The sequence below is a fragment of the Callospermophilus lateralis genome, chromosome 16 (genome assembly GCF_048772815.1).
Source record: "Callospermophilus lateralis isolate mCalLat2 chromosome 16, mCalLat2.hap1, whole genome shotgun sequence".
Lineage (NCBI taxonomy): Eukaryota > Metazoa > Chordata > Mammalia > Rodentia > Sciuridae > Callospermophilus > Callospermophilus lateralis.
The window spans coordinates 74,855,723-75,139,600 of NC_135320.1; the positions used below are offsets into that span (position 1 = coordinate 74,855,723).

Sequence of the window (283,878 nt, forward strand, 5' to 3'; positions counted from 1 at the left end):
CTGAATCAGGGAGAAAATTTGGGCAGGCTGCCCGTGGTGTGAGAGAGAGGAGTCGATCCTGGGTGGGAGAGCCAACGCCACACAAAGCAGTAACAGCAATTGCAAGATTATTGTTCCCCGAAGGCCTACTGGGTGCTGTCAATGCACTCCTCCTGTTTGTCCTAGGGACAGTTCTATGAGGTAAGGAAACTCATTTTCCATAGCACGTGACATGCTTGGGGTTAGAAAGATCCAGAGATGTACAGAGAACAGTGGCTGAAATGGAATTCTAACTCAAATCTAAGAGCGAAGCCTGATGCTCCTTCTTCCTGCCCCACCTCCTCCAATCAAACTCTCCACCCTGTGTCCCCTTCTCCTTCCCCAAAGCCTATGCAAAACCAAGCAAACAGGAGATAAGCTGACATGGAGTGTGGCACTCACCTCCTCAGACAGACTGGAAGTGAGCAGCCTCCAAAGTGGGGCTAGTGTGGTCCTCTTCAACCCTAAGCAGGGCAATCCTACACTTGACCATCTAACACAGAGAGAAAATTCCAGACCTCCACGATCCTCCCTGATATTGCCATATGGAGCAGCATTGTCCAATAAAAATATAACACAAACCACAGAGGGTAAGTATAACTTTCTAGTAACCATGTGTTAAGAAGTAAAAAGAGGTGAAATAAATTTTAGTTCATTTAACTCAATATATCCAAAATAGTATTATTTCAACATGAAACCAACATAAAAATTATTAATGAGATATTTTACATTCTTTGTTTTCATATAAGTCTTCACATTTAAATCCCTGTAGGCACTCTGCAGTCAGACCTCATCTGGATTCAGACAAGCCTTGGCACTGGTGGCTACTGTATTGAATAAGACAGGTCTATACGATACCAAAATGAATACAACATCACACTGAATAATTAAAAGTGGTTCCTTAGTTATCATCTATGAAAATCGACTTTTTGATAGTCAGATTGTCCGTTCTACGAATGTTAACACATAGCTGTTCGTGTGGCCATTATCCATTATCCACCATTATCCATTCCATCACCCACAAAGAATTTCCACGTGCTATCTCTTAATAGTCAAACCCTCGACCTTCCCATAATTCCCTATTCCTTAATATTTCATCTGCTTGTACAAATGGAATCATACAGTATTAAACATTTGGAAACAGGCTCTTTTTGCTCATCATCACAACTTTGAGAGTCACCCAGTCCACTGTGTGCATCACACATTAGTTTATTCATCTTTGTTACTGAGTAGCACTGTGTTGTATGGGAATAGGGACAATTTGTTTATCCATTCACCTGCTAAAGGACATTTGAGTCACTTCCAATTTGTGATGTTTATGAATAGGGCTATTCCGACACATGTAGAGCAGCGACGTGTTTTGTGTGAACATAAGTTTTCATTTCTCTAAGGCATATACTTAGGAATTTCTGGATCATATGGTAATTCTCTTTTAAATGTATAATAAATCATTGAATTGTCTTCCAAAGTAGTGGAACCATTTTCCATTCCTGCCAGTAATATGATCTAGTGGTTCTGCATCCTTGTCAGCACTTGGTATTGTTAGCATTACTTATTTTAGCCATTGTGATAGGTGTGCAGTTGTATCTCATTATGCATTCATTTATTTTCCCTAATGACTCATGATGGTGAACATCTTTTAATGTAGTTCGTTGTTCTCCACATGACCTTTTTAATAATGTATCAAAGAATTCTGCCCATTTTAAAATTAAATCATGTGTTTTCTTAGCTTTGGAAATTTTGTATATTCTACATACAATTCTTTTGTTGTATATGTGACTTACAGATATTTTCTCTCAGTCTCTAACTTGTTTATAATTCTCTTCATATTGTCTTTCACAGAATATAAGTTTTTGATTTTAATGATGTCTAAATTATTGATTTTTTTTCTTTTATGGATCATGCCTTGGTTATTATATGTAAGAATTCTCTTACCTAACCCCAGGTCATAAAGATTTTCTTATATTAAGTTTTTGAACAATAAATCACATATAATCAGAGGTTGCATTTATCTAAAGAAATTCAACTGTTTTAGTTGTGAAAATCCACTTTTTAGTCATATGGATTCACTCATTTGCTCCACAGATATTTAATAAATCAGAAAGCCATCATTAGTAAAACAAAGATGAATAAAACTTGGCCCACAATAGAGGCAGCCTAGGCCAGGGGAGGACTGGGGCCAGTGGCCACGTAATCATTATAACCTTCAATCTAGCATTACTATCCCCATTTTATAAGAAAGGAACCTGAAACTTAGAGGCTAAGTAATTTTCCACAGTCACTCAGCCAGGAAGTAGTACAGTCAGGGTCAGCTAAGTCCACAGCCCTCCAAATAGGGGGTTCTTTGTTGACTACCAAGAGAAAACAGCTCTATCTACCTAAGGGGAAAAGAATAAAGAAAGAAGTCCACAAGTATTTCACAGAAACAACCCACCAGCTGAGCAACCAGGTCTCAGAGAGGAAAAGCAAGAAGTTCAAGAATTCACAGAGCAAGGAGGGAAAGAGATAATGCCTTTCTGTCAGGAGTGAGCTCTGCCATTAAGGTACACCTGACATGACAATGTCAGAATTTATTGAACAACCATCAGTTCATAAGCTACCTCACTCTTACTGGTGTTATATCCCCAAAGACTGATTCATTTGGTAACCATTAATAGGGCAATCACAGCTTCTTTTATTCCATCCAATCTTAATTACTAATGTCTAAAACACTGAAGTCACACATCTCACTTTTCACAATGACATACAGACTACAGAATGGCTAAGAGAGGGTTAACAATGGCCACAGGGCTTCAGGGGGTGCACTGAGAGCAAAGGCAAGAGAGCAGATACCAATGCACAAGAGTGCTGCAGGTGTTCAGATAAGATTAGGGACCAGCCTAGAAACTTGTTCAGGGCACAGAGCTGATCATGTACAGAATTATTCAAGGGGAGGAAGATCCAGAAGGCAGGCAATTTCAAAGTGGGCTGAGACAATTTCAAAGTGCCCTGAGCTGAAGCCCCGGGGACAGAGTTGGTGTCCACCCAGTGATAGGTGATGCATGTGTGGCCTCTGGAAGGTCTGAGAAGATGAGGGTTGAATGCGCATTCATGCCCTCACCTGCTTCCAGCGAGGGGGCTGCATCATTCACAGGCCTGGTTTCTCTCATACGGGTTTGATGCACTCACACCTCCATTTGCTTCTAATTTGATAAGTTCACAGGTGGTCATTTTTTATTAGCATGATTAACTTATCAGTTTGTGCCTTATAATTGTGCTGTGCAGCTGGGAGTTATTGTTGTGGATAAGTTCTGTTTGTCCAGCATGTAGTGGTTATCGATCTGCAACAAGTACCAGGTCACTCTGCCAAGCACTTGTACTCAAAATGGAGTAGCTCATGGCAAACTGCTGCTTTGTAACGGGGAGTAACTCAGGCACCACTGCTCTATACAACATGGGGTGACTCCCAGCAGGACACGGGTTTCCCTCTTACACTGCCAGACACCTCCTTTGAATAGAAGCATCTTCAACTACCTTCAGCCCTCAAATTCTTGCCCTCAAAAGTCAGATTCCCTGGAACAATCACCTGATTGATCTACTGATACTGGTCTTGAAAACCAGGATCAGGGCCTTGTTCCCCTGGTATTAAAGATCGAACACCCAAGAAATGCCTAGGAAAGAGCAAAAAGGAATTTAATTTAAGGAAAAGAACAGAGAAAGAGACTCCTCTGGAGAGGAGGGGACCCAGAGCTGGTGCCCGTGAGAGTGGGGGTGTCTTGCCCCTTTATAGATGTTAGGTTTCCTTTCTTCTCCTGTCTGTATGACCAAAGGCAGGGAAAGAACCATCCAGGGGGTGATTGCTGTGTTGGAAAATGTGATTCTTCCCAGCCCTTGGAGGTGTTAGCAACGGGTTGATGGGGAAATGCTACCTACCCATTTCCTTTTCTTTAATAATCAGCTCCCTGTCCTTTGCCCTGGTCTCACTCTCGTGGGTCATGCAACCTTCTTCTGAGCAAGGAAAGATGGACTACCATGGCTGACGGTCCAACCAAGACTAGGTACATGAGAGGACACAGTTTCCTTTCCTCCTTAGAAGGAATATTGAGGTACTGGCACTGGAGGGAAAGGGAGAGTGGATCCCAAATGGCACGGACCACAGTGGCCCACAATGGCAGTGACTGACGAGTCTTTCCACCTTGACCCACATGTAGAAATGTACCTCACCAACAACATGCAAGCATATACACCCGTGCCTGAGATGAAACTGTCACCTGACAACATGTATCCTTACAGTACACTAGCATGTCAAATTCCTTAACTTTCATTTTTTAAAAGTGGGTTTTATAACTCCTCCTTTTGGGTCACAACCTTTGAAAAGCACTCCCCTCTTCTGTGGTTTCCTTCTCTGTGGTTTCCTTCTCTCTATCCCTGAAGACTCCAGAAGGAGACATTTGCACAACAATGAAGACAAAAAACAGAAAGCTCCACAGTGCACCTCAGGGAATTCTGGCCAATCCATCTCCCAGAGCAGATGTGTGAATGGAGACATAGCACTCCTGTAAGAGAAGACTAATGAAGTGTAGAACTTTTCCATAGAAGTGGACCCAAGACTACAATTGGCACAATTTAGCTTATTTTCAAGGTGAACCCAGGAAGCACAGGGAGAGAGGAGGGAGGAGCAGAAAGCTTCCAATGGCACATGGCAAATGTGCTGACCCTGAGGACCCACGTGGACCCAGCCATACAGGAGACCTCAGGAGAAACTGGGCAGGACACGCCTGAGAACTGTCCCACCCAGAGATGAGGAAGCCACCAACTGTCACCCCTCTGTGGTGAAGATGGAAGAGAACCATTAATTTCCTGATTCTTCCAAGTGAGACGAGTCTCTCGTGAGCAAAAGACACCCTCAGGAAGAGAAAGCCTGGAAGATTTGGGCTGTAAAAGAATTGCATACATCTGGGGTGGGCTAGGAGTACACAGGTTGAGCTTCTCCTGCAAGATGTAAGCAGGAGGGAGAAGGAATAGCCCAGGAGGCCATTCTCATTCATGACCGCCTACCTCCCTTCCCAGACCACACCTCACAGTCAGGTGCCCCTGTTTGAACCACCTAACCTCTGATTTTTTAAACTTACCAGGTGCTTCTAGGTGTGGCTGTTTGGCTTTTCTGCCTTGGCATTACTGAAGGAAGACAGGAAATCTGGCTAACAATTTTTTGGTCCTCCCTGGTCCTTTTGATTCCCAGTTAATGTCCCCAACAATGTCTCATTCTCAATGTTCTCTGCCACCTCATTTCAGGACATCTTTATGAAGAGAAGAGAGCCCTCTTCCTGTCCAGGTGGCAATGAAAACAAATATCCTATGCAAGCACAGGAGAGGGACCCGCTGAACTAACTTTGATTGATCACCTACTGTTTATCAGATTAAAATGCAAGCATGGCTATGCTTTGGGTGTCAGGTCTGAGGGCATGGGAACAGTCGCAGTGTGAGCACAGCACAACCTCAGCATGTAGAGTCACCCCAGGGGCTCTTAGAGAATGCTAATGCCCATCAGGAGTCAGGGTAGATCCTAGGCACTTGTACAGACTTTTTCCCCCTGGTACTGGGGATTGAACTCAGGGGCACTCGGTCATGGAGCCACATCCCCAGCCCTATTTTGTATTTTATTTAGAGACAGGGTCTCACTAGGTTGCTTAGCACCCTGCTAACTTCCTGAGGCTGACTTTGAACTTGCAATCCTTCTGCCTCAGCCTCCAGAGCCTCTGGGATTACAAGCGTGCACCACCGTACCTAGCCTTGTACATACTTTTTAATCCTCCAGATTCTAATGTGCAGAGAGTATAAAGTGAGAAAAATGGGACAGGAAGGGAAAACAATAACATTTCTTGTTAGTATGTGGTTTATGTGGGGTTTGGGGCAGATTTGTTGTTATTGTTGCTCTGATTTGTTTGAAAACCTTTGCATCTCGTCTACAATGCTTGGTACGACTGACTGCATACATCTCAAAGATGAGAAAACTGAGACCTGGTGTAACCAAGTAAGTTTTCACTGTCATGAGTAAAAGAGCCAAGATCACTATCCAAGACCAAGACCAAATACAAAGACCATGACCTTTCAACCTTTTATGTGGTTCGATTGTCAGCACCACATAAAAATAAAGGCATTGTATTGTGTCCACCTACAAAAAAAAAAAAAAAAAAAAATCTCTCTCTCTCTCTCTCTCAAAAAAAAAAAAAATCAATAAGACTAATGATGAGAGGGAGACAAAAAAAAAAATCTGAAAAATGAGGTGTCACTGGAGAAGCCAAGGCTGGCCCAGATAAGGAAGGTATGCTGGGAGAGGGCCGTGGATATCCCAGGCTGGTCGCAGCATCAAGAAAAATGGGCAAGGCCACCAAAGAGGAATGCAGTGCCGTCTAATCCTGTCCCCATGCTTCCGGAGGCCTCCCTTGCCCTTGAGAATATCTCACATCCAAAGTTAGCTCAAGGGCCATGTCCCCAGCAGACCCTGATCAGCATGCCTGTCAGCTCTTGTTTGAGAGCCTCTCAGTGTACTTAATCTTCTCCATCTTCTGCCTGGCCTCCAGACTGACTAGATTCAGCTTGAGAATGAAGCCACATCACAGCAACCAGCCTTTCCCCATTTCTGCAACTGATTTTTCTGTTCTTGGTGCCTGTTTGGCTCTCTCAGCCCTCAGCCCATCTGGTTGGAGGGATACCCTGCTGTTTACGGCCTCCTCTGGGACTGCTCAAAGACAGGAGAAACTCTACCCATTTCTACTCCTCTGTGTTTACCCCAGGAAACTGAATTTTATTTAAGCATCACATTTGGAGAAGGAAAAGGAATTTTGGTCTTTGCTTCCTTGATTTCTTGATTGTATCATTCAACAACAAAATGCCCAATAAATTAAAGCAATCCTCAAAGGAAAACTTGGAGATCAAAATCTCCCATGCTGTGCTTCCAAAGTCCAAGAACATCTTCCAGTGAATACTGGAATATGTAGAGTTGGAAAAGGCCCCAGAGATCAGAGAAAAAGCTGACACCCAGAATGGGGGAGTGACTTGCCCCATATGGTGGCACAAGAACCCACATCCCCAGATCATGTTTGACTTGGAGAGGCTGAAAATCAAGGAAAGACAGAGAAACAGCATGCAAGCATTGTGCCTGTTGAGATTAGCAGGTTAGAATTGATGCCAAGGAAAATGGTGGATTTGAAACGTGCAGGCTTAGCCCCCACTGTGAAAAAACAAAGTGATCTTTGCTATTTACCAACCCATGCCTCCCAAGTTGACAAATACAAGGGCCACCATATTGCACAACTCCATGTGGCTCCACTCACTATTTTTAGCAAGGCAGAAGAGTAAGAACTCAACAAATGTTCTGGTTTTTTTCTCCCTAACTCTGCCTGAGCATCAAAAACCAAGGCATTAAATAATAAGTACAGTATTTACTAACAACTTCAGAACAATCATAGAGGCTCAAGATTCGAAAGGATGAATTTGTAAAATCAATTTGATCACAAGGTGTCCAAAGGAGAGCACATTCAGCAAGCACTGGCCAAAGCACTCACAAATGCCAGGTAGGTGGTAGACATGGTTCTATTTGAGTTCTCTGTGTTCATCTTCACAACTCTATGACATAGGTATGGTCATTATCTCCCTTGTTACCCTTGGGTCACTGAGAGGAGGCATAATCCAGTAACAAGCAAGTCCTATGGGAGCAAGTGGCAAGGTGTGATTCAAAGGCAACCACCTACCTCTTAACACCACATCCTTGACTATTTATATTACCCTCTTGTAGGCACAGTCGATCAATGTTTTTTGCTCTGCAGTTGGTAGCAGTTGGGCCCTTTTCTATTACCCTCAGAGGGGTTCAGGTGACCTGAATTAATTGTTCATCTGCATTAAGTGTTTAATGAAGCAACAGCAAGGAAGTGACCTTGCTGCACTGTGGAGAGGACCCTTAGATGGAAGAGACCTCACATCTTGCTCTAGGAAGTCTGGGAAGAATTAAGGGCCTCATTAAAGAGGCACAGTCTCCACAAATGTCTCAGAGCCCTCCAACATCACCTAAGGGAGACGAGGGAGGCTCTGGGTCTCTAGAAGTTCCTCCCTCGCCTGCATGCTCATCCTCTGGGGTTGTAGAATGAAAAGACCAAAGAGAAAATCTTGAAGCCCCTTCCCTGGAAGCCAACAACAACAACAAAAAATTCAGAGTAACTTGAGACCTTCTCCAGTCCTCCCAAACCCAATAGAGATAGGAGATACTTTTAAAATTCATCCCACTCTAAACACAAATTACCCAAATTTCAACGTCTTCCTCTCTGTACCATAGAGTTCAAACCTATTGTGTATATATGTTGGGGAAGTAAACTGAGATGACTCGTGACAAGCCGAGCATGCTTTCCTTCTGGTAGAAGACCAAAGAATGATCGCATCCACTGGCCCTTCTGGGATAGAAGGATGCACTTAGGTCCTACCCCATATTCATTATTCTTTATTTGCAGAGCCCTCATTTCAATCAGGGCTACAATATTTCCAGATTTAAAAAAAAAAAAAATCCCCTTCCCAGACTTCTCTGCAATTAAGTGCTCATATTTCAGTTCCAACAAAAGATGTATAAGCAAAAGACTGCAGGAGTCTGTGTGTCCCAGGAAATGTATCACATCCCTAAAAATAGGGGGAGCTAGCATTTATCTTTGACCCATACCCTCTGCACGCCCCCCCTTCTTCCTGTCTGAAGGTGTAGCAATCATCTTGCCACCATAAGAACAAAAACACAGGGCTGGGGTTGTGGTTCTGCATTAGAGCACATGTGCAAGACCCTGGGTTCAATCCTCAGCACCACATAAAAATAAATAAGTGAAATAAAGGTATTGTGTCCAACTACAACTAAAAAAATAAAATACAAAAAAAAGAACAAAAATATAGACTGATCATAGAAGTAGGAAAGGACCCTGAGTCCTAAATAACATCACTTGATTACACCAACTTGAAATCCCTACCTCTTGGCATATCAGGGTAGAAAAAAATAACCCTTCACTGGATTTTCCTTTGTAGCTGAACACACTTCTTACTGATATTTGCCCATCCCAGTGTGAGGTTCTGAAATAAAATTAAAGAAATGCTGGGCTGTTTGTCCCTGATCATATCATAAATTGATTGGTGTCAAAGTCAGGCCTGCCGAATATGAGAATCTAAAATTTCCAACCCAAATACTCTCCTAATAGATTACATTCCCAGGAAAATTGTCTTAGTGTCAAGAATCAGATGGTTGGAGTTATAAAACATGTACGTGGAAGCCAATCGTGTTCTGGTGTGATAAGCTCCCTTCCAGAAGTAGTCAAATTTATTTTTGAAAACCATGGATTTCATTTAATCTATGCCAAGAGTCTTTTCAATCTTGGGGCAGATCACCCATGAAGCTCAGAAGAGGAACTGTTCATCTATAGAACCCAGCTGCAAAACACAACTTTATCTTCTGCAAACTCAGAGAAGCAGCTCTGAACCCCCCAGAGAACACCAGCCCATGAAATCAGCAAATAGAGCCACCCATTCTGACATCTGTCCTGAAGAAGATCTCTGACTCAAAAACAAGATGCTTCTGAACCACTAATAAATATTTTATAATCCGGTCATTTAGGAAGTCAAGATTGAATAATATCATCTTATAAATGTAATCTTTGCAGTGCAAAATTGTTTGGGCTAAAATACATCATTTCCTTTGGACTGTTATAATGTAATGAAAACATTTGCAGGACTCAAAAAATGCAATTGATTAATAAATGCAATTAATAAAACCATATCCAAAGGCACTTATTGAGAATTTGCATTTATAATTTCCAGCTGCTGGGTGTGAGTTTGGTCAGGAAGTTAAGAACCCCTGGGAGAGGAAGGTCCTTTGTTGGGAAAGAAGCTCATGCTTGGAACGGCCCAAGTGGGCGTGGGTAGTAGTGCTTAGAACTAATCTCACCACCAAACAGCGGGGATGATTTCATAGTAATTCCCCATGACCTTGGCTGTGTTCATGTCCCTGTTCCCCTGGCCAGACCCAATTGATCCAAGAAAACAACCCAGATTGTGACAGAGTCTATCTCATGGGAAGTTAGGATCTGAACAGAGATATCGTGTCGGGAAGCCAAGTGACTGGCAGCCTAGTGGAATATGAACCCACAAACTATTGTCACTAAGGTCCAGGGACTGGCCATTTCTTCTCTCCTAAGACCTTCTCATTCTGTGACCTTTCCCAGAACTCTCCTAACAACTATACTTGATCCAGACTGAATCCATTTCTGTTGCTTAAAACCAGAAATGCCTTAGTGAGTACACTTTACCTTATTGTGCACCAGCTCGCAAGCGCACAGAGTAGGAAGGAAATATCAAGGGGTCTTCTAGTTCTTTCCCACCTTTAACAAGCAATCCCAATCTCGGGCAAATTTTGGGTGGCCTGGACTTGCCCCCTAACTGTCTGCGGGCCTCTAAAGAAGGTAGTTTCAACAGCTGGCCCCCATGCTCCACACCAAGCGCCTTCTTTCTCGTGTTCTTTCTTCCCCTCTTGCAGTGTCAGCTGGTTGGCAGGTGGTTCAGGTGGCAGGTGGGCTTTGGTGCTGGGCTCCTGGGGTGGAATCTGCTGCTGCTGCCTTCTGGCTGTGTGACTTGGGATATTGTTCAAGTTCTCCATGCCTTGGCTTCCCTATCCTTGCAGAGGGAATGAGCCCAGTTCTTAGCTCCTGGGGTACTTGTGAGAACGGAGTTAATTCACCTAAAGTGCCCAGAACAGCGCTCCATTCCAGTCTCGGCCTCCCTTCCGCCCCCACCACTCCACAGCCTCCTCTTGTTTTCAAGCACAGCAGCTTACACATGTCCCCCTGTGCCTACAACTTGAGGGGCCTTTGTACATTGTGTTCTTCCTGCCTGGGAGCACCTACCCCCCCTCCCCACATCCACCTACTGATGCAGTTTTCTGACCTTCCCATAACTGCATTCTACTAAGTGATTTTTACATTCTTTCCAACAGGAGGAGGAGTCTGTATTCCCTGCCCCTTGAATCAGGGCCAGTCAAGTGACCTGCTTTGGCCAATAGAGTTCAGTAGAAGGAACACTGTGCCAGTTTTGAGCCAGGGTCTGAGGAAATCTTGCTTCTCCTTATCCTTCACCTTCTCCTTCTCCTTCTCCTTCTCCTTCCTTCTCATTCCTCCAAAACACCAGCCAGAGGTGGATAATAAGACCAAGGACCAGTCTCCACTCTACTCAGCCTACAACTAGGCAACCCCTGGAAGGACAATTGCCTACCTGAGCAATAGCTGTCCATCAAGGCATAGTGGCCTTGATGACCAGCAGAACCATCCAGCTGAGCCCAGCCCACATTGCCAGGTCACCGCATTAAAAACTCAATGCCTGACTGTTGTTTCAAGCTGCTAAATTTGGAGATGATTTGCTACATTGTTAAAATTGACCAATAACACATCTTCTCTAAGCCTGTTTCCTCCATTATATAAAGAAACAATGAAAATAGAAATAATAAAACCTACCTCACAAAATGTATGACAATTAAATGAAATAATGCTTGTAGAGTGCTCATGTGACATTAAATATGACATAGCTACAAACAGCCACAAATATTATAATGATGATACATTACTTTGAATTCTCTCTCATCTGTCAATTTGAGAATAATTTTATCTAATGAACACATTATTGTAAGGAACTGAGAAAACATGTGTATTGTGCTTTGCACTGTGTCAGATACAGACAGAACACCAACAAGTGGTCATTAGAGATGTGCTGTTACTCTTGTTCAATATTACAGACGACACCTTCATCTTCCCTGGCCCCTTTAAGCAATCCTCCAGCACCACCCTGTCCTACCTCCAGCCTTCAGGGCTGCCTAGTCTGGAGGATTTATGCCTTCAACCTTCATCTCACACTGATACCACCAGCCTGAGCAGCCCTTGGAGTGGAGGCTTGGGAACCCTTGGCAGGAAGTCCCTTCCAAGCCTTGAAATTCAGCCCCTTGGTGAGCCTTAGCCACTAGGGGGCAGCCTCAGCCACCAGCCAGGCAGAAAGCAGGACCTGTTCTGTGGCTCTTTTTTCCCTTTTTTGGATCCCAGAATTTGGGAAACCCCTGCTGGTCCACTGTCTGAGGGCCTCATCCCCATTGTGACCACTCACCTGTTCATATCCCACCTTCCCCCGCCACTTTGGACAGACACCACTGGCAACTCTCCCTGCGCTCAGGGCAACCTCTCAACCTACGTGAGTGGTTTCATAATTCATGCCTGCCCATCAGCAGACAGATTTAGCCTGCTGCCTGCTGAGTCTGGAAATACTGAATATTAAAATATCCCAGCCGCTCGCCCTTCTGACGCCCTCGTCTCTCCCGGATTCACATGCAGGTGGTTGCCTAACCAATTCCAGGGACACCCCTCAATTTGTCAATTAATAGGTTGTGAGTAGCTGTATGTGTAACTTTTATCAAAACGGGGAAAGGAGTATTCAGGGCCACATGTTAGGTGTGTGACCTCAGAAAAGTCCTCTTCTTCTGGCTTCTCAGCCAGTGTATTTTCCTTTGCACCACATGCATCTTTTATTCTCCAGGTCCTTTTTGTAGCACTAATTGTAAGAAAGAGGAAACAGGAGTCCTATCTGAAGTGTTTTACTGAGCAAAGTAGAGCAAAAGACCTATAGAAAACTTCTCTTCCACCCAGGACAGCAGTAGGGAAGAATCAGGAATTAAAACCTGCCATTAATGAGGATGAAAAATCAGGAGTCTCACGCTTGGCGAAAGGTGAAAGGTGTGTTTTGGTGGGGGAGGGGGTGGATACCCTCTTTCAGAAAGTCTAGCTGACTTCCCCCAAGCACATCAAAGACGTTTTCCACCTCTACCTTTGATGACTTTTAAAAACTTCAAATCAGAGAACTTCTAGGCTAACTCATGTACCCCACTACCATCCATTAATGACCAGCTGCCAAAGCGGAGTTGGGGTCCCCACAGATTTGAATGAATGGAAGCTCTTCTTGGCAGATTTCATTTTTTTCACCCTGTAGGAACCTGGTGAGCCCTGAAAGCAGGCTCCAGCAACAGAAGGACTCAGGAGAGTGTGTGATCTAGTGCAGGAGGCAGGACCCCCATGAGGAAGCCAACGGAACGGCCAGCAATACAGGTGCACATGGCAACCCAGTCTGGGAAGTTCAACAGCTAAAGGAGACGAGACTCTGCAGGAATCCCACCAGAGACCCTGAACCTCCTCAGCCACACGCTCAGGAAAAAGGGTGCAGCGCAGAGCAGAGCTGGGTCAGGCACCCTGGGGCTCCAGCCCTGTCTCTGCCATTTGCTGTGGGAACCTGACCAGCACCTGTTCTCTCTCTGGAGCCTTGGTTTCCTCATCCATGGAACAGGAATAACGATGTCCTCATCAGAGGATTGACACAGACTCACCCTGGCCCTCTTGCATTTTGGGTATTTCTCCCTAACGCCCGCTGAGGGACCTAACCTGGGACTTAACTGAGAGACTCTTCAGTTGGAAATGACTCAGTCACTGCTGGTGGATGAATCCCTCCCCGGATTAGTCAGCAGTTACACAAAACGCAATGACTAAGCACCTCTTGAGGTGGGCTTTGCCCACTCATCTCCCCTCCTGGAGGAGGTCATGAGGACCTCTCTTCAGGAATCTAGGAATGCCTATCCTATGCCTATCATATGGGAGTCACCAACTGAGTGACGAAGACAGCACCACTGTGTGACCTTTCAGTTCTGGAGGTCAAAGTCCAGAGCGAGTCTCAGTGGGCTGAAATCAAGGTGTCTCTGGCGGGCTCCTTCTGGGGGCTGAGGGGGGGAGCCCTCTCCTGCCTGCTTCAGCTGTGAGGGGCCATGGTCTTTCCTTGGCTGGGGTTCCTTCCTCCATCCCCCAAACCAGCAGATGGCCTGCGAGGCTCCCGTGAGTTCTCTCCCTGCCGCCTCCGTCACCCCATAAGCTTGCTTGTCATTGCACTGGGACCCTGTGACACACCAGTATTGAGCCCCCGGCTCACATCAGCTGACCAGCAAGTTCGATTCCATGGACTCTTCATTTCCCCCTTCATGTGACCTGATCTACTCCTAGGTTCTGGGGACTGGAATGTAGACATGTGGGGAAGTCCATTGTTCTACTCCCCACAACTTTTGCTCCAGGAGAGGGACTGGATGAGCTGAGGGAGGTTGACCCCTTCCCTTCTGTGGTGGCTACTGAGCGGCCCTGTGGCGTCTGGAAAGCGCTGGCATGCGGGGTGGGCAAGGAGCCGAACAACTTTGATGTTCACTGCTGGAAACCTTGGGCAATTCACCACTAGGCATCACTTCCCTATTCACAAGATGGGACTCATCACAGCTAGCTGCCACCTCGCGTCACTGCTGGGTGTAGATGTGATTCTGAATGAGGGCTACCGCAGACCAGGCAGTGTAGACCACCCTAGGTGAGGCAAACACAGCACCTGCCCTTGGAGCTCACAGCCCAAGCTGTGGTCACCTGACCAAGGTTCACTACACTTTCCTCTCAAAAGGGCTGTCAGTCACAGCCCCCCACCAACCAGAACTCAGAAACAGAGATCCCTAGTGGCTTAAATAAAAAATACGCACTTTCATATATATTTTATTTGAATTTTTTTCTAATTTGCTTTTATTTTCAAAGCTTTTTAGTATTACTGAAGAATTTTTATTGATCCAAAATTTCCTCACCTTTACCCTTTGGCTCCTCATGTTCCTTGGTTTCCTTTCAAGATATTCTTGGACTTATAGATCATTTTACACCCCATAGAGCAGATGGAGTTTCGTATTCCTCTCTTTCCATGTAATGTTCAAGAAGTTTTTTCCACCGAGCTACACATTTTTCAGAATTGTGCTTATTAAGCGCCACACAGTTCTTCCTTCTGTTGATGACACATAAGAGCTTCCAGGTTTATTTGATGGTTTGGGGTGGGTTTGTCTGTTGTTTGATTCTTTTGTGGAGCTATTTTTTAGGCTCTCATGGATATCTTCATACATATACACTCTTCTCTCTTGAATTCTTTTTATAGATTAATTTCCCAAGAGTAGAATCCCACTTGATCCTCACCATAGCTGAATGGTGTAAGTGGGACAGAAATGAATCCCATTTTATAGATGGAGAAACTGGGTCCAAGAGAACTGGAACTGCCCTTTCCACTGACACACTACGGACTGGGGATAGAACCCGCGGAATTCCCAGGTCTTCTGACTGCTCTAACAAGGGCCTTTCCAGGGAACCACCACCTACAAGGGAATGAGCACGTCCTAGACGTCCTTCCAAACCCCCGTTCACATCCCTTCTATGTCCCTCTGCCTCACCACAGACCTCCTGACTTGTATACACCCTCAAGAGCACCTCCAGCCCTGCCCAGCCCCAATGACTACAGTTTAATAGGCCAGGAACATAAACACTAGGGACTCCTGGACACTAGGAATGAATCTTTAATAAAAGGTTCTCCCCTGAAACTCCCCCACAGCAAGGACCTCCCTACCTCCTGGACCCATGACAGTGCCCCAGGAGAGTCCTGTTCCTACTGTGGGAACGAGAGCCCAGTGGTTCAGACCAGGACTTCAGAGTTGAAATTCCTGGGTGCACACCCTGGTCCCACCACTGACCAGCCATATGTCCTTGGACAGGTTATGGCACCTCCCTGGGTCTCCACTTCTTCTCTAAGTGCAGGTGGCTGCAGCAGTGTCACCCAGTAATCACAAGGACGAGACGAGTTAATTCTCCATAAGGGCTTTTCACAACACCTGGTTCTCCTGAGTGGGAAGCCCACAGAACCAGCCACTCTCAATCAACCCGCTGCATCAAGTTTCCTAGGACTACCACAACAAAGCCACCACAAACATGGTAACTGACAACAACAGAAATGGATTCTCTCACAGCCAGAGTCTGTGGCCAGAAGTCTGAGATCAAGGTGTTGACTGAGCCATGCACCCTCCAAAAGCTCCAGGGGGCATAATCCCTTGTTTCTTCCAGCTCCCCGTGGTTCCTGGCATTCCTTCTCTTAAGACAGGATAATGCTAATCTCTGACTCCATCTCCATGGGGTCTTCCCTGTCCCTGCGTGGGCTTCCTTCTCCTCACAAGCACATCCATATTGCATTTAGAGCCCACTCTAATCCAATACGATCTCACCTCAATCTTTAGCTTAATTATACCTGCAAGACCCTGTTTCTAAAGATCTTAATCTAATCAGGCTGCTAGAACCAAATACCTTATCCTGGGTAGTTTATAAGCAATAGAAATGGATTGCTCTGGGCTGGGGTTGTGGCTCAGTGGTAGAGTGCTCGCCTAGCACGTGTGAGGCCCTGTGTTCCATCCTCAGCACCACATAAAAATAAATAAGTAAAATAAAGGCATTGTGTCCAACTACAACTGAAAAATAAATATTTTTTTTAAAATGATCGCTCTGGAGGCTGCAAAGTCCAAGACGATGGCAGCAGCAATTCGGTGTCCAGAGAGGACTTCAAATATGGTACCTCTTGCTGTGTCTTCATGTGGGAGAAGGGGCAAAAGTTCCTTCAGGGCTCTTCTATAAGGGAACTAATTCCATTCATGTTTCTTCTGTCCTCTTGATTTTGTCACCCTTCAAAAGCTGCACCTTTGAATTATCAGCACATTGGGAACTAAATTTCAACATATGAATTTTCAAAGGACACAACATTCAGACCATAGTACCAAAAAAAGTCACATTCCAAAGTTTAGGGTGGGCATGAATTTTTGCTAACACTGTCCAATCTGCAATGCCTACCTCGTCTTTATCATGGGTTAATCCCTGTGGAGGATTGGGATGTGACTGAAGGCAGACCAGCCAACCTAACTCCCTTTTTGTACCTTAAGCAGGCTTCTCCTATGAGGCCGCTCTGCTGGGTTCACAGACAAGAGGCTGTGGGGAGTTGGTCCCCAGTCCTTAATATTTATGTAACAAATCATACTTCACAAAACTCAGCATCTTGTTATATCCATAACATCCCAGTGTGAGGCCATTCCCTCTCACTTTGCAGAGGAGGAAACCAGCTCTGGGGATGAAGGGGACACCTTGGGTTTTGCCAATCAGGGACAGTGCCTCCAGTCCAGGTTTTCTAATTGAAACCTGGCTCTCCATCCACAGCATTACACCTGTGCTGTCTGTCAGCTGCAGCAGATCCCTCTTAGGAAGAGGAACAAGATGTTGGTTTATGCCTATTGTCCCAGGATACATGTCATTGGCTCTCCCTTGCATTCTCAGAAGTGTGCCATTCAGACCATAAATTATAAGATCACTTTCTCATCATTCTTGGCCACTGCCCTGGTCCAGCCCTCGTGGTGTTAGGCTGTGGGCACAATGGTGTTTTCTTCCTTCTGTTTCTCTTTTCTTCCACATGAGCTTTATGACAAAGAATGACAAAGCTTTGCCAAGACTGAGGATGGCACATTGCATTCTTCAAAGAAGACTCCACTGTCTCTAGATCTCTCTATGCCCATCTGTCTTGGGGCATGTTGTGTTGGGTCAAATGCCGAAGCAGAATTGGAACTCAGCTTTACCCCATTACACACCACTGTGCAGAGCCTCACGGGACAAACCTTCTCTGCCTGGCCTCAGACAGTGGCCAAAGGCTGGATGAGCTGCAATGTCACGGCAGCTGGCTCACAGTTTCCCAGTGACACCTCTGCAGCAGGGTCACAGGACAGGAGCAAGTGGAGATTAAAAGAGAAGAAAGAAAATTTATGGAAGAAATTTTGACATTAGAAGTCAAAAGCCTTAAGCTGTGTGTGAGTGTGTGTGTGTGTGTGTGTGTAATGAGAGAGAGAGAGAGAGAGACAGAGAGACAGAGAGAGACAGAGAGAGAGAATGAGCCGTTGAGAGAGATTTGTGTACAATTATGCTGGGCTGAATGTAGAAAGGTTTTAAAACAATTCTCAGCAGAATGTAATCAAAACCCTCTGTGGATTTTTTTTTTTTAAAGAGAGAGTGAGAGAGGAGGGAGAGAGAGAGAATTTTTTAATATTTATTTTTTAGTTCTCGGCGGACACAACATCTTTGTTGGTATGTGGTGCTGAGAATCGAACCCGGGCCGCACGCATACCAGGCGAGCGCACTACCACTTGAGCCACATCCCCAGCCCCTCTGTGGATTATAATGGCTTCAAGGGGCTGAAGGAGTAAGGGACTCACTATATAATTAGGGCATGTTTGTTTTTTATTTTTCCCCTTATTCAGGTACATTTTCCAATTTAAACATTTGATTGTATAACCCGTTTTACTTTCTTAGCAATTTTAATACAGAAATTTAAGTTGAAGAAACAGTCAAGCACCTGCAGGAAGACTGTGCCAACAAGGGTGCTCGTGGAAGCCGCGCCTTATGATAATAGAGCTCAGTGCTGACCTCATTGCCCAGTAATGGGAAATAGTCATAGAAGAGAATGTGCCTCAGTCGTTAAATAATTGTATAAATGAATATTTATTGACAAAAAAATTGCTTGCTGTTTTGTAGATATAAAGCAACATTTGCAAGTACGTACATTGTAACACCATTTTTCTCTCTTTTCCACACATGTAGAAATAGTGATATGAACAAGGAGAGAAATGAATTACAGTAGATGGGGTAGAGAGAGAAGATGGGAGGGGAAGGGAGGGGGATAGTAGGGAGTAGGAAAGGTAGCAGAATACAACAGTTACTAATAGGGCATTATGTAAAAATGTGGATGTGTAACCGATGTGATTCTGCAATCTGTATTTGGGGTAAAAATGGGAGTTCATAACCCACTTGAATCTAATGTATGAAATATGATATGTCAAGAGCTTTGTAATGTTTTGAACAACCAATAAAAAAATAATAATACTAGTTCTACACAAATTCTCACCAAAACAATTAGGATGAAAGACTCTCAAAATATTTTAAAACTACCCAGAGTGCAAAGCCAAAAACAAAAACAAAAACAAAACAAAAAAGAAATAGTGATATTCTTAGCAATCCTGGTGGTGCTGCTGATGTTTATTTTACTCTAACATTTTTGAATTTTCATTTTTCTATAATGAACAGAGATAAGAACAAAAGTCATCTTGGCAGAGTACCAAGAGGGGTGGCCAGTGTGTCCCATGTAACCCCTCAGGTAAGAGCATCCGTGAATTCCTCCCACCTCTCAGAAAGGTCGCGGGTTCCTGTTTTCCCTCAGGTACAATTTCTACTTGAGGGGTTTGAGGAGGAGAGTGGAGTGGAAAACATGTGGCCCACAAGCCCCTGCCCGCCCTGCCCACTCCTTGTGGAGGTAAATAAGTAAAGCAAGAAAGTGCTGAGCCAATTTGGAGAAGGTGGGTTTCCACGCGGCTCTGCCAATCTCTCGTGTTTCATTGACCCCCCTGACAGAAGCAGTTGTAAGGATCCTGAATGGTTTCATAACAAAGAACTCAACCAGTGCTGGGCACTCTGGAACGGGGAATAGTGAGAAAACCACATTAAAAGCTAGAAACTGACTAGGACAGAGATGTGCTGAGAATTTCCCATGAACTTTCTGCGCCTTCACAATAAACCTGGTATGTGCCTTGTGCTTACGACCATTTTACAGAAGAGAAAACCGAGGCTGAGAGAGAATGAGGGTCTGGCCCAACATCATTCAGGGAACTAGTGGATGCTTCCAGAAGACCAGGACCGGGTTTTATTCCCATTTTACAGAGAAGGAAATTGACTTGCCATGCGGCCTTGGGCTAGTTACTATCCCTCTCCTTATCTTGGCAACCCTAAATGCTTTTAGGACTCCACAGGAAATGCTGTCCTATAGAAGCTGTCCCACGGAGTCACAGAAGAACTTTTAGGTAGAACTGAGATCTTCCAGCACACCACCTGCCTCTCCAGCATATGCTTCATGGGCAGAAAAGAAAAAAAAAAATTGAGTCCTGTCCCTAATTTTGTTGAAATATTTGTTTGTTTGTTGGTTGGTTGGTTGGTTGGTTACAAAACAAAATGTGAGGAATTTTGACCCCCCACAGTGTCCATACATTAAAACTTCATTCCAGGTTTCTGCAGTGTATCTCTGAGGATGTTTCTGGAATTGCAAACAAAAAAATAGATTCCATGTCATGTTCAACTCCTTTTCCCTCATCATTAAAACATAGCATTTCTCATGTTGTTACATTTTCTTTGAAATATTCTCCCAGCTGCAGGTGACTCTTGTTCATTTAAGTCATTTCCAGTTTTTTTGCTTTATGAGTAATATTAAAATGAACAATGCCCTTTTCCCCCTCCTTTTGAATTAGTTTTAAAGACAAATTCCCAGAAATAGGACTATGAAGTAAAGGGCATAAAAGCTTCTTTGGTGCTGGGAACACAGTCCCCAAATGCTTTCCAAAAGTGTCCTAACACTGTCACTACCACTAAGCCATTCATGAGTGCACCGACCTCATTTCATTTTTACTAATTTCACTGTAAAACTTCAATACCAGCTTAATTCGCTTATTTGATAATGGGGAGAGCAAACATGTGCACACATTTATTTGCTAATTATATATTCTATGTGACCTGATTTTCCATCTTTGTCAATTTTTCTCCCTTCAAACAGCTAATCACACATGCACCGGGCTTCTCTTGGGACCTAGTTCTACCTCTGCTCCTTTAATCGCACTGTCCCAGGCACTGGCTTACGCTGTCACCCCTGGAGGAAAAGACCTGTGCCCTCTCCTCAAACTGCCCTGCTCAGTGCAATAGTCACTGAGCTCTGTGGCTATCCAGCACTTAAAACGTGGCTAATCCAAATTGAGATGTGCTAAAACTGTAAAATGCACCCTGGATTTTAAAGGCTTAGGGAGAAGAAAGGAATATAAAAGATCTCGTTCATCGTGTTTACATTTATTGCATGCTGAAATAAGAGTTGGGTGGATTAAATAAAAGAAGTTATTAAAATTAATTTCACTGTTTGGTTTTACTTTATTAATGTAGCTTCTAGAAAATGTTAAAGTGAGCCTGTGTCTTCGTGTTGCTTTTCTAGTGGACAGAATTACCCAGAGCCCTGATGCTTAGATGATTTTCAAACAGGTCATTTGCTAAGTGTTTAAGAAGGGATGCCTGGGCTCCTAAATTCTTCTCTGACAATTTGATTGTGGCCCTCAGTTAAAATTATCACCATCAGCAGCTCTGCTGTATTTACATTCCTCTAAGCATTTTATATCGGTGACACTAGTTGAAAATTGCTATTAAAGACAGCCACGAAGTGAGAAAGACAAGCTCTGTGGCTAGTCCAAAAATATTTATTGAGCTCACCTTCTAGAAACAGGATAATCAGTGAACAGAGCTCACTAAGATCCTGCCCTTGAGGCTCTAACATGGGGAAGGAATGCAAAGGTAGAAATAGCCTATAACAGGACTTAAAATCAGCATACTACAGTGAGGTAGCCACATGGATGTTTAGAGTAGCTCAATTTATACCTCAACTGTGGAACCTATCTAGGTGCCCTTCAACAGATGAATAGATAAAGAAATTGTGATATATATATATATATATATATATATATATATATATATACATACATACACACAATGGAACATTACTCAGCCTTAAAGAAGAATAAAATCATGGCATTTGCCAGTAAATGGAGGGAACTGGAGAATATCATGCTAAGAGCAATAAGCCAATCCCCAAAAAACAAAAAAGGCCAAATGTTTTCTCTGATATGCAGATGCTCATTCACAGTAATGTGGGGGGCACCTAGGGAAGAATAGAGGTCCTTGGGTTAGCAGAGGGGAGTGAAGAGAGGGAAGGGGGTATGGGGGTAGAATGAATGGACATTATCACCCTCTGTGCAGATATGACTACACAACCTGTGTGACTGTACATCACTACAACCGGAAAAATGGGAAGTTATGCTCCATTTATGTATGATGTGTCAAAATGCACTCTACATCATGTATAACTAAGTAGAACAAATCTTAAAAAAAGAAAAAAGAAATAGCCTGTGATTGGCAATACAACTGTGCAGTTGATCCATGCTGTGGCAAAAGAGAAACAAAGTGGTGGGGGCAGGAAGGAGCAGGTCACACTATGAAATGGGGGGGGGGGGTCTCTGCAGGTCTCCCTGAGGAGGATTTCCAGCATAGATTTGAAGGAGCTGAGGAGCGTCCCAGTGATTTCCTGCGAGAAGAACACTTTTGGTTAAGAGGAATAGCTAAATCAAGGGACCCAAGGTGAGACTGTGAAAGAGATGAGTCAGGAGACCCAGGATCTCATGTCTAGGCCTCAGTTTCCCAGTCATCTCAGCCTCCTCTCCCGAGGTCCTGTCCAGAGTGAACACTCACCGTCTCCTGCCGACTTCCCCAGAAACGTCGGTTCCCAGGCACATTTCTTCCCTGCAGAAGCTTCAGGGGCCATCTCTCTGGCTGTCTGAATTCTAGAAAAGGCTGCACCTGGAGCAAGGAGGGAAGGGAGAGTGGAGACAGACGTGACTTATTTATAGATCAGGCCAGTCTGTGGGCTGCTCTGCAAATCTGGTTTGTTGCTGAAAAAAATAATCCCAAGGGAGCCACTCAATTCGCTTCCCAGCCAGCCAGACCCGGCTCCACTGGGGCAGTCAGAACATGGCAGGAGGGAGGCCATTCAATGGCAATGACTTCCTAATTGGATTTCCTGCCACCTCTCCCATTACTATTCCTTTTCCACTCTGCCGCAGAGGTCTGAGCATGTCATTTCTGCACTTAGCAGTGCAGAAAGCCCAAAGTTCTCAGCAGGATGGATGAAGTCCATCAGAGCCTGGCCCCAGAGGAATGCCCCCACTCCCTGACTCTTCCCATCTAGACCCTTCCCAACACATTCCATTTTCCTTCCTCAACAAAACCCACTGCATCCCAACACGTCTTTTCCCGAGCTCCTCCATCCATCTGAGAAGTTCCTCTCTGGCAGACCTCCCCCAAAACCCTCCCTTAAAAGATCAGCCCAAATGTGTCTTTCTCCCCGGATACAGATCCCAGCTCTGCCTCTCCCTGGCATGCATCTAGGGCAAGTTCATTACGCATCCTAAGTTTTGGTTTCTGCATCTGTCAAAAGGGATAATGGTAAACAGTACATGCCTTCCCGGCGTTGTGAGGGTGGAGGAGGCCAATGCTCATCAAGGGCTCATTACAGCCCTGGCACCCAGTAAGCGCTCAATAAATGGTGATCACTCCTATGCCTTATTATCACTTTAACAAAAACTGCTACCGTCACCGCTGCTCAGCCAGGCAGAAGGAGCCCTCCCTCCTGTGTGTTCCCATTTGTCCTGTGTTTTGAGAGAAACACCCTGTATTTGTGGGGTTTCCCCTCAAAATCAGACTCTATGAAAGGGCTTGGATGCAAGTTTATTTAGGAAGTGATACCAAGAAGACAAATAAAGGGGAAATGAGATAGGAAGGAGAAAAAAGCCAAGAAAGCTTCGCTCATGAGATAGCTGTCCTTGTAGAGGACAGTCTGAGTCAGCTTTTGCGTCACTGTGACGAAAATACCTGACGAGAACAACTTAGAGGAGGAAAAGTTGATTTGGGGCTTATGGTTTCAGTCCCTAAAAGGCCAGCTCCATTGCTCTGGAGCACATCATGGGGGAAGAGTCAGCAGAAGAAAGCTGCTCAGCTCATGGCAGGATCAGGAAGCATGGAGAGAGGAAGGGGCTGCAAAAAGGGCTCAGAGACCCACCTCCTTCAGCCACGATCACCTGCCTATGGTGACTATCCAGTCAGCCCCCTGGAACCAGGATGAACACCTGAGGTTATAGCTCTCATAATCTCATCATTTCCTCTCTATATTCCTGCATTAACAAGAGCTTTGAGGTGACACCTCATAGCCAAACCGTAATAACACTGACGAAAACTCAATGCCCCTAGGAACCCCTCGAGAAAATGACAATGACATGCCAAAGACCAAAACCTGCCCAGTCATGGCATACTTCAAAGAATGGGCCAGTGCTGACTAGAACTACTGCCCCTCAGGAGGCTGCAAACTCTTGGATGCGGCAACTCCACTTCAAAGAATTTATCCTAGATAAACAATCATAGGCACACACAAAATATGGCTAACAGAACTTTCATTTTGTAATAGTTAAAACTTGGACACAACCAAAGGTCCAACGACAGGGGACAAGATCATGGAAAAGCCAGTAGCTACCAAAAATGATTTTGTAGAAGAATACTAATATCACAGAAAACTGGCCGTCTTACATTGTGAAGTCATTTTTAGCCTGTAATCCCAGTGGCTTGGGAAGCTGAGGCAGGAAGATCATAAGTTCAAAGCCAGCCTCAGTATCAGAGAGGCAGGCACTAAGCAACTCAGTGAAACCCCGTCTCTAAATGAAATACAAAAATAGGTTTGGAGATGTGGCTTAGTGGTGGCATGCCCCTGAGTTCAATCCCTGGTACCCCTCCACAAAAAAATGGGTACACATACATAAACCAATATGGTAAGACTTTCTAAGAGTTTAACGTAACAAGTGCACACACAAAGACTTGGAAAGAAAATGACTAAAAAGGATGAAAATTGCAGCAACTGAGTGGTTGAAATGCACTTTAATTTTCTTCTCATTCTTTTTTCTTCTCTGTGATTTTCAAAGTGTTCATGTGTTATGGGGACACTAATAGCACCCAGTTGCCTACCCAACCCAGAAGAGAAAGAAAGCTGAGCTTCACTCATCTTGATTCCCGTTGAAGCCAGGTCCTTGTTTCATAGCAGTGGAGCAGAGGCGCAGTAGGCCCAGAGCACAGAGCACAGGCAATGGGCCCCGGCCTTGCAGAGCCTGCCATGCCAGCTCAGGCCTGAGGCCTGGCAAGCCAGAGCCAAGACAAGCCAGTCCAATCAGCCAATGTGGTGGATACCCTCTCCACACAGGGCAGCAGTTCTGAACCTCAAGCATCCATGATCCACGGACCTCAACCTCTTAGGAAGCTGAGTTTGCAGGAGATTGGTGAGAAAACAGAAATGGGGCAGACCAGAATGGCAGTTCAGTCTCAAGGGTTAACCAATAGTGTTAGTACTTTTCCAAACCCTGATTAGCCTAGATTTGGACCAGTAGCACTGACCCAAGTGCTATATAAACCCAGACGAGCTCACGCAAGCAGCAACCTATATTAGATCCCCCTTTGCCCTGTGGGGAGTTCTGTTTCTATTCACACTTGAATAAATTCTATTCTTACACTCACTCACCCACAGAAGAGGGTGAGTGAGTGTAAGAATAGAAGAGGCTATTGTCTTACACTCTTTCATTCTTTCAGAAAGAAGAAATTGGTGGTGAGGTGCTGGGGTCTGCTGAAACACGGGAGGGCATAGGCCACCATTAAGAGCTGTAAAATGTCACTCAATAGTGGTGAGAAGAAACGGGGTTTCTTGGCTGCAGAGGCCTACAGCTTATGAGGACCCTACCCGCCAGCAGAAGCTGGGAAACTCTGATTTCACTGTCACAACCTTTCTGTAATAGGAAAGGTCCTGAGGGCAAGCAACTAGGAGACCAGCTTGCCTCCAGTCTGAAATAGTCATCTGAGATGTGCATCTCGGAAAACACACAGGCTTTTCCAAGACAGAATAGAGACCAAAATCAGGAAAAGAAGGGAAATGTTTTCCTTGGTCGATTTCTTAATCTCCCAATTCTAATCTTCAAAACAAGGCTCCCTGCTAGCTTCTGTTGCTTGAAGACTAATTAAAATGAGTTGACTCTAGGAAGAAAAAGAGCAGCACTGGAAAGGAAGAGATGGCGTGGAGAATCTTCACATTCACTTGCAAAATGTTTTCTCATTTTTGGTGCGAAGAGGGGGGCCTTCTGCCCTTTTCTGGTTTCTTTCTCTTGCAAGAGGAGTGAGAAACTACAATCCCTTCCATCACTTCCAGTGCTTCTGCCTGCTCCATCCTTGAGAGCCTGGGGTGATCACTAGGCCATGTTTTTCTGGCAGGTGCAGCTACCATGCCCCTTCACCTCCTGCATCTGTCCTCAGCCACCAGCAGTCCCCTCTGTACTGATCGTCTGCCCATATCTGGGTATGTTATACAAGGCCACTCTTGCCCATGCCACTGGTTGGGTAACTAGACTCATAGACAGCTCTCCATAAGCCAGCCATTCTAAATTTGAGGAAACAGGAAGAAGAAACCCCCATTTTCTTCTTTCCTAAAACCTCATTCTCCTATCTAGCTTTTACTGAAGACCTTCACTTAGGGCTTTTACAGTTCTCGCAAAGCATTATGCAATATTACACAAGCTCATACTTCACTCCCCACTGGACTACTGTTCCTTAGATCTGACTTGGCCAGGAACCCACAGGGTATGAAGAATGGCAGAAGGATTTATTCTCAACCTAAGCAGCTCTTACATATGAAGATCTGCTCTGTGCTTGGCATCGTGCTGAGCACTGCACCAAATACACCAGCGAGATAACATCCTTGCCCTTGAGGGGCCCAAAGTCCATGGGAGCAGGCAAATAAGTGTAATAATAGATTTTAAAAAAATGATGCAATAAATGTTATAACACAAGAGTATATAGACGGCCAGAGGAGCACCAGGAAGGGAAACACTTTCACTTGTGACAGAGGGCTTAGAGAAAAGGCTAGGAAGTCATCCGAGAGGAAGTGGCATTTAGGTGACTCCTGAAGAGTGAATTAGAGAACAGCAAGGCAAGGAGAATCTGGCAAAGGGAACAGTACGTGGAAAAGAAAAGAGGCATAATTCTGCATGCTCTTTGCAGCAGTAATCAGCTGTAGACTCTGGGGTCATCGGGATTTCCTTATCAATCTGCATAAACTCTCTATAAAGTAAGACTGGTTCACCAATTAGTGATGTAAATTAGAGACTGGATCTGCAAGGGCGCTGGGGAGTAGGTTACAGTGGAGAAAGGCTGAAGTGAAGACACTGATTAAGAGGCTATTTGTCAACATGGAAGAAACACAAACCAAAAAAAGTTAGGAGCAGCAACAGGGCATCCCAAGTGAGTTGTCCTAAGTAGGGGCCAAAACTGAGTCTGCCTAGAAAGGTCACCGACTGCACCTGCGTGCAGGGTTCTTTGTCTCCTCCAGGTGTGGAAGCACCTGGTGTAATAAAGGGGCTGGCTGCCTGTGGAGCTATTAAAGGGAGAGAGATGGACATTTTGAACAGCAGTCTTCTTTAGAGTCTCCGCTAAAGCTCCTATTCGTCTGATAGATCTCCATGTACTCTAATTTCAGTTGAGCAAACCTTTGGTAATCAGATTTTGTTCTTTGTTTAAAACGTGCTGGACATTAACAAGGGCTTAGTCTGGCCCTGACTTGGGTAAGTGGGAAAGAGATGGGTGCACTGATCACAGGAGAGGATTCCTTTATGCTTCTACTTGGTGCTGTCTTGGCCTAGCACCCTTTCTCTGATAGGACTTCCTTAATTTCAAGTAACAAACTTCAACTTGGGCTAGTTTAGTGGAAAGGGGAGTGTCATGGTTTGAATATGGTTTGTTCCTTCCAAAACTCACACTGAAATTTCATCATCTCCATTGTGAGACATTAAAAGATAATACCTGTAGGAGTTGATTAGGTCTTTGCCCTTACGAATGGATTAGTTCATTCTGACGAATAAAGGATTAATAGATCAATGGGTTAGTGGGTTATCTGGAGACGAGGTCTGCTGTAAAAGCCAGTTTGGCTAAGTCTCTTGTGTCCTCCCTGTCTCTTGCCATGTTTGGCCCTGTGCCATTTCCAGACTCTGCCAGCAGGAAGGCAGTCACTGGGTGCAGCTCCTTGACCTTGGAGCCAAAATAAACCTCTTTTCTTCATCACTCATGGAGTCTGTAATAATGCATTATTAGCAACAGAGAATGCGCTAAGACTGGGAACATTTATTTGTAAGGGTGATAATAAGGTGTCTTAGGGACTATCCTCTCAGTTTCAACATCTTGCAAAGGTTAATAGGCTCTCTGAATCTCAGTCCTCATAAACAGATCTGATTGGCTCAACTTGACTCACATGTTCAACTCCAGCCAATCAACTCTTGCTGAGAGTCTGAGTCACTGGGAAAAAAACATGGCTGCTTTGAGCAACTATCAAAAAAGAAGGTCAGTCGAAGTACATTCCCCACAATTCATAGTTCTTTCAGGAGAGGGAATATATCCTCAAGGATTCTCCTGGCCTACAGCAAAAGATTTACCTGAAATCTATAACCACTTAGAAATCTTAATTCAGTGTAGAAAGTAGAGCTGCCAGGTCTGGTAAACAAAAATACAAAATAGCCAATTAAATTTAAGTATTTAATTTTTAAAAAATTTAAGTAAAAGTATGTTCTATACACCAAAAAAATAAAAAAAAAAACTCTTCCTTGTTTATATTAAATTCAAATTTAACAGAGCATTCTGTATTTTAAGTGGCAACCCTAGTGAAAAGGTGATACTTTTGCACGACTCTAAATTCCTGACATTTCCAAAATAATGATCACATCTCTGGGAATGTAAATGCCCAAGACAGATGTAGGGGTTTTCAATATGCCAAATTGAGGACACCGTGAGTGAAGCTGGCATCCTGAGAGCAAAGTAGATCTGCATAATTATCAGTGAATTAAATTGCTTTGTTGCAGAGAGTCAGCTTATTAAATATGCATTTCAATTTTGGAGTGGTTGGCTGAAGAATTTGAGTATCAACAGATGGGAAATCCCTTGCTGCAGCTTCAACCTTTACCTGTCATGCTGGCTCACAGGGGCACATTCAAGAAGATATTATTCTACTTTCATATACTTTTCTCCTGTCTGAAGCCAGGTAGCGCTGGGTTCCCCCAGTGCTGGCTGAGCAGGTGGAGGGCCCCAATGGCTACACGACCTCTCTGGTGTATATTGGTCTTCTTATATGATTTGGCTCTTCCCTCTATGTGATACTTCGTTTTTAGTGTTAAAAGAAACTTTGTTCCTGGCATTATCTTTGACAAGAATTATGGGCTAGAGCAAGCTATAAAAGCTCTAAGAGCCTCAGTTTCCTCATCTGTTGACTGGGAATAACATTTGCCATCTTGCAGAGTCATTGGGAAGAGTCAATGACTTCCTGCCTGTGTGAGTGTGAGATTCTTTGGATCCCAGTCCTTCAAACATGTTCCAGTAGTATCTCTCCTTCTGTGTCCCCGAGGTCAGTCATGTTAATAGTGTCCTCCCAGCCACCTTAAAATGCATGCCTGGCCAATTACTAGCCTTGGGGGTTTCTTATTCCACTGTCTCCACCTCTGAGCCACCCGGCTTTCTACGTGGGCCTGGAATGCAGTTAGCCACTGAGACTGTTTGGATCCATAGCAGACACTGCAGTCCCCACAGAGAGGCAGGTTTGAGGGTGTTCAATGTGGTTTGTCAAATCCTAAACCAGATCCTTGTTACCCAGCCCCACCTGGGCTCTGCCGGGGCTCAGTCATTCTTCCCTTTTCTCTTCTCCAGCAGACCCACAGCTCAGGGGCTTTGACTGAAACAGAAGGTGGGTTTTCTTTTGCGCTGCACACAGGACAGGGAATAGGAAAAAGTGTCCAGGACCTGGCCTTTGGGTCCTGCACAAGCCCTGAGGAGAAAGGTACTTCAAGAGGAGCTGTAAAGACACCGGGGCCCACATAGTATTGCTTTGGGACCTGGGTGACAGTGACTGATCTAGAGTGTGGTAGACACAGAGCACACCAGGATCCAGGTCTCAGTGCCCTTGCACTTGAGTGGAGCCCTAGGACCCATTCTAATGAGCAAGTGAGACACTGTGTCATCTCCATGCCTTAACATACATGTTCCCCTGTGGACACCTCCAGAACCCTCTTCCTCAGGCAGCTTGACAGATAGGCAGTGTGGTGCAAATGGCAGAGCTCCACACCACAGAGGCTTCTTGGGCCTGGACTGCAGAGTTGTCACTAAGGTGCTCTGGGTCCACAGCAGGCTCTGCAGTCCCCACAGAAAGGTAGGTATGTGGGTGTCATGGGAACAGTGTGCTTCACTTAGCAATTGTGCACTAAGACTTCCCACTCGGTTTCATCTCACTTCTTTTATATGTGGTGCAAACAGATCCCACTAAATAGATTTCATGATATGGCCTGCAGCAGACCTCCCGGTCTAAATTCAGTCTCTCTTTTATTCCAATGAGCAGCCCTGACTTCCTTCCTTCTGCTCATCACTGTCTGTAATTCCACATCTGTTTGTTACTTTGTTTGACATCCTCTTGTCCAGCAGACTGTGTTGTCCACAACAGCAAGGACCAGGTCTGTGTTGTTCCCTCCCTCAGACCCAGCATCTGGCCCTGCACCCTCCCCAGATCACCCTGGAATTTGTGAATGTGTTGTCTCACTTGGCAGAAGGGACTCTGCAGATTTGGTCAGGGGCATTGAGTTAGGGAGATTGGCCTGTGTTGTCCAGAGGTGTCCAATCAAACCACACAGTGCTTTTGTTCATTTGTTTGTTTGTTTTTGTGTTGCTGGGGATGGAACCCAGCTAGGCAAGTGCTCCACCACTGAGCTACATCCAAAGCCCTTTTCATTTTTTAAATTTCGAGACAGGGCCGCCCTAAGCTGCCCAGGCTGACCTAGAATTTGTGATCCTCCTATCACTGCCTCCCAATTAGCTGGGATTAGAAGAGAGTGAAACCCCACCCAGCCCAAATCACAGGATTCTTAAAAGTCAGAGGACCACTCCCAGCTGTGGTCAGAGGAACTGTGCCCATGGAGGAGTGTACAAAGAGATGCCATACTGCCTGCTCTGGAGGTGGAGGAAGAGCCAAGCTGAGAAATGGGGGCAACCTCTGGGTGTTGGAAAAGGGACAATAATGACAACACAGCAATGGCAAGTCTCCTGTGGAGCTTCCAGACAGGTGCCCAGCCCTGCCAACACTTTGATGAGCCTGATGAGGCCTGCGTCCTGCTCCTACACAGCAGCAATATAGTGAATTTGTAAAGTTTTAAGCCACTGCGTTTGTAGTGATTTTTGTGGCACTGACAGCAAGCAGTACTCATCCACAAACTTCAGATTGTAGCCAATAATCATTGAGCACGTCCTGGGTACTTGTCCTAGAATTCTCCATGTTCTTCTCGTTCCGGTCACATGACAACTCTGCGAGGGCAAAGTTATCATTATCACAACTTACTGAGACACAGAGGGTGAACAGCGTTCCCAATGGCAACAAGTTGTGGAACATAACTTTCCTATGTTCGTATATGAATACGCGACCTGAGCAGAGGCAGTCTAACTCAGAACCCTGGTACCAAATCATGGGGCCCAGCTGCCTCTCGCAGAGCCCCAAGGACAGGTGAGATGGCAATCATGAAAGGTAGGTTTTCTCCATATGATTCCAAAACATCATTTGTTATTTTACGCTATGAACAGCATATGTTATACTATATTATGTCCATTATTATTATTATTGGAGCAAGAGCAAGGCCTACATGCAAGGTAGAAATCACATCTTCCAAACATCCTTTTCAACTCAGGTACTTCTCGATGTCATCATTAAGCCCTGGAGTGACAATTGGTGTTTAGCAAGCATATCTGACTCTGCCCTCACAGTGATTCCTGAAGTCATTATCATATTCACCTGCCGCTGAGTTTATAGGGAAACTGGGGCTCAGGGTGCTTGGGCACCTTGCCTCAGGCAGAGTGCGGCTGAGTTCAGGGCTCTGAGTGCTCCTCATCCTTACTTCACCTCCCAACCTGTCCCCGCCCCCACTACTTCCTCCATTTTCCTCACTCTTCCTATCTGGTCTCTGGCTCCTCAGCCTCCTTCCCAAGGTCATTCATTCCACAAACATCACCTGTATTGAACAACTGTTCCTGTGCCACTCAGCACAACAGGCTCAGGAGCTGCGGTGAGGAATGAGAGTGGTGAGGGGTGACACTTGCTACTAGGACCCATTTCAAGAGCCATGGTCAAGAGCCAAGGGTCTCCACCTTGGATGTGTGACCAAGACTCTCTCCTTGACCAAATAGTCAGACTTGGATCTCACCCCTTCTTTGGTCTAGGCACTGACCTTGCCCCACCCCTCCCAATCCTGTCTTGGGCCTGCCCAGCCCAGACCTAGCATAGAATCCTCTCAGGCATCCCCTCACCCTTGATGGTTCATCGAGCTCCTCATCTCCATCCTATGATGCCAAAGTCCCCTGCCTTTGCTGTCCTGCCTCCTCTCAGTAATCCTCCATCCACTGCCCCCCTTACCTTTCTCCTTGGCTATAAATCCCCTCTTGTTCTTACTGTTTCAGAATTGAGCTCAGTCTCTCTCTCTCTCTCTCTCTCTCTCTCTCTCTCTCTCTCTCTCTCTCTCCCCCCCCCCCATAACACTAATCTTAAGTACAGTCTTCCTTATCATTTTAGCAAGCATTAGAAAAATTTTTTTCTTTAACAAGTAATTAATGTCAGCTGGATTTATTTTTTTTTTTTAATATGAGGAGGTCCAGGCCCCCTCTAAGGCCCATAGAACCAGAACCTTGGGGATGGTTTTAATATGGAACCCGAGTTGTGAGCCACTGGTCCAGAAGGTCTACACACATCCCCTTAGTGCTGGAGAACCCGGGCTGGGTTGACCCTCAGCCTGGGGGCCCCGTGAGCTCTCAGCCAGGTGGACCTTCATCTCTGCTCCACATCAGCCTCACCGCCCCCCCACCCCCACCCCCCCACCCCACCCCCCGAGAGGCAGCTCCTTCATCCACCACACGTCTCCCAGGACACACCATGCCACGTCATCCCTGGATGCGTTGGCTCACACAGTCTCCTCTCCTTGGAGTCTCAGCTGCATGTGCCGTCCTCTGGGAGTAGACCTGGGCCTGAGCTCCACCTTCCCTAGTTCTTCCATCCAGGGAAGAACAAGGACTATTTCTTTCTCCTCTCTGTGCCCACTGCTCACCAACAAGACACCATCACATCCTCCACCTTGCACCTGAGACCTTCTTAGTCCAAGCCTGACAGTGTGTAGAACAACAGCTCGCCCTGTGGATGGTCCTCAAACCAGAGACAAAGCTCCTCACCAGGAACCCTGCTGTGAGTACAGGACTTAAGGTTCATGTCAACAGATTTCCAGGAATCACCCATTTAAATTAATACGACGCGTGAGAATAACAAAAGCTTTTCATCAGGTGACGTTTTTCTTATCTGCTAGAAAGCTGCAAACTTGGATAAAACCCCACCATATTGAACACACAACTGGACACGGATATCATCAAATATTAGGAATCTTACAACATAAAGCATTAGATTTGGAGTTGAAAAACCTGGACTGCAAATGAACTCAGCTGCTTTCTAAATGTGCAACTTTGCACAGGATCTCTGAGCCTCGGTTTCCTCCTCTATAAAATGGGGCCTATCATGCTTCATCCATTTCCTCCAATAGGTTGTTTTAATCATTAAATAAAACAACTCATGATAAAGCATCTTCTCAACTATGCCAACATAAGGAAGACTTTTAATATTCTTCCTAATTGCTTGTACTTTTTATTCTCCTCAATTTAGTATCAACACTTTTACATGCATAGGAAGCAGATCGAGATGTCCATTCAGGAATAATTAAGAAGAACGGTTTATTTTAGAAAGACTGTGGGATGTGGTTGGAGGGACAGTATGTCTTTTCTTTTTCTTTTTTCAGGAAATAAGATGCAAATGGGGTTTATCTTGCTAAGGATCTTCCATACAAACTGCAATAGAAAATTCCTTGCACCTAAGCAATACAGTTACACTTAAATTATAAATAATAACCCCGAGGAAAGGGGAGCTGAAGGAGTAAGCAAAGGACACATGTGATAAAAACTGGCATTCCAAAAGAGTTGAGGATCCAAAGCAGGCAAATACACACACACACTCACACACATACACACACACACTCGTGTCTGGTTCTCATTTCCTTATTCATCATCTCTCCCTGTATACAACCATTTTTCCTTTTTAACATACAAGGGGCATGTGTTCACACAAATACACTGTATGTGTGCATGCGTGTGAGTATTTGTGTGGGTTTTTCTCCTGCTGGTCTTTGGTTGGCCAGTTTGTCTGGGGTGGAGGTGCTGAATCTTATTTTTGACAAGGTAATGCACTCTTGTGGTGTTAACTAGGAGGACTGCCAGACGGCAGAAGACTGCTTCACCTCTCTCTCTCAGATTAGGCTAGAGGCTAAAGGGGTCATGGACTGGTTCCAAATGAAAGTTCTAGAAGTGGTAGAGCTAGCAAGGAAGTTATCTATTTTCTTTGAAGTATTTCTAAGTTGAAAGGAATCTTAAAGGTCATCTTCTCTACCCCTGTGCATGCCCTCATTTTGCTGATGTGGAAATCAAGGATGATCAGAAAGGGACAGTGACTTGCTTGAGAGCCAGAGGGATTATTTTTATGAGCCTTTCCTAAGCATCTGCTGCATGCAAGTCCTTTTGTGTTGATCCAAAAAAGAGTGAAGCATGCTGTCCAAGCTCAAGGAGTACTTGAGTGGCAAGAAAATGTCCTATGACACAGGTATAGTGGAACCGGGACTCAAAGCAAGTGCTTAAGAATGCCAGAAGAACTGAAAGGAGTTTCTGATTTAGAAAACTAGGAGGGGTTTCACAAAGATTGTGGCTTCTGAGCTGAACATCAAAAGCTATAAGGATCCAGTCGCTGCGCCTGCTCAGGAGTGGTCATCCCACCACCTGCTGCCTTGGGTCACTCCTCTTGGAAAGCCACCTCAAAATTACAGCCAATAAAAAAAAGAGAAAGGAAGAATGGGCAAGAAGGGGAACTAGGAAGAAGTACAAGCAGGAAAAAGACAAAGAGAAATTAGTCATCTTCATTTAAATTTTGGCACTCGCTGGTAAACGGATGGAACTGGAGACTATCATGCTAAGTGAAATAAGCCAAGCCCCCAAAACCAAAGGCCAAATGTTCTCTCTGATATGCAAATGCTAATACAAAACAGGGAAGGGGAAATAGAAGTTCATTAGATTAGAAAAAGGGGAATGAAGGAAAGGGATGGGGGTTAGGAATAGGAAAGATAGTAGCATGAATCAGATATAACAGTCCTATGTTCATATGTCAATATACAACCAGTGAAACTCTACTTCATGTACAACTACAAAAATGGGAAGTTACACTCCCAGTATGTATAATATGTCAAAATACACTCTACTGTCATGTATATCTAAAAAGAAGAAATAAAAGAAGAAATTAGTCATCTTCAGAGAGACAGGGAACATCTTCCCTAAGAAAGAGATCAGGGTGCACCTGTTTGTATACAGCATCAATTAAAAAAGCAAATCAAAGAGCATTTTCTGATCATGCTAAGTTAAAACAATTGAATGGGATCACTTTAACAGCTGATTCTTGGTACACTAAGTTTCTTACATATACAAAATATAGGTTAGATGCATGCTTCACTTGGCGCAAGGCAGCCGAGAACAGCTAAAGGAGAAAAGTGAAAAGAAAACTTAAATTTGATTCTAAAGCATTTAAAAGATAGAATAAATGTCACCGTGAAGTTTGGAAAGGCCAAGCCCCATCATCGGAGGCCAGTGGGTGTTGAGGGATGATAGTAATCTGTGAAAATAAACACGGACACTATAGCCCTGAGTGACACTGAAGACGGTAGGGGGGTGACTCGACCCAGTCAGAGTGCAAAGAGGGGAGCCTGGGCCCAGACTCTGGGAAACTCCCACCTCTCTCTGGCACAATGTAGCAATGAAGGTTCGCCCTTTTGTGACTTGGATCATTGCAATTTCATGGTGCAGGGGAGAGAGGGCAGAGTGCAGTGGGTTGGGTTAGATGCAAAACAAGGAATTATCCTTGAACCTGTACCCAGCAGGTACAGAATGAGTAGTTGTTAGAGGCAAACACAGCATTGCAGAACAGAGGAGGCTCCCACAGACCAAAGAGGAAGCCTCTCAGGCTCCTCTGGGAAGGAATGTCCCCCTAGGACAGCTGAAGGGCTTCCTTCAGAGCCTCATTTCCTACCCGACCCCAACCACATACATACCACCAATCCAGAAATAAGACATTTAATTAGAAGACCAGAGATTCCATTTTATACTTGTCCTGGTATAATAATCGATGACTGGTGGCATCTCCTTTCACTCTCAAAAGTATTCCAGTTTAGAAATCAGATTCGTGGTTGCCAAGGGTTAGAAATGGGGGGGGTGGATGGTAGCAAGATGGAGACCATCATGTCGATGGAATAGTTCTAGATCTTGATTGTAGTGGTGGTTACGCAACGCTACACATGTGATCAATGACAGGGAAGAGTGCACACGGTACCAAAGTCAGTTTCCTGGTTTCAGTGTTGTAACGTAGGTATGTAAGATTTAATCACTGGGGGGAAACTGGGTGAAGGGTAGAGTTCTTCTCTGCCCTATCTTTGCAATTTCTTGTGCATCTATAATTATTTCAAAATTTTTTAGTTTAAAGAAAAACTCAGGCAATCAGGAAGAATAGCCAGGGCATCTCTCATCTCGGAGTTCCATGGGAGTTCAGGGAAGGAGAGAATGAGCAGTTACCTCCTGTCGCACATCATGTTAGAGCATTGATACAAGGTTTGAGAACCCGCTCTTAGTTTATTCCATGTTGTGACTTTTGTCAATCTCAAGCACTCAGTTTATTTTCTTTTTTTAGTGTCACAGGTAAGTTAAAAGTACCGGATAGCTTTAATAACTAGTGCCATTTATGGAATGTTACCTGTCTACACCAGTCACATGTCATGTCACTTCAATCTGCACACACACTTACAAAGTGGATATTTTTAGCCCCAATTTGCATATGAACAAACAGAGGTTCAGAGAGGTTAAGTCATTTTCCCAGTGAAGCATGGATATAAGGGGTAGGGCCAAGATTCAAGCCTGGGTCACTTGGACTCCAAACCTGGGTCATCTCACCATGTTAGGCTGCCTCTGGTGGGACAAGATAGGCAAAGGTAGTGAAAGTCCTGGGGTCCCCAGAGCTGCTACAGTCATCATCCCTGCTGGTAGGTAGACCTAGGGAATGCAACTGTTGGTGAACTACTCCAATCTCCCTGAGTCTGTCACCTCCGATATTAGGGAGCAAGGATTCCCTCAGTTCTTTCCATCCTTCCCTTATCCCTGGAAGTCTGCCTGAGGAAAAGGAGAATCCTTCCGCACACACCAGGAGCCATGTGACAAATTCCTTTCTCCAAGAGCTCACGCAGATTCCAGGAACCCAGTGCAGATCCACCCACTCCCTAGTCCCTCCTGGCAAGCTGTGGGAACACCAGGTGCCACACGGGAACTGGAATCCCTAGAGAATGGCCAGTGTCCTCCCAATGACTGGTTACGGAATAGAATTGAGAGACCCAACAACAGGGTCTCTTTCTCCACCTCCTTTAGGTAAATGGCATCTACCTGGCATCAGAGAAGAGAGGAACAAATTTTCCTGGCCTGAGAACATCCCCTGCAAGAGCTCAGCTGGGAAAAGCCTGTGAAATTCACTCTCACAGCAAAATGTGAGGTCACCAGGCCAAGTCATTAGATTGGAAATTCTGAAGCTAAGAGCAGGGAAAGAGATGTGGCTGACATTTCCACCATGACGCTCAGCAAATGGCACCAAGGACTTGGTTCTCTGTTCACGTGACTCTGATGGGCAGATTGAGATATCTCAGGGTCAGACCAGTGGAGAAGTGAGGTGAAGTTAAGTGGGTCAGAGGCCTCTCAGCTTCTGTCCTCAGACATGATTATAGAAGAATGAGAGGGACTGAGAACAATTAGTAGCCTAATAACATGTGCTTAGAAACCAGCAGCTATGACTTATTTGAATTCACTGCACACCCAACATAAGCACTTCACTTGCGGTCATCTCACTGGATTCTCACAACGCTAGAGACCAGTGTAATTAGATCCATTTTATAGGGGAGGAAACTGAGGCTCAGAGACTTCAAATAACTTGCCTAAGTTTCTATTGATAACAATACAGGCAGGACTGGAGCCCAGGCATACTAACTCCTACCCACATTTAGATATATTTATCCAGAATCCACCCAGACAGAGGTGGAGAGGGAGGAGCAGGGGCACCAAATCCAGGACTGCCAGCTCAAAATCTCTTGCCTACTCCAAATATCCCATGCATGTGGTCACTTGAGGTGACCCACACAATAATATGCAGCCAGGCAATGAGCGTGCACCACAGACACATACTTCTTGCTTTGAGTGTCTGCTTTTGTACATGTACCTTTACCATGTGGTTTTTCATGGATTTCATGCTTAGGTGTTTGAAAAACTCAGAGTTAGGATCTCAGGGCTATCTTCATAAGACTCTATGTCAACAACTCTAAAAGTTGTTGGCTTTTGCAGATGAGATGCAGTTGATCTGAGCAACCAAGCAGAAACCCAGAAATTCTGGTGTTACCCCAGAAGTGGGTACAAAGTTCACAGAAGGACCTAAGTCTAGCTGGGCCTAGGACTGTCCTGGACACCCCTCCCCACCCTGCATACACACCCCTCCTCTGCAGCTGCATGATATTGGGAAACTTATAGTTATAGCAGTTAAAACCAAAAGTTTGCCAACTTTTCTGGTCAGGTATCTAACAAGTTCTGAAACATCTGGACTTTGAACAGTGAGGTCAAAGCGTCACTGAGATACACGCCTCTTGGCACATTAGTAAGAAATTAAACTCCAACAAGAGAGAGGGTGGTGGAAGGATGATGGCTCAGAGGAGAGAATGGTTTTGGGGAAAGGAACTGATGAGAAGTGAGACACCCCAGGTGGGCAAAGCCGTGTCCTATAGGTAGGAGGACAGGGGCACCTCAGGAACACCAGCAACGATTCCCCAGGCATCCAGCCATGAACATGAAACCTCCCAAAGATACAGCTGGGCTTTGTGTGCTCACCTTCAAAGCCTGTCTTCAGGCCCCACACAAAGGCTTCTTACGCAGACAGGGAGATGGCTTACCCCAAATCATAGTCCTAAGGTAGTGTCATTAGGCCTGTACCTCAGCAGCCCAGAAGCCGGGGGCCAAGAGAGTCCCTGTTACAGAAGAAAAGTAAGGAGGCATTCTGGGATTATGCTCCCACTGGTCCAGAGCCTTTGGAAGGAGCTTGTCCCAGCGACTGTTCACAGCGGGGTCTGAACTGGGTGTATTGAGTTGTTAACAATCTCTCTCTCCTGGTGTTGCTGCAAAGGGAAAACAGCGTGTCGATTCCTTAACACAGTGTCGTACACCATTGGTTACCATGGAGGACGGTGGGACAGCCACTGCAGCAGTCTTGGAGGCAAAGACAGTTTCTAGTAGATGTCAGAGAGCTTTTCACAGCTGGCATGAGTGGGCTCCCAGTCACACACCACACCGTCCTTCCAGCAGAGACCTGCTGAGCACCCGTCTCACGTACAGGATAATTTTCATTGGCTTCATTGGTGACATTTGGTCTCAAGTGCAAAGAAAGGACTTCCATGCTATTATAGGAGCCACCCACTTAAAAATTAACCAGGCTGGCCCTAGCCAAGCTGGGAAATGACAAAGGTTATCAGTGGAGTTATTGCATCACCTTCATACCCCCTAATCCCAATTCCCTGTGGCCTTAAACTGACCCCTGGTCTTCTGGGACCCTATCTGCCCTATCAAATCTCCATTTTTCTTCCAGAGACACACATTATTTTCCTAGGCCATTGCCTTTACTCTTCTGTCCAACTAATATCTGCTATTTGGGGTTCTATGGCCTCATTGTTAATTAACCAATTAATTGATAACTAATAATAAGAGTTAACATGTATTACATGCTTACTATGATCCGTGGATTGGTTTATTTAACCCTTAAATTTGCCCTGTGAGTGGGATGGAATTATTAGCCCCATTTTACATTTGAAGATACTGAGACTCAGAAAGGTTAAGGAGGAGCTGGATTCTTGGAGCCAGGTGGCTTTTACCATATGATACCTGCTTTGCAACAATTTAATCCACAGGAGCGAGAGTTCTGAAGAGGCAGGTGGAGGGGAAACGGTTGGGAGAAGAAGTAGTGTGGCCGATGCTCAGATCCCCTAGAGAGGAACTCTCTGCCACAAGCTTCCTCCAGACTCTGACCTGGCATTACCATGGTCCAACTCTCTCAGGGACTATGGGTCTTAGAAATCATGGTATATCAGCTCCAGGTCCTAAAACATGCTTTCTGAAAAGATAGACTTTTTAAAAATGCTGCAGCATCACTTTAGTCATAGGAATTGCACTTCTAGAATTTTGTCCTTCAGATGTACTTGCACATGTGAGAATTGACATATGTACAAAGTTACTCATGGTTTGTAATGGCAAAAAAAAAAAAAATTGGAAGCAACTCAAATGTCTATCACTGGAGAATTATTTAATAAATTGTGAAATATGCATATGGTGAAAGACTCTGCAGCCTCAAAAATAAAGGGAGTAGGAATGTAGATGGAGTATGTAGGCGATGGATCTCTACCACACGTAGCTAAGTAAAAAGGTAAGACAGCATTTTTGTGCTGGCATTTGTGTCAAATAGGAAGAGGAGGGGGAGGAGTGTGTGTGTTTTCTTGTAGATGCATAGGTGGCCTCTAGAGGGATATATGAGAAACTGGAACCATTCGTTGCTTCCAGAAAGGAACCCAGGTGCTGGGACACAGAAGCAGGACAGCGACTTTTTCTTGTCTCCCATTATGTGCTTTCTGAATTTGGGCACCTATCCCAAAATAAATTTATACACAATCACATGCATAGACACGTGTGAATAACCATAAGGGAATGATCGTGGCACATTAATAAAGACACACTGGAAATAGCATTAAAGACCTTGAACTTGCTGTTGTTTCTGACACCTTGGAAATGCTTGATGTTTCTGAGCCCAAGTTTCTTCAATCATGGAGGCAGGGAATGGTCATAACTACTTCCCAGGGCCAACGAGAGGGTTAGGAGACAAAATGTACTTAGTAGTTCATTCTCGATGTTCAGTGAGCACTTCTGCTGGATCTAGTACTAGGTTTAACAAAGTGGTTCCAATGAATGTGCTTCTGCATCCTGCGTCACAGGATTACAGGCCCACAGGGAAGATGGGCATTCCACAGATCAATACACAGCTATGCAGACCTATGTGGCCATAAATGTTGCAGCAGGAAAGAACTGGCCCCAGGAGGGAGGCTTCCCCAAGGGCCTAATTTTCAACTGGAGATTGTAGAAGGCCTAAGACAATGAATGATATATAAGCTCAGACCCAAAGGCTCAGCTAGGCATTGTCCAGGCAAAGAGAAAAGGGAGGCACATTCCAGATAGACAGTGGGAAAGTGGTGAGCCAGAAATAAACTCAGAAAATGCCAGAAACCAAAGAGCCAAAATACTTGGGAGCAATGATCAGAGGGAGGTAAAGAAGGTATGTAAACACCCTGAGCCCCCAGCGTCTTGGAAGGACCCTGGAGTGCCTTCCACAACCAGTGGGAAGTCATGGGCATCCTTCTCCCCAGGGCAGTGTATCATGGCAGATAAGAGAGCAAGCTCAGACTGCGCTGGTCAAATTCTGGCTCCCCCACTTCCTGGCTGGCTGCCTCCAGTTCCTTATCTCTCCCTAAAGAGGAAAACAGTGCCTCTGGTAAGGTGGCTGTGATGTTTGAGTGCATCCAGGAGCAGCCCTCAGCTCAGCCCCTGATGCCTCTCAGCAGACAATTCACAGCCACGGCCATAATAGCAACTGTGGTGCACAAGGAAGTGGTTCCAGGACCCTGCAACAGCAGGGGTCCAAGCCTCTTTGCCTTGTATGGTGTAATATTTACATATACCATGCAAATCCTCCCATAGACTTTAAATCATCTCTAGATTGCTTATAATGACTAGTACCATGCTAATCTGTATAAATGGTTGTTACACTGCATTGTTTAGGAGATCATGACAAGACACAATTTTTTTCTTGACTATTTCTGATCCTCAGTTGGTTAAATCCACAGATACAGAAGGCCAACTGAATATCTGAAATATTATCCTTGAACTAGGGGGAGCAAACTATGACCCCTAGACCAAATCCAGCCTACCTTCTATTTAGGTACTATTCACTAAGAATTGTTTTAATGTTTCCAAATTGATTTTTTTTAAAAAATCAAGTGAAAGGTACTATTTCATATCCTATGAAAATCTTATGAAATGTACATTGTAGCACCCATAAATATAGTTTTATTTAGACACAGTCTTTCCAGTTTATTTACATAATGTCAGTAGTTATTTGTGTGCTACAACAGGGGAGTTCAGTCATTAAACAGAAACCATAGAGCTTGCCAGGCCTAAAATATTTATCCTTAGCCCCTTTAGAGAAGAAGGTTGAGGATTTGAGAGACCCAAAGACCCGAGGAGGGAGGCCAGTTAAGAGGCTGTTGTAGAGACTAAGAGATAAGAGTTAAAAGGGAGAGAAAGAAAACTGGGAGAAAGTTTTGAAAACAAGAAAGGGCTTCCCAAATGTTGGGCCTTTCCATATTTTCTGCATTGGTCTTAGTCATGACAAGTGCCATCTGTCAGATGGAAGAGCCTTTTGTGGTTGTGACCTCAGCTCTGGCATTCTATCCCCTGGGACCCTTTATGGTAACAACAGAGGATGATTTCAGATTCCCAGTGTGTCATGCTGATGGTGTGTGGCAGAGGTGTAATGCTGGTCTCCTCCCTGCAGGCCCTCTGGGGCGTATAACTAGAAGTCCCCGATCATCAGGAGGCCTCCCTGAGCTGGGGCCAATCTCCCTCAGCTGTCAACACAGCCCAGAAAAGCACTGAGCCCACCTCTGTGCCCCACAGCAGCCCAAAGCAGGAGAAACATGGTAGGGAAGCCAGCCAGTGGACTGGAGTACAACCCCGCGAGAAGGCCCCCAGGACCACCCAAACACACAGCAGGGTCCTCAGGGGGCGCCAGGTGCTGCTTTAAGCTCTTTTGGGAATTGCTTCATTTAATGCTTACAATCAACATTACACTGTAGTGACCTCTATTATCTGTTTTACGGAGGACAAAGAGGCACAGAAGGGTTTGGTAACTTGCCCAAGGCAGTACAACTAATGATTCCATTCCAGATCTGGGTCGAGAGTTCCCAAACTTAACCACTGTCTCACTATTGATCTGTGCTCGCCCTCAGGGAGATATGAAGACTGAGGGTCATTTAGTAACAACCTGCAAGTCCCCAGGCATCAAAATGTTTTGTCTACAGGACAGCATTTCTTAAGTAATGATCCATTCATTGCTTCCTTAAAAGTCCTGTGGGGCTTTCAGTGTTCGCTCATCAGTGTGCCCCAGTGCACACAAGGCATTGAATGAGGGGTTCCACTGGGCTCTCCTACAACCCGCAAGCCATGCACAAATCAGCCAGATCCTCCTCTGGGCTCCAGACTGGAAACCACCAGCCTAGACACAGAGCTCAGTCCCAAAAATTTCCCCCTGACATTTCCTCGGGTCACCTTTCCACATAAAACTCAACCAATGGCTGGGCATATACCTCAATGATAGAGCACTTCTTAGCATGTACAAAGTCTGGATTCAATCCTCAGTACCATTAAAAAAGAAAGAAAGAAAGAAAAGAAAACTGTAGCCATGATTGTCTTCATGAGAAGCAGAAGTCAGATGTAATGCCAACAGCGCCAATAATTATACTCACCATTTGTTAAGTTATGTACTTCAATTTAATCCCCTCAGTACCCCTATGAATTGGAGTACCTAGATATTGTATATATTTCACATAAGAACCAACTATCAGAGTTAAAGTACTTGCCAAATGATCCCCAGAGAGAAAATGGCTAAATCAGTACTCCACTCAAGCTTCCCTTGCTTTAAGCCCCTGCTCCTAGCCACAAGGCCACTGAAACTTCTCTAAAGATCATAAGGAATGACTTAATAACAACTCAATTCAATAGATATTTATTGATCATATACTATATACCTGGTACCATTTAAACCTTGGAGATCCAAAAGAATTTAGAGTTCAATGAGAACAACTAGGGAATCTGTTCACCCAACAAGTATTGACTGAGCATCTTCTACATGCCAGAGACAGACACAATCCTAAGTGTTTAAGGATATAACATGAACCAAAAATGCAGGGGTGCTGCCCTTGGAAGGTTAGGACATTTCAACAGAATGGAATGGAGCATCTGGACAGGCAGTGGAGTTGAAAGGACCAAAAAAAAAAAAAAAATGTTCCCTACCTTCAACGCCAACTGGGACATGCTAACTGCCCTCTTAGTTCTTTGGGGAGACAACCAGCTATTGGGGGAAGTCTGGCCTGCCAAGGTGTTAAGGTCTGTAAACAAGTCTGAATGGCGCCTGGCAAAATGCCAGAGGGAGTTAGTTTGTGAAGTAACAAAAGCGAGCCATTAAGTGTGGAGATTCCTTATTGGTTGACTGCTGTATCGAATTTATGTTAATTAGATAAGCTGTGTGTAATGTATAAATACTCCTCCTGTCCTACAATAAACTCCTGCTGTATCAACGTACACAAGTTGTTCGTCACCCCCCCACCCCACCACCCCCACCCCCGGTTAGTTTGCTAAAGCCGGACTGCGGCACCAAGGGGCAGGTGCCCACCCAGGCATATCCTCAGAGTCCCATCCCACAAGGGGATCTGAGAGGGCTGGCTGGGTTACAGTTTTGTGTAGCTGATCCCCATAGTGGTAAATCCCCAGGAGCATGGTCACTGTTACAAGGGGGTTCATAAGTTCTCCTCACAAGGGCTCCCCCAGAGATACATTTGAATTAACTTCCATTTGAGGAGCAGCTGAGTTGGCAAACAACATTTTGTCACAGGGAAGAGGAGCAGAGGGGATGTTAGGGGCAACCCAGAGGTGGTGAGCCTCTGCTCCAAAACCTTGGGGAATAAGGGAGGTGTTTTCCATGACGTGTCTCAGAACTGGAGGGAGAGAGGGAAGGCAGAGGAGTGTGGCTGGAAATTTTCACATGAACCAACCACAGGTTTCTTGTCTACAGCCCACGGAGGTGAAGTGCCACCAAACTACATGGAGCCCATGGCATCTGTATTGGAGGTTCCCCACGATAAGCCTGCTGCCAGGAGGACAGGTTTCCTCAAAATATGGGTTAGGACGCAGGTGGCACATTTAAGTTACAAGTTCTGATGACCTTTTCTTTCAGGCTGGGATTAAGACTTCAGAGAACCCCACGACTATACTCTGGCCCTGCGTGTGCCAAGCCCACGTGGCTCCTCTCCTGCCAAGAGGCTCACGTCCCACAGAAACAGGAAATTTCCTCTCTAAAGTGAGTCGTTTGGGAAAAAAAAGAAAAAAAAAGTATTCAGCAAATAAAAATCAGGGGGTCACACCGTGGAAAACAAGCTGGTGCTATCTAAATGGTTGAAGTTTGGAAAACCCATTTGGCTCATCCCTGTCTTTCCTAAGTTTGAGGTGGACAAACAGAGGCCCAGAAAGGTGGAGAGGGTTTGCCTGAGCACACGCAGCAGGCATGTCTTATGACTCCTTCCTCAGCATGGCATATCGTATCACATCACACTCTGATATATGTAATACAGGATGTGCTCTTTTTACATGTTACACACAAAGTTTCAAACATTCGTGAAAGAAGAGAGGTTCAACTTTAGAAGACAGGCTGGAAGTCCTATGTCAGTGCTGATTGAAATGTTTCTTTTATTTCTCTAAAAGGGACATGAATTATGACTCTGTAAAGACCCAGGATACGAAAGACGGGCTCTCCCCGCAGTGCCCAGTTCCCTTGTAAGAGCAATGAGCATCCTTCATAAGACAACGACAGCCTAATGGCCATGATACAAGCTCAGAGAGCTCACAAAAATGACCCTCGGGAGATGGTGTTAAAATATCCCCATTTAAAGATCCTGCTAGATACAACCCCAAACCCTAGGCTCTACCTATAAAATAAATGTACAAAGACTGAAAGTTAGAAACAAAAGGCAAAAAGAAGCAGACCAGCTAGGGATCTCAGGACTTAAAAAGTAATGACATGGTAGCAATTTCCATGGGTTTTCACGGGGCTAAACTTGGAGCTAAAGAAACCAAGAGCCTTCAAACACTAACAGGGGCAGGGGAAAAAAAACTCAACCAAGGTGTGCTCCAAAGGATCAGGAAATGAATAGCCCAGCAAAACAGTAACCTTTAGATAATAATTTCTGTTTCAGCCAAACACCACAGGAAAAAAAAAAAAAAATCCAGCCCTCACCTCCCCTATGCCATACCTAGACATCCACCCTAGAGAAACTGTCATAAGGATGTGCCAAAAAAGGCAAAGACGGGGCCAGGACTTTCATCACGTCGGTCTCAGTGGGATCCACGTGGAAAACCTGGGCTTCCACCTTCTCCCAGCATCCGTGAGGAGTACTCCCCTCCCCAGCACAGCCCATTCAGAACAAGTCAGTCCCCATGGCGGTGTCGGCGGGGATCATACAGGAGCCAGGAATGTCAATTCTGCCCAGCAGAAGTGGTCTGCACCTCAGGTGCCAGCAAGGCCAAGTGGAGAGCCTGGTCTTCTATCTCCATTTGACTGAAACAAGTCAGAGTCCTTCTTCTTTCCCTTACTAGAGTGGTATCAGAAAAGCCAGCTAAAACAGGTTTTGAGAAGATCCAAAGTCTCATAACAAAATATGAGAGGGTCCATGTTTCAATCAAAGATGATTTGTCATACAAAAAAATCCCCCAAAACAGGAAGATCTCAACTCCAATACAAAAAGACAATCAGCAGATGCCAATACCAAGATGAGCTATAATGGAATTACCTGGCAAAGACTTTAAAGCGCTCATGATAAAAAAAAAAAAAAAAAAAAAAAAATGCTTCAAAGAGCACATATGAACATGCTTCAAACAAAAATTTTTAAAAGTAAGAGCTCATCAAAGAAATACAAAGTCTCAACAAAGATCTATGGAAAACATAAAGAAACGTCAAATGGAAATTTTAGACCTGAAAAATACAATAATAAAATTAAAAGTCTCAGCAGATGTTCTCAACAGCATAATGGAGAGGCAGAGAAAGGAATCAATGGACTAAAGGGTGGAATAACCTGAACAAGAGAGAAAATAGATTAAAAAATAATCATGATAATGAGTAAAGCCTCAGGAGTCTGTGGGATCATAACAAAAGATGTAGCATTTATACTATTGAAGACCCAGAAAGAGGAGAAAGATTACACAAAGAAACCATGGCTGAAAATATCCCAAACTTGTAAAGAGACATAAAACTATAGATTCAGAATGATGAATGAAAAGTTGGAGGGAAAGGTGGGTAAGATGGCAGAGTGGGATTCTCCAGTGATCATCTCCCACAGAAACATGAATCTTTAACAATTATCCATGCACAAAAATACCTTCACAAGAGCTAAGGGAAGCAGGCAAGAGATTATAGTCGCTGGTAATGGCATAATTATAAGACGGCTTGAAGGGACTAGGAAACAAAGTTTTATATTACCTGAGTCACTCATCCTCCAACCCCAGGCAACAGAGCACGGAGAGGTGTATCATCCAATTGTAGGAGTGGGAGCAGAGTAAGGAATTAGGATTTTTACACTGGACTCCAATGCCAGGACCACCACAGTAAAACCAAGCACCTGTCAGAGCCTCATGGCCCTGACTCTATGCCAGTACCTGTGAACTGAACCTCTAGACCCAAACTGGTGCCAGATGGGAACCTGCAACTCCTGAGAGATGGACTCAAGTTCTGGTCCACATCACTGCCTGTTGAAAGCTCCAGTGGTAGGCATGTCTCAGCAACACAGGCTTCAGGAGCAATCCCCCATCCATCAGCACTATGCCAGCTCAGAGGTCACAGGATTCAACCTGGGCTACAGCAGTCATGACAGTCTTTGACTTACCGTGTGGCCTAGCACAGCAAAGAGACCACAAGTTGGTCTTTCCAGTACATCTAAATAGGCTTATTGTTGAAGAATCTTCCCAGAAAAACTCAGATAGTGAAGACTGGAATAAATACCTTCTTCTTCGATGCACAAACATTACCACATGATCACAGGTTGGAAAACAATATCATCAAAGGACAAAATAAGGTGACAGTGACAGATTCTAAAACAACGGAGATGTCCGACCTACCTGACAAAGAATTCAAAATAGCTGTTTTTAAGAAAGCTCAGCAAACGGCAAGAAAATAAAAAGAAACAATTCAGAAACATCAGAGAAATTGAGCAGAGGTTAAAATTTCTTTTAAATCACAGAAATCCTGGAGCTAAAAAAATATATATATATAAAATACACAAAATGAAAAAGTCAGTACTAAATACAACAACAGGATTAGACAAGAAGAATTTGTGAACTCGGAGAAAGTTTGTTTGAAAACATTCAGAGGAGAAAAATGGGGAAAAAATGAAATAGAATGAAGAAAATCTTATGGCATTGATGGGATAGCATCAAAAGAGCCAATGTACAAGTCATTGGCATTCAAGAGGGAGTAGAAAAAAATAAGGAAATAGAAATCTTTTTAAAAGAAATAATAACAGAAAACTTTCCAAACCTGGAGAAAGATATAAATATCTAGATACTGAAAGGTTCAATGCCTCTAATTAGATTCAACTGTAATAAGACTACCCTTTCACATATTATAATCAAACAATCCAAGATCAAGATAAAGAGAGGATCCTAAAAACATGAAGAAAAAAGAAGAAAACAACATATAAAGAAGACCCTAAATGCCCAGCTGTAAACTTCTCAGCAGAAACCTCAAAGACCAGGAGTCAGCAGGATGATATATTCAAAGGGCTGAAAGAAAAAATAATAAAAAAAAAAACTGCCAACCAAGAATAATGTGCTCAGAAAAGTTATCACACAGAAATGAGGGAGAGAAAAACACTTTGAGACAAACACGTTCCCCTGATGATGATATGTTCCATAGCCACAGTTTATTTTTCAAAATAAAGAAGTTAATGTTGGTACAGTTCTAGAACACTGGTTTTTAAATGCACTTTAGTTTTCTTTTTTCTTTTTTTTTTTAGTTCTATAAAAATTAAAGATTTTTGTAGGCTTTTAAAATTTAGAATTTTCTTTCTTTCTTTCTTTCTTTCTTTTTTTTTTTTAGATAATTGTAAAAGCAGAGAATCCCACACACATAGCCCTTTTATAGTCACACTCACTTATTTTCTACCTTGGTCCCCTTTTTGAGCTTCTGGTCATCATTAATATGTTCACCATTTCTATAATTTCACATAAACATGTAAAGAGTACATTGGATGTCTAGGTACTACTATTTATGTGAGTCAAATGATTTTAAAATAAAAATTTATAATTTTTAAAAACATTTAATATTCTTATTTTCACACCTTTAAACAATCCTTAAAAGACCACAGATGAATCCTGGTCTGGTACCTGAATTTCTGTGAGCTACTATGAAGATACACCCACCACCCTGGGAAGAACACATTCTACTAAGGGCATACCAGATATGAATCAGAACGTGTAATTTAGATGCGCAAGACAGAACTTTCTTGAGTGTCTATAATGCAACTTCATTTGTACTTTTTGTTCCCATTCATCCAACGTGGTACAAACAATCTCAGGCAATTCTTCTTCTATGCTTAAGGGGATGGTCTGAATTCTGGGAAATTCAGGTAGAGTCTTGTCAATGAGGGTTAGGGGGTGGGAGGGTAAGAGGACAAGTATCCTTTATCCTCAGCATCAACAGCCCATGCTGCAGTCTTCTGAGGATCCATCATCCTGTATCTCTCGGTCATTGATCCACACAGGCCACTACGGAGTTATCCCTGGGCTCTATCACAAGGCCTCTTTGCACCCAAGAGCACCACCACCACATCAGTACCATTTGTACTGGTTTCCTGTGACTGCTGTAACAGAATACCACAGATTTAGTAGCTTAAGCCAATACAAAGGTAATACCTTATTGTTCTGGAGATCAGAAGTCCAAAATGGGTCTCGTGGGGCTGAAACCAAGGTGTTGGCAGAGCTGTTTCTTTTGTGGAAGCTCTAGTGCAGAATCTGAGTTCTTACCTTTTCTTCTTTCTAGGGGCTACCTAATTTCCATGGCTGTAGCTCTATACTGCAACCACTTGCTTCCACTGACACCTCTCCTTCTCTGGCTCTGACCCTTTACCTCACTCTTGTAAAGAGACATTCTAAGATTAACTCACCCTGATATTCCAGGATAATCTCCCCCACGCAAGATCTTTAACTTAATCACATCCATGATGTCCCTTTTGCCACACACAGGTTCCAGGGATTAGGATGTGGATATTCTTGGGGGGAGGCATAATTCTGCCCACCAAACCGCCCGTGGCACTTAGGATCATGCCACACTCACTCCTACACTGTTTCCTATTGCTTCATAACAAAACACCTCAGAACAGGGACATGAAGCAAACCATATTTTATGTCCACTGTTTCTGTGGCTCAAGAATTCAGCGGGACACAGTGGAGATGACTTGTCTTGGCTCCACAATATCTAGGACCTCAGCTGTTAAGACCCAAAACCTAGGGGTGACTCAACAGCTGTACACTGAAATTGTGGGAGGCAAATTCCTCCGGGTCTAGTGGTTGATGCTGGTTATTGGTTGGGACCTCAGCTGACTAGTGCACCTGAAGGCCTCTCCTGGTGTGTAGAGGTGACCTCACAGCATGGCAACCTCCAGGAAACCTTACATGGTGACTCAGCTGAGATAGATGCTGCATTGCTTTTTGTGACCTAGCCTCAGAACTCAGATGGAATTATTTCTGCCATGGTCAAAGCAATTATAAACCTTTCCAGGATCAAGACAGGGAAAACAGTCCCTGTGTCCTGGTAAGATCACTTTACAGAATAGCTTATGGGAAGGGGAATGGAGTCTTACCTATCTGCCAAACTAGGCAACCACCTTTTCTCTGAGGTCTTGCCACCCACCCCCAGAACCCTACCCTGTAAGGCACAGGCCCTCCCATGATTAATCCCACAGGTGTTAGGATGTATGTCCCCACCTCCTTTGTATCCATCTGGAGAATAGGAATCTGAGGAGCTCTCAGCATTTTCTCCCCAACTCTCTTTCCCCCACCACCCCCAAGCCAAAGGTAATCATCCTGGGGGAGAGGACCTTCTCTTTTTCATATCTTCTCTCTCAAACTTGTTGTTCAAGACCTAAGATTTTTTTTTTCTTTTCCCCCAAGGATCCACATTTTTAGAGCTGAAAATTACATGAGTTTTTCTCAATAATACAGTTTGCCTCATTTTTTTCTTCCATGGATAGGGTGAAAGTGAGGGTCAAGGAGAGGAGGAAATAGATGGAAGTCATCAGTGAACATATCCAAAGTGTTGTCTTGCCACGGGCACCAACCTCATGACAAGCCTGTATCCTCTGTCAGGGTCTCTGAGGGATTCCTTCCACCCAGAGAATACATAGTATCCATTTCCCCTACCCAAGTTAGAGCAGATTGGAAATCAAACTTTAAAAGTATACATGGAGATCAAAACATCATCCTTATTACTGATAGAAGCCATGTTGAAGCTCTAACTTCCCAGTGTGATGGGGATTAGAGATGAGGTCTCTGAGATGAAAGCAGGTTAGATGAGGTCTTGAGAGTGGGCCCCTCATGATGGGACTCACGCTCTTGGAAGAAGAGATACCAGGTGGTTAAAACTGATCTTTTCCCTCTTGCACAACAATAGGCAAAGTTTTTCATCCGTTTGTGGAGATCAAACCCAGGATCTTAGACATGCCAGGCAAGTGTGCTACCACTGAGCCACATCCTCAGCCCAAAGCTGATTTATGGATGTGGTATTTGTCCTTTGTCAGTCTTGGTCCTTCAGGGACTATACTTGTAGGAGTCTCCTTGCTGACCCTTCATAGATGTACAGCATGGGCAAAAAAGTAAACTATCGTGGTTTTAAGTTATGAAGATTGAGGGGATTATTTGTTACTTACTACAGCATAAACCATTGTATCAGCCTATTGTGCCTGATACAATGCTATTGTTGAACCCAACAATGAACAGTTGTTATGAATCAATTAAATGGCATTTTAAAAGGCATATAAATTTTTAATGACAAGAAATATAGTCATTATACAGGCACATGTTCACTGTAAACAATTACCTAAAGCCACTTAAAATGTTTTTTTGCTACTTCTACCAGGTTCCATTGATTGTTCATTCAGATATCAGTTCAAGAAGTTATTTCTTCCTATCCTTTACCAAACTTTATTTATCTTTTAGGATTTATTAGCACCTAGCATGTGCAGAGGGAAAGAACATAGTATATATCTGTTTTGTTACTGTTCAAGTTTCAGACATTCACCAGGGATCTTGGAAAGTATCCCCTGTGGAAAGTGGGACTACTATATTGCATACTAACTTAGATCTAATTTAAACTCTGTATCTCCAATCCCTAGAACAACATGTGAAATAATGTAGAGTCTTAAAAAACAGAAAAACAATGTCAGTATACATATATGGAAAAAAAAAGGTTCACAGTGCTTTCTTCCAAGTGGTTAAAATTGAGTGATCTCTGTCATTCATCTAATGTGTTTATTTTTGCTTATATATTACATAATAAGTTACTTTACTTGTTTACATTATATACTTTACTGTATATATTGCTTTTATATTTTATATTTGCTGATGTATATGTTATTCCTTCAAATGTTTTGTGTGCATTTTCCAAATTTTCAGCAGTGAATGTACATTTATTATATATGAGAAGTGATAATAATAGGTAACATTTTCACAGTGGGTTGAATATGAAAACTCAATACTTTACATGAATTATCTCAATATCCCTGGGAGAGAGATATTATCTTTATTTCCTTTAATATTCATAGCTAAGGAGTCTGAAGTTCAGAGAAGTTAAATGAGCGCTGGCTGGAGCTGGAATTCAAACCCCAGAACATTGGGCTATAGCTACCAAAAAACTAATTAGATCAATGATACATTGATACTTAATGATACATACCTAAATTAATTATAAAAATAAAGAGACACATTCACACATAGGGCCTCACTGGAGACTCAAAAATTTTTTCAGAAGGAAGTCAGCACCACTGTTACCCATTTTCAATACAAAGTGACAGGCCCACCTGCCTCCCACAGGGCTTTGGAGCAGGTGCATCCTTGCCCTCCCAAGGACTTTCCCCCACAGCTTGGCTGCACAAAGCTTTCTTAGAGCCTTCGTATATTGATTGAGTGCAGCTGTTTCTCTATGGTAAGTCATAGGTCTGGTTGTTCATAAGCCAATCTGCAAGGGAGTGAACATAAGGCAGAAATCAGGAGACTTGGAGTCCAATCTTGGCACTGCCACCTGCAACCTCAGTTTTTGCACCTGTAAAATGAACTGGTTAGAGGAACGGATGCCCAAGGACCAGTGCAAAGCTAGTTCTCATCCTGAGAACGCAGGTGAGAACCAAGTGCCCATGCATTTCTTCTCCAGGTACAAAGCCCATGCACCCCAGAAACAGCAGCCTTGAACCCAGGAAGCAAAGCACTCTGAGAATACTCCAGGGAAACACAAGATGTGTGCTCTCTTGAATAGCAGTGCTTCCCTATGACTGGATGAGCTCTGACAAAATGTGCACTTCTTTCATTCATTCAGCAATTGACTGTGCACCTATGATGCACCAGGCAGGTTTCAGCAGATATACTACAGTGAACTACACAAAGTCCCTGCCTTCATAAGCCTTCCATCTAGTGGGAAGGCAAATGAATGATTAAGTATACACACGTGCACATACAAAACAGCACGTGTTAGAAAGACCTTGCTGGGTGGTAACTGTACCCCAAGTCTCTTCAAAAAGGAGGTGCAGTGTCCAGTAGGGGCTAATTTAGTTTCCTTTTGGTACAAAAGCAAATGAAGAAAGAGCATAGTATTAGCCTGTTACAAGACTGTTTTTTTTTTCTTTTTAATTATTAAAAATTACTCTGCCGTGGTGCATATATTGTGTCTGCTCTCCCTGCCTCTACTCTCTCCCACCTTCCTCTGTCTCCTCCCGACTCCTGGCTCCCTTCCCAGTCCCTACTAGTCCATCTTCTATGTTCAGGTCATCCTTCTTTTCTATTTTTAGTCTCCATGGATGAGAGAAAACACGGAATATTTGTCTTTCTGTGTCTGGTGTATTTTGCTTAACATAATGGCCTCCAGTTCCATCCATTTTCCCGCAGATGATAGGCTTTCATTCCTTATTATGGCTCAATAAGATTCCTTTGTGTGTGTATGTATGTGTGTGTGTGTGTGTGTGTGTGTGTATCATATTTTCTTTATCAATCCATCTGTTAATGAACACTTAGGCTGATTTCCATATCTCAGCTACTGTGAAGAGTGATTCCATAAATGTGGGTATGCAGGTATCTCATTTATATGCTGACTTCATTTACTTGGAATTTAGGTCCAGGAGGTGTATAGGTGGATCATATGGCAGTTCATGTTTAGGTCTTTTAAGATCCTCCCAGGTGTGGTGGTGCACCCTGAAATCCCAGTAGCTCTGGAGGCTGAGATAGGAGGATCGAAATTTCAAGGCCAGCCTCAGCAACTTAGCAAAGCCCTAAGCAACATAGCAAGACCCTGTCTCAAATTTTTAAAATATAAAGGCCAGGGGTGGTGGGAGCTGGGGATACAGCTCAGTGGTTAAGCACCCTTCCATAGCAGCTATACTAATTTCTGTTCTACATATACTCCATATGCTAATTTCCTTATGCATCCACAGTGTGTATGGAGGATTACTTTTTCTCCACAACCTCACCAGCATTTGTTATTTTTTTTTTGCTTTGTGTGTGTGTGTGTGTGTGTGTGTGTGTGTATACATGCACTTGTGTGTTTATAATAGCCATTCTAAGTGGGGTGAGATGGAATCTCGATGTAGTTTTGGTGTGCATTTCTCTCATAAGATATTGAGCATTTTTTCATACATTTATTGACCATTGGTACTTAGCTTTCTGAGAAGTGTCCATTCAGATTATTTGCCCATTCTTTATTGGGTTAACTGCAGGGAGGGAGACAGTTATTGTTGTTTAGTTTTTTTTTTTAATTCTTTGCACATTCTGAATATTAATCCTCTGCAGATGAATAGCCAGCAAAATTGTATTTTTGTTTTTGGGGTTTTGGGGTGGTTTTGTTGTTGTTGTTGTCATTGTTTTTCCATTCTGCAGGTTGTCTCTTCACTCTGATGATTATTTCCTTTGCTGTGCAGAAGTTTTTAATTCTACAGAGTCCCACTTGTTAATTCTTGCCTTTGAGTCCTACCCAAGAAATTATTGCTCATGCCAATATCTTGGAGAGTTTCCCCTATGTTTTCTTCTAACAGTTTCCAACTTCAGGTCTTGCATTAAGGCCTTTGATCCATTTTGAGTTGGTTTGTATACAGGGTGAGAGATAGAGGCCTAGTTTCAATCTTCTATAGGTGGACATCCAGTGTTCCCAATACCGTTGATAGGTTGTCCTTTCTCCAATGTATGCTTTTGGCATCTTTGCAAGACTGGAATTTCAATCATAGTTTGAAATTAATTTAATCTATAAACTTGAATTAATTACTGCAACCTTGACAGTCTTGGATAACCTCCTCTGTAGAATGGAGATAATAGTACCAGCTCTGCCTACCTTATAGGATCATTCAGGAATCAAACCAATCAGTGAAATGAAATACATAATAAACACAAACTTTTAGTTCTACACTCTAAGCAAGTTCAAATTGCTGCTAAATCAAGCTCTTGATATCAAACTTGAAAAATAGCAAGATCCAGCTCCAGTTCTACCGATGCCATGGGATTTCATCTCAAGACACAGGACAATTTATATCAAACCATGGCTCAGTGATAGAGCACTTGCCTAGTAAGTGTGAGGCTTTGGGTTCAAGTCATAGCACTGCATACAAATAAATAAAAGAAAGGTCCATTAGCTACTAAAAATTATTTTTTAAAAACGCATTGGGCAGAGAGATGTAGTAATGGAGAGAAATGCATCTATCTAATGTGTTTTCTTTCTCTTCCCATTTACAGGAATTCAGTGTTCCAAAAGGTCACTCTTTATCCCCCTTTGTTATAATGAGTGTTGGTTCCATATTATAGTTGGTAAATTGATAATTGGTAAATTATTGCTCTCCAAATATCTCCCTTGGTAAACCACTGTGGCTTTGTTGTCATTATGTTAGGGGCATCTCAATGGTATTACTGTAATTTTTAGTTCTTCTCCTCCTGCCAATTCTAAATTTTCATACTTCCCAACCAGGCCCTACTTCTCACCAAATTATGAAATGAAAAATGATCTTTCCTCATCTGGCATCTACAAAACACAATAATGGTCCTTCCTTGGTTCCACAGTCACCAGCAGGTGGCTGTAATTCAGTTTCCATTACTGGGTGAACTTGACTGTGTGATTTTGGAGGAGTTTCTTAAACTCCCTGTTCTTTATTCTTGTCTATTAAATGGGGACAATAACATTAATAAGAGGTGGTTCCAAATATTTGTTGAGATAATGCAGTGCACTTGGTGCAGTGCCTGGCACCTAGTAGGACCTCAAAATTGTTTGCTATTTAAAAAAAAATAGTCTTGGGAAGCACTGAGGCTGCTCTAGACTGGAGGTAGAGTCAACTTACAATAAGAAAGATGAGACTGTGCAATGGTTAAGAACTCTGACTTGGGCTGGGGAGCTGGCTAAAGCGGTAACGCGCTTGCCTGGCATGTGCGGGGTGCTGGGTTCGTCCTCAGCACCACATAAAAATTAAAAAATATATAAAGATGTTGTGTCCACCGAAAACTAAAAAATAAATATTAAAAAATTCCCTCTCTAAAAAAAAAAAAAAAAAAAAAAAAAAAACTCTGACTTCAGCCTCTAATGAACAGGTCAATAATTCCTAGTTCACCCCATTGGCCTCAGCCAAGTTGAGCCTCCTAATCTGAAAACTGGGGATAATCACATAACTTATCTAAACAGTGTTTCTCAAAATGTGGTCCACAGATTTTGGAGGACTCCAAGATTCTTTCCAGTTACCCTCAAGTCAAAATTATTTCATAAGGGTGCAAAAATGTTACCTGCGCTTTCACCCTGATTGCTCACAGGCAGAGTTTTCCAAAGGCTCAATGACATCTAACGATGGTGTTCTGATGCCTGATGGAAAGTGTATTTACAAATTATTTTTTTAAATGTTTCATTTCTAATATTTTAAATATCAATACATATGTATGTATATATTACATAATAAATAAAAGCTATTATGGTGTCCACAATAATTTAAAAATTTTAGAGAGAACCTGAGACCAAACATTTTGAGAATGGCTTCCTGGAAGTGTTGTTATTAAATTAGCAATGGGCATATACACACAGAGAGGGCACAGAATAAACATTACCTATATCCTCTGATTCCAGAGTTCCCCAATCCTATCAGATAAGCAACTGGCCTCTCCAACTACATATAAATAAAATAAGATCATAACATAGATCCAAGTGCCTTAAAGAAACAGGAACTCAGGGGTCAACTGTTTCCCTCACCCTGTCCCTTCCCATCTTATATATAACCTGTCACCAGAGAGAAGCAGGTGACAACGATGCAGATGCAAGAGAAGCTTGACTTATAGAATACTCTTTTAAGTCATGGGTCATAAAGAATCGATGCAGCCCGAAAGAAGGATAGCTTCTTTAAGGACTGGGCAATTTCCATAGAAACAGCCTGAAAAGTATACTTATTGTAAAAGGTGTGAGAGAGGGGAACAAGCTCAAGTGCATAGCAAGATAGACTATATGAAAATGTTGAGCTGCTGGGGTTCTCCCCCTCATCTTTTCTTTTTACAATTTTGGCACACTATTTCCCCTTTAGAGGGGAAAAGCAGCATCCCTAAATTCTGATGTTGATGGCAAAGTAGGCGAGGCTCTTAGATGATAGATGTCAAATGGGTCTGATCAAGACTGCACACAATCTGGATTATGTTCACCAAGAATTTAACAGAATCCTTTTAAAAGCCAGGCAGTTTGCCTCTCTGGGCTGCCAGCATTGCCCAAGAGACGCCCTTTCGGGTCAGGACTTGCTGTCTGTGCTGTTAAAACACAAACATACCCTATATCAGCAATAACCCTACAAACAGATGAATGCCGGTAAAGCACTTTTGTATGCAAGCTATTTTAATCTTAATCGTAAAGGAGGGGGGTGCCAAAGGTTTATGTCAGAAAAGTGAGAACCACAGGGGACACCTTTAAAAAACCTTTTAATTACTTCTTCCCAGCCTAGGAAACGAAAGTGACAAAGGTTACCCAGCACATCGGCCACCAGTTAGCCCCCAAGACCATCCTAGTCCCAGTCCTCACCACCGGCCACTCCACTGCACACGGCCACCTGTTGCCATCCTCTTGCCCAGGGCGGAGTTGCAAACCGCCGCTAGAGTTCGTTCTAATTCCCCAGAGCAGAGCTGGCCAGGAAGCCCCGACGCGCCGCGCCGCGCCGTGCCGCGCCGCGCAGCGCCTGCTAATGCGCAGGGCGGGCGGGGACTCCGCAGAGTCTCCCAGCTCCGGACTCCCTTTGTTTTCTCGCAGTTCAGTGTCAAAACTAGACCCCAGACGGCATCCTCTCGCCCACGCTTGGCTTCCGCGCGCTGGCACCCTGCCCACTCAAGGGAGATTCCAAAAAGCCCACAGTCCGCGAAGGGAAAACAAGGTTCATCAGGGCAAGAATGCGCGGCGCAGACAGGTTACTGCGTGAGGTCCTCAAGTACAACCAGATCCAGAATCCCTTAGAGCTCTTTAGTGGAGCACAGTTGCAGGAGCGCTTCGGCCAGGACTCAAGTTCACGGATCGCTAGGCTTCAACAGCGAAAGGCAGCGAGATCTCTGGCCGCCTGTGCTCTAAGGCGAGGGTGGGGAACCTGGGGGCAGCCGCGGTTAGAGATCCTCAGCCGCGGGGAACACCAGAATCCCAATTCTGAAAGTGACCCGCCTGATTTCCAAGGGGCTTCTCCGCGAGCGCCGCAGGGGAGTGCCTTTCTCCCAGTCTGAGAATCCCAGCGAACACGAGCCAAACAAGTTTAAGACAGCTCCCGGGGCGTCTGTTTGTTTATTGGCTCTTAAGGGGAAAAGTTTGAAGATCTTTAACCAGCCTCAACCTGGCGCTAGCGGAAATCCCGGAATCTCCCCCCAACAAAAGTGATCTAACTTCAAGTCGTTATATAACTGGGGACTCCTTCTTCCCCTCCCTATTCCAAGCTCTCTCATTACTATTCCAGTAGTAAAATGTGTTTTGCTTATAATTTTTTTAAAAATTAAATAATTTCCTTGCGACCAAAGATCGGCGGCGAAGGCACAGGCAGCGTCCTGGGCGCGAGGCGGCCCCACCCACGCTCAGCCCCTATCGCAGCCAAGAGAGCCGGGGTCCGGGTGTGCTGCAGGAGCAGGACTAGCAAGCGCGCCCCACGGTCCCACGGTCTGCCACTCCACGTGGTCAGGATCAACAGTTTGTTGAGCTCATCAGTGACACCTTGAACTTTTCATAAAGAAAATGGGTATTGCACCGACAGAGGTTTGGCAGCGCCGGGTCGTACTTAATATTCAATGATCTTGTTTGCGCCTCCCCCTCCTCTTCTCGCAGAAATTCCACCGAGTCCGTTACTGGGCTCAGACTTTTAAGTTAATTTACTGCCCCCCCCCCGACTTTGGCCAGTAACCAGCGCCTTTAGGGCTAGCCTCCCCCCACCCCCAGCTCCTGCCTGAAAATGACATTTCACCAGCGTCTCCGGAGGGGGCTGAATTTCACTTTGTAACTTTCTGCGGAACCCGAGCCCGGGTGGCAGCTCGGGTGGTGGTATCGTATGCAAATACGCATGCTGACGTTACAGATCATGTGGGTTTTGGCGTAGATTCCCCACTGATCGAGGCATTTTTTCCCCCTTTTTTTCCTTTTTTTTTTTCTTTTTTTTTTCTTTTCTTTTTTTTTTTCTTTTAAAAAATTTGGCCACCGTTCTCCGTACGGGGGCTTTTTCTGTCTGTCTGTCTAGTAGGCTGGCTTTCCCCCTCTTTCCCACGGAGCCCGAGCCGGGCGCCGGGTGGGGAGTGGGGAGTGGGTGGGGGGAGCCAGCAGAGTTCCATTTTGGAACGCCCGTGCCTCGTCTCCGCGCTCCCAGCCCGTCCCCGCGTTCCCAGCCCCGGCACAGGTAAGAAACTTCGCCCCGGCGCGGAGCACCCCCACCCGGCGCCGCCAGCCCCGAGCCCCGCACGCCGGGCGCCGGCCACTCCAGCCCAACTTTCCCACCGCCGCCGCCGCGGCTCCCGAAAATGTGTTGTTAATGGGACTTGGCCGGGTTGGTGACTGGAGCGGGGGGGACGGGAGGGGGGGCGTGCAGGCTCTTTTTGCCGGTGGGAGGAAGTAAGCGGATGCCGAGGGGGGACGGAGATTTTTTTAAAAAGAGTTTTGATTACAAGTTTGGATAAATGGGAGCCAGACCGAGGAGGAGGAGGAAAAACATGTCTACGTTTCCCTATGTCGACATAAGCCACAAAAAAATATGGCGTCCGCTTTCGACAGGGCGTTACGTAGACCCGACTCTGTTTTTATTTATTTATTTCGTGGCCGTCTCCCTCCCTTCTCGGCCCAACTGCGGCGCTTTGTGCGAACGGGGCAGGTCCCGCGGGGACTCCACCGGGACGTGGCCCCGTCTCCGCGCGTTTTGGCAGGCTGGGGGCTGCGTGTGGCGGCTCCCCTCCCTCCCCCGCTCTCCCCTCTTCTCCCCTCTCCCGGTGACGATTCGCCGTAATGTGGTGGCAGGAAGCATGACGCCGTGGGTTGAGGCTGCCTCTCCTCTCGTCGCTCCTGGTGGCTGCAGGCAGCGGGTGCAGCGCGGGCGGCCGACGAGCTCCCTGACGCGGGCAGGGCCGGAGCGCGGCGCTGTCCCCACGCCCTGCTCAGGTGCGCGGCGAGGGGGCTGCGGGGGGCCTCGGGGCCCGGGCCCTGCTGTCCGCGGCCGGCCGGCTGGCCCACGCCCGCAGCCGGTCTCTGCCAGCCCGAGCCCGGCTCAGTCCCCTGAACGGCCGCCGGCGGTATCCGTCTGCCCCACAAGAGGTTAATCTTTGTTGGCGTTGCAGCTTCTTTGTGGCTTCCCAGGACTTGGGATCCTCGGCTTTGCAAACTTGCCCTTTCCTCGGCCGCTTTGCAGGAGGCTGCGGAGACGAAGATGAGCGGAAAGTTGGAAACCAGCAAGCATCACAGGACCGTCCCTTTGGCCTCCTAGCTGTGCAGAGCTCGCGAGGCGGATGAGGAGGGCTGGTCGGGCTGGGGAGAAAACTTGACGGGGAATCCCAGTTGTGATTTGCTCAGGCTTCCACCTGATTGATCGGCTTCAAAACCAGTGGGGGTCTCTGCCTTCCACTGTTCCACGATGGCCTTTTGTTTGTCTGGGGCGTGGAGGAGGAGGAAGTGAATAATGACTTGCCCTGGACCCCTCCCCTTTTACAGAGTCGCTGCTCGGCTTGGGCGCCACGGACCACTGTCTTTTCAGACCCCCGAGTGCTTCCCCTACCTGCCCTCTGAGCATCACTTTCTCTCTGGAAGTTAGCGGCTCCCTCAGATCTGAAGGAGGCCCTGTTGGGCTGGATTGGGGGGTCAAGAATCCCTCCCCCTCATCCCTGTGGTCACTCAGACCTCCCTCAATTACCCTTACACACACACACACACACACACACACACACACACACGCATTAGCCGCTCCTTCCTGCAGAGCAGAAATTAATGCCTACAGAAGTGAAGGAGGTGAGGCTCTGAGAACTCCTCAAGATCTGAGTCAAAAGGTGATTTTCTATTTATGAGGCCACGGGTGTAAGCAGTTCAGTCCCAGGGCAGTAATGTCAAAAAGCATTTGGATGACGACCAAGTGGAATAAATATCTTGTAAAATGGCATGTTTAATAGTAAAAATAGATTCATGGAGCCTTCCAGTGGTAAATGGGACTCACATAAAGGTTTAATTTACGTTTAAAAGGAAAGTTACATAAGCCTGTATACACATTTTTCTTTTAAGAATAGAGAGAACCTATGAGTAAGATTGAGATGTGTTCCTGACAATAATAACTGTGCCTGTGATGTGTGGAAATATCATTACTATGTAAACACTCTGCTCCTTGATTGTTCTCATGTGAACTTGTACTTTTCTTCTTAGCCAGATTTGAAACCAGCTAAGGATCCACCTGGAGATAACAGAACTTTCAGGGGAAATTCAAGAGGCCAAAGTGTAGGGTAAATTAGCTAACCCTCATTTTAAAGGGAACAAAAACAAACAAAATGCTGTTTCTTGGCACTGACAAAAGTAAATGCAGAATCTCTTGACATGCAAAAAGGTGGCCCATCCCCAGTGTTTCCTGCACATCCTGGCCATGTGGTTTAGTGGAATGCTGTGCATTTATCAAAAAGACTCATGGCAATGCTTGATGACTGTTACTAACACCATCATAGTATGCCAGGCATGGTGCTGTGCATTTTACATGTTTATCATTTAATCCTAGCTATGACACGTTGAACTAAGTATTTTTATTAACCATGATTTATGGTTGAGGAAACAAAGGCTCAGAAGGGAGAAAAAATTTGCCCAAGCCACAGGGCAACCAGCACAGTCAGTGTTCAGAACCAGGCCAGCCTTCATACATTAGCTACTGCATTGTAGCAGCTCCCAGACACGGGAAGTGGAGTCAGGTGGAAGGAGAAAGAGAGGAAGAGCTACTGCCCTGGGCTCTCAACTCAGGAATTTATCTGGATTTCATTTCTTTGTTCATTTTCTTTGCAACTATGTGTTGATTTATTTATTCATTCAGCAAATATAATGTTCATTATACTAATAAGAGCCCACACTCATTAAGCACTTTTATGTGCCAGGCATCATTCTAAGTGCTCATGATGAGGCTATTTTGTCTTCATGACAACGCCATAATGTAAGTACTCTCATTCTCTCCTTTTTATAGATGAAGTGAAGGCACAGAGAGGTTAACCAGCTGGCTTGAGAAGGCACAGCCCCCAAGCAGAGTATTAGCCCCCAGCACAAGTGCATTCCACTGCTGCAGAGGGGCACTAACCCAGACAGCCCTGGGGAGATAGAGACCCCTGGCCTCTAACAGCCAAAGCACTGCTCCAGGCAGTAGGGGAATGCGGGTGGAATAGAGACCTCATGTCCTCTAGGATTTTGAGCAGACAGCAGGGAACACTCATTAGGCCCAATAAAGCAGGATGAAGTAAGTGCTATCATTGAGAAAGTGACTCCTGTGGAAGTACCAGAAAGCATGCTGCTCTGAGGGAATCCTGGAGGATCCCCTGGAGGGGAGGTATAGGAACTGACCCATGAATGAACAAGGAGGAGTAGTGTCTGCAGGTGGGTTGGATGTCATTGCATTCAGTTGCTAGCAACAGAAATCCTGTTCACCTGAGACCTAACCAGCTGGGGACTTGTGTCAGGCAATAACAGGGTGGATGGGCCAATACCTCAACTGTACCACAAGAAACCCAGTCTGGCTTTTCACTCTGCCTTCCTTACAGTGTAGACCTTAGGCCTTGATCTGTCATCTCATTGTAGAAGGTAGCTGCTGTAACTCCAGGCCTCAGGTCTGAATTCCAGAAAAGGAAAAAAAAAAAAAAAAAACAGGATGAGTTTAGTGCAAAGACTATTTTCCTGGTATGGCTTTCTTGTTATATTTGGGAAGAGACACTCCTCCCAGGGACTTCTGTCCTCAGCTCATCAAAGAGAACTGTGCCACATGGTGGTTCAAACCTTCCAGGGAGGGACAATCAGGTATTTCTGGTTCAGCACATTGCTGCCATGAACAAACTGAGGTTCATCTTGTAAGGCAGAGGGGTGAATGGTGGACTAGTGGTTGAGTTGGCAGGCAGGATGTGTGCTGCCTGGGATGAGAACCGAAGAACAGTATTCCTAGGGAAGTAACACAGAGCCCGGGAGCTGCCTGCATCCTAAGGAGGTAGAAAAAGGGATGCAGGGGAGGTTGCACAAAGAGGACCCCAGACTTGAGGAGGATGTGGAGGCAATTGGCTTTGATCTACAGGTACTAGGGAGCCATGGCAGGTTTCTGAGGAGGGAATGACATGTGTTTTAGGAAGGGCAGGCTAGCACTGATGACGGTGTACCTTGTGCAGATAAACCACAATTGAAGTAAAATGAGTTCTGGGAAGTTTCAGACTGAGGATTAGTTTTGCTTTAGGGCAAAAAGAAGACAGCAGACAATAAAGGAGTGAGGGGTGGCGGCGGGGGTTTATTGTAGGTACTGCCAGTAAGAATCCAAAATTGACCTGATCTTGGTGAGCTGTCACCAGGAGGTAACCAGCTCTCCTTTCTCCAAATCTCAACGAGTGGAACTAGAAGTGCTGGAAAAGAATCATTTACCTTTCCCTGATCTTCAGGATTCCAGAATCCTGGGTGCAGGTCCACAACTCAGAGCAGAATATCTATAGTTATAACCCTCACCTGTGCTTGGATCCTGGGGGTAACATCAGAGGGTCTTGGAAGCCTGTCCATCTCAGGTTTGCCATGTTGGATTCCCCCAGCTGGGACTGACTTCTCTGATTCTCTTTGCTCAGTTTTATTAGCTCTATCTCTGAACCTTAGTTTCTTATTCTCTAAAATGGAGATCATCCTCATATCGGCCATATGGGTTGTGGTGACCCTTAAGAAGAAATTTGCAAAGGGGCTGATGCATGGAGAGTGTGCCTAACCACTCATCATCACCATTGACATCACCACGACCTCTGGGATATGACTTTACTGGGATCCTTGAGGTGCCCAAGTCATTTCTATGCGTTGATTTTATCCTCCATCCCAGGATGTTGACTGCCCCCATCTTACTGCCACACACCCCCCCCATCACACCCATACACAAGTGTGCTTATTTTGTGTGAGTCTGAGCAACCACTGAGATGGAAAACTGTCCTAGGAACACCACAGTGCAGCCCTGGTGCAGCGGTCAGAGGGTGGTATTCTGTGTCATGGTCAAGTCCAGATAGCACAGCTCTGGAAGGATGCTTGGCTATTCACATGCCCCTATGCTAGACAGTAAGGTGGGCATTGTTTTTAGTACTGAAAAAGTAGTTTCCTTTTTAACTGAAATTTCTTTTCTCCTCTTTCCCCTCCCCAGCCCTTCTCTCAAGCCCCCTCCCTGTGTTGAACAGGTTGTGATTTTAAGAACATCCACCCACAATCTGTTTCCTGTTTCTATGCTCGTAGTCTCGAATTCAAGAGGGGTTGACTGATGGCAGGGTGGGGTGAGTGTGTGTGTGTGTGTGAGAGGGAAAGACAGACGGACAGACAGACTCCAGGGAGAAAAACAGTCCTGACAACAGTACATCAGTGTCCACCCAAACTTACCAAGGGAGAAGAGAGGACCAAGGCCAGAGCCTCTCTTTATTCCGGGGAAGACAGCTTAACCTGTTAAAAACCGCAGTTCACACCCCTCCTTCCTCTTTCTACCTCCTCTGCCCCCTAATAGAGAAACGCTAATGAAGATTAAATCTTGTTACACAATGTTTCACTACAGTAGTATTTAACACTTAACAGAATCTGCAGTGAATGAAATCCATGTGCTATTGACCCACAGGAGATGTACCCAGGCATGCACTTTGGTGTCAGAGGTTTGTGGTCTATTTTCTGGGTGCACAGGCTTGATTTGGGATGGGAAGTGGGAAGCCCATGCTGGGTTTATCTTTTGGGGAAACCAGCAAAATCTTGGGAACCACTTAATGTTCAGTGGGGGAAATAGATTCACGGATCCCTGGGTCCTCACAGAGTGTTCAAATTGAGTTAACTCCTTCTGTGGAAGGGAATCCTCACTGCTGGGGTTCCAGGGCCCACTTGTGGGAAAGAGAAGGAGGCTGCTGATGAGAAGGGCAGGGGAGCCTGTGAATGGCAGTTCCTGGCTGCAGGGTCTCCTTGGCCTGGTTGAATGCCTGCAGCTACAGCTGCTGGGCTCCAGAACATCTGCAGAATGCTGAGGGCCCGGAAATGTAGGTTCAGGAAGAGGCAGCAAGCACACACACAGGCGGCAGCGCTGTGCACAGGTGACGGTTTAAACCAGTGTTGCAGAAAGATTTTGAGAAAAGCACTCTCAGTGGGCCTGACATTTTCGTTCCCACAGCCATCTCCACCCTCAGCCTTGTCCACTCTGGCTGGTGAAGCTGAACAAACAGAGCTCCCTACACACCCAGATGCACAAAGCTGCCCACACACCCAGACGCACAACTGACACTCCAAAGTTTGCCGTCTTCAGAATGACCACAGCTCCTGAAAGCCGAGCACCCACTGTTTGCGGGGCATGAAACTCAGTACGTTCCCTTCTCTGGGCCATTTACTCCGAACCTTAAGAGTAAGTGGAGAGCCATGGTTTAAGGCCGGTTTAAAGTCAGGAAACCAAAGTTCAGAGAGGTTAAACACTTGCTCCAGTTCACAGAGAGAAAGCAGTGGAGACAGGACGCCAACTCAGATCAGTGTGATTCCAGAACTTTCTCCAGGGTGAAAGTCTCCTGGAAAGTCAACCCCACCCATCCTGAAAGGGGTTGTGGAGAGAAGGAATGGCTTGGAGCATGCTTTGGGACAGTCTGATTGCTTTTGCAGTACATCAGCATAGGACTGTGGGCCCACACCTGAGCCTGGTGCATCCGTATGTGAGCAAGAGTTTAGTCAAAACAGGAAGGGATTCCAAATCTGTACCTGTTATGTCTCCTGCCTCCCCATACCACCCCTCCAAAAAAAAAGATAGTTCTAAAATCTCTAACAGTGTCTATGATGGAGCATTACCCAAGCAGCTCTGCGCCCTCTGCTCTTGGGCCTGGAGAGAAAGAATTCCAATAGGCTGAAAACTGCAAAGTTGGAGCAGCCCGAGAAGGATCTGGGGGCTACCTTGAGGACGCTGCGTGGCCCTGCCAGCCAATGGGGGAAGGGGGTGGAGGGAGCGGGCGTCAAGAGGGTGGAGAATGGCTGTGTTGCTGTTTTTATACAATAAAAAAGGATCATTGTAATCGGGAGCCTTTGAATCATAACACTCTGCCCATGGCTCACTCCAGCTGCAGAGCCATTTAGTTAAATAGTGCACAGAAAACTCCTTTGAGCTGCTATTACATTCCCGCTGTTCTTAAAATACAGGACTGGGCTGAATCGCTCCCACGGCACAGCCATCTCAGGCTCCCCCAGCCCCTGGGTAAACCCAGAGTCCCTGAGGGCTTCTGAGGCCTGTGGAGGATGACATTTAGAAATTATTTTCATTTGTACTGCTGTCCTGTCTTTCTGGAAACATTCTGTAAGATATTTGCACACTCAGAGCTGGATGTCATGGTCAAGTTGTATAGGTAGGAGGCAACCAGATGCAGAAGGTGGGTGGCCAGTGACGCCACTTGTTGGAATGAGGAGTCCTTTGCTTCTTTTGTTGGTGGTGGTGATGGTGGTGAGGTGATTGAGGGATACACTCCAACAGCTGGAAGCTGGACAAAGAGGCTGCCCTCTGGCCAAAACGTTTAGAGGAAAGGATGGGTTCCTGGCAGCAGACTGAAGCCCAGGCTTCTCTCCCAGTGGAGATCTCTGCCTTTCGCTGTCCCATAGAACTGCCTGTTACTTTCTTCCAGGGAACTCTGTGTTACAAAATCGATTCTGAGCATGCGGTGAGCTTCTGCCAGAGACAAGTAGTCCAGGAGAGCTTGAGGACTTCCCATTGTTTCCAAGAGCCAGCGCTCTGTGCACAGAGCCACAGGGTGGAACTGGCTCTGATTACCCCGGGGGTGTATGGTAGACATTGCAAAGACTGAGGTACCTATTTCGACAGGGTCTGTTCCACAGTGTCTGACTTTGGCAATTTTAGAAAGGGAATGGATGGGTCTCCTGGTACAGAGTATAACGGGGTCACTGGAAGGGCATTTGGGGCAGCCAGTCTATTAGCCACGTGGTACATGAGTAGGATCTAGCAATGCTATAGCTGGAAGAAATTTTAGGCATCTCCTAGCCCAGCTAGGAGACACTGAGGCCCAGCAAGGCATGAAAATTGGCCCAAGATTACATAAGCCTATGACCATGACTTGTTTGTTGCTAGTGTTACTGGGTTTGCTATGTTGAGGGGTTTTTCTCTTATACATTTCCTCAAGGGACTGTCAGCCTCCTTGGTCAGCTAGTTCACTGCAGCACCTACCCTACTTCTGTTCCTCTTCCCAATCAGCACCTACCGAGCACCTGCCAGATAAGAAATCAATGTCCCTGAACTGAGGAAGTCCAGTCACTGGCACTTAACCCCAGCAACGGCTATGATCATCCTGCCTAGCCCTTCCTGGCATCACGGACACAAATCCAGGGGTCTTTTTGTGGGCATGCTCTGTCAATCTGGGATTCTGGGATTCTGTCATCCCCATTTGACAAATGAGGAAGCACAAAATAGGAAGTCTTTTGTCCATGGGTTCCAAAAGCAGGTCATCTGATGCCACACCCAGGGCTCACTGGGCCCAGGCGCTCCCCACCCCGCCTACCCTCCATGCACCAGTGGCTCCAGCCAGAAAGTCCCACTCCTCCTCTACAGAGTAGAACTGGTGGCTGAGCCACAAGCCAGGGCTTAGGAGACAGCAAGTGTGGATGTGCACTCAGGGCCTGCCAAGGTCTCCCTCATCCATGGTTTTTCCAATTTATTAAACGCCCCAAATACATTGGTGTCATAGTCATGTCATTTGCTCAGCAGCCTCGCTAAGCAGGCAGCATGGAGGGCCAACCAGAACTCCAACACGGCCTGTGGAATCGGAGATTTGAGCGCCATCCCCATCAGGAGTAGTGTTGTTGCAGGGGTTGCTGCAGAAGTAGCTGAGTGGGAGACCTGAATGATCAAGGGCAGGTCACATGGGGACACAGAGCCACCATGACTGCCCAGTTTAGCCTCCCCAAATAAAAGAATTTCTAGGCAACCTTTAAGTTAGCAACAGGTGCTCACCGGAGCATAAGCACCAAACATGATGTATGGAGATTCACCACCCAGCAGGCACCGTGCAGTCACGTGCTTTGGTGCCGTTAGCCTTGTCTTCCAAAGCACCCCAGAATCCACCCACTTTAAATGCACAATTTGTTGATATTTAGCATATTTACAGAATTATGCATCCATAACCACAATGTAATTTTAGAATATTTCCCTCACGCCAGAAGGAGACCCTGTCCCATTAGCAGCTCCTCTCCAACTCCTTTCTTCCCCCACTTCCAACCTGATCAACCATTAATCTACCTCTGGTCCCATAGATTTGCCTCTTCTGGAAGTTTCATGTAGTGGAATCATATAGTATGTGGGTTTCTGTGTCTGGCATCTTTCTCTTAGCATACTGTTTTTGAGGGTCTTTGTATTTAGCTATTTCAGGATTTCATTCCTTTTTATCATCAAGTAGTATCCCATTGGGTGGCTGTACCACATTTTTCTTATCCATTCACCAGTTGGTAGACAGGTGGGCCATTTCTGATCTGGGGGGAAATAATGATACTGCTGCAATGTTCGTATGCCTGTCATTATATACACAGGTGTTTCCATTTCCCCTGGGTTCCTAGAGAGGTCCAGCAATACCTCACAGAGGAATTGTTGGCTCATATGGTAACGCTGTGATTAACTTTTTAAGAACAGTCAAACTGTTCTCTAAAGTGGCTACACCATTTTACATTCCCGCCAGCATGGTATAAGAGTTCTGAATTCACCACCTCTTTGCCAATCTTTGATGTTGTCATCAGCCCCATTTAACAAGAAAGGGAACTGAGACACAGGGAAGGGAGAGTCCCATGGCTACAGAGTGGAGCAGTAGGACTTATATCAGTCTGAACCATGACTACCCAGGGCCAGGACCAGTGTAGGCTAAATGAGGTACCCAGTGTGTAATATTTAAGGAGGTAGCTACTCTCCATATATGAATATAAGAACAGGGCTGACACCTGGCCTTTTTGAATTTTGCTTCCTGAGTGCCTAATTTGCTGTTGCCTATCCTAGTTCATATCCTGTCACCACTGTGCTCAGTGCTGAGAGAGGAGTGGACGTGAGGATGATCATGCTCTCCCTTGCCTTGGGGGACTCTCAGCTAGCCTTGCTGGACTTGCAGAGGCCTCATGGCTGCTCCTGGGGCACTGTGAGAATGACAGATGAGTCTACCTGTAAAGTGCCTATCCCAGGGCCTAGCACCTCAGCAGCACCCCAGAAATTCAGGCTGGCGTCACTGTGTGGTTGCTAACATATCTCTGACCTTGCTTGCTATGAGGCTGTTTCTGAGTCACTGTAGCATAAGGGGCATCCACATTCCCTGCATCTGTGACTAGGAGCCCCAACTCCACCCTTTAAAGGAGGTGCTCTGCCCTAGTGAACATGAAATCGCTTGGGATGAAGGAAATTGGATACCCAGGCTCTCCTCTGACCTGTTGGACCTGACCTGGGGCCCGGAGCCTTGCTCTGGCTCCAGATTAGACATGCCCCATGTCTGGCTCTGTCATCTCCAGAACCAGGGTGCAACTTTCCTGTGCTTCCAAATAGGAGAAGATACCTGATGGATCATACTTATAGGGGCCAAGGTGACCCAGGGATGAGATAGTCATAGGCCCTTTCTGTGGTGGACAGTTCTGGTTTTCTCCAGCTGGGAGCAGGGCCCTATTTGTAACCAGTTCAGCCTGCTAGTCTTCCAGAGTTGGGGCAGGGAGGAGACACTCAGTGATCTATGGGTAGAGATTTATGGAATTGACTTTGAGATTTCTGAAGAAGAGATGTGTTCATTATAAAAGTGATAGAAATGATGGGAGCCTTGCCTGGTTTAGTCCAAGATCCCATGAATTCTGTAGATGGCTTAAATGGGCTCACTCACTTAACAGAAGCTCAGGGCTCCGTCTCTGGGGAAGGCTGCTTGCTGGCAGATCCCCAGGACCAAAGACACCCAGACATCCTGCCACTGCCCACCCAGCACTGTGCACACCCCAAACCTGGCTCCCACTTGCTGTAGGGCCACTGCTGCCTGTGCTATCCACCGGCGGAGGCATGGATGTGTGTTAGCACCACAGTGAGGCTTCAAGCTTGCTAAACTCTGGAGCTTTATCCTTTGATTTCCATCCCTACCCTGCCCCACCCTCCACCGCCTGAGCCCCTAGTCTTGGCGGAGCAGTTGCTCAATACATAGTTGAATACAGGAGCCTTCTGCATGTGGCTGCATGTGTTGAAATAGGAGGTGACATAATCCTGGGCCTAACTGCACAAGTGAATAGAAACTTCCAGAGTTGATTTTTTACATTTTTTTTCTTCTTGTTGTTGTTGTTTCCAAATAAGAAGAAAGGAGGAAGTCTTATTGGAAGGATACATACTGTGTCATCTGTCACCAATGTGTCCCTTCCATAACTCTACTCATGTGTGGTTCTGAGACACCAAATCTGTCATGTTTCACTAACCTTCCAAAAAAAAAAAAAAAACCACCCCTGATGACTGGTTGCCCAGAGGTCAGGTCATAAATGCCAGCACTTTCAAGGACTTTGCATGTAGCATTGAAGACTGAAGGGAGGAAGTATAGCAAGGTAGGAAGTGGTGGGGCGTGCGTCAAAAAAAGAAGCATGTGCCCCATCTAAAGGTATTCAGTGTTTTTTAAAATAAATTCTTCCCATCCACCTGCAAACTACCAGTTAGTAACTTCTGACCCAGAGGATCAAGTCCAAATTCCTGACCCTGGCCTGGGTCTGTCCCCAGCTGACCTCTACCTCCCGAACATATTTTGCTGTAATTTCCTCCCACTGTGCCACATCCTGCACACTCCAGTCCCACCAGACCACCCCTCAAGCCCCAAATGCACCTCCCCATCTCTCCTTTTATTCCTTTGCACACATAGTTCCTTCTCCCCAGAAAGGCTCATCCCCTAAACTAACAAAAGCTACTTATTCCTGCTCTAGAGATCTTGTTCCCTCCTCTAAGAGGCCACCATGCAGTGGAAATAACTGTTAGCTTATGGATATTGATCTGTTTGCACATCTGTCTCCCTGAAAAACTCAGAGCCAGCTTTCACCCCAAGGAAGAGCTTCCTCTTTGTCTCTGGGTTCCCAGCACCAGTTCAGGTATGATCCACTCTGTAGGTTCAAAATGAACGTCTGTGGAGTGAGTGAGTTGGGTGAGTGAGTAAACAGCTCTTTCTCCAGACCCTATATGGAGGGCTGTGCTGGGTCAGCACAGGTGCCGAATAAGCTGCTGCTCACTGCTGCCCCTAGTGGTAGGTTCTTGCCACAGCCTGGAGGGTCAGACACTGGACCATTTTCTAACAGGGAGAATCCAGGTGGCTTCCACCTGGAGAGCCTGGTCCCAGATTCAGGGGCTCTCTACCAAGCTCTGCCCACCTGCCTGCCTCCACAGCGACCTCATCTGCACATCTGGCCTCCGGGTACTCCCTGGGTCCAGTTCCCCCTTTGGGCTTGGTCTTAGGTTTCTTCCATGCCAGGAGCACCTTCCACCTTTCCGTACGGCACACTGAGCAATCTCGCAGCTGACCTTGCAAGGCCTTTCCATTACTTCCAATATTAAATGTTTTTTGACAGAGCCTGAACTTGAGATCGAACTCTTCTGTCAATGTGGCAAGGAAGAAGCAAGCTTCCTGACAGCCTGCTCTAAGCCAGCTGTTAAACCAAGCAACCTTGGCTACTGTACCTTGCTTCATGCTATCTAATTCTCCCAGCTACCCCACTGGGTAGAAATTTTATGACCATTTTACTATGAGGAAACTGAAATTTCAAACAATTAACTTGCCAAGTTACACAGTAAAAATCAGGGCTGGATTTGAAAGCCAGATCTGAGTGATATCAGAGCCCCTGGTCTTGCCCATCACAGTGTGGGACTGTTGTTCAAGGGACGTTAGGGTTCCGCCTTCAGTCCTCAGCAAGCAGAATGCAAGACACTGGCCTGTCCTCCCCTCTGGAATTTAAGACTGTTTATGGAAGAGACCGCAAGATTGGAACTACTAACAGAAGCATCTTTTTCTTTTCCTGCAAAGATGCTTCTTGGCACTAATGCAGCTTCTCATCTTCAAGATATTTGACCTTTTGCAATTTTGTCACCAATTCCCCCCTTTCAAGGAAGGAAAAGAAAACACCTGTCATAAGAAAGAGGTCCAAATTTACTAACTCTTGATAATCTTTAATAATCTTATAGGAAAAGTTGTCTTGTTGGAATGTCAGTCGTGTGTGTGTGTGTGTGTGTGTGTGTGTGTGTGTGTGTTTCAAGTAATCAAGACCAACAAGCTAATCTGTGACAAAGGCGCATGAAGCCTCTAGGTAGTCACTGGATGAGACATATGCTACAGTGACAAGTAAACCTGTTCTTCTGGGGACTTAACAAATCAGGGTTTACATCTTCCTCTCATGAAGATCCCCGATGACAACAGCTCTTCAGACCAGCTTTCTTGTACACTGTGACTTGAGGTCTGGACTGCCTACATGTTGTAGCCTCATCTGAAACCATTGACTTTCTGGAACAGAGTAAAGAAAATTAAAGGGACACGTGCCCACTTTTTAAAGGTGTCACATCTGCTCATTCAATCCCACCTAGCCTCAGGGAGCCTAAGAAATGGGGGAGCACACAAATATTTGTGACTAGTTTGTGTTTCTGCCCGGCAAAGCCCTGGGCAAGCTGTGAGGCTCTGGCACACAGTAGCCATCTCTGCCTGGTTTTCTCACTGTCTACCCCTTATAGGCCCCTGCTTCCCTGGAATCAGGACACGGTCCTGGAAATGAGAACCAGGCCCACAAAGAGGACCTGTGCAAAGCCTGAACAATTAGTTCGGTGCCGTTTACAGGTCCAGGGACAGCACTCAATTGTCCTTTTCAGTGGATGTGAAGGAGTGAGCCATCCTGGTAATCTGAAAGGCCACCAAACATTTAAAAAACAATCCACAGCCTATTTACCTTCTTACATTTTGTAGAATACCATTACAGTTTGGTTTTACATTGAGCAGCCAGTGTGGCATAAAGAAAATTAACATTTAATGAGCCCCTAATTACTGCCAAACACTAATGATGCTGAGCGTAACAATAGTAATGCTAATGGCTAAATGTTACCCCGAGCCTTCTGTGTGCAGCCCATTCTCAGCACTACTCCTTTAACTTGGGTACCCTGCCCTTCTGAGGTCATTACTATTACTCTCTTCCTGAGAGGGACCTGATTACCTCCACGGACTAGATGAGGAGAGTGAGGCTCAGAGAGATGAAGAAGCACAGATAGGAAGGAGCAGATCCAGGCCTTGCAGGCAGGACTAACTGATTCGAAGCCCAGAGCTCATTGCCAGTCTGACAGGGCTGCAGATTCAAGCCCAGGGCTCCGCACTTTTTGTGTCTGCAGCTCCGCCCAGGCCTTCTGGGTAGGGATGCTGGACACCGTGCTTGTTCATGCAGGAAATAGTCACACATCTACTATGTGTTAAGAGCCACACTAAATGCTAGGAACACTACAGCAGCAGGTGAGGTTCTGACTTTCTTCAGACTTGTTTATTTCTCTGAGGAATATCCTTGTTTTTTAAACATGTCCTTGAACAGGAACTTAAGAACCTTGATCCCAGCTCCCGCCCAGCAGTGGGTTGTGCATTTGAATGTCGGCTCCGAAAATCTTGCATGGCACCAGTGGGCTCTGCTGGAAAAGCAAGGACCCTCTTTCACCAGCTGATCTGGCAACTAACCAGCTGGGCATTTGCCGATGAACAACTTTGTACTAGTTCCTGCGGTGACCAGTCACCAACCACGTTAAAGCCAGTATTTGAGATCAACTAGTCCCATATGTTGGGGTTCTGTTGGAGAGGAAATCTGGACTTTTCCGGCCTGTGAGTTGCACAGGGGATCTCTCTGCTACAGTCAAGTTTCCAAATTAAGCCCGCTCCAGAGCAGCAGCCTGTTCCAATGACTCCCTCCCCCCTGCGGACATGAATGTTCACGATATGGTGTTTACGCCTCCTTTACATTTTCCACCATATGCCTTCCTTTTGATCCTCCTCCCTCCTGCACTGCCTAGGACCAGAGAACTAGCCGGGCTCTTCTTGCTCCCTGGCCCCTAATCTTGCAGGAGCTTCAAGGAGCGCAGTTCTGTCCATCACAGAGGAGGAAAGCGACATGCACAACCTCAAATACTAGAAGGGGAGCCTGGCTGGACCCTGTGCTTCACTAGCTTGCCATATATGTTTTTGTTTTTAGGCTCAGAATCTCATACAAAGTTCCTGCTGGGCACTGAGGAACATGTCTATAATTTCAGTTACTCAGGAGGCTGTAGCAGGAGGACTGCAAGTTTGAGGCCAGTCTGGGCAACTTAGTGAAACCCTGTCTTAAAATTTAAGAAAAGGGCTGGGGATGTGGCTCAGCAGTAGAGCACTTGCCTATTTTGCATGAAGCCCTGGATTCAATCCCCAGCACCACAAACAAACCAAAAAGTTCTCTACTAACAATAATCATTGAAAATTTGGAGAGGAGTGGCCCACAAGAGATAAAAATCTGACTAAGTATGGCTCTTAAATATTGTTTTGGTGAACTCCTTTTTTTTTCTCTCTCTCTCTCTCTCAAGTGGTTTAAATTTTAGAGTTTGATTCCCAGCAAATAAGACCGTGACTTAATTATCTGGCAGAACAGAGAACTTGGTCCTTGGCCAACTGGGCAGCCAGAGAGGAAGACTGCAGGGCTTAATATCTCTGAGCAAGAAGCTTCTGGGCTAGGCAGCTTGGTTTTACCCTGAGGTATCAGAAATTTCCTTCTTTCTGAGATTCTGGAAGCATCCTGCCCACCTACCCTTTAACCCTCCTTGTGTGCTTTGCAGGAGTAATAGCAATTCAAATTGACTTGAGAACACAAAATGCTATTCGGTTCCTCCTAACTCCTCTGATACAGCTAGAGACAGTCTGTACTTCAGTTCAAATAACCTTGAGAACAGAGGACACTGGTCACCATTATGTCCCTTCTACCCTAGCCCCCATCCCATCCTGCCACCTTCCTGCCCAGGTTCCACATAATAACTGTAGCCAGGGTTGTGGTAGGCCCAGCCTTCCTGTCCTGTAGGCACCCCAGAGGTAGGGAGTGCCCTGCCTGCTACCTTTGGCTTCTACAGACACCAGTGGGGAGGATCTGAGTCCCACCCAGGACAGCAGAGCCCCCCAGCTGCGGTAGCCACCCAGCTTTGCTGAGTGGATGTTCAGTTCAGATTTGTGGGATTTCTGAGCCAGGCAATGCTGATGGACCCACACTGACCCTTATCCTGGACTCAAGCAGTTGGAGACTTGGCACATTGGTGATTTGTCCTGGCAAGGGATGAAACATCTTTGCACCATGTGCTGTGGGTAACCCTAAAGGCAGGCTCACAGTGAATGTTTGAGTTAATCATGAGAATAGCCAGTAATCACTTAGCCAAGTCTTTTCCCAAAGGAGGGAAGGAGGGGAAGGAAGAGGGAGAGGGAGGGAGGGGAGGGGAGGATGCAAGAGCTAAAGAACAAAGAACATTTCCGCCAACCCTTTCAAAACCGTGCAGAACCATGTGGGGCGCTTGCTTGAAAGATTTGTGAAAACAAAACAAAACGTACAACTGGAGTTACGACATGTGTGCACAGGTGCACATGCCGCCGTAACACAGCACAGCTGAGGAGGTTCATATTTAGAGTGTTTTGTTTGACGATGCATAGGTATTTCCCCAACAGCAGCAGAAAAGACACATCAAGGTTCATGGTCTGTTTTATGAGTTCCCACTTGAGATATTCAGCTCTAAATCAAGGCTTTCCATGAACCAAGGGGCTCTACGTTTGTGTAGTGTTTGGCAATTTGTTTGTTTAATACAAATGACCTATGGAAAAAAATCCCTAATTCTAGGTTTGCAGAAAGTGAATATTAATTGCTAATTACCTACTTCATTATGGGTGTCTGTAACAAAAGTCACAGGGCATATTGGGCAAATTATGATTTTTCATAAAATAATTACCGAAGTAAACATGTCCCTGCACATTTCCGTTGCTGATTAGTTCTGCGACCAAGTTTCACAAGCTGGGGTTTGACGACTTTCCTCATGACTGGAATTTTGATATGGGGCTTATAATTGGGGACCCTGGGAACATAAGGACATGTTTTCATTTCAGAAGAAAAATCCAGAGGCTAAGGAAGCACGGATGTTTAGTAGTGTCCCTGTATTCCCAAATGCACATACAGAGGGAGTTGTCTGTCCCTTCCGAACTGTATCTGTCCTTCTGTTCTGATGCAGTAACATGGAACTTTCTACTCTTCTGGGCCCAAGAGAAATTCCATATACAGGCAGGGGTCAGAGACCTGAGCGCAGCAGTTCAGATGCCCACGGCTGCTGACTCAGAGCTGGTAGTTCGTGCCTCTCTGGCCTCAGTTTCCCTTCTTATAAAGCAGAGGCATCCTATTTCCTTTCACAGGCTGCCAGTTGGGTCTCTCTGAGCCTTCCAGGTTGGCAGGGTGCCTGCAGATGGGGCTGCCGGTGCCCTGGCTCCCTGGGGGCATCCTGTTGACTCAGGTCTCTCTGGAAACCTGGTAGGAGCGAACTTGACTTTCCACCTAAACTGCCCTCCATAACCGTTTCCTCCCAAGGCCCAGGAGGTGCTGAGCAAGCAGCTGCCCGGAGCTTCTGCTAGTCCAAGCGCTGGGATCCCAAGGGGGAGGGAGGGTCTGCAACTGATTTACAGGGAAGCTACAAGAAAGAGAAAGGGCCAGGGTGGCCGGGGCGGGGCAGGAGAGGGCTGGCAGGTTCCCAGTCCCTGTGCCTGGCTGGAAAAGTTAATGGGTCATGTCAGGGGGGTGGGGTGGGGGGTCGGGCTGGGGCTGCCCTCCCTCTTCCTTCTCTGGAATGTGGTGTTTATTTACTGCCCTGTGGATCCCAGTTTTCTCTCAGGAAGTCACTTTTTCCAGGGCTGGAGGAGGCTGGCAGTCTGTTTCCCAACAATTCCCTCTTCCTCCTCAGCTGGAGCTCCTGGGGACCTGGGGGTGGCAGCTGGAGAGGCCTCCTGTTCTGGAAAGGGGTGGGGACTCTGGAGGTGGGGACAGAAAAGTGAAAGCAACCAGCTTTCCTGTCCCTTCCCCAAGCGCCCAGCCCTGAGGAGCAGACCCAGGACCCAGTGGCAGAGTTGGGAGCAGCTGTCAGGCCCTAGGTGGCTGGAGCCTGGCCTGGCACTTTAACCAGCTGGGGTCTTTGTCTAAGGTCGTGAAGGCGGCCCTGGCCCCACGGCGGATGCAGGCTCTCCCTTGCATCTGCATGGGCTCTGGCTGGAGCTCACATCTTGCCTCTTCTCGAGGTGACGGTGACTGACGTTCAGGTCTCAGCTCTCCTGTCCCCTCCTCCAGCAGCCTTCCCCGAGGCGGCCCCTGCTCCTTGTCTCTCCAGACCAGGATTTCTCCATCTCAACGCCTCCTGGCCTGGGGGATTCTGGGTTGTGGGGCCTGCCCTGTGCTCGTAGGGTGCAGCAGGCCTGGCCTCCGCCCACCAGATGCCAGCAGCACCTTCCCTCCACGGTGACAACCAAACAGTCTACAGATTCTGCCAAATGTCCCCTGGGGGCAAACCTGACCCTCTCTCCTCCCTGCTGGGAACCTCTGGGCTGTCACACCTCCTGTCTACCTTCTTCCTAGCTCTCTTCACTCTCTAGAATGGTCTTGGTTTTTCCCTTGATCCCAGGAGTGCTCCACCCGGGCAGCACATTCTGTGGACCTGGGGAACTTAGCGCAACCCTAGCACCTGCCCCACCCTGCCTCTGAAGTGTGGGTGCTCGTTTGTATAGCTCCCAGAGAGTCTGCTGGGCTGCCGGTCAAGACTCACTATTCTCCCGGGGTGGGGGGGGTAAGCTACCTGGGAGAGTGACACAGTTGTGTTGTCAGGATATATGGTAGGGCCTGGCACCTTGCTGGGGCTTACTACCAGGACTGAATGAATGAACCAATATGCCAGAAAACCCATCTTCACTGGTGGGTGGTTTTGGTTGAAATTCTTTCATTTTCATTATTCAGTCAACAAACATTCAGTGTTCACCATGTGCCAGGTGATAAATACTGGGATGGAATGGTGAGTCAAAGTTGATCCTCATCTTCTGAGAGCCCAAAATGCAAATGCATGGGGTGATCCACACAATGGGATCATTGTAGACTGGGGGTCTGTGGAAAGCAGTCAAAATATAGAACAGGTCAGTTCTCCAAAGACACTGGAAGGAGCCCGCTGTCTCCTTACAAGGGATTTTACTCACCCTTTCACACTTGCACAGCATCCTAGCCCTGCTCAGTAGGTGTGGCTTCCATCTCCTGGTGGAGGAGACGGAGATTCTGGGAGATCACATAACATCCTCAGAGTCACCTGCCTATCTGTAGCCCAGCCTGGATTCAGACCCGCATCTGTGTCTCTACAAAGCCCAGGTTCTTTCCAGAACACAATGCAGCACTCGAAGCTGAAACTAGAACAGTGGCCTCTGGGTTCCCCTGGGCACAGGGCAGAGGCTCAGCCCCTTCAGACCACACCTGGATAAATCTGGCTTGGCCATCGTCCAGCTGGAGGCTCCACAGTTCCTGCCCTTGGAAGTCACCTCTGAAGTCCCTTTGTTCTGTGCTCTTTCATGCTAGGATACCAAAAATTGAACTGTCTTGGTTTCAGTCCCCAGATGCAGTCCCCAAGGCAAAAAGTGCAGATAGATAATTGAGAAGGTCAGGAAGCTGGGGCGGGGGTGGTGGTGCAGAGACGGAGACAGGGAAGGGAAGGCAGCCAGGGAGTGGGGTGTCATCGGGCAGGCTACCGTGTGGGCCACTGGGGCTCAGGGAGCTCTGTGTGCCTGGGGACACCTGGGCCTCTGCTCTGTCTTTCCCCTGAGCGTCGAGACAGGTATTCCCCACCTTCCAGCAGCCTCTGGCTGCAGACTGCTTCTCAAAGGGGTGTAATTTCCCTGAACTTCAGGCTGCCAAGCAGGAAGCCCTGGGGAGTGGCAGGGACAGGGACAGTGGGCCGGGCCCCAACATCATCTGCTATAGACCCAAAGGACCACCTCTCAGCAACAACCCCTTTTTAGTTTTCAGTCCCATTCATGGAGCGCCTGTTGTATACCTAGCTTCAAGCTAGTTTTGGGGGTCTGAAAAGAAAGCCAGAGCCCTGTGCTGGAAGAGCTGGTCGTCGGGTCAGATGGCTGGACACACCCTGAGTAAGTGTCATCGGTCTACAGACCTGACACAGTGACTCCTCAGCTCAGCCTTGGTAGCTCTTCATCCTCGGGACCCTGCCTCGTCTCTGGTCACTACTCTGCCTCCCACCCCACCCCACCCTGAGTTCTCCGCTCTGAGATCTTTGAACTGCTTGTAGCTCCGGAAAAACACGCCTTCTCTCGCTCCTCCCTCCCTCTGGACCTTGCACCTTGTTGCCAGAAAGGCGCCCATCTTTCATGAGTCAGGTCAATGTCACCTCTCCTGTCTCTGCCTACCAGCCCCAGCCCTAGTTCCCAGGTGTCTGGGGACTCGTCTGTGAAGTTCCCTGTTCGCATTCCTAGCAGAGCAGTCATCCCACGCGGTGGTGGCTCCCTCTTCACTTGTCTGCTTGCCTTTGGGAAATCAAGGATGAACTCCCGGGCAGTAAAGCCAGGCCTGAGAATGAAAACTAGGCCTGGTCCGAAACTCCGCTTATTACTTGCTAATTTTGAGGCTCTGGTTGGCCTTTATGGCTTTATGCCTCAGTCTCCCTTGTTAGCAGAAATGCCAAGGTGTGATAGTGCATACTTGTGGGAGGCTGAGGTGGGAGGATCACAAATTCGAGGCTAGCCTCAGCAATTTAGAGAGAACCTGTCTCCGAATAAAACATTCCAAAGGGCTGGGGATGTAGCTTAGTAGTAGAGCAACCCCGGATTCAATCCCCAGCACCAAAAAAGGAAGGAAGGAAAGAGGGTGAAGGGAGGAGGGAGGGCAGGGGCACGTAAGGCTTCCTGTGAGGGGTGCCCGCCTGGGTTGTGGTGTGTAGAGGCACCTGAGTGGGACAGAGGGAGAGCGCACAGGTGGGGGGGTGAGGAGAGTGGGGGGCTGTTGGGAGTGGGCAGGGCTTAGCAGCACTGGGTGGGAAGAACAGGGCCAAGCTGGCAGTCCTACCTACCCAGGCCTGAGAGAGCAGAGGAGGGGTGGCCTGGGACTCAGGAGACGCAGAGCCATGGGAGAGTGGCTGTCCCACTTGAGGTGAAGTTCAGGCCCTCATACCCTCTGCCCACTGCGGCCAGGCACCGTCCTAAGCCCCATGACTCTTCTGAGCTACACTCGGGGGTAAGGATTCCTCCTTGCCTCACTTGGCAGATAAGGAAACCTGAGGCCTAGAGAGAGAAAGTCATCTTCTCGTGGTGGGGGCAGAAGGGGGTCTTACCCAGACCTTGCTGTCCTTTGACTCTCTGACCTTGTTCCAGCTCCACTGTAGAGCTCAGCTGGAATGTGGAGGCCGGGGCGCCTCTGTTGCAGTCCACAGGGGCATAGGCAGGCCGTGGGGTCCAGAGAGCAGAGGAAGGGGTCCCTCCTAAGGGCCTGGCAAGAACTGCCCGGCTGCCGCCACTCTGCTGTCGTCATTGTTGGATCATCCAAGCCTGGGACAACGCCTGGCTCCTCGTAGGCAGACTCAGATGTTTTCCAAGTGAGCAAGCGAACAACTGACCTATTAACTACAAATTATAGCAACATCACTTGGGCCCTAAATAGCATATTTATTGAATAATGTAATTGCAAATATTATCCCTTTAAGCTCCTGGTAATGGAGGAAATGGTCCTCTCCCTAGAGCTTTAATAATATTATATATTTGTTGACTCAGGGAATTCTTTTTGACATTTATTCAGGATTTTCAGACTGCATGTGAAAGAAAGCAAAAACACTATAATCAGCATTATATAGGTAGAAATAGAAAAATAGAGTTTTCCATTCAAATTGATGTGTTAGGCACTTAGAGGCAGCCTTTTATTTCAGGTGAGAGGCTTAATGGAGACTACTCAGTTGGAAATGCTTGGAGGCCACATGTGTTGTCCCACAATCTGGAACAAGAGTGTGGTAATGATGCATAGGGCTCAGGGCTGACCACGGTATGGAGGCCAGCTGACAATAATCAGCAATAATAGCTGATGTTTCATAGCCAGACCTTCTCCTGAGATGTACCTTCTTTCTAGCAGGGTTACCTCTATTAGCTCCATTCACATGTTGGGAGAACTGAGGCACAGGGAGATAAGTTTGCCCAAGGTCACCTAGGGATAAGCAGAAAACCCTGCCACGCACACCCCATGCAAGCCCAGAGTCTGACCCTGAACACTGTCTCTAAGCTACTCTGCTCATTAGAGAATGGTAGAGCTAAGACCTCAGTATCAGCCCTTTTACTTGAAAATGAGGGTCAGAGATGAACTGTGACTTGCCCAAGGTCACCCAGCCCTGTTAGTGAGAGAGTTCAAATAAGTCTCAGTGCCTGCTTCTAACTCTGAAACATCCTGTTGCCTGGGGCAGGTTACGTACCTTTTTTCAGTTTACTTACTCATCTATAAAGTGGAACTAGTAATTATGCCTTTAAATCTTTTTTTAAAACACTAACAGTCATGTCTGCCCTGAGTCCTCTTTGAGGTTAGGACCATGTATGATGTATGTGGACAACTCAGGAAAACTGCAAAGTCCAAGGCAACAACAATGGTAATCAATGATAACAGTCTCGAGAGCCCGGCTCTGCACAGGAGAGTTCACCACATACCCGTAACCCACGCAATTCCAAATTCATGGTCCACGTGCTCCCCACACCCCATCCCAGTTTAGAGCAGAGAAGTCCCAGAGAGAGGAGCAATTTGCTAGATTGCCAAAGCCAGGGAGAAATGCCCTTCCCAGGATCTGCACCTGCCTAGTCCTGGCCGGAGCTCCTAGCCATCAGCTAGGCTTCCAGGGAAGATGGCCGGTGATGCTCTGTTTTGCATCTTCTCAAGAAATAGCAAAAAACGGAGCAAAGGGAAACTTTTTTTTTTTTTTTTTTTTGTAAAAGCCAGATCTGGAAGGGACCGGCCAGTCTTGCATCCTTGCAATGGAGATGGTGGCAAATACCATTAGTCCCTTCCGTCAGTATGAAAGACAGGATGCCTCAAAGTTCCAGGTGGAGGAGAAGGACCCGGGCACCTTCTGAAGTCACACAAGTGTTTGCATCAAAACAGAAGATGGGAGGTGTCTGCAGTGGCTGGAGGGGGGCAAACCTGAAGTCACTAGAAAGAGGAGCTGAACACTAGCTTATCTGTTGTCTGTGGTGTTGTTTTGTTATGACCACGGTGAGTGCTTTTAGACAACAGGTGACCAGAAAACCCAAGGGCCCATGGGCCTGATGGGTCTCCAGCCACCTCCTCTCCTTGCCTACCAGACATGGGCCTGAAGTTGAAGAGCAGGACCTGGACAGAGGCAGATGTGAGTTTGAATCCTGTCTCTGCCCCTCACCAGCTGGGTGAACTTGACCACTCTGCCACAGTGAACCATCTGTGAAGAAAGAGAATAATTGTACCTCCATCATCCAGTCTTTTTGAAGGTTAAAAGAAACCCTTTACTTAGAGAGGGATCCACGCAAAGAATTATAAACAGAAGTTTAGACAAGGTGGCCTTTGGGGAGTGTGTGAAAGTTGGGTGAGGTGGGGACTCTTTTTCTTATAAGCAGTTGGTTTTCATTAACAGCCTCTCTGCTTTGCTTTCTTGACCATGGGCGTGTGTTTGTTTACTACTACTAATAATAATATTGTGAAGGCATTTTAAGAGATCATGTTAATCCAGCACTATGCACTATGCTTAGCAAACAGTAAGAGCTTAATATGTGAAGGATGTTCATGTTCATTTCCATGCACCCAGATAACTTGCTGTCATTATTCTCTGTATGCTTTGGGGAGGGACCCGGGGTCTCTGTTATAGCTGTGTGCAGCCTATAGCTCTGGAATTTCAAAGTGGGAAGTGGGCATAGAAAGACTTGAGGCTGATCTCCTCTCACTGAATGAGGAATGGGGCCGGTTGCGGCCCTTCCTGGCCCACACCCTCTGGCCTCCCTGCCCCTGGCTTGCTGAAGAGGGTAGGTGTCACCTTAATACCTGGACTTAGCTCTGATCGGCTTTAGCTGCCTTAGATCTGCTTCCCTGGGCTGCTTCTGTCCCATGCGGTCTTGCCAGGACAGAGAGGGAAGACGAGTGTTCAGGGAATTCCGAGTGGGCTTGCCAAGATCAGGTGGAGCCAGATTAACTTCGTTTTTTAAAAATGAGTTTTGAGTTGCTAAGGGGACAGAAAAGCACAAATCGGGCACTTCTGGTTTCCATCAAGGTGTTTGAGAAGGTTGTCATGGGCTTCTTGGGAACATGATGGCAGAATGCTGAATGACATCTCTGGATAACATTGGGGATTAAATGGTCACACCCGCGGGTACCATACGGTGGATCCTGGTGAGGTCCCCTGCACTGAGCTCCTGGCAGTGAGCCTGGTGTCTCTGGGTTAAACTGCCACTCTGTTCACATTCTTAGTTGTGGCCTGAATGAAGACCTCAGAGTCGGCTCTAGAGCATCCCATGTGCGGCCTTCGGACTTCACCCTGCTGTTATGAGCTACAGGGACACATAAAGGCCCTTCGCCACTGAAACCCCAGTTTCCTCATTCGTAAAATGCCACCCTGGCTTGTTTTGGGGACTAGAAGTTGCAATGCATGCAGGGCTTGACCCCCTGTCTGAGACCTTGTAAACATTCAATAAGCGGTGACAGTCAGTCACTGTGGTCAGAGATGACAGGAGCCAGGAAGCCGTAGTGGACGCGGTGCATGAGAGACAGCCTTCTCAAAGATCTCAGTGTGCAGGAGGGATGGACCCAACCCAGCACTCAGAGAACAGCATCCAGCCAGGTGAGCAGGACACCGGCCCCAGGGTATCACAGATCCGCGAAGGGGAGTCTGTGCCGCAGCTGCAGGAAGAGCCTCTTTTAACAGCACGATAGCAGAGTAGGGTCCAGAGTAAGCAGGCCAGTGACAGCCCCCTCTCTCTCCTGGGGTCACAAACCCCCCTGGAATGGCATTTAGCCTGAAGTGTGAGGATTAAGGGAGGCGGCTGCACACTGCTCTGTCAGAGGAGAGTGGCCAGGATGGGAGTCAGTCTGGAATCAGGATACCTAAAGTAGTACCTGGCAAAATTGGGAATGTTTGGTGGGGTTTTAGTGTGAGAAAAGACACAACCCTGCTGCGAGAGCAGGTTAGGAACCAGTGAGACCGACCCGGGAGTGGGACAACTGGAGTTCACAGCATCCTTGTCATTTCTGGAGGAAGCCGACTAAAGAGCACGATTCAGTGCACTGGCTGAGCCACCAGCTAACCCTCCTGGCCTCTCTCCACTCTTGCAAGAGTGGGGACCCCAGGTCTGCAAAGCACACTCTCACACCAGGTCACTGCCATTCTCTGAAGAGGCAGGGCGATGTGGGACAGAGAAGGACCCTGCATCTGTGATGTTTGCAGGAGACTGACTTCACCCAGTCAAGAGATGTCCCAGCCATCATCACTGGGCGGGGTGAGGGCTGATACTGGCCACATCCCCTGGGAGAGCAGCAAGGGCGTGACCGTCAGTCCAGGGTGTCTGGGTGAAGATGCTTCCTCATGGAAGGAAGACGCGTGGGGAGTGAGAATCCCCTTCTCCCAGTTAGGAAAGCTGCCAGAAGGTTATTGAACACCTGCCTCGTGAACCTAATGCTCCCCCTTCACTCTTCCAGGGAATCATAAACTATTTATTCATTACCAATTCTGTTCCAGGTGCTGTTCCTAAGCTCCTAGGGAAACAAAATCGAGATTCCTTCTCTCATGAAACTTACATTTTTGGTCTAGGAAGAGAAAAACAATAAGCAATACTCACACCAAATAGGGAAATCATATACTCTGCTGAAAGTGAGAGTCGTTGTGGAGGAAAAAAAAAGTAATAGTTGAGGGGAAGGAGGGAGGGACCCATGGGGCTGTTTGGGGAAAGAATATTCCAGGCAGAGAGACAAAGTCCCCGTGGCAGGAATGTGCCCGAGAGGTGCAAAGGAAACCAGTGGAGGCCACAGAATGGGCCGTGAGTTCGGGGGGACACTGAAGCTGGTGGGCACACGGGCTGTGGCCAGGACCTGGTCCACACCACAGTGATTCATTAATTGGTTCATGCCTCATCACAGTCCGTGAAGGTTGTTGTTCTTATTATCTCTTTTTAATACATAAATAAGCTGCAATTCATAGCCAGAACTCTCATTTTTATTTCACAACCGAGAAAATTAAGACCCAGAAAAGCACTGGGCAAAGACCTGGGTCCCTGACTCTTGGTTCAGAACCCTTTCTCTCCCATATCTTCTCTAGAAATGAATTTCCTTTGAAGGAAGTGAATCTGAGCCTCTCTGGAAGATTCAGGTATCAATCACGGGCTTTTGGCACTGCCCTCCCATTTCAGAACTCCCCTATTGGCCACACATTTTCCAGCCTAGTAAGGAGCATGGTGCATACAATTCTAAAGGGGTAAAGTGTTAAGCATGGCATTAATGAACTCTGGATGAGGGGAGGAAGACATTGGCCTTTAGGACGACCAGCACTGCAGTAGTAGTCAACAAGTTCACACCGATTGCCTCCCTCGGGGCAGGCCCCTGTTGTAAGCTGTCCTGTGTAATGCATTTGTTCTTTACCATCACCCTAAGAAGTAGGTACTATCGTTGCCCTCATTTTATAGATGAGATAACTTGCCCAAGAACTTACCGTAAATAACTAGCTGAGCCTGATTCAAAGCCCAGTCAGGCTGGCTTCAGAGTCGGTCATTTCAATCCCTCTGCTCATGCAGATTGGCCAGAACCAAGGCCGGCTACACCAGCAGCCAGGTTTGGGTCACTCAGAGCAAGTGTCCATTTCCTGCAGGTGCTGGGCTTTTCGTTTCCCTATGCTATGCAGAGAATAAAAATAATCTTTGCGGCTTCTCGTCAGACACGGGGACTCTCAGGCTCAAATAGCAAGTTGACTTTCAGACACTCCTGTGGAAGAAGGCTCTAGAAGGTCTCATCTCCCATCCCCTCTCTGCCTATCTTTCTAGAGTGGTTTGAGCAGAGGAAGAAGCCAGTTCCATGGATTGAAAAAGGGATTTGGTATATGCTGATATGTTAACGGCGACAACGGCTAGAGCTTGTTCTTTCCAACAGGCTGTCACACACAGTCGTCGTACCACTCCAACCCACACAGATTCTGGGAGGTAGGCACTCTTGTCTCTGCTTATATATGAAGAAGCAGAGATAAATTCGGAAGGCTGGTTTGCTTAGCCACGCTAGAGTACTGGTAAGTTAGGAGGGGAAGGAAGACTAGAACTCAAGTCCAGACCTAACTAGTACCCTCTGCTGCATGACAGCTACACTCAGAAGGTAGCCCCAAAGAGCCCCAGAGGCGTGAAACCTGGAAGCCCTTCATCCCATCCTTCTTCCCGAGAAACAAGCATAAGGAACCACAGCAAATTCTCAGGGGTATATACTTAGATTTCCTGGGCTTGGCTCTCCACTAAAAAGATTGTTTTTATTCTCTGAGAACTGGCTGGCTGCATCTATTCCACTAAGTTGGATTGCTAAGGGATTGACATGCCTTGGCCACGTTTAAGAGTTTGTATTGATATTACTGTTGTGAAAAAGCACATATTGGTCCCCACCATCTATATGACTGTGACTAATTTTTTTTTCCCCTCTCTCTCCCATTTCATGCAACTTTTGCTCACAGCCTTCTTGGCATAATTGACACATTGGCTCAGGCCGCCAAGACTGCCAACTTGGAGCCTTGGATCAGTTAAATCAGTTATGACAGATGTGATTATTTACAAGAAAATAGAAGTCACTATAATTAGACCTTCTAAGGAATACATTTGGGTGGAGAATGAGAAAGCACAAGTTTAAGCTGGCATGATGTGTTTGATTTCAGCCGAAAGCAGGTTCTTCAGTATTCTTGAAAGGAGGTGTTGGGGTGTCTGACACCCTCCATAGGCACTGCCATTTATCAGTTTTACGACACAGCTCATGATAGATGGAAGGCCAGGTGGTGGAGTGAGCATTCGACTGGGCACCCAAGACGTCGTTTCAGTTCTCAGCTTAGCCACTTGTCCTTAGCATCCGTTTCTTTCTTTTCTCTCTGTTTTGTTTTCAATCGTAAAATGGGGATTAAAAAAAAAAAAAAGACTCCCTACTTCATGGTAAGTCGGGGGGACGTTGAGAGTGCTGGAGTGAGACAAGTGTTTTAGCCTGTGCTGGACATAAGGCACTGAGGGTTAGATGTCCCCGCCCTTTTTGAGCATGCCACTCTATCTCCATGAACCTCTCCACTGGAGATGCAACAGGCCAAAGGAGCCTTCCTCGCCTGGGTTACTACTTCACCTCTCAGCCCCTGTCCTAGGTTCTGCTGTGATCTGTGATAGTTACCATTCATCGTGTGCAAGAGGTACAACAGCACTGTGCCTGTGGCCCACGATTCTTGCAGGGGCCCAGAGAATTTTTAATTTTTATTTCTTTTAAAATCAGAAAGAAAAAGGAATATAGTAATAACAATGATAAAATGCAGTGTAAAAATGCTAAAGAGGAATAGACACAATTGTGGATCCTGCCTGATTTTATGTTCCTATTTGTATCCATGCAGTCATAAAACCTAACTTCAATTCAAACCTAACTTTGAATTAATTGAATTAAAATTACATATTATTTATATATGTCTGGAGGAAGGGGCCCACGAAGGCAGAAGTACCTAAGACTCACAAAAGTCACCATGCCTGGTTGTAGGAGCTTTTTAAGTCTGAGCTCAGTCATTCTCAGGAATGCTTTTAAAATTCTCACTTTACAAATGAGAAAGCCAGAGCCTAGGGAGGCTAAGGAACTGGTCCAACACGGCATGGCTAGTCAGAGACTCTCTCAGTCACATGGGGCCACAGCTGTAACAACCCACATACAAATGGCTCCGCACCCGAGGAGTTGACCTCTTGTTTGCACGATTCAGGGTGTGTGTTTAGCATGCAGTCTTCCACGGGGTGCATCAGGGACCCAGGCCCCTTCCGTCTTAGCAATCTGTCTCCCCCTAGTCCTGGGTTTTCTCTCCATTCAGCTGCCAGGTGGGGTAAGTGCAGGAACCACAAGTGGCAGATTTTTATGGGCCAGGCCTGGAATTACCCCACGACACTTCTGCTCTCTTTCCACTGGCCAGGATGTAGGCATATGGCCACGCCTCTTGGGAAGGAAGGCTGGGCGATGTAGTCCACTGCAAGTCTGGGGGAAGAGGAGGGCATGGATCCTGGGGAGTACCCGCAGTCCCCGACACACTGACAGTGTGGGGTTCCAGCCCAGGCTGTCTGCACACCAAGCCCCGCTCTTTCCACTCTGCTCAGCAGATTCTTGTCTCTCTTGGCCTCCACCAATCCCCTTAGCTGGCCCTCTTCCTCTGCCATATTTGCCCACTCATCCCCCCTTCCCAGGTCCAGGCCTTTGCCTGGGTGCTAATGGTGCCACGAGAGATGCATTTGGGGAGCTTGCCAGGCTGCTCTAAGAGGCTGCAGCCAGGTGTCCTGACCCAGGTGTCTCCAGCTCCGGGCCCAATGCGCTGCTGGACACCTGGAGAAGGCAGGGTCCCACTCCTGGGGTGGGAAGGGACTGCAGAGAGCGCTCAGAGAGCCGGGGAAGGAGGTTTGAACTGCAGTCGGACCTCGAGTCTGGGATGAGGAATCAGCAGAAGAGAGTGGCACCAGGGGATCCCACAGCACAAGCATGCCACCGTCCTGGCATTCCTGGCCCTTTGCCAGACATGAACCATGTGACATCTAATTCATCAACGTGCGCTGCCTCTGGATACCCGTGATCCTCAAAGACAAAGCCACCAGAGCCGACTGGAGGCTAGATGCCCTCTGGACTCTTTCCTATAACTGCCGCGCAGGCCCAGTGACCCTGGTGATGACCTGGTGGTACTGGTGTTGGAGGGCTCCAGCTCCCCTGGCATCAAGCCAAGGATGTCTGTTAAAGAGACCTTCCTGTGGAATTGGAGCATCTCCCTCCTCCAGGAAGCCTTCCCAGTTCACTTAGCACTCCGTGGCCCCACCTCTGCGGAGCTCAGGACGCTTGTTGCCATTCTCCTTAAATGTCCTGCCTCGCCTCGTAACCCTCTTGTTATTTGCTGTTGGCCTCTGAGGCGAGGAATTCAGCACCATGTTCAGAGCCCCTGGAGTCAGGGACTGTCCCTCCCGGGTCTTTCTGTGGACATCATACGCTAACCAGCATAGAGTTGGTTCTCGTGGTTCATCCATATTCATACCCAGGACTGGGTATGTAGTAAGGAGAGACTCGATATCATGCACCGTCCTTCTTTTAAATAAAAAGGTTTTTGCCTACAGTCATCTGAAATGGTCCCAGTCTGCCCCGGTCTCTGATGGATGTAGTCACACCAGTGTCTGTGTCAGAAACAGTCCAGTCAGACCTGGCCAGATCACCTTGCTGCCATTTGCCAGCTGATGGACACTGGACACACTCTCCCACTCCTCTCTGCCTGTTTCCTCATCCGTCAGATCGGGAAGCCACCGTGGCTAGTGGTTGGTGCCTGTGAGGTTGCAAGGAGAGCACCTGGAGACAGCACTTGGCAGGCAGCTCTCCTTCCAGTTCCTGCTTGTGACTCGCGCAGGCGCAAAACTTTGCTTTAAAAATGTGTCTTGTGAAGAGACTTGGCATCCAGGACGCGCCCTGTGAGGAATTTGTTTTTGTTTTAATGCTGAGGACGTTTGCATGAAAACAGGATCCTCGTTGCTTAGGAATTGATCAGCTCCTGCTGCTGCTGCTGCTTTCCCTGCTACAAAGTGCCAGCCCCATATCTGTCACAAGCAAAGGAGAAACTGTAGGGCTGCTGTGGGACTGTGGCTACTCAGGGAGGGTCGCAGGCTGTGAAGGCTAGAGGCAGGCGTCAGTGAAGAGCGATGACAGGTAGAAAGTGCACAGGGACAGAGGACCACCGCCACGGGGAAGATTTTTTATGGGTCTAGTTGGTTCTCGATGCTCAGGGGAGAGAGAAGGAAGAGGCAAGACATTTAAGACATGGTCTCCACCTGCAAGAGCTCAGGGGCCCTCTGGACAGACAGGAGGCCAGCACTCAAGAAGATACAGTGACTACATACATCTAACAAAGACCATAGATGTGAATGACAGGAACCAGCACCTGCAACAGAGAGGTTGGTCATGAGAAACTGGATGCACTTGGGACCTGCTCCTTACCCTGCCAGGTGACCTTGACCATGTTGCCTGACCTCTCTGCACCTCTGTTTCCTCTCCTGAAAACTAACCCTCATCTTGCAGGCCCATTATGAGGGTGTGGGGCATGCTGTATGCTAAGTGGTTGGCACAGAGTGAGCGCTGCATCTATCCAAACTGTTATTCTTAGTATTCATAACACTAGATGCTCACCATCCTAAGGAATAGATATCCAGATGGCCACAGAAAGCTTTTCAGAGGAAGGACTTGAACTTGATTTGAAAAGAGGAGAAAAGATGATGACCAGAGACCTTAATAAAGAGTGTTTCTCTGAAATCTGAGCCATGCCAGGACCCACCCGTGCCCACTGCAGACAACTGTTTAAGGAAGTTTTCAAGACACTATCCCAGAAACCAAACTAAAATTGTCCACATGAAATTGGAGGAGGGTTTCCAGGGGTCGTGCTCCACAGAGACTCTGGCCCATCTGTGGTCCCAGCCTGGCCCCACAGGCACCTGCATAGAAAGGTAGGAGAGGAGATGATCTTAGAGCGGGCACTCGGCAGTACAGGTCTTCCCCGCCTCCGGGCTTGACGAAGGCAGTGAAGGGTGTTCACATCCAAGTACCCCCGGGAGGCCAGACACCTTCCTCTCTGTGCTCTTGCATGCTAATCAAAGCCAAGAGCCTGTAGGAAGTGCCTGCTTGGCAAAAGCTCTGCTCCCTCGCCTCAGCTGGCCTGCCCACCCTCCCTGGCTTCCCCTCCCATCTGCCTATCGAAGGACAGGGCGTCCATAAATCCAGCTTTCGCGGCCCTCAGGGGCTGGCGAGGCTGCCATGGACCTCCGTCACATGGCAATGGAAAACAATTGAAAACCACTTGGCAAAAAGAAGGGGTGATCTAATGTTTTAGAGCAAGAATACATTTTTTTCCTCGCCATTCTTATTCGAGCCCTGGGGGGAAAGCCGGCTGCTGTCCAAGCCCTGTCAGGTGGGTCCCCCAGGGTCCCTCGCTCCTCTGCCTCTGGGAGAACCCTGCAGAGGAGTCCAGGCTGGGGCGGGCTCTGGAGGAGCAGGGGTGGCCTTACCTTCCTGATTCGCCCGAGGCCCCTTGGAGCGAGGATGTGGCACATGGGCCTGTGGAGAAGCCCATATATAGAGCCAAGGGAATGTGGGCCTCTGGCAGGCGGCCTGGAATAAATGGCCGTGTTCTGAGGGCGAACGCCGCCGAATTATAAATAGCACCCGCCTCCCTCCCCTTCCAACTTGCTGTGTCTGTCACTGGAGGGTTGACAGTTAAATTCAAGGGGACTGAGCAGGACAAGGAGGCGGGGAGTGGGGGGAGGGAGATGCTGGCCCTTGTCGAGGGATAGACAAGGGGAACTGTCGCCAGGCGGTGGGGCTGGGGAGGGGGCGCCTTGGGAGTAGCAGAGTGGCTACTGAGTCAATGCATTTTTATAAGCTGCACAAGCATGGAAGGAAAGCCAGAGGAAACCCAGCTCCTGAGATGGCTTCAGGGCCGGCTGTGGCTCAGTGACAGAGCGCTTGCCTAGCACACGTGAGGCACTGGGTTCCATCCTCAGCACCACATAAAAATAAGCAAATAAAATAAAGGCATGCTGTCCATCTACAACTACAAAAGTAAAATAAAATAAAAAGAGATGGCTTCAGAGATGCTCTGGAGCCTGAATAATAATAATAATAATAATAATAATAATAATAATAATAGAAATCGGCTGCCTTGGAATATGAGAGGTTTCTCTCTGGTTCGGAAAGGTCAGCCACTCTGGTTTCCACATCAAAACCTACAGCCAGGTGCCCACAAAGGCCTATCCCCACAGCCTTCTGCCATAGTTTCTTCATGTGCTTTTGTGTCTCTGTGACACAGGGGAAGCAGGGACACTTTCTCCTCCAAACCCTCTGTGTGTTTTGCTTCTGAATTCAGAAGGTTTTAGAAAATAAAGAAAGAAGGAGCGTGCAGGTCTGGCTGTAGAAACCACCCAGCCGCCCACACCTGGGTAACGGAGATGGGAGGGAGATGACCCAGCCACTCTGAGGTCTGGAGGAGGGGCAGCTGCTTCAGTTGAGACCACAGGTCCTTGACTGTGTCCTTGACCCTGCTGCTGCTCCTGGGAACCAGCCGCCAGCTTCCCTGATTTGCTGCCTGGCCCTGTCTGGGTAGAAACTAGAGTTTGACTGGGCCATGTGACGGGACAGAGGAACTGGGGGGCTTCCAAGAGCTGGGACAGCCTCCCTGGCTGACTCTGCCTCCTCCTCTGGGCTCAGGCAGAGTGGCTGACAGTTGCTTATGTCCTTTTGTTTCAGCTGTGGTTCGTTTGCTTGGCAAGGATTTGGAAGTAGGTCAAAGCACTCCCTCTTCCTTTCCTGCCCTCAGAATTCTCATTTCTTACGTCCACTGGAGCAACACTGGGAATCAAACATTTTAAAAAAATAGGGAGGAGCAGGCAAATTTTCATTATCGTTTGGACTCTCGAAAGAAGATCCAGGGCTGGGGTGTAGCTCAGTGGAAGAGTGCTTGCCTAGTGTGCTCCAGAGGCCCTGGGTTCCATCCCCAGCACCACACAGAAAGAAATCCCAGGGGCCCACAGTTGCAGTGGCGAGGTGTGTGCGGGTACACAGTGGAACCTGACAGTGTTAGCCTTGGAGGGACCATTGGTCTTACAACCAAGGGTCCTAAAACCGTGCTTCAAGGAGCCCGCTGGAGGAGGGTGTTTGAGAGGCCAGAGCAGAAATGCCAAACAAAGAAGTTGTACACTTGCTTTAAAAAAAAAAAAAATGAATTCCATGCCTTTAGAAAGCTTGGAAACCAATTAGCTCACTCCATCATGTTAGTGCTAAGTAAATGAAAGCCCCACAAGTAAAAAGGCTTCTTTCTAGGCCCAGACCTGCACTAGGCTGCCATGACTGTGGCTCTTGTTTGGGGGAGGGGACCCCCAGAGAACCTTAAAGAGCACCTTCTCGGCTTGTATCCTTCAGTAACTGAGCTCAAGAAAGGCAATGGGGTTTGTTCAAGGACTCGTCAGGGGCAGACCCGGGGTTGGAAGCCATCCCAGGTGTTCATACAAAGAGGCCCGATATGCCTCTAGGACCCCAAATAGCAGGATTTGCCCCGGGGAGACAGCTTCCCAGAGGAAGTGGTACTGAACGGAGCTAAGAAGGTGACCATGACCAGTGAGTGACAAGACAGTGATGAGGGGCAAGGAGGGGACCTGGTGCTTCAACCCTTCCCTCCTGGGAACGTGGCAGCTCTGGGAACAGACTGTTCCCATCTGTCTCTGCATTGGCTGCTAGCCTAGGCAACGTGGAACATGAGTGGCGTCACCACCTGCCAGGTGAGGTCCGGCCGAGCTCTCGGCGAGGTGCTCCGGCAGACACCAAGCCTGGCATCTGAGCAGGCTGCTCGCACACAGGCGTTTCCGGAGCCAGGCAGGCGGTGCTCGGGAGGGCGGGCTGGAAGGCTTGCTGCGGCAGGACTTGAATACATAATGTGCCTCATCCAATTTGAGCTGTGACAAAGTCCAGACAGCCTCCGCTAGACAGGAAAGGACGTTGAAGGGACAGGTGGTACGTTTTCTGTGAAGTCCCCCGTGGATTCCTGAGGGAGAGCATCAGCTGCCCTCTGTTCCATGAATACAGGCTGTGCCCAATTGGGGTGCCGGTCTGGTTCCTGGCGTTTGAATGTAGCTTGTTTTCCTCACCCAAGACCAAAGAAGGACATGGATAAAGATGCTCAGAAATGTGGAGCTTGATCATCATGTCTCAGATGCACTTTAGAAATAAACGTTTTGTATGACACAGTATCCAAGGAGAAGGAGCCCTGTTCTCACACTCTGCTCTCTCATACCTGCGAAAAGCCAGCCTCTGCTCATGCCCTCAGAGACCATCTCGTCTAACCCGGGGTGCAACCTAGTCTTCAGTTTCATGAACCCCACAGCCTCGGGGTGAGTCCAGGCCAGCCAAGGAGAGCAAGCACTGTGGCCTACCAATCCTGAACTTGAGCAGAGACTCCCCACTGTCCCCATTTCCCGCTGTCCATTTGGAGGGGTGGGTTCCTGCATGAAAAAAATCTCGCTTTGCATTTGTGAGGGTCACAGTCCCCATCCTAAATGAGAACCCAGGTCTTATTGGGGTGTGAAGAGGCCAGCTTCCCACTTTAACTCTCCTTCCTGGCACTTCTCAAAGTGCAATCAGAGTTCTGTAAGAATCTCTGTGACGAAGGGGGTTCCGTTGTCACCTCAGTTTGGAAAATGTCACACACTGGTGCACCCTGCACTTTAGTCTCTGCCCAGATATCAACACCTTTGAATGGTCTTACCAAGCTGTTAAAGCCACCGTTGCCACCTCTATCCCTTCAAAGTGCTCTGCCCTCCAGAGTGCTTTTGCATCCGGGTCCTGTATTTAGCTATTTACTCTTGTATTACCTGCTTTTCCCACAGTAATGATGTTCCACGCTGCAGGAACCTTGTCTGTTTTGTTCACTAGGCTCCCTAGAATACCGTCTGGTTTAATAAAACACCGTGTCAAATAAGCACACGAATCAATTCATACACACAAACGCTCAGGATTCCTCCATATATAATTCTGTTCAGCTTTGTTTAACTCAGCATTTTTTCAGCCTTTTCCCATTTTCTTTCCTGTCTGGTGCATCTCATCACCCAGTCCCAGGTCAGATCTGGCACCGGGAGGCCAGGCTTGACCACCCTTCGGAGACCTGCTCTTTCTCAACACCAGGTTTCCTTTCCTCCCCAGCACTAAGACCAACAGAGATTAGCCTGTTTATTTACCAGTTCTCCTAGTCCATTGGCCAGTACTACAACTGAATCTCACAGACTGGGTAATTTATAGAGACTATAGGTTTGTGTAGCTCATGATCTGAAACTGGAAGTCCAAGGGCACGGAAGCCTCAGGTCCCTGGCGAGGGTCTTCTTGCTGCCTCATAAGACAGAGCAAGCTGCTAGCTCAAGTCTTTCTCTTCTTATAAGGCCACTATTGCCATCATAGGGCCCCTTCCTCATGACCTCATTAATGGCAGTTACCTCCCAAAGGACCTACCTCCAAATGCTTTCAGCATATGGGTTCAGGAATTAAGTTCCTAACACATGAACTTTGGAAAGATGCATTGAGATCACAGCAATTGTTATAAGTCTCGAGACCCGAGCTCCCTGAGGACAAGGTGCATCTCATCACCCAGTCCCAGGTCAGATCTGGTACCAGCAGGCCAGGCTTGACCACCCTTCGGAGACCTGCTCTTTCTCAACACCAGGTTTCCTTTCCTCGGAAAGGAAAAATCGGTCAGTTCCCATGGACTCTGGGTGCCAGAGGCCAACACTGCATTATCAGGCAAACAATGATTTGCTCCCTTTTCTGGCTAACTCTCCTCGACAGCCCTGAGTACTTAAGTCCCACCAGACATGTTCTGGAATATGCTGTTTTCTGTCAACACTTACGGGACAGTGACTTCTCCCCCGCTTCCATCAGAACTGGGAAGGCCTGTGGAGACTGCCTGTCCCCAAGCTCTTGTTTTTCAGGGCTCACAGAGGGTAGTTGGCGCCAGTGCTTCTCCACATCACCCATTTCCGTCTGGCTCTCTTGCATGGGTTTCCCGGGGCCAATGACCCTACACCTGGTGATGTGAAATAACGCGGCTTTGTTACCTGCTAGTTCTGTAGTTTAGAAATCTGCATTGGGTCTTGCTGAGCTCAAGTCAGGACGTGGACTGGGCGGTTCCTTCTGCAGGCTCTAGGAGATGATCCGTTTTCTTGATTTTTCCGTCTTTGAGAGGCGGCTCGTTTTCATTGACTGACAGCTCCTTCCCTTTCCAAAGCCGGAAATGGCCACTTGCGCCTTACTCAAGCCTAATTGGTCCAATGTTGACTCCCCTGCCTCATTCTTTCACTTAGAAGGACTCTGTGACCATGCTGAGGCCACTGGATAAGCCAGGATAATCTCCCCGCCTCAAGCGCTTTCACCTGATCGCATCTGCGGAGTCCCTTCTGCCATGTAAAGGAACTTATCACGGGTCCTGGGGACTAGGACTGGGACGTTTGTAAGGCAGAGGGCACTATTCTATATGCCACACCTGCCATCATGCTGACTCCCCTGTGACCCCAGGGCCTCCTGTACCTCACTGCCATGGCACTTGTCACCTAACTTTATATCTGGCTCATAGTCTGGCCCAGCTAGGCCATGGCTTCCTCATGGCCAGGGCTTGGTCCTCTTTGGGCCCAACCATCAGCACATTCTGGCACATAGTGAGTTGTAGTTCAGGATGTTTCCCAGGCTGAGAGAGAAACGCTCATGTCCACTGTATGGCACCCTGTCCCCATCCTTGTTCAAAGGGGCTCTCTGAAGTTTAGATACTTATATTTAGGTCCCCTGTGAGTAGCCCTGAATAAAGGCTGAAGGGAAAACCTGCAGGGCGTGGCTTAGTAGTCTAGATCACGTCCTGGGTAAGTTCCGTCCCTCTCCTGAACTGGGTAGTCACCTGCCAACGAGGGCCCAGAGCCCAGGACCTGTAAGTGTCCTTCTCAAGAACAGCTTGTCTTGGTCAGCTTGGTGCCCTAACAGAATAGTGCAGACCAGTGGGGCACACAGAGCGGACATACTGCTCGAGGTTCAGAGCCTGACCAAGTCCAAGGTCAAGGTGTGGACAGGTTTGCCTCTTGATTTGCATCCCTACATGGTAGGGAGACAGAGCTTCACTCTCTTTGCTCTTCTCACGGACTCTCTCCTCCATTACCATCACACAGTTCTCAGGTGACATGGCCCATTTCGCTTCTCTTACCTGGAGTGAGCTGTGGCAGATTCTGCCGCCTGGTTCTTGTAGAATACATCCTTCTCGTGTAGCCACAGCAACAGTTTGCTTCCGGCTTGAGCTAGTAAGTGACTCTATCAGTGTCATTGGCACACGTCTTAGCAGTTTCCTTCCATTGTCCCCTCATTCAGAGCCTCACAGAATCCAGAACATTGGCTCCATCTGAGGTCAGAGAGGGCAAACTGCCTTCCCTTGGTCTGAGGTGGGGCTTAGGCCCCAAGTCTGCCAACTGCTCGTCCCCTAATATTTCCACTGTCCTATATCAGGCTGGCTTCGTACTCTGCAGTAAGTGCCGAGTGACAACACTCTGATGAATTTTGGAAAGAAAATGAAAGCAAAAAAAATTTAAAATCATAAACAGTTTAAAGCAATTTCTATGTTGAAGTGTTATGTGCTTTTCTGTACACGTTCTTTGTTATAATAAAAATACAGCTTAAAAGTCTCAAATAAACAAAACTAAAAAGATAGGGTTTCAGGTCCTAAGCCAAGAACCTGAGCTCTTTCGGGCCTGCTCTTCCTGCACCACCTCCCTCCTGCTCACCACAGCTGTCCCAGGCCCCCCCGCCCCCCAGAACCAGAGGCCTGGCCTGGGCCATCCGTTCATTCATCTAGCAGTCAGTTATGACAACTCTGCTGTGTTTAACATACCCTGTACCCCTCATTTGCCCTAATGACACAGTGGAGTAATACTAGATTGAAGAGACCCTGGAGTCCAGCAGAGACCTGGGTTCCTGTCTGTACTTCTCTCACACTCAGCCGTAGATTTTCATTTGCAAAGGAAGAGGACTGATCTGGGCCAGGCCTGTAAATTCAAATGGATGCAAGGGCCAAATAAGTGAATGGGGTGAGGGAGCTAGCCGGAGTGGATAGCAGAGTGGTGGTGGTCTTGGCGAAGGACCCATACTCAGTCTAATAGGGAGGGTTACCACTATTCCCAGGCAGGAAGATGGGCTCAGTGATGCTTGCTAGTCCCTTTTATTTTTCCAAGAAAAGTTGGAACTCTTGATTTCTATGAGACATTCCCAAAAGGTTCAAGCCCTTATACAGGTCAAAGAAAACATGTCTGGAGACCAGACCCAGCATCAGCTACTAATTTGCAAGCCCTGAGCTGAGACCCAGTAGGTTGCATCTGACATTCATACCTCTGAGAGGAGGGCCTGCTGCCGCCTGTGCCTGACTTCCTTTGTGCCTGGATGTGTGTCTCTCCCACTGCAGTCAAGGCACATGTTTATGCTAAGCACATAATTGTCCTTGGAAGATAGTACTCTCGCTCATTTAAGGCTAATTGCGGGAGGACTAGAACCACATGTTGTATGTCTGTGTTACCCCACCCGACCCCATCCCACCCAGGCTTAGCACAGGGCTGGGGGTACAGAATAGTACCCAGCAGTCATGGGCTTATTAAGCAACCTGCAGCTGCAACTTTTAATGACATTTTGGAATCAGTTATGAAGAAGGCAGAAAAATCCCACGGTTTTTGGCAAAATGGTTATAATGTTTGATAAAGAAGCTGCTTCACCTCAAAGCTCTGAGAGAGACCCCCTGGCCTGTAATTCATCCTTCACTTTATGCAGGTAAGAGAAATGGAGTCCTGCAGAGAGCAGAGCTGGGCCATTTGTCAAAAACCGTGCTGCACCAGCCCCTTCCGGCCTAAATTAATTCACTCCTCCGAGCTATAAATTTCCCTCTCACCCTCTCTCTGTTCCCTCCTTCGTTGCCTCTTGCTCACTAGGGGAGGTTAACAGTGGACTCAAGGACGCATCTCACTTACCAGGGGCAGGGCTTGGACTCGGGGCAGAAAAAAAGCCCATTATTTACGAATGCGAATGCGTAGCTCTAAGGGCACTCACACCTTCTCCAGCCCAAGGAAACACAAAGAAACATTTGAGCTGGTGGCATCAGCCCTATTTTCTTCCCTGGAAGGAAAATGGACCATTATTCTCCCAGTGCCCCATTCCCACCAGGCCCCCCCCCCCCCCCCCCCCCCCCCCCCCCCCCCCGTTCAACCTCCAGCAGAGAGGGGCCCCAGTTCCTAAACCAGTCTCCTGGCTGGACACTCCAACAACATATTAGCATATTTTGCATTTAAAAAGGGCTTGGAAAATGAATTAAATGATTGGCATGGTGTTTCAAAAGGTTTTTCCAAACTACTAGTAATTGTGTGGTTTTAAAATTCACCATTCCTGCCTGAAATGCCCTCAGCCTGGCAGCCAGCTTAGTCAGGGGACATTGTGCCAGGCGGGGGCATATTTTAAGACTCCTGATATCCAGCACTTGACTGAACAGTACCTGGAGACTTACTAAGAGAACCTTGTCCTAGATTTTCAGCAGAGCTTGCAGTTCATTTTCCTCCCTTTACAGAGCTGAGATTTATGCCAATTCAAAACCTCTTTTTAGGAGAGGGCCTGGGTCAGCCTTTTCATGGTCTGTTGGGGCGCCAGGCAGTGTAGACATGATTGGAATCTTGACACAGAGCAAAGAGAGGTGGAGAGCCGAGCCGGGTGCCAGGTTGTACACTTGCTTATAGCACATGGCACCGCTGTGGCCAAAAGGGCTCTGTGTAGGGAGTGAACATCTTTTGAAAGGCAGAAGCTTCCAGAACGTGCTTGGGGAAATATTCTTCGGGTCTAACCTCTTCATTTTTCAATTGAGGGAGAGAGGACCCAGAAAGACTATTCCGTGCTCAAGGTCGCACGCCATTTTACCCTTCCATGAGAGTAGATTCAGATTCCCCTGGCTCTCAATGTAGATTTATTAATTTTACAAGTTACAAGATCTGTTAATTTTACAAGAAAAATTAACCAGGAGTTAATGGTTCAGGATTGGACAGAGGTTGGAAGTATGAAATGGAGAAACTTAGAAAATGACAAGCTATTTAAGAATCTTAGGTTTTGTAGAATAATGGCGTTATTAATTAATATAACTTATGATGAGAATAATAATGCCAATAATTGCTAATACATGTGTGCTTTCTTGTTACCAACTTCTGTGACAGGTGCAGTACCTGTATTATTTAATTCTCACAACTCTGTAAAGAAAGTTTACAGGTTGAGCATCCCTAATCTGAAAATCCAAAATCTGAAATGTTACGAAATATGAAGCTTTTTTTTTCCACATTTTTTATTGGTGCATTATAGTTGTACGTAATTGTGGGAGCTGTTGTTACGTATTCCTCCATGCACACGGTATGTAATTTGGCCAATATCACTCCCCAGCACTTCCCCCTCCCTCCCTACCTCCCGATCCTGGTCCCTGTCCTCTACTGATCTCCCTTTGGTTTTGAACTACAATAGATCTCCACTTTTCTTGTTCTTTTTCCTCTCTAGCTTTCACATATGAGAAAAAACGTGCGACCCTTGACCTTCTGAGTTTGACTTATTTCACTTAACACGATGGTCTCTAGTTCCATCCATTTCCCTGCAAATGACATAATTTCACAAAATCTGAAATTTTGGGAGTGCAAGTAAGATGATGCCATAGTGGAAAATAACACACGATGAGACTTTTATTTCATGTACAAATATCATATTTAAATTGTCATATGAGTTACTTTCAGTCTGTGTTATTACCACATATGTGGATTTCATATTGAGACTTGGGTCTCATCCCTGAGAGATCACTTTATACGTATGCAGAAATTCCAAAATAAAAAAATCTGAAATGTTTCTAGTTCCAAGCACTTCAGATAAGGGATTCTCCACCTGTACTAAATATCCTTGCCTTACAGATGAGAAAACTAAGACTCCCAAGGTTTAGTAACTGGTCCAAGCTCATGCAGATCTGTTCCCCTTCAGAGTCAGAATCTTTAGGGAGGGAAAGGAGCAGAACATGGAGAGAGCAGACAGGCGCCTTAGGCAGGGAGCAAGGACACCTCTGGGCAAGTGGACACTGATGGCCAGGGAACGGGGGTCACCTTTGACCTGGCCATGAAACAAAATCCCTGCTTTTTCTGGAACTGGAGAGAGAAAATACCAGTGCAATGTACACTTGTGTGGGTGAGGGGGAGGGAGAGAGGGGGAAAGAGGGAGAGGGAGGAAGAGGAGGCACACACACCCCAGGAGAGACTGTGGGTGAGGGCATCCTCATGCCAGCTGAGCCACAGGGAATAAAAGTGAAAGATTCCACCAAAAGAGAAACCAGAACCCAAGACGATGGGGAAGCTGTGACCCATGAATGGCTCAGCCAGCATCTAGCTACAGGCACAGGAAGGGCTGTCCCTCCAGCATACCTCATGTGACCCGAGGGCACCCGGGCTCCACGGGTCACTGGGAGGGGACTGCAGCTCCGTACTGCACAAGAGCAGGGGCTGCTGGGAGCGGGGAGTGGTGGCTTCACCTAAGCCTTTCCCCTCCCCTCCTGGCGGTGATGGATGGCGCCTCTGAAGCCTCATTAGGTCGTCCTCACCGGGAATATAAACAAGATACAGTGAGTGTGGGCCCCACCACAGTCTTGTGAGTTGTTTTTTTAATTTTACACAGAGTGCCCAAGAGATGACAAATCATAATTCACTTATCCACACAAATGGAGGGTGTTGATCTTTTTTTAAACAGTCATTAAAACACTGCATTTCCGGAAAAAAAAAAAAAAAAAGGAAATGTTTACTTAACTCTGAGCCAGAGATTGAAGATAATTTTATACAAGTGTTTTAATGATGGTTACAAGGACTGTGTAATAATAAAGGTAGATGTTTACATGGGACATTAGGTAAAACAAGGAATATAACATGTATGTGTAGTAGAATAACATTTTGGGGGGCATCCAGATATGCCCAATGTCAGAGAAGTTAACCAACCTGCCCTAAGTCACACAGCTGGTAAGCAGCTAAACCAGGATTCAACCCAAGTGGAGTGGTCCTCTTAATCACAAGTTCTCCAGGCTTAAAGGCATCTCAGGATACATTTCAACTCCAGATCCTCAAATCCAAAAAAAATTTATTTAAATCTACAAAACGTGCATTTAAACAGTCTTTTACCTTTTACTGTCATTAAGAGATTTGAGAAGTCTTAAGAGTGGTTAGAGTCGACTGATGAACTACAATAGTTTTTTCTTTACTTTTCAAACTTTATATAATGCAGATTAGGGTGTTCATTGTGGGGAAATGTGAATAAGAACAGTATGAGAATTCTCCCACCTGGTGGTAGGAGCTGGAGAAGAAGGTGCCTCCATTTGGACACTGGTGCAGACCCAGCCTAAAAGACCTGGTCCTGCCTTCAAGTGCTAAGGGACTTACCAGGTGGAGAACAAATATACAAGCCAATTCATTTGCCAACAGTTTCAAAGCAATAACGGTGGGCCTGAGCACTCTGACTTTTGGTACATAAAATAATGACTGCCCCTGAAGTCAACTTGCTGGGCCTTCTCCCATCTAAAAGCTAAGTGGCATCTGAAGTAGCAATGGCCCTGGACTGTACAAGGAATGACAGGGACAGATTGTGAGTGGGATTCTCGTTGGTGATGAAGAGGTGGGTTTGTCACAGACAGCGAGAGCCCAGATATGCCCTGCGGACGGGCTTTGGCACATTACGTTTTTAATATGACAGAACATCCACGTGCAAACCCACCTGAGCATGTGGAAGTGGACCCCTCTCTGGTCTCCAGCCCCATCCCGGAAGTCACTTACGAGGGAGAAAGTCATTTATAGAGCTAGCCTGCTGCAACCCCAACAGCTTACAAAGAGCCCCTCCTTTCCAAAACAGGAACCAGTGTGACGTGGTCACCTCCTGATCATTTCATTTGCATTTGATGGTCAGAGTGCATCAGAGTAGAATTTAGCCAAATTAAATGTGCAAATTTCTAGTGGTTTTTACAGGTGGGGAGTGAGACCATTGGGGATTTTAAAGATGTGTTTCAGAAATGCTGTCACATTAGAGCTTCATTTCTGTCCCTTGGGGTGGCCACCAAGTAAACAGCTCCATTTCCATCCCTGCTGGAGGTACAGAATGTAGCATTCACACTTGCCAACAGATAAATGTCTCCTGTCTCTGTTACGCTTAATGGCTTTTAGTGGATGAGGGCTGGTAGAGAGGGACTGACTTCCTCCTACTGGGCAAAAAGGAAACACCAGGACGACCATTTCATTTCAGACACCTCCTGTCTTCCCAGATTACCGATCCACAGCCCAGCTCATTCCCTTTCAACCCCTTCAGGTAAAAGGGAAGGCACAGGCCACCAGCTAGAGGTAGGCTGGGGTGGAAGAGACCCAGGGACCTTGTGTTTGAGGTTGTGAGCAGAGGGAGGATTTGCATTTCTAGGAAGACCGGGTCTGGGTGTGCTTGGGCCCAGTGTGCACCCCGCTAGTTCTCCAAGTGCTCCACGTGCAGGGAGCAGGGGAGGGGCCTTCAGCAGGCACACAGAGGGAGCACAGCCCGGCCAGGTGTCAGGGACTTCTTTGCAGTGGAACTGTAGCAAGCTAGGACATGCACGCATCTTCCTCCGGGCGCTCCCGCTCACACCCTTTGTCTACACAAGAGAAACCTATCAAATGTTCCACTCGCAGGTTCTGAGATTTATCATTATTTCCTTAAAAAGAAGTAACCAAATGAGTGTATCCCAGCAGTATTCTCACAGCCAGCAGGAAATTGGGGAAAGAAAAACAATGTCCAATAAGAAGCGAATGGTAAAATAATGCAACCATTACATAAACTAATGGGGAAGTGGTAGAAACCCATCCGTCTGTTTATGTGATGAAGGAAAAAAAGTGTTAAATTTTAAAAATGCAGGATAGATACTGAACACAGAGATTAAAAAAAAAAAAAACACATGCACCCATGATGAATAGCACAGCCAAATGTTCGCACCATTTAAAATCCCTAGACAGCACATCAGAAGTGATTCTTTTTTCTTCTTTTATTTCTAAATTTATCACAAAGGGGTTTTGTGTGTGGCGATTCTAGAAGTTATATGTCGAAGCAGGAGACCATCATACACCCTCACTGCTGTCTCCCTTCTTTGGCTTCTTTCTCTTTTATCCCCTTGTGCACAAGGATGTGAGGTTGCCACCCATGAAACACCAGCTTCCCCCAGCCCAGTGTCCCCTTGCTCACGGGAGCCGAGCAAGCTGCAGGCATCTGTGACAAACCTGGATGTTTCTAGTTCCCTCACCCGTCATGCACCCGTGAGTTCATCTGAACCTTCTTGGACTGGCTTATATTTTTAGCTGGGACAGCCTCTCGGGCCCAACAAGTTCCATGTGTTTTCTGCTCTCCATGTGAAGTGGCACCGGCCTGCCTGCGTCCTCGGATGGCCTCCTGTCACTCCAAGGGTCCTCCCTGTTTTTTACATTTCCAGCACAGAGGGAACAAAAACATGCCCAGCGGTGACGTGTTCCCATGAGCAAAGCCCTCGCAGGCCCCACCAGATTGGTAGAATCACAGGCCTCAGTGTCGCAGAGTCTCGGAAACTGTTGAGGCCAGTGTTTTCTTAAAAGTCCACATCACCGGAGTCAGTATTTCCAGAGACCAGTGGAAACCGTGCAGTACTCAGGACCCAGTGACATGGCTGCATGAAATACCACGGTGTCGGGAGTTTGGCTTGGTTTTTCCCTGGGCTGGAATCTGATGACAATAGTTAACCTTGTTCAGTTCAGAAACTCCAGCTGTTGTGATGTATACGCATGCTTATTTTGTTAATGGAGAAATTAACTATTATATGAGAGGCGGGATCTTTTAAAATTTGGATTGTGGAGAAGGTAGATATTGCTAGGACTCTCCTAAGGTGGCCTAGACCTCTGTCCGGGAGAGGGTAGGAATGTTCTGGCATTGATGAAAATGTGGACGTGGAGTGGCTGCCTGGTCCCAGCGAGGAGGCTGCCCCTTGAGGCCCTTGGCCTGGAACGAAGGTTGTCTGACTCTCCGAGCTGTGTGTCTCCAGGGTACCTACCCTACCTTTCTGTTTACGAGCTTCCTGTACTGGGAATAACTGAGCAGAATGAATCTGTGCGTGTTCCAGTTGTGGCCTTTCTTGACTGGAGTCTTCAGTTTGGAAAATGACAGATTATTTTTTTATTTTTTATTTTTTTAAAGAAAGAGAGAGAGAGAACATTTTTAATATTTTTTAGTTTTGGGTGGACACAACATCTTTATTTTATTTTTATGTGGTGCTGAGGATCGAACCCAGCGCCCCACAGATGCCAGGCGAGCACGCTACCGATTGAGCCACATCCCCAGCCCCATGACAGATTATCTTAATTGCCTTTCTCCATCCTCCCATCTTCCCATCTGGAAACCACATTCCAGGTTCAGCAGAGGGCAGGGGGTAAGAAGGTCGGCTCCAGACTCTGCCAGCCTAGGCTCCAATCTAGGCTTGCTGGTCTGTGATCCCGAGATGAACTTCTCTGAGCATCAGTTTTCCTAGTTGCAAGATGAGGAAAATGATAGTGTCTGTCCTTTAGGGCAATTGTGAGGATGAACCTGCCTTTTGAGTGAGGACCACTCATCCCAGCCTTGTGCCTGGAACATAGGAAACAGGAGTCCTCATCATCAGGGTCCTTGTTGTTATACATGGTTTTCATGGAAAGACCACAGCCAAAGCGGAGCATCAGCTCTGAAGCATTTTGCTCTGCTGGGTCAGGAGCATTACTCCTTGTCACGCTGCCTGCTTTATCTTTAGGGGAGAACAAACAAACCACTGCCCATTTGCTCTGCTTTCAAAGAGGCAAAAGCAAGGCCCTGAGAACCAGTCACTTGTTCAAGACCACACAGCTCATCAGGGCTGTGTCAGTCAGCTCCTAGTCACTGTAACAAAATACCAGAGATAAATAACTTCTAAAGAGAAAACGGTTGTTTTTGCTCACAGTTTTGGAGCTTCTGGTCCGAAATGGGGCAGTCCCAATGCTTTGGGCCTTTGGGGGACATGCCAGATAGCAATGTAAGGAGCGCTGTGGGAACACATTGCTCACCTCCCAGCCAGCAAGCAAAGAGAAAGAGGAAGAGGATGGGGTCCCACAGGCCCCTTCAAGAGCAAGCCCCCCATGACCTAAGGGAGCTCACAAGGCCCCTTCTCCTAAAGGTCCAGGACCCGTCTCAGTAGTACCACCCTGAGGACCAAGCCTTTAGGGGACACTCAGCATTAGGCTAGAGCCAGGCCAGGGTGGGAGGAAGCACGTGCATCTCCTGCTGGTCCACCTGCCCAGGTGTCTTCGTACCCAGCGCCCTCGTCCCTCTGGAGGCCTCCTTTGAGCCTACAAACAAGAAAATTAGGGAGAAATGGGAGAAAAAGGCAGCCAGACACATGGACCCCATCGTGATCCCTGAGCATGTCCCATGTGCCTGGTGCTTGGTTGGCAGCACCAGGCCCCGCGGCCTCCAGAGTGCTGGTGGCCTCTGCTCCTCTTTTCTCCTTTCCCCATGTCACCAACTGCTCTCTAAAGGACCAGTCCCTCCAGCCCACTGAGGAGGCTCCAGTGAGGGGCTGGGTGACAGAGACTAGGGGCCTAAGAATGGCCAGGAGTGGCAGGTGGCCTCCGCCTGTGTGAAGCCTTTGCCCTCCCTCTGATCTCCAGGGGCATGTCCCAAGAAGTCCCTGGAGGCCTTCTCAGGTCTCTCAGCCCCTCTGCCCTGAAGCCTCCCTACCTGGATGGGCCACTTCCTGAGCACTCCTGGGAGGGCCAGATGTCCAGGGATACAGAGGGAATCCCCTTCCTGCCTGTGGGGAGCTCACGTACAGGCGTGTAGCAAAACCCAGAGGGAGTCTTGGCCCCCCAAGTATTGGAGCTAGGGCCAGACTCCAGGCAGAGGGGCCCCTGAGCCGAGGCACAGAGCTGGGAGCTTGCACTTGGCATGTGGCTGAGACTCAGTAGCTAGACTCTAAGCAGTTCTGGCAACGCGTCATGATGAACCTCCCTCTTCTTCCCTAGTTCCTGTATTTGTGGGGCTGATGGACAGCTGGGAAAGCAGCTTCACCTATGTGATTGAATTTTACCTGCTCAGCAGCTTGGTGACGTCGGACAATATACTCATTTTCCAGATGAGGAAACTGAGTCCCCTAGAGGGTGAGTTGGTGGCTCAGCTCCCTGGAGACCAAGCTCATCTTACACTGACTCCAGGTGCACCCTGGCTCTCACCCCATCGTCAGCACTGGGGGCAGAGCCCATTCATAGAGACACAGAGAGGGCCGAACCCATGAGCAGGAGCTTGTGGGTCAGGTGCTGGCTTTAGAAGCAAGACCCCTGGCTCCAGTTCCAGCTCTGCCAGGTAGGGACTAAGGACAACCACCTCTCTTTGGGAATCAGTTTCCCTAATGGGCGAATGAGAAGGTTGCAGGAAGAGTTCATCTCGCTCATCCATTGAACTGGAGTTGGGGACATCGGTCTTCGGCACTTGCTTCTCTAGGTCCCGGTCCTACCAGGCCTGCCTCTGCATCCTCCAACCCCCCCTCCATCCCAGTGTCTTCCAGCGCCTGGACTTTTCTCTCCCAACGAACCCAACCTGTACCTGAGGGGCATGTTAAAAAGCTGAGTCCCGGGCTGCACCCCAGAACCAACTGAACGAATCCCTGAGAGACGGGGCCCAGGAACTTGTCTTCCCTCAGACACCCCCAGGAAATTCCCATGACCAACCAGACATGTCCGTCGTTGCCTAAGTTCAGGGGTTCTCAGACGCTGGTAAGCATCTCGATATTTGGCAGGCTTATAAAACGGCTGGGCCCCATCCCCAGGATTTCTGCTTCAGTAAGTCAGGAGTCAGGCCTCAACATTTGCATTTCTAACAAATTCCAGAGTGATGTGGGGACCCCACTTTGAGAACCACTGTCCCCCCTCATTCCCCGACAGCAGAGGAGCAGGGGGAGTCGACTCACGGTTGGTGTGAGGCATCCCTGTCAGTGTGTGAGCTGTTTAACAGAAAACTTCAAAATTTTTGAAATAATTACAGTTAAAACCACTGCTTACTCTGACTCAGGCCACGTGGCAGGTCCTGCACGGGATGCCACACGATCAGCCGTTGCCATGATCACGTAGGGTGGAGATTCACAGGTCGAGAATCGATGTGATCAAGCCTTCAACTAAGACGACACAACAAATATGATCAGAACTTTCTAGAACAAAGTTTGGGCAGATGTCTTTTCCCTACTTGGCCTGTCTTTGCTGCCTCAGTGAAAGACTCTATTGTGGGAATTTCGAATCAGGTTCAGAGCAGGGCCACCACACAGGCTGGGGGGTGGTATTTTTGGTTGGAGGAGACTTTCATTAGTTCCCCACAAATTGTACCCTGCTGGCGGTGGCCTTTGGCCCAATGGCGGGACAGCATTGTTACATTACACAGTAACTCACTGTGTAACCCCCTTTAAGGATCCCCTCATGTAAAGAGAGCCTCGTCGATGTCAGCAGGGATCGTTGTGACCTTGGTATGCTGAGCTCCGTGGTGGCAATGGTGAGTGGCCACTGCATCTGGGGAGTTTCACCAGCCAGGCTGAAGGCCCGTCTCCTCCTACGGGCAGGGAGATGGTGCATACAAAGTCACCCCTGACCTGCTGTCATTGCCACTGCTGCTGCGGAGTGGGAGAAGGTCCTCGTGGCAGGAAAACTTCTCTGGGAATGTCTGTCAAACAGAACACTTAGGGCTGGGTGGTGTGTGTGTGTGTGTGTGTGTGTGTGTGTGTGTGTGTGTCTCACACACACACTTGGTTTAAATTGCAGAAAGACAATGGCTGCTCTTTACAAGAGAGTCACTGATTATGGGGAAACCCACTGAGCACCCTATAACTTTGTAAGTTGGAACAAAAGACAGGAAGCAATGAAGCTTACAGTTAAGGACAATCTACTAAAACTACCTTGCCGTGCTCCATATGTGTAATATGAAATGAATTGCATTCTGCCATCATGAATAACAAATTAGAATAAATAAATAATTTAATTTTAAAAAGAGTGAATAAGACTACTCTATTAAATATTATATAAATTTCACAGTGAAATTAAGATATCACCTAGAACATAGCTCAACTTCCTTTTAAAGAGATTCATATCCAAACTTAAGAAAACAGCCAAGACGTGGAAATATAATCATACATACATGGGCTGCGTCAAAGCAGGATGCCCTTGGGAACTGTGACCAAATTCTCAGGGCCTCAGCGATTTCTCCTGAAAGGGTAACTGCCACAGTCTGGCTGCAGCAGAATAACCGGGGAGACGAGCAACTTGTGTACATTGACACAGCAGGAGTGGGAGCCGTCTTTTGTAGGACAGGAGGGGTATATATACATTCCACACAGCTTATCTTAATTAACATAAACTCGATACAGCAGTCAACCAATCAGGAATCTCCACACTCAATGGCTCGCTGGCGTTACTTCACAGACCACTCCCTCTGCAAAATGCCAGGCGCCATCCTGACTTGTTTACAGACCCTGACATATAACATACTCCAAAGAGCAACGATAGCATACTAAGTATCAACAGAGAGAAAACAAAAACAGGCCTGGATCCAAGGCTATTCAGATAAAGATCCTTATCCAGGGCTTTTGTCACAGAACAGGCCTTATGAAAAATTTGTTTAGTTTTCAAAAATGAATTTGGTTTGGGGGCTGAGGTTGTGCCTCAGTGGTAGAGCACTTGCCTAGCATGTGTGAGGCACTGTGTTCAATTTTCAGCAACACATAAAAATAAGTAAATAAAAGTCCATCAGCTACTAATAAATTTTAAAAAAAAAACTACCTTGTTTTTTGTGGGGCATGTGGCCTTGTACTTGTCACCCCCCCTCCATTATTATACCTAATCCTCTTGCCCCGAAATATACATAAGTTGGAGCTAAAGATTGTGGGCTGTAAAAAATAGAAGATTAGAACTCTATTTCTCACTAACAATGTGACCTTGGGCAAGTAACTTAACCACTCTGTGCTTCAGCCTTCTCTTCTGAACAATAATAATACTTCTTAATCTTGTCCTTTAGATTAACAAAGGAAAAGCATAAAAAGTGCTTAACACAGAGACCAACACAAAGTAAGGACTTAATAAGTGCTATCGAATGCTACTGAACATGTTGGAGGTGATACAGAGGGTCACACTATTGACATCATTTCCATAAAGGAATTAACTGGTTTGTAGTTTAAATGAGATTCCGGGAGGCCTCTAGTGATCTGACTGCTTCCTTTAAACTCAGGTTTTCTACTCAGGGAAGAACAAATATTGCCCAAGCTTTAAGCACAAAGAAGCTGGACTGCTATCTTTGGAATAATGAAATGCTGTTGTGGTGGTCTTCATGAGACCTTGTGCATAATAATATCCTTCTGTCAGAAAAGCATATAAAATTGCAAACAGTAAGAGATACAGAAACAATGGAGCTGGAAATTACTGAACTAAGAGTAGAACACAAAAGCCTAAGTGGGCCGAGGTCACTCTGCTGCACTTTCTAGTTCACAAAGCACTTTTACAAATACTCTGGTGCTCAGGAAGGGAAGTATTATCCTGCCCACTGCACAGGGGAAAGAATAGGATCTCAGCTAGGTGGCACAGCCAGAGGCCAGAAGGAGGGAGACAGAGGTTGAACAGAAAGACAGACAGAAGCCACATCCCCCAGGGACTCAGAGGACTTGAAGGCATGTGCATTTGCTCTGAGCCGGTGGGAGCCGTGACAGGTCTTGACAGGAGAGGCTGCCATCTGATGTACATTCTGGAAAGACTCCTGGCTGCAGTGGAAAAAGCAAAGGTGGAACCAGGGAGGCCGCTTGGGAGGCTGCTGTGGAAGTTCAAGCCAGAGGTGGGAGGCGTGTGGATCTGGCGACAGGTGGGAAGCAAAGGAGAAGCCTTGCCGTGGGCTGGCTGTGCATCCTGGCAGAGAGGGTGGAGGACCCAGGTGGCTCTCAGTTTCTGAGTGACTCAGTGGGAGGTTGAAGGGGTGCATCTTCAGAGGAACAGTTTTGGAGGGCGCAAGGAGTCAGGGTCCCTGTGAACTTGTTAGTTACAGCCATCTAGGCACTTAATTATGCAAGGAGAGAGGTCCCCAGACATTCGGCCTTCGCCGGCAGAGAGCAGGTCACATTGCCCTGCTCCTGGGCATCAGACCAATGCTTCCTGTGAGCCGGGGAGCCCAGGCCCATCCCTGCCCAGCCTGTCTGTAAAGGATTCTGCTGCTGGCTCCCAGAAGCCCTGTATTCCTTCTGCCACCAGGGAACCAGGGAGCAATTAATGACCCTTCTCAGAATGTTGGGCCTGCTACAAGAAACAAACAAAGCCCCCATGTCCTGCCTTCTAATGTTGCAGGCTTTGGGTTACTTTTTCTTTCACCAATCTCCACAGGATCTTTCCTCTGCTCAAGCTTGAAAGCCATTCTTTCTTTCTTCTTAAAATGCCGTGCTCAGGCCTTAAGTAACCTTTGCCCTCTGATGGCTGCTGTGTGGATGAAGCCTAGTAAAATTACAATAATATCAACAACAATAATAAGCATTGATAGAGTGCCATTCCATTAAAAGACTCTTTCATGAGCATACTTGATTTTACAAAAATCTCCGAGGTGAGATAAGTGGCATGTTAACTCTGTTGGAGAGGCCAAGAAATAGAGTAGCTGAGAGCATGTGAATTTATGGTAATAACGGCACTTTTAAATTGAAAGAGTGGAGCTGGATGAGGTACTTGGAGCAGGGCTTGGTACAGGACTGCTGCTGAGGTCATTGTCATAATTTCCAGGGAAAAATTCCCTGGGAGGCTCTGGGGTGCATGCCCGGCTGTGCGTGCACCCTGTCCTGGGTGCCATTCTCCAAAGGAACCTGTCCCCAAGTGAACTCAGTTGGATGGAAAGGCTCCTGCCAGGATGGGGTCCTCAGGAATTCCTTCTGGACTTTGTGGGAGCTTCCACACCACTCCCCCAGCCTGGAATGGCTGCCCTTTTCCTGTGCAGGCTGGTGGAAGGCACCACGCAGGCCACTCTGTGCCTGTCCTGTCTCCCTGCCCCCTGCCCGGTGGCATCCTCTCCCCCATCATCTTCTGGTCCTCCTCCTTCTTTGAGGTGGGATTCAGGCCCTGCCTCCACCACCTCCTCCCCAGCCACCCCCACTCCTAGAGCCCTTCTCAGTGGGTTTCTGCAACCCCCAGCCCCAGGGCCCAACAGACAAGTGCAGCCATGGATCCAAGGGGCACCTCGGCTCCCCTCTTGATCGCCAGAGTCAGAGGCCTTGTCCTGTACCTTCTCACTCTCTACCCCACGTGCCTGGCCCAGGCCACGCCCAGAGCAGGTGCACACACCATTCAACAGACTTCTAAAAGGTACGAAAGTCATGATCACCAGAACCTCTTTTGGAATGACTAGCTGTGCTGGTCACTGTTGTCCACTTTCGGGGCTCATCCTGTGCTCCACAGGTGGCACCATGGTCAGAACACAGGCACCAAGGATGTCGGAGGGCACCCTTCTCCCCTCCCCACACTCTCACCCTTGGTGTTGGCCAATCTTTCCCCCTAGTAGGTGGCTCCGCGGGTCACACCTGAGGACCCAGTGTGACGTCTGCTAAAAGGCAGTTATGAGTGGAGGGTGTCAGGACGTGGGCAGCTGTACAATACTGTGCCCAGGCTTGCTCTTGGCCTTGTAATCTGACTCTTTGAAGACAGCTCCAAACATGGCTTCCAGAGTGAGTTGGCCAAGGGAAAGGCATGGTCTGCCCTGGGAGCTCTGGGCACTTTTAAAACTTGCCCTCGAAATACGCTTTGAAGGAGTGAGGGAGCCCTGCTGACCTCCACCAGGTGGACTCTGGGGGGTGAGGCTGGGTCTGTTTGTGTGTCCTCCAGAGAGGGAGCCGCCTGCTGAGCCAGCCCCCAGGGGGACAGACCCAGCCCCCAGGCCGCCACCCGGCGCCAGGCCACGCCCCCTTTGGCTGTCGCTGGAGGAGGTGGCCTGAATCACCACCGCTCCTGCCTCTGTCCCTGGCCTTTACCCCCCACCCCGCTCCTCCAAATTTGTTTCAGCCCAGTGGTTCCCTCCACTGACCTGAATTTAATTATTTCATTCTTTATAAATAGAACAGTCCCCATCCCCTGTCCTCACCCCCACTCCCCAAATTAACCAACTTCTCCTCATTAAGGGCTCGGAACTCAGCCTGTGTGGGAAGACCTTGGGGCCCATTCTCAGCTCTGTTTGTGGCCCCGTGGTCCTTCTCTGTGAAAATAATGAAGATTCAGCGAGGCAGGGGGCCGATGAGGATGTTGTCCCTGGATTCCCAATATTTGGGTTTTGTCCACTAAAATAACTTCCTGGGCATCTGAGGGAGAGGAAATGGACTCTCCGTTTCTTCAGAGACCTCTTTCAAGCTGGCTGGAAGCAGCTCAGGAAGTCAGTGCGCCCTCCCGCACTCTGCTCTCGGCCCTGTGGCCAGGGTGGGCTGGGAACCAAGACATTTTCCCCGTGGGTATTGTGGAAGGAGGAGGCAATTTGGAAATTCAGCCCCTACACAGTTCCTGAGTGATGGTGATGAGTCCTGAGGAGCCTCTGAAATCTGTTCACTGGGGCTGCTACACCACCAGGGCCTCCTCCAGGCACGAGTGTGGCCCCAGCCGCTGGGAACTAAACTCACCAGATGGGGTGTGTTCTCCAGCAAAGCCTCAGGCCCACATTGGAACGGCAGAGCAGAAGCATGTCTGGCTTTCTCCAAAGTGGATAGGGGGGAAAGAGTGGGAAGGGCATTTGGCCATTAAGGTTCTGCTTAGAAGACATCCCCCAAGGACACTTCTCCACCCACCAAGGCATCAGAGTTAGAAGCACCTCACCAATCCCCATCCCCTCATCTGGCTTTTCTTCCAAGCACTTATTGCTACCTGACATTTTATGGTGGTGGGGGGGATTTGTTGTTGTTGTTCTGGTACCCGGGATTGAACCAGGGGCACTTTACCACTGAGCCACATCCCCAGTCCTTTGTATTTTTTGAGACAGGATCTCACTAAGTTGCCCACGCTAACCTTGAACTTGAGATCCTCCTGCCTCAGTCTCCCAAGTTGCTGGCATTACAGGCGTGGCCACTGTGCCCAGCCCTGACCTTTTATATTTACTTGCTTGTTGCATGGTTTAGGCGTGGCCACTGTGCCCAGCCCTGACCTTTTATATTTACTTGCTTGTTGCATGGTCTGCTCTTCTCTGATGCTCAGACTCCACAAGGGGAAGGACTTTGTTTCAATTGTTCCCAAATACTTAGCACCTGACACCTGTTGGGTACATCATGAGCATCTCCTAGCCCTGGGAGTCGCTGTGGGTCCAGGTCAGGGCTCTGGCTTTGGTCACATCACCTGATGTCTCCTAGCAACCTTTGGGTGTCAGTGCTGTGATATCCTGAGCTGTCAGGGGCAGGGAGGCTCAGACAGTAAGTAAGTGTCCTCTGGGTCCCAGATAGTAAGTGTTGCGGCAGCATCAGAACCAAATCGTCCTCCTCCAGACCCCACTGTCTCGACCACCACCTGTCAGCAGGCAGAAGCTGAAGCTCTCGTACTGGAAAGATTTGGAGATGGAAATACAGCCCAGCCTGTGACTCTCAGCAGATCGCCCCAATGCATTTTAGTCTCCTTCCTGTTTAAGCTTTTAAATTTTGTGAATTATTTTTGCTGCCTCCCTGGAGGTGGTAAGAAATGTGTCTATGAAGCATTGCTGCCTGCTCAGTTACTGTCAGAGTTCTGTGGCCACAATGTTCCAGAAATAGGGCACACAGGCTACATGAGTGTGTCTTTTACGCTCAGAACAGGTTGGTCCCTTCTCTTGTCTTCAGTAAACATGGTGTTTTGATTGGAGTCAAATATAATTTCAGTTCAGGTGGTGTAAAGAGCCCTGGACAGAGTCAAGAATCATTCCCAACTCCATCACTAAAATACCTGCTGGCTGCAAATAATACTACCTTTTATTCCTGTGCTAGGCACAAGCCACATGCTGTACACTTAAAACTCATTGGATTTTCCAAGTCAATTTTGGGAGTGAGTACTCTTATTAACCCCAGGTAATACTAGACACAGAGGCACAGAGATGCTAAATATCTTAGCTAAAATCACACAGCTAATAAAGAACAGAGCCATGATATAAACTCAGCTGTCTGTCCTCTTAGCACAGTTTGTAACCAACTCTCTATTGTGACTCTCAGCTTCTTTGTCTGTAAATTGTGGGGAATGCACTTGATCATAATTTCCAGCTTTAAAAAAAAAAAAAAAAACAAAACACTATGCTTTGGAGACAGAGAATCTGGTAGGAGTTCTGAGTCACTGGTGTGAATGCAAAAGGAAAGTAGGAGAAGAGAATGAAATCAACTCAGCCCAGATGGACCAGGAAAGGTCTGAACTACGGCTCCTTTTATCCAGTTCTGCTCTCATCTTGCTGTGCTGCAATTTGCTACTTTTCTTGCCTCAGTGGTTTGTAGAAATAAGAGCCCCAAGCACATATCTCCCTCTAAACATAGCTTCGTGCAGGAAAATGAAACCCTTATGGTCGCCCAGTGTTCTTAACTTCAAAGCAGCCTCACATGTCTTTCCTTGTTAAATTCACACAAAACCCAGTTTGCATAGCCAGGGATATTGCCACTTTACAGATGCGGAAACTGAGCCACAAGTTGAACAAGCTGACCCCAAGGTCACTTTGCTTCCTCCCACCTCCTACAGTGCTTCCTGGGGCCATCTCCTGGGCTTTTCTTTACTTAATGCGTGATCTTAATAGACACAGGCTTCCATGTTCCCAGACTTCTCCCTTGCTGGGTCTGGCCCTAAGCTAGTGGTGCAGGCTCAACGTGATGGTAGCAGTCCTTCACTGGGTGGCCTCAATGTGCCAGGAATTGTGCCAGGTGTTCCACGTTTAGTTCCTTCTAAGCCCCTGCAAACCCCTTTGAGATACATAACATTATGAAGCCCATTTTGCATATGAGACACTAAAGGCTGCACAGCCCAGGCTACTAGTATGTAGTCCCACAGCTGGGAAGTGGGAAGTCAGCATCTGAACGTGTGAACACCGGTCACCTCCTGTCCCTGCCTGAGTAAAGCCTCCTGGAACTCCTTCCTGGTAATCGATGACAATAGCCTGATTTCCATGTGTCCTCTGCACCTGCCTTCCAGCCCACAGGCCAGCTCCCTTCCTTCCTGGGCCACACGCTTCCTCTGGACCCCTCCCTGAAGGGTGACTTCCCACCCATCCCCCACCAGGCAAAGGCCACCCAGGCAGCCTCTTCCCACCACACTGCCCATACCCTGTTCCCCACCTGCTCTGGCTCTACCCAGGGCACCCTGGACAGCTGGATGTCACAGGCCAAGCATCCATGGGATACGGGACAGCAGGAAGGGGTACTGCATGCAGAAGGACCAGAGAAAGTGTGTCCCTAGACCAGAGTGTGCCTAAGGGCATTCAGCTCCCTCCTTGTTTTTAAGTACTGTGCCAGGCCAATGAAGCAAGTCCGGCTGGTTTGGGACCCTGGGCCACCAGTGTGAGGCTTCTGTGAGCTCCTCAAGGACTTGTGCTCTTTGCTAAGACGGCTGTGCTTGAGGAAGGAGGAGGACCGGCCTCCTCCGTGACCTGGCTTCCGTAGAACCCGGCATTCCAGGCTCATGCTTCTCCTGTTCTCACTGCGGATTCTGAAAGCTTTGGAGGGAGGGAAGCCACAGAGTCAGTGGGGGCTTTCACATCACATTCAAGTTTAATGCCTACCTCTGTCACCTCTCACCTGCAAAGTGGGGGCCGTGATGCCAACCCCACAGGGTTTGCAAGATGACCGGGCAAGGTTCACGCACCCACCACCTGGCAACAGCCCTGGCTTCATCAAGGGGCAGTCAGCACGCGAGGCTCTGCACCGGGCCCTCTGCTGGGTGCTGAGAGTCCCGTGGGCAACAAGGCCACACAGACCCCTGCACTCATTCTAACTCGGGGAGACGGATCATCAGCAAGCAGACATGTGGGCAGATAATGAACAAATCAGCGATTTGAGAATGGGATGTGTGGTTTAAGAAAATTCAACAAGTGATAAGACAGAGGGTGCAGGGAGGAAGTTGGAAGGACAGGATCAGGAAAGGCCTCACTGAGGAGGTGACTTTGACAAGAAATTGATAGCCATGCAAAGACTCTGACTATTCTAGAAAGGAGGAATAGCAAGTACAAAGTCCCTGGGGTGGACACGCCTGAGTTTATCAGGCATTCACGTTTGTTGTGCTTGCTGTGGTGATCCCTGTACCTGGCCCTCCACTGGGTCTGCCCAACCGTGGGGAGAGGCAGGATTACTGCCCAGCTGCCCCAGGGATAGCTAAGTTCAAAGGCAAACCATAAGTGAGTGGGATTTCAGAGGTGGGATGCCCAGCGAAGGCTGGGGTGGTCAGGAAGTCCTGTGGAGCAGGGACAAGGGAGGAGCAGGATGGTGTGCAGGAGGGGGGTCGGTGGACAACCTGGTATCTAAGGGACCCTGAGAAACTGCCCAGGCCAGAGGGGCTTCTTGGAGACAGGTCAGGGAAGGAAGCCTGGGTGCCATCTGGATGACCTCAGCAGCGGCTGACAAAAGCAGCCTCTATTGTCACCACAGTGAGCAGGTTGTCAGTTTGAGAGAATGTGCTCCCCACTTGAGAAATATGGCCTTGGGCAGAAATCCAGCCCTGTGAGTCACAACCAGATGTGCGTCTTGTCAGGGAGAACCGAGGCTGCAGAGACACAGGTCACGGCTTCCTGGAAACTTCCTGAGAGTGGGGGGAAGGGTCCCTCTCAGGAGGATGAGCTGGGAGGGCGGGCCCAGGAGGGTGGCCCAGGCTGCTCCTTTCCGGTCTGTGGTGGAGCCTTCCAGGGCCCCAGGATGTGGGAGCTGTGGCCACTGGCCTGGCAGGGCATGGTTGGTGACTGTCTTTATCCTCTCCTCTCTCAGCATGCCCAGAGCCTCCCGGGCTTCTGAGAGGCTCACCTGCCCCTTGAAGTGGGCGTGGGAAAGGGGGCTACTCTGGAAAATGGGACCTTGAGTCCTCATGCCACAAACTTGGATTCAATTCCAATGACTTCTACGAATGCAGCTTCTCTGGCTGCATCTAGAAAATCAAGGAGACAACTTGGGAGCTCTCCAAGGTTCCCCCCACCTGGGACACGGCACCTCCATCATCTCCCTCCTTGTAGACATGAGAAACCAAGGCAGGGCCCTGCTCAGAGCCAAGCAGATCGGGTGGGCCGAGAGCTCCTGCCCCACATCTGCACCGTGCTCCCCATCCTCGTCCTCCCCGGCCTCCTAACTCCTGGGAGCTCCCTTCCCTCCGGTTCCTCTACCTGGGCTGCTTTCCTACCAGATCTGGAGGTTTGGCCACCTCAGGGATGACATTTCCTCGTGCTCGTGCATGGATCCCAACTCAGAACCGAGATGGAAGCTCCGGGGCATTGACATTGGTCAGGCAAACCCTCCTCTGGCCACCTCCTGCTTGAATCCTATGAGCCCTTCAGACCAGCTTCAGTGGCTGCCCTCCCAGGTCACCTCAGCCAGAGCCATCAGCTTGGCAAGCCCTCCCACCCCTGCCACTTCACGATCCTGCTGTGGGTGTTCTCACTTATTTCTTCCTGTAATTATTTGGGCAAACATCATAACTTCTCTACATAATTTCAAACTCATTGATAGCAGTAACCAAACCGCCCCCGTCCTTCCCACGCCTTCCACCAGCATCCTCTCCCGCACCTGATGCCATGTTTGTATTCAAAGTGTTGGAGAGATATTTGTGGAGTAAACGAAGTTCTCTTTCTTCTATGCAAAAGAATTCTGTCCTTTCAGAATGAATCGTCCCCTGTGGGTGACAGCATCCATTCCAGAGCTGGGCTGAATCTTAGCTCCGCCCTCTGTGCACTGGGGACCTTCAGCAAGTTATTAACACTCAGGTGCCTCTGTTTCCTCATTTGTCAAAGGGGAATAATCCTAGCGCCTGAGTGGCCAGGAGGATTAGATGAGTCTTGCCTACAAAGTACTTGATACGGTAACCCGCCGGACTTGACCCTGTAGGTGAAGCCGGTCAACTTGGGTGATCCTATATGCAGTTCATGTTTTAGAGATTAAAATTCTACCACCTCTCAGTTTAGTTTGGCTCTTGCTAATTGCCAGATCTTCTCCAGTCTGTGCATTCTTCGCATCTGTGCCACTACCTGGTTCCAAGCATGCCCTTGGCTACACTCCTGCTCAGAGCCAGGGTGGGAAAGGGAGAGATGGGGCTCCAGTCGCTGGCTTAACTGCTCCCCATTTTGGGGTTAGCAGGCACATTAAGCACTCTTACTCAATTCATGTGACTCGACAAATTTGGAATGTGTTAGGGAGAGTTTTTCCAGCTATGAGTCAGTACATTTATGCTCTCACACACACATTTAAAAAAAAAAAAGTTTAGTGAGAGTCATTTTTGAGTGCAAAGTGAAAACTCCTGGCAATTTTACTTTGACCCTGAAGGCAAGTAATACTTAAGACATTTAATAAAGGGTTTGAAACAAGGTGCAGTTAGGAGAAAATTCAGCTGGCTGCCTTCTCCTTCTGTACTCTCAGCCACTGCGTTGTATCTAGGAAGAGCCCGTTTACCTGGGTTTATTTAGCACCTCCTGGACGGCCAGATTTTCGTTAAACATGGTCAGAAAATAACAGATGTGCAAAAGAAGGAAAGGAGAACGAGCATTTATTGGGCACTATTATGTACCAGATGGTCATGTCCCAAGTTCAAGAGACAGTTGTGGGGGTGGAACTATTGTAAGCAGACAGGTTTGGGTTCAAACCGTAGCATGTAACTTTCACAATATTATCTCATCCCCATGGTATTCCATTTTATGGATGACAAAAGTAATGCTTAGAGAGGAGAAAACATTTTATCTCTGGACACAAAGTTCTTCCCCGATGGGGCTGGGGTGGTAGAGTGCTTGCCTGGCATGAGTGAGGTGCTGGGTTCGATGCTCAGCACCATATATAAATAAAATAAAGGTACATTGACAACTAAAAAAATATTAAAAAATAAAAAGGCTCTTCGATGGTAAACATCATCTGTCAGTCTCTGGCCAGGAAGACACTGTCTCCCTAAACCAGAGAGATTGGGGTTACATTATTGTCTCAAGAAGCCAAGACTTGGCAGCCAGGAGGAGAGGACCCGGCATTTGCATGTCCCAAGCCAGCAGGACTTCCTCAGATGGGGGTCTTTTCACCTACCTCTGCCACTGACTCCCGCCCTTAGGGGACTATGCAGAGCCTGGTTCTCCAGGCAGATCCTCACTTTGCTGTGGTTATTTTGAAGACAGAAACCACTGCCCGCCCAGAGAGCTTGTGTTTCCAGTTCACTTTTGTCCCTTTTGTGCAGCCTCATTCTCATAGCTCCCCTGACTCCCGGGAGCTGTAATCAGAGGTGTTTTTATCCTCCTCCATCTGCCAACAGCCGCACTGGAGCCAGGGTCCCCCCCCCCCCCCCCCCGAGACTCGACAGAAGGCAGCTCAGGTCAGGTGCCCAGGAGAACTTTTCCCTACACAAATCAGATGGCCCTGTGGCTTGCCCTTTCTAAAGATCGCAGGGTCACAGAGATAAACAGGATGCATCTTTCCATGCAACAAATACTCTTGAGGGCCACTGTGTGCCAGGAACTGCAGATGCGAGTCCAGCTCTTTGGTGGCTTCCCATCACTCACAGGTGAAGATTTGACTTTTCCAGAGGTCTTCAGGTCCCTGGGAGAGCTCTGGTTGGAGCCACATGGCTGGCTTCCAGGCTCTGGTCCCCTGGGCCCCAGCTCCACCTGCACAACTCTTCTCCAGCCTTCCTTTGCTACTTGTAGTTCAGGCCACACTTCTAACTGCAATGTCCTCATGTGCCTTTCCTTGCAATCTTGCCACCATTGTACTGTGCTTGGGTTAGGACAATAATGTCATTGAAGTCTTTGTCCCCAACCCAATAAAGCCAGGGCTCCCCTTATCTCCCCACAGCCTGGCCTGTTGTCAATGTCCCCATCAAGGGTTGCTGAAAGAGCCAAGAACACTGAGCAAAACAGACACCACCCTCCCCATGCGGGCACCTCTTCCCGGAATGTCGATGGCAGTTGACAGTTTTGAAGAGGAAACAAACCCAGATCAATTCTAGAGTGTAATTCAGTATTCTCATAAACATCCAAGATGTCAAGCTGCACACTCACACCTGGGCTGCTCCTGAACTCAGCCTCTTCTGAACTTGGAGATCTCCGTTGAGGAATAGGTTGGGGCTAGATGGAGAGACGGTCCAGTTTGCCAGCAACTTCAGGCAGAGTCGAAGTTGGAGAGACTGCATCAGGGGAGATGGAAGGATCATTCAGAGGGTTGAGACCCACCTCCAGTGCTGGACTTTCTACCCTTGTAACTCTGGGTAACTTAGTTCACCCCTTATATTCAGGTTTGCCATTTCTAAAATGGGTACATAAGTACCTGCTCCTCAGAGTTGCAATGGAAAAGAGAGAAGACAAGCCCAGCCCAGTGCCTGGCACAGAGCGTGTGTGCCCAGGTGGTGTCAGCTACCCTTGGCCACTTGCTAGTAATACTCTTTGGAATTAAAGGCTGCTCTTAGTGACCAAGGGGAAATCTTGTCTGGAAGACAGACAGGAAGTAGAGACGGCCCATTCAGCTTGCAAAGGGACAACCAAGCCCAGACTCCACAGATGGCTTTATATCTTCACCCTTTTTGACCTTGAGTTTCCTCTTGTTCCCAGTCTGTCCCAGCTCCAGCCAGAGTATGGGGCTCCCTCATCTCTAAAGGCCCCCAAACGATGCTGTCACCTCAGGACATAATGACCTGCTTACTAGACCCCGAGTTTCTTGCTGGTCTGCTAGCTGATGAAGACAGGGTGGATGCCCTGCCTAGAGGGGTGGCCCTGGGAGGGAGCTGACTTCTGGGAGCCCTTAAGTAGCTTCCCTGTTCCCCCTTCCGCTCTCCAGCAACTCCACAGGCTTAGACTAGCCAAGGGGAAAGGGGGGAATCTGGGGGGGAAGTGCTACCCACAGATTTTTCCTCACTGGGCTTTTGCTCTGGGGGCCAGTGCTTTCTGGTGCAGAGTCTTGAGCCAGGAAGACAGGAAGTGTGCTCGCTGGGAGCTCCAGGGGCACTAAAAAGCCCTTTCATTCATTTGCAAAGCTCCTGAGGAGCTGCTGCTCTGCACACCAGAGGGAGGGCCTCAGGGCTTGCTCTGAGGCTGTGGCTCCTCTCCACGGGAGGCAGCTCTGTGGAGCTCCCCTGGCTCCACAGTCCCTGGGAGGGAAGTGACCAGCCAGGGACACCGAACAAGCATGTGAGAGAAGCAGGACCAGATTCTGGCCTCCTGTGTTCAAGACCAGTGCATGTCCCCCAGGCTGACGAGGACCAGATGTCTGCCCCTGGGGGATGGTGCCGTGCGGGTTCAAGGGTAAACCCCCCAGCTCCGAGAATCACTCCCTGTGCAGCCCCAGCCAGATGCTCTGCTCCTCTGTGCCCAAGCGGCTGCCTCGTCAGTTGAGGATAATAACAGGTGTCCTGAGTAATCAGAGCTGCTAACACACCTGCTTTCGCAGTGGTCCTGAGCACTTCAACTGTGTTAGCGCTGTGGGTCCTGCTGGGGAAGCTGGTGCCCGCGGGAGGAGCGAGGACAGCATTCAGGAGAGGGCCTAGCACAGCCCTGGAACTGCACAGAGCACAGGACAGGGCACTGAGAAGAAGCCAGCAAGCCAGGGACACAGCAGGGAAAGGTAGGGTGGGGGGAGGGCAGGCTAGACCTCCAGGGCCTCAGCAAGCAGGGCCTGAAGAACTGACCTCTGCAGACACAGGAGGCATCTGGTAGCTGCTCCTACCCAGGCCACCTCCTGATGCATTATATTTTCTCACAATCTGCTGTGTTTCTCCCTTTTTATACCATTCCTTTAGGGTAGGGACTGAGCTTTATCTTCAATGTCCGTCTGGTGCTTAGCACAAAATCAGATACGTTCAGGTACTCAATAAATGATTAATTGAATATTTAATATATTCAATATTTAATATCAACAGAGTCAATATTTAAAAGCTATGCATTATACATTGAAGTCCTTTATAGATGTTGGTACCTACCCTGTATCTTCGACTCTGCAGGCATTTCTGCTGTGAAGAGACGTAGTGTGATCCCAGACATCCTTGCATTATGAAGATTTTTTAAAAATCAAAACTTTGGGCGACAACAGGGTTGCAACAGACACGACACAACCAAGTCAGTGTCAAGGCAAAGTCCCCGGGAGGGTGGCAGCCCATTAAAATGGCCCATTAAATTTTGAATCAAAGAAAGAAAGAAATACAACAGCAATTTCAGGGCCTGTATAACCACGGGGCAATATTTAAAGAAAACAAAAATGGGAAACATGGTGGACGGTGACTGGAGCAGGCAAAGACAGGTGTGGACAGATACTTTCCCCAGAAGTGACGGTGAAAGAGCAGTTGCAGACTTTGCTAATGGGGCCAAGGTGGACAGTCCAGCATGGTCTCTACACAAAGATCAGGGAGCCCTGAGCAGCAATACTTCTGAGACCACATGTGGGCACAGTGAGCCACGGAGGGCCAGGGAGTGGGTGGCACATGGGCAGCAGAGTCAGTCACTTTGCACCCAGCTGCTGGTATCTGGTGGTACAAAACATTAATGTGCTGGACATTTGTCTACGCACCAAGGCGACACCCACACTTCATTGACATCACTGCCCTAGCTGAGCTAATCCGCTTTCCAGAAGCAAGTGCAAGAGTGTAAATAACGCCCAGTTGTCCTTTGTGTCCACAGGGTCTGCACACGCAGATTCAACCAGCAACAGCTGGAAAATGCATTTATCTGTAATGAACATGCACAGACTTTTTATATAGCTTTTACATTGTTTAGGATATTATAAGTAATTAAAGATGATGGTATATGAGAGGATGTGCAGAGATTATGTACAAATACTTGGCCATTTTAAATGAGAAACTCGAACATTAATAATTTTAATATACTCCAGAGGACCTGGGGCAAATCCCCTTCCACGGGACTAGCAGAGGGGGAGATGAGATTCCAAGTCTGACCCCTAGAGCATGCCATATTGCGGGACAGTATTAATAACTAATAAACAAAGAAGACCAGTTGATAATAGAGTGGGAGGTATCACAGTGCTAGGTAAACACTCTGCCACTGAGCTTGCATCCCCAGCCCTAGCTGGCATCGAGAAGGGCACCGGTCATTGACCCGTCAATTGTACTACGTTCTCCTCTTGTAAGTCTATATACTATACCCACCTAACACCAAGTGTGTCACAAGAATATATGGAGGTGAGTAACTCTAATCAGGAGCATCAGAAACCTTTGTTGTGATGTCCCTCTCCCTGTCAGGATCAGCAGGACTATTCTAGTCATACCTCTGGAGCTAGAATCAAAGTGTAGCAGCCACAACCTATCAGAGACCTCTGTGACCTCAGGAAAGTCACTTACCCTCTCTGTGCTATGATTTTCTCAACTGTGAGATAGGGCTGAGGACACATCCCTTAAAAGTTGGAAGCTGATTCGTTAGTGGAGGAGAAGCATTTTCTAAGGTATAAGGGTTTGTAGAGTATTGTCTTTCCTGTTGGTCTGTGTCTGGACTATGTAGGGTAGTTGGTCCCTGAGGGCACCTTCTTCCTTACTGGATGGTTCATTCCAAGGGCTGTGGCCAAGAGAATTAAACTCCCTGAAATGAAAACCAGTTAATCTCTGTGATTAAATGCAGAAGCTTGAATACCCCTGCAGGAAGGAGACCCAGGACTTTTGGCTGGGGAATTTTGCTGGCCCTTGACGGAACTGAAGAGGAAGGAAACTACTTCCAGTCCCCGATATAGTTCCACAGCCCCGTGAGCATGGCTTTGAACCTGCTCTACCACCTACTGCTGCACAGCCACGGTGGCCCAGTTGTCACCGTCCAGCCCTTTCCTCCCTGGAGAATGGGCCACCACTTTCCTCCTCCCATGAATAAAAGCCTCATCCACCAACACTCTGCAGACTTGACCGTGCAGGAGTCACAGGGGGTCTTGTTAAAATGCAGTCCCTGTGGGACCCTGCCCCTCCCACAAGGTCCCAGCTGACCCAAGTCCAGCTTGAATGCCCAGAGCCTACTGCCCGATGGCTACACAGTGAACACCATCTTCCCCCCGATCCGAACAGTGCACCTTTGAGAGCAGGGATGGATGGATAGACTCACCTGAGAATTCTGAAGGAAACAAGAAAAACAAGGTTTGCTTTGAAGGTGGCTGGGTGCAGGGAGCCAGCCCCAGCCTTCAGCGGCTGGCAGCTGCCGCACACGTGCCCGCAGGTGTCCTCTGCCTGGCTGGCCACAGAGCCTCCAGGGCTCAGGCCTCAACTTGCCTGCTGGGGACACATCCTCAGAGGCCGGCACTTGCCTTGTTCTTCCAGTTTCCGGCTCTGGCTCTCCGAGGGATAATGGAAGCACACGGGGTGAGCTTGGCAGGAGTCTCTGGGGATATAAATACGCTTTGGGGGCTTTTGTTTTAAGGCCGCAGGATCCTTCTGACTGCAGGCCTGAGCACAGAGCTCCCCCTAAGCCCTCATCCAAATGGAACCACGTGTGGCCTGCTGCTGGGAGCAGGCAGGGGCGACTCCCGGGACACTGCGTGAGGTCAAAGAGGGCCCCCTGGCCCACCCCACGCAGTTTCCCCACCAGTTTCGCTCTCCTGAAAAGCCTGCCTTGCAACGAGCTGCTGACTCATCCAGGGTTAGGGGCTTTTTTTTTTTTTTCTTCCTCTCCCTGTCTCAGAATCGCCACAAGCCCAGAGATTTTGAGGTTGGCTTAATGAGCAGCTCGGTCCTTATACCGATTCCTCTTCCTTTTATCCTCCCACCTTTACCCCAGTCTCCCAGTGACTCAGTCCTGCTGGGAAAGAGAGATGGCCACCCCGTGCTCTGCCCTGCTGCTAACGTTGAGCTCCTCTCCTGCAGGCCCCCACACACTGGCTGCTCTTGGAGCTGAGCTGGAAGAAGCTTCCCAGGATGTAAGCCACACGAGATGGTGAGTGACGTGTCTGTCGGTGGTCACAGGTTGGGTCTCAAGGGAGAGGAGAGGGATGGGAGGAAGGGACAGGCAGCTGGCCGCTGGCAGCCCTGACAGTTTCCGCCCACGTGCACTGGGAGCAGCACTGTGCTGGGGATCCCGGGGCCAGTCCCTTGGAACTTGCTAGGTTCCTGCCAGTCCTTCCCCAGGAGCGAACTGAGCCTGCAAGTGTCTGAGCCGTCCTTTCTCGGCTCTGATGACAGCAGCTCAGACTCCCCATCCAGAAGGCGTGTGCTGAGAATTGTATTCAGAGAAGCTTCAGTCAGGGCTCAGGAAGTAATCCTCAGAACAGAGAGGGAGGGAGCTGGCTCCATGGTGTGCAATGGAGCCCTGAGGGGCCAGGACTCAGGCAGGAGGAGGCTGCTGAATGACACACCCCCTCTCTGTGCTGCCTCTCCGTGGCAGGTTCTGCTGCCGAAGCCACTGGATGAGATGACCATTGAGTCTCTCCAGTGACCTCACACCTGTTGGCCAGCTGCACCTGAGCTAACACCTTATGTCCATGATGGGTGGGCAACTTGCAAAGCATGATGGGAGTTTTGCTGAGGCTCAGGGTGCTCCCTCCCATTCCGGAGCCACAGAGTTACCAGCCAGCTGCACCACTGAGAATGGGGCCCAAGATCCAGGCCACACAGACCAGGAGGAAAGGCCAGGGAAGGTGTGGCAAGAGCACCCACCACCCACTCCCCAGGAGGCAAAGCAGGGAGACCCAGACAGGCGGCTGGACCACAAGCATGACGTCACTGAGGATGGTGGTGGCCCTCTGGCAGGGGCAGGAACCTGTGCCCCAAACCTGGCCCACTGGGCGTGAGAAAAAAAAATTGTACTCTGGATCCAAATGGGACACCCATGGCACAGGGGAGGGTGTGAATAATGAGACACGCTGTCCTTTGTGCTGTGCCTGGGTCTCCTGCCCCGGTCAGCTGCAGCAATACTTCCCAAAGGCCCCTGAGGGCAGGGCGCTGTGGGAGGCCAGAGATGCTGTTTTTCTCTCAGTAGCTGGCAGCCTGGATGAGAATCGAGTTTGACAGTGACTGCGCATGGGCTGTGTGTGCAGCGGAACCCTGAATGGTATCGGGGAGGGGGCAGGGAAGAGGAGGAGGAGGAAGGCTCAACAGGGGATCTGAGTCTCTTCTTGGCTGGTCCTTGCGAGTCTTCAGGCGCCAGTTGAGCTTCGAGGACAGAGCTGTGTCCTTGCACTCACTGGACCCCAAGTAGGTGCTCAGTAAATCATGGTGAAAAATCAAGTATCCAAGGGGCAGTTCCGGGAGGCCGGTGTCTGTGCTTAGCGGCAGTGACCCTGGATTCAAGTCCTGGCTGTTCCACTGGCTGTGGGGCCTCAGGCAAGTTGCCAGCTTCTCTGTGCGTTGGTTTTCTCATCTGTATAATGGGGATGGGGTAGTGACTATCTCCCAGCGTGGTGGTGAGGATTCGAGAAGGTCATTCATATCAAGCTGCTTGGCCCCGTCTACGTCCTGGTGAGCACTCAGTGGCTATTAGCCCTTCTTCTAGTTGTGGGTTAGACTCAGTGTTGGGTCTGAGATGAAGCAAGGGGCCCACTCTGAGCCCATTCTCTACAGCAGACACTGTGGTCGGGGACACCATTTCTCCTGCAGTCTCCCTCTGATGGTCCCCCTTGGTTCTGACATTGGTCCAAAGCCAGAGGCAGCTCTGCCAGCGCGACTTCTCTAATGTCCCTTTCCCCCAGTGAACAAGGACACCATACGCCAACATCCTTCCCTCTCTGAAGTGGTCTTGAAAACTGGAAGACACTAGCACACAAAAACAGACTCCATCGCCACACCCGGAAACCGTGGCAGACTTCGAGTTTGAGCAGTTTGGTCTTGGTCCCCACTCCACATCAGCCCCCACCCCTTCCCTAGGGAGGTCTGGCTGTCCCCAAGGCTAGAAGATGAACAGCTTGTCACTGGCTTCCCAGAACAATGGTTCCCTTGGCAGAAGGCAGCAGCAGCCACCACCCCAGGATTTTTACTGTATTTCAGATAAATTATATCTGCGTGGAACACTCTCAAGGCCACACTTCTGACTTTAGTGCAAGGCCTGAGGCTATAGAATTAGCTTGCTCAGGGGCCTCCCTTGTGGCTCCTCTGCCCCATCTCACCGTGACCCTAGCTGAGCACAAGATCGTGGTGCTGGCCAAATTGTGCATGACATAAGCCCAGCCCCACGCCCAGGAGTCTAAAAACACACCAGGTTCTTTTTCCTGGTACCTGCCAAGCAACTACAACTTCTCTCTCTGCCTTGGGTGGGAAGCAGGCAGGAATGAAAGGGTCCAGTGGCCCCGGCTGCCAGGGAACTGTGCTGAGGCACCCCTGCTGCAGAGATGCTGCCACGGATTAGCGATGTCTGCCAAGGAGGCTAGAAAAAGGACCGTGACCCACATGCCACTCTTTGGCATCCTTAGACAAAGTGATGTCTAAGGTCATCTTCCTGCTTCCACTCTTCATGGTTTTAAATCCGCAGCCTCATGTTCGATTAGAGAGGCAAGGCCCGGCGAACCTCGCTCACCTGGACCAACCCAAGTGAGCAAGAAGTCTTCCTCCCAGGGGCTCCCCACGTGGGGCGCTTGGCCGCCTCTCCCTACAGGAACTCAGCTTGGCCTGAGTGGACTGATACAGAGAGAGGGGCCCCACGGTCTGTGCTGCAGGTGTGACCCCAGCTGAGCATACTTGACCTGTGCCTCCAGGCCATGACTCTGGCCTGAATGGCTGACGCTCTCACAAAAGCAGGGAGTTTATTGAAGTGGAAAACCATTCAGTGGGCAGCTTGGCCTCCATCTGAGATGGCCAGGGAAATTGAATTAGGCTCCGCTGCACTTGCTGCGGAGAAGCTGCTTTTCCAGAGTTCACACGTGTGTGGTGCTGCAGGGTAGTCCAGAGCGAGTTTTCCTAGAGTTTCGTGATCTATAACATGGGGAAATAACATCTCGTAGAGTGGTTTGGGAGAGTAAATGAGATAAGAGGTGAGCTTTGCTCTTTGAATAGGGTCCAGAAAATTGGTACAGTTTGATTTAAAAAAAAAAAAAAAAAAAAGCAACATAGTTTTCAAATGACTCCTGTTAGTCTTTCAAGGGCTTCTCCTTTTTGTGCCTGATGATTCTTCAGTGGGAAGTGTTCATGTAAATCCCACACTTGAGGCTCTGCTCTGGTCTTCTGGGAGGAGTGGCTCCCAGGGTCCTGATATGAAAGCAGCCAAAGGTGTCTGTAGCACAGTGAGTCCCCCAGCACAGCGTTTCTCTAGCAGGGACTGGGCTGCGCAGCACCCGGACCGTGTCCTCACTGTCCCTTCTGCGCAGTCGTGTCAGCAATCGAATCCACTCCCTCCGCAGGGAAAGGCGGGACAGGAAAGGTGAGCTCGTGCCACACTGACGCCAACAGATTCGAGTGTGCGCGCACCCAGAGGATGGGCTCTCCTTGTTAAAAATGGGTTTGGATGGGATCTCCTTGTTAAAAATGGGTTTAGACTTTTGAAACGGAGCTCCGCTCTCAGTGGGCCTCAGCCTAAGTCTTTGAGAATCTGCAGGAGAAAGAACAAGTCCCTGCTCAGAGGGGGCGGGGAGAGGAAAGGAAGAAAAGGGAAAAAGGAAAGTCTGTGTGAGGCAAGGCTGGAGAAGCTGTGCCCTGGTCACGGGGCCTGGTGTGGGTGGCCGCAGAGGGTTAGGGAAGCACAGCTGAGCTCATGAGGACCCCTGGGTTTGGGCTGAGGGCTGGGATTCTAAGGTGGGTGACAGACAGGTGCGTACCTTATCCCAGCCACCTGGAGCATCTGGCCCAGTGCCCTCTGGCTCACCAGGCTGCATACCCTCACTCTTTGGTCTTCTCTTCTGGACCCAGAGCAGAACCGCTCTGCAGCTCGGGCCCTGTCCCCACCCGGGGAGCAACCTGCCCCCATGGGGCCCCACCCCAGCAGTCATCCCACAGCTCCACGGGCTGCAGAGAGGAGACTGTCCCCATCCCGCTCTTCCCTTCTCCCCACCCAAGCTCCACTTCCTAGTATGGTGGCCTTGAGGGTCTCTATCTTCATCCTTGGACAGTCTCAGACTCTTCCCTCCTGAGATGGAGCTGAGGGAGGCTAGGGGGCAAAGAGGAGGCCTTGGGGCCAGAGTGCATGGCCAGCGTGGGGTCACTGAGGAGCTGTCACCAAGAGGCCAGGGCAGACCAAGGCGTCATATCAAAACTCAGTGCAAGTCCAGTAGCTTCCCCTGAGGCCCCTGTCCCCTCTTCTTGACTCTTAAAGTCTCTACCACCCAACACAAAGCAATAAAGCAGAGTCCTTAAGATCATGCTGTAGGGGCCAGACTTGGAATCTCTTCTCCCCCTTTGCTAGTTCTGTGATTTCAGACAAGTTATTTAACTTCTTTGGGCCTCGGTCTCCTTATCCATAAAATGGGCTGCCTCATAGAGTAGTCAGGATGACTATGTTGAAGACTCATAAAAGCTTATGAATTTCTGGAATGTGCCTAGGACAGTGCCTAGCACAGAGTAAAAGCGGTAACAAAACCACTCAGTAAATGCAGAAGTCAGTGTGTGTGTCACGATCACTTGACTGGCTTCAAAAAGATGGCAAGTTGCCTACTATAGAAATGAAGTGTTCCCTTCTGCCCACGAGTTCAGAGACCCTGGAGGAGGGAGGATTCCTGCAGACAGGGGAGACAGGAAGCTCAGCAAAGGCACAGAGGCAGATGAGCATGGGCATTTGGGGAGTGTCAGGAAGCCTGGGTTGTTGGGGCAGGAGAGCCTCGCGGGAGCACGTGGTGGCTGAGGTGGGCGAGGAGGATCAGTGCAACCCAGAGGTCCTCGGATGCCATGAGAGGGGCCAGACTGCCTGCAGGAAGCAAGAGGTGACTTTCAGAGGTGTGATGCCTTGGGCTCAGACAGGTGGGAGGGTCGGAGGCAGAGGCTGGGTGGCAGCCAGTCTGATGGAGAGAGGGAATGAATGACCAGCTGGACCCCAGCAGCCACAGCAGGGATGGAAGGGTGGGAGGCTTGCTCCAGAAACAACTCTGAGCAACACCTGGCTGGACTTGGGTGGGGATAGAAGGAGGGACTGAGAGCAAGTCCCAGGCTTGGTTTGGGAACCGTAAGAGAAAATGACCCTGTTCACCAAGTAGTGGGCCGACAGAAAACATGGTGGATGGAGAGGTGGCCTGGGAGTGTGGCCTTCCACGTGCCCGTGGATTGTGCATGGAGCAGAGGGCAGCATAGACCAGCAGCTACCGTGGTCTCAGGAGCCCTTGGATGGAATCAAGTTCTGGCTCAGCTACCTGGCCAGCACCATGGACGAGGAGGGGTCGTTTAACTTCACTGAGCCTCAGATCTTCCTCTGTATAGTGAAAATTAAGTGGTTATTATCATTACCAACCTGGGAGGGCTAGGATCAGTACATGTAAAACGTTAGGAACTCTGTCTGGCTGGGCTGGGGCTGCAGCTTGGTGGGGAGCACTGGCCCAGCAGGGGCAAGGCCTGGTCCCCCCCCCACCACCATTTAACATAAAAATGTTAAAAACTATATCCGGACCAGGTGAATATTCTCGGTGAGAGCCTGTTACCCACCATCAGTGTTGCTGTTAAGCTCGGATTAGTGTTTGTGACATCGTCCTAGTGGGGACGTCCTCATAGCCCTGGAACTCAGAAACCAGCTCAGGGAGGGAGGGAGGGATGCTCTGGGGAGTCACCAGCACATAGGCCACTGATGGCCAACCTGGTGGCTGTGCTCCTGCTGGGGAGGGAGAGGAGGAAGAAATGCGATCGCCTGGGACTTCTTCAAATATGTCACCCTCCCTAACTGTGTCCCCCTCCCCCTGCCCTAGCCTCCCAGCCTACTGCCCTACGAAAAATCAGCGTGGCCTGGCATCACCAGTCTCAAGGTAGACAGCAGGCCCATGGAGAAGGCAGGGAGCCCGAGGGTGGGCTCTCCCAGGGACAGCTCAGAGCCAGGAGACAGCCGGGCTAGGGACAGAGTGGCATCAGCACTTAGGAGGCAGGACCAGAAGCAGCGGTTCCATCAGGAACCGGAGCTGCAACTTCCCACCTGCCTCTGGTGTGACGTTCACTCCACCCTGACCGACTACACGTAAGGCTCCGCGGCAGGCACTGGGTCAGGTGCAGGTTCAAGGGCATGTGAGGTGATCTTGGCTCCTTCCCCCAGTCCCACAAGTGGACCCCGTGTATCTCAGCCACAGGAGAAAGGAAGAGAAAAGGGAGAAATGGCATCTCACCCGTCCTTTGTGTCTGTCTCAAGCTTTGTCCTGGTCACCCGGCCCTAAACCCTGTTCCGTGTGTTTTGGAGCCCAAAGTTTTTGGTCAAGAAAATGATAATACCTGAAATTATCAGATAACAATGCTTAGTGGATATGTGGTCACGGGAGACTTTGGGTTATAAGAGAGAAATCCAATTCAAGTTGACCTGAGTGTAAAACAGAAAGGTGGTCCATGTAATTGGAAAGTCTGAGCTGGCACCCCGCTGGGCTCAAACAATAACAATAGGAGTCCTCTCTGCAGCCCTGGCTCAGCTTCTGTGTGGGCCCCATTCAGGCAGGTTTCCCACCCTGACACTGTGACAGAGTGGCCACCAACAGCTATTCCCATGGAAAGAGGATTTCGCTTCCCAAAGGCCCTCGCGTGCCCTGGGATTGAAAGACCCAGGCCACATGTCCCCCTGTGAGCCATCTGCAGGGGTGGACCATGCTCACTGGCCAGGACTGGTCACATGTGCCCACCAGGCATTGCCAGACCACAAGGACTGAGATCGGAGGGTGGGGATATTGGGGAAAGGGGGGCTACCAAAACCAGCACGCAATGTGAGAGTCTGCAGGGCATTCAGCGCCCAAGATAATGGACTGATGACTGTGGCTGTGATTTTCAGAAGGGACCCATCGGGAAGCATTGAACTTGGGGTAGGCCTCTGCGTCTAGACCACATGTGAAACAAATCCAGTGGCATATATTTTTGCAGAAGTGATGTCCCACCTGTGGGTGCTCCTCTGCAGCATGCTAAAGTGTCACAATGTACTGATGTGTCTCCCTCCAGAACCAGGGAGTAGCCCTTCAACTTACTTTTAGTGGAAAAAAGGCACTGTCTACATCTCCTTTACTTTCCTTTCCTTTTTCTTCTGTTTTATCATATCATTATTACAGCCAGCCTACTGGGTCTGGCTTTGTATGGCCAGTGAGCGAAGAATGGTTTTGTATTTATAAAAGCTTTGCAAAAACAAAACAAGATTACAAGAGAGATGGTGTGTTAGTCCATTGCATGTTGCTATAACAAAACACCTGAGGCTGGATAGTGAGTAAAAAAGAGAGTTTATTAAGCTCACAATTTCAGAGGTTGAAAGTCCAAGATCGGGTGGCCACATTGGTTTGGCCTCCCGTGAGGGCCTGTGGACACATGGCATCACAGTGGCAGGGGCACATCTGCAAGAGACACACAGTGAGACAGGAAGGCAGAGAGACACAGAGTCAGGCGTTTGCTCCTGTTATGACAACTTGCTCACACTGGGCCTCTGAGGGGACTATGTTAATGTCCTCCTAGGGCAGTGCCACTGTGACCTAAGCCCCTTCCACTAGGCCCCTCCTCTTAAAGTCCTACCACCTCGACAGGGCTCCAGTGGGGATCAGGCTTCCAGCACAGGACCCGTTGGGGGACATGCTCATGCCATATCCAAACCTCAGCAGTTCGCAAGTGACCTCCCTCTGGCCCTTCAGAGAACACAGTGTGACCTCAGAAAGCACCTGGGCTGTGGCGTCCCCTGGACCTGGTCTGGACACTGCCCTGGATGACCAGGGCCCCGTGGGGCCTTTAGCTACCAATGCCCTGGGACCTTCCCTGCATGGTGACATTAGTGACATTTGCAGGAACAGCAGCAGGCCCTGTGCAAGTACCAGCAGAGATAGAAAGGAGTTATCACTTGATCAAGTACCGTCTCCTCTGATCTTCCAGTCCCCAGAGGCAAGGACACACAGCCCTGGGCCACGTTCTGAGAGTGGAGACCAAGGCTTGGGGGAACGGGTCACCGTCCCCAGAGATGTGGCAGAGCCAGACGGGGCCCAGGCAATCGGGCTGCAGACTTTCCTGCTTTGCTTCTCTGCCATCGCCTTTCGCTCTCCTTTAGAGCAAGAGAAATCTTTGCCTCCCTCTTTAATTCCCTAGCCGCCACCCCCCCCCCCGCCCCCAATTTTTTGGCAAAACTCCTTTCTACTATAAAAGGGCAACTGAAAACCAGAACTGTCAGAAACGGCTCCAACGAGCCACGCATGGTGGCCCACACCTGTAACCCCAGCAACTCAGGAGGCTGAGGCAGGATGATCACTAGTTGGAGGCCAGCCTCAGCCATTCAGTGAGGCCCTGGGCAACTTAGTGAGATCCTGTCTCAAAATATAAAGGGCCTGGGGATGTGGCTGAGTGGTGACGCACTCCCGGGTTTAATCCCTAGTACCAAGAAAAGGAAGAAAGAGCTCAGGCACAAACATCAAAAATGTGGGTTTTGACATTCATTCATTTGCCCATCCATCAGTCCACCCGTCCATTTGTCCAGCAGACACCACACAGCTCCAAGGACCTCCTGAGAGCCCACGCCTTTGCCATTGCCATCTACAAGGCCCCAGCCATCACATCCTCCAGATTCATTGTCACCAGGAGGCTCAGAGGGACGCTCTCTACAGAGTACCAAGCACTTGATTAATATGCTGGGATTCGGGCCGCACCAGACTTCTTCAGCCCCCTCCCCCGCCTGGTTACCATGACGACATTATTTTAACAAACAGCTTCTTAATATTTAATGAAAATTACGCTTCTGACAAGCGAGCAGAACAACCGCACTACAAAGGGCTGAAAAGGGTTCCACGAGGATATTTTTGCACAAAGCCATCAGTGTCCCCGATCCCCGTGTGCCGTTGGCTGCCAGAAAACACGAGCTCTCTGGGGCAGGGAGCTCTGCGATGCCAGGCCTGGGGGATGCACAGCAATGGAAGGTTGTCACTTTTTTAACGCAGAATGTCACAACGGCTCCGCGAGGAAGGGGTAGCGTGATAGCGTTATTAAACACTCCTGTGTACACCCATCTGCTCAGTTCACCCCCCCACACACACCGCTCGCCTGAGGCTGCTAAGAGCCTCGTTTGCTTCCTGTGTCCTGATAGGAGCTGGAGCGTTAGGCAGCCCAGAGCTGAGGCCAGAGTGAGAAGCAGCCCAGGCCTCTTCCTCACGGCACCATCTGTCCATCAGATTCAGTAGCAGGCAGGTGCAGGGATCAGGGGACCCAGCCCTCTGCCCTCAAGGGGGTGCATGTCAAGAGAGAAAAGAGCACAAGGATACAGACCACCCTCTGGCAACCTCTGTCACCATATGGGTCTATGGGCCAGGCACTGTGCTAAGCCCTTGAAGGCAAGCATTCATTGCACATTCCAGTGAGATCAACCAATGAGAAAGATGGGTGAATAACTATAAAAAAGTGTAAGGAAGACAATAAGGGTTGTCTCTTAGCTGTGTGGCCTTGGATAAGTTATTCTACCTCTCTGTGCCTCAATCTTCTCATCAAAAATCAGGGATAAAAACACTATCTACATTAACAGTTGCCATGAGGTTTGAAATGAAATAAACACCCAAGGAGCCTTAAAAGAATACCTAAAATACTTAAGACAGTAGAGAGACGATGCGTATTAAATGCCAGCTAGCACTTCAGATTCCAGGGTGCCACACACGATTGCAAGCAGCTGATGCATAGTGAGTGCTTACTACAGCCAGGTGCCAAGCCGGGAGTTGTACACTTTCATTAAACCTGCCCAGGCAACCCTGGGAGGTGACCACTGTCATCATGATCCTCACCTTGCATGTTCCTCAGGATTCAGGGAACCTGACCCAAATCCTGAGGCCAGTAGGAGGTCATCTGAGTTCAGTTGGTCGGGATTTGCCACCTCGTCACAGTGACGAGGGCATTATCACAGATGCACAGGAGTGACGCCATGGAAACACAGGGCCTCATATCCCCATGACGAGGAGAAGCCCTGGGCAGGGGAGGCTTGGGCTGCATTGAGGACGTGCAGTCTGGCTTAGCACTGGTGGGGGCTCATCTTAAACATATATGACCCGTTTATTTAAAATATGCATTGGATTTTATTAAAATAAATAAACAGGAAGAAGAAGAGTGAGATAGAAGGGAGGTGTTGCATTTTCTATTTGCTCCAGTCAGAATTTCATTGAGTGGAGCCATCAGAAGCTATCTGTAGGGCCATGTGTATCAGTGGAAAATAATGTTTCCTGCCAGGACCTTTAGGAGCAAAGAAAGAGGCAGAGAAAGGTGAATTTGAATCATGTAGCAAAATACAATCAAAGTCATAGGGTGTTATATTTTTTAAAAAACATATCTGTGTATCAGCTATTTATTGAGGTGATAGTGCTGTGTAACAAACAATCCCAGGCCTGAGTGGAGGACCACAGGCAACTTATGCTTAGCTCACAGATCTCCAGGCTCAGGGTGGAGACGGCTCACACACCTCCAGTCTGCTAGGGACTCTGCAGGTCCTGAGTGGGCTCACCCACATCTCTGGGCATTAGCTGATCTAAGACAACCCCTGGTGGGGTGGCAGGAGATGGAGCTCCATGTCACTCACCCCACAGGCCCACCCAGGCACAAGCTCATGGTGATGACAGAGGAACAAGGGTACAAACGTAAATCTGCCAGTCTTTCTCAAGTCTTGGCTTGCATCACATCACCGCCATCCAACATTCCAACGCAAAGCTCATGGCCAGAGTCACCGTGGGAGGCCCCTAGGAGGAGGTGTGTCCCAGAGCATGGCCACAGGGAGGGGAAAGGTACCAAGACTGCTCCTGCAGGCAGCAGCCTGTTTCCCAAAATCCTCCAGAGGAAACCCTGTGGGAGGAGTCCTCAAGGATAAACTGGGGACATCCTCATAATTTCTCCTGCTCCAAGAGCCACAGAGTGAACTTGACCTCAGAGGAGACCTCGGCGCAGGACGTTGAGTCAGCATCTGCCTCTGCCACTTTGCACCTGATCCCAGGTGTCTAGGGCGACAAGTGGAATCCCCCCCCAAAAGGAGGGGGGCCTGGCGGACTCTCCAGAGCACCAGGAACAGCTGCATCGCCTGTCCTACACAGCCGTCCTGCAGAGGAGGAGCACAGCCTGGGAACCCAAGGGAGCCACGTGCCCCGCTGCAGGCTCCGGTACCCAAGGTTTGCCCTAAAGGCCGTCTGCCCCGAGGTGTAGGTCCAGTGAAAGAAAGGCCTGTCTGAAGATGTTTTCCTGCATCGTTTCCTTTTTCACAATAGCCCAACACCTCGAGTCTCTCTCAGACTTGATTCTTTCAACAACAATCAGGACTGGTATTTTTCCCATTCCACAGAGGAAGAAACTGAGGCCCAAAGAACTTAACTGATTTCCTCAGAGTGGCAGAGCTGGCGTCCATATCAGCCTTGGGTCTCTCTCCACCACTGAACCCCAGCTCCATCCTCAGGCTGCTTCCTGCGCATTCACACAACTAGTTCAAAGGCTGGTTCTGCCTCTTGCAGATATGTGACGTTGCTATGTCATTTGCCTCCTCTGAGCCATAAAAGGGAAAGAATCTCACTCCTCGCTCTGCGAGGGTTGTTAGGAGAAGTAAATGAGTTTAAAGTTACTAAAATGTTTTCTAGTGCTGCCCAGTACTTGGGAACGTGTCTAGCACCATCTCATTTAATCTTGTCTCATTTAATCCTCAAAACAGCCCTGAGAGGCACCATTGCCATTCAATTTTTGGAGGTAGGAGCTTGAAGCCTGACAATGAGTGACTTCCTGAGTGACAGTCCACAGAGGGGCTGGGACTTGGACACTGTCTGATCCAGAGCCTGTGCCTTTACCCCACTGACCCCTTTCTGCTCACCCGATAAAGGTTCAGCAAGGCCACCAAAAATACCAGCTATTGCTATGGCTTTGGAACCTTGAGATCAAGATGCTCCTAAGGCCCCAGCCCAGGACTGACCCACTGACCTGCAGACCCACGCGGCAACCCAGCCCTAGGCCTAGGACCACCCCACCCACCTGCACAGGAGCCAAGGCCAAAGTCAGTCCGAGGACCACCCAGCCAACTGGCAGACCCACACGGGACCCCAGAACCAACCAGCAGACCTACCCCAGATCCCAGCCCCAGGCCTAGGACCACCCCTCCAACCTGAAGATCCACACCAGGACCTAGGCCTACCCCCGTTCCATCCTGGGACACTGCAGCCATCACCATAGCCCTCCCCACCCAGTAACCTCCACCTTGGGACAACAGATAGGTCCTGGAGGCAGCTGCATATCCAAACAGGCAGCCCACCCTTCCAGCTCCATCTCTGAAAGTGGCTGCATCCATCTTGGGACATCCTCACTGCTATCTTGAGTTATCTCTGCTATTGCCACTACCACGGTTAGTTGCAGTAGCATTTGCCATGGGACACCAGCAGGGTCTAGAAGCCCAAGACCAAGGTGAGGTACAGGTTATCTGCAGGGACACATAAGATTATGGGGTAGAAACTGTAATGCCTCAGATCTGCACTGCAAGAAAGGAAGATACATACACAGCATCAAAGAACAAGGGAGGAAAGTGCCCTAAACAAATCAAGATATTACAATAATAAAATCCATGAACAGTACAGTTGATGAAATGTCAGAGAAGGAGTTCAGAATGTACTTAATTAAAATGATCTACAAATTAAATAATGACCTAAGTGAGCAAATACAGGCAAAAATTGATCAGTCCAATAAAGAGATAAGGGAGCAAATACAGATAGCAAAATACTACTTCAAGAAAGACATAGATTCTGAAAAAACAAATCAGAAATCTTTGAAATGAAGGAAACAATAAATTAAATTTAAAAACTCAACAGAAAGCATCACCAACAGACTAGACCACTTGGAAGACAGAAGATCAGATAAGGAAGACAAAATATACAGTCTTGAAAATAAAGTTCACCATACAATGAAGATGGTAAGAAACCATGAACAGAACATCCAAGAATTATGGGATAACATCAAAAAACCAAATCTAAGATTTATTGGGATAGAGGAAGGCACAGAGATTCAAACCAAAGGAATGCACAGTCTCCTCAATGAAATAATATCAGAAAATCTCCCGAACATGAAGAATAAATTGGAAAATCAAATACAAGAAGTTTACAGGACATCAAATGTACAAAAATTACAACAGATCTACACCAAGACACATTATAATGAAAATGCCTAGCAAACAGAATAAGGATAGAATTTTAAAAACCACAAGAGAAAGGAATCAGATTACCTATAGGGAGAAAAACAATTAGGATCTCTGCAGATTTTTCAACCCAGATCCAGAAAGCTAGAAGATCCTAGAATAACACATACCAAGCTCTGAAAGAAAATGGACGCCAACCAAGAATCTTATATCCAGCAAAGTTAAGCTTTATATTTGATGAAGAAATAAAAACCTTCCATGATAAACAAAAGAATTTATAACTAGAAAGTCTGTACTACAGAACATCCTTGGCAAAATATTCCATGAGGAGGAAATGAAAAAAAAAAAATGAAAATCAGCAAAGGGAGGTATTACACTAAAGGAAAAACCAATGAAAAGAGAAAACAAGTCAAATTAAATACCAAAAATAAACAAGATTGACCAGGAATACAAATCATGTGTCAATAATAACCCTGAATGTTAATGGCCTAAACTCACCAATCAAAAGACATAGATTAGGGCTGGGGCTGGAGCACTTGCCTAGCACGGGGTTCAATCCTCAGCACCACGTAAAAATAAATAAAGGCATTGTGTCCATATACAACTATAAATTTTTTAAAAAGACATAGACTGGCAGATTGGATTTAAAAAAAAAAAAAAGAAGAACCAACAATATGCTGCCTTCAAGAGACTCATCTCATAGGAAAAGATATCCACAGACTGAAGGTCAAAGGTTGGGAAACAACATGCCACTCACACGGACTGTGGAAACAGGCAGGGGTTTCCATCCTCATATCAAACAAAGTAGATTTCAAGCCAAAGTTAATCAGAATGGATAAAGAAGGACATTTCATACTGCTTAAGGGAAACATACATCAACAAGACATAACAAGTATAAACATATATGCCCCAAACAATGGAGCATCTACATTCATCAAACAAAGTCTTCTCAAGTTCAAGAATCAAATAGACCACACCACAATCATTCTGGGTGACTTTAACACACCTCTTTCACCACTGAATAGATCTTCCAAACAAAAGCTGAACAAAGAAACTATAGAACTCAATAATACAATAAATAACTCAGACTTATCAGACATATATAAAATATTTCATCCACCAATGAGTGAATACACTTTCTTCTCAGCAGCACATGGATCCTTCTCTAAAATAGACCATATATTATGCCACAAAGCAACCCTCTTAGCAAATACAAAAAAGTAGAGATGCTGCTTGCATTCTATCAGATCATAATAGAATGAAATTAGAATTCAATGATAAAATAAAAAATAGAAGCTACTCCAACAAATAACTGGAGACTAAATAATAAGCTGTTGAATGAAAAATGGGTTGCAGAAGACATCAAGGAGGGGATTTAAAAATTCTTAAAGGTGAATGAGAACACAGATACAACATATCGAAATCTCAAGGACACTGCAAAGGCAGGACTAAGAGGAAAGCTCATTGCATGGAGTTCATTCCTTAAAAGAAGAAAAAGTCAACAAAAAATTACCTAACATTATATCTCAAAGCTCTAGTAAAAGAAGAATAAACAATACCAAAAATTGTAGAAGACAGGAACTAATTAACATCAGAGCTGAAATCAATGAAATTGAAACAAAAGAAACAATTCAAAAAACTAACAAAACAAAAAGTTGGTTCTTTGAAAAAATAAGTATAATTGATAAACGCATAGCCACACTAATGACGAGAAGAGGAGAGAAAATTCAAATTACTATCATCCATAATGAAAAAGGAAATATCATGACAGACATTACAGAAATATAGAAGATAGTTAGAAATTATTTTGAAAATTTGTACTCCAATAAAATAGAAAATATCAAAGGCATCAACAAATTTCTAGAGTCATATGATTTGCCCAAACTGAATCAGGATGATATACACAAATTAAACAGATCAATTTCAAGCAATGAAATAGAAGATACCATCAGAATCCTACCAACCAAGAGAAGCCCAGGACTGGATGGATACAGAGCCAAGTTCTACAAGACTTTCAAAGAAGAACTAATACCAGTACTCCTCAAATTATTTCATGAAATAGAAAAAGAGAAAACACTTCCAAACTCATTTTATAAGACCAATATCACCCTGACTCCAAAACCAGACAAAGACACATCAAAGAAAGAAAACTTCAGACCAATATCTCTAATGAACATAGATGTAAAAATTCTTAATAAAATTTTGGCAAATTGAGTACAAAGACATATTAAAAAGATAGTGGGCCACCATCAAGTGGGGTTCATCCCAGGGATACAAGATTGCTTCAACATACAGAAATCAATAAATGTAATTCATCACATCAATAGACTTAAAGATAAAAATCATATGATCATCTCAATAGATTAAGAAAAAGTATTCAACAAATTACAGAACCCCTTCATGTTCAAAACACTAGAAAAACTAGGGATAACAAAAATATATCTCAACATTGTAAAGCTACCTATGCTAAGCCCAAGGCCAACATTATCCTAAATGGAGAAAAATTGAAACCATTCCCTCTAAAAACTGGAACAAAACAAGGATGCTTTCTTTCTCCACTTCTATTTAACATAGTTGTTGAAACTCTAGCCAGTGCAATTAGATAGATGAAAGAAATTAAAGGGATATGGATTAGAAAAGAAGAACTCAAACTATCACTATTTGCCGACAACATGATTCTATACCTAGAGGATCCAAAAAATTCCACCAGAAAACTTCCAGAACTAATAAATAAACTCAGCAAAATAGCAGGATATAAAATCAACAGCCATAAGTCAAATGCATTTCTGTACATCAGTGACAAATCCTCTGAAAGAGAAAGTAGGAAAACTACCCCATTTACAATAACTTCAAAAAAAAAATAAAATACTTGGGAATGAACTTAACAAAAGAGATGAAAGACCTCTACAATAAAAGCTAAAGAAAGAAATTAAAGAAGACCTTAGAAGATGGAAAGATCTCCCTTGTTCTTGGATAGGCAGAATTAATATTATCAAAATGACCATATTACCAAAAGCGCTATACAGATTTAATGCAAGCCCAATCAAAATCCCAATGACATTCCTTTAGAAATAGAAAAAGCAGTCATGAAATTCATTTGGAAAAATAAGAGACACAGAATAGCCAAAGCAATCCTTAGCAAGAAGAGTGAAGCAGGTGATATCACAATATCAGACATTAAATTATACTACAGAGCAATAGTAACAAAAACAGCATGGTATTGGCACCAAAATAGACTTGCAGACCAATGGTACAGGATAGAGGACACAGAGACAAACCCACATAAATATAATTATCGCATACTAGACAAAGGTGCCAAAAACATATATTGGAGAAAGCGTCTTCAACAAATGGTGCAGGGAAAACTGGAAATCCATATATAGAAAAATTAAATTAACCCCCTCTCTCTACTATGCACAAAACTCAAAGTGGATCAAGGACCTAGAAATTAAACCAGAGACCCTATACCTAATAGAAGAAAAGTAGGCCCAAATTCCATCATGTCAACTTTCTTAGTAAGACTCCTATAGCGCAAGAAATAAAATTTTAAAAAATCAATAAATGGGATGAATTCAAACTAAAAAGCTTCTTCTCAACAAAAGAAACAATCAGTGAGGTGAATAGAGAGCCTTCAGAATGGGAGCAAATTTTTACCACATGCACATCAGATAGAGCACTAAACTCTAGGATGTATAAAGAACTCAAAAATCTTAACACTGAAGAAACAAATTACCCAATCAATAAACGGGCCAGGGAACTAAACAGACACTTCTCAGAAGATGATATACTATCAATCAACAAATATATAAAAAAAAATGTTCAACATCTCTAGCAATTAGAGAAATGCAAATCAAAACTACTCTAAGATTTCATCTCTCTCCAGTCAGAATGGCAGCTATTAAATAAATACAACAATAAGTGTTAGCGAGGATGTGAGGGAAAAGGCATACTCATACGTTGCTGATGGGGCTGCAAATTGGTTCGGCAAATATGGAAAGTAGTATGGAGATTCCTTGGAAAACTGGGAATCAGCATAAACTGATGCAGCTAAGTGGATAAAGAAACTATGGTATATACACACAATGGAATATTAATCAGCATTAAAAAAAAATAAAATCATGGCATTTGCAGGTAAATGGATGGAGTTGGAAAATATTATGCTAAGTAAAGTAAGCCAATCCCTAAAATCCAAAGGCCAAATGTTTTCTCTGATATGTGGATGCTGATCCTTAATAGGGATGGGGTGGGGAGCATGGGAGGAATGGAGGAAGTTTAGATAGGGCAAAGGGGAGGGAGAGGAAAGGAGGGGGCATGGGGGTAGGAAAGATGGTGGAACGAGATGGACATCATCACCCTAAGTACATGTATGAAGACACGAATGGTGTGACTCTGCTTTGTGAACAACGAGAGACATGAAAAATCATGCTCCTCTATATGTGTGCTATGAACTGAAATGCATTCTGCTGTCATGTATAACAAATTGGAATAAATAAGTAAGTGTTTAAAAAAGAAGCCCCAAAGGGAGGATATTCCACCACAGAAGCCAGGGTTGAAACTGCCTCAGCCGGACCAGCATCCAAACTGCTGCTGCTAGTCACCTGATCCTTCTGACAACGGGAAATCAAATCATAGAGCCCTGAGCTCTTGCCCCTGGCAATGAGAGAAAGGAGAGGGGAACCCATTCGAATTTGAGTGCAGAGAACCTAGTGGCTCAGAAAGCAGTGCCTTCTCTAAGTCCCCAGCTGGACTCATACCAGTGACCTGCATGCTGGAGTTCCCCGGTGCAGACGCGAGAGCGTGGGCAGGCTGTTTGCTGGGCCCCAGAGTGTTGCTGGAAGGGTCCCTGATGGAGCTATCAGCCCTCGCCTCCTCCTGGGATGAAGGTTTGTGAGCACCTGGACCTGGGGCCTCCTGTCTCTTTGCCTCCAGCCAGAATCTTGGATCTGTCTGTGCGTCTCACCATTTGGCACCTCTGTGACCGGGAGCCCATTGCTTGCTTCTCTGCGTTTACTTCTCCTCTGTAAATGGGGATGACAGTGTTTACCTCTTAGGGCTGTGATCATCCAGGTCATGAGGCTGGAACAGTGCCTGGAACACACAGGAAGCACTTGCTAACTCCTTCTCCTTGACGTGACCGTGTGCATATTGCTTACGCACACATGGAAATGAAGTAGTCTGATGAATGTGGCTTGTGGCATGGGAGTGGACTCACCCAGGAGTCCTTTAGGATGGGCAACTTGCTAGAGGCCAGCTGCTGGGAGGAAGCAGCGTGAGAACCAGCATCCAGCTTTCCCCACCCCCAAAATCCATCCCCTTTCTGCTCTTCAGTCTACCTGCTTCTCCTGAGAAGGGGCTTCTGTCCCATCTGAAGTCACACATTCTGCTGTTCCACAATTTTCACTATTAAGAAAGTACCACATTCACATGTGCATGGCAAGCCCAGCTCCCTCCAACTTTCATCTAGCAAATGTAATGAAGCTGTGCACCAGATTTTCATGAACTGTGCAAGAATGATACAGTGTGCATCAAAGAACACTTAGTTTAATTTAACACTACGTTTAATTAATTTAAGTCAATCTCCTTTCCTGCTCCCATGTACCCCTAAAAAAATGGACTGTTTTCAGTACACTCCCTAACTGGAAGTTCTGATTTTAGTAGTTACTAATCAGATTCCAAATTGCTAGCTTGTTCTCGTAATCTGCCTCTGAGATTCCCACCTTCCTGTGTAATTAATCTCTCCTTTCTTTGGCCAGGTTGTAGACACAAGCTCTGCACTGTGGTTTATCATGTGGACTCATTGTTCCCTGAAAGGAGTGAGTGGAAACAGCAGGTGGCACCTGCTACAGTCTTCACACCACATACACACACACACACACACACACACACACAGACACATGTGTGCACACACATAGCCTGTGCATGAATAAGCTTTGCAGTTTTGCAACCGCTATAGCTATGGTTCTTTGGCACCACCTCCCCAAATTTGAATTTTTTGGAAGTTTTTCTTCCTTTCTTTAAAGAATAGTGATGTACCCAGAAACAGATAATAGTGAAATACACAGAACTGACTCTTGGGTCCCTAGAATTTCTCCTTCCCCATCAAGCGCACAGAGATAATGGCAGGGATTGCCACTTCCTGAGTCCCGCTTCTGCTGCCCTGTGCAGACTCTGCCATCTCTCACCTGGCTGGAGGGGTCTCCCACAAGTGCTCTTGCTGTTTGCAGTCTTTCCTTCACTCCTCGGCCAACCTATCTCTTCAAAGTCCAGACCAAGTCACATCACTCCCAGGGACTGTGGCCATCAGACACCTTCTCATTACGCTGGCACTGACTTCTAGACTCCTTGTCCTGACTTCCCAGTCCCCCTGAAGAGCTCACCTTCCCTTCCCCTCCCCCCTGGTTTCCTGATGTCCCTCCTCATCCACCGGCTTCAACCCTTTGGCTGCTTCCTGTTTTCCATTGTACCGCCTTCTCCACCTTGCGGTTAGGCATTGTGGGTGCACTACCTGAGCCCAGGTTCCCTCTAGAGGTGGAGACAAAGCGTATGACACTTTATGGGCAGTGGGATAAGGATGGGGGTGAGTGCAGGAGAGGAAATGTGCAATCCCAGGCAGGACCAAGAGCAAGACGTTCAGGAAGTGAAAGAGAGAAAGCACGTGCTCCAAATGCCTCGTTCTGCTGACTGGTCACTTCGCGAGAAGCTCACCAGTTGCTCTGGCACACAGAATGGCTCTGCGGTGGCAGTGTGTGGTACTGTTAGTTACACCATAATGCAGCATATGTGTTCCCCAAAACCACCACCCGGTGCAAAACCACACATGAAAAATCACAACCACAGGGAAATGCGCCTGAGGACATAATACTTTAAAAAAAAAAAAATGCTAATAGCAATAGCATAGTTTTACCTGATGTCTGTGATTTAGAAATGCACAAATAGTACAAGAATATGGCACTTTACTATAGAGAGTTGCAGCACCTCTGAGTTAAACATGGCGAAGAGGGGGAAAGCCAGCCCCAGTTCCAACAGCAGGTGTGAATGGCAAGGCGTGTAACACGAGGTGAACCAAGGGAGCTGTCAGTCACCCGGAGTGTGTGCATGCCTGTGTTCTGTGAATTCCTGGACAGCTCCGTTCAGCTGAACAAAGCTTTCTGGGTTCCCCTGCTGTTCCTAGCTGCTGAACTCAGGAATAAGCAAATGCAAAATTCACACTATACTCAATGTGATCTGATACATCAATTGTGTTGGAACCAATTCTTGTTTTCAAGCATTCTAGCAGAACTGGCAGTTCTCAGAGAAGTCCCCCAGGACTAGAGAGAATGAGGAGTTTGTCCTCTTCCTTTTTCTGCCTTTCATTGGTCCCAGGGGACTGCACCAGCACCACCTCTCCTTTGCATTCAGGGTGGAGTACCTGGTTTCTCTGGGCATCCCTGGAAAAGTCAGAGCCCATGGGTCTAGCCAGGTGGCATCTGAGCAAAGAAAGTGCAGCAGGTCCTATATTGCAGGGGTCACCTTGGCCATAGAAGCCTGGCCCTCGTGGAAAGGGAAGGAGTGACAAACCTGGTGGGATCAGAGGCAAGGGGAGGAAACCCAGGGTGCAGGTGGGACAAGTGGACCTCGGGAGGCATCTGTGCCGGGGGCACCCACCCCTGCTAAGCCATCTATGTCAGGCCTGTGGTTTTTTAGAGGTCCACATCTAAAGACACTCCTGAAGAATACAGAGACAAGGGCCACAGACAAAGTGGTAGAAACACACAAAATTCATCTGTATGCTTTGGAATGGGAAGCCATTAAAGCCAGGGAGTGACAGGATCCGAATTATGGTTTTTAAGATCACTCTGGAGCAATATTTTTTTAAAAAAGGAGCCGGGCAAGTTGGCTCATGCCTGTAATCCCAGCAACTTGGGAGAATGAGGCAGGAAGATCACAAGTTTGAAGCCAGCATGGCCAACTCAGCAAGACCCTGTGCAAGACCCTGTGTCAAAAATAAAAACTTTTTTTTAAAAAAGGACGGAAGATATAGCTCATTGGCAGAGCACCTCTGAGTTAAACCTCAGTTCTGGGGGCGGAGTTGGGGGTGTGTGTAATTCTTAGAGACTTTATGTCCAAAGAGGAGACCAGGCAAGAGACAATGGGAGCCTGAACCAGGGTCAGAAAAGTGGCCATAAAGCAGTTGTTGGATCCGGGGTGTATTTTGGAGGAGGAGCCAACAGGAGCTGCTGAGGGATAGACCCGGGTGAGTGGAAGGGCAGGTGGTGGCCTATCATGGCCCCGCTGCTGGGACTTTTCTGGCTCATGGGGAAGTCCCTGGACTGCAGTCAGGACACAGGCTGGACTCCTATAAGCAGGATGATCTTTGGTGACAACTTAAACTCATGACTTTGGAATTTGTCTTCTCTGGAAGAATCAGCCAGAGGCTAGTGACGGCTAGTGACGGCTAGTGTGTAGTGACAGAGTGTGGCTGTGATCAAAGCAAACACACCCAGCAAGAGCGAAGTTCAGGAGGACATGGGAGGACGGAGCCCCCTCCTTGCTGTCCTGTGGAGCTGAGACCCTCTCCTAGGGGGTGGGGGCTTCGGTTGGAGGATCTGGGTGGCATCAGAAGGTCTCATAGCAGCACTGACAATATCAAAGCTTTTAAACAGCGCTTCTCAGAAGTGGGAGGAGCAGTTTTGTTCTCCCCCTCCTCCGGGACGATACACAGTGTCTGGAGACTGGGCGCTTATTCCGGTTCGAAGCAGGGATGCTGTCCGCTTCATCTAAACATCCTACTGCCCACCACAGCCCTCCTCAGCTAGAATTATCTGGCCCAAAATGTCAACTCAGCCAAGCTTAAGAAACCCTGATTTTAAATAGAAGCATTAGACAAACAATTAGTCCTTTGCAGGATTGTTGTGAAATTCCATGATCTGGAGCCTTGGCTGAGTGGCCCGGGCCACTGCTGGGTCTAGACCTGAGACGGGCATGTCTCGCCCATGCATTTGGGAGGCTTCTGTGACGACCTGAGGACATATATATTTGAATCAGGTTTCTGAAAGGCTTTCAATTCGGGAAAAAAAGAAAAATACCATAAAAAGCAATATGTGCTAAATATTTGGAGCAACTAAGATGCCCTTCGATGAGGAAGTGGATAGAGACCTCCATACAATGGGGCGTTATTTAACCAAAAACAGAAATGGACTGTCGAGCCACATTGGACACAGAGGAACCTTAAATGCAATGAAAGACGCCAACCTAAAAAGGCTGCGTACTGAGGACCCCACCTACTAACATTGTGGTAGAGGCAAAACTGAGAGGTGAGAAAGAGATCAGGGGTTGAGATCGGATGAACAGGTAGAGAACAGGGAGTTGGGGCCGTGAACCTATTCTGGGTGACACTGTTACATGACGCTGTTTGTCAAGACCCATAGAAGGCACAGCACAGAGCAGAACTCTGAAACAAAGAGGGACTCAGGCTAGAAATGATGTGCCAACATGGCTCCTCAGTAGCAAATGTGCTGCGGTACCACGTGTTAATATCAGGAGAAACCCAAAGGAAGGTTGAAGAGTTACAGGACGGCTCTCTAGTTTCTGCCATTTTTCTTTAAACCTAAAACTGATCAAAAAATTAAAGTCTATTAATAATTTTTGAACAATATGATAGAATAGAATTCAGAAAATTATGATGATCATCCTAACCGCTCACTCTTGTCCAAAAAAGCAAATGTGTAAAGCCAAGTAGGCCCTGTCTGTGTTGCAGGAGAGGCTATATCAGGAGGAAGAAGGAACCATGCCACCTAAAAATGTTCACATAGGTCCAAGCAGACTGATTTTAGAGTCTTGGGTATGTGTGCCTCGGCCCCATCTCTACTCTGGGTCCTGGCTGTCAATTAAGGGAGATACAGGATACAGGAGCCATGGGGGATAAAGAAAAGACAAACAGACACACAAAGGGAGAAAAAGCTGGGGCCAGGTGGGTGGCTGAGCCCTGGTGAGGCTTGACAGACTGCAGAGCTAGCTCAGCAAGTTTATTCTATAGGTTTCATCCAAAGGTTATTTGTGGGAAAGTTTCAGCAAAGCAGGAAAACTGAAGGACTCAGGACTGGCGAGACATTAGGGTCATCTTGTTTTGCTCAGAACTCACTACCCCTGGGAGAAGATGCTGAACTCAAGGCCTCAACTTACAGAGCCAAGTGCCTTTGCATGTAGCTACCCTGGCCAGCATTACCATAGCAACAGGGGCATCTTGACCTGCACTGTCACACAGGCAGCTCCCAGTGCAAACGCAGCCACAAGAGACAGACAGACCACAATTCAAATCACTGCTGTCCACATGTGTGATTCCCCCTACTGCCCTAGGAGGGAGGCCCTATTATTCTCTTCATTTTGTAAGACAAGGAAATGGAGAATAAGAGAGATTAAGTCACATTCCCAGGCCCACAGGGCATCAGAGACAGGATTTGAACCAGATCTAATTGACTGCTGGGCCTGTGGCCTTGACCCTTTGCTCTGTGTGTGTGAGAGTAAGCGTGAGTGTGTGGTTGAAGATGGGAAAGTAAGAGTGTGTGGAGTGTGAGATGAGCCCACTAGGCCTCATTCCAGGAATGAGTACGTGAGTGCGACAGAGAGAGAATGATGGGTGGTGACTGGGGAGTGTGGGTAGAAAGAAGAAAAGAGAGTGTTGGGCTATAGCTCAGTGGCAGGGCATTGCTTGGGGTGGCTAAAGCCCTGGGCTCAATCCCCAGCACCACACACATACACACACACACACACACACACACACAAATGCACATATATAATACACATGTGAATGTCTAATAAAATCTATGTGCCGTGTAGATACACACATACAAATGAAGGAGGAAGATTTGAAAAACAGGAGGTCCTGGAAGGGGATAGCAGATGGAGGAGGACGCAGAGCAGTGGGCAGGCCTGGGCTGGGGGAGGTTTCGTAGGTGGCCCTGTCCTGCCCCCCTCCACCCCCATGTCTGGATCTCTTCCTGTGGGTGTTGCCACCCTCTGCCTTGATTACCCACCAGGGCTCATCCCAGGACAGTGTGTGGTGGTGACCCAGACTGGCCAGTGCTTTCCTTGGGCCCCTGCCAGCTGTACTTGAAGCCAGCCGTCTGCCCAGGGTTGTGCTGAACGACCCTTTGCCCTGGATTGCTTCAAGGATTCCAAGCCCCACAGCTAGAGCCCCTGTTGACCCCTTCTCTGTGGCTGCTCTCTTTTCAAAAGGGACTCTGAAGACCAGGCAGCCATCATCCCATCCTTAAGTGAAGCAGGGAAACCCAGGCTCCAAAGAGCTGCCTCTGGATTGGCAGATGGCTCGCTGTGGACTGAGTCTAGAAAATACACCAGCAATCCCCTTTCTCCTTGGAAGGTGCTAGAATGAACTGCCCTAAGCCACCCAGTCTCCTGAGGGCCTCTGATCAGTTTGCTGTGGAGCAAACAGCTGCAAAAAGCCCTGATGTGTCCATCCTCCATGAAGGGTTGGCCTGCCCCAAAGGGAAGGTAGACCTCCCTGTCATTAGCCACTTGCCAAATTCTGCCATGCCAGTCTTTTTGATCCATCTCAGTATCCTGACCCCCACACCCTCCACACTCCCAGAGAAACCCTCCTGAGGACATGGCTCTTGCCTAGGCCATCTCCATCCCCCTCCACGTCTGGCACAGTGCCCGACCTAGAGCCTGCTCTCCAGGCCTGTTTATGGAATCAGCCACCTTCTCGACTGACCTGGGGGCAGGAAACTCAGAGGAATCTTTCTGTCCATTCCAGAGGAGTTCAGCTGTAGCCTCTTTTAATTCTCATATTGTTTTTCAGTCATTAGAATTGATTTCCCTCACCCCTCTCCCCAGGGTCTTCTCCAGCAAACTGCATTAAATTACAATTGATGTTGACATTGGGTTTACTCTGGCTCTACCCCCATGCCAAAGGGGGCACAGGTGGCAACACATGGAGGGACCAACAGTAATTGCATCACCAGGGAGCGTGAGCCTGTCAAGGGCATTTGCAATTAAATTAGGCGACACCACCAGTGGAGAAGGCACTTTCTGAGAAAGGGACACCAGGGGGGTGATGCCTGCTCACGGGGAGCTGGCTTGTCTTCAGAAAAGCTGCAGGAAACGAGGCTGCATAGCCCGGGAAGAGAGGATGGCCACCAGGATTATCTCCAGCATAATTGGCTTTGCGTGGCTCCAGTTTGAACGATCAATTTCTCTAAGCCCTTTGACAATTGGGACTCAGAAACAAATCTGCCTTCTCACCCCGTGGCATCTCCTTCTGCTCTTTTTGTCGTTTCCTTGTTCCTCTCACTCGTACCTAGCTAGACTCCTTATGTCACAAAATGGACCAAATGTGTTCACATGGACTCTGTTCTGGATGCCGTGTAGAGATCTAGGGCACCGGGGTGGACTCCGTCCCTGCCTTTAAGGAGCGCAGCGCAGAAGCCAGGCCATTTTGACATTGTGTGGGAAATGGCTCTGGCTGAAACAAGCATACAGAAGAGAAGTATTCTGCAATTTGACTGTGAGGACCTTCTAAAAAAAATCTCCCTTTGGAGCCTGATATCCCCAGCCCTCCCCTGCCAAGCCAGACCCTTCCCTAAGAATAAGCTTTATTAAGAATTTCAATCAGCTCACTTGGAATTTTTTTCTCCCCTGCAATCAGTGATTCATCAGCCTACAATTCATTAGGATTACTATTATTGTCGGTAATAGCACAGCTGGGCACTCCGGCTCCATGCTCTCTGCTGACAGGAGGGCTGATGGCAAATGCAGAGGTAGGGAGACCACCCCGCCAGCCCTGGGATGCACCTCAAAGGTGGAGGGCTCAGGGGAGGCCAGAACACTTGCAGGACTAAATCCCAAGTCCTGCCGCCCTTCTGTTTCCCCTGAGCCCTCCTGCAGCCCTTGTTATGACTTTTTTGTTTTTTAAAGGCACAGTTTTTTATTAAAAGGGATGAGCTCTTCTCTAAGAATTATTCCACTCCCAGTCCTGTTTGGTTTCCTGCTGCAGAAAACCGGGACACGGCAGGACCTGTTTCATGAGATTCTTGGGGAGGTGCAAGAGGCTAATGAATACACAAGTCTGCCGCACAGTGATGAGGGCACAGTCCTCCTGCAGTGTCTGCAGGGCAGTGAATCCAAGACCCTTGCAAATAGCATAGTGCTCGGGCACTCAGTGCCTTAGGTGACCTGGTGCGGCATTTGCAGGTAACCTGTGCACATCCTCCACACACACATCTCCACCTTACTCATAACACCTAATGCAAGGTGAATGTGACATAAATAGTTGTTATATCCTGTTGTTTAGGGAATCATGACAAGAAAAAAAATGTATGTGTTCAGTTTAGGTGCAATTTTTTAAAATATTTTTCATCCACTGTTGGTTGAATATGGGGATGTAGATCCCATGGACCAGTGCAATCAGCATTTCTGAGCCTTGGTTCTAAGCCATGTATTATGCATAAAATACCCTGTTTAATCCCTATGCAAATACAAGGAGGTACTTTTTTTGTTCATCTATTTATTCTTAAAAACATTTATTGAGCATCTAGGACAGGCCAAATATTTATAGACAAGGTTCAATGGCATGGAGTCACTTGCACAAGTCCACCTGTCTGTCTCTGAAGCCAGTCCCTGCCCACACCATCTCCCTGGTCTGACTAGGAAGGAAACCTGGTGAACATCTGCAGCTTTCCCCACTCATTGCTTGACTGTGCTTTGACTTGGTTCCATGTCATCAGAGACAGCAAGTGTCTGGGAATCGCTAATAAAGGATGTAGGTTCTAGTTTTATGGTACATTAGCTGTACACAACCTCAGAGAAGTGGTTTAACCCTACCAAGCCTCAGTGTCCGTGGTTGTGAAATGGGAACAAATATAACAAGGTTATGATGGATTTCCAAACACCGAGGCTAAGGGGACACACTCAGAAATGGACACCTTGAGGGCTGGGGTTGTGGCTCATTGGGAGGGCACTTGCCTAGCACGTGTGAGGCAGTGGGTTCCATCCTCAGCACCACATTAAAATATAAATAAAGTAAAAGTATCCTGTTTATCTACAACTAAAAAAATAATTTAAAAAAAAAGAAGAAGAAGAAAGAAAGAAAGGGACATCCTAAGCCCGTGGAAGCTGCTCCTTGCACACTGGTGCACCCCACAGGTCCTGGGTGTCTAGGGAATAGGGCCCGGGCTACTCCTGGTACTGGGTGCTGCAGCCACTTCTAGATTATGAGGGGCAGCGCAACAGAGTGGTTATGAGCTGTGGTTAGCATCCCACTCCCCACTTACTACCTACACTACTAACCTTGTCATGCCTCAGTTGTGTCCCCTAGTAAGTGGGAAGAGTGACAGTCCCCACCTCATAGGGTTGTGACGAGGCTTAAGAAATCCCGACCAGGGGGTGAAGGTAGCCACTGCAACCCACGCTTTTCAACAGCTTTGTTGCCCCAAGAACTCAGCAGAACCCTGCGATCCTGAGACATTTCCCAAGATTGCATTTCTTGGTCTGAAATCAAGCCTAATTGTTTGTGGAAAACATTGTAACCCGCTATTTTGTTTTGGATTTATCCCTCTCAGCCTGGGAGGTTTTTTGTTTTGTCTGTCTGTTTTGTTTTCTTTAATGTGGCATTTAGAAATTTAATGGAGCAATTTCGTTTCCATTTACTGAAGTAGGTTGCAAAGACGGGGACACATACGGCTAGGTTAGCATCTCGGACGGACGCGGCCTCACTTGGCAAGACTGTCTCTTCCTAACCAACTGTGTGAGTTCCTCCCGTGGGTCTGCAGTAGAGCCCTGGACCTCACACCCAGGCACCGCTGTGTGACCAAGGGGTGGAAGTGGGGCAAATCCCCGTCCAGTGTGTCCGGACAGCATTGTCCTTCCTGCCAGCTGGGGTGGCCCAGATCACCAGGCCCCATTTGCTCAATGCCTTCAAGTCGTGCTGCTCACCCTGGAAACCTGAATTCTTAGAAGAAGTCACAGTGGACCATCCCCTGGAGCGAACGAAACATTTCAGGGCTGGAACAGGGACCTGAGCAAGGTGTCCCAACTGATGTCATCCACGCTGTGAAAAGAAGCCACCACTTACTCAGATCACTGCACATGTGGCACTTTCCCAGCACTTTCTGTACGTCACTCATAGATGAGGAATCCTGATCTCATAGAGGTGAAGTGACTTGTCCAAGGCCACCCAGCTGTCAAGTTCCTGACAGAGCTCTCCATGCCACCGCTCTTGTCACTCTGGCAAGACCCCAGGAGGAAGCCGTGGTGAGGAAACAGCAGAACAAACCTAAATCTCCCTCGGGGAAAGCTGGCGGTGGGGGCAGAGATGGTGGGTGACCCAGAGCGGAAGATGGTCTTCATCCTGATGGTGGGGATGTGGTTAACTGTTCACTTCCAGAAAAGCACCCAACAGCCGCCTAACAGGTACACGTTCAGCTCTGTTTAAAAAATGAGAAAGGGGGAGTCTGCAGGAGAGGCAGAACCCAGCGGGCTCACCCCACTTCCTCTACCACACACCCCATGTTGCAGGATTCCTTCTGTTTCAAGTCCAAAATAAGATGCAAGTGACCCCACTATGTCCCGCGCACAGAAACCTACTGGCCACTCGTGCCTGTTGAGCACTGGGTACCTGGCCTTGCTCCTGGCTTTCACCAGTATTAATCCCTTCGAACTTCACAGTGGCCTTGAGCTAGATACCAGGACCAACTGGCTTTACACTGAGGCTCCAAGAGGTCACTTGCTGATGTCACTCAGCAGGAGAGTGGCCACAACCGGAGGCACCCCCCACCAGCAGGCTGGCCCCAAGGCTGCACTCCCCCCCACCCCCGATCTCTGGACTCCCAGCCTTGTTCTTCAACTGAGGCCACAGTTTTGCACAGATTTGTTCAAAGCTTCACTCGCTGGAGAGTCTCATAATTTTGCCAAATTTCTGGTGTCCAGGGTTAGGGGTTGGGTCAACAACCCCACTTAATAAACCCCACTTATTAAATCCCTCCTGGCCCAAAGCACCGACCTGGGCACTGCGAATCCAGGTTCTCATCCACATATTTGTGGATTTTCATGTTTCCTAAGGACTGCTGTTGTAGCTTTTTTGAGGAGTGCATTTGGTTTTTGAATCTGCCTCCAGGGATACAGCACCTTATAAGCCTAGTGTAGACCCTCTACTCACCTACTTCATTCCTCACAGTCCTGGGAGCATTTCCTCTCTCTGACATATAGTTTAAGTGAGTGCTTTTATTCCCACCTCTGTTCAGTGAGAGAGAGGACTTTGGCTCCTAGTAGGTGCTCAATAAATACATATTAATGTTTGCAATTTATATTTCAGATTGTCCTTCAGTTTGAACCAAATGCTGCTAGTAGACAATCGCACAGCCCTTTCAGAGGGTAGAAAAACTTGTCTCCATTTATGGCCTTCCTCAGAAACACCCCACTTAAGTCTCAGACCTTTACCCCAGAGAGAAACGCTGTCACGGGTTTTGATACGCTGTGCTTGTCAGACCTGGGTCTGAATGCTGTGTCTCGGCTCCTCTTAACCCAGTTCCACAGTCACACCTCCCACCCCACTTCCCAATCTCCTGACTTACGTGGAGAATCAATGTATCTCACGTAGGCAACAACTGACACAGAGAGGTTTCACCCGAGGTGGCAATTATGCCAGGATAATGCAAATCAGAGGGAAAAGACAAAAATAAAGTGGTGTCAGCGAGTGCACGCGGGCCCGTCTTCCCGGGCGCCTGCTGCATCCGCTGGTTTACAGCAGGCTGGGCTGAGTGCGGTGTCAAGTTGAGCCTTGCTGGAAGAGGGCGGAAATGGAACACAGGTTGCACCTGTTTATTCTGATTTTTAGCAGAGACATTGAGTTTTTTTATGCCTTTGGTATCTCATGCTTCTCTCTCAACTTCCCCGCCCCACAACCTGCACCTAAAAAGGGCTCCAGGAACAGGAGGATGATCATGGAAACCCAGCTTCTAGATAGAGGGACTTCTGCTCTTCACACCTGGCTTCCAATTTCTGAGGCTCAGTGTCCTTCAAAATGTATAAGTCCTTCATTTGGCCCTGGTGCTGGATTAAGGTGGTCTTTTCCCACTGGTGAGTGGGAGTTGTGGCCGTCAGTGTGACCCCAAGGCTAAGGATGTCACGCTGCCTCTTTGGGGGGCACTTGCCTGACTCCCCGTGGACCGGAGCCCCTCCAGGGAAAGGACCTCGCTCACTGCTGTGACTTCAGCTTCTGCAGGGCAGCACGGGACATGTCAGCGCAATCATACGCCCCTGGAAGGTGACCGCTGGCCACCTGCCCCGCCAGCCACCTGCCCCGCCCCGGCTGCATTCTGGTTGCGTGAAGACCCGTGTAGTTGCAGCTCACGGCAGGCGAGACTTCGCTGGCTGTTTTTCCTCCTCCAAGAAGCAGGGGGATTGTCGTACATCCTGGAAAAGAGGCTCTGAGAGTCCAAACAAAGAGCCAGGCACTACGTCCACCTGGCAGAGCCTGCGGTCACGGTCACCACTGGTGGCACTCGGGCTGACTGCACTTGCTTTGCCATAAGGCACTGTGTCCATTTAAGTGGGGTGGGAACACGCTGTGTATTTTCATGGTTTCCATTCTCAAGAGCGTGAGGAAAACTCTAACCAGCAACTCAAACCTATGATTTCCTGGGTATTGTTGCTTAGAAAGATGCCAGAATTTTAAAAAGCCACTTTGTAAAATTATTAAGCCAAGAGCAGGACAGGTAGCCTTTGCTCAGGGCACGACTCACGATGGTCTGGTACAAATGACCACAAATCATGCTAGAAGGTGCCTAATTTTACAGACCATCATGCACCTGGCCTACAGACTCCACCCCAGCCCAGGCTACTGCCCCTACTTCTGGGAGAGTGGAAGAGTCTGTTAGCCAGCACCCCTCTCACCTGGGAGCTCCTCAAAATACAGATCCCACCCACTCTCCCCAAGAAGGTCTGGCTTCATGGGTTTGAGGTAAGACCCAGGAGAATGCATTTAATAAGCTTCGCAGCTGCCTGTGTGTAGGAAGAGGCCCGAGACCTTCTTCAGACTCTGCCCCTAAACTCAAATGGTCCTACTTTGGCACATAATGGTCCCTTTCACTTCTCCCCCAGTGATCTATGCTGCTCTCTGGGAAGAAACTCTCATAAAACCTAATTTCATGGTTAAGCGACACTTCTGCTTTCAAACCACTTGTACATGCAGGTTTGGGGCCTGCTCGGCTAATCAGGATTTCTCAGCCTCAGCACTACTGATGTCGTGTTCTGGCTGAAGCTCTGTCGCATAGATTCTCCTGGTGCTGTAGCGTGGGCAGCAGCATCCCTGGTCTCTACCCACTGGATTCTAGTAGCACACACACAGCTCCCCTGGGATAACCAAAAAGTCTCCAGACATTGCCACTTGTTCCCCGAAAAAAGCAAAGTCACCCACCAGTGAGCACCCCCAGGCTAAGTGGGTAACTTGGGTTCACTGTGATCAATCTTTCCTGGTACAACTGGACGCAGAAGATGGTGATAAGAGGGACTTAGCTATCTCCGCTACTGGCACTGAGAACTCAGGTCCCCAGATGTGAAAAATATGCTCCAGTAGAAATTATTCATGACTCTGTGGTGCTCAAATTTGTGTTTGGCCTTTCTTTCTTCCTTTTTCTTTTCTTTTCTTTTTTTTCAGGAGCCCCAGGTCCATGCTATGTTAAGAAAGAACCTCTTATAAAATCAGTAGAGCAAAATGAGTAGCCAGCAGCCTGGCCTGATCCTACTTTGGCTGAGCTGCAAGTCCTGGGGTCTTCATGCAATCAGAAGGTAGCTGGGACCGGTCAGGTGGCTAGTGGGTCACCTTCCAGAGGATTCCACTGAGCCCCCGCGTCTGACGGCTAATCTGTGCTGGGCGCTGCAGAAGCTGGGGAAGATGCACAATTGAGTAAAGTCGAGTCCTTTCCCTCGAGGGGCTTAAGTCTGTGAGGACTGAGGCAAGTGGCATAATTAGCCGTGTTGCCTGGGTTCAGACGGTGCCCCGCACATACCAGCTGCATGACCTTGGGCGAGTGACATGACGTCTCTGTTTCCACAACTGTAAACTGGAGACAGAAATCGTACCTTCCTCAAAATGTTGTTTGGGAGGTTACATGAGTTCACATACATAAGGAGTTTAGGGCAGTCACTGGCTCATAGGAAGCCCAGTGAGGAACAGCAGGCCTTAGAGTCAGGAGGCATGGGTTCATGGGTTCATGGGTTCGAGTCCCAGCTCTGACTCTTTTGACCTTAAGCAACTGATGTAATCCCGTTGAGCTCAAAGCCTTTCCTCAGGAGATGGATGGTCATGGTGCTCACCCCTGGGGATGGTAAGGATGGAGTGAGGTGACCCAAGAAATGTCCAGCACAGTCTGGCACAGAGCAGGTGCCAGAAAACTTTAAGTTTTTGTTATTAACACTATTATCAATGGATTTTCTGCCCACCAAACTCATAAGAGATGAGAGCCATTTTATTTTTTGAAGTAAAAAGAATTGGGTGAGCCCAGATGGTTACAGCTTCAGACCAGTCCCTGGCTGTACAGAAATGGACATGGAAGCTAGATTCCAAAGGCCTCCAAGAAGCCCAGAATCCAGCAGGGAGGTGCTCTGGAGTTCCTGTGTGGGGCCTCGGATGGGGCATTCATTACCACACAGGGCTGTCCCTGCCTCCAGGCCCTGGGCCTTTCCTAGGGACAGAACATTCTTCCCAGCTGGGTGACGGCTTCCCCTAGCCCTCAACTAAATTTGTTATTTCTTTAAATGTTGCTACAATTTGGATATGGAATGTCCCCCGAAAGGTTCACATGCTGGAGGCCCGGTCCCCAGTGTGGCACAGAGGTTGTGGGACGTCCAAGACAGGGAGCCTGTTGGGAGGTCATTACTGGCCCCTTCCTGTGCTCCAACTTTCTGTCTCACCATCGGGTCTCTCCCTCCATCTGCTCCTACCATTGGGATGCTATCTACCATGAGATCTCTCACCAGAGCCAATCTGATGCCGGCACCAAACCCTTGAACCTCCAGAACTGAGCTAAATAAACCCCTTTTCTTTATAAACTAATCCTGCTCCAAAGATTCAGTTATGGTAACAAAACAGACTAAGACAGGTGTATTAGGATTTTGAATAAACTCTCCAAACTCTGCCGGCTCTCCTGCCTGCCTCTGTCATCAGTGTTGCAGATAACTTTGTCCAGAGCTAAACTTACCTGCTTGGTACAGGATTTTGACTTAAGTCTTAAGAGTTCCACTAACAGACTCACACAGTCAGGCAAGGGCCTTTACTCTCCAAAATAGTCTTCACCAGACATTCTTTGTGTGTCACCAGACAAAGAAATATCCAGCATAACCCAGATCTGTAATGAATTTAAAGTCCTACTGACCTTCAGTGATTACCCCTGTCTTCTGTCTCTGCTGGAAGCTCTGATGGGAGGGAGTGGGAGGGTAGACATGGCAGGCAGAAGATGAGCTCCGGCACTCAGATGGAGGGACCTATGCGTAAGAGGGCGGAGACCAAAACTGTGGAAAGTGTCCCTTGCCACGCTATTGGAACTGGGCTTTGATCACAGAGATCCATGTGAGTCTGGAGAGGGGAGCGGCAGGGGGTCTGCTGCTCCTGATATCAGCTTTCTCCACCTCCCTCCTCTCCTTCCCCGTCACCCCCTCTTGCTCCTCCGCATTCTCATCGTCTTCATGAAGGCTGGGAAATGGCTCCTGAGGTAGGTGGAAGTATGTGAGGATAGACAGTGAGTGTGATGGGCAGGCGGTGCTCCAACAGGCCTGGAAAGAGAAGGGGGGCAAAATGGCTGATGTGTGTGGACGGCTTCTGTGGGGATGGGGCAGACACTTCTACTCATTCCTCCCACTGAGTACAACCAAAAGCCTTGGACATTATATATGAAACAAATGTTAAGAGCCAGGAGCACACCTGTAATCCCAGGGGCTCAGGAGGCCGAAACAGGAGGATCATGAGTTCCAAGCCAGCCTCAGCAACATTGAGGCACTAAGAAACTCAGTGAGGCCCTGTCTCTAAATAAATAAAATACAAAATAGGGCTGGAGATGTGGCTCGGTGGCCAAGTGCCCCTGAGTTCAATCCCCGGTACCCCAAACAAGACACAACAGAACACATAAGACTCTGAAAGGTGGAGAGAAGGCAGACTTGACGAGGGACCTGAAAGTCCAGGAGGAACACGGTGGTGGGTTCCCTGGGCTTGAGGGGCTTCAGGAGTGTTTTAGTCAAGTTTCTCGCTGCTATGACTAAAAGACCTGGCCAGAATAACTAACGGAGGAAAAGTTGATTTGGTGGCTCATGGTTTCAGAGGTCCCAGGCCATAGACAGCCTGCTCCATTCCTTGGGACTCCAGGGGAGACAGAGCGTCATGGCAGAAGCGTGTGGTGGAGGGAAGAAGTGGCTGGGAACAGGGCTCCAGGAAGCAGAGGGGGACCCCACTCGCCAGGAACAAAATGTATTCCCCAGGGACCCACCTCCTTCAGCCAACCCCACCTGCCTTAACCACTCAGTTAATCCCATCGGGGACTAATTCACTGACTGGGTTAACCCACTCCTGCATGGTCACACATGAGCTCTTGGGGGACCCCACACCTAAACCACAACAGGGGGTGTTTTGTTTCGGATTTCTTTGCCTCATGTAGCCCGGCGTTGGTGCTGAGAAGCCACCCACCAGAAATGCCAGTGGATGCTGACAAAAATTAAATAAATAAAAATTCCCAACAAAAGTCTGTTGTGTTCAGCCAAAGGACCAGGAAGGGAACAGCTTACCAGACAGAACGCTTTTAGACAATAACCACCCTGCTCTGAATAGCACAGAAAAGAACTGTGGCCCAGCCCCGGCTCCCACCAGCACAAGCCAACGAGGAGCCTGGTCTCCCACCTCCCCCTCCAGAGAAGGGACTGAAGACTTTTGTCACAGCCACCCAGAGGTGACCTGGTCACACCCACTTCCCCAGTGTCAGCAAGGCCCTGCAGGAGCAGGAGCAAGGCACCCCTCACTGTCCCAGCTTGGGGTGAAGGGAACTCCTGCCCCTGCCCAGCAGTGAGGGGCTGCCCTTGCCCAGCACTGGAGGCCAGCGGGAAACCCAGATCCCTGCCCGGGGCAATGAGGTGGCACATACTCCCTTCTCCTGTCGGGAAAGCCAACTAAAACGGAAGGCTTAAATAAGACCCAGAACCTCACAACCAGCTTTCCATTTTAAAATCCCTGCGAGAGGAACAACACATGACTTTCGGGGGAAACAATACTCACGACTCCAGATTCCTCACCAGAAACCCTGAGGCCTATAGGAAACAGCCCAGCATCTTTGAAAGGCTGTCAGCCCAGAATCCTACAGGATATGTCCATCAAAAATGCCCTCAGGAATGAAAGGCAAAGCAAGATAGTCCCAGACAGGCGGGGGCTGGGGCTCGGTGGTGGAGCATGCATGAGGCACTGGGTTCTACCCTCAGCACCTCATAAAAATAAATAAACACAAAACAAAGGTATCGTGTACATTTACAACTAAAAAGAAAAAAAATTTTAAATATTCTCAGGCAAAGAAAAGCTAAGAGAATTTTCGACCAACAGACCTTCTCTATAACAATGGTTTTATAAAGCACATTCTCTAAAGGGAAAGAGAATGATAGAAGGAGTAGTCTTGGAATATTAGCAAGGAAGGAAGAATATAAAACTAGTCCCTACTCCACTGCCCACTTCAAAGGAAAAGGACCACGCCCCCCCCCCCCCAAAAAAGAGAATTTTGAAAAAGAAAACAATCTGAATCTCATAGAGCCCGTGAGAAGGAGGAGGCGGGACTTGGTTTCTCCCAAGGCAGAGTACTGGCCTGGGACCCAGTGAGAGGTTACGATCCATAGTTGATCTACTCAATCCTGGTCCTTGCGCTGCTAGAATAAAATCTTGAAATTGACATGAATGTTAGGCTGCCCAGCTTCCTTCCGACCTCCCTTCCTTTCTCCTACCTAGAATCCCACAGTTTCTCCTACAACCTAAAACACAACTTTATTCACCTTATACCATGAATTTCCTGGAAGAACTGAAACTTGAGTTGGAAAATTTGGAATAGTAATATAAGTTTAAAATTTAACTACCTAAACCCAATTTCAATTTGGGGTTAGGTAAATATAATACCTGGAGCCATGAAAATAACCACTTTTCAGCAGAGTCCAAAGACTGAGGCACAGTTAACTCTAACAGCTGTTTTGGTTTGTTTTGGTTTTGGAGTTGTTTTTGTTGCTGTTGTTCTGTTCTGTTTTGGGGTGCCGGGGATCAAACCCAGGGCCTCGTGCTAGGCAGCACTCTAATACTCAGCTGCATCCGCAGCCCAACAACTGCTTTTTAAAATGAGCTTGCTATAGGAATAGGATTGAGGCCATCAGTTAAATAAAGCTACCTAACAAGGCAAAAAATAAAATCACTAGCCTTGATTGGGAGTTTATATCTGATTTATTTGCAATAATATGTAGTACAGAATCAGTGAGAATCCACCAACTGGGGTGTCATTTGGGTTCCATTGAGATAGTGAAACCTGTTCGTGAGGATAAGGAACTCCACACTTGTTGATGGGAGTGGTGACTAGGATACCTGGCTGAGTGAATGAAGCATGCAGCATATAATGCATCTGGCGCCATCCTTTTTGTGAAAAATAAACCCCACTGGAAGGATGTGTGCTCATGGGGAAGACCTACATAGAAAACTGATCAAAGCCGTTTCTTCCAGGAAGCAGAAATAGAGAAGCAGAGATAGAAGGATACTTACTTTAAATATTTCTGTATCATTGAAATTTTCGTAAAAGTTGTATGTTGCTTATATCATTAAAAAATTTAAATGATTTCCATGCAAGTGAGACCAAGAGCATCAAGACCTGTCCCATCCCAGTGACTGATCATCAACCTGCTGAAAGCCCTTGCAGCCTTAGTTTCCTCAAACCGGGAACCCTCCCGCCCTGGGTATTCGAGAAGCTGCAGAGGCACAGCTTCGTTGAAGGCACCCGGTCAAGTGCTGCCCAGCCTCATTTGACTGGAAGTCCCCTGCTCCTGAGTCAGCTCGGAGGATGCCTTCTCATCTCGAAAACAGCCAATGACAGCACCCCATGACGTGTTCTAAGGATTAAATGGGAACCAAGGTATATAAGGGCCTGGGTTACGAATGCTGTCCTCAGAAGTGCTACTGATGGCAGAGGCAGTACGGAGCCTAGCGCCAGTTCTGGCAAGCACCGCAAAAGTGGGTGTTTGGGGTTTTGTTTTATCGACACCAAACTGATTCTAGTACCTGTCGCTCCATTTCTCAAACGTGGGACCACCTTGAATAACACACTTGGCAAGGGACAGAAGAGCTGCCTACATCCTAGCCGGGACTGTAAACCGGTTCAGAGGCCACCATGGGTTTCACAGGATGACAGCAGGACCTGATCCTCTGTCTCAACAGGCCACACGTGGCGGGGGTGTAGCGTTATTTAAATTTATGAAAATGTAAATGATACAGAAATATTTAAAGGGGGACGGATCCTTCCATCTCTGCTTCTGTATTCTTCCTGTGTAAACCGGAAGGTGCTGTCCACAGGAAGCTCTTGTCAACACGGTCTTCCCTTCGGTTTGACCTAAACTGCAAGAAGTGCCTGTTTCCCATGCCTACCTGGCACCCAGGTGTCAGAGACGGATGCATTCTTCGGAGTACTGAAAACCTGCTCGCACCTTCCAAATCAGAAGGTGGTTCTCGGTTTGTTCTCCAAAGTCTATGTTTGGCTCCAGCACACTTCCGGGCCTCCCGGATTTCTCAGGCAGCTGGAAACTTGCCTGGCCCCGGGGGCTAGTGAAGTAATCGCCTGGTCAAGTTTTCTCGGTGATTCCTCCCTTCCACAGGTGCTACTTAGTTCTAACTTGTTCTAGTACTTAAAACTCCTTCCCCTGGTTCCAGAAATCCATGGCATTCAGCCAATGGGGTTTGAACGACCTGTTGGCTTAAATATAGTTCATCTGATTTGGGCTTAGGAACCAAGAGGAGTTAGATTTGGTTTCCAAAAAGCGGGGATGGGGGGACCTTTGTGAATGCTCATTGCTCTTTAAGTTGATTGATGGATTTCGCATACCTGGCAGTTTCTAAAAACAAGCTCAGCCTTCATCTTTCTTATTCACTCACCGAGTGCAGGTGGGTGATCCTCCTCCTCTCCCCTGCCCCACCCCAACCTGGTCTCCCCATTTCCCACCACTCTAGGCAGAAGCCTGGGAGGTGCCCGGGTGTGATGGGTGTGACACTCACTCACCTCCCTGTTTCACTCCACCTTCCTGAGTGATGTCATCCTCTGCTTCCCATCCCCACCCCCACTGTCACCAAGTCACCCAGGGCCTGGCATCTCACACCTGGCCTCTTCTAGACTCTCGGTTTCCCCTTCCCATTCATCTTCACCTGGGCCAGGTGGGGCTTTGAAAACATGAGTCTCATCTTGCCGGGCACCTCCCTGCCCTGCCTGGCTGCCCAGCCCCATCCCCAGATCAGTCCTGTCCCTCTGGCCCACACCCTCCCCAAAGTGCACACTCAAAACCACTCTGAGCTTCTGCTGCCTGTCGTCTGCGCTCCTTCCCCTGACCACCTGCTAAGGCTCTGCTTCTCCAAAGCCAGCCCGGGAGGCTCCTCCTCAGGAACGCACATCCGATGGGAAGGCTCCCAGCCAGGCAGGAGGTTGGGGGGTCTGGTAATGACCATCAAGGTTTTCTTAAGGTCCAGGCACTGCCCAGGCACGCTGCCTGAGCTCATTCGGCACACCACAACTCCAAGGGGAGGTCCTGGCCTGGCCTGTCATTGTCCTGGTTTTGCAGATGATGCAGAAGTGGAAAGTTAAGTGACCTGCCCCCAAAACGCAGCCCACGCACTGTAGAGTTGGGACTTCTCCAGCCCTCGTGGGGGGATTTTGCACGGTTGGTTGGTGGTTGGCTCCGCGTTCTGCTGGCTGGGGTACCATTTTTCTAGCTGCCGTCTCAGTTCACGGGTAAGCAGTGAGGCCGGCTGCTAGGCAGGGCCAGCTGGTGATTTGGGGTCCCAGTGCAAGTTGAAAAGCCAGGGCCTTATTCAGAAAGCAAGAAAAAGGCTTTTTCAATTCTTCTATTGTCTCTCAACTTCACTCACCCCGGGGCACTGGAGGGAGTGTGCAGACAGATCTTCCTGGGACATGGACCCAGACCAGGCCTCTGCCAGGCAGAAGACAGTGACAGTGCCTGCACTGGCCACCAGAACCCAGGGAGCCAGCTGGGGGACCATGGAGACTCCACTTCCTAAACACAAATCCAAAGAAACCATTATTAAGAATTTCAGGACAGTGACCTCAGAGTATTCAACCCATGCCCAGGACCCTTCCTGAGCAAGGCTCTGTCCACTTGTGGATTACATGTTCCTGTCCTAGATCAAGACCAGGGGGGTTGTCCAAATGGGATCAAACCAGTGGAAGGTATCAGATCACATTCCCTTCATAGTGAGGGTGACTTTGTCACTTGTGTTTGTATACCTAGATCTCCACACACATCCAGACACATGGGAACACCTCATAAAATACACTTTTTCTTGTGGGCCTCGGTCAAAAACAACCCAAGGGGGTCCAGGTGCCATGGCACATGCCTGTAATGCTAGCTATTCAGGAGGCTGAAGCAGGAGGATCCAAGTTCAAAGTCAGCCTCAGCAATAGTGAGGCACTAAGCAACTCAGTGAGACCCTGTCTAAATAAACTACAAAATAGGGCTGGGGACGTGCCTCAGTGGTCGAATGCCCCTGAGATCAATCCCCAGTACCCCACCCTCCAAAAAAACCCACAGGGGTCAGCTCCTAATGGTTGGATGACTTGGTAGGATCTCAGCTGTTCTAGAACTGCTGCCTTCCCAGTTCCCAGAGGAGGAAGAGGGCTTTGACAAGATGGGGGTAGAGGTGAGGGTCATGAGTGGCCTGAGGCCAGCCTCGCTGCCTCTCAGCCCCTCCTTGTCCCACCCAGTCCCCTCCCTCTCTCCTCTTGCCCCCCCCCACACACTGCACAATAAGTGGCCCTGTCCCCTCTTGTTTCCTCCCCTCTATCCCCACAAAAGGGGCCCCCCGGGCCTGCTCCATGTTCGTTTTCATTATTCCTTCTGGTTTCTTGGGGTGGGGACCAGGCAGGGAAGAGCCACCCTGCAGACAGAGCTAGAAGCAGTGGAGAAGGGGACAAAGGAACATAAGTGGGACTGTTTCACTGAGCAAATATTTATGAAGGGTCTGCCATGCGCCCAGCTGCATGCTGAGCCTCGGGGACACAGCAGTGGACACAAAGGACCATGGCCCATTCATGGTCCCCTAGACTCTCAGCATGATGGGGAGCCAGCCTTAGTCACGTGACCATTCAACTGTGAGGAAGGCAGAGCAGGGATCTAACCCTGCCCTGAACAGACAGCGTGGCTTCCAGAGGAAGGTGTGTGTCAGCTGGCTCTGGGAGGCAGAGCAGTGACAGATGAGGCTGTAGGGTGGGCCCCCAACATCCCAAAGACTAGAGTAGACAAATGCACTTGGTGAGCTTCCCGCTGAGACTCCAGGCAAGAGCAAAGGCAGTCTCGGGGACTGAGCTGCTAGTGACCTGAAAATTCTTCCCCATAATTTTTCAAGATGGCTTCATAAGGATGGTGCTGCAGCTTCCAAGGTGGATCAAGGTGGTGGACATGACCTTGACCTCATGCACCTGGATGTTTTGAAAATACCATTCGAGTTTGGTGTACGCATAGCAGCATGCACTCGGCTGGAAACGGCCCTGACCAGCACAGTGACCAGCACAGTCTGCTGTGTGTCCCCAGGCAGAGATAGCCACCGGCCCCGCCTGGTCTGGGCTCTCAGCATTGGGCAGCACTTGAGCAGGACCTTTCAGGGCAGTATCCAGTGGCCCAACCCATAGCCCATTCACTTGACGGCCAGTCTACTGGCTCTAAGGTGGACATGTTAATAGAGGTGGTAAGGGTGACCCAGAAACAGAATCCCCATTAGCACAGATGCCCTTCAGGACCTTGGCGATGGTGCTGGGCCTCAGATCCAGGGAACTGCCCCTTAGCCAGCCCTGTCAGGCAATGAGACTGCCAGGAGCCCTCAATGTCTTGTCCCCTGATCAGCAATCCTGAGACAACATTGTCATCTCCACAGTGTACAAACAGCGGCTTCAAGAAGCCAAATGACTTGCTCAAGGCCATGTGTTCACTTATTAGCAAATACACAAGTGCCTACATGAGCCAGGTCCTCGGAATTCAATGGTGGGCCAAATACCTGGGTCCTCACCCTTGGGAACCTCGCCATCTAGCAGGAACTGTGGAAACCCAGGTCTCAAAGAGGCGGACAGGCTGATTGAGACATAAGGCACACACCATGTCACCCGTCTGTGACAATGTGCCCACTGGTCACAGACTCGTGCAATAGCGCCCCACCTTAGAACATTTCGTCACCCCAAAAGGAAACTCCATACCCACTAGCAGTCACTCCCCGGTTCCCTGCAGATCCCCTGGCCCCAGCCGGCTCCAGGCAGCCGCTAACCTACTTTCCGTCTCTGTGGCCTCGCTGTCCTGGGAACTTCACATGGATGGAGTCAGGTGACATTCGCAAACAGCTCAGCTCACGGAGCATGGGGTCTTCAAGGTCCTGCGCGCTGTGGCCTTTACCAATGCCTCGTGGGTTTTTTTGTCAACTAAGATTTTGTATGTGTAGACGATGCTTGGCTTATCCCTGCCCCGGTGATCACGTTCTGCTCATCATCGACCACGGCCACTGGGGACCACTGGGGACACTAGTGGGCGGGGCTTTGCACGGCAAGGACTCCGATGGGAGCCCTTCTCCAGATCCACACACCGCACTCCTTAGCAGCTTGGCTGTCCCAACAGGTGGTGGCTTCGGGAGCCTGTCGATCTGGTGGTGTGCTTTGAGGGAAAGAATGCATGTGTCCTGCTCAGCTGGGCCGGGTTCGTACCTCGGCAAGGCAGGTCTGGAATGAGGTCCTTGGAAAAGCTCCCAGGATCCGGGCTATTCCTCGCAGTAGGAACAGACAGAGAGCAAAGGCTTCTGCCCTAGGCTCAGGGCCTAACCTAGGGGTCTGGGCAGCATCAGCAATGAACTTGAACGTGGCATCCTCCTGACTTGGACTTGCTCAGGGGCTCTAATTCAAATCACTGTGGTTCCCTCCTGGGGTCAGTCACCTTCTTCCCTGGGTCTCTCTTGTGACAAAGGAAGGGTTGTGACACCATTAGTTGTTGCTAGAGAGGAGAAAATATGCACAGAGCCTAGAAAGGTACCAAGTCCGTGGGTGGATCTATCCTACAACTATGGCCTTAATGCAATTAGTTGGCTCCTGAGACAAGCCTTTCCTGATCTCCACCCCCACAGACCCTATACACTCCATCCTCTTGCCTGTAGTTCTTTCTGCTCCCTAATTTCATAGATCTTTCTGCTCCCTTATTTCACAGAACTTAAGCCACTGTGTCTTCTCTGCCTTTGTTCTTATCTCCTTCCTCCTTGAACTCAGGAGGAAAGCTCTCCTGTTATCATATTCTAAGCACCTAGCCCAGTCCTTGGCACTTTGGAGATGCTCAGAGAAGGTAGAAGGAAGCAGGCCAGCCAGTGAGCAGCACTGGGGAACAGCTGCTCTCATCCTGCTGCCTGGTCCTGGCAGACAGTCCCCTGCCAGGCTGGCAGGGTGGAGATGGCAGCCAGTACTACGCAAGAGAGGGACAGAAAAGCCCTGAAGACACTTGAGCCCCACAAGCCGAGGTCAGCATGGCCACAAATGGCGCACTGGGCAGGGAACACAGCAGGGCCGCCAGCAGCTGGAGCAGCTGGCGTTGGCCCTCAACTGACAAAGCACTGGGCCCCGTCGGCCATTTCTCAGCCGCTGCTGCAGGCTCCGCTCAGCCCTGGCCTAGGTTCAAGCTCATTACTGCTGCTGGAGCAAAGCGCTCACCCGTCCCTGGTCCCCACGTTCTGCTCCTGGAGAAGTGGGTTTTTTCTCTATTATTTGTCATTTGAGCTTTTTTTAATCTCTTTTTTGGGGTTTCTCTCGTGTTTCATCTGTATCTGTGATATAGTCCTTCCCAGGGAAACTGCACGGGAGTGGCGTGTTTATCTTCAAGGCTCTTCCTGCTGTGTGAAGTAGTTTAATATTATCCCACCTCCTTCCTTTGCCTACCCCAAACCGAAGTCTAGGTCAGATCTGTCAGATCTGGTTCCCTGCAGCCACAGGGGGCATCTTCTGACCCTCTGTCCTTCCTCCCGACTCTCAGTAGCCATAACATCTTCACCTTTCTCTAAACAGCCGTGAGCATCTCAGAGTCCTGGAGGCCGGAGCTGGGGGCCTGGAGAGCACCCCGCCTGCTGCTGTTTGCATAGGATTCTTGCATGATCCTCAGAGGTTCCCGTGCTGTGGCCATGTTAGATGGTAGAACCTTTAAGAGGGGAAGGAAGCCTGGTAGAAGGTCATTAAGTCGTGGGCATCTATACTCAGAAGGGATTAATGCTGGTCTCCCAGAGTAGGTTAGCTCTCATGAACGTGGATTGTTATAAACGAAGGCCATCCATCTGCTTGGTCCCTTCTGCATGTAGGTATTTTCATTCTTCTTCTCTGCCATGTTCTGATGCAGTCAGAGGGGCCCTCACCAGAGGCTAAACATTTGGGGCTGCCTGATCTAGGATGTTCAGCCTCTAAACTGTAAGCTAAGTAAAACTCTTTTCTTTATAAAGTACCCAGCCTTGGGTATTGTGTTATACCAACAGAAAGTAAACTGGGAGACCATCCAAGGCCCTGAGCAAGACAAGCCTGTGGGGCCTAGAGCTATTATCAACAGCACCAGGAGTAGCATTGGGGGCACCTGATTCCCCTTCAAAGGTTGATTCCCTGGGAATGTTTTTCCAGAGTTAGCCTAAAAAACCAAGAGCCCATTCTGCTACAAACATGGCCAGGTCATGCTGTGAGGGTGATTGCCCTGTGTCTAACCCTACGGCTACTCCCCTTGCCTCTGCCTGCCGTGGACGTTCCCACCATCTTGGTGTTTCACAACCTGAGAGGACAACATATTCTCTTCAAACTTGCAGTTTTCTCTGAGTACTCCTCCAAGACCATTTGTGAGAAATAGTAAATAAACGGTAAGGTATGTTAAGGTCCTATTGTGATGATCATGCGGGGATTTCATTTGGAACATCATCCATCTCTTTCTGCTTTTGATTTCTTGGCTTCCTGCTGAAACACCACGTTTGCTCTCTAGTTCCAGGTGATTAATAGGACACGTCCAGGCTTTGGGTTCTGACAGTGCTGCAGGATGTCTCAAGAGGGCAAATAAAAGCAGGAGAAGCTCCATTAGCATCTCACTCGAAGCAGCCTCGTGCCTTTCTCAATTTTGAGATGGCAACAGGGAAAGCTAGCTCATGGTGCTGGCTACTTCTGCCCGTGTACACGGGTCACAGGGACAAGTGAAATGATAAAGAACAAACACGGGAACAGAAAAGGGGGTGATGGAGCCTGCGAGCTCCAGCTCTTCCTAAGGCAGGTTCCAGGTGCTGGGGCTTCAGTGGTTGGCCTCCTGCAGCCCATGGGCTATGGGACCAGTACCCTCTGGTCCCCAGGCCACTGCTGCTGCTGCCCCGTGTCCAGGCACCTGGGGGAAGGGCAGACAGGCCCCTTGCTCGGTGGTTTCAGACTGCCTGCCTTGAAGTGCAAATGGCAGGTGCTGGCTCCTCCGTGCCTTTCAGAGCGTCTGTCCGCCTGGCTCTTTTATGAGATTACAAGCGCTTTCATCTCAGCTTTGGCCCGGTTTTCCTCCTTCCCAGCAAGGCTCCAAAGACAGGAGTGGAGACGAGAACAAGGAGAAGAGGCTCATTCATAGCTGTTTCCCCGCTGGGCAGGGCAACCTGGCCCGTGCATCTGGCAGCCATGTCCTTTTGAGCCGTTGAGGCTGGAAGGAGCGCAGAGGGCTGGGTTAAGAGGGGTGCTTCCCCTGGGCGCCCGGAGGAAGTTGCATTGCATCCTGGGAACGCTCTGATCATGCCTTTGCTTTGTGCCTCCACTTCAACCCAGGCGAGGGGGGCTTGGGGGCCTTTCTTTCTCCCTTTATTTCTTTAACCTGGAGGTGCTCTTTTGAGACCTGGGGCTGAGAGCACAGCGCATCTTGCACGTGCACTTTCTGTGTGTGTGTGTGTGTGTGTGTGTGTGTGTGTGTGTGTGTACACGCACGGCACGCCCTTCGTTCTTTGCTGTATTTGTTTATCATCTTGCTTTTCAAGTGTCCTTTCCTTCAAAAGCACAGAGTCTCCTTTCCATGTTGCTCTCAATGAAAGAGGGCGCTTCTACCCTCTCCTGCATCCTAATCCTTCCTTCCACCTGTCCTGCCTGTCATTTAGCAGTTTCCATGGAGACGTCCTGCTGTGCTAGCTGCTGTCCTAGGACCTGGGCACAAGACAAAGTCCTGGTTCCCACATTCACCTTCCTCCCACCCTCCTCTCCCTCCCCCTCCTCACTTCAGCTCTGCTGCTGTCCTGTCCCTGTCCATCCTGCCCAGCAGCTCCTGCCATGGCTCCACACTCTGGCTCCTGCATTCCCAGGTGCAGGGCATCCTTCCTGTCCAAGATTTACAACCTCCCCTGGCTCCATGCAGCCTTGCAGCACCTCCAGCCCGACAGGTTGCCTGCGGCTCCCCACCTGTGCAGGGAGCACCCACCGCACACACGTGGTATATAATAATGTCCTGCATTTCTGTGTAGGGCTGAGTCCCTCCCACTGTATGCAGCTGATCGTTTGCAGCCCCCTGTTTCTGGAAGACCTCAGGGCACCTGCGATGTTCTTCACTCTAAGGAGCCACCAAGCACCTCCTTCTCCTGCCAGCTTGGGCTCCTGTGCCTGCTCCCGTGAGGCCCTCTGCACCTATCCCGTGCTCCGCCGTGGCTCCCTGCCTCCCATTCGGAAGGCCAAGTGGCGAATCCCTCTATTCCCCACCCCGACCCCATGTTATATTCTTCCTCGGCCCTGACATGCGCCACACACAGAGAGTTTTGTTGAGCCGGCTCTGTGACTTTTTACTTTTAGCCTGCTCTTACGGTCAGACACACTGCATCCTTGAGACCTGAGCCAAAGGAGGATCTGAGGAGGACTGGGCTCCAGGGCACAGTCCGAGCATTTCCATCCAGTGACTCCTTTTCTCAAGTCAGGTAGGAGCTTTCCCCCAGGGGACGTTTCTTCCCAAACAACCCTGGGGCTTAGAAGTCAAAAAAAAAAATTTACTATCTAGATTGTGTGGCTAGAATTCCACATGTGCTCTGACATGTCTGAATCCCAAAACACAGATAACATGGGCCAAGGGGACACACACACCACAGTGACAGTTTCCTTGCCAGGGCAGACATCAGTAATCAATCACAGCACAGATTCTGCCCAGGGAAGCCGGTGGGATTCTTCTTCTCCACACACTGCAGACCCCACCTCCTCTCCGCAGGCCTTCCGGATCCCCTCGTTAGAAATGATCCCCTCTTTCTCATGCCTGTCACAGCCCTCGAGACTCGGCTATGCCTGCCTGGACTCCTTCAGATTGTCATAACAAAACTAATTGTTGACATTTACTGAGCTCTTGCCTCACTTGACCCAGGAATTATTCTCGGGGCTTCTTATGAAACTCATCTAATCCTCACAGTCGTATGAAGTGAGTGCCTTTATTGTCCCCATTTGATAGACGAAGAAAAGGAGGTGCAGGCATTACAGTTCCCAAGTTGGAGCCTGTCCTACCCACCTCCGTCATTTCAGTCATTGAGCCAATATTTTTGTTAGGCATCCCGTGAGCCAGGCTCTGCAGCAGGCCCTGGGGACGGAAGGAGAACCCAGCATGGTACTTAGATGCAGCCTGAAGGAAAAGGCTTTGTTTTGAGGGCCGTTTGCAGGGGAAGATGGAAGGATAGGAGAGCGATGCAAGAAGGGGAGTTGAATTGGAAGCCGACCTCACTCAAGAGCTTAAAAGGAACGGAAAGGCGAGGAGAAAGCTGGAGTCCAGCATCTTTCATTCCCTGTCAGCTCTGCGATCCTGGCAGAACCCCTTGCTGCCTCGCCAGCATGCCAGGCTGTGGGAAGAGCCAAAGCCACCTGAGGGAGGGGTGGGTGGGTGCTAGCGGGCAGGGTCCTCACCCCTCACATCCCCTCTGCTTTACTGTACCCCCCAAGGCAACCTCTCCCAGCCTTGCACAGAACGTCAGAGCCCCTGCAGGGGACTCTCACAGCCCCACCAGGACCCACGGTGCGCTGCCCAGACCCCCAGGACCTCTGTCTTTCCAACAAGTTCAGCCACCCCAGCCCACTGCTTCTCTTAAACTCGGGTCACATCCCACCTGCCTCTCAGCAAAGACCGCAGTTTCCTTAGTCTTTGGTGTCTTTGCCTGGACTAGGGGTCAGCCAACTTTTTCTGAAAAGGGCTCATTCGTAAATACTTTAGGCTGGAAGATCTCTGTTGCTGCTACTCAACTGTGTTGCTGATGTGTGAAGCTATCATAAACATGGCTGTGTTTCAATAAAACTTTATTTACAACACAGGAGGCAGGTCACGGTTTGCTAACCTTTGCCCCAAACGCTTCCCCTTGGAATATCCTTCCACCTCATTTTTAACATTGATTGCTTCCTGGCCTTAGGGGTTCTGCTGTAATCCCCCCCACACACACCAACTGAGAAAGTCCCCTCAGTCCGCAGCCCCCTGCCACATTTCACACTACACTCTCCCTTAGCCCAGTTCCTCTTGCACTTGTCATTGTGCATCCATTGCTCATCTCTGCTGCTTGGACAGTTGGCTGCTTGAGGTGCACAGCTTAACTTTCCTCAAATGTTCCTTTGGCAACATCAGGGCACAGTATATGATTGACAGGTTCAAAGATCTGCCTGATAGCAGTCTGAGGAAGGCATTTGTTCTAGGACTGTTTGGTTTTGGTTTTGTTTTGTTTTGTTTTGTTGCTATCACACGTGGGGCATAGCATAACAGTTATTCATTTTACATGTATTTATTGAGTGCTTACTAAGTACTAGGTCATATTCTCTCTCTCTCTCTCTCTCTCTCTCTCTCTCTCTCTCTCTTTCTCTCTCTCCCCAATCATATGCTAACTCCAAGCTCTTACTAACATGAGCATGTCTTGGCACCATGATTGGACACCACTGGATTAAGAAATGACAGAGTGGCTTGGGAGGCCAAGGTAGGAGGACTGCAAGTTCAAAGCCAGCCTCAGCAATTTAGCAATGCCCTGAGCAACTTGTGAGACCCTGTCTCAAAGTAAAACATTAAAAGGGGCTGGGGATGTGGCTCAGTGGATAAGCACCCCTGGGTTCAATTCCTGGTACCAAAAAAAGAAAGGAAGAAATTCTCAGTTCTGATAAGATGCTTGTAATTACTAGTCAAGCTGCATCTTTGTGTAGCTTTATCTTGAAATTTATGAAGTACTTTCGTATCCATTGTCTTATTGAATCATAGTGACAACCCTCAGAGGTGATTGATATTGTCAGATTTTGCCTCTGGGTTGAGATTTGTGGCATGTCCAAGATTTTCTCCCCTAAATCAAAGTAAAACCATTTTTCTGATTCTAAACTGAATAATCCACATTATTGTAGAAATTGTGGAAGAAAATCAAAAAGAAAATAACAATCATAAGTAATGCCTACACCTGTCGACGGCCAGTGTTAACATCATCTGCGTGTCTTTGTAAATGTTCCTGTTGTAGCTTGAGAGGCCTCAGGCTGTGCATCTTAAAGATGTGCAAACAGCATTTATATCCTTGGGTTCCATGTCCATGAATTCAACCAACTGTGGCTCAAAAATATTCCAAAAGAAAATTGCATCTGTGTTGAACATGTACAGGCTTATTTTTCTTGTCATCATTTCCTAAACAATTTTAAGTATGAGTACTTACATAGCATTTATAGTGGGTTTGGTCTTACAAGTAATCTAGATGTGAACAGAAGGTTATGTGTAGGATTTATGCAAATACTGCACCTTTTTATATATGGACCTTCAACATCTACAGATTTTGGTATCCATGAGGGGTCCTGGAACCAGTTACCCACAGATACCACAGGATGACCATACAATTTTTATTTATTTGTCAATTATATGTTAAAAACTTCTTTTACAACAGTCAGGATTATCAAATATACTGTCACATGTATCCAAGGGTTTGAAGTTTTGGAGTGTGGGGATTTTTTCTTTTTTTTTTTTTTTTTTTTTTTTTTTTTACTTTTTTAAAATCAAGGAATACGTTACATATCACAAAATGTGCTGTTTTTTATGTATAATTCTATGAGTTTTTTAAACCATGTGGTTGAACAACTACTGCCAAAATCAAGATAGAAAACCATCCCATCATCCCTCAAATTCCCTCACCCTCAGCCCCTGGAAACCACTGATTTCTGTCTCTGTGCTGTCACCTTCCCCCAATGTCACATACGTGGAATCCTATGCTCTGTGGTAGTTTCGGTTTTTACTGTGTTTGTTTGTGTGTCATTGCGTCATCTTCAGAAATGTTATTTTTGGATGACTTCCTGTCTCTGTGTGCCACATGCCCCCAGTTCACTGCAGCAGGCTCTCCGAGGATAGAAATGAGAGGCAGGAGGTCACGTCGCAAGACAAGGGCAGGATTGATCTGATGGACGCCTGTCACCCCCAGGGGAGGTGCTGGCTTCTGGTCTGCAGGCCCAGTTGGCTGGGCTCCATGGAGGCAGAGTGGACGGTACCAAACCACAGACACTGACCTTTACAACCAGCTGCCTGCTTTTAGAGCGGTACCTTCTGGATTCTCGGGTTCGGATTCAGAAAATCTCCTAAGGAGATAGAGATAGGAGTGTCCCTGCCACAGGGACATCCCGAGGGTAAAAGGAGATGACTTGTGTCAAAGAGCTGGCCAGATGGAGTAGGGGAGGGGATAGGAGGAAAACCAGAGGGACACGCTAGCTTTCCTCCTTCCCTCCCCACCTCCACTTCCCCCAGGGTCTGGACCCACAGATCTTAATGCCGGTGGTGACTCCAGGAGAGGATGGCTGTGTTGGTTAGTGTCAGTGTGGCACTACGTCACAGTGTGTACCTATATCAAAACAGCAAGTCGTACACATCAAATACAAACCATTCTCATTTGTCATTTACACCTCAACAAAGCTGGGAAAATAGAGATGAACTGATAGTAACAGGAAGTGTTGAGGACGGTCACCTCGTTGAAGCTGACTCCCCGTGTCATCGAAAGGTTGGAAGAGAATCGAAAAAAGGGAGAACTTCAGAAAGAGCACAGGGGCCAGGGCCATGAGAGATTGGGAGCAAATACACCAGGCCTCCAGAACCTTCCGCATTAATGAGAAGCCATCCCCTCCGTGCAGGACCGGAGCAGACAGCTGAGATGACCCTGGCAGGTCCGTCTACTAGAGTGACCAGAGGCCTCTCCTGCACTGGTCTTGGGTGTTGACGTTTTAGAAATGTCTCCCAACACCACCCAACATTTTCTTCTCCTGCCTCCTGAGTCCTCCTTAGAATTCTCCCAGCAAAACAGAGCCAGTCTCCTAGTGTGTTGCTATGGAAAGAATGGCAACATCACTTATGAGTCCATAAAAAAAAGAAAGAAAGGAAAAAAAAATAGGACAGGCGGGATTTTTTTTTTTTTTTAAGTGTTACGAAACTGAAAGAAAAACTCTTCTCCCCCTAAATATATCCATGTACAAAGTCAGCAGATGTTGGGGCTTGTCGAGAGTCAATCTCTCAGTCCTACAGAAAACTCTTGGCAGAGCATTGCACAGCCATTGCTCCTGTGGAATCAAGAAGCTGTTAGATCTGCAGGTTGGTGCTCGGAACCTTGTAGGCTTCCCAGATGAACCGTGTGGCAGCCATTTTGAGGAATCATTGGAATAACTGGGCTTCACTTTGGCTCCTTCTTCTTGGGTCAAGTCACCCCAGCTTTGGCTTCCTTCAAAAAACCCAGCCTTAGGAGCTTCCGTCTAAATTTCCAACTCTGCTGCGTACTAGCTCTGGTCCTTGGGTGCGTTAGTCATTGCCTCCGTGCTTCAGTTTCCTGTCTGTGAAACTTCCAAGGGGTGGTAAAGTAAGACCCCAGGACCACCTGGTACAGAGCTGTTCACAGTAGTATTGGGGGGCGCTGCTGGGTCTCTGCCTGTTATCCCCCTAACAGAGTCGGCCAAGAGGCTCCTCCTGCCCCTCAACCTTTCCTCAGCCTCTCTCAGGCCTTGTCAGACTCCAAGTCCAGACACAGAGCATCTCCTCAAGCTCCTGGTTGGACTCTTAGGTCCCCTCTGCTCTGTTTAAATTCAACTGCATAAAACTACACCAGAACTTGGATTTGCAAAAAGAAATGTGTTGTTATCATATCTTAAAACTCTGAGTAGACCAGACTGCAGCAGTCATGGCTCAGCTACACTCCAGTTTGTCTCGGAGACCTCAGCTGAGATGGGGCTAGAATATCCGGCACTGGCTGAGCACCTATCGCTCCACGTAGGTGGCTTGGGCTTCCTACAAGCATGGTGGCCTCTGGGTGGTTCAGCTGCTGACTCCAAGGAGGCTCTGGGTGGCATATGAATTTCCCACGGTGGCCAAAACAAAGTACAAGCTGGGAAGAAGTTTGTAGTCTCCCAGTATAAAGGCTGGAAGTTCAAAATCAAGGGGCCCACAGGGCCCTGCTCCTTCTGAAGTCTTAGACGAGGATCTTTCCACACCCGTCTCCTAGCTTCTGAAGATGGTTTATAGCTGCCATCTTCTCCCTGTCTCTACACATCATCTTCCTTCTCTGTTTATCTATCTCTGCATCCAAGTTTCCCCTTTTTGTAAGGACACTAGTCATATTGGACTTGGTTACCTCTATACCCTTGGTTTTAACTTGGTTACCTCTATAAAAACCTTATTTTCATATACATTTAAATTTTGAGGAGCTGGGGGTTAAGACTTGGATATATCTTGCAAGGGGAAAATGCAATTCAACCTATGAAAGGTGGTGAGCAAAGGTAAGCTGGTGCCAAAGCCTGATCTCATGCCATCTCTTTTCTAGTCTCTCTCTCTCTCAGGGTCATAATCCAGGCCTAGGTAAGAGCAGGGTGTCCTCTAAAATATAAGATCCAGAGTGCAGGAGTCCCCAAACCCAGAACGGTGTAGCTATATACAGGCCTTCATTACATATTTTATTTGATGGATGGATGGATGGATGGATGAATGAACGAACAAACTAGTTGACCAGTCAATGAACAGCCAGTGAGCAGACAGAGAAAGCAGAAGATAGAACATACCCGTATCTTGTGGCCCCTGATCCTAAGTGACCGGGTACTTGCATGTCTTGGGATGTGGTCTCCAGGTGTTGAGGGTCTCCCAGTTACTGCTCTAGCCACCTCTGCTGCTAAGAGTACAGGAGATCAACGCCTTTGAAAGGGAGTGGGCACCGTCCTATTATTAAGAAAAACATAGAGAAGATGACAGTCAGCTGTAATAAGAACTCCTAGAGAGAGGAAAAGAGGGATCCCATTGGAACTGTCCCAGTTGGCTGTAAAAAAAGCAGTCTCAGTGTCTGACTGGCTTCTCGGCACTTGAGATTAGGGTCTTTACTCCAAGACCACTTTGGAGTGAATTAAACTGACTGGGGTGGCACTCAGCACGTGTTCCCCTTCAAGTGCAATAATTGCTGAATGAGTTCTTGGTGGGCCCGACCTCTGCACATCGCGACAGGCACGAAGGGCGCGTGCTGGGGAGAGAGTGAAGTCATGGCAGGTGGTTGACGTTCAGCAGGTGCTGACTGAGCGCCCGCAGAGCAGGCCCCATGCTCAGCACGTGGAAGACACAGTGATGACAAAGACAAGGTCTTGGCGCAAAGTAAGCTCTTCCCCCACTGAGGGAGCAAACACCTGCACAGGTAATGGATAGACCTCAGCAAAGAGTTCCAGTCGCATTCTTTGAGAGTAGAGAAGGGAGTAAAGGATCTGACAGAGGAATCTGGACGGATAGTTGTAGGAGGAAGGATTTGAGCAAGACTTTCATAGGAAGACTTTGGAGAGAGGGTCATTCCAGGTAGAGGGAACAGCTAAAGCGAGACCTGGAGGTGGGTGAGGGCGGGGCAGGTTCAGAGAGAGCCAGCACACTAGGATGGAGCGGAGCCCTGCTCAACAGGCTGTGAAGACAAACCAAGGGACTTGGAGAGTCTGGGGAGCACTGGGGAGCCAGAGAGGGCTTTAGAGGAATGAGTGGCATGCCATGATCTGTTTCTTGAGCCAATGACAGGGACAGAGTGGAAGGTCGATTGGGAGACTAGGGTACCAATTAGCAGGGCAATGGGTGTGGGGGAAGGGGACACAAACAGAAAGGGCTTCCCGGCAACTGTTCAAGGGGCCAACAGCCCAGATTTATGAACACATCTGTTCGGGGGAACAGAATAGAAATGATCGCTCATCTCAGAATGTCCTTCATAGGAGCCACACCCAGGGCACCCCAACTCAGATTCCCTGGGAAGCGCCTGGCCTGACACCAGTGCTTCTCAAACTGCGCATGGGAACCCTCTGAGAGCTTTTTAAACATGTATACATTTATACATTCCCACTCAGAGAGCATCGGGCTCCATGGGTGGGAGCTATGGCTGGAGCACTAGGCTACTTTAACTCTTCCCTGCTGCCCACAGTGTGGAGCAGAGGCCAAGAGCCTTCCCTAGGAAAGCCATCCTGTCCAGTGGGTGTCAGCTTGTCCCCAGGTACTAGTTGTGTGGTTTCTTAAAGACTGTGCTCTGGGCTGGGTAGTGAGCTCCTGGAGAGTCCAGACGGCACGGCTGCCGTAACTGAGTCTTTAAAAGGCCATGGTGCTCTCCGTCCAGCCTCTGGGTCAGGATGGTGGGGAACGTGAGAAGAACTCCATGGCCTGATGCCACTGCGTGTGCAGATGGTGCTGAACCACCTGTAGGCCGGCTGAGCTGTGCTCCAGTTTGTGCCAGCTGTCCGAGGAGGGCCTCCGGGGGCGGGGTGCAGGAAGGCGGCACCCCCGGCGCCCTGGGGGAGGATGGGGGAGGATGGTTTCCTGGCCCCCGTCAGCATCTGCAGCCGCGTTCCCTGGGCTCTCAGCCCCCTCCTTCATCTTCAGATCAGCAGCTGGGCATCTTGTCTCTGCCTGCTTCCATCTGCCTCTGTCTCGCAGCCTTCTCTCTTCTCAGATCTCCCTCTGCCTCCCTCCTAAGTAGACACCGATGCTGGCACGTGAGCCACCCAGATCAGCCAGGATGGTCCCCGCACTCCAGATCCTCATCTGAATCTTGTCTGCAAAGCCCTTTTTTGTGGTAGAGGAGAAAATTCCTGAGTCCCAGGCATCAGGCCCTGGGCACCTTCTGGGGGACGGAGGGCATTACTCAGCCTGCCACGGCATTGGGGGACATTATTCACCTTTGCAGCTTCACAAGCTAGAGCTGCACCTGGGACCTGGTCACATTGTGACATCAGTGAACGGATGAGCACTGGTGGCTCCACGTGCTGTTGCCTTAGGGATCAGGCTGTGGAGATAGGGAGCAGGTATGGGTGGCAGGCAGACAGGCATTTCTGACACACCTCAGTTCCTACCACACACCTGAGCCCTCTCCCAGTGGTGGCTTCCGTAGGCCCAGTCAGGGCCCAGAGGTGCTCCTGCCTCCCCTGCCCTCTCCCCGTCTGGCTCCGTTCCTCCAGTCCCCATCAGCAAACTTGCATTATCAGCGCCTCCCTGATGCTCTCCCCTCCATTAGAACTAAACTCCAAGAGGAACCCAAGCCCGGCTCCCCCTCTCCTCCCAGCACCCCTGCCCCAGGACAGGGGCTGGCACTTAGTGGTGCTGGGATATGTGTCAAGCAAGTGGAAGAACGTCCCACCATGGGCATCTAAGAGCCAACAGCCCTGCTTTTGGGGACTCTGGCTTGTCAGGGGAAACTGTTCTGCTCTGTTCACTGTCCATCCCAGGCCTAGACCAGAAGCCCCACGGGCAAGTGGTCAACAGATATTTGGCAAGAGGGTGAGGGGTAGAAGCAGAGAGCCTGTGGAGCAGAAGGTTCAGGAAGAAGAGCCTGTGGGGCTGGGTAGGAGCCTTGGATCAGTGACTTAGGAGACCTGAGAGTTCAAGGGATGCGTTGGGAGGGACTTAGTGGAAAACAGGGAGGCTCCACAGGTCACGCCTGGAAAGGGGGATGGGAAAAGTCGGAGGCTGGGAGAAGCTTCCCAGCAGCAGGCATAAGACACACTGGAATGGGGAAGACCATGTGCAATGGTTGGAGAGCCCCACGGCTTCTGTGTGGTCATTTAACCCCCCTCGTGAGGTATCATGAGGGCGGAAACCTTATCCAACTTAGAGTTTAGAGGTGGATTAAATTTGAAAAGTGATCAGATAAGGTCATCAGGCTAGTGCCCTCATGATTGAATCCTGGCGGCTTTATAGGAAGAGAGAGACCAGAAGAGACACAGAGAGGCCCATGCACTCGCTGTCTCTTGTCATGTGATGCCCTGAGACTGCCAGCCAAAGGCCATCACCAAATACAGGCCCTTGACCTTGGGCCTCCAGAACTGAAAGCCAAAATAAGCCTCTTTTATTGTCAAGCAGCTTGCCTTAGACATTTCATTATGGTAATAAAATCTGGATTAATACTTTGTGAAAGGCAAGAATATCCTTCCATCCCAGTAATCCACGCAAGATGCGATAAAGGCTTGGACTCTTGTGGAACTATCTGGAGTGTTATGAACACATGATAGAGTTTAGACTCATTGAGGGAGAGAGACCATCTCATGAGGTACATTGGAACATGCTGGTCAACCATGAAAGATGGCCCAGAGAGTGTTCAAGGTGACTTTGTGTTTGTCAGCCCAAGCGACAGAGCACTTGGTGTCCCCATAGCGTGGGAGAAGAAATGAGGAAGCCAGCTGATCATCTCGGCTTGGGAAGAGTTGGGTTTGTCATAAAGACAGGCCTCTGTGTGTGTGTGTGTGTGTGATACTGTGGCTGTTGTTATTGTTGGTCTTATTATCTCATAGTTAACATGGCTTCCAGCCATCAAATTGTGTTATGCACTTTTTTCAATTGACCTTATTATTTGAGTCCCACAACCATCTGTGAGTAATCACTTCTGTTATTTCCCCCATGAAACAAATGAGCCGGGGGGAGGCCAACATAGCCTTTCACCTCAGAGATGGTCCCTCCATCACACAAGCTAGCTGTTACAGCATTTTTCCAACTCCTCTCCCATGACCCTGGGCATGGTGACTTGGAATTTCTTCCTCTTCCCGCCTTTATCAGCAAGTGCCCCTTAATGATTCTTTTTTTTTTTTTTTTTTTTGAAAGAGAGAGAGAGAGAGAGAGAGAATCTTCCAATGTTTAATTTTTAGTTCTCAGCGGACACAACATCTTTGTTTGTATGTGGTGCTGAGGATCGAACCCGGGTCGCGCACATGCCAGGGGAGCATGCCACCGCTTGAGCCACATCCCCAGCCCCCCTTGATGATTCTTATCCACTCCATCGGCCGGAAAGTAACCCCCCATCCCCTCAGTGCAGTTTCTCTTTATCTCCATCAACGTGTATCTCCATGTGTGTCTTCATGTGCTGGCCAAGCTTCCTTTCCCGGAGTCACAGTGCTTTAGTACATTAAGGCTGACAGTTGGGGATTCCTCTGGAAAAGGATGGAGCAAAGTCACACCTCTCCTGTCTGAAAAAAAAAAAAAAAATCTACTCAATATTGTTTTGCTTCCTGCCCTTCTGTGCCCGTAGCTGGCACTCTCTCAGTATGACCTAGAGAATACAGCAGGGGCTAGTCCAAATCTAACGTATAAGAAGCTATGGATGCCATGTGGTTGTTTGTTATTGACTAATACTGTTTGAAACCACAGGGGCCAAAGGCGGATCTGGCTTTGGTCTCCAGGTCAGCTCAGCACTCTCCTGTTTGTACCACAGGAAGGTAACAGCCTTCCTGTTGCTCATGTGTGCAAACCGGAAGTTGCCAGCAGAGAGCAGGTGTAATGGAGGCTCTGAGATGGATCACTGAAGAAAACCTTCACAGCCTCCGTGGCCTCGGGGAAAACAGAGGCTCTGGTATTTCCTGCTCTGCTCCTCAAGGTGAGGAGGCTTCTGCAAGTGGGTGCATGTAAAAAAGCTTTGTGCTGAGGTGCACAGTGGACCTGAGGCTGCTGCTTCCTGTCAGCAGAGCCGCTGTTGTCGATGGTGCAGAGAAACGGGAGGTCTGTTGGCCAAAAGGATCAAGCAGATGGTGGTTTTCTGCAAAAGGGCAGCAGCTGACAGAACTGCTTAGAAATGTGAAAGAGGTGTTGTGAAACCCTGGGCAGCCCCAAAGGTTCCTTTCCAAGTTTAAATAAAAATGGTACCTTCCTGGAACCCTTCCACACTGTTCAGGCGTGGGGAGAATTTTGCCTTCATGATGAAGATGGTCGTTAAAAAAGACCTTTCTTCCCATTTTCTGCTCCATGCTAAGCATGTCACCCAGAACCCTTCTGAAAAAACAAAGAGGGGTAAGAGAGGTGCAGGAGCATGGTCAGGCCCATGAGCGGTGACTGGCACAGGGGCACCCTGCTCCTTGGTCCATCCACCTTGGACATCACACCAGCAAGGTCAACCGGAACCATCATTCTCTCAGCCCAAAGCTGGTCCCTGTGCGGGCATGGCTACTCTTCCTGGCATGAGGGCCACTCCAGATCCAGGAGGGCATACCTTCCAATGGGATACCAGAGGCCATGCCAAAAGCCCCCCAGCCTGTATATCTTTGTGTGGGCCATGACACCTCACAGGTCTCAGTTTCCTCACTTATAAAATGAATGAAGCTGAGGGAATTGTGTCCAGGTTACAGTTCTGGGTTTTGCCCTGCCTGACCAAAGCTATTTAGTAGTATCAGGGTGCAGCAATACACAGGAGCCTACACCTGCACCCTCCAGGAACCATGGGCCTTTACGCAGGTGTGATGCACTGCTAGCTGTGTGGGAAAGGCTGAAGTTTGTGCGTGAGACCTCACATTTTTCTCTGTTAGACTTGGGCCCAGAGACAAAGCTGCCACCGTTTTAGTGACCTACCACAAGACATTTGTCTTACTTCATTTTCTGTTGCTACAACTAAATACCTCTCCCTATCCCTGGGTGATTAACTTACGTCTTACAGTTCTGGGCGTCCAAAAGGATGGTACCAGGATCTGGTCGGGATCATCTTGCTGTCTCATAAAATGGCAGAGGGCATCACATAGTGAGACAGAAGTTATGTTAGCTTAGGTCTCTTTTTCCCCTTCTTAAAAGGCCACCAATGCCATCATGGTACCCCATCCTTATGACTTCAAGTAATACAAATTACCTCTCCAAGGTTTCACCTCCCAATGCTATTAATATATGAATTCAGGGATTAAGTTTCCAAACCATGAACTGAGGGGGATGGGGGGGGGGAGACACCTTGTAACCATAGCAACATTCATCTCTTATATGACCTTTAAAAACAGGAAGGAAGGAAGGAAGGAGAGAGGGAGGAGACCAGAGAAAGCATGCTGCACCTTTGCCCCTATCATCACATTTGATCCTCACTGTAGACCTGGAAAATGATGAGGAAGATATTTCTTAGGTCAACTGAGAAACAGGCCTGGTTCTAACAGCCTCAGGGTAAAGTCCTCCAACCTCCCAGAGCAGGTGTCTAAACCCCTGTGCCGCAGTCTCTGGCTGGGCACAAATCACGAGTCTCCACACAGCTTGTAGATTCAAACAGCAATTCTTTATTCCCGATCTCACACCGGCCGTCTACAAACACGCTCTGGGGGAATCCACGTTCTCTGCCCAAATCCACTCTGTCCCAAATCCACTCCGCATGGGCTTCTGTCTCCCAAAATATACTGTCTGACCCTAAGCACTCAAGAGGAACTCAGCAGCAGGATACGCCCTATTCTAAAGGGGGAACACCCTAATCTCCTATTATGCTAAACCGCCCTATTCTAAAGGGGGAACACCCTAAACACGGATCCTGCCCTGGTCCTTGAGCAAGGTCACCTTTCAGAAGTCCTTCCACTAGACAGCATGGGAGTAAGCTGGCAAGGAATTTGTCATACCTACTTGGCTGATGGCTCCCAGCACCCCTGGGTGTCGCCAGGGTATCCAGCAGACACCTGGTCATTTCTCCCTGTGTTCTGGGAGACTCCAGGCAGGGGTTGCCACCCAGCTGCCATCAGCATCTCCTGGAGAACCTGAGAGACAGCTTGTCCCAAGCTGAGGTTCTGGTACCATTACTCTGTGGTGTGGCCTGAGGACCAGCATATTCAGCAGACATGACTCCCACTTTTATTTCACATTTTTTTCTTCCTGGAGAATAAATGAAGGGGAGCAGAGAGGACATGACTCAGGCCAAGAGAAACCAGGCCGGAGACCCAGAGGAGAGGTGAGGGTGACTTGGACCAGGACAGTAGCCCTGGGGAACGAGGTGATAAATCTTGAAACTGATTTGGAGGTAGATCCAGAGCAGAGGTAATCATCCCAGCTGTGGCAATTCTGTGGCCGCTGAAGGCAGCAGCAGTGGCCTGGGCCTGGTGGGTCCTGTGGATCGGGGCTAGGAGTTCTAGCTCTGTGCAGAGTCTTAAGATGCAGGGGCTCAGCATCACCAGGGCTGGTGGAAGGGGCCTCTAGAAGCAGGGTGGAGCTTCCTGAGGTGGGGCAGAGCCTCAGGAATCCCACAGGCTGCAACCAGGCTCAGCATCCCCACTGTGTTTATATTTCTGTGGCTGCTGAAACAGATCACCACAAACCTAGTGGCTCACAGAACCATTCATTTATTCTTTTACTGGGGTCAGTAAAGGTCAGATCCCCTGGACATGTCCTCTGGACATCTGGGGGAGGATTCTCACTTCTTCCAGCTGCCAGTAGCTACTTGCGCTCCGTGGCCTGTGGCTGCCTTTCTCTGTCCTCGCAGGGCCTCGGGCCACATCTGCTCCTGTTCACATCTCCGGTTGCTCCTCCCTAGTCACGGCTCCTCCTGCCTCCCTCTTGTGTCCTGGGTGGTCCAGGATGGTCTCTCCATCTCAAGAGACTTCACACTGTCATAAACCCCGTGGCCATGCCAAGTGACATTCCCAGGTTTCAGAGATTAGAACCTGGGCATCTTCGGGGCCATCTTTCAGCCTTCCACACCCTAGGACCAAGGCAAAGAGATGAAGAAGCATAGCCTTTGGATGTGGTTTGAACCTGTGTGGTTTCGTCGGGGTGTCTCTGGCTTGAGTGAATGGCTCTGAGGAAGACCTTCTACCAGAGAAGGAGGGTGAACCCTTAGCCTTTATCTAGGTAGAGATGAAAGGGGTTAGGAGAAAGCTGTGGGTTTGGGGATGCAGAGGATGGTCTGGGGGCTGGGGTTGGGAGTGGGAGGGAAAAAGGAAGCCCTGTCTCACCCTGCTCCCTGCTTGGGGAACACAGAAATCTCCCTCCCCTCCCGGCTCCAGGAAGATGGAGTGTGCACGGATCCCCACAAGGAGAGAAATGAAAAGGTTACACCGGGAATTGTCAATATAACAAATCCCTGTAGTCTCACAGCCTCGCTAAATGTTTTGATAGCAGAAGTTGATGGATTGTAAATCAGAGGAGGCCCATCTTAAACATTTGATAGCGCCTTATTTATTTATGTATGTGACACATAAAACCGGAATTGATTCCCTCTTGTTTCTGTCTCAGCAAGACTTTTTTTTTTTTTTCACTTTAGAAACACATCAGTCTTCTCCAGCCCTGGCTCTCTGTGTGTGGGTGTGTGGGTGGCTGTGCTTGTACGAGGTGGTGGCTGCTGTGATTCTTCCTACAAGGAGAAAGAATGCTTTGCCTTGGAAAAGATGAGAGCATCAGGGATCAGCTGTTTCAAAATATGTCTTCATCTTTAATCCTGTTGCTTCATTTTTTTTTCAAGATTATTGCTCAGGAAAAGACGGAAAGTCAAAGTGCTACATGTCACAGATCTGTGATTTGAAACCCAGGCAGACACTCACATGAAGGCTGTTTCTTTTGAATGTAGTCATGAGCCATTGTGATCAGCTGTCACTTCCTAACACACTGATTTCTGCGTGGTCCTGGTGCATCCTGGAGCTGATTTCACTTGGTCCACATTCTTACCATTTGTTCAGCATTTGCAAGTATTTTAATGTTAAAGTGGGGTGTGTATACACACTACACCATTTAATACCAACTATCTTATGAGGTGGGCATTAGCCCCAGATTTATAGATGAAGAAACCAAGACCGGGAGAGGTGGAATGTCTCAACAATGGAAAGGGCTGGATGGAGCCTCAATTTAAACCTAGCTCTATCCTGATTGCAGAGCTGTGGACTCACCCACCCTACTTAACAGGCAGCTAAAAACATCCCAATCCACCATGACATCAGGACATGCAGCCACTTTATAGAATCCATCACTCCAGCCTTCTGGGAGAAATGTCACCCACCTGCCCCAGGCAGGTAGCCCATTAAAGTCTTACAATAATGTTAAGAACAAAATTTTGGGTCCTCACACCATACTTAGATTCTGTCTCTTAGCAAATCTCATGAACTGCCCTTAACGAATGGACCTCACTCTTCCCACTCCAGAGCTCTTGGACCCAGTTGATTTTGGCTTTTCTCCATCACTTCTCTCATTAAGGAGTCGGTTAGGGTGCCACGTCCTGATTTATAACTTTAAAGACAGTGCTTTATGTTAACCACTTCCAAAAAAATGTATGCTGTACTTCTGCTTCTTGCCTACTTTTTAAAAACTATCCTCTGAGACTAAAATTTCTCCTAATATTTGATCTTGCACTTACAGATGACTCTCAGAGCCATAGGGCTTAGGACTCCTCTCAATTCATCTGTAGGGAAAAGGAAAAACTTTTTTTCCATTATAAAGCCATTGAAGAGTTATGTGTTCACGTTGGAAAATGAAAATTGTACTTCTCCATGAAGCTTTTTAAGACCTTTCAAAAGAGTATCTTTGGGAAGAACAGGATTTTAAACACTAACAGAATATTAGTATTATAATTATAATAATATTATAACATCATGATATAGTATTTGAACATAATATAATAATATGTAATATAATAATCGAAAATTATTCTGCAGTGATTGTGAAACGTCCCAAGTGGTAAGTGAGGCTCCTCTTCTGTTTTCATTGAAAGCCACTGGCTGCCAAGGCTGCTCTTTCTTGACATGTGGCTCCCACCCCAGGCCTGACTCGTGCAGAAGGCTTTCCCTGCTGTCTCACTGACAGTAGGTCTCATCAGCATGTCTTTTTTAAAAAATAAAATTTAAAAAAAAAAACCCTGCATAGCACTTCCTGCTGCCTGTAGGTTCTGTGTTTCCTATTTTCTCTCCATCTTCCTCTCCTAGACAGTAGGTTTCTGGAGGGCAGGAATCTCTCAGTCTGTTCCCTGAATATCCAAAGCAGAGTCTGGCACAGCAGGCTCTCAAGCTCGAACACCTGAATGAGTGAATGAATGAACAAATGAACAAAATGTGTTCTCTTTCCCAAGTTTCATGTTTGTCTCTTGGAAAAAAGAAAAGAACAGAAAAAGAATAGTCTTCTGCTGTATTTCACTTTACAAATGCTGGGATGTTGGAGGAAGGGAACGGGGTGCTGTGGTGGAGCTGGATGGTCAGAAGCGTCTCTCTGTTTGCTCCCAGTACTCCTAGGGAGGTTCTGAAGACAGAGATGACGCAATCGGATTCCTATGTAGGAACAGGGTGTTCGGTGATGGCGTCCATTGTGAGGTATGTGGCAGCAAGAAATCTGCTGCTAAAAATAAAGTTTTGAAGTCTGTCAGTGGCTTGTTTCTCTCAATTAGCAAGTACACAAGGTTATCTATAAAAATGTCGCTCCCACTCATGTTCTGAGATTCTTTTTTAAGGGAGAGAGAAGGGTGTGGAATTGTAGCCAGCACAACAAGGATGGCAGGGACCTGAGAGAGAGAGTTGCAAGTGGCCATGGCACCCGGCAGGCCTTTGTGGCAGAAAAAGGCTGAGAAGGGCTCTTTTAGAAGACATGGTAGCCGCAGAGAAGTGGGCCTGAAACTGGGTCCGTTGGGATGTTTTCAATCACAAGAGACAGAAAACCCCATCCAACTGGTTTTCACAAAGTGGCACAATGGAAAAGCCATTGTCTGTTGGGTTCAGACACAGTGCGATGTTACCAGGGCCCGTTCTCTGCCTCTCTCCACACGGCTCTCGGTGACAAGATAACCAGTAGCACTTCTGGGCTTACATCTGATCCCTTCAACACCTCCAGACAAGGAGCATATTTTTATTTCCAGTGGTTCCAATGAAAGCCCCAGAACGAAATGGCACTGATTCCAACTGCTCTACTTGGATGGGGGCCCATTCCTTAATCGCTCATGGTTCCTGGAGGACACAATGTTCTTACTGATCAGAACCCAGTCACGTGCACACTGCTGGGGTTCCACATGTGTCCAGAGTTTGCCCAGACATTGCCAGAAGAGGAGGGAAAGGATGCTGGACAGACAATGCTTACTTCCCACAGGCCCGCCCATGAGGTAGGGTGAGAAACCGCCAGGCAGACCCAGCCTGGAGCAGAGGAACGAAGAATGAGGAGGCTTACAGGACAGCGTCAGGGGGTACAGATAAAAAAGGGGTGGGGGAAATGGAGGAGCAGGAAGAAACCAGGATCCCAGCCTGCATAACAGTAGCTTCTGGTACTTTTGTTAGTGTAAGAACCATTATAGAAAGTCCAGGTCTGGGAGGCACGAGACAAACTTGGTTCTCAGCGTGTCAAATGTAAGTAAGGTGCACAAGATCCTAGTAGTGGTCATGGATGCAGAGTATGTGCTTGGAGGACACTACAGGCCATCCAGCCCAGCCTCTGCCAAGTTCTCCTTCAGGGACGCCTAGGAGAGTAGAGTCTGTTCTCTACTGGACTGAGAATAGATTATCCATGTTCTGTTCATATTTTATGTTCCTTGGTTTTCATGAAGTTTGGCCTTGTTTAAAAGTGAGGTTTCAAAAAGTGGCCACCCAAGCCTTTGCATAGTTACAAATCCCTCTGGTCCATCCTACCTTCTTGCTGGCAGCCAGTGTCTGGGAAGGAAAGCCTGGGGCTCTGGAGGAAGGAGTGGGGCCAGGGAGGTCAGCTTGGCAGGTATCTGAATGCATCTGCAAGCTTTCAGATGATAAGTTCCCCAAGGAAGATGAAGGGAAGGATGAGAAGGAGTCCAGGGCATGGAGATGCACCTGTGAAGAGCAGAAGATGGAAAGAAGGAATGGCCAAGAGGACCAGGACACAGCCCAGAGGAGCAGGGGGAGGGATATCAAGGAAGGCAGTTTGCTCCAGAGTCAGTAGTTTGGAATATTTAAGCAGGGAGAGCAGAATCCACACAGGTAATGGCTGAACCATGCAGTAAGACTAGCAGAGAGCAGTGTCCACTGCAAACTTCCTTTGAGAAATCTGATGGTGAATCATCTTAACAACAAGTACCCTGTGTTGTGAGCTCAGAGCTCATCATCACAGATCAGGCACCGAGCTGAATATTTTATGCAAATTAGCTCACTAGAGACTCTCAGCAACTCCTTGGTGTGGGTGCTATTTTCCTCCCCAAATTGGAAATGGAAAGGCCAAGGCTTCGAAAGGTTGACACAATTTGTCCAGGGTAACATGACCATGAGTGGTGGCACCAGACCCCAAAGGCGTGATGACTCTATCACCCAGAAGACACAGAAAGCAAGAGTTGGAATAATGATTTGCAGTCAGTGATGGAATAATGCCATTGAGGGAAATTCAGTCTCACTCTTCCTGTTTGCTTGCTTTGCTTACTTTTTTAGGGGACTGGCAAACTGAGATGCTTCCCCAGAGGAAAGGTGACCCATGAAGGGAGACAATAGCAGAGAGAACTGATGAGAGAGAGGAAGGAGGCTAGGTGGGGGATTAGCCTTCTCATGGTGAGACCCACTACCTCCCTCTGTCCTGCTGGAGAGAAGAGATGTGGGGAGATGAGGAAGAAGGTGATGTTGATCTGTGACCTTGATCAGATGGCTTTGATTTTCCCAGTAAGAATCAAGGTACAACTTTCTGCTGAAACAGAAAAAGTTGTGAGCATTTAAGACATTGGAACAGTTTCCGTAGAAAATTCAATGGGCAGAGAACAAAAGATGAACAAAAAGAGCTCCAAGCAGCACAGCTCAGGGGATGAGCTCATGTAAGTGCACAGCCCCTTCTACAGGGTTGGCAGCCAAAGATGACGTTGGGGACCACAGTGGAACAGTACATCTGAACACACTGGCCAACCCCCTCTGCACTAATGCTGGATTACTTGTCCAAGTCACCCATTAGGGACTCCAGGTTCTCATCTGGTCCAATCTTGTGGGTTATAACTACAGGAACCAAGGCTGGCCATGGTGAGTTAGTGTATACGTCTGGGGTGCTCCAGGTGGTGTATGGGTTTGGGGGCTGTGAAGTGGGCAGCCTGGCTGTGGCCAGAGGAAGGTGAACTCCTCCACTAGTAATGACAGAGCCAGGATTCAAACTGCAGAGGCTGGCCCTAGTCTGCCCGACCTTCACTAGCCAGGTGAGCACTGAAGGTGAGCAAGGCTCCCACAGGCCATGTGCTCACCTGTTGAAGAGCTGCAAGGCCCTGTGCCTTGGGACCCAGTGTTTCTGAGTAAAGGAGAAACCCTGGGCTCACATCTGGGACAGGTTTGCCTTCTCAGGTGTAGCTGGTTTTCTCCGCCCCTCAGTGGCTAACCTGTCTGAAGCCACCATCTCTATTCCACCACTGGCCGGAGACCCCGCCTCCTCTCAGAGCCCTGTGTGCTCATATCCATGATGATGCTAACGGGCAGGAAGTAGCCACAGACCTCATTTCGTCCATTGCCACTCACCAAGCTTTTTCAACATGGAGGAACCATGGGAGCGTTTTTCTGCCTAATGAGGGAGCAATTCAGAGCAGCAAGTTGAAGGGCATCACAATTCAATGAAGTCTGACTCCTGTGAACGCTCCCAGTGAGAGAAGGCCACAAGCAATTTGTGAGGAATTTAATTTATAGACGCAGTATCAGGAAGTGGAATTGTCACCAGTAGACAACTGTAATAAGCAAAGGCAGAGAGCGGAGACTCCTCGTCCTGTGTAACACTGAACCTCAGTTTTCTTGTCTGTAAAATGGAGATCATAGCTGTCATTTGCAGCTGTGGGAAGAGATGGAAATGACGCTTTCCTTAGTTATCCTGCCTAGGCTTGACCAGCTCAGCAAGCCCCTTTTCTTTTTAAAAATGTGTTGCTTGAGAAACTAGCAATATAAAAAACACAGGTAACAGGAAACAGCTTCTTAAAGCTCATCTCTACCAAACCACCAGCCCCTCTGCAGTGGCTCCTGTGGTAGCGTGGCTGTTTGATCCTGTGTTACTGAATTCCCACGTTCTGCATTCTATTCTTTTTGGAGATCATTATCTGTGCAGTTCTCCCCCCGCCCCCATTTCCACATGGTCCTCTGAATCATTCATCGTTCCCCTTGGATGGCGAGCATCTCCACTCCCATGACCCCACAGGGAGCTGCAGCTACCTCTAGTGTCGGCTGCATCAAAAATGCCACTCACAACATCTCTGCATCTTCATAAGACAGAGTTGGTTTTTGCCCAACCAGCTCTCAAGTGGAAGAGGTCAAGTGATGTCTCATTGCCCCGACTACCAACCTGGCTGCCCAGCAGAGTCACATGGGCTGCTGGCTACAAATACAGGATCCTGGGGCCTGTGCCTGGACGTTTGTGTTTAATGACTCTGGACTGGGGCCCGGGAACAGGTATTTTCACAAAACACTGCAGGTGATATGTGATAGTTTGGGAACCATGTCGGAGGCCCACCCCCAAAATTCAAATTTAGATTTAAGGGAGGATGGGAGAAATCAGAAAACTTGGGAATGAACTCAGGGTCACCAAATGACCTTCCAAACACAACTTCCTTCCAGTGGATGAAAAAATAATAGCAAGGACAGAGAGAAAAGAGAAGAGCTGGGAATCTGGAGCTGAGAAATTCCTTCCACCCCAACCACCACATCCCCCAACACGCCTGCCCATCAGTATTCCTTTCAGAGAGGGGTAATGTTGTGGTTTTAAAACATAAAGAAACAACCCTTCCCAAAGAAAGATCCACGTGGATGAACTGAGGCGGAATCTGTTAACAGCCCTGTAAGAAGACCTCGCAAAGCTAAAAGCACCCTTTCTGGCTTTGATGTCTTCACAAGATGCTTCCTTTGAAGGGTTGAAGACAGCCCTGTTATTTCCTCTGACAGCCCCAGTGGAAAGCTCTGAAATGAGAAGTGGTGTCCTGTCAAAGTCCAAGGTGGAATCTTCGAGGCCATCCGCAGGGAGCTGGGCACTCCTGAGCACCAGCACCCCAGGCCGCGGCTCCCCACCACCTCTGCGCTCCGGGGCTGGAGACCCCCAGCTGCAGGCTCCTCTTCAGCAGTACTCCTCTCCTTCCCCAGGAGGTCAAGCACCCCGCCATTTCCCCCACACAGACCTCCAGGCAAATGTCACCCACCTTGAGAAGAGTTTCCCCGAGCTAGTCTGGCAGTTTGACCCATTTTTCCTTCCCCAGGGGGGGGCTGCAGGCCATTTGTGGGGAAAGGTCAGGAAATCGCCGCTCTGTCTCTGGACAGGAGGGTGGGGAGGAGATGCAGCGGGAGGGGGCTTCCTTGAGAGCCTTATCTCACTCGGAGCCACAGATGCAGAACCCAGGCTCTGCTCCACCCCCCAAGTCACAATCGCTAACCAGGCTTTGCCATTTCTCATTCGTGGTTGGGTTTCTTTGGGGTGCACAGCAGATGCTGTAGAGGATGAAAGGGAAATTGAGTCAATGTCAGAAACATACCAAGGAGGCAAGAGTGTCTGTGGTGCTTTGTTTTCTTTCCACATTCACGCCTGCTGGTCACTCTCCTGGCTCTCCTAGGGGTGGGACTCCCAGACAGAAAGGTCCAGCGCAGACCATGTTTCTGAATAAAGGAAACTTTTTGCCTCCCCCTCTGCCTGGGTCTCAGGATATTCAACTATGCTCACTTGTGACTTGCTGGATAACCTCCACAGGCAGGGACAACTCCCTGCTCCCTCGAAGTGGACAGTTTTCGGGTTGGCGTCGATAGCCAGTGCCCAGTGCAGACCTGTTGGGAAGCTGGCCCAGGGCAAGATCTGCCACTCAGAGCTGGCCTGTGAGGATACTTGCTACTCATTATGGAAGGGACACTGATGGCATTGAGTCTTAGCATCTTGTTCATATATTGACTTGTTTATCCCTTTTTTGTTTTTGCCAACTTTGACCAGTGAGTATCCAAACATGAAGAATTTGCCCCAAACACTTCAGCCTTAAAGCTGGTGAGTGCCAGGCCTCGTGGAACTGCTCCTGACCTTACTGGTGGCCCACAGCAGCCTTTCAAATAGATGCTCCCGTGGTGTGCTCCATAGACACTCAGCCCCTGGTCATGCCACGATTATGCTTCCAAGGACAGTGTTTCTTATGCCTCCATCAGGGGACCCTGAGAGATGAAGGCCTCATGTGTTCTGAGGCCTCCCCAATTTCTTTCCTTCTTTCCTTCCCTTTCTGGTCAACCTAGTCTGGTTGCCTGGTTGCCAAGTAAGTTTTAGGAGATATGTTCAAACCCACAGTTTTTGAAACACTGAGATGTTCCAGGATGTTCCGCCAAAATTGCCTTATCTTGTGGGCTCACTTGTCAACAGATTTCAATTGTTCTGAATATGGGCATTTCTTATATGAAAGGTCCTTTCTCTCTGGTACTCACTGCTGCCTGAAATCTTTACTCTGCAGGGGAAAAAAGTCTCCTTTTGCTGCTTCTCTTTTGAAAATTGTAACAAGTATCCCAAACTCCTTAATTCAATGGGGCAAATTTGGCCACATTCTGCTGTGTCAATAGTGCCCCAGGCAGAACTTGAGGATCTCTCCCTTACAAGTTTGCTCCATTCATAAAACCCCCCAGCACACACCCACACAAATACACACAACCAGGCAAACACACACAACTGAATGCTCATGAGGTTTTACCATCCCTCACTCGCCTACGTGAGCAAGGTAGCCTTCCTGCAGTTAATCTAATATGTGGCAACATTTATGCAAAACCGAAAACATACTGTGGGAAAGCCGTGTTCTAGTATCTTGGGGAAACCACCGTGAAAGGTTTTTGCCTTAGAGAGCTATTCTAGAATCATGCCGTCTTCTAGAACATCTAATACAACGGTAGAAATGTTCTGTACTACTTAGCACCATGTCCACTAGACACATGTGGCTCTTGAGCACCAGAAATGTGGCTTAGTGTGACCAAGAAACTGAATTTTTAATTTTACTACATTTTAATTAACATAAACTCAGAGAACCATGTGGGGCCCGTGGCTGCCATACTAAGCAGCATTGTTCTGGAAGGAGACACAAACACGTCGGTAGACGCTCACTCCCTCCCTCCCTCGTCACCACAAAACAGATAAACAAACTGGCTACCCTTGAACTGCGCTTTGAAGAAAACAAAATGAGGAAATAGGGGCCAGGAGAGGCATGACTTATGTAGTGGTGGTGGTCAGGAAAGGCGGGATGAAGTAGAACACAGGGGCCCTGAGACGAGCAGGTGGAATAGAATGGAGGCCGGGAAGGAAAGCAATGCTCCTGGCAGAGCAGCTGGACCATGTGAGCAAGAGGCAGAGGGCAGCATGGGCCAGAGATGCCCAACTTGCAGGCTGTTGCAAAGGAACAGAGTTCATTCTGATGGGGAGGAGGAGGCGGCTCCATGCAGAAGGGGAAACATGAACCAACTCTGATCTCGAAACCTCCCTGCATTGCTCCTGAGAGAAGAAATAGGAGACCACAGGAGGCTGTCATGGTAATGCAGGCTGGAGACACGGTGGCTTAGACAAGGGGGAGAGAGGTGGAAATGGTGAGCAGGGTCAACCCTGGGTCTGCTTTGAAACCAGAGTGGACAGGATGCTGACTGAGTGATTGTGTGGGGGAGGCAGAGAGACGTTGGCTCAAGTGAGAGATGGCAGGACTGTGGGTGGAGACGAACTCTTGAGGCTCAGAGCAGGTTCCAGAGGCTGAAGCTCATGTGGAGATGGAGACTGGATACATCAGTGACATTGACAAAAAGACATCTGCTTTTCCCATGTCCTCTCCTCATCCCTGAAAGATCCTCACCCCCATTGCTGAGGGAATTGCCCAGCCTGAAACATCCAGCGCTCCCATGTTGGAGGGCCAGGTTCTGTGCTGACCAGGGGAACACCTCTCTTCCAAGTCCTGCTCAGGTTTGTCACCTGAGCCCCTCAGCAGGTGGGTGTGGGCCTAGCAGCTTTTTTTTTTTTTTAATTTAAATAATGAGAATTGAACCCAGGGTCACTTAACCACTGAGCCACATCCCCAGGCTGTTTTGTATTTTACTTAGAGACAGGGTCTCACTGAGTTTTTTAGGGCCTTGATAAGTTGCTGAGGCTGGCTTGGAATTCACCATCCTCCTCCTCCGCCTTCACAGCCGCTGGGATTACAGGTGTGCACCACTGTGCCCAGCAACCTAGCAGCTCTTGAAGGCAAGTTCTTTGTTCTGCCTAAGGCCCTCTCTTCAGTGGGACTCAAACCAGGCCAGTGGGAGGGGTGAGGGGTGATGGGTCATCTCTTCCCTTCCCTTCTCCAGGAGGTCAGGTATCCTTGTTCCAAAACACTTTCCCTCCTTCTTTAGCCACAGGATAAAAGGCTTCCCACACATCCCACTCCTGCATGAGGGTGGCCCGCTTCCTAACAAGCAAATTGTGTCTGTATTCCCAAATTAATATTTGTTTAATGCAATTCTAATCAAAATTTGAATTCTAATAGGATTGTTTTGCCTTTGATTCTGACTTATGAGAACAGATGTTCTACATAACCAAGAAGTATTTTGCAAAAGAAGAGCATATAGGAGAAACTCACTCTACCAGATATCGAAATGTCCTCGAAATGTACAAAAACATTTTGAAAGCAGGGCATAAATGCAAGACTCCATAGCTAGATCAGAAGCACAATACATGCTACTGAGATATTAGGGAACATTCAAGAAAAATGGTTAGAATTGTGCTTACAGTGTAACCTAAGATAAATTTGATACCAGATGAATTCAATGTAAGAAATGAATCTTAAACACTCTTTAAAAATATGGGTTAACATGTCTCAGCTGTGAAGAAAGGGAATCAATTTCTAAATATAAAATCACAATGAAGCCACAAGAGAAAAGAAAAAGATAAATTTACTATGTAAAAATTAAAATTTCTACATGTTAAACATATAAAAACACCCAATGGAAAACTACAAGGTAAACAATAGACTGAAAAAAAATTTTAACAGAGTATTAACATTTCTTATATGGAAAGAACTCTCACAAATTTGTAATAAACCACTTAATACCACGATATTAAAATGGCATAAACAATTGATAAAAGAATACATATAAATGGCAAGAAAATCTTTTAAAACAATTCAAGTTTACTAGCTATTAAGAAAAGCATAAAAGCATATTGAAAGAGGCCCACCCTGTCTAGTTGGCAGGGCTTTTTAATGGTGCTATTTTATGTCACACGGGTAGGAAGCTCACCCTCTCAGATTTTGCCAGAGGAAAGACCAATTGAGGCAAAAATTTAGCCACACAGGTCACAAGAACGATTTCTAGGCCTTTGTCAAGGGAAGCTATCAGAAATAGGAATTGCAGTTCTGTTAATCAAAGCCAAAAATTGGAACTAAACATCCAGCAGAAGTTGAATGGCTGAATGCTTCATGCACGGTATCCCCTAAGCACAGCCACAGACAGCATTTTTTAACTCATGGCCTTGTTCAATATTTACAGAAACAGGACCCTGTTTAAATGAAATGAAGAAACTACAGTATTTAGAATGCTTGTTTTTATTCTCCTTTATACTTTTCTTTACTTTCTGGATTTTCCATCCTGATTTTGCTTTTATGATAAGAAGCAATGTGTTCCTATCCATTTCCTAACACCCACGGAAACCCACTTGCTGGTCCCAGGTCAGCATCTTGCTTCTGATGGACCATAAAAAGCAGCTCGCCAGCCCCTGAGCAACATCTCACCCGTGGCTTTCCCTCCACAACCCCCTTCCCCCTTCAGAAGAGCTCAATACCCGGTTCCTTTTCTGTATGTGTTTGTCTCTAAACATGAAGTGGTGACCCCCTTCCTGTTTGCTCACTGCAGGCCAGTTTCCACTTCCTTCCTGAGAAGGGAAAAGAAGAATATGACCTTTCATGTTGATAAGCGCCTGCGCTCGTGCCATCTGGGCTGACATGAGTGTTTGATTTGGCCACCAGTTGGGGTGGGTCAAGGGAGCAACTCCAAAAGAGATGCTGGTTTCTGTTGCATTGGGAAGAGACACTGACTCTGTCTTTGTTCCTGCCCCACAGCTATGACGCTACCTGGTGTGTGCAGCAATTGGTGCAGTTACACTTTTCTGTGCTGAAATCATTCTGAAAACTCCAAGGGGAGACTACAGCATTCAAGGAAGCCAAAGCCATTTGAGGGAGAATAAAGCCAAAAGCCTTTTCTCTGATTTATTCCAAGAATTTCACTGCCCTCCCCCTACCCTCCTCCAAAATTTAGCCATTGCACACTGCTAGCATGGCGAGCAAGCGAAAATCCACAACCCCGTGCATGGTCCGGACATCCCAAGTGGTGGAACAAGATGCGCCCGAGGAGGCAGACCGGGCCAAAGAAAAAGGCATGGGCGTGCCACAGCCTGACACCGCCAAGGATAGCTGGGCAGCAGAACCCGAAAACGCTTCCAAAGAGAACGAAGTGATCGAGGTGAAATCAATGGGGGAAAACCAGTCCAAAAAACTCCAAGGGGGTTATGAGTGCAAATACTGCCCCTACTCCACCCAAAACCTGAACGAGTTCACGGAGCACGTGGACATGCAGCACCCCAACGTGATCCTCAACCCCCTCTACGTGTGTGCCGAATGTAACTTCACAACCAAAAAGTACGACTCCTTGTCTGACCACAACTCCAAGTTCCACCCTGGGGAGACCAACTTCAAGTTGAAGTTGATCAAACGCAACAGTCAAACCATCTTGGAGCAGTCCATTGAAGCCACCAACCACGTGGCATCTGTCACCACCAGTGGCCCTGGAGGGAATGACAATGATCCCGGCATCTCAGTGAGTAAAACCCCCATGATGAAGACCGGAAAACCGAAAGCAGATGCCAAGAAGGCGCCCAAGAAGCCCGAGGAGGCCACCCACGAGCACCACGCGGAAGGGACTGCCCGACTGATGACAGACACTGCTGAGATCCTCTCGAGACTGGGAGGTGTGGAGCTCCTCCAAGACACGTTAGGACACGTCATGCCTTCTGTACAGCTGCCACCAAATATCAACCTTGTCCCCAAGGTCCCCGTCCCACTAAATACTACCAAATACAACTCTGCCCTGGACACAAACGCCACCATGATCAACTCCTTCAACAAGTTCCCTTACCCAACGCAGGCCGAGTTGTCCTGGCTGACAGCTGCCTCCAAACACCCAGAGGAGCACATCCGAATCTGGTTTGCCACGCAGCGCTTAAAACACGGCATCAGCTGGTCCCCCGAGGAGGTGGAGGAGGCCCGGAAGAAGATGTTTAACGGCACCATCCAGTCAGTACCACCGACGATCACTGTGCTGCCCGCCCAGCTGGCCCCCACGAAGATGTCACAGCCCATCCTCCAGACAGCTCTGCCATGCCAGATCCTTGGCCAGACCAGCCTGGTGCTGACTCAGGTGACCAGCGGGTCAACAACCGTCTCTTGTGCCCCCATCACATTGGCTGTGGCCGGAGTGGCCAACCAGGGCCAGAAGAGACCATTGGTGACTTCCCAAGCTGCCCCTGAGCCCAAGCGTCCACACGTCACCCAGGTGCCAGAGCCTCCGCCCAAGGTGGCCCACCCCCCACCCACCCCAGCTAGCGACCGCAAGAAGACCAAGTTGCAGATAGCACACCTCAAGGCCAGCTTCCTCCAGAGCCAGTTTCCCGACGATGCTGAGGTCTACCGGCTCATCGAGGTCACGGGCCTCGCCAGGAGCGAGATCAAGAAGTGGTTCAGTGACCACCGGTATCGGTGTCAGAGGGGCATCGTTCACATCACCAGCGAATCCCTTGCCAAAGACCAGCTGGCCATCGCAGCCTCCCGACACGGTCGCACGTACCATGCGTACCCAGACTTTGCCCCCCAGAAGTTCAAAGAGAAAACACAAGGTCAGGTTAAAGTCCTGGAAGATAGCTTTTTGAAAAGCTCTTTTCCTACCCAAGCAGAACTGGATCGGCTGAGGGTGGAGACCAAGCTAAGCAGGAGAGAGATCGATTCCTGGTTCTCAGAGAGGCGGAAGCTTCGGGACAGCATGGAACAGGCTGTTTTGGATTCCATGGGGTCTGGCAAAAAAGGCCCAGATGTGGTGGCCCCCAATGGTGCTCTGTCTCGACTCGACCAGCTCGCGGGTGCCCAGTTAGCCAGTTCTCTGCCCAGCCCTTCACCAGCAATTCCACAGAATCAAGAACAGGTTCATCTCCTGAGGAGCACGTTCGCCAGAACCCAGTGGCCCACCCCACAGGAGTACGACCAGTTAGCGGCCAAGACCGGCCTGGTCCGAACTGAGATCGTGCGTTGGTTCAAGGAAAACAGATGCTTGCTAAAAACTGGAACCTTGAAGTGGATGGAGCAGTACCAGCAGCAGCCCATTTCAGATGACCACGGCTATGATGCCACCGCCAGGAAAGCGACAAAGCCAGCCACCGAGAGCCCCAAGAACGGAAGTGAGATGGTACAGCAGTGTCACAAGGACCCCAAAACACTCTGCGAAGAGGACTTGGAGAAGTTGGTCCCCAGAGTGAAAGTGGGCAACGAGCAAGCAAAAGACTGTCTACCAGCCAAGCCCTCAGAGGCCACCTCGGACCGGTCAGAGGGCAGCAGCCGGGACGGCCAGGGCAGCGACGAGAACGAGGAGTCGGGTGTTGTGGACTATGTGGAGGTGACCGTTGGAGAGGAAGATGTCACCTCAGACAGGTCGGACAGCTGGAGTCAGACCCCAGCAGAAGGCACGACGGAACTGGCCGACTCCGACTCTGACGGCGCCCCTGCAGAGGCTGGCCAGGCCTAGACAGGTAATGCCACCTGCTCACCCAGGCAACGGGAGAATCCTGGCTTCCTCTCTCATGGGCAGGGTTAATATAGGTGGTGGGTACCGAGATGTTGACCCAGATGACCAAAGGGTTCTCTTTTTTTAATTAACACATTTTTAATTGACAAAAACATCCCTATATATTGATGCTGAGCATCAGTGTCTACCAGCCAGGTCATTGACATGACACACGAGCTGAGTAGCCCTTATATGAAACACTTGGGGCCAGAAGCATTTCAGATTTCAGTTCTTTTCAGAGCTGGGGAATTTGCATATACATAATGAGGCATCTTAAGGCTGGGATCCAACCCTAAACACAAAGTTCATTTATGTTCCACATGTGCCTGTACACAAAACCTGAAGGTAATTTTGTGCAATATTTTTAATAACTTTGTGCATGAAACAAAGTTTTACCACGTGGGATCTTCCACATGGGGGAATTTTTCCATCATGTTGGTGTGCAAGAAGTTTTGGATTTTGGAGCATTTTGGATTTTAGATTTTCAGATTAGGGATGCTCTACCTGTATTTTTCATGTGCCTTTACTATGTACCGCATGACGTTTTGAAATAGATATAGGTAGCGGAATGGCTTAGTGGGGCTAATTCACACACATATGTATTACCTAATACATTTATCATTTTTGTGTGTGTGTGTGTGTGGTGATGAGTTCTTTTTCAAAGTTCTTGAAGAAAGATAGGGGCTGATAACCCCATGTCCTCATTTGCAAGGATATAAGAAGGGCACAGCCCTGCTGCCTGGGCCTGTTTCAGCACCAGCCTTCCAGCCTGCCCATGCAGGAAGCTAGTCACAGCTCTCTGATCAACACAGCCTCCGTATGTTTTGCGTTCACGGCTGTTAGAAATAAGCAAGAAAAAGACGTGTCTTTTTTTTTTCTTTCTTTCTTTTCTTTTCTTTTTGGATTTGACCGAGAGTAAGGATTCAAGTTTGCTCAATCTGAAATTTGAGGTTGTTTTTTTTTTTTTTTTTTTTTTTTTACCTGAAAGGTTTGAAAGTGCTTCACATTTGCCTTGTTGTGGCACAAGGAAGGTGCCACTCTGCTTGGGTCCCCATAACCCCTTCAAATCTGGAAGAGACCTGTGTAAATTTAGACTCTTGGAGCCACAAAAGCCAGGGAAGGGAGGTTGCTATGGTTACTAATGGCCGTGTCATCCAGATAATGGGACATGCCTCAGAAGCCCTTGGTGTGTGTGCTTCCCGGGAGGCCAGTGGAAACCCAAGGCCCAGGCACAGCCTCTGGCCTGGGAGTGAGCTGAGAAAAGGGGTGAGGGAGGAGGGGGTTCTTTATTAAAAGCTTAGCAGAGGGGAAGATGCACAATTTGCCCAGGTGGGCTTCTCCAGAGACCACTCAAAAGGGGACCCCCGTTATCTTCAAAAATAATGAAGTAAAGTTAAGAACCTCCAAAATGATTTATAAGGTCCTAAAGGGGTGCCTGGAAGTTACCATACCTCTGTATTGCTGAACTTGGACCCCTCTGGGCGGCATGTTGCTCATTAATGATTTAGTAATAAAATGAGGCACCTTTAATAAAATGGCAAGTAAATGAAATCCTCTAGGAGCCCTATATCAGCCAGTTCCATCAGCCATGAGCAAAGCCCACCCCAGAATGCCGTCCTGTCTTCTTGAGGAACTTCTGTGTTCTAGGTGAGGACATGGTCCGGGAGGAGGCTAGTGACGGCAGAGGGGCTAGAAGAGCTCCCAGGTCCCCAGCAGTGCCAACCGCCCACCTCCATCTCACTGTCTTGCTCTCTTCCTCTCTCTGCCTTCTTCCTGCTTTCTTGGAAAACCCTCCCAGCCCAGCTCATCTCTCTTGTGTAGGAATGAAGGAGTGATTTTTCTTTTTCGTCTGCCTGAATGCTGCTAGCGTGCCCTGTCTTCTATCCTTGCTCTTGTCTGATCTACAATATAAGTCGACGTGGTTGCTCTTTCCTCCCACCCTGGAGTAGATGATAAGACTCAGTACCATTCAATAGGACATTCAGAGCCCCTCCGTGTGCCTGCTGCTGTGCAAGCCACCAGAGATGATGTGAGAGAGACTGATGACACAGTCCCCATTTGCACAAAGCTCTGATGGGCCAAGGAGGGAAGAGAATGCACTCTCCTTACCTAGCCAGGGTGCCGTGAGACGTGATGGGGGGCGGTGCACAGCTGTGTGCAAGAGCTCACAGGAGGGATACCCAGGCTGGGAACCCGAGGGGGCTTCCATGAGAAAGAGGTGTCTGTCTTCACACACTCATGGGAGCAAGTTAGCCAAGTGCACAAGAAAAGAGTTGTTCGAGTGGAAAGAACAGCATGGGACAAGGTCCAGTGCAGAGGAATGGTGCAGGTGAGGATCAAAAGAGGGTTGGCGTGTCCAGAAAGTAGAGTTTGAATTCCCTAAATGATGAGAAGAGGTGAACAAAAAAAACAAAACAAACAAACAACAACAAAAAAAAAACCCAAAGGTTTTCCCTATCAGACAAAAGCTGCTGTGAGCCAGCTGTGTTTGCTTGAATTTGAATATAAGGATGTGCATGTTCCCGGGAGCTCAGATGGGGCCTCCTGCTCTCCACGGCTGAGTGAGCAGTTATCTAGAGGCGGCAGCTCCCCAGAGGCCCCTGAGGCCACCTGTCCCCACCTGTCCCCCTCCTTTCTCCCAAGCTATCCCCTACTACCAGTTGAGAATACCAGGTGGGCTGTATGCCTGATCCCCCTGAGACCAAGAGGAAACAGAAAAGGGAGAGAGAATGCTGAAACCATAAAGAGAACCTTGGAGAAGTGGAGAAACATGGCCATACCCGGTCTCACCTAATTCTCCAAGACAGGAATTGCTCTGTATGTTTAGAAACCCAGGAACTGAGACCAGACGCCAAGGAACTTGGCCAATTCTCTCCCAGCACCTCAGCTGGACTCGGGAGCCCTCCTTCCTCCTCCTGCCATCTTGACATCAATTTCTGACGGACGGAAATTCCACGTTTCTGTTGAGCACCCTCCACCCCAGGCACAGGAGAATACCAGGCTTTTGGAAGTTGACCTTTGAATTAATATCAGACAATTTAGAGATGTAGGAAATGATTGTATCCCCCCAAATGCAAAAACATCCAAGAACCCCACTTTATGTTTATGATAAATGCCACAAGGGGACCCGGAAGATATTCCTCCACGAAATGCTGAGGTCTGCTCAATGCTGACGGCATTAGATGCCCTGAAGTCCCCTGATCTGTTGAAGGTCCATCGTATTGAGGGAGGGGGTGCCGTCTGCACTAGCAGTGCCATCTGAAAGCTCTCCCAAGTCCTAATCAGGGGCTCCTCTTAAAGAAGCTTTTCAACTGAGAAAGGGGATACCACCCCAAATTACTTTACAGCTCTTATGAACCAAGTGAATGGGTCTCTTGAAATCCATAAATATCCAATGATGTCCTGCTTACACACATGCTTTTAGGAAACACAGTCAAGTGCACTTGTATACATAGAAATGCTGAAAAAAAATCCCTGTTTTGACTTTATAAAAGGTGCCGTGTAATACATAAGACAGAGGGAAAGTCGCTTTGAGGGGCTCTAGGGTTGGATTTGCTCTGTAGGGGTGAAGCATCTCCCCAACCAGCCCCTTGGCTCTGAGCTCTGCCAGTCTCATGACAGTGTGTGGTTTGGTCCAGGCTCACCTCAGCTGTGAGGTCAGACACTAAGTTAAGGAGTCCTCCCAGCCCTTGAGTGGCCGTGTCTGGATTCACAGTCTCTGGGTCTGAATATTTTCCGAGCCATCCCATTGAGAGAGAGCTCTCCTAGCAAGAAGCTGTAAAATGAATTTTTTCCCCCAGAGATGAGTCAACCAACTTGCTTAAGTTGTCACATACATGCCTGGATGTTTGGCCAATGGGTTAATCCCCTTAGTACTCCTACTAAGAGTTTCCATTTGTGGGTGTGTACTTTGAGCTTAGCACTCCCTGAAGCGTGTCTAGCTAGCCCTGTAAACTCCACAGAAACCCTGTGGCATAATTACAGCTTTCCCCTCATTTTATAAAGACAAAATTGAGGCTCAAGAAAATAAGTGACTTGCCCCAGTTTCTTATGCTGGCCACTGCTGGAGCATGGACACCACCCCTCATCTGTCCAGACACGCCTGACCCCAACCACGCTGGGACCCACAGCCTCTCCAATGGAGGCCCTGCCACCATGATGGAGATCCAACAGTAAAAAAGTGCTCATTTCTTAATGTGCTCAGGAATGGAAACGAACGTAACTTACTTGTTCAACAAGAACTCTGGAGCGCCCTCTCTGGGCCAGGCACTGTGCTGGTCTACATAGAAGGACCAGGACACAGCCCCTGCCTACATCTCAGTCTAAGAAATGTACATAAAAACACTGTAAGCCCAGCTGGGCTGTTAATGAGAGCTGTGCACAGGGAAATTGGAGGAGCTCAGAGGGAGAGTGACTGATGTACAACCCATCCTCCACTCCACATAGGCAAGCCTTCTCGTTTATTTTAAACAAAGGAACAAAGGCTCAGAAACCCGAAGTACTCGGCAGAGTTCACTCAGCCGGTGTCTAAATTTGACTCCAAATCTCCAGCCCCTACCTTCCCTGCCTCCAGATTTCTGACAAAAGTTTCCGACACTTGATGATTAAGGATGGCTTCAGGGAAGACATAAAATTTGAGGAATGTTCAAAAAACATATTCTCCATGGTTCAGTTTGCTTAAAATATGTAAGGCTGCTAAGTGTTGCATCTTGGCTACAATTTAAGATCCAGAATATGTGCACTTCCTACACTCCATTCATATTAGCTGTTCAAATACAGACATACTGAATGAATGAATGAATGAATGAATGAAAATATTCTAATCATCTATTTCCCCTCTCTCTCTCCCCCACCAGACCCTTGAAGACAGAGACTATATCTCATTAATCTCTGAATCCCCAATGCAAATTCAGAGCAGATGCTCAGTAATGGTTATCTTGGTCTGTTTTCTCTTGCTAGTAACACAATATCACAGACTGGGTGTGTTTTTAAAAAAAAAAAAAATGTTTATTTGGGCTTACAGTTCTGGAGGTCCAAGGTTAAGGGGCTACCTCTGGTGATGGCCCTCTTGCTGGAGAAATCAGAAAATATGCAGGCTATCATATGGCAGAGACAGGGAGTGTGTGCCTCTTCTGATCTCTCTCCCTCTTTTTATAAAGCCACCAGTGCTCAATCATAGAGGCTCCACCCCGATGACCTCATCTCATTTTAATCACCTCCCAAGTCTCCTCCTCTAAACATTGTAGTTAGCTCAAGTTTCCACCATCTCTGTAGTTCACAATGGGGATCAAACTCTAGTGTGAGTTTTGGAGGGGACAACCCAAGTTCATTGAAACCACCTGAAGATTAACAAAGGTCATTGGTTTTCCGTTATTGGCATTTGGTATTTCCATCTTTTTGCTCCTCCCCATTTTTTCCCAACACTCATTCACCCCCATGGAAGACAGCAGTCAGAAGGGAGGAGTTGGGCATTAGCTTTCCAAGTGTGTGAGCAGCTCCAGGGAAAGATTTGTTGGAGAATTTATCATGAAATATTTACTAGATGCTGCTGCATGGACTGCCCACTAACCTTCCTCCCTCATTTCGAATGGGGAGTTCACTCTTACCGCTTTCAATTATCTAATTCTGGAGCTTCTCGCCCTAAGAATTCTCACTATGTTGTGGGCAGCTTGTAGCAACCTAGCAACCGTGAAACCTACCCCCCTCATTTTCCAGAGATGGATGCAGGCCCCAAAGAGGTAAAGTAACCAGCCCAGAGACATTCCTAATAAGTGACTTGGTTCACTCACCCATCAAGTATTTGTGGAATGCCTGCAGAGCACTGGACTCGGAAGGAAGGTGGTGCCCAACATGTCTCTGCCCTCTTGGAGTTCATGGGCAAATGGGAAATGAAGTTTTAATCAATCCAAAAGGAAGGTTAGCATACTGAGCCGTTTTCTGTTTGTTTGTTTATTTGCTGGCTTGTTTTTTAAAGAAAGGCACATGAAGCTGTTAGAGTGTAGAACTGGAAAATTTGACCTGATTTAAGGATAGGAGAGGCCTCTCTACAGAAGTAATAGATGGATTGAAATCCGAAGGCTTCAGCCAACATGTGGGATTTAGCTGAGAAGGGGGCAGGGGATGAGCTTTCTAGGCCAAAGAAATAATATATTCGATACTTAACATGTCTCACTGTGACTTCAACACACCTTCCAGTTTAAGAACCACCAGTGTGTGTGTTCAAGACTTCCTTCCTGCTCCCTTATGGGTGGACCAGAGTCGAGCCCTGGCATACCCGTGTGCCCTAAGATGCTTATCCTTTTGAGTCTAAGGGATGTAATTTCAAATGGGGGCTTGATGTGTGTCTGCCCTCCCCTACCCTTCTAGTAAAAGCATTCTACATTTCACTAACATTATCAAGGGATGCCCAAGTCCAGGAACTGCTCCCTTAGGACGAGGACCACAACACATCACCACTGTCCCCAGGGTGACAGTGTGAAGTGTGGTATTGTTCCAAGAAAGCTGGATGGAGAAGTGGGGCTGGGTCTTGAGAGAAAATCATGCCTGACACATGAACCAGCACAGAATACCTTGGAAGGCATTTCTCCTTTTGTCCCCTCCTCAAACTCTGCTGAGCCCCTCCCTGGGGGACATCACTGGGAACAAGACAAGCAGGAAGTGGGAAATTGTGCAACAGCAGCTACAGGCAGCGCAAGACTTCAGATTCAGCCTTGTAATGTCGCAATGGTCAATTATTACTATTAAAAAAGTGGGGTGGTTTGAAAAAAAAAAAAAGCAAGAATGGATAGTCACCATCTCAGCATCTCACTGTTTGCTTTCTCTCGTGGAATGCACTATCAATCTCTCCCGAGTCCCCAGGGCCTTTGGGGAAGCCCTCCAGGGAAAGCTGTGACATGGAAAAAAATTCTAATTTTTCTTCATGTTCCTCCCAATGGGTAAAGCACTAGGAAAGGTTTTGCTAAAGAATTAGTACTTGCAATGTGCCTGGTCATCCCCAAGGTAGGTGTGAGAGTCAGGGGTTCCCTGTAATAGGACATGTTGGGGGCAGGGGAGCTGGACGTCTCTGTGGCAACAATGTCCCAATAGGAGCCATGTGCAAATGGACCCAATGGCCTTGCCGTTTCCTCCAAAGCTGAGATCTGGTGCTGTAGGATGAGGTGACCCATCAGGCTGTGGGTCCTCTGCTGGGCGAATCTGTCTGAACCTGCAATAAGACCCCCGGAGCAGCCCAAGAAAATGAGCAAGAGACATGCTGTCAAAGCATGCTGATATTCTGTAAGGGAACAACAAAGCACTGAAATGGGGACTTTGTTCTCAGCCCGTGTAGCCGCCACCACTCTGACAGCACCAGGCTGGCTTCCCATTGTTCCCCGATTAAGGTTGATTGAGAATCCTGTGTGGACCAGGCACTGCAGAAGGGGGCAGCAGGGGCCAGCAGTGAACACGACGGGCACCGTCTACATCATCACAGCCTCCCATCTACGTACAGTCAATCACCCAGGTCATCGGAAGTCAGCAAGTGACAGGGTCTGAGAAGCCCTGTGCAGGAATGTCTGGCAGATCTGGCAGCCTCCAGGAGAAAGCCTTCCTGCAGCTGGGTACTGCTGCCCAGGGGAAGGGTTGGGGCCTCAGCTCTGTCCCTGGGGGAGGACTCCACATGTGCCATCATCGAGGAGCTAGAAGCTTGGCTGTGAGCAGGTGAATCCATGATGGCTAAGCAGAACCAGGGGAGAGTATCCCCAACAGAGCCAGAGCTGGATTCTGGGAGGCCTGGGGCTAGAGCACTGGACTTTTTCCCAGGCAGCTGGTGAAGGCAGTGAAGGGACTAAACCGAGTGACACCAAAATGTCACCCTGCAATGTGGGACAATGGCCTCTGCCAACTGTGCCAGGGCATCTATCTGTTCAGGAGTCTGAGACTGAAACACGTTCAAGAAAGAATGTTTTTTGCTTGTGCAAGGAGAAACCAGGGGTCAGGGGTCATTTGGTCATTTTCTCACACTCCTCCAATGCGAAGCCAGTGGGGCCATGAGAGACGCCAGCCCCGGGCATTGTCCCAGTCACTGGGCTCCCTGCTTCACTTCAGCCCATTGGGCTTGGCCATGAGCAGAGACCCCTGGAGTGGGAAAGGTCCTGCTCTCTGACCCAAGCACCTTCCCAGCCTCCCCTCGAAGGGGCCATCAGCTCCTGCAGCCCAAGTCCTGCCAACTGCCCTACACCTGGGAAAGGTGAGGAGTAAAGTCCAGGTAGTTCTGAGGATGTCACTGGGATCTCTGCAGGAAAAAAAAAAAAGCTTTCTCTCTCTCCCTTTTGTCTTCCTTTTCCTGGTCACCTTTTGGCCTTGCAACCAGTTCCTTTTTCAAGGCGCATTCGGTGCTGGGATCCAACCCAGAGCCTGGCACCTGCTAGGCTGGTGCCCCAACACTGAGCTACATCCCCAGCCCTTTTTATTTTTTGAGACAGGGTCTTGCAAAGCTGCTGAGTCTTAGGGGCCTCCAGTTTAGAGTCCTGCTGCTCCAGCCTCCAAAGTGGCTGATATAAGAGGGGTGGGCCACTGTAGCCAGCTAGCATCTTTTTTTAAATTAAAATACATAATTGGAGCATTGTGCATGTTTTCATCCGTAAGAAATTACACAAGGAATCATGAAGACACCTTGCTGGATGGAGAGTCACTTTCATATTGAGGTTTACCTAAAAAACAAGAGTTTGAGCCATGCACTTAAAGAGACAGGGTTTTGCTGGGCACACTGGCACACACCCGTAATCCCAGTGGCTCAGGAGGCTGAGGCAGGAGGATCACAAGTACAAAGCCAAACTCAGCAACTTAGTGAGGCTCTAAACAAATTAGTGAGACCCAGTCTCAAAATTAAAAAAAATAAAAAGGGCTGGGGATGTGGCCTAGTGGTAAAGCACCCCTGGTTTCAATCCGTGGTATCAAAAAGAAAAGCAAAGCAAGAAAGGAAAAAGAGGCAGAGTTTCTTGTCATGTATAAGAGACAAAATGTGCATGCTCACGTGCGTAAACAGGTCAGTCCACTAACACATAAAGCTCTCACTTTATACCTCGCCTTCCTCCAGAAAAATAAAGTCATCTTTCTTGAGCCCCTCTCACCTCTGTTTTGCACACCCCATGTGTCTCCTCCCTCATCAGCTCTGTACAATGGAAGTGAGGCTCAGGGAGGTTAAGGAACCCACCTCAGCATCCAGCTGGGAAGAGGCAGGTCCTGGTGCCCAGCTGTCTCAACTCCACAGCTCCCTCCATTCTGCACAGCAGTCCTGAGCCAACCTGGATCCTTCAGCCAGACCAGGAGAAACAAGAACAGAGGCTGCCTGTCCTCCCACCTTGGGCCTTGTTTCCTGGTCCAGGGAACTGTTCAGGTTGACATCCCACCACCAGCAGCCTCCCTGCCAGAGGGAGGGAAGCCATTTGCTAGGAAAACCCTGTTCTTTGGCACACAGGAGGAGCCTGGCTGCGGTCCATGGTGCCCATCCAGAGGGCACACACGGCTCTACCCAGATTAGTAATAAAGCATGTGGACCTCACTGTGTACCCCAGCCCCCTGCCTCTGAAGCAGACATGCTCTTTCCTCGACCAGGTGGCTCCGTGCATGGAGACTGCATGACCTGGACCCGCACCAGATCTGGAGAGGTGCGATTAAGAACCAGGCGGCTCTGCAGTTGGACTGGCCAGGGTGGAGTCCGACTCCACCACTTACTAGCTGCCTCATGGGAAGCAAGGCATTGAATCCCCCTGAGCCTCGGTTTCTTTGCTATAGAATGGATCTACCAGCGCCTTCCTGCCAGGTCACTGGAAGGAGTAAAAGGAGATGAGCTGTGTTATCACTTGGCACTGTGGCAGAGAAACCTCAGCTACAGGCACTGCTGCTCCAGCCATGCTCGTTCTTGTTTCTGACTGTGCCACCGAGGTCCTGTGGCGAATGGGAATCGCCTCCCCCCGCCAACCCCACCCAGCTTCCATTCCACTCATGCAATGGGTGAGGTGGATCATGATGGGTGACTTTGGCTAGATCCCTTGAGGTCATCTCAGATCCCAAGGACATCCCTGAAATCTATTCCATCCACAGACTTTTCTTTTACAAGTTGGTTTCTTAATGACACAGTTCAGCCTTACTCACAGAGGTGTCGAGGGAGCATGGGTGTGTTTAATATTCAGGAATGAAGGACATCATGGGTGATTTGGCTGATGCCTTTGGCTAAGAAGTCTGCTCTTCTTGCTCTGGGTCCCCTCTACAAATATCAGCTCTCAGGGCCTTCTCAACCGGAGAGTGCCCAAGCGGTAACATGGCCTTACCAGGAGGGAGGCAAAGGAAAAGCCGAGGCTTCGGGGATCCCCAAGTCTGACACCCCTCTAGCCTCTCATGGAATGCTGGCTGCATTCTTCACAGCCCAGCGCCTCTTTGGATTCCTTTCCCAGAATCTCTGGATCCCGAGAGCCAACAGAAGTAAACATGGAGATCTGACCTAGTTTCCTAGACCTTCCGTAACGTAGCACAATCCGGGCAGTTTCCACAGCACAAATGCCTTCCCTCGCAGCTCTGGAGACTGGCAGGCAAGGTCCCCGAGGGTGTCTGATCCCGGCTCTCCAAGCTGCTGGTGGGCTGCTGACATCCCTGGCCTGCCTTGGCTTCTGCATGCATCTTCCTGATCTCTGCCTGACTTCTCATGGCCTTCTCCCCTGTGCGGGTCCTACCTTTCCCTGTCTGTCTCTGGGTCCACCTTTCCCCCTTTTCATAAGGACACTAGTCCTGTTGGGTGGGGGTCCACCTAACGACCTCAGTCTAACTCTTCCTTCTGTGAAGGTATTTCCAGATGGTCACACTCTGAAGTACTGAGGACTGGGGCACATATGTTTCATATGCTTTTGGAGGCACATATTCAACCATAGCAAGGTCCTTGGACTACTTTCATGACTTGGAAGTAATCTAAGAATTAGACCTTCTCATACTGACCTCTCGTAAGTACTGTTTGTTAAGAGCACGGGATCTAGAGCTCGCCTGGGTTTCATCCTACCTCTGCTTACAGGTTGTGTGATCTTGGGTAACCTATTTATTCTCTGTGTTCAGATTCCTCACCAGTAAAATGGGAATAATATCTATACTTCTTAGGGTTGATATAAACATTAAATAAAAATATATCTTATGTACTGCATCTTTTTTATTTTTTATCTGTTCTTATTATTTATACATGATAGAAGAATGGTTTCTGACATTCATGCATATATAAAGTATAACTTCTCATTCTTCTGGTTGTATGTGATGAGAATTGCACTGATGGTGTAATCATATATGCACATAGGATAGTAAGGTCTGACTCATTCTACTATCTTTCCTATTCTCATTTCCCCATCTTTCCCTTCATTCCCCTTTGTCTAAGTACTTCTGTTCTTCCCTACTTTCCCCCATTGTGAATTAGCATCTGCATATCAGAGACAACATGCAGCCTTTGGTTTTTTTGAGATTGGCTTATTTCACATAGCATGATAGTCTCCAGTTCCATCTATTTACCTGCAAATACCATAATTTCATTCTTCTTTAAGGCTGAGTAATATTCTGTTGTATTCATGCACCACATTTTCTTTATCCAGTCATCTGTTGAAGGGCACCTAGGTTGGTTCCATAGTTTAGCTATTGTGAGTTGAGCTGTTATAAATATTGATGTGGCTATATCACGGTACTATGCTGATTTTAAGTCCTTTGGATATAAACTGAGGAGTGGGATAGCTGGGTCAAATGGAGATTCCATTCCAAGTTTTCTGAGGAATCTCCACACTGTTTTCCATAGTAGTTACACCAATTTGCAGTGCCACCAACAATGTATGAGTGTACCTTTTTCTCCACATCCTTGCCAACATTTATTGTTGTTTGTATTCTTGATAATTGTCATTCCAATTGGGGTGAGATGGAATCCCAGTGTAGTTTTAATTTTCACTTCTCTAATTGCTAGAGATGTTGAACATTTTTTCATGTATCTCTTGACCCATTGTATTTCTTCTGTGAAGTGTCTGTTCAGTTCCTTTTCCTATTTATTCATTGGGTTACTTGGGGAGTTTTTTTGGTGTTAAGTTTTTGAGTTCTTTATACATCCTAGAGATTAATGCTGTACATGAGGTGCAGTGGCAAAGATTTTCTCCCATCCTGAAGGTTCTCTCTTCACATTGTTTCCTTCACTGTGAAGAAGTTTTTTACTTTTATTCCATCTCATTTATTGATTCTTGATTTTACTTCTTACGCTTTAGGAGTCTTGTTAAGGAAGTCAGTTCCTAAGCCTACATGATGTAGACTTGGGCCTACTTTTCTTCTATTAGACACAGGATCTCCAGTCTAATGCCTTAGTCCTAGATCCACTTTGAGTTAATTTTGCGCAGGATGAGAGATAGGGTCCAATTTCATTTTACTACATATGGATTTCCCAGCACCATTTGCTGAAGAGGCTATCTTTTCTCCAATATATGTTTTTGGCGCCTTTATCTAGTATGAGAGAACTGTATTTATGTGAGTTTTTCTCTGTGTCTTTTCTTATATACCATTGATCTTCTTGTCTGTTTTGGTGCTAATACCATGCTGGTTTTTGTTAAAATAGCTCTGGAGTATTTTTTTGGTCGGGGGGCAGTACCAGGTATTGAACTCAGGGGGACTCAACCACTGAGCCACATCCCCAGCCCTATTTTGTATTTTATTTAGAAACAGGGTCTCACTGAGTTGCTTAGTGCCTCGCCACTGTTGAAGCTGGCTTTGAACTCATGATCCATCTGTCTCAGCCTCCTGAGCCCCTGGGATTTACAGGTATGTGCCAACATACCTGGTACATAGTATAATTTAAGGTCTGATATTGTGATACCTTTGGCTTCACTTTTCTTGCTAAGGATATACAATGGAACATTAAAGAAGAATGAAATTCTTAAAGAAGAATGAAATTATGGCTCCGCTCTTCTGGATCTCTAAGTTTTTCCAAATTAATTTCATGACTGCATTTTCTATTTCTATGAAGAATATCATTGGGATTTTAATAGGAATTGTATTAAATCTGTATAGTGCTTTTGGTAGTATGGCCATTTTGACAATGTTGATTCTGCCTATCCAAGAGCATGAGAGATCATTCAATCTCCTAAGGTCTTCTTCAATTTCTTTCTTTGGTGTATTATAGTTTTCATTATTTATTTTTTGAGGCTATTGTAGATGAGATAGTTTTCCTAATTTCTCTTTCAGTAGATTCATCACTGATATAGAGAAATGCAATTGGTTTATGGGTGTTAATTTTATATCCTGCTACTTTGCTGAATTTGTTTATGAGGCAAGTGCTCTACCCCTGAGCCACAACCCCAGCCCAATGGTGTGAATTGTTCTTTGAAGGTCTTGTAGAACTCAGCTGAGAATCCATCTGATCCTGGGCATTCTTAGGTGATAGGTTTTTGATGACATCTTTTATGTTATTGCCTGAAATTGCTTTGTTTAAATTGTATATGTTCTCCTGAATCAGTTTGGGTAGGCCATATTGTGTCAAGAAATACATCAATGTCTTCAAAATTTTATATTTTGAGTATAAATTTTTGAAATAGTTTCTGATTATCTTCTGTATTTCTGTAGTGTCCATTGTGATATTTCATTTTTCATCATGAATTTTAGTAATTTGAGTTTTCTCTTTCTCTTTGTTAGTGTGGCTAAGAGATCATCAATTTTTATTTATTTTTTTCAAAGAACTAAGTTTTTGTTTGGTTAATTCTTTGAATTGTTTCTTTCATTTCAATTTCATTGATTTTAGCTCTGATATTAATTATTTCCTGTCTTCTACTGCTTTTGGTGTTGATTTGTTCTTCTTTTTCTAGGGCTTTAAGATGTAATTTTAGGTTATTTATTTTGGCTATTTTCTATTCTTTTAATGAATGAGCTCAATGCAGTGAGCTTCCTCTTAGTACTGCCTTCATAGTGCCCCAGAGACTTTGATATGTTGTGTCATTATTCTCATTTACCTCTAAATATTCTTTTATTTCATCCCTGATTTCTTCTGCTATCCACTGCTCATTCAATAGTGGATTATTTAGTCTCCAGGTGTTAGAGTAGCTTCTAGTTTTTATTTTATCATTGATTTCTAATTTCATTCCATTAGGATCTGATAGAATGCAAGGTATTATCTCTATTTTTTTATTTTTTATTTTATCATTGATTTCTAATTTCATTCCATTAGGATCTGATAGAATGCAAGGTATTATCTCTATTTTTTTTATTTGCTAAGAGTTGATTTGTAGCATAATATATGGCCTATTTTGGAGAAGGATCCATGTACTGCTGAGAATAAAGTTTATTCAGTCATCGATGGATGAAATACTCTATGTCTATGAAGTCTAAATTATTGATTGTATTATTTAGCTCCATAGTTTCTTTGCTTAGTTTTTGTTTGCAGGATCTATTCAGTAGTAAAAGAGGTATGTTAAAGTCACCAGGTATTATTGTGTTGTGATCTATTTGATTCTTGACTTCGAGAAGGGTTTGTTTGATGTAGGTAGATGCTCCATTGTATGAGGCATAAATATTTATAATTGTTATGTCTTGTTGATGTATAATTCCCTTAAATAGTATGAAATGTTCTTTATTCTTTCTGATTAACTTTGACTTGAAGTCCACTTTATCTGATATGAGGATATAAACCCCTGCTTGTTTACAAGGTCCATGTGAGTGGTATATTTTTTCCCCTCCTTTCACCTTCAGTCTGTTGATATCTTTGCCTATAAGGTGAGTCTCTTGGAGACAAAATATTGCTGGGTCTTATTTTAATCCAATCTGCCAGTCTATGTCTTTTGATTGATGAGTTTAGGCCATTTACACTCAAAGTTATGGATATATGATTTGTATTCCCAGTCTTTTGCTTTACTTATGGTTTTTAATTTTAAGTGGTTTCTCCTTTGATTGACTATTCCTTTAGTGTAGTTCCTCCTCTTCCTGGTTCTCACTGTTACTTTTAATTTTATCTTTATGGAAAATTTTTGTTGAGAATGTTCTGTAGTGCCAGCTTTCTAGTTGTGAATTCTTTTTAACTTTTGTTCATCATGGAAGGTTTTTATTTCAACTTCAAATCTGAAGCTTAATTTTTCTGGGTAAAGTATTCTTGGTTGGCATCCATTTTCTTTCAGAACTTAGTATGTATTATTCTAAGACCTCCTAGCTTTGAGGGTCTGAGTTGAGAAAACAGCCAAAATCCAAATTGGTCTCCCTCTAAATGTAATCTGACATTTTTCTCTGGCAGCCTTTAAAATTCTATCCTTATTCTGTATGCTACACATTTTCATGATAATGTGCCTTGATATGGGTCTGTTGTAATTTTGTATATTTAGGGTCCTGTAAGTCTCCTGCATTTGATTTTCATTTTTTTTAGGTTTGGGAAATTTTCTGACATAACTTCATTGAAAAGGTTGTGCATTCCTTTGGTTTATATCTCTACACCTTTACTATCCTGATAAATCTTAAATTTGGTCCTTTCATTATATCCCATATTTCTTGGAAGTTCTTTTCATGGTCTCTTAACATCTTTTCTCCATGGTTAACTTTATTTTCAAGATTATATGTTTGTTTTGTCTTCATTGCCTGAAATTCTGTCTTCCAAGTGGTCTAGTCTGTTGGTGATGCTTTCTATTGAATTTTTATTTTGTTTTATTGATTCCTTCATTTCAAGGACTTCTTCTTGATTTCTTTTCAAAATCTCTAGCTCTTTATGAAAGTAATCTTTCACCTCCTGAATTTTCTCTCTGATTTCACTCCTTACATTGTCCTTTACCTTGTGGGACAGTTTATATACATTTAAACTCCTTCTCTGACATTTCTCCCACTATGGTGTCAATGGATTCTGTTATTGGGGCATCTTGGATTGTTTGGGGCACTTCATTCCCTTGTTTTTTCATGTTTTGTGTATCTACCCACTAGCAGTGTAGATCTGAGGCAATGCAGTTTCTACCCTGTAGACTTAAAGTGTCCCAAAAGGTTTCCAGTACTGTGACATTAAGGGGAATACAAATAATAGCAGCAAGCAATGCAAATAATATATAGCTTTAAACCAAGTATCTCCTACTAAGATACCTATAGTTTTGTCACAATAAACAGAAATGGTATGTTCAGTTATTGCCTACAATGAAAACAGTAAGTTTGCAAAGAAGTATACAATTTTAAATAGGAGACAAAGAGAAAACAGGAATGGTGTAGGATGTGATGTTTATGAGGAAGGAGGAGAGAAGACAAAAGTAAAACTTAAAGGAAGAGTTAAAGAGGGAATAGTAGAGGTTAGCTGGTAGCAGGAGAAAAGAGAAAGAGAATCATGGGAAACAGATAAGTGAGAGAAGAAATATAAAGTAAAATTTTAAAATAGAAAATATAAAAATAAAAGAATGCAAAACCAAAACTGAAATATAATAATCAGACATCCTAGTCCTCAATAAATGGATGCATGAAAAATAATTAGTTTTCAATGTGAGAGAAAAATGTAAAAGAAAAGGGGAAAAAAAGGTCATGATAAATAACTGAACAATTGTTTCTGTTGGAGATCAAAAGTTTGACACTTGCTCCACCCTCAGGGTAAATGGGGTTGCTAGGGTGAGAAGGTTAATCCTGGAGGCAGGGTGTAGGTTTAGGTTTGCTCCAGACTCTTTGCTGGGTGCTAATTGGTCTGGAGATTTTAAATCAGTGCACCTCCAGGGCCCAACAATTCCTGGTCCACATTGGAAGACTACACCTCAGGAATCTCCTTTGGGTTCCACTTGTGTGGTGTATGATCCAGTTCTTAGCCCACGAAGTCACCTGTGGACCCCACATTTCCTATTCTCTGATTCAGTCTCCAAACTCAATCTTTCCCAGCCCCAACCCTTTTGAAATTCCCTTCTCTCCCTGCCAGTCCTGTAAGCAGCCAGATTGGAGGGGGAGGTGGAAACCTGGTGGGTTTCCATGACCAGTTGCCTACTGTGTAACCCTTAATTTTCTCTATGCTTTATTTTCTTCTGGTCACTTAGGCACACACTCTATCATGCAGTATGGGTTGCCTAGGTTGTTTCTTGAGCCAGACTCAGGTCTGCCAGAAATCAGCTTCCCTAGCTTCTGACCCCCTCATATTGGCTGCAAAATGGTTCCTTCCACCGACCTCTACATACTCCTGGGAGAGATGGTAGCTTTTTCTTGTTCAATGATATTGTGCAGCACACCTTACTGTTTAGTCAGGCAGTGACTCTGATCTCTAAACTACCCATACCCCAACACACCTCAGTCCTCCTGAGAATGGGGGTTCCGTTAATTCCCTTATTGATTTACTGCATTTGGGGAGAGACCATTCTGGTTTGTGCTTCCAGTGGCAACTGTGGCTGTGGCACAGGGGAGTTCTTGCTTATTTATTATATCCAACCTCCTAAGTCCTCCATCTGTTTTGAGTGTCCAGTATTATATTTCAGTAACATCCCCCCTAATTTTTGTTTATTCACCCACGTTGCTAAAAAGCTGCCCATCTGCTTTCCTTGGTTTCATGCCACAGACCCACCAGGGAAGTGACCTCTCTATTCCACCATCTTCCTCTCCTTCCACGTAGTGCATCTTATCATTACCATTGTATGTCCTATCCTGTTTGGAAAAGGCTCCATCTAATGCAAGCATATAAAACACTGTCGCTGTGTTCCAGGTCTCCTCCCCAGGCTGTTGTGTGTGTCAACTCATTGAAACATCTTGAGATGTTCCATGAGGCGGATGTTATTTTCATCCCTGTGTTACAGAAACAAAAACTAAGCCCTGGAGAGTTAAGGTCCCATGAGTACAACCCCACAGTCACTAAACAGGAAAATCAGGACCTGAGTTCAGGGCCTTTTAGGAGCCTCTGGAGTGATGGGAGTCGTAAAAGGGTCTCATGGTGGCAAAAAGAATCACAGGCCACCACCTTCCCTGGCCCAGAAAGCCATTCAGTTTTCAAAGGTGTGACTCTGGAGGTACTCCCCAGAAGGTCACACTGTGCTCGGAACACACTCCTTTCTTAAAACTGGCCCTAAACGTGAATGGCATCTGACCCTCTTCCAAGCCCTGGAGTGGCTTTGGAAGGAGCTCACCACCCCGGTGAATGACAGTCCCTCTCCTGATGCTTTGTCTCTGCTATGTGTCATCCTTCTAGGGAAGTCTGGCAGAACCTCTGCGCTGATAAAGCGGACACTCTGTCTTTGAAGAACGAAGAGAACTTCTGGGCCACGGGCCACCTCGCCAGCGACTCCAAGTGAAACTGAGTAGCCCACGTGTGCCTGGAGGGCACGGGAACCCCAGCCACCCAGCGCACCTCCCAGAGGGCCGGTGGGAATTGTCGATAGTGCCAAAGTCCTACACTGCATTTTCAATGGGTCCCTGTACATAGTTTGCTCTGCTGCCCGGGCCCCCACCTCTTGCTATACTGGAACTGATTTGTACAATGTGGGAACTTTGTTACCTTTTTAATGGAGGGCCACTTCCTTTCCCAGCACTTCCATTGTAAGGCTTTTTTCCAGGAAGGGGGACTAACCACATTACTTTTCCCTTTTCTCTTTTTCTGTTTTTATTTTTATTTTATTAACTGGGGGAGGGAGTATTAGTATTAGTGCCATTATATCTACTGGATTTTAGGTAGGGAGAATTTATCTTTAAATAATGGTAGTTTGAAATTTGGAAGATTTCTTGGTGGGAAGGACTGAGGTTGGGTCTCTGTCTCAGCTCCAAGTGGGCTTCAGACGGCGGATCTTCCATATCTAACCCATTTCCAGTTCTTCCCGGCTGCCTCGGGTCCCTGCCTTGAGTCACATGCAGGCCTTTTGAACTGCCAGGAGGCGGGAGTCTGACTTCTCAACCCCTTGGCCTCGCTGAGAGACTGGATAGCAGGTGGCTGTCCTCTTTAAGCACCTTTTTAAATACCAGCAGAAAGGGCTCTCATGATTGTTAACATCACCATTACACTTACAAAATTTAAAAAAAAAAATGATCTTCCTCTCTATATGGTACACAGATGAGAAGCTTTGGTTTTCATTTCTCTTCTCAACTGCCTTTTTGGGTGTGGTGTTTGACAAGATTTCAGCTTGAAGACTCACCATGAATTGATTGTGTGTGTGTGTGTGTGTTGGGCCAATTTTAGATACCTTTGAGTGCACTTTGGTTTTGTTTTGGTGTTTTTGTTTTTGTTTTTTGTTTTTGTTTTTGTTTTTTGTTAGTCCTAACTTTTAAAGGAAAACCAAGAGACATATCCGGTGTAAATGTTGCAATATGAATTATGTTTGCAATCCCTTTTCTGCTCTCCCACCCCCTCCCCATTCAAGTACACTGCACAAATAAAATGCTAGGGCGTTTGAATCAAAACCAGTTTTTCTAACTTGTTGCTCATTTGTTGGAACTCAATAAAGCAAAGACTAAACATTTTTACAACCCTTTCCTCTGTTCCTCATTCTTCACTGCTACCTGGCTCCCCGGGGCGGGGCTCAGCCTGGGGTTTCAACTCAGCCACCTCCCATTCCAAATTTGTTTGGGGCCACAATTCCACCTTGGGGAGGTCGACATTACAAGCCAGGTTTTAAAAGCAAGAGGCTGTGGCTGGACTCTTCATCACATCTCTGATGCAGAGAAGAAAGATCTAGGCCTCCCTTCTCCAGGGTCATGGCAAATTGATCCTTCACATACTGTGGAGAAGAGCAGTGGGGTGGGAATGAGAAGGCCTTCAACCCCCAGCTGGCTCTCCTGTGACCCGAGGTAAGTGCCGCTCCCTGGGCTGCTGGTGACTGGACGTTGGAAACTACCATTCCTCGGAGGTTCTGTGTTTCTGATAACACTCGCCCAGACCCATCGTCCTCAGAGTCAAACGGGCACCAGAATCATCGGGTCTGAGCCCGGGATGATTCAGGGGACTGAGAATGTATATGGCTAACAAGGTCCCAAGGAGATGCTGCTGCTTTAGGAACCGCATGTCTAGTTGTTGCATTTTTACAGGGATTTACCCACTTGGGACCATTTTATCTAAAGAAATCATGTCTTGATTCTTCAGATGAAAGAAAAGACTCCACTTTTCAAAATGAAGTAAACACTAAAAAAAAAAAAAATCAAATTCAGAAGAGCCTGACCCCCCTCCAGAAGACACCCGTGAAGTCCCTGTTCCCTCCTGTGGGCTCCCGTGACACCATCTCTGTCTCTTCTGTTTGCACAGCTTTAGGATTTATGTGATCGATTTATCGCTCCCTCCAAAGTGACACCAGGGCCCATCGATCTCAGTTGGAGAGACTGATAAACTAGCCACATAATCTCTAAAATCCCCCTAATTCTCCTTACTAATCAGCAAACTTGAACGTAGCTAGCTATTTAAAAATAAACATACTAGTTCTTTTTTTTTTTTTTTTTTTTGGTGGAGGGATACCCAGAATTGGATTCAGGGGCACTCAATCACTGAGCCACATCCCTAGCTCTATTTTGTATTTTATTTAGAGACAGGGTCTCACTGAGTTACTTAGCATCTCACTTTTGCTGAGGCTGGCTTTGAACTCGCGATCCTCCTGCTTCAGCCTCTCTAGCCACTGGGATTACACAACATGCACCACCTTGCCCGGTTTAGTTCTTTTTTTTTTTTTTTTTTTTTTTTTATTGATTACTTACTATGAATTAGGCTTTGTGGTGAATGCTTTACACTTATTTTCTTTTTTAAATACCTTTATTTTATTTGCTTATTTTTTTATGTGATGCTGAGAATCAAATCCAGTGCCTCACATGCTCTAGGCAAGCATCCTACCACTGAGCTAGCCGCCTTATCTTTCTAACCCTCTGGTACAGTTGTGTCTGTTTTATAGATGAGAAAACAGGTTAGTGAGGTTTTGTAACAGACCCAGTCATGTAGATGCTAAGTGATTGTCATGGAATTCTACCAATTTTGCCTCTTATGTGTCCTTCCTCAATTTCTTGAAAAACAGCCTTTTTTTCTACAGGAACTGCCCTCCCTGTTCTATGAGGCTCGGATGGGCCCTGCTGTAGTATATGACCCACACCTGGTTAATCATAATCCCATCTGCTGACCCCAAGGATGGCCTGTGGCCAGGACCAACTGAGCTTCCTGGGAGATGGATGCTGAGAGAAATAAACACAGTCTCTCTGCTTGAATAACTGAGTTAAGATGTGGACCTGGAGCTGATTTCAGCTATTTTCCCAGTCATGGGGAGGATACCTGTCTGCATAAGTTAAGAACTTGGAGAGAAAAGCAACCATTTGAGAATATTGCAGCTGTTGGAGTATTATAAGGCAGGTCAGCTGCTATAACCAGAAACCTCCAAATGCAGTGTTTCAAACATAATAGAAGTTTATTTCTGTTTGGGGCAATAGTCAAGGGTGGGTGCCGCAGTCCGGCTGCAGCAAAATAACGGGGGGGTGACGAACAACTTGTGTAGATTGATACAGCAGGAGTGGGAGCCATTTATTGTAGGAAAGGAGTGGTATTTATACATTCCACACAGCTTATCTAATTAACATAAACTCATACAGCAGTCAACCAATAAGGAATCTCCACACTTAATGGCTAGCTGGTGTTACTTCACAAACCACTCCCTCTGGTATTTTGCCAGGTGCCATTTAGACTTGTTTACAGACTCTAACAGGTGGGCTGTCAGTCCACACTACTCTCTACATTGCGTAGTCCATGCCTACCTTGTTCCCTTACCAACATCGTGTTCGAATGATGTCTAGCACATAGTAGATGCTCCATAGATATTTGTTGAATGGATGGATGATAAATATACTTTTTGTTTTGCAGTATTGGGCATTGAATTCCAGTCCTCACGCATGCTAAGCAAGTGCTCTACCATTGAGCTACATCCCCAACACTTGGATGATGAATGAATAATGATGATGGATGGATGGATGGATGGATGGATGGATGATGGGTAGATGAGGAATGTCAGCTCCACAGTCAAACAAAGCCAAGTCTGAATCCCAGTTCTCCTGATGATCATCTCGTTGGATTTACCTAACTTTTTCAGATTCCTGATTCTTCAGCTGAGACCTGGAGATGATCATACCCACACCAAAGTTCTAGTGTGAGGTTCATGGAGTTCATGAGTTCAAAGTGCCAAACACACAGTAAGCATCCACGCATAATCCTCCCCTTCTGCCACTCTAACCTGCCAGCCGCATCAGGCCAGGCAATGTGAAGGCTGTCCCTTTCCTTGCCTGTATGGCACGCTTGTGTGAGGAGGGCAGCCAGGGGAAGTTCAATCCAGGTCTGGGAGATGATATTCCAGACATGTGCCTCTGGCATTGCAGAGTTTGGCATAGGTAGCAACCCTCTCCTTACCACCCCTAAACTCTCCCCCAAACCCCCAAAATTCCAAAAATCCAACTTGTAGTACTGTTATTTTAAAAAACAACAAAAGGTTAGAAGCAGCTTTAGCTGCTCATTTTGTGGCTCCTGCCTGCACTGCCTTTTCCCCTGTGCTCCCAGCTCCAGGACCCCCTCCCCCAGCTCATCACCCCCATGCTGTCCTGTCTGTCTAGCCCATCAGTGAATGTCGCCAGCACTTCCCCCCCTGCAGGCGGGTGCCGGCCCCTCCTTAACTCCTTCCCCTCCTGCTGCTCACCACCCTTGCAGTTAAGCTTGGAACAAATTCTTCAAGCAAAACAATAGAAAAAGCCCTGATAATTGGTGGAAATGAAAACACAGGGAAGACGGTTGTGCTCTCTGAATCACCCAGCAAAATACATCCAGCTGACTTTGCCCACTGGGAATGACTGAAGAGTGGCAGAAACTGGGAGAGAGTTTCCTAAGGGAACAGGGTTCCAGGAGGGGTAGAAGAGAGCAGTGGCCGGAGGATCCATCTGCTGCCTTTTGTCGGCCCTGTGCTTGCTTTCCTAGTGCTTTCTGGAGGGGATACTCCTCTCCACCCACTCATCTGATTCTGAGAGCTGCCCGTCATGATGAGTGTCTGCCTCCCCCAGGGGGAGCCTTGGAACTCCATTACCCTGTTCACTGAGGTTCATCAAGACAAGTAGAGTGCCATGCATCCACCCAAACAGGAGCAACCAGGTGCTAGGAGAAAGCACTTCCTTTTCCACCTGGAGCTACCAGAAGCCAAAGCCCTTGCCAGGGAGAGGAAGTCAGTCTATAGGTAGAAAGAATGAGGCTGAAAAACCAACAAAAGAAATTGAGAAACAAGGAGCTATGAAAGGAGAGATGATGATTACGATGATGATGGATGGTAGTGGTGGTGGTGACAGCTACAACATCATCTGAGTCCCTGGACCCTGCCATTCCTGAGGCCAAATCTCTGGCTTTCTATTTTAATAAAAATAGCATAGTTACCTTTTTGACATAAGCTAAAAGCCTTTTGAGTTGGAATTCTATCACTAGAAACTCAGAGTTCAAATGGATTGATGAGATTATAAAATAAAAATCAAAGAAAATATTACTCAGCATTAAAAGAGAATAAAATTATGGCATTTGCAGGCAAATGGATGGAGTTGGAGAATATCATGCTAAGTAAAGTAATTGTTCTCCACCAAAAAAAAACAAAGGCTGAATGTTCTCTCTGATAAGTGGATGCTGATCCATAATGGCCAGGGGCAAGGGGTGGGGCGATGGGAAAAATGGAGGAACTTTGATGGGGTAAAGAGGAGGGAGGGATGGGGAGAGGGCATGGGAGCAGGAAAGATGGTAGAATAAGATGGACATCATTATCCTAGGTACATGTGTGACTGCACATATGTATGGTGTGACGATACATCATGTACAACCAGAGAAATGAAAACTTGTGTGCAATTGTGTGCAATGAACCAAAATGCATTCTGCTGTCATATATGCCTAATTAAAATAAGTTAATTAATATTTTAAAAAATAGAAAATACAACACATATAAAGGAGTTACATGTGGCTAGTAGCTACACCATTGAATGATGAAGCTCTAAGTCCTTGCTACTCAAGGGTGGCACCTGGATCTGCAGCAACAGCATCAACCAGGAGTTTGTTGGAAATGCAGAATCTCTGTCCCTGACCCCAGATTGTTGATTCAGAATCTGTAATTTGACAGAAGCTTCAATAAGGTGATTGACGTGTTCACTAAAGCTGAAGAAACCCTGTTCTGAAGTCACTGAACAGCTCCTGCCTCAACAACTCCAGCACATTGGTGGGATGGGCAGCAAATATAATAATACGTCTCCTGGCTGGGGACATTGGCAATACCCAACATCATTCCCCCCCTCCTCTGCCCTCCTGCCACTGCTCCCAATAGCCAAACCCAACCACAAGTCCAAGGGTAACTGCTGATCCAATCCATCAAATGGCCCAGCACACAGGTCATTGTATGAGTTGGACAAAAGGCAGCAAACGCACAACCAACTTGCCATCATGCCCCACTCGACACCCACGGCAAACATTAATGATCAATCAAAGTATCTTTGCCTTACAGGCTTCAATAAGTCCTCACAATTCTTAAATTGTCCTCCACCATGAATCTATTAACCTTGGAATGTGAGATGAACTATGTGGTAGATGCCATTAGGTGCCTGGCTAATATCCATCTCCATTCTTCCTTGCTAACAGAACCAAAATATTGCTCAGGCAGCCATCCCACCCATCCTCAGGTGACAGACTCAATGTCAACAGCTTCCCTTGCAGCTAGGAGTGGCTAATGAGACATAAGCAGGAGGCCACTGCATACCTGATGCCATTCTCTTTCCTCCCTCTTCTTGCCTTGTACACATTGGTGGTTTTGAGATTCGGGCCTTAATGGCCTATGAACCTATGAACCAATATCAGAGCTGTGTATTTTCAAACTTCTTGATATGAGAGAAAAGTAAACCTCTGTTTGTTTAACCCGCCATTCATTGGCTTTGTCTGACACCTGCAATCAAATCCACTCATAACCAACACAAACCCTACATGCCATCCCTGGGCAAATAAACAGAAATCTCTTCACTCATACACCTATTTGCTTATCCCTGTGCAAATTACAAAGTGGAGAGATTGTTTCCTGTTCAAGGAAACTTGAACTATGTTTGAAGGATGAGTAGGTGTTTGCCAAATGGATAAATCGCAGGAAGATACAAGAAGCAGAAGTGAAAGGGTGTATACAATTTCAGGCTTCTGAGTAGTAAGAATTTAATAATGGAGCTGGGTTGGTAGGTCAGAGGTAGAGCACTTGCCTACCATGTGTAAGGCACTGGGTTTGATTCTCAGCACCACATATAAATAAATAAAGGTCCACTGACAACTAAAAAAACTCTTTAAAAAAAGAATCTAATAAGCAGTCTATAATACATAACAAAGAAGACATCGGTTCTGAACAACCAACTTTGACCATCAAGTTACCCAGTCATTTCCATTTTCTACTTGGAAAGAACCTGAAAAACAGCCAAAACATTAAGCTATTACCGTGTATGATAGGCAATTAAAAAGTGGTTTGGGATTTTCAAAAATAAGTTCAATTGTACATAAGAAGCAGATGTAAAGTGAAGGTAAATTTTGGGTGATAGGGAAACTGGACTTAAGAAAGACACATGTATCCCATCTACTCTCTGGGACCTCTGCTCCTCTGAACTCCTGGGGCAAATTGAAGAACTTACTCAGTTCTGAGCACACATGAGTTTAGTGGTTTTTAACCTTCTCTTTGTCTGACCTTCTTCTCCAGGTCAGAATGTGAGCTGAACCTCAAATTTCATCATTGCCCCCTCTCTTTTAATAGCAGCACACACATCCCTTCCGGTTAGAGAAGTCTTCTGAGGTTTTGTTCTTTCCCTGTTCCAACCATATAATGGGGGTGTGGCATCAGCATGTCCCTTCTGTCCAGATAAGTCATGCAACTCAGGCTCAGCTAGTCATGGCACTCATCTCTGAGCTCAGAGAATGTTCCAAGCTGGGCCAAGCAGAGACATGCTTGAGGTTTACAGAAATTGAAGGGGAACAGCTTCCGATTGTAGAATGTAAGAAAACTGGACGGAAGTCCTAAGAGCATGTAAGACAGGCTGCCATACATGAAAGCCTGTTTAATGTCCCTTAGAAAGATGAGGGGGAAAAAAATCAAAGGCCCTTCTAATCATGCTTTGCTTACTTGGACTATGGCTTCTCGGACTGGACCATGTGGGTCATGGCTCTAATAGGGTTCCATGAGCAACTTGTCCCAGTAAATGTGAAAGGAAGCTGGAAAGCCAACTGGAAACACATCCTGCTACTAATAGGACACGTCTCCTTATGCATTGCGATGGGCCATGCTTGTCTCCACATTCACTCACACTGTCTTCTGTCTGGGAAGAATTCTTCTGAGCCCTGGAACAGACAGAAACATGGTTAAGTGGCAGGACAAGTGACTTTCCACCATCACATGGACTACCCATGGCAAGGCTACCCAGGAACGAGGGGCCCTGGATTCTGGCCCCTGCTTTTATCACTAATGGGTTGTGTTATGGCTTGGTTATGAGATGTCCCCCAAAAGCTCAAGCGTGAAACAATGCAGAAAGTTTGGAGGAGAAATGACTGTGTCATGAGATCCTTAACCCAAACAGTGATTGAATGCCCTGATGGGGATTACCTGAGTGGTAAGGCCAGTAGGGTGTGGCGGGAGGAGGTGGGCGTGGGGGCGGGGCCTTTGGGGTATATATTTTGGATCTGGCAAGTGGAGTCTCTCTCTCTGCTTCCTGAGCATCACGTGAGCCGCTTCCCTCCGCCACACTCTTCCACCATGATGCTCTGCCTCACTGGAGCCCACTGTTCATGGACTGAGACCTCTGAACCCGTGAGCCCTCAAATGAATTTTTCCTCCCCTAAAATTATTCTTGTCAGGTCTTTTAATGACAGCAGCAAAAAAGCTGACTAAAACAGGTTACCTGACCCTGGGCCAGTCCGCCACTTTCCCTCCTTCACCCTCAGGTTTCTTATTTGAAAACTGAGGGGTTTAGGTGAGATAACCATTTAGCTTCCATTCCAACACTGAGATTCTATAATTATAGGAACCTGGCCCAGTTCCCTCTAAAGAGGCTTCAGGTTCCAGCTCCTACCTTTACCCTCAACCAAAACTTTTGGAGGAGTTTCTCAGGAGAGCAGGGATCTGAGTACACTTCTGAGAAATTGCTCGAAAGCTTTTGAGCAAAGATTGTCAGCAAGCTCCCCTGGAGAGCCTTGGAGAAGCTCTGTGTCCATAAACAGTACATAATTAAAGAACAGCGGAGGACAGGATGGAAAACTGAAAATCAGGCTGCTTAGGAATATTTATCCAAACCCAAAACACAGGAGCGACAGGAGAGAGTCTGCAACTCTCCTCAGTCCAGCTACATTCACAATGGCCCCTGTTTAAAAAAACAGAGAACCTTTGTTCAGAGTCTTATCCAGCTGCTCTTGAAAGACAGCTGGCCCTGCTCTAGGCCTGGACACAGTCTCAGACACTATCTCCCCGCTGCCCAGGTGGGCAAACCTTCCAGGCACCAGCATGAGAACCAGGCTAAGGGCCAGGATGGCCTTAGCAACGTGAATTTCTCTCTAAGGGACTTTTAAATCCATGTATGCTCCAGGGGAAGTTTTCCATGGTGCCTCTGACTCCCTTGTGTGGCAGATCATCTGCATATTGTATAAGAATGACCAGGACTTCATGAAGGAAGGAGATCCACAGAACATTACAATCGTCATCCTCTGCAAATGGGAAATTGCATTACTTTCCACATCAGAGGAGTCGCGTCTGGGCTTCAGAATTCTTCAAGATTTGGCTTCAGAAATCTTCTCCAAGCCACACAACTGTTAAGTGTCAGTGCCAGGATTTAAATCCAAATGTCTCTGAGCTCAAAGCCCATGCTTTCACAACAGTCCAGTCCCTCAGCAAGTGGTTGTCATGGGTTGGAACTGATTACAGCTCTGGAAACAGCACCTGGGCACATGAATTCAAAATGGACTGACACGTGATGTATGTGTCCCAGGCATTGGGTCGCCCCACCCCACCCCGCCCGGATCCCTCCAAACAATTCCAGGCCAGGAGAGGAGGCAGTCCTCTGTCCAGGAGTCTGGCTTTCACGTCTGTGACTGTGAAAGGCTGATGGGAATGGGGGCATAGGTTTGGTAAGGCCTCTCCAAGAGCGGTGATAAGGAATAAAATCAACTTGGGTATCAGTGATTTTAATGATCCGCTCCTGTTGACTCACAAGAATGAACAACCAGGAGACTGTGGGAATTTGAAATCCACACTATGACCTAGAAAACTGTGCTTTTTGTAATTGTTTATCCCATCTGCCTCCCTAACCCAATTTTTCTTCCTTTTTCTTCATCTCATCATTTGAAGGAAGTTGGAGAGTTATGGGATGCCTATTTTCCCCTCTGGCAGAGGGCTCACACTGTTTTATAATTATCTACCCACGTGACTGTGCCTCATTCACTAGACTGCATGACCCCCGAGGCAAGGATCTGACTTCATCATCTTTATATCCCAGCGCCTAACACATTTGAGGTTCTCGATAAATACTGAGGAGGGGAGGAAAGAAAAGGGGAGGGAAAGAGGAAGGAAGGGACAAATGAATGAACAACTAGAAGGAGATAAAACAAGGATCTATACGACTCATAAAAAAATTAGCCCAACAAGAGGAGGACATAAATTTAAAGTCTTCTTTATATGACAGCCAAGTGGGATGCATGGTCTTGACGTGAATTTCTCTCTAAGAAAGAAATTTTAAAATTTTAAAAGACATTTGGAGGCAAACGAAAAATGTGAATATGGATGGATCGTAAATGACATTAGGAAATTATTAATCATTAGGTATGCTAATGATATCAGAGTTATGCAAGAAAATTATTCATTGTTTAAAGATGCATAGGAAGGAATGAAATATAATGATATCTATTATATATGATATTATATGTATGTATACATATTCATAATTTACTTTTTGTTATTTTTAATTGTAGACAGACACAATTCCTTTTTTGTTGTTGTTCATTTATTTTTATGTGGTGCTGAGGATTGAATCCAGTTCCTCAACATGCAAGGCAAGAGCTACATACACTGAGCTACAACCCTAACCCCATAATTTACATTTAAATATTTTAAATGTTTCAGAATAAAAGGATGGCAAATTAACAAAGGTTAAATCTAGCAAATGAGTACGCAGGAGTTTACTACACTATTGTTTACACTTTTCTGAACATTTGAAACTTCTTAATACAAAATTCCTATAAAGCAGTTTTTTAACATAAACACAGGTACAATTATCACGCTCAGGATATTATTGCTGTTATCAATACAGCCCACATTCCAATTTTGCTGAGCATCTAATCCTGCCCTTTATAACAACTTTTTATTTCCAGAATCCAATTCCAAATCACATTTTGCATTTATTTGTCATGCTTCTTTGCTCTTCCAAGCTGAAACAGCCTTTCAGTTGTTCTTTGTCTCTCACAACATTAACACTTGTACATAATAAGGCCCCCTGTTTCATAGATTGCCTCCTTACTTTGCATTTGTCTGGTTGTAGCCTCATGATTTTATTCCTGATACTATAGGATCTTGGCAGGCATGCTACATAAGATGCTGTCACCTTCTCAGGGCAACACATTGGGATGTACCCGGTGTCTGTTGGTCTAATTATTTGTGATGTGGATTTTGGTTATTTGATGAAGGTAGTTTCTGCCACATTTTTTCTACTGTAAAGAGACTTTTTTAAAACTCTTTTTAAATAATCAGTAACCTGTTGAGAAACCTCAAGACTTTGGAAATAACCTGTTCCCCAACATTTCACTCAGTGGTCTTGGCAGCTCCTGATGATTCTTGGTGAATCAGTTAATACTTTGATGGCTGCAGAATGGTGATTTTCCAGCTCAATCCTTCCTTGTACATGTCTTATTGGTATTCTCCTGAAAGAGAGAACTTTCTCTTCTCCCCCCGTCCTTTATTTGTTAGTATCAGAATGGACCCAAAACATGTTTTTAAAGTACTAATATTTCCAAGGGGTTTTAGAAAGGTGTGTTCTACATTTTAGCATTTTTAGTGCCAATTTTGGTGCCAATTTTTTCTGCCTCTAACATTATGTGCACAATCAGCAGGATTGAGGTCAAAACACACTCGTGAAAGGAGCTAAAACTAAGTTTCACCCTTTCTTCCTGCATCCCATTTTGCTTCATTCACTTATTCATTCAACAACCATGTGCAGACTATATGCCAGGGACCAAGCTCTGGAGCCACCATATTGAATCCGAGTGTGGCCCCACTAATAAACTTCACTAATGAAGGAATCAGACAAATAACTTCATCCTAACTTGATGGGAACTGTCACAGAGTGGTGATCAAAGCATTTCAGGGCAGAGCCCAGGAAGAAGGGAAGCAGGACAGGCTTCATCAAGGAGGTGCATTTGGAGCCATCTTGACAATGAACGGGTTCCCCAACGGGAGTGGGAAGAGAATCAGTGAAGTAAATGTGCCTAGAGTTTTGAGACTGGGATTGCCAGGTTCAATACAGAGCCGGAGGGCCAAAGAGATGAAAATAATTTTTTATAAAAATGATATCCTATCATGTACACTGTTGTATAGCCTTCTTTTTTCATGTAAGAAGTTACTACGAACTTTTTTTTTTTTATTCCAACAATTACAGATCAGTTTTAGTGGACTTTATCTTGTTTGCAGTGCTGGGGATGGAGCCCAGGGTCTTGCACATGCTAGGTAAGTGCTCTTCCACTCAGTTACACCCCTGCCCCTTTGGTGGGTTTTAAATGAATCATTTTTTTCGTATGAACAGGCCATGATTTATTTAACCAAATTCATTACTAATAGACCTGCAGGTGGCTTCCAATTTCTTTGCTGCTATAATCTGTGCTCATTCTTTCTCTCTTATTTATCTGATTATTTCCTTTGGATACATGCCAGCAAGGCCTTTGGCTCCCAAGATCAAAGCCGAAACAGAAGCATTCAAGGCCTGAATCACAATCAGCAGTGCTACACTGCCGGTTGTCTATTCTTAATGGTGCCCTACTCCTGCACAGGAATACAGTTTCTGAGGAGGCTGCCTCCTCGCCTGACCAAGCAGAAAATCAGGTCTCAACTAACAACACACCAATTGTTGCCAACATGGGTGATTTAAGACTCCTTGTAGGCCCACTGATATTTTCTAGACATAAAAGTGGAGCCTATATAGACAAATATCCAGTTCCCATAATTATAGAAAAAAATACATATATATAGCTATTCTGCCTAGAGACAGGGAAGGAGATGGACCTAAAGACTTGTGAATGATTAGCACCACTGGGTGCTCAGCAATTACACCTGGGTAATAAGCACAAATTTGAAGTCGGGTGATTCACATCCTATAATTGGGGTAGGTCTCTTAACTTCTCTAAGCCTTGATCTCCTTGAGTGTGAAGATGCCCACATCAAAGAGTTTGACTTAGATAACAATGAGAACCACTAGAGTGGTGCCAAGCAGTCAAGAGTCCCAAGAGAAAACCTGACTCATCCCAGATGATTCAACAGAAGAGTCTTTACCGAAGGGACTTAGGTGAAAAGCCAAGGGTGTTGAGACACACAGCAGTAGAAAGCCATGGCCACCTCCAGACACAGCAGAGGGGAAAATGTCAACAGAATCCAGAGAGAGCAAGGGCCCTGGAGAAGGGAGGGGGCCATGTAGCTGAACCATGGTTATAACTCCTGCCAGCGACACAGAAGAGTAGAGGAAATAATCATTGCCCGTGCTTGCTCTTCTCCTGCCCATCAATCTCCTGCCAGTGCCTCCCATGGCTGAGCACAACCAGAAGCCAGCTAACAAGGGCGTCTGGGCCATGCAAACCCACTCAGACCCGTGTGTTTTGACTGACACGGAATCGGGGACACTGACCACCTTCAACTACTCATAGTGCAGAAGGCAGTGGTCCTGCAAGGATGTAGTAGAATAGGGTCACCTGTCCAGAGATCCAGTCTGAGGAAGGCAAAGAAATCAGATGAACTCAAGTGGAAGCCAGGTATACAAGCCATCAGCTCAGGTACGCCCAGATGCAAGGTGTTAGGCTTCATCTAGCCAGCCCTTGTTTGAGGAATGAGAAAAGAGCAACCCAACATGGGATGGGGGCCACGTAGTCCCATCATGGGCAACTAATTTGCCCACGATTGTCTTTCACATCCAGGATTGGAGCAAAATATTTTTATCCCAGAACCAGTTTTTTAAAATAAACATGATTGCAGCTACACATCAAAGTTGTCTTCCATAGAGCCATCAATGTACTTGCTCCTAAAGTTGCTAAGCCACAAAAGATGGACTATTCCTTCAAAACTTTGCCCGACCTAAGTTATGAGACACCAAAACAGTCTCCTCTTCTATAAGTTCAAGGAAGTAGGAGGTGCAAACAATCTTTGGGTGTCAGAAAATAATGAGAAGGTCAGGGATGTAGCTCAGTGGCAGAGCATTTGCTCAACATGCATCAGGCTCTGGGTTAAATCTCCAGCACTTTAATTAATTAACTAATTGATTAATTAAAAATAATAGTAATAATAATAGACAACTCTTCTTCCAAATTCAAATTAACAGCCCAAAATTCAAATGAAAGCTTGGTGGGAAGTAAAATGGAGTAAACTTAAAGGTGGGGGTGAGTGTTTGTTGATGCAATTACTAATCTATTCACTTCATTTCTCTCTTTCTGCAGATTACAGTCAGGTTTTTTGACATTTATTTCTTGCTGTGCTATGTACCAGGGATACCAGGGAAAAAAAGATAAGATTCTTGTCCTTGAAGCATTTATCTACCTATTTCTCTAACCTTCCCGCTCCTTATACACGAATACACACACACTAATAGATATGCCAATAAGCATTTATACCTCTCAACTGATGATAAAATCAGGCATTAGTCCCAGAGTATGCTCACTGGCATGAATTTATATCATACCCAACTATTTTTATAATTATCACCTGTAGAGATAGCGTGTATGTCTTTGTCCTTCCATGGTAAGGAGATGATTATTCTTTTCTCTGATTCCCATGACCCTTTACACAGACTTCTGATATAACAGTTAACATCCGGTCTCTATCAGACAGAGCTCTTGAAGGGCAAGTGACATAGCCCAGTTATCTTTGTGGCCTCAGTACCCTACTGTGCTGCTTGGCACTTAGTAGGTGCTCAATATATGCTTATTAAATGAATGGCTGAATTGATGAATAAATGGATTATGAACATATGGTTGGTTGAGCAAATGAATAGCTAGGTATGTAAATGGCTAGATACATAGATGTTTGGATGAGCAAATTGATGAACAGGTGGATGATGGGTTGATGAATGGGTAGATGGGTAGATGGGTGTTTGGATAGACAGGTAGATGGATGGATATATGGTGAGTGAGTTAAAGGATGGATAAATGGTTTAAAGGATATTTATCTCCCTTCTCACTTTAAAATAAAATTTATCTTATCTACTACTAAGGTAATGTCATAATAAATAAGAGATTATAATAATAACTGCAGAGTGTAGTTGGGAGGGAAACACCCCCAGGATTGTAAGGCCTTGGTTCTACGCCCAGTTTTGCCTCTTAGTGGTGATAGATGATTTGAGCTGATCCTTAACTTCTGCAGGCCATGCTCTGTCCAGTCCTAAAGTGACAGTGACACAGTAGAAGTGCCCTGTGAATATGGTGGGATATATGGCAATAATCAAGTGGGATACTATCCTAATGCACATGATGTGCTTTATCACAGCAAGTGATGCTGGCGGTGCAGAAGGACAACACAGGTGGTTGCCATCTGGCCAACCTCCATAAGGTGGAAATATAATGTCTGTCACCTGAAGTGCACATGTAACCTGAGACCCCAGTCCTCTGGTCTCGGCATTCCCATTTCCCTAGAGGTGGTCTTATCTACTGCAAGCCACTCTCTCACCTTCCTCCCTCCCAGGATTCAGTTTCATGCCACATTCTATGATGCCCGTGCCCCTGGGACCTGAGCCCACCGTCATGAGGGAAGGCAGGGGATTAACAGGGAAGGGAGCACAGGAGTGCAGTTAGCAAAGCCTTCACTGACAAATGAAGTCCTCCTGTGTTTCTCTGCTTAGAAATTTGAGAAATAGGTCCACAGTGCAAAACCACTTAGTCAACATTCACAGCCGAGTGCTTACTTTGTGTCAAGCTCTGCAATATCTGGGGCGACAAAACGGAGTAAATACTGGTCCCTGCCCTCAATAGGCCCCACTGGTCTGTGTCCTCGGTAGGTTGTAGGCACTCCAGGACAGCATCCAGTCCATCCTGGCCCACCAGGACCTGGCACAGGACGGGCACACAGGGGACATCCGTTCACCTGTGTTGAAGTGAAGGAGCTCCATCTGATGCAGGACGGGGACAAGTTAATCACCACCTCCCACTGGACATACACAGAGAGGACTGGCAAAACAGCAGAGGGGGCACCTAATACAAAATGGAGAGGGGGTGTCACAGTCAACTTCCTAGAGGAGGTGGTGCCTAAGCTGAGCTCCCAGACAAACAAGAATAAGCCACAAGACGAAGGTGGGAGGGGAAGGGTTTGTCAGCAGCAAGTTGATACAAGCTTAGCGGTTTCCCTCCCCTGGCTTTTCTCCAGCTTACTTCCATCTGCCTCTCTCTGGATGGGGCTCTTATTACCCTATGGGAAAACAACCGCCCAGGAATCCCCTAGAACTTGAGTGTGAATGCCGGTCAGGTGCCCCTAGGAGCTCTCCTATCTGGAGCACAGGTGGGAAGTCACAGGGGGCAAGCCTGCCGGCTCCACCAGCCAAGAAGTGAGAGAACATCAGATCCCAACAGGTGCAGGGTCCAGAAGGCAAGAAGGAGAAGGAGCAGCTTCCAGGGAGGGGACTGCCGTCTTGCTCTGGGTGGGGCCCAGGGCCAGGGTGGAGTGCAGCGTCCCAGAGGCAGCCTCTCCTCCCGGTTCAAGTTGACACTGGACAAAGGCAAAGAGCTTTCCGAGCCTCGGATTTCAGAGCAGGTGACACACCCTCTCTTGGCACTGGGAGCCTGTAGATCAGCCTGGAACTGGGCTCGGGGCCAGTTGTGTCTCTCCTGGGGGAGAAAACGTACCCTCCACACTACTCAGGACAAATCCAAAGCCGTCTGCACGGCTTGATCGGCTTCCACTCACCCTCCGGCCGCATCCCTTCCCCACTCACTCTGTCTACACTTGCCTCCAGGTCCTTACCGGGCTAAACTATTTTAGGTCTCAGTATAGAAACTCTGCTTCTAGAAGTTTCCCACGTCCCACCCAGTTCAGACGGCCACCTCTCCTTCGAGCTCCATTGCCCCTCTGCTTGCAAGGCCCCTGTTGCGCTGGGTTGTGATGTCATCAGTACATTACATCCTGCCTCCCACGAGGACACCTTCGAAGCAGCAGGGGCCACCACGTCTTTTCCGTCTCTATGTCCCCAGCTCCTCACACAGTGCCGCGCCTGCATGTATGTGCCAGGCCAAATGAACAAAGGAATGTTCTCGCGTTCCTGGGAGCCACGAAGGAAGGGACTCTGATCAGGGGAAGAGAAAGCCTGAGTCTCTACGGAAGAGCCCTTCTTTGAGGTGCGAGCAGGCTCCCTCTACCTACAACACCGAGGGGCTCCCCCGGGCGCCTGTCTATTCAACCTCCCCAGCACCTTGAGGTAGGCATCAAGCCACCCACCTTTCCGATGAGGAACCTGGGCCCAGCGAGGTCAGGTGAGTTGCCTGAGAGTGTATCCTAGGAGACAAGAGAGGACTCAGATTCCTCCAGTGACTTGTGAATCACTCCATGAGTGACGCTTGGGGGCTGCCTGACCCCCGGGTGGGGAGAAAGGCTCAGTTCTCCTCAGCCCTCACACGGACCCCCTATCTAAACCTCCGCCCCATGGCTCTGAGGACACCTGTCAATCTATGTCCATCAGGAATACTGACCACAGAATCAGAATGCTGATCACAGAGCTTTTGTATTGGAAGGGGTCCCCTGTGGCAGCAAATGAAGGCATGTGCCAGAGCCCAGACCCCCAAGTCCCCAGGCCTCCAGGCCCTCAGGCGCCTAGTGGTGCTACTTCTACCTCCCTCCACCTGTGACCTCATCTCACACGGGTGCTTTTTCTTTCTCTCTTTCTTTTTTAATAGAAATTACCTGGAACACAGCTGACCAGGGAGTCTGGGAAATAGTTTCTCAGGCTTAGTAGTAGAGACGAATATATAAAAGGGCAGGTATGGCACTGGACACCAACAGACAGCAGCTGATCCACCGTGGGGGCCAGAAAGAATAAGGCCATGTCCCCCAAAGGCCCTTGTTAACCCAAGCAGGGTGGACGCTTGCTGTTGTTCTCTGGCTCCCCTGCACTTTTTGACACTCCTCTTACATTGGAGGACGTCCTGCCTCCTACCCCAAATGGAAGCTATGATCTTGGCTTGCCTCCCTTGCCGCTGGGAGTAAAATCAGCCCCACACATCAAGCACCCCTAGTCTGCAAGGTGGCAACAGTGGCTGCAAACCGAGTCCTTTCTGGGGAAGAGCTTTGGTGCAGGGCAACATTCATACTGCCCCCAGAGCGAGTTCCCAGGTCAAACGTGGTCATGGTGGAGCTACGCTACCAAAATCTCAGTGGTGACTGTTCTCTCCGTGGGTCAATTCTGCCGCAGAACTTATCAGTATTATTCCCCGGAGCTCAACCTCAAGCCTGACTCTCCAGCCTTCCCAGTGATTCTCTGGGTTACCCAAAAATCTTATACACAAACCTTTAAAGAATCTCAACCTTACATGAAGGCCTGCGAATCATGAATATACAGTTCAATACAATTTCATCATCTCTAGCAATTAGAGAAATGCAAATCAAAACTAATCTAAGATTTCATCTCACTCCAGTCAGAATGGCAATTATCAAGAAAAGTAAGCAATCATGAATGTTGGTGAGGATGTGGAGGAAAAGGTACATTCACATATTACTGGTGGGACTGCAAATTGGTGCAACCACTCGGGAAAGCAGTATGGAGATTTCACAGAAAACTTGGAATGAAAACACCATTTGACCCAGCTATCCCGCTCCTTGGTCTATACCCAAAGGACTTAAAATCAGCAAACTACAGTGATGCAGCCACATCAATGTTTATAGCAGCTCAATTCCCAATAGCTAAACTAAGGAGCCAACCTAGATGTCCTTCAATGGAATATTACTCAGCCTTAAAGAAGAATGAAATTATGGCATTTGCAGATAAATGGATGAAACTAGAGAATAACATGCTAAGTGAAATAACCCAATCCCCCAAAATCCAAAGGCTCAATGTTTTCTCTGATAAGTGGATGCTGATCCATAGTTGGAGAGATGGGCACATTAAGGAACTTTGGATTGTGCTGAGGGGAGTGAGGGGAGGGATGGGGCAGTGGGGATGGGAAGGACAGTGGATGAGATGGACAGGTATGATTACACTACTGGAGTGGCTTAGTACCATGTAAAGCCAGAGGAATGAGAAGTTATGCTCCATTTATATGTAATGTGTCAAAATGCAGTCTACTGTCATGTAATTAGAACAAACAAAAAAATTAAAATTAAAGACATTTCATATAGTGAAGCATCACCCATATCAATAAAGTAGAACATTGCCAGTACCTATAGATGGATTCCGACTGGCCCCTTCCACCAACTGCCCCTTGCTCTAAATATAATCAACTGACCTGACTACTATTGCATAAAATTATTTTACCTATTCTTGAATTTTATATAAATAGAATCGGGCACTATCTACTCTTTTTCAGATGGCTTTTTTCACTCAGCTTGTTTCGAGATTTGCCAGTGCTGCCACCTGTGGAGGTACTTTGTTCATGGTCATAGATGTATAGTTTTCCACTGGGTGGGCCAACCAAAATTCATCCATTTTATTGCTGTTGGACTGTGGGGTGTTTTAAGTTCGGGCTTATTACACACAATGCTGCCATCAGCGTTCTTATACATGTCCTTTTTGTGCACTGGAATACAAGGTGATCATATGAGGAGAGGCAGAACTAGAACTACCTTTGAATTTTATAGGAAAAAAAAAAAGGTGACTTTTAGACCTGTGTCTCCTCCAGCTGGCTTTAAAGCAGGTAGAGTCATTTGTAATAGTGGAGTTTGAGGATGATCCCTGGGCCAACAGCGTTTCCTGTAACTGACATTACATCAGTGTCAGAGTGAGCAGGGTCACCACCTCTCCGAGCCTCAGTTTCCTCATCTGTAACACTACCGACCTCACAGGCTGTTATGAGATTACATTGAAGATGGCCCCGCCAGGAAGAGGAAGCAGCATGGGAGCCAGTGCTTGCCACAGAGTCTCTGCACCAAATGCTCCCCAGCATAGCCACTGACTGCTCACAGTCAGCTTGGGAAGGGGATCCCACCCTCCTCTTTATGAAGCAGGGAAGCTGAGACTCACAGAGATCTGGTAAGTGGCTCCATGTCATCAAGCTGGTGAAGGCAGCAGAGGCGTTACCCAGGCCCGCCAGCCTCCCCCACGCACGCTCCATAGGTACCAGAGGCGGGAACTTAGGTCCTGCAACTGACTGGGAAGGGGACCCCCGGGGGCTGCCTCTGAGTCCAGTGCCCTCCACAGGAGGGGGTCATCTGGAGGATTGAAGGGGATCATGGTGGTAGAGGGAGGGGGGCCTGACCTGCCAGGAGAGTCACACGTGCTCACCCACATGACCCATTGAATTCCCTGATTCTCAAATGGCCTTCTGAGGTGGGAGCTGTCCCCATTCTGAAGTGAGGAGGGATTGTCTCCCTCTCCCTGTGGCATTCCTGCTGTGCCGGGGATGTGTGACTAAGAAGGCCAGAGGGAAGTCACCCCAGCTACCCTCCCGCCCCTCAGGCTCCACAGAAAGGCGCCCTGCTGGAATCCACCCTGCAGAGTGGACAGAGGAGCAGGCACAGACCCCAAACCCTCAGGCTGCCTTTGTTCCTCAGGCATGCGTGAGTGCACATACACACACACACACACACACACACACACCCTGCACAGTGAGCCCCCCTCCCCATCAAGAAAGCCATTGTCAAATGCAGACACTCGAAATACTCAAAATGCTAAAAGACTGCATTTTTCTCTTTCAAGGACCCCTTCCTAATCACAAGAGGCCACTTAGTCTGAGTGGGGCCCAGTAATGTTGATTGATGATTATGTATTTCTTGGGAGAGTTGGGCCTGCTCAAGCCTCTGCACTCCCTAGGTGCACATTAATCAGAACCAGCGGTGGAGGCAGAGGCCTGACCACTGAACTGCCAGCCAAGTGCTCCAGGTCCGCAGCCCAAGGCTCACTGGTGCGACGTGCCTGGTCCCCACCTGCAAGGCCCTCTCCCTGCCCGCCCTGCCTTCCCTTCCGTCAAATGGGGAGTTGGGCGAGTGTGCCTCCCCGCTCTAGCCCTGACTCCTGATCACGCCATGAGGATTTGAATATTAATAAGATGCTGCACTCCTCCAGATAGCTCATCTTAATGATCTTTAAGGGCTTTTCTTAAACTCCCTTTCTCCGTGTGACAGATAGGAAAATTATTAATGATGGAGTGTTCCAGCTCTCCTCCCCCACCATCTCCCAAAGGAAATATATCTCTGTGTCTTCAGCCCCCCTCCATGTCCCCTCCCTCCACCTCCACATCCTTCTCCCTATCTTCCGACCAAGCCTGATCCCAAGTTTGGGGAAACAGGATGGAGAGAAGGAAGGAAAGACCAGGAAGGTGGGGGGAACCTTGAGATTCAACAATGTGGGTGTGGGTATCTCTTGGCAGTGGGGCCTCAGGTGTGAGGGAAAAAAATAATAGAGCAAAGCAGAATGAGGATTTTAAGAAGCACTGGGAAGTCAAAAGATAGTCAAGTGTTGGCATTGTCATGCCACAACACTGGGGAAGCGAACAGCGAGACTCCATAGTTTCGGGCAGTTTCTGCAATGGCTAAACATGTTTATACCCTGTGGACCAGCAATTTCCACTTCTAGGAATTTCATAAAGTAGGTACACGTCCATCAGATAGGCACCCATGTACTCACCCAGGGACAGACACCAGAGTGCTGATAGTAGCAATATTCATTACGTCATGAGCCCACCCACAGAATGGATAATGTAGGGCAGATTCATACTGTGGAATACGATACAGCCACAAGAATGAAAGCACTCTAGTTATACCCAACCTTGTAGATGTTCAATAAAACAAACCAGACATAAGAGAACATATATGGTATGATTCCATTTATGTAAAACTCAAAAACAGGAAAACACTAATCTATAAAGTGACAGGATGATGGCTCACTTGGGGGGATTGATGATGGAAAGAAGGCTCAAGGGGGCTTCCAAGTGGCTGATATTGTCTATTCTACTCAGGGTGCTAGTTATACAGAGACATTCAGTTTACAAAAATTCATCAAACTACATTTTTCTTAAAAAAAAAAAAAAAAAAAAAAGATTTAATGTCTGCCTTTTTGGACTTTTATTGCTGTTATTTGGGGGGCTAGGATGGAAACCAGGGCCTAGAATGTGCCAGACAAGTGCTGTACCACTGAGCCACCCCAGCCCAAGCTATACATTTTTGATTTGTACAATTTTCTGAACGTACAGTCTATAATAAAATGTTTTTTTAAAAAGCTACAGCATGGGCTGGGGATGTGGCTCAAGCGGTAGTGCACTCACCTGGCATGCACGGGGCACTGGGTTCGATTCTCACCACACATAAAAATAAAAAAATAAAGATGCTGTGTCCACCGAAAACTAAAAAATAAATATTAAAAAAATTCTCTCTCTTAAAAAAAAAAAAAAAAAAGCAACAGCATTACTGTGGTTCTGTCCTTTGGACTTCTCCAAGTACGGACTTGAACTGCTGTATCACAGCTTCCTTGGGCGGTCTAGTTTGAGTGTGAATGTGACACTGTTCTGAGACAGGCTTTGTGTTCTCCAAATTCCACTTAACTTTCCTCCTATGAACCTTGCAAGACCTACACTCCTGAGCTTCCCTCGTGGTTAGCAGGGACCACAGGATGAGCCCTGGCCAATACAAGTTGCTCTCGGCCTGCCCTGTCTTCTGCTCAGTCCTCCCCTCAGCTCTCTTTTCCCCAACCTGTTCACCACCTACTAAGAACTCAGTGGGAGGATGCAAGTCCTGGGAGATGGTGGAGCTACTGAGAGTTCTTATCATGGCACTCAAAAAGGTTAAAATTTTTTACACTAAAGGAAAGGAGGCTGAGTCCTTGAATATATGCAGAGAACAGAGTCCGCTCCTCATTTCCTGCTCCCTCCACTCCTACCATCCCACCCACCTACCCACCGCCTGTGGGTTGAATGACAATGTCTCTGTTGTAATGTTCAGTGGAGATCTGGGGATTGTCAGAGGTGTTAACTTACCTGTTTGACTAATGCCCAACATGCCTTACTTGGGCCCTATGTCTCTAAGTGGAACCTCCTCTCCTCTGTACTGGAAATGGGAATGGGAGGGAACATTCCTAGGGAGAAATAGTCAGTCTTCATCTTTGCCTTTCTAGAGAGGAAAGGCAATTTCCCAAAAAGGAAACGTAAATAAGAAGCCCTTAATTTTTCTCCCAAGAGAAAGACTTATGTAACTAGTAAGTGGATAAAGGAGCTGGGCTTAGCCCTATGAAGCAGCTGAACCCACAAAAGCCCCTCTCTCCGCTCTTCTCTGTGGGAAGCTGCTGCAGAAGACTCTGTCCTGACCCAGCTGTGCCAGCGGCCAGAGGAGTCTTTCAAAGCCTGGGGTTCAGGTTTAGGAGGTCCACGTGGCCACACCCCTATCTTCCAGTCTGGCCTTTCTTGACAATGATGCTAACATTTCTGCCCTCCCTTGAATGGTCTTGTTTATTGAACTCTTGGTTGATTTCAAACTGAGAAAGAAAAGTTTTTTATTGATCCTTAAAAAGTCAACAGACTAGGAAACAAGATACTCTCTGAAGCAGTGGTCCAGAAATGAAGCCAAATTAGAAAAAAAAAATCCTTTTTAACAACAGAAGTCAGGGAAGTTTCACAAGCTGTGTTGAAGGACAGAGGCAAAAGGGACTGAAATGAGGGCTGGGTGGAGCTGAAGCAGCACTGGCCCTACCCTTCTCTTCCTGCCCAAGTTAGATCAGCTGCACTGTCTTTTACATAGAAAGACTTGAGATTTCATTCAAGCAAAGAGTTCTGTCTAAAAATAGTTTGCAATCTGATTTAGATAATCTTTAAGATATCCTCTGTCCTAAGAGATCTTTGAGCTTATATAAGAGATCCAAAAGTTCTGGTTTTGTAATGTTTTGCCTGTGACAATGGTCTCTGGCAAAGTAGGCCAACACTGGGACACAGAGAGAACCCTGGTGGTTACCTTCTAAATTAGTTAAAGCTTTTTCAGGAGGAAAGAAGAGATCCAGCCAGCCAGACTTGAGCTATGGTGCTCAGTCCTTCTGTGCTGGGCAGAGCTTGACAGGTCAATTCAAGGGATAAATATGATTACCAATGTCCCTGTTAGCCCAGAGGTAAAACTGAGAGAGTTCCAGGGATAAAAGGGTCACAATGCACAGAAAGAGCTGCAAAAAGACAGTTGGAAATTTACTACAAGACTCTAGGGGGTGTATTAGTTTCCTAGGACTGCTATAACAAATTATCACAAACTTGATGATGTAAAATAATTTATTTTCTCACAGTTCTGGAGGCCAGAAGTACAAGATTAAGGTGTCAGCAGGACCAATTTTTCTCCAAAGTTCTACAAAGAATCTGTTCCTTTGCTCTTCCAGTTCCTGGAAGGCATTCCTTGGCTTGTGGCCACATCACTCCAATCTCTGCCTCCATCTTCACATCAGCCTTCTCCTCTATACATCCGTATTTGCCTCTTCCATCTGTCACATCTCCCATGTGTCTCACAGGACGCTTGTCACTATCTCCACCAGGATAACACAGGATGACCACCAAAACGTTTATTTAATTACATCTGTAAATGCCTGTTTTTCCAAATACATAGGTTCTGGGAATGAAGATATGTACATATTTTGGTTCCCCCATTCAACCCACTACAGGGAGCACGCAGAATCCTGAGGAGGATGTACATAAAGAAATAATCTTGGACTGGGGCTGTAGCTCAGTGGCAGAGCACTTGCCTTGTATGTGTGAGGCACTGGGTTTGATCCTCAGCACCACATAAAAATAAAATATTATGCTCCTCTATAGCTAAAGAAAAAATTTTTATAAAAGAAATAATCTTGCTAGTTATGATGGGACACGCCTATAATCCCAGTAACTCAGGAGGCTGAGGCAGGAGGATCCAAGTTCAAAGTCATCCTCAGCAACTTAGCAAGGGCCTACCTAAGTAACTTAGATCCTGTCTCAAAATCTTAAAACAAGAGTGGTGGTGGGGTGGCTGAGGATGTGGCTCAGTGGTTAAGTGCCTCTGGGTTCAATCAGAAAGAAAGAAAAGAATCTTAAGATTTTTAGCAAATTCACTTCTTCCCTGACCTACTCTGTTTTATATGTGGTAACTTCAATAAGCCTTTCTGAGGTAGGTGGATCTATCTATAAGGCTTTTGTTTTGCTGAACACAGAAGTCTGGGATCAGAGCTAAGTCAACCAAAATATAGAGGGGCCTGGAAAGGTCATATAGGGGAAGGATAGAAAGCAAGAGAGGGAATAGCTGTTACATTCGAATCTGGAATGTCCCCCAAAGACATGTGTTGTAGGCTTGGTCCCATCTGGTGGCACTATTGGGAGTATTGAGAGGTGGTGAGAATTTTAGAAGTTGGAAACTAGTTGGAAAAGGGGCATCACTGGGGGCATGATTTTGAAGGACTTATGTTGTTCTCTCTCTCTCTGCTTCCCAGCCATCATAGGAAGCAGCTTCGCTACACCACACCCTTCCACCATGTTGTTCTGCCTCTCCACAGGCCCAGAAACAATGGAGCTGGCTGTCCATAGACTGAAACCTCTGAAACCATGAGCCAAATAAATCTTTCCTCCTTTAAATTGCTTTTCTCCAGGTGTTTTGTCACAGCACAAAAAGCTAACACAATAGCTAAAAGAAATTTAGGTTAAGAAATGTATACGTTCCTTCAACAAATATTTACCTCAAAAACCCCACTCATGCCAAACCACATGCCAGGTATTTGGGGATGTAATGGTAAACCAAGACATAGTACCTGCGCTCAAGTGCACGCAGGCACTTACCCTGAAATGTTTAATGTCAACTCCCTCTCCCCTTGAAATCCTTAGCAAAATGTGATTGCTTGCTAATGCTTAGTGTTCAAAGTTAGAGGGAGGGGATGGGAGGAAATACTGCCTTATTCCTGGGTTGGAACAAACTAGCAAAATAGAGACTACTCCAGAAGGCCAAACATGCAGTTGACATGCCCTAACTGGCCAGGTGAGGCTCTTCAGGATCCAGCATCTGCTTCTTCCTTCGTAAGGCAAGACCTCTTTGATGTGTTGTTGGAAAGTAACCTCGCCCCAGTCGTGGTAGTCATAATGGTACCGTCAGTCCAGTGCTTTTTCCGAATTCCTAGTCACAAGAAAAGCACAAGGTCCAAGCTGGGTCAATGAGGCTCAGGAGTTGAAGAAACAGTATTAGAATTAAAAGGAGAGCTGGTTTAGCTCAGCTAGAGATGTGATGAGATCAAAGTCTACTCCCTGGGTCCCCTTTTCCATGTGAGGTTCCTTAGCAGGTCCTTGGAACCAGTGAGCTAATCTATATTCTGTATCCTTCCAATAAATTCCATTTTTGCTTAATTTAATTAGAGCTCTTCTGAGCAAAGATCACTACCCAATGCATGTGACCATGAAAAGCCCCCAGTACCGCTCTCCATTAAGGGGTCTGTGCCACCTCTAAGGAAAAACGTCTGGGATAGGGTGAAGAGGGCTCGGCTAGGAGGCTGATGGATCTTCCACTTCTAGAGACACATTTACTATTTGTATATCAAGATATCAAAATCCAAAGTCTCCCTTAAGCTAACCACGATTGCCCTTCATGAACAAGGACACTCACTGTACCAGTGCCAGCCCTCAGGAAAAGGCTGACACACTGACAAAGAGATCAGATTCATCTGGGTCAGGTGAAGGCTTCAAATGACAAATTAAGCTTGGTAAATTAAGCTCCTAAATGAGCCTTGCGCCATTCACCCAAACTCAGTTCCGCACTCCCCAAGGGTCTTTTCAGCCCATGATGAGGCATCATTTATAGTTGCTTTTATTATTTTTTACTGATTCTTTTTAGTTATACGTAACATTAGGATTCACTTTGACATAATTTAAAAAGGGCTGGGGTTGTAGTTCAGTGGTAGAGCCCTTGCTAAGTATGTGTGACACACTGGGTTTGATGCTCAGCACCACATATAAACAAAGTCCATTGACAACTGAAAGAAATATTTTTTAAAAATCATGGAATTTTTTCTAATGCAGTCCCCAGTACCCTCCTTTCCTCTTTCGGTTCCTTTCCCTCCACTCTACTGATCTGCTATTTACTTAAAGTTATTTGGTTTGTTTGTTTTTTAATTAGTATCTTGTAGACGTACATGATGATGAATTTAATACATGTACATTTATACAGGCCATGGGGAATTCCACAGGGGACAGAGAGCTAAATTTATACCTTCAATTGATCTTCCCAAATGTTCTTGTTGCCTTCAATCTATACCAGCCCCCTTTTGTCCCAACACCCCAAGTACTCATACCTAGTAGCAGATAATTATACAGTGTACACGGATGCTTTTTTTTTAAGCATTTTGAATCCATTTTTCCATTATCTCCAACCTCTTCTAATATCCTGTTTCAGGAGACTATCATTACCTTACACAAGTGACAAAACCCTAATGTTCCTGGGAGACTAGGCCATCTCCCTGAACAGTTCAAATCCCTATCCAACTTGTGATCCAGTCCAAATCTCAGTTCACAGCAAAACAGACTTAAGTACCTGCATGTGACTTGTGCTAAGCCTTGATACAGCTGTGAATATGTAGTCTATCCTGACTGATGCCTACAGACCACAGGAGACTAAGCAAATGATGAGTGTCACTAAGCAGAGATGAGGCACCAGTGGGCCACCAGAGGTGACATTTAACCTTGCCTACAGGTATAGATTGGGCCCTTAATTTTGGTGAAACATTAAGCTGCCCTAAGGTTGGTGATTTTGGAGTCCATAATGTATTTCCACAGAAATATGCTTACAAGCTGGGTGCAGATCTGTAATCCCAGTGACTTGGGAGGCTGAGGCAGGAGGCTCATAAGTTCAAAGCCAGCCTCAGCAAGTTAGCAAGGCCCTAAGCAACTCAGAGAGACCCCGTCTCAAAATAAAAAATAAAAAGGGCTGGAGATGTGATTTACAAATAGTGGTTAGATTTTCAGGCTGGGACCAGCCTGAAAAAAAGCATCTAATTGTCTGTGTTGCACCAACAATGCGCGTAAATGGCATCCACCTGTCTTGTTTCTAGGGATGAAGTATTACAAGTATTACAAAGGAAACCCCTTGGTCTAAGCCCTGGCTCCTCTTCCTCATTCAGACCCAGTGATTCTGAGGTCCCTATCTATAACCCAGCCGTAGTACCACTGCACCACAGCAGCAGACCCTAAACTGCTAGCTTTGGCTGCAGTTTCTCCTTGCCCAGCCTTCTCCCCCAATTTCCTCTGCTACAGCCAGTTACTTTCCAATAGTCCCCCCATTGCCCACAAAATGAAGTACAAGTGATGTCATAAAAGGCTTGTTGAGATTAAGCCCCAATCTACCTGTCCAGCCTTTCCCTGCCACTCCCTAGCTGTATTCTATACCCAGCCAGTTCCCTCTTCCCAAAACTTCTTGTTCTTACCGGGTTTCTTCTTTCCTCTACCTAGAAACAATAGCTGCCCCTGACTTGGCCTGGAAATGATCATGTATCTTTCAAAATCTAGCCCCCTCCGTTCGAGTTTTAACTTATTTCTACTCTGGCAGCATGTCAAATCGTATAATAATCGTGTTCACTTACTCAACAAATAAGTAGTCACTATGGGCCGAGCCATCTGCCAGTAGAACACACACTCCCCAAAGACAGAACATGTCCTAAAACAATCTCCTTTGGCCTCAACTAAAAAGCAGCAGCAAGTGTCTAAATTTAGGGTCCAACTCCTATCTTGTCTTTGGCACCTTCTAGCTACTCAATCCTAATCAAGTGACTATCTCTCTTGAATCTTACATTTCCTTATCTGGAAAATGGAAACCTAATACTTATTTCACATTCTTATTTAAACACTGGTTCCCAAACCTGGCTGAATATCAGAATCACTGAGAATCTTAAGAATGTGTAGAACAGAAATAATACAAAATATTTCCAAAGTCCCACATGATTCTCATTATAGCCATACTAGGAAAACCTCAGATTATAGGCCTAAATTATTCACAATGGAGCATACCTCAGTACTGAACATGAAGGTGACAGAATAGACGTGAGATCAGAATTGATGTGAGCTAAGGGGAACATGTGGAAAAGCACCCTGGACTTAAACCACACATAAGGAATCCCCCAGGACATGGTATCACCCCATTCCAATCCTGAGCCACTCTGAAGAGCAAACAAGAAAATTCCCAGTTCACACAGATGCTCAGCCCAGCCTTCAAAAGATGCGACCAGTTAAAAGTCTAGGAAGAAAGGAGTAACTTTTCCCAAAGGTTAATCTTTTGCTATTCAAAGCATTAAATTACCATTAAAAATGTAACAAGGGAGCTCAGAAATAGTTGGCAGTGAAGATGTTGGCCACTCCAACACCAACTATTATTAGATGGATGTTACTCAAAAGGCAGTTCAGAACCCCATGATCCTGGCAATGTAATGTGTGTCTTTCCAAATAAATAGGATCTTTCCTTCCTATCGTTCTGGTATTTCCCTAGTAATGGAAGACGGAGGCACAGCGCTTCTTGTCACCCCATCCTCACATAAATGTATTACAAGGTCAGGAATACAGACTTGTATGGTTCATCCCCAAGGCAAAAAGGGGGGGGGGGATGACTCAAGAATGTCATAGAATCTGCTTTCTAGAGTCTGGGATTAAACCAATTCTACAGACTTCAGGACTCAGAACCATGTATAAAATCTACTAAAATACCTTAACAATCAGGTATGACTCCTAACCCAAAATTCAGAAGCATCCGCTTCATGAAAACCTGGGAATTGTGCATCTCCAACATGCGAACAAAATCATGTACAAAAGGGTCTACTGTGTCCCCCTTAATACAAAAAACTGGTTATTAACTAAATGCTCACCAATGGAAAATTGATGAAATAAACTACATGTCTAAAAGAGCACAAAAGGGATATGGAAACTTAACACAGACAACCTTCAAATTGTACATTTTAATTTACAATTTATACCAATAAAAAGGATTAGTTACAAAAAGGGATACCATCTATACAAAATAAGGATTTTTGTTTTCCATTCATAGAGAATCCACTGTCATGTCTTACCTTGCCAAATCAAAACTAATTTATTTTGGTAAAATTATCCCAGAAAGATAGGTAATCCCGTCAAAGGTCATCAAATTATCAGCTTCCTATGTTTGAGATAAAATTTCATTCAAAGAACATTATGCCTTCAACTGAAGAATTCCCAAAACTTATAGACCTTTAGAAAAACTACTGCTCTCAAGCAAATAGGTTGATATGGGGGCACAGAACCCCTGGTTCACTTACCATTAGAATCGTACACACACAAGTTTCCACTCCTGCAGTGAGTGCCCAAGCGATATAATAGGAGTAATGGCTTCTAAAACTTTACAAGTAAATTTTATTGTGGCCACAGGTCAACAGCAGGACATTTGACAGTTTAGGTGCAGACTCTCTCCACCTACTATTTTATCATATAAATTAAATATGGAAAGGTACACACAAACTTTATTAAAAATGAGGAGCTCTTTGCAAACTCCTATTTCCTATTATAACACACATCACAGTTTAATAAGAATGGGGATGGGGGAAGGAGCCACACTGTTAGGGTACTTTTCCTGAAAACAAGCTGATCAAAATGTCCAAAATCTTTTTAGCTGACTCAAAGTATGGCAGTCACTCACCATGCTCCTAGCTGTCTGCTTTCAGAATAAAAAAAAACTATGAAACACCGCAGCCTACAAAAACTTTATTTGTTGATGAGCCGAGCTCTGATGGAAAAAGCTCACCTATGAAGGAGTCATCGTGGGTATTCAAGCTGGTCTGATTCACACTGTCTGTATATTTCAGACTCAAAAAATAATAAAGACCTTCAAATGCAAATGACTCTAAAGCCATTACACCTCAAATTATGAGTGATTCACTTAGATGTGCTTATATTAGCTTTAAAAAACGATTTACATACAGAAGAGCTGCACTTTTCTCACAATTAACTGAAACACTTGATGAAGAAAGGGCAAAGGGCAAAAAAAAAAAAAAGAAAGACAATTTTAATAGGGCACTTCAATGAACATACATCCAGAATAAGAATGAAATGGAATCAATGCCCAGGAGCCTCTCAAAGGGAGCATCTCCCTGTGGCCAATGTGACTTGAAACCTCCCTGTATAACAACCCAATGACTCTGGGTACACAACGCCAATATGCCCTGCAGAGGAAACACAAAAGGATTGTGTTCACCATAGTTTAAAATGAACTCCTGTGTTAGAAGCAACTCCACTAAAATTTGATCACTTAATTAGAAAACTGCCCTCAACCCTCATTAATAGCAATACGGGCCCATCCTGACTCCATGGTGTTTCATTAAGAACACCTGAAGAGGTGGCTAATGGTTGCTGTTGCTGTCAGGTTGGCACAATCCCCAAAGCTAAGAAAGTTTTTTATCCACTGCTTCAGTATTCTCCCTATTGTCACAGTTCTGCCACCAAAGGGGAAAATAACTGTGAACAAGTTCTTTGTGACCAAGCCTTGGCAAAGTCAATAAATAAGAGTCTGCCAAAGGCAGAACCATTTTATGGGCAACCCCACTAGCTGAAACTTTAGGGGATTGGGAAAAGTAGAAAGGAGGTGTGTGTGCAAGAAAGAGACAAGAATCCTTTTCACAGGGTTTGGTAACCCCACCCCAGGTGCCCAACTCGGTGCCAGCAGACTGGGAACTGCTAAAGCCCATTATTCAGACAGAAAAGGAAGAAAACACACCAAAAAAATAGTCAGTTTTGAAATTTGCACAGTTGATATTTGTTCTTCATAGCAGTAAGGACTTGAATGAGAATCATGAAACTTGAGGAACACTTGTATTTTCCTTCAGGATTTAAAAAAATTTGTCTCATACTGAAAGACTACATTCAGTGTGGGTCAGGTCCAACAGCGTTAGCTAGACTCGGTGTTGTTAAGCGCACCCAGCAGTGGGAAGAAACGTTGCCTGAGTGGAACGGCTGGTGGGCAGGCCAGATGCCACTCCTTCACTGGTCTCCAAGTCGAAAGCCCTGGCCCCAGTTGTGTCTACCACCTCCGCCATTTTGATCAGCAGCTCGCCTCATGCTAGCAGGGGGCACACCGAATCCTGACACCCCGCCTCTCCTGCTGGGCAGCCAGCGGTACCTGAAGAAACGGGGGAAACAAAGGCAGAGGAGAGAAGAAAGTCATTTCCACAGAATACCCCACCATTCGGCACATGTCCCTCTCCTGGGTGTTCCCATGGCATCTGTCATGGTGAAGGAGGCCAGGGACAATGCCTTATTTAACTTTGCTTTTTCAGCACCTAGCTCAATGCCCTGACCACAGATGGCACTTGCTTTTCATGTTTCTTAACTTTATCAAGCTTTCAGTTAAATTCACACTCCAAACATTTCTTTTTTAACTGACTATAAAAGTATTCATGCAGAACAGTATGGAAACAAAAAGATTACACCCACGAGCCCAACAACTAGAAAGAATGACTGATAGCATCTTGGTATATCTAAATATGGATCTAACTGGATCAAAGAATAAAATTAATTCACTGAAAAGGACAAATCCACGGGCTGCATTTGAGCCCTGCACAGCATTTCCACCAAATGGGAAAGAAGGCTTTAGGGCTGTACTCATATAATCTGTCCCTCAAGCACCTTCTTCCTATCTCCCAGACAGTGGGAAAGCTGAAGTCCAGAAAGGTTAGATGATTTCTTACTTTACAAATTAACAAATCAGAAGTCACCAAACAGCTAAGAAAACAAACCCAAGCCTACGCTCAATAGCATTTTCCCATTATTTCCCATTCTTACCTTTTTAGTAAACTAAGAATGTTTAAACCTATTCTTACTTATCAGATCCTAACGTTTAAATTTTGCTTGAAAGAGTATGAACTGCTACCGTGCTTAAAGCCGTCTTGGCAGCCACAGCAAGCTCTGACAGGCGACTTCCCAAAAGAAATGTGACAAGTACAACCTTACACTACAGCAGCTACTATGTGACCTTATCCTTCAAGAAGCAGTTACCCTACACCAAGGACTGCATGTTTATAAATCCACCCAGTCTTCACAACAACCCTATGTGGAAGACATTACTATCAGCCTTGCTTTATAAAGGAGAAAACTCGGGCAAGACTGAAGTTCTTTGAAAATGACAGTCAGGATTCAAACCCAGGCAGCCCAACTCCAGAGCTGATGCCCTGCACTCACTCCTTACTATAATGCAGACTCCTGCTAACAGCAGTAGATGACTCTGGTCCTCATTTGTTGTATGACCCTGCCTCCATGCTCCTTCACAAAAAAACACGGTCATCCTTTTACACAGAGAATTAACTATGTATAGAAGATATAACTGCTTTCCTAAACGGAATGCAAAATACTGATCATCTTAGCAACTCAACTCTTGTAAAAACAAATACAGTTTTACCATTAAATCAAAGTGTACTCTGAAGTGCTAGGTTCTGGACATCTATAACATCTGATAAATGTTGTATATTGTATCTGATACAATAATATACATAATAAAATAAACACCTGAAAAAGGCAATGCTAGGGCTGCCTGCTTTGCTACTTACTCTAAAACAATATGGAAGCCATCTCCATTGCTTAAGCGGATGGTGAAATTAAATGCAAGTAATTAGTATAAAAAGACACCCAATTATACATAATCAACAAAAATTTATGGTAATTTCAAAGCAGTTACTGTTTTTGCAAGGAGCTACATTTTGTCATCTGATCTTTATGCAAAAATTAACAGAAGGGCTTTCACCAAGAAAGAAAGCTCAAGTAGAACACAGGATACAGTGTGCTACCAATTTTGTCCTTAGAATCTTGTACACTTTTGTTGTCCATTATTAAGAAATATCTATAAGCCCTTACGTCAGCGTATGGCCATTTAAAGTAAAATAACTGTTGGCTGCCCCACAAAGTACAAGCTTTTTAATTGATGCATCTGCCATTCTACTTGATAAACCTAGATCAGAAAACCAAACCTGCTGCTATTATATCCTTTGATAATTAGAAAGCAGATTGGTCATTTGTTTTTTAGCCTGAAGGCAATCCAAGAAGGCTCAGAAGAGAAGGAAGTTTCTTTTGATTCTCTTAAAGGAAAAACAAAACAATAAAAACAACCAAAAAAACCCATAGCAACAATACTACATGTTTCTGTTTACTACAGTTCACGATAAAGTCTTTTACAAACATATTCCTAACCAGTACAAGGGAGGTGGAGGAGACCTACTCCCGTTTTGCTGCCCCCACAAACCCCTTGAAAGAATGACAGAATTGCAAAACACTAAAATGAGCAAGATGCAAAAGGTTGTTGTTGCTGTTTTTTTTTTAAGCTTTTAAACGCAAGCTATTACTGCATATCCCTGACACGAGATTAGGCGTGATTGTCAGGCAGACTGTGACACCCAGATGGTGATTTAACTGGTCATGCTTCAACAGCCTTTTACTTCACTGACAGAACGGCCACATTACTTACATGCTCAAGTGAGAGTCTCTTCTGGGCTCGTCAAACCCCTCCCCACCCCCAATATTAGGAACCCAGCACAGGGTTTTTATTTACTAAGTACCTGTGCTGTGTTCCCAGCAGTACGTCTTACCTCATCCAGTCCTGAGAGAAGGGACAGCCCCTCACTTTACCGACTTACAAATGAAGTTTGGTGGTTTTATTAAGTAACTTTTCAATATCAAAACTAGTATACCAGGTGAATGACATTCAAACCCAAAGAGCTGTTGCCCCTGACTGCCTCATTTTTAGCCAACCCTAAGGGCAAAGAAGGAACACAGGGATTGCGACTACACGGACTTTGAGTCTCTCATTTTAACTTCCAATAATGCTACTTTTTCTTTCTGTAATGTAAAATATAAAAAAGTTTAAAATTGCTAACCAGAACTAACTTACCCCTTCCTCAGTGGAAATCATGAATGAAACTGATTCTCCAAGGAAAGATCCACTGTCATCCTGTTCCTCTGCCCACCCCCTGCCCACTGTTTCACTCCCAGGAGCTGCGTCAGGTATCTCAGCCTTCTCAGCAGAGCTGATTCCCTTTCTGTGATGTCTCAACCTAGTCATCCATGGTCCCTTCAGGAGTGTCATGAAGGAGAATGGGCTGTGGCTCCAATGCCTGGCTTCCTGTGACTGTGATAGGGTAAGTCATTTATTGGCTGACATTGCTCCACTAGACAAGGAGATAAACCTAACTCTCCACAGAGCTTTTAACAGGGTGTGGGAGAACAAAGGTAGTACGACTGTTGTATGGGAAGCATGGGGAGAGAGAAAACACTTACAAAAATTGAGGTGTGGATAGAAAATTTCTTCCTCCCAAGTCCATTGGGTATCTGAACATCAGGAAGAAATAAAGATGTCCAACAAGATTTCCAATTAGCTCATTGATTACCCTGCAAACAGAGAGTCAAATTAAAGACATTCGAGCAATAAGGGGAAATGCACCAAGTTTTAAGTAATAGCAAGAGGAAGAGCACCTTCACTCAGCCCATTTACAGTCCCCAGGAGTCTGTGACAACTCTACAGTAGGCCCTTTTATAGTCTTGAGTGACAAATGCATTCTGAGGGAGAGGGAAAATCAGGCTGCTGAACCAATGTGGCCTGCTACTCTTCTAGGCCAGCAGCCCCTCTGACATCTCTTTCAAGCCTCAGCCTCTTCTCAAAATACTTTTTTTGCTACTTCCTGCTTCAGGAGTTGGGAAAGCTGCAAAGCAAACTTCTAAGCACTTTCATGAATACTATATCTGCGAAACACAGGCAACTATACAGTCTACCAAGAAAGAAGAATGGGAGTGAGGAAAAGATGGCTAATAAGCACTAGCTCCCCCATCCTGGAGTCCTTATGCTTCTCTCTTGCTTTGCATCCTTGAGTGTAAGACACCACACAGACTCCTTAGGAAAGCTGACCTACACCCTTCATCCTAAAATAATCTACTCCAGGTTTCCCAGGGTTTACACAGAGGTCACCCCAAGGTTTTACGAGTCCACTGTTACTATTACATATCTTTGTCTTCACCCGCAACATGATTCTGCAATCAATATCACCTTCCAGGTGGGGGACAGTAGCTTTATCATGTTCAGAACATGTTATGCTCTAAACAGTCTGTTGTTCAATTCATTCACTTCTCCCAATTTACATGCAGAAGTCAGAATCACACAGAACAAATGTGTCAGATACATGAAGATCTCATACCATTAAATTCTATTAAACTCTCAGAAAATATTTTTAGTGTTAGAAATGGGAGATCTTGCCTGGGGCAGTGTTGTACACCTGTAATCCCAGCTACTCAGGTGGTTGAGAATGCCTGCAAGTTCCAGGCAACCTCAGCAACTCAGCAAGGCCCTTAAGGAACTTAGTGAGACCCTGTCTCAAAATAAAAAATATAAAAAGGGTTGGGTATATAGTTCATGGTAAAGCACCCCAGCGTTCAATCCCCAATATCAAAAAAAAAAAAAAAAAAAAAAAGAATAGAAATGGGAGATTTTAAAATAGCTGCACCTTGATATTTGACCTTGCTTAGCCTAAATTTCTATACCATCAAACCACTTACAAAACTACTTCTCATCTGCACTTCTGTGACAGTGAGCAGTTTCCAAGGCATTCAAGAAATGCCTTAAGACACAGCAAGTCTACGGAGAGCTCTTATAGGAGTCATCTCAGACACAAATTAGTACTACATTGGCTTAGTCTGAATAATCAATTAGGAAATGCATATTTATTCCAACACAATATATAGAAGACACTGTCTAATGATAAGCTAACAAAATTATAACCACCCAATGTTCAACGTAATAAAATCACCCTACAATTTAACCAATTACATCAAAATGTAACTATTCTTTAAGGTTATAATACATCAATATTAAGATTCTTTAGGATTTTATTAAATTTGGAAAAGAAGATAAAGATGAATGGAAGTTTCCCAAGGATCAGTTTCCAATTAAATAAATCCAATTATCACTTACGAGCCTCCAATGATATAGTTGAATCCAAGGATAACCCAGGGTAAATAACAGGCCTAGGGAAAAAATATATGTAAACATAAATACCCACACCTGAGGAGGACAAGCTGCTATGGGGACTAAATGGGAAGAATATATTCATAAGGGCTTTAATAAATCCTTTGGAAGGTCACTGCAAAATTTTTCAGATCAATCTATCATCATTCCTACTATACTTTTAAAACTTCCTGTTGAAAATGAGACTTATTTGTAACTGGAAGATCAGAGTTTGTTGCCCATAGTTCAGATGCAGTTTCCTGTCCTGCTGAATTAATATTAAGGAAGAGCTTCAGAAAGTAGACAAGTATCTTTGCACACTACTAAAAACACAATTTATAACAGAACACACTAAGATTCCAACCAATGAATTACTACAAATAGTTACCTTGAATTTTTACATCATTACACATAGATATCTTTAACTAATATGTTCCCAAGTGACAGTTCTCCACATGAATTAAACATCTAAGTCCCTATCAACTTCAAGACCTCCCACCAAAGGTTAAGGCATTGCAAGGAATGCCACAAACTAGTAAAGGAAGACTTATACATTAATAACTTTAAAGCAACTTTGAGGTAAATACTATAACAGGAACATAAAGCACTACAAAAGCCCAAGGCCAAGACTAATTAATTACAGGCAAGAGACTTGAGAAATACGTTCTATCTTGGATGGGTAGAATTTACAAGAGGAAGGGTATCAAAAAGATGTTAAAGGTGGGGCTGGAGTTGTGGCTCAGTGGTAGAGTGCTTGCCTAGCATGCACGGGATATTGGGTTCAAGCTTCAGCACCACATAAATGTAAAATGTGTGTCTACCTAAAACTTAAGAATAAATATTTTTTAAAAAATTTTTTAAAAAGATGTTACAGGTGAAACATTGTTAGAACAGGTACAAAGGGAAATGTTTTGGAGGCAAACAAAAAAATCTGTTTTCACTAAAGTGTTAAGCACATAACAGAGTGAGAGAGTGATAAGAACAGATCTTTGAGAGAGAGAGAGAGAGAGAGAGAGAGAGAGAGAATTTTCTAAATATTTATTTATTTATTTTTAGTTTCTCGGTGGACACAACATCTTTATTTTATTTGTATGTGGTGCTGAGGATCGAACCCAGTGCCCCGCGCATGCCAGGCGAGCACGCTACCGCTTGAGCCACATTCCCCAGCCAAAACCAGATCTTAAATGGCAAGTTTCACATGGTAGCCTTCCTTCTAAAAAATACAAACACACACCCACACACACATACATACACACACACGACATCAATCAGGGATATACATACCCCTGAGCAGCCTGAGGTACAAAGGGGATGGGGAAGTAACAATAGTTAACAAGGGACTCTGGGTCTGCTGAGAGCTGGGCTACAGAGGGGAGAAAGGGGCTTGCCTATGGTATACTGCTCTGCAGTGACCTCTTCTGGACGAGTCAGAAAGTACATCTCTTGGCTGAAGAGATTTCTGCAAAGACAAATGAAAAGGAAATTTTTCCAACTAAGGTAAAGTACCTTAAATCGTGTTCCAAACCAAAATGATACAATCATGTCTCTGTTCAGCTGGGCCCAGACATAAAGTACTGACATGATCAGAGGAATCATCAGCAACTGCAAAAGAAGTCAACATTTAAAAACTAGGCTCCAAGAGCACTTAAAGGGGGTTAATACAAATCTACTATGCCTTTTACTCCTCCCCTCCAAAAAACTTCTCACAGGTATTCAAAAAAACAAAAGAAAATTCAACTGATCAGAATTCCAAAACAATCCTATTATTTATCATACAAAAAATGCTACAAAACTCTAGAGTAAAATACAACATAATTATATACTTTAGACATATAGTAAAATACAACACAATTATATATTTAAATATCAGAGTCAAGGTGTTATTTAAAAAAAAGTTTAATTACCATATAATCTCAACTTTTAAAAAATAGAAACCATCATACATGCCTAGAAAATACTGCATAAACATTATTCTCAATGTTCAAACATAATATGAAAGAAACTATGAGCAAAAAAGCAATAATTTCAGTAACTCATATAGGAGCTTCAAAGTTTAGCAGACTTAAGATCTTCAAAATACAACATCTATCATTGTTGTATAACTTCAAAAATAATAATTAACCACACAGTTCATATTAATTCTAACTTGTCAAAGGCTATTAGTAGTAAGTCTAAATAGATAAAGGGGCAAATAGATAGTTAAAGGGACACTTACTTGCATATCCATTGCTAAGCCAGTAATCTTGGTTTATACAGTTAAAGATCAGATATAAAAAAGTTTTCTGTACCCATCAAGACCGAGCGGGTTATTATCCCCCATTTAAAAGTTCATTTCATTCCTATGTTCTGAAGAAAAATGCTTTTCTGTTATTTAGACTATTTAACCCATTTTGTGCCATCAATCCAGATGTGGAACACCTCTAAAACAAACTGAGTGACAAATATACCACTTATGTTAACTTTGAAATAATGTCTGAATACTTTTATATTCATAAAATTGAAAATCTGGGACTTAATGGGTTAAAAAAAAACATTGAAGAACACAAAGGTTCAAATCTTCATCATGAATATTCCATAAGACTATACTTCAAGGAGAAATAGAAGTTAACAGCCTCAGCATGACTTAGTCACCTGGTGTCTATTTTCTGTGCCTTGCCTTTGTGTTTTAGTATCTCTCTTTCAAGTAGGGAATAGAGATGCCTGTGCATCTGAAATAAATAATGATTCTACTCACACTCATGGCTCTAAAACATGGATGAAGTCCAAAACTTTTTTTTTTCATTCCCTTAAAGGAAAGGGTATCCAAAGTCCTACATTTTCTGGCTCCTGGCCAAGTTTAAACAGAGACTGAGCCCAACAGAAACTGTGAGCCACCAACTCTGCCCAGGACTTGAGCCATGGAGTCCCTTCTGCTACTTTTACCATCTGTAAAAGCCTCACAGTTGGAAGGGTACTGCAACTGTGGTTGATATAAAGCAGAGACGGACTGTATCCAGAGATGGGTAGTCTATAGAGGGACTAAATTATTATTTAGGACCCCAAAAGGACAGCAATGGAGTCAGAAAACACTGCTGTTGCAAATTAATTTTCTGATAAGGACCACAGATTTCAACAGCTGTCTCATGGCACAGAATCTCTTTGTGCTTCAGTCAACAAGCTGTCACCCATGAGAACACAGAGAACTGAGAAAAAGGAGGAGGAACAGTAATAAAACTCAACCAAATGTGGAAAAACCCCACAATAGCAATGTCAAGAAAATGCACCACGGGCTGGGGATGTGGCTCAAGCGGTAGCACGCTCGCCTGGCATGCTTGCGGCCCGGGTTCGATCCTCAGCACCACATACAAACAAAGATGTTGTGTCCGCCGATAACTAAAAAATAAAATATTAAAATTCTCTCCCTCTCTCTTTAAAAAAAAAAGAAAAAAAGAAAATGCATCACTTAAGGACTAAATGATTTACCTCAGTTTTTTAGAAGAAATTCAATTATTCTTCTTAATTATTAATTGTAGTAAACAAAAATGCAAAAACTATATAGTTTGAGATTTTATAGAATACTATTTCTCAAAACCTTAAAACAAAAACTGGTTCATTTCTGGCCCAAAATAACACTGAAGGATACCACGATGCAAATCCAGTTAAAGAGAAGCATGAATAAATAGTCTGCCGGCCTCCCATCAAATGCTCCTGGAAATGAAAATAAGCCAAATGTCATGGTTAAGAACAGAGGGAAACACTTAAGCACAACTACACTGGCAGCTCACTATTGTGACCACTATTATTTGACACACACATCACGACTTGTCCAGCAGCAGTTTGGGTACTGGGAGAATTCAGTCTCTTGTCTTCACAGAACGTATTATATTCCAGTATGGGAAAATGACATGAGGGAGAAAGGGACACAAAGTTGAGAGCCAACCTTTCCACAGTTTGACTTACTCTTCACACTGCATTTGTGAGGTATGATGGAAAGACCTATGACCCTCTTCTTATAGATGAGGAAATAAAGTAACATGACCAAAATCACATGGCTTGCTGGAAGGTGAGTGAAGTCTAACTACTAGTTCATGTTCTTATCACTGCACCATTAACCAGGTTGTGTTTTATTACTGGGCAGAATAATTAACAGCCCAACTCTTCTAATGATGATGCCTATCAGAAGCAGAGAAAAGAAACACAATAACTAAGTCACTCTAGCTCAAAATTTACCTTTCCTCCCTTCCACATTTTACCAGTTATATTAAAAAAGAAAAAAAAAACTTAAAAAGTGTTAGAAAAGCAGAAGAATATATCTAAAAGAAAATAGGTTTCTTCAGCCACAGTGTTAATGATGCTTCATGCTAGAGAGTCACTGTGATGAATCAAAGCTGAGACTCTACTGAAATTTCTGAATTTTAATTATAGCTGTGCTTCTTTGATATAGTTTCACTTTGTGATTTCTAAAGATTCTTTAGATTGAATAGTTAAGATATTATAATCACACCAACTATAGTACTATGTTATTTGGCATATTTACAAGTGGGAATTTACAAATAACTGGTCTCAAATTGCAGGCTTGTAGTTCAAATCAGAAACCTCATAAATAAGCCAACATTGCTATATACTTAACCAATTGAGCCTGGCAGAAAAATATGCAAGTGGCAAACATTTTGTCAAAATATTAACATGAGGCTGTATGGCAAAGAGAAAATGGGGAGTAAGTAAACCTGGGTTCCAATCCTAGTTATCCTATCACAAATAACTCCGTGACTTCTAGGTCATGTCACAACTGCTTCAAGCAGTTTTCTTGTGCATGAAATAAGAAGGTTAAACAGATGATCTCAAAAATTCATTGCTATACTACTGTTCATAGCAGCGTTATTCTTAATAACCAAAAAATTCATCTAAACCAAATGTCTATTAACTGATAAACAGATAAACAAAATGGAGTGAACTCCTAATATATATTACATGGAAGAAACTTAAAAATATTATACTAAGTGAAAGAAGCCAGTCACAAAAGGCCACGTAATGATCCCATTTGTAAGACTATTGTAAAGTTGATTATGAGCTGGGCACGGTGGCACCTACCTCAAAGCTATCTGGGAGGCTGAGGCAGGAAGACTGCAAATTTAAGGTGAGCATGGAGCAACTCAGCAAGATCCCATCTCAAAATTTAAAAAGAGCTGGGAGTGTAGTTCAATGAGAGTGCTTGCCTAGCATGCACAAAGCCCAGAGTTCAATCCCCAGTACCACTAAAAAAAAATGATTATGATAATGTTTCACAACCATGACAATACTAAAATCCACTGAGTTGTATACTTTACTGAATGAATTGTGTGATATGTGAATTATAGTCATCCCTAGGTATACATGGGGGATTGGTTCAAAGACCACCTTCAGTTACCAAAATCTGCAAATGCTCAAATTCCTTATATAAAAAAATGGTATATACTATTTGCATATAGCCTCTACACATGTACTTTAAATCATTTCCACATTAGTTACAGTATCCAATACAATGCAAACACTATACAAATAGTTATTATACTGCATTGTTTAGGAAATAATGACAAAGAAAATTCTATACAGACTCAATTTTTTTTTTCAAAAAATTTCCAATGTAGATGTAGAACAGAGAGACAAGCAAGTGTCTATCTCAATGAAGCTATTAATTAAAAAAAAAAAAAAAAAAAAAAACTCTCAGCCTGAATATTTCAAAGTGTTCTATAACTGGGAAAGAGGGGGCAATTTCTAAGAAACTAGGCCTAATAATCCACAGATTTCTTAAATATTATTCAGGTAGAATAATATTAAAAATTAGGTGTATTTGAAAGGCATGTATTTGCCAGGTATGGAACACCTATAATCCCACCTATAATCTCAAGAGGCTGAAGCAGGAAGATGGCAAGTCCAAGGCCAGCCTTGACAACTTAGTGAGACCCTACCTCAAAGTAAAAAATTAAGAAGGCTGGGGATATGGCTCAGTGGCTCAGTGCCCCTGGGTCCAATCCCTGGTGCCAAAAAAAATGAAAATAACATTAGGATATTCTTTTTCTTTTTTTAGACACAATACCTTTATTTTATCTATTTATTTTTATGTGGTGCTAAGGATCAAACCCAGTGCTTCACAAGTGCTAGGCAAGTACTCTACCACTGAGCTACAACCCCAGCTCCGAAGATTATTCTTTAAGTCCTTACATTTCAGAGGTAAATACTCAAATATATACAAAGCAAATGATATCATTCATTTCTGGTGTTTTGTTCCAAAGGGGGAGTAGCCACTGATATAGATAAATAATACTTGCTTATGAGAAACCTGTTAGAGGTGGGTGTAGCTTATGAGAAACCTGTTAGAGGTGGGTGATGGTCAAATGGATTCATACTGGCATACTACAACATGGATGAATGCTAAAAAACATGCTAAGTGAAAGAAGCCAGTCACAAAAGGCCATATGAAATGTTCCAAATAGGCAAACGCAGTGAAAGATCAGCAGTGGTTAGAGACTGGGAGGAAGCAGGGAATGAAGAGTAACTGCTTTGGGTTTTGAGCAGGGAGGGTGATGAAAATATTCTAAAAGTAAACTGTGATGACAGTTAAATAACATAGTGAATATATTCAATCACTAAACTGGACACTTTAAAACAGTAAAATGAATTTTATGTTATATGAATTTGATCTCAATGAAAAAGTTCAGTGATTTTTTTGACTCTACTTTTGTACATGCTTGAGTTTTTACATAATAAAAGTTTTAATCTCCACTAAGGAGATGAGCATGTTATGCAAACTTCTGATCTAAAATGGTGAAACTGTCTTGGCACTGTCAGTGAGCATGTACTATCACTATGCCATCTCTTTATATAATGCTAACTGCCCTCAAAATTCTTCCAAGTAAATATAGGGTTAGTAATTAAGAAAGAAACAATACATAAAACAACTATGGATAACATACCTGCTTCAAGTCGTGTAGAATACTGATATAAGAAATACAAATTGACCAAATAAAGAAATCCAGTTCCTGGACCCACAGGAAAATAAAAGGTGGCAGTGATTGGCCTCCAAATCTGTCCAGATCAAAATAAACACAGCTGTTAGTTTCTCTAAGCTGGGTTAATTTTTTAAATAAATAAAATTAACCCTTGTGAAGAATTTTCCTCAATAAGAACTACTAATGTGATACCATCAATAAAATTCAAGAAAACAACTGAAGAAAAGTTCATATCAATTACAAATACATCAATTTGCAAATCAATTGAATGACATCATAAAATAAGCCATACTATTTCTAAACAAGTTGGGAAAAAAAAACAAACACAAATACTATAGAAGTATATGGTTAGTCTTTACTGAAATCAGGCATATAAGGCAGCCTAGGTCAAAATGAATTACTGCAAGGTGTGGTGGCACACACCTGTAATAATCCCAACATTCAGGAGGCTAAGGCAGAAGAAATGAAAATTCACAAGTTTGAGGCCAGCCTCAACAACATGGGGAAAGCCTATCTTGAAATAAAAAATAAAAGGGGCTAGGGATGTAGCTCAGTGGTAGTGGTAGAACACCCCTACTTTCAATCTCCAGTCAACAGAGGTCAAGTGGGTTACAAAGACTTCATTTCCAACAGTACCTCTATTTACAAAAAGAATATACTGGGATGACAAACTGTCCTAAAAAGAAAACAGAAATTTCTTAATTTCAAACTGACGTGCTAAACATGCAATGTGACAAAAACAATACTCCCCAAAACAAAAAATACAAGAGTCTATGTTATGTCTGGGTGTCCCATACATACAGTCTGACATTTTTTTCAAACAACTGATCAGTCTTTTGTGTTACTATTATTCATCCTTCATCCTATTTGATACTGCGCTGTTTTAAACCTTGTTTCATTCCCTTGAAAAAATATTTCTATTGGCTTCACAGTATTTCTCTTATGTGTACATCCAAACTTCATTTAAACTGTTAAATTGCCACAATGAATATTCTTGTCTATCCTTTTTATACACATACATACAGGATAAATTCCTGTGAATCAATCTGCTAGATCAACAGACATATGCATTTATTTTGGTAGATATTGCCAAATGCCTACAGAAGTGTTTGATCAATTTATACTTCCTTCTAAAATGCAGATGAGTGCCTGTCTTCTCCCACATACTCACCATTTAGTAATTTATATTCACAAATCTGAAAATTAATTTTTGCTTTATGAGAAAAATTAAGTACCTTTCAGGACTTAAAAATTTTAGACTGGGCATGGTAGTGCATGCTTGTAACCCTATGAACTCAGGAGGCTAAAGTGGGAGGATTACAAATCAAGATCAGCCTTGGCAACTTAATGAGACCCTGTATTATAGTTTAGACTTAAGGTATCCCCCAAAAGCTCATGTGTGAGAGACAATGCAAGAAAGTTTAAATCTAACCAGTGCATTAATTCCCTGATAGGTTTAACTGGGCGATAACTATAGGCCCTAGGGTGAGGCCGAAGGAGGTGGATCCCTGGGGGTATGCCCCTGGAGACTGGAGCTCTGGGGATTTAAGCCATTTACCAGGGAGCCACATCCCCACCTTTTTTGTAATTTTATTTAGAGACAGGGTCTCAGGAAGTTACTCAGCACCTTGCTATTGCTGAGGATGGCTTTGAACTCTGTAATCTTTCTACCTCAGCCTCCTGAACCACTAGGATTACAGGCGTGCAGATAACATAAATATTTAGGAAAGATCAGTGGAGTAAAAGGAGGAAGTATGAGAAAGGGAAAGAAATATAGAATGAATTAAACAAAATCATGTTATCTGTAGATATAAATGTACCAACAGCAATTTCACCTTTATGTATATGTAGAAAATATCAACCAAAAACAAATAAATGGGACTAAGGCTGGGGCTCAGTGGTAGCACACTTGCCTGGCATGTATGAGGAGGCACTGGGCTTGATTCTCAGCACCGCATATAAATAAATAAATTAACTAAATAAAGGTCTATCAACAACTGAAAAAAAAATTAAAAATTCCCAGCCAAGAATTCTTTCACAATTTTTAGTTTTCTATAGAACTATCTCCATCTCCTTTTATACCCAACCACCAAAGCTGTACTACTTGAAAATTAAGCCAGGTTTTCCAAGGATACAACCCTATCCATAAATAAAATTTTGTTTCTTTTTTCATTCCTGTTAAATTCACTGGCTAGTAACTCCAGAACAATATTAAATAACAGTGAAATAGATGGCCTTCCTAGATTTTTCAATGTCAGCATGATATTGGCTTTCACTCTTACCATGTCAAAAGAAGCAAGACCTGACATGAGAGAGGGGAAATTTGGTCTTGGTATAAAATCCCAAAAAACTGCAAGACCACAATGAATGAAAGACACCACGAACAATTCAGGTGTGTCTGGAAAGGAGGCTATCAGTCACACGGGGCCTGGCCAGACACAGAGCTGGGAAGTTACATTTTCCAAGTATAGGAAGGTAATCCTCAGAGCTAAATTTCCCATGGGGGAAAACCGCACTGCACATACCCAAAAGGGACTTTCCAAAAACTTTCCCATATTGAACCAGTAAAACAAAATAGGTTAAAATTCACTTAGACTTGATCACGACTTTATCATATACACAGTACAGTCTAATGAAAAGAGCACTGCAAATAAGACCGGAATTTAAGTTTTTGCTGACAAGCTACCATTTTTTCAGACTCAATTTCCATCTGTAAAAGGAGAAGCATATATTACTACTTGCCCTACTTTAATGGTTTTGGGTAGAGCTAGTATTCTGTCCCAGTCTGACTCCAAAATCTGTGATACTAAACCCCTATATTTTGTAACATTTCTCACAAATGATACAATATAATGAGGTATAATTATAATTAGTAAAAATGTTCAGTACCATTATACTGGGATAACCCTGGAATGAACTAAGAGTAAACCTATAAATTCATTCTCCTTGTTTATGAAAAACACTAAGAGTAAAGACCAGAAGCAAGTTCTGGCCTATGGGGCTGTGAGAGACTGGATATGCAAACTGGCTTTCATCATCTACTCAGTGACATTTGTCCTATGACTTCTGCCTTCCTATCTTACAGGGTTTGTAAAAGCCTGGAATTAAGAAAGCAGATTAAAATGGTGCTTTGTTTACAAGAAAAAAAAAAAGGTATGCGGGTGTTACTATCACAATGTTTTAGGAGACGCCCACCGACCTGGGTTTTACAAATCACATTTAAGCTACCCCCATATCCCTGTAAGTTACTCAAGGCCCAATTTTAAGAAAAGAAATCTCAAGGTTTTTTTCTGACTACATTTTCTCTAAGGCTGATATCACAACACTATTTTTAGCCACTGTGTGCACCTGTTCTTTAGAAATCAGTGTCTGTCAAAATACCTCATTTCTCTTCCCTGTTCATTAAGCTTACCCTTGAGTTATACTTGGCTTTCATTGATCTAAAAGACTTACACTTAATATTGTTTTTGTATTACTTTAAAATTATAATTTGAGCCATGCCTATATTAAAATCTCCCAAATAATCTGCTAAGATAATTACAAATGCCATCCAGAGCCCAGAGAGGGGTCTTTTAGTATGAAGAGCAAATATTTTTCTGAACTTTAAAAAGGATCATTCGGTTTGAGATTAAGAAAAGTCTACATAGATCATCAAGCAAGACAAGAAAGATGACGAGAACCTGTGTGCCAAATACCGATGTTAGCAAACTGGCATTCTTTTTTTAAAAAAAAACTAAATAATAAAAGAAACTTTTCTTTCTTTTTTTTTTTTAATGAAAGGTCCTCAAAATCAATTTAGGGTTTAAAAAAAGTTATTAGCAACCATCAATTCTACTTTTCAATATATACTCAACAGAAAAGCATGCCTATGTTCACCAAGAAGTATCTAGGTTCACAAAGACATGTACTAGAATGTTCATGGTGGCACAGTTCATAAAAGCCCAAACTGGAAACTACTTCAAAGATCCATTAACGAATGGTAGAATATTTAAATAAATTATAATACATTCACACACTGGAATTATGAGAATGAGTCTCTAGAACCACATGCAACAATACGGGTAACTCTCCACCACACCGTTTATAAATGAAGTTCGACCCATAACTACACACTGTGTATTTCCAGTTACAGAAAGTATAAATCTTGACAAAAACAATCTATGTTTCTATTAAAAGTCAAGAGAGTAGTGATCCTTGTAAGGGTTACTACCAGAAGGTAGCAAAAGTGAGGTTTCAGGGTGCTAGTAATATTCTGCTTCATGATATGGATGCTGGCTAAATACATGTGTTAAGTTCTGGAAAACTCAACAAGCTACAAATAAACAATATACTTTCTTGTTTGCATACTGTAACAATAAAGTAAAAATTTAAGCCATGATCCAATGGGCAACCTTATCTACAGACCACTGTAGAAATGTCTCATGTGGTCAAAACTGCTAAGGACAGATTTTCAAATATTCATACCAAAACACTAATTACTACAGTTTTAAATTCAAACCTTGAAGCTACTTCCATTCAGCCTACAGTCAAAGTTCATTCTCCTTCCAGTTATATGTGAAATGTCTCTCTCCCCCAAGTCACTGGGTTACATGTGATGCCACAAGCAAAAGCTTGATGAATATAAACATGAGCCTGAATCACATACTTGGTTGGCATCATTTCTTATCCCTGGAAACAAATTAGAGAAATTGAGAGTTCTCATCTCCACATTACAAATTGAGATGTTTTAAGGGGACAAAAAAATAGGATAATAATCCAGCAGTTATATTTCTATTTCAATTACAAATTAAAACTAGAGTCTTACTATCCATGGAGAGAAGAGAGTAAGGCAGAGTTCCTTATCAGCTCCTAGGTAAAACAGGCAACTATTTTTTGAGTGGCCTGTTTATCAGACTACATACTGACATTTTACAAACATTTCCTATGTGTTCTATTTAACAGAGGCATGAATAACATATTTCCTCACCTTGAAATTGCCTGTTTTTGTGCTTCTGAAATTAAGATGTATCTTACAATTAATATACCTATTTAATATAATTCCTACTCCCTCCCAAAAAAAGCTGCAATAATTGATAAAGCATCATATAATCAATGGAGTCTTTTCTGAGTTAATTTATTATTGTATTACCCCCACTTTTAGGTAAAGAAATTGAAGCTCAGATGGGATAAATAACTTATCCAAGGGTACACAAGTAGTAAGGAGCTGAGCTGTGCTTTGAGACCATGATTTAACTACTTGAAACCCTTTGGTCTTTCTGTTCTAACAAAAAAAGAAAAATAATTTGCTATAACTGCTTTGGAAGATATCACCTTCCAAAACATTTTGCTGAACACTTTATTATTTTCTGGTAGATATCATGCAAAGTAGTTAAGTAAGATAATTTAGCTCTATCTTCAACTCCCTGAAAGAGAACCCAAACTGCAGTTGTGTATGAAATGGGCTAACACTCATATCGGAATGACTGAGGAAGTAAGATAATACATGGAAAAGCACAACACACATATAAGGGGGGATAATGCCCAAAGAAAGAAGTATTACAACACAGGCAGCTCTGGGAGACAATCTCAGAAAACATTAGAGCAGAAGGAAATTGTCATCTCTCTTGTAATCAAGGAGCAATAATGAAGACATTTCATCACTATTAACTACTTGACTGATTTCTAGTATGAGGGACTCGAAATAGGGAGAAACTGTAGACAACCATATAGTAACTCTTAGCACACACCTGTTTTGACCCATCCAAACTAGTAAAATAATTTTAAACTTCAGAGTTCCAAACCATCAAGCTACACAGAGGAAACTTTTAGATAAGGAGGAAAAATAATTCATCACTTCCATCACAATGTATAATTCTAAATCAATCATTCTCCTAATTTTTAAGTTGTTCAATATTCAGTTTCTAAGGAAAAAGTGAGCCTTGCAGAAATTGTGAAACCACCTCACACTGTCCATACACATCAGCACCATGCAGATTTTCCTCCACTGCAATCGATCTTCCAGGTGGATTTGAAGCTGAATTGGTCCAGAATGGGCAAGAGTAGCAGGAAGCAGACAAGGTGTAATTGCTGGTCCTTCCACCAGAGCACCAACCTGCCTGCTTGTTATCCCAGTCTCAGGATAACAAGCCTGGGAGAAACAATTCAAGAGTGATGGGAAAATCATGGAGGTATGGCATGAATGACAACTCTCTAATCAGTCTACCACTTTTAACATTATACACCTACAGCCTATTAGAAAGGATGTGTGTGTGTGTGTGTGTGTGTGTGTGTGTATACACACACACCAGGGAGCATATGCTAGGCAAGTACTCTAACACTGAGTTACACTCCCAGCCTCTTTTATTTATTTATTAATTTTTTGGAAACAGGATCTCCCTCAGTTGCCCACGCTGGCCTCAAACTTGTGATCCTTCTGCCTTAACCTCGCAAGTAGCTGGGATTGGAGGTATGCATCAACACACCCATCTAGAAAGGCTTTTTTCTATCAAATATTTTACTAATCTTACTATATAAGGTATAAGTGAACAAAATTTCACAAGGGTCAAAGAGCCAGTTTTGACAGGTCCTTCTCACAAAATGACTTATGAACCACTACTCCCCATGTGTGCACATTACCCAACATGACACCAGACACAAAGTGCACAATATGTACTCTGCCAACAGAGCAGTACGCAATACTGTCAGCAGAGTACATATTGTGCACTTTGTGTCTGGTGTCATGTTGGGTAATGTGCATATATGTGCTCTAGAACCATATTCTAGTTCTAAACAACTGCCTATCTGACATGTCCGCTTGGGTGCCTAAAAAGCATCTCAAGACTTAACAACAGCCAAAGCATGATCATTCAACCATACTCCCCCCCAACACACACACACACACCAAATCTGTACCTCCCCAAACATTCCCAATCTCTGCACTTCCCCAAACATCCACTCAGTTGCTCCTAAGAAAACAATGGTATCCTTCGAGTTCTCTTTCAACCATCCACTCTGTGGCAATCTTGTCCATTCCAACTCCAAATCCATCCAATTTCTCTTTTTGCAGCCACCCTAGTCCTAATCACCACTGCTCTTGCCTCCTTTCATTTCTCTCTGATCCCATTACCTAGCCCTTCCCCACACATCAAGTCCACTCCATAGGGCAGTCAAGGCAACTTGTCAGTCCTTGGTTTAAAAGGCTGCCAGACTTCATAGTGCCCTCAAAATAAAATTCAATGGTAGAGCCCTCGCCTACCATGCACAAGGCCTGGTTTTGATGCCCAGCTCTATAAAAAATAATATAAAGTTTAATCTTAAACTTCAACATGTCCTAAAAGATCCTTTATTATCTAGCCCCAACCTATTTCCTATCTTTGCTTTACAGCACTCATCCCTAGCCATTCCCCTGTCTTTATCTACCAGTCCTCAACCACATGACTGTCACTGTACTAGCTTACCAGTGCTCTATGTTCCCAGTTCCTGTCCCAAAGACTTTCAACTTACTATTCCCTCTTTTTGTAAGGCAGTGTCCAGACCCACATCTACCCAAAGACATTCTTCAACTGCCTTCTGAGGCTTTTCTACAATAGTCCATCAAATATTACACACTCTTCATCACATGTGTTTTCTCTATTTTCTTCATGGGAGCAGGAACCTTTTCTGTTTTATTCAGTATTACATCCCCAGGACCCAGCACATAGCAAGTGTCCAATTATTTCCATGAATTCAACCAGCATATAAGCATCTGCAATGTGCTAATCACTATTCTAGGTGACAAAGACAGTAGTAGACAAGAGAGAGATCTGGCTCTCATATGGAACTTTACTCTCTCTAGGGAGAGCAGATTAACAAATAATAAGGGGTGAGATTGAGTGAGAGGCCCCAAGAAGCGGGAGCCTGCAGGCATCCCCTGCCTCGATTAGCTACTAATACTTTAGTTAGCTTTCTCAGCTACAGAAGCCAACAGCTTACACAAACCCCACCCACCAACTAGCGGAAAATTCAGTATGGTCTCAAACTCTGGTTTCAATAAGTAGCAAAAAAAAAAAAAAAAGGGAGGGCGGCGGTGGTAAGGGAGATGGAGAGAAGGAAGGGTACTCTTTTATGTAGGGTGATCAAAGAAGACCTTGCTGGTATGACGGCATTTGGGGAGAGATCTGAAAGATATAAGGAACCAAACAAGTAAGCCATGGTTACCTTCCTCAAGCAGAGAAATAGCACATGCAAAGGCACTGAAGAGGAATCTAGTTAGATGCCAAAGGAATAGCAGGATCTCATTATGGCACCTAATGTACAGGTGTTGCTGAGTAGTATGAGATGAGGTCCAGTGGAGGGCTTTATAGGTCAGTAAAAAGACTTGGATTTTACTCATCAACCGAGAAGTTTTTGGAGGATTCTGGGAAAGCTCACACAACATTATTTAAGTTTTAAAAAAAACTCTTGTAGCTGTCCAAAGACTGCAAGGACCACGGTTAGAAAGATAGTGGCTTGCAAAAAAAATAAGAAGGGGTTGTATTCTGAAATATATGTTTAAGTAGAATCAGTAGGATTTTCTGGCAGATTGTGGGGTATTAGAGAAAAAGGAGGATCACTCCACAACTATCAGCTTACGCTCCTTTAATAATAGAGTTCTATTTACTTCTAGAGCAAAGAGAAAATGAAGATTTGGTTTGGGGCACCTTGAGTGTGACTGAGATGTTTATTGGTCATCTAAGTGGTGACTTCCAGAAGTCTAATGGATGTACAAATCTGGAAGTTAGAAGATACACCTGGACTGAAGATCTTTATACCATATTTGCTTTTGATAGTTCTACTTACATACACATGAAGCTGAATGAAATCACCTGGCTGCAGGGGGAGGTGGGTACAGGAGAGGTCCTATAACTGATCCCTGTGGCACATTCCAACATTTAAAAATTTTAACGACGAAAAAGTAGTAAAGACTAAGAAATAATACCCAGTGAGGAGGAAGGCAAGAGAGTGTTGCTGGAATTAATCTCAGATTTTGAAATCTTAACTGCCATTAATTAAAGCTTTTTTATTTTTTTATTATTTGTGGACACAATATATTTATTCTTATGTGGCACTGAGGATCAAACCCAGTGCCTCACAGTATGAGGCAAGTACTCTACCAATGAGCTACAGCCCCAGTCCCACTAATTAAAGTTTTAAATCACAGAATCCTGTGAATACAGATAACCTCCGGGAAACTGACATTCTCTCACCATGAATGATACTCTAATTTTTTTCCTTCATGCTTAGAAAATAACGAGGTCTTCCATTTCTGAAGCAAATTACTCTCTACTCATTCCTTCATACACTTGTAACAGAGGTTTACTTGATGTTTTGATTATATACTTGTAGCTTTGAAACTTATGTTTTTTCCTTTTCCCCAATCTTATTTTCCCTAAACTTCTCCCTGATCATCTTTTCCCTAAACTTCTTCCTGATCTCTCCTCCCTAATCTCATTTTCTCTGAATCACTTCTATAAAAGCTCCCTATTCCTGCGGATAGGCAGAATCAGTCTTTAGGGCAGGAGTCCCTCTGTTTCTCCTTTGCTAGCAAAGCAATAAACCTTTTTCCTTTTTCTCAAAACCGTGACCTCGTTAATGGACTGGCACTGGGGACAAGGACCGAGCTTTAGCAACACACTGATTTACTGCATGTAAGATTCTAAGTTTGAACCAGGGGGAAATGCAGATAAATAAACTCATTGTCTCTAACCTTAGCTCATTTCTATGGAGAGGAAAGAAAAACAATGACAACAACTCAGCTAGAAGTTGGTCAAGAGAACACTACAGATTAAGTGACGCCACGTGGGTGACAGAAGTAGGTCAGAAGGTACTGCACCAGGTGAACCCAGTCTGATAATCAGCCATCCAAGAGACTGACAACTATCTTTGCCTCCTTCACTGAACGCGGAGCGCGGGAAGCGCTAGCTTACTCAACAGGTGAAGTTACTCCTTTTCCACCAGGTCAAACCCTGTCTCCAACTATCCAAGCCCTAGCTCTGGCCCCAGGGCCTCCCGGGGCCCACAGGACTCCACCCTAAACCGCTGGAGTCGGACGCACTACAAATCCCACCAGGCCCCGCGCGCGCACATACGCCGCCGCCCGCCCCGCCACCGCGGGGCCGTCTGGGGCCTGTAGTCTCCATTCCCCAACGCCAGCCAGTACCTGGAAGCGATAGAGGAAAGCTTCGGGCCAGAGGAAGAAGTAGGCTGGGCTGATGAGGCCGAGTTTGCCAACCAAGGGGACCGCGACGGTGGCAGCGAACCAGTAGCGCGTGATGATCGGGATGCTCCTGAACCAGTCCCCGATGTCCGACATCTTGGCCTCTCAAGTCGCCAGGATGCGCACAGCCGCGGGTCTGTCGGTGCGGGCACCCTCTCTACGCGGTCGGCTCAGCGAGTGGAAGGTGTCGAGGCGGAAGCCGCCGAAGCCGCGGTGCAGAAGGCGGAGACCGGCAGACGTGGCGCCACCGAATTCGGACGAGCGAGGCAGCGTTCTGAAACGAAACTTCCCCTTCCGGCGCCGCGAGTCACGTGACGCGACGTCCCCGGCTTAAAGGGCAAGCGCTGATATTACTCCAGGCCCGGGGCTCGGCGTTCCGGGGCGGAGCCAGACGACCACACGCCTGGGAGAAAGCAGTGGTTGCCAGAAGCAACAGCAAATGCTCCAACCAATGGCGAGGCCGAAGGCTCTTAACCTAGTTCTTGCCCGGAGTAGTAATTCTTAATCGGTGCGCCTGGAGGATATTTAAAGGGGCAGAAAAAAAAAACGTGACCAGGCCCTCATTTGTTCACTCACTGGACACTTACGTGTTTTCAAGCAGGGTTCTAGACATTGGGGATGCTGTGGCTGTCAGCCCTGTCGTGGTATCGTTTCTTCTGGAGCTTACATTTTTGTGAGCATAAATAATAAATTAATAATGGAATGGAATAAGATCATTTCACAGCAGAATAAGGAAAATAAAATAAGATGATGAGGTAGAGTGTCAGGGTGAGGTGGAGGCTTGTGAGGAGATGATGGCTACTTTATAGGAGAATGGCCATGTCCCAGGAGGTGGCCTTTAAGCAGCACCAACAAGATAAAGATCTGAAGAAAGGAATTTACTCGTATATACACACATATATACAATTTACACCTATATATACATATATATATACATGTATATATGTACATGTATATATATATATATATATATACATATATACCTGTATATATACATATATATATTCCACTCACTGAAATAATTTCAAACAGCAAAATTTCCAACATTCTGTTATTTTTTTAAAAATTACCATCCTGGGGGCTGGGATTGTGGCTCAGCGGTAGAGCACTCGCCTAACACGGGCAGGACCCAGTTCGATCCTCAGCACCACATAAAAACAAAGGCATTGTGTTGTGTCCATCTACACCTAAAAAAATAAATATTTTTAAAAAATTAACATCCCGTTTTTTATGCTAATTAGCAAACCTGTTTTTATAGAATAGAAAGAAACATTCCACAGTTTAGTAAAAGGATACAACTTACGGGGACCTGGGGTTATCAAGCATATGAATATGTGAAAAATTTATCATTCATGCACAGCTTCTGGGACTATAAATTGGTACAACTTTATACTACCTTTATTATTTGGTATAAAGTGAAAGCTAGAGAGTTGTATAAATAATAGATAATACTTGGAGCTATTGCCTGAGGTTCCTTCTCTGCATCTCCCCATCACCACCTCTACTACCCATTTTACCTGACATATAATGAGAAAAATGGGTTAACTAGCTTAGGCTGAGAGCTAAGTAAAGTTCCTCTGATGAATTCATAAGTCCATGTGCATGAGAAAACGATGAGAACAAGAACAACATGCAGCCAGTGTCTGGTAGGTTTATTTCTATGCTGTGCTCTGGCATGCTCTGGAATTCAGCTTTAGAAACACTGAAATTTATGTTGTGGCAACACCATTTATTAGCAAAACATGCTGTAAATTTACTAAGCCTCTTGATCTTCAGTTTATTTATCTGTAAATGGTGGTAGGTAATACTAGCATGGGACTCATATAGCTATTATGAGAATTTAAATGAGAAAACTTTATCCTCAGCACTTGAGGCAGTATTAATGTTATTATTATTCTCTTTTTTGCTTAGTTGTCTTTTTAAAATGTTTTACAATAAAAATGTATTATTTTGTACTTTTTAAAAAGTTAATTATAAAGTGTATTTATCTGCTCACAAATTATCATACCCCAAGGATAGAGCATTGGTTGCCCAGTGAAGGGTCAACGGTGAGAACAGGCTTATCACTCAAGGACTTCAAGTTTTATAAATCTGAGATGGGCCCGATAATCTGCATTTTTCAAAAGTCCTCCCTGTCCCTTCCCCATCATGTGATTCTGATGTAGGTAATCTGCAGGTGACACTTTAAGAAACCTCACACTAGATCTAATAACTATAACATCGTTTTTCTCTTTATAAAAATCACAATATATTGCAATGAACTATTCTGGGCATAAAACACAAAAAGTGGATTATTTTTATTTTTCTTAAATAGAGAACTTCCCCAATCTTCCCAGATAGACCTAATGTTGAGGGCTGCAATCAAGTTAAGATGGCGCCTGGCAGTTTGCCAGGAGGAGTGGTTTGTGAGGCAATGCCACAGAGCCATTAAGATGGTGGAGATTCCTTATTGGCTGATTGTTGTATCTGGATGATGCTAATTGAGTCAAGCTGTGTGTAATCAGTTAGGTATATATACCGCTGTTGTTCAGTAATAAAGCAGTTCCCGCTTCAACCTTCAAGTTGCTTGTCACTTCTCGGTTATTTGGCCCAGCCGAACTGTGGCACCTATAATTTAATCAATCACCTTATAAGGAAGTTCCTTTGTTTCCGTCATCAATCCAAGCCATCATTTGAAAGCACATAGGTAAATGATACCAGACTAGATACTAGAAACAAAAAATGTGGAGAGGTAGGGCAAATGAGCAGTCTCATAAGTAATTGTTGAGACTCTACATTGGTACGACCTCTACAGCAAATATTTAAACACGCATTTAAGAATTCAAACTTTAGATGCCAACATTTTTTTACTGTACAAGGTTAGTCATTGTTGTACTTTCTTGAAAAGAGTGAAAGTTTGGAAACAACTGGATCTGCTAATAAGGAACTGATTAAATAAACTAAGAGTCATATAACCAAATACTATGCAACATTTACTAGAATAAAATAACTTTGTATAACCCAAAGTGGAGTGATTTCAAAGGCATAATATTAAGAGAGGGTTGTAGTACAAGGTATCTATGCAGTGTACAATTTTCTGCTGCATAGCGCAGAAGGCACTCACACAAATATGCTTGCAGTATTTACTTAAATCGATGATTAACTCTGGGAAGAACTCAGAAACAAAATGTTAAATTGCCCTAAAATTTAATCACTTACCTTATAAGATGTATTATTGCATATCCTTTTGTACCTTTTAAATTTTGTTCCATATATACTGTGTTTTAAGAAATTAATTATAAAAAATATAGAAAAAATCATTCAGGAAGAAACATCTTTATGTCAGAAACTCCAGAGAGATGGAGATGTAGAAAGGTTGACCTTTACTATATCTTTCCCACTACAGTTGAAATATATGTTTGTCTCAAAAATAGAGCTTAGAAAAAACTGGAGGAAGACCAGCAACTAAGAGCACAATATTTCCAATCTTCAAGAACTGAAGAGGCACTGCACAGTTCAGCGATGGCCACAGACTGAGGGCTGATGGCTCAAATATTCTGTCCCAACAGTCGTAATAGGAACACCATCCCTGTGGGATACCTGCCACCTTCAAGAAGTTCAAAGTATATTGCAAATGTGTAATTAATCCTTATGCTAGGCCTCGGATGGTTAGCTCCACCTTGCAGATGAGGGGCCTATAGCAAGACTAATAACTTATCTCTAAGCTCTGGCAGCATCGCGCAGGCAGAAGACTTCACCTCTGGGGCCACAGTCTGGTGAGCTCAGCCCCCTTCAGCCCACTTCAAGCCCCAGCCAGGGCTTCTGCGAACCGAAGCTCATCAATGCCGACGCACCCCGGGGAACCTATCGCGACTCCATCGCACCATATCGCGACACCATCGTGCCCTGTCAAGACTCCATTTTGTCACAGCCCTTTTCAATACATATCTTGTTTTAATTTGCCCCATCATCTTTGGGGGCTGTCCCCATAAAAAAATAAATAAATAACTTATCACTATCATGTCCAGCAAAATCAGTCCTGTATTTTTAGTCACAGCTTGAGAAATTTTTCATATATATTTATATTTTTGTTTTCAAAATTTTCATTTACATATGAAAAATTTCCCAAGCTGTGACTAAAAAATATTGCAGTGCTGGGGATCAAACCCATAGCCTTGTGCATTCTAGGCAAGCAATCTACCACTGAGTCACACCCCCAGCCCATTTTTTCCAATTTTGAAACAGGCTCAGGAGACAACAGGGTTACTAAAAAGCATATAAAGAATTTGTCATGTGTTAGTCTTTTTTTATTAATTAATTAATTGACGCCTAGAGGTCAGGTCATCCGATGACGGGTAAGAACCATATGTTGAATTGGACAACCTAACAGGCACGGTCCCTAAGCCACATTGCTTGTTGTTTAATTAATCAGAAGGGGGGAGATGCTGAGAGTCATATCCAAGTAGGAATGACGCATGGCAATTTCCTTGTTAGCCTACCCAATGTTGCTTAGAGGGAGGACTCTCCATTGTGGAAATGGGCTTGCCTTGGACCCAGGTCATTTGCAGTGACATTGCATGAATGTTTGAGAAAGGTGACCCTGCTCAAGGACCAGGGTGGATCGGGGTTAGGGTGGATCCTGCTGGGAATAAGGCGGTTCTAGGGTTAGGGTGGATCCTGCTGGGAATAGGGCTATCCTACTGCCTCAGGCGCCCACTCCTTGAGTTCCTGCTGAGTTCTCGCTGGATTCAGAGAGTATTTGGTATGCAGAGCCTGGTGGAGTGGGTGTATTTTCCCCAGAACGTGCATGTAGAGTGCCGGTGAGAGTTCGGGAATAAAGAGTTGCTGTTGGAATCTACAAGTTTTTGTGGTGGCCAGCCAGACTGCGGCAATTAATTAATTTTTAATTAGGTATATATGACAGCAGAATGCATTTTGATCCGTTATACACAATTGCAGCACAACTTGTCATTTCTCTGGTTGTACATGATGTATCATTGGACCATATGTGCACGCATATGTGTACCTAGGGTAATGATGTCCATCTCATTCTACCATCTTTCCTGCCCCCATACCCCCTTTTGATGCCTGTGTGTGTGTGTGTGTGTGTGTGTGTCTGTGTCTGTGTCTGTGTATTAAACACTCAACCTATACAGGAATCAATCTGGATTCAAATTTTCCTCTGACCTGTCTTGATTGTGTGACCATGGACAACTCACTGATCTCTTAATTGGCTTGTCCAAATGGAAAAATAGTGTTATCTGCTGCCTATACGAAGGTTGCTTGTTTTAAATGAAAGCCTCCTGTTTCAAGATTTGCACTCATACTTTGCACACCTCATCTCACTTAACACTCACACTAACCCTCATAGGTAGGTATTCTTATTAAGCAAGGTGAAGGACAGATTTATTTCTCCAAGATCACATAACTAGTAAGTTGCAATTCAAATCCAGATACATCTGACATTAGAGCCCATCTTTGAACTAATCTACCTCTGTAACAAATATAAAAGATCTTTGTAAACTCCAAAAAATCCAATAGGTACTACTTTTATTCAGGCAACCAACATCAGAACTCAAAACACGAGAGGCCCGTAGTGTTTCAAAAATGAATGAAAAAGGCCAACTGGACCAAAGAGTTTATATAGGAAACATATAAGAAAATAATTTATTTAATATCCAACTTCTCTAAATTAGGAAATCTGTGAATCAAGATAATCATAATAACAAAAGTCTGAGCAATAATTATTGATATTCATAACATCTTCACCAACTCATAGTTAATACCCATAATCAGCATAATAGTTAATGATATTCACTCAAGGAAGGTATGTCTTGAGTAAGGCCTGTAAGTATCTAAAGAAAAATCAAAGGGAATTCGTTTAAGCTAATGTCAGTGTTTTAAGGTCAGGTATATTTACATGCAGGACTCTTTTTAGAGTTGGACTTGAATCCAAATCATCACCCAGGGGTGGACATTGTTAGACCAGGACGCAAGAAAAGACCACTGACTTCAATTAAAATCAAATTAAAGCAAGCTTATTATTTCCACTGGCTGGGCTGCCTCTCGCTCCCAAAACTGCGGGAACAAGACAGCAACCCCAGCTTTCCTGCAGCCCAGCTTTATAGCCCAGAAAGTTATATAAAGGGGGGTTACAGATAACAGAACTCTGACAAGCAAACCACAAATGGTACTTTACATTTTTGCTGGCCCCGACATCAGAATTTATGAAGGTCATTAGAGCCTCAGAGAGGGTCATTATCTGGCCAGGGAAGGCCAAGATTTGTGGGGCATCACTAAGGTTTCAGAGAGGGCTGCTGTCTGGTCAGAGAGCCAGGCATGGGTGAGTTCAAGGCACAGGCAGGCATTCCAAGCAGGTTCAGAATTTGCAGTAATTTATAGTAAAGCCGAAATTAGCTTTTCATGGCTTTTTGCCGAGATGGCTCCAATTTTAAGAAAAGATCAGGTTGGGTCTATCAACATTCCTCTGAAATGGTATAGGTAAAATTCTCAAAAGGTCTTCAGCTGCTGACACAGCTGAAGAAAAGCACATCAACCAGGCAGGACCCCACAAAGACATGAGGCCTATTTACATTGTCAGAAGATAGCTGCTAATCATAATGTAAAAATGAGTTTTGGGATTCAAAACTTTAGGGGCAGAGTATTAGAGGAGGATCTAGGGGCAAAGCAATACTTATCAAAAAATAGAGTTTTTTTAAAATTTTGCTATCTCAAAATAGAGTTTTTTTTTTTTCATTGTGCTATCTCCTAGTGTTTGTCCCTATACATAACTATTGTCTGGTCTTTTCATTTAACTTTACATAAAAAAGACATTCTCTGTTTCTATTTAGTCTTAATAATCATCAGTTTGATGACTCATATTCTACCAGGGATGTGGCATAATCCTGTGGCTATTTTTCTGTTTCTGGTACTTCATTTTCAATACCATATATCGTTACACACCAAAGGTCATTATGCACACATGCTTTTGTTACTAATAAATCTTGTTTTCCAAATAGCTAACATTTGTTGAGTGTTTACAGTTTGGCACTGAGCTATTCCTTTTATGGGCATGGTTTTAATTAGTCTTTACAACAATGTGGTACTTTTATTTCATTCACAAAGGAAGATTCAACTTCAGGATAGTTAAGTCATTTACCACTTATTAGCCAGAACACATGAAACTTAAACCTAAGTCAATCTGTTGTGGTTCAGACAGGAGATGTACCCCAGAAGCTCGTGTTTAAGACAATGCAAGCTAGTTCAGAGGTGATGTGATTAAATTATAGGAGATGTTACCTAATCAGAGGACTAATCCACTTGAATGGATTAACTGGTGATATCTGTAGGCAGGTAGCATGTGGCTGGGAGAACTAGGTCACTGGAGGCATACCTTTAGGGGTCATATTTTATCATTCTCTCTGCTTCCTGGTTGCCAAGTCCTGAGCTGCATTCTTTCTCCACGCCCTTCCGCCATGATATTCTGCCTCACCTTGGGCTCAGAGCTAAGGAGTTGACCAACAATGGACTGAACTTCTGAAACCTTGAGCCCAAACTTTTCCTGTTCTGAGTTGTTCTTGTTGGGTATATTGGACACAGAACACAAAGCTAAAACACTAAAGCCAAAGTGATGCTCTTTCATTCAGTCAACAGAAAACACTGTAGCAGACACTCTCTAGAAAGAAAATCAAATTAACTGTACTTTATCCTCTCTGTGCTTACCCTCTAGAAGAGGCAGAAAGAAATTGGAATAGGGTAAAAAGTAAGATGTATGGTGATAAACACTGAGCAAATAAGAGGATATGGTTTGGCCTGTTAGGGAAGACCTCTGCGTGAATCCATTTTTTATCACTGTGACAAAATTCCTGAGAAAACAACTTAAAGGGTAATTTTGGCTCATGGTTTTAGTAGAGTCCAAGATCAGCTGGCTCCAAGGCAGAAACATCATGGAAGGATGTGATGGAGGAAGACTTCTTTACTCGTGGGAGCCATGAAGCAGAGAGAGAAAGAGGAAAAGATTGGGGACAACATACAGTCTCCAAGGGCATACTCCACCAAGAACCCCTTCATTCATAATTAATCCACTGATGAGATTAGTGCCATCATGATCCAATCACTTCCCAAAGCCTCACCTGTGAACATGACTGCATTGGGGACCAAGCTTTCAGCATCTGAGCCTTGGGGGACATTCCACATCCAAACCATAAGAGCATCCCTACAATCTCAGGAGATACTGGAGCCAAGACCTCAAGGGAGTGAAAAAGCAGGCAATGTGGCTCTCTGGGAGAAGAGCAGTTCAGCAAGACGGCAGAGAAAAAGCCATGAAGTGGCAGGGTTCTCACATGAAGGCCACCAACGTGAAGACCAGTGTGGCTAAGAAGAGTGAGAGTGGAGAAAAGAGTCAAGAGTGGAGACAAGGAGAAGGTCACCTGGAATCCTGGAGGACATCGCAGATGATTAAAAGGACCTCACATTTTATCTATGCCTGCCCTCTAGATCACAAGGCCTCTTAATAATTCTGTTGAACTGATTTCTAGGAAACGGATTTAAAAATTAAGATATATGAACAGCCTAATGACTGATACCCCCAGACAGTTTCTTTGAACCCAATCCAATTTAGGTTACAGGGCCCCTAACCTAAATTCGAATAGGCACTGCCATGACTCTAGGCATTCCATGTATTCATGATTTTTTTTCTTTTTATTATTACCAAATATTTATTATCTCACTAAGTACTGTAAATGCAAACTGCCTCATAACACGAGGAGATTAATGAAAAGTAAGAGGCGTTATGTTGTCATGAGTAAAAACCCAGGAGAGTGAAGAAAACAAGCTACACCCAAATTAGGCATATGCCACAGTGAGATGTCAGTGTGGGATTGCCTTCCTTCCTGGAAAGGCCTTCTGTTCACTTTAGGGCAGCTGGCCTGGGGTTCACAGAAAGAAGACCTCTACCCAGAGAACACAGAATTGAGTACAATTAGCTCCCTAGGTAGTCTAGTCACCCAGTCTCTACCTCATCCTCATAGACTGCATCTCCCTCTAGTCTTTTGCAAGATAATCCTGGCAACTGTGTCAATAAACAACATACATAGAGCATAGGTTCTGGAAGAAATAAAATGGGAAGCCTTCTTTCAACCAGCTTGCATTCATCCAATGATCATTCATCCATGATCATTTCTGTAATATTGTCATCCTTTACAAGTGGTGGGAAATTCAAGGTTTTCAGTAACTCTTGATCTCCTGAATAGATGTGCCCATTCCCTAGGCAATCTTTTTGATTGACTTATCATATCAACCCAAGTGGTTCCAGTTAAAATTCAACATGATTGCTGTATCCCAAAAAAGTGGTACTCAACTCTATCAAGCATTTTTAAAACAAATACTTGCTATTCCAAAATGGAAAACAGGTGATGAATCACAATTCCCCCCAAATAAATAGAATGCTCCAATTGCCAAAGAAGCAGGAAATTACAGAATATTTATTTTTTACT

At 46.4% G+C, this 283,878-nt stretch overlaps 2 protein-coding genes and 1 long non-coding RNA gene across 3 annotated transcripts; 1 reads left to right on the plus strand and 2 right to left on the minus strand.

The window, feature by feature from the left end:
- The first annotated feature begins 59,398 nt into the window (after window positions 1-59,398).
- Window positions 59,399-221,375, plus strand: Zhx2 (zinc fingers and homeoboxes 2). Its single transcript, XM_076836207.2, has 4 exons — window positions 59,399-59,869; window positions 126,522-126,591; window positions 199,199-201,930; window positions 220,108-221,375. The coding sequence occupies exon 3, from the start codon at window positions 199,413-199,415 to the stop codon at window positions 201,924-201,926; it is 2,514 nt and encodes an 837-aa protein (XP_076692322.2). The 5' UTR covers window positions 59,399-59,869; window positions 126,522-126,591; window positions 199,199-199,412; the 3' UTR covers window positions 201,927-201,930; window positions 220,108-221,375.
- On the minus strand, window positions 86,058-92,002 carry LOC143382036 (uncharacterized). The gene is made up of 3 exons (XR_013088919.2): window positions 91,974-92,002; window positions 91,102-91,403; window positions 86,058-90,856 (listed from the first exon to the last, which is right to left on the minus strand). It is a non-coding gene; the product is annotated as an uncharacterized LOC143382036 (long non-coding RNA).
- A 30,768-nt stretch (window positions 221,376-252,143) lies between the features above and the next one.
- Derl1 (derlin 1) lies at window positions 252,144-274,585 on the minus strand. The gene is made up of 8 exons (XM_076836038.1): window positions 274,349-274,585; window positions 264,157-264,268; window positions 260,847-260,911; window positions 259,440-259,466; window positions 258,731-258,826; window positions 257,192-257,244; window positions 255,508-255,618; window positions 252,144-252,364 (listed from the first exon to the last, which is right to left on the minus strand). Exons 1-8 carry the CDS (start codon window positions 274,499-274,501, stop codon window positions 252,226-252,228), a joined length of 756 nt encoding a protein of 251 aa, XP_076692153.1. The 5' UTR covers window positions 274,502-274,585; the 3' UTR covers window positions 252,144-252,225.
- Between the last annotated feature and the right edge of the window lie 9,293 nt (window positions 274,586-283,878).

Excerpts from the sequence above, each read along its gene's own strand:
- Derl1 (XM_076836038.1), bottom strand. The coding sequence starts at position 274,501 with ATGTCGGACATCGGGGACTGGTTCAGGAGCATCCCGATCATCACGCGC. Across the intron at positions 260,912-264,156 it reads TTCTACACGACTTGAAGCAG|GAGCATTTGATGGGAGGCCG; the intron begins GTATGTTATCCA and ends TTTCATTTCCAG. Across the intron at positions 259,467-260,846 it reads TTAACTGGATTTGCATCGTG|ATTACTGGCTTAGCAATGGA; the intron begins GTATCCTTCAGT and ends GTATAAACCAAG.
- Zhx2 (XM_076836207.2), top strand. The coding sequence starts at position 199,413 with ATGGCGAGCAAGCGAAAATCCACAACCCCGTGCATGGTCCGGACATCC.